The sequence below is a fragment of the Papio anubis genome, chromosome 11, assembly GCF_008728515.1.
Source record: "Papio anubis isolate 15944 chromosome 11, Panubis1.0, whole genome shotgun sequence".
Classification (NCBI taxonomy): domain Eukaryota; kingdom Metazoa; phylum Chordata; class Mammalia; order Primates; family Cercopithecidae; genus Papio; species Papio anubis.
The window spans coordinates 43,969,038-44,208,254 of NC_044986.1; the positions used below are offsets into that span (position 1 = coordinate 43,969,038).

Here is a 239,217-nt window from a genome sequence, read left to right on the forward strand (position 1 = left end):
ATGAATGCCTCAAGGGGCTCACACAACCTGTTCCAGGACTTGTTGACCACTGACTGTGTCCATGTTCAATTGAGTTCAAATTTAATATTTAACTTTTTCTCCACATGTGCTGAGTGCTATAATGGGGTAAATGAGAACCACCATGAGCATAGAAAAGGCATGTGAGACAGAAGTAAAGTGGGAGTTAAACCAAAATGAAAGAAGAAAGTGGATCTACAGGGACAGTACAGAATGATCAAAGGCTCAGAATCATGAAATGCCATAGTGTGCTCAAGAAACTGTGAATAGGTTGGTGTTGCTCAAATGTAAAGTTCAAGAGGAAGAAAACAACAACTAAGTTAAAAATCTAGAGTAACTTTATAACATAAAACACTAAATCACTAGAAAAGCTTTAGCCAGGTAAGTGAGATGCTTCTTTTCCTTATAAATTACCCAGTCTCAGATATTCCCTTATAGCAATGCAAATACACTAAGATAGTATGAATATAAAAATTTGAGACATGGCCAGGAGCGGTGGCTCCTCCGGCATTTTGGGAGGCCGAGGCAGGTGGATCACTTGAGGTCAGGAGTTCAAGGCCAGCCTGGACAACCATGTCTCTACTAAGAATACAAAAACTAGCTGGGCATGGTGGCACACGCTGATAATCCCAGCTACTGGGGAGGCCGAGGTGGGAGGATCGCTTGAACCCAGTAGGCAGATGCTGCAGTGAGGCGAGATTTTACCTCTGCACTCCAGCCTAGCTGACAAAGAGTGATAGTCCATCTCAAAAAAAAAAAAAAAAAAAAAGTGAGACATGGGTTTTGGATAAAGCTACCTGGAAGCAGAATGGAAAAGGATGGAAGTTGGAGTGAAGGAAAGGGAGGAAGGTATATGAAGCTTGGCATCAAAGAGTAATGCATGGTCCATATAGAAGACGGTGACAGTCTCAACTAAGATAATGAGGAAAGGAAAGGGAAGATAGGTTTGAAAAATATTTAGGAGGTCAAATAGGCAAGATGTGGTGGTTGGTTTTATGTGACCGCTAAGAGAGAGGGAAAGGAAAGGATGACACCTAGTTTTCTAGTATGGGTGACTAGGTAGATAAAAATTCTGCCAAATTAAACCATGAAGTTTCCCTGTTGACTCTTAGCTCAAGTCTGTTCCTTCATTATCACTAATCGAAATATGTTAATATTTGTGTGCTTACTTGTTTAGCAGCAGTCTACTCCTCTAGACCAAAAATATAGTGGGGTAGAAGTGTGTCTGGTCTTGTTCGCCCTTGTATCCCCAGCCCTAGCACACTGAGTGGCACAGAGTAGGCACTCAATAAACAGTTGTCAAAAATACAGAATGAGAAATGTAATGTACAGGAAGAAAATACAGTTTAATGAGTTTATTTGCAGATATGGTGAATTAGAAGTAACTGCAAAAATCCAGGTGGAGATAACCAGGAGAAAGCTGGAATATTTGGGAAGATTAGGTTTGTGCTATGGTTTGGATATTTGACTTCTCCAAACGTCATGTTGAAATTTGATCCCCAATGTTGGAGGAGAGGCCATGAATGGGAAGTGTCTGGGTCATGGGCAGATAGCTCATGAATGTCTTGCAGCCTGTCCTCACAGTAATGAGCGAGTTCTAGTGCTAGCTCTATTAGTTCCTCCCAGAGCTGGTTGTTAAAAAGAGTCTCTCTCTCTTTCTCTCTCTCTCTCTCTCTCTCTCTCTCTCGCTTCCTTTTTCACCACGTGATCTCTGCACACAGAAGCTCCCCTTCACCTTCTGCCTTGGTTGGAAGCAGCCTGAAGTCCTTACCAGAAGTAGATGCTAGTACTAGGCTTCTTGTACAGCCTGCAGAACCATAAGTCAAATAAAGCTCTTTCCTTTATAAATGACCCAGTCTCAGATATTCCTCTACAGCAACACAGACTAAGACAGTTTAGAAATAAAAATCTGAAAGTTATCCAGCACATAATTAAAGGCATAAAAGTAAGAAGCGTGTCAGAAACAGACCCCAGTGAAATTCAACATTTAATGAGATTCACTTCCTTCTACTTCTCAGTCAATCACTTTTGCCTTATACAAGTAGACCATCACTGTCCCCTATGCTGCTCACAGGACTGGAATATGACATGGCCCCAGTGGACATATTTCTATGTTTTGCTTCAGGGTAGGCCAACCTTTGTCTTTAAGACCTTCCAGAGAAGCATCCCGTGCCTATAATATATTGCAAGTAATGGCAAAAACTGCAATTACTTTTGCACCAACCTAATATTTTCCCTCATTTGCCAATTCAGTTCTCTCCGGTTCTTTAAACAGCCTGTGTATTCATGGAAATCCTCTTCCATGAAATTGTCCTGCTGTGAACCACAGAACAGCAACTATTCCTGAATATCCTCAGCATCAAATAACGAATTACCCATCTGCTTTTCAAAATGTGGAACTCTTACCCTTTCTCAGTTCTTTTTCCAATTAGATACCTTTGTTTGTTGTTTACCCTTAAGATCAAATTTGGCCTGTCATAATGCAAACTCCTGGTTGTCTGTTGCTATTTCATGTATTGTTTCTAGTGATGTGTTTGCTCTGACTTGGTGCCTACCCTGAAGAAATCACAGACTGTGTCAAGTAGAACAACAGACAGACTGGATTTTCTAGCACAGTTCTGCTGAAAATATTCACCCCATAATCAGGTGTTATGTCAAACTATGTCTTTGGCTCAGGAAATACTGTTAGAGCAGGAACACTTGGCAGATTGCCTGGTATTGACAATTAGGCACTTAATACATGCTTTTTAGAAATAACCACAAAGAAGCTTGAACTTGTGAAGTCTTAGCCTTGTCTAAAACCCACAGGGCTTCTTTAGAAAGGATAATGTCTAAAGTCAACATTATAAATATATTTATGGTCTATATGCCAATATAGTACCTTCTCAGTGATGGATCAGTTAGGAATAAAATTTATCTGAGACCAATAGGAAGCCTGATCAACAATTGCTTTTCCCCTCATAGCAAGTGCAAACATAGGCAGTCCCCCACCAGCATAGTAGCTGCTCAGAGTCGCCATAAAAAAGGGACCCGGGCTGCTCTCACCTGTCCATTCTGCCCTTCTTAGTTACACTGGCTTTTGTCCTCAGACTTGTCATCTCATGGACAGTGGTGGCTGCTCCTCTTCTAAGTTTCATGTCCCCGGGAAGATAGTAGCAAGAGGTCGGGGGTGGAGGGACAAGGGAAAAAGACATTTCTTGTACTGAGGTATTGTCATTTTATTCAGGAAGGGAAACCCTCCTTAGTGATTCCACTTACATCTCATTGACCATCTGTCCCTGCAAGGGAACAGAGAGATGGAGTTTGCAGGTTTTACAGCTTCTATGACAGAGCTAGACAAGCGAGATGGGAGAAATGAAAGTGGGAGTTGCCAATCAAGCACTTCAGACTTAAGAAAAAATCAAAACCATATTATCGCATCTGCATATTTCCTAAAATCCTATGAGCAACACATCTTACGCTAATTTACTTGTGTGGATGTTGACATCCATTTGCATAATTCTTGGGTGATCTTATTTCAAAAATTTCCACGCTATAATATATGAAAAATACTACACTTCTCATTTATATGGTCTATTTTATCAAAGTAAACTAGGAAAAGGTTTGAAAATATTTGTACATGCTAATTCAGGTAACTGAATGAATGAAATAAATTTTTGGCCACGTGTTATTTTTTAATTAGTTCCTGGAATTTTCCCCAGTGGTGGCAAGAATTTATTTGGTTGGAAAGCAACAGTACCAAAGATAATTTTACCTATCTTTCCACATTTTTGCCCTGTTTAGTATATTACATAAATTGGAGTTGCATACCTAAGGCCAGAGAGTGAGTCTTGTCCGGGGTCTTTTTCATTGAGAAGTGCTTTGTCTCCATCTGGTGGACAATTATAACTTTGCAATGTTAGCGGTTAGACGCTCTGAAGCCTGGAGGTACATTAGGATCAGAGCGGTGCTTGCAAACAATCTAATACCTATCCCCTCCCCGGATCAATTCAGTCAGAGGGTGTAGGATAGAATCGGGGTTAGTATTTTTTTTTAAGACTTGTAGGCAACTTTATTGCGTAAATAAGATTAAGAACCATTGAGTTAGAAGAAGTTCTAGATCAGTGATGAATGTTGGACAACGATTCCTGTATAAGACTGCTGTAAAGTAAAAAGAGCAATCTATATAAGTAAACTATATAATCTTCCAAAGGCCCTTTTACATCTTCCAGAGCAGAAATCACCAACGAGCAGCTAGCAATGTAAGAAATCTAAATCTAAATCCAAATTTCTTCTTGTGCAACTCTCCCTATAATGAGGCAGAAAGTGCTATCAGAGACATACAAATACACAATCAGACTTGTCCCTGGGCCAAACTGTCAAGTACAGTCCATCTTTCAGGTCCTTGGGTTCCACATCCATACATCCAACCAACCATAGATCAAAAATATTTTTTAAACAAACAATGTAGATTTTAAAACAACACAGCATAACAACTACATATCATATTTATATTGTATTTGGTATTGTAAATAATCTAGAGATGAATTAAAGTATATGAGGGGATGTGTGTAGGTTATGTCCAAATACTATACCCTTTTATATGAGACTTGAGCATCCACAGATTTTGGCATTTGCTGGAGTCCTGGAACCAATGTACCAAGGATACCAAGGGACAACTGCAGTTTCCATCTGATTTTGATATTTTATGTGTTAACAGGCAACTTTCTTATGTATATTCTCATTTAACCCTTCTTTCTTCCCGTGAATGCCAATACTTGCCAAAGAGCACAAGGCCCTCGAGTGCCTTGGGTGCCCGCTCAGGCCCTGCTTTTTCCTCCATCTTCTCTTCATTAAAACTGACTTTGCCAGGATCTGCTTCTTTCTGAGCTCAACTTAAAAAAAAATGGTCACAGATTTACTTAATATTCACTTGTCAAACACAGTTGATAATCTTGAGAGAAAATACATCCAAGGCACATATACAACTATAGAAGTTATTATGCATGTAGTGCGGAAGGTCCATTTTATTATTTATTACATATTCTGGAAGACACACAGATAAATACATTGAAAAAGGTCGTTATCCTTTTTAAAAGTTTCTCAAACCAATTTCGATGGATAATGGCTCAATCTTCATCAAGATATAGTAGTTCCTCTGCTTATCCATGGTTCCACTTTCTGTAGGTTCAGTTACCCGTGGTAAACCATGGTTTAATACAGTCTGAAAATATTAAATAGAAAATTCTAGAAATAATCAATTTGTAAGTTTTAAGTTGTGCCCCATTTGAATAGCATGTTGAAATCCTACGCCATCCAATCCAGGATATGAATCATTCATACTGTGAACACTTCCCATTAGTTCCTTAGTAGCCCTCTGGATTATCAGATTGACCATCAGTTATCACAGTACTTACTTAATAAAGGCCCCAAAGTGCCACAGTAATGATGCTGGCATATTGTTATAATTGTTCTATTTTAGTATTATTGCTAATTTCTTACTGTGCCTAATTTATAAATTAACCTTTATCATTGGTATGTTTGTATAGGAAAAATGTAATATACATAGGATTCAGTATCTGCAATTTCAGGCATCCAGTAGAGGTCTTGGGATTTATCCCCAAGGGTAAAAGGACTACTGAATAGCAGGAAAGCAACCATAGGTAATGTGTAAGTGGATGGACATGGCTGTGGCCTAATAAACAGACCCCTGGTCTACTGGATCATCAGTCATAGATATGTACCCTGTCTTAAAATTTCCACAAAACACTTGAGAAACACTTGAGATTTAAAATCTACTTTTCTTCTTTCCGTTAAACATTTCAAAAATGAGTTTTAACTTTAGCTGACTAATAATCGATATACATACTATATCTCAAGTATGACTTTTTGGTGTTATGATACTCATAGTTAATTTTTTATGAACATTTTAATAGCATATTGAAAAAAGTCTTCTAAAGTAATGATAAGAATTTATATTTTTCATGAAGAATCAATATGTCTATCAAGACTAAGAGTAATAAAATTACTTGATTTAGGACTGAAACACCTGTTTTATTTTACCAATCTAAACAAAATTTCCTTGACGTTAGAGTTGTCACTAGCAACAATTCTTTTTAAATTGTTTTTGTTATTTATAACATGTAGTTAAAAGTATTCATAGATACACAGTTTAAAAAACAAACAAAAAAATGCTCAGAAGATCTCTACTTTTAGAAAATGAAAAACATCGGGCACATTTGGAGGATCAGGTATTATCGTTATAAGTGAAGCAATGTAGGAAATAAAAACACTTTTGTTTATAGCAGCACGATTCACAATTGCACAATTCACAATTAGCCTTCTGCTAAGAGAAGACTAATTGATGGAAGGGAGTCAGGGGTAGGATTTAGAATAAATGCTTGTTGAAGCTCTCATGTGTTGGAGCAGAAGGGAGGATAAGAGGAACCATGCTATAGCTAAAATAAAGCCAATATCTCTGATGCGGTTGTGCAGAACTGCTTGGAGGGCTGCTGTATTAGCATCTGCTTGGCCGTACCATCAGCTAATTAGTAAAAAAGACATGATTCCTATACCCTCTCACCCAATAAATACTTGAAAGTGGTTGTTGGAGGTAACCAGAATTAATATTGTGATGAGGAAAATAAGTAAATATTTGAAAAATCGATTAATGTCATAGTCTGAGTTTATGTATCATATTGATAATTCCACAATATGTTAGGTGACAAATAGTGCTACTGGAATAAATACTGCGGAGAAGTAGTCTAGTTTGAAGCCTAGTGAGAGTTTAAGAGTTTGGATCATCATTCAATGTCAGTTTGAATTAATGGCTTCCTGATCTGTACATATAAACAATATTTTAGTGAATTCAATATTTGGGGAGACCAGGAACTTTCATGTGTATGCAAAACTCTGACAGAGGCCAAATATTTTTTCAAAGGTGTTAGTCACCTATAATAAATGAACAACTTTGAGGAATCAAATCAGCAAGTAAGAAAAATTCCCATGGAATGTCCCATCTGGTCACACTTTGGAATTTGGCCAAAGCAATCTATATGCTCCTGCATAAGCATATTGCAGCCTATCTGCTTTACAAAATGTATGGAGAGGAAAGAAAAATGCCCATTTTGATTAAACTGCAATCGCTGCAGTTACAGCTGTAGTGATGGCTGGAAGCAGAGGTGAAGTAATATCTAAAGCACTTCTATCTTGATCCAATGTAGTGAAGATCAAGATTAGGAAGGCCAGGCAGTCAGGAGGTGAAGTGCAATTTCACATAATAGATTAGGGTGACAAAGACATCTCATTTATTGTTCCTCCTTCGGGCTGTGAAAATAGGAGACTCAGGTCAGCGAGAATATTCAGCATATTGGACTGTGACTACAAAAACCAAGTGGACCAAGTGATGAACAAACGTTCTGAAAAGCCGTTGGGATAAAACATAATTTAACATGCCCACCAATAAATCATATTTTCCTGAATTTCTTTGAAGTTATTCCCTTGACTTTAATATTCTTAATCTCTCTTGAATGTTACTGAAGACTAAAAAATCATAATAAAGGAAGAATGAAGTAGCACATACCCTATTTCCATTTTTAGACATAAAATAAACGGCTCTCTTGTGCTTTTAGATAGCACTTATCATCAGTTGTTGGTAAACACTTGCTAAATGACTTGTAATCATATACAGTCGTAACCTTCTGTAAGAAAAAAATAAAATTTTAAACTTGTAAAACAGATTAGAAAGTGATTCTACTAATAATTAAAATTTATTTCCTTTACAAAAGGCTTCACACCAGGATTCCTCTAATGATCTTCCTCACGGCATTTATAATTAATTCAACTTATACACCATTTCCAGCATCATCTATTGAGGTAGAATACGGTCTGGAGGCAGGGAACTTAAGGTCGATTCATACAGACTTCCTAGAACTAAATCAAAAGTAAAACTCCAACTTTCCACACCCGAGTAACAAAAAGACCAGAGGCTACTCCCTTTGCAACCTCTGCCACTTTTTCTGTGTGGCAGATGAAAAATTGAAAGTACCTCTGATTGGCCCCCTTCTGCAACCAATCAGGCTTGTGGCAGGCCAAGTCTTCATTTGCATAGAGTATAACTTTGTAACCTCACTTCAGCCTCTGATTGGTCGTTCTCCACAACCAATCAGACATTTGCATATGGTATAACTTTGTCACTTCACTTCAGCCTCTGATTGGTCCCCTCCCTCAACCAATCAGACTGATTGTGGGCCACTACTTCATTTACATAGGGTGTACATCAAGTAATCAATGGGAAACCTCTAGAGAGTATTTAAACTCCAGAAAATACTGTAACTGGGCTCTTGGGCCACTTGCTTGGGCCTGCTCACATCCTGTGGAGTGTACTTTCATTTTCAATAAATCTCTGCTTTTGTTGCTTCATTCTTTCCTTTTTGTGTTTTGTCCAATTATTTGTTTGATATGCCAGGAACCTGGACACCCTCCACCCATAATACTACGGAATTTCAAATTGTCCCCAAATCTGCTTCTCATCAAGTGGAGTTATTAAAACTTGTATTCTAAAGTGAACTTTAATAAAATACTTCAATTATAAATTGTATTTCTAACTCACCACATCTTATATAATTCTTTGTCAAAAGATGTGTCTAAAAAAGCTTATCCACAGTATGAGCTCTTTTTATAATAAACAACTCTATAGCAAGGAGGAAAAAACATGTGCTACAAGCCAGAAAGTTTTACTTGGTAATGCCAGTTTTCTAATTTTACCTTCTAATCTCCAAGGAATAGTATCATGAGAGTGTGTGTGTGAGAGAAAGAAAAAAAATATTACCTTTTCCAGCTTTCTATTGCGGTAAAATGTCATACAATAAAATTCACACAGTTTGAAAGGACAGCTTAATTTTTAATAATTGTATACACAACAATCAAAGTATAGGATAACTCCATTTCCCTAACAGTTCTCATGTCCTTTGATCCCACATCCTGACCCGAGCCTCCAGGAAATTCCTAATCTTCCTTTTCTCCCTATAGATTTGCCTCTCCTTCTGGCTTTCATTTGCATTTCCCTGATAATCAATGACTTCCAGTATCTTTTCATATGCATTCTGACCATTGCCTGTATCTTCTTTAGTGAAGCACCTATTCAAGTCTTTTACAAGATTTTCTTTGAATTGTGTTCTCATTACAATTTTAGGAGTTCCTTATATATTCCTACACATAAATCCTTTGATTAATGTATTGCAAAAAATATTTCCTTCCAGTCAGCAGCTTGTATGCAATGTGTTGTGTTTTTTTCAGGTTGCTTTTGCTTTCAAGATACTATCTTTATGGGGTTTTTAGCAGTTTGACAATGATCTTCCTAAGTGCAGTTTTATTTGGATTTATCCTAGTTGGGATTTGCAGGGCTTCTAAGTCAATACATCCTCATAGAAGCTGGAAAAATTGTGGGCCATTATTTCTTCACATAGTTTATTCTGCCTTATTTTCATTATTTTATCCTTCTGAATCTCCAAGTACATGTGTTGTTAGCTCTTTTGATATTGTTCCACAGGACCCCAAGGCTCTGTTTTTTCCCTTCAATCTCCTTTATTCAGATTGTATAATTTAAATTGATCTGCCTTCAAGTTCACTGACACTTTCTTCTGACACCTCCTATGTGTGGTTAATTTTATCTAGTGGATTTTCCATTTCATTATTTTACCATTCTGTTGTACAATTCCATTTGCTTTTATCTTTGTACTTTCCATTTGTCTTCCCTTATCTCTTTACTCATTAAGATGGCATTTCCTTTATATCCTTGAACATGTGCATAATAGCTCCTTTAAAGATTTTGCAAAATTCAACATTTAAGCAATGTCAAGGTTTTTTCTTGACTGCCTTCTGTCTTTACTATGGGATTTCTCTGTTTCTTTCTATACCTAGTAATTTTTGACTATACATTTTAAAAGATAATGTCGGCCGAGCGCTGTGGCTTACATCTATAATCTCAGTGCTTTGGGAGGTCACGGCAGGCGGATCACCTGAGGTCAAGGGTTCGAGATCAGCCTGGCCAACATGGTAAAACTCCATCTCTACTGAAACTACAAAAATTAGCAGGGCATGATGGTGCACATCTGTAATTCCAGCTACTTGGAAGGCTGGGGCAGGAGAATCATTTGAATCCAGGAGGTGGACGTTGCAGTGAGCCAAAATCGCGTGCCACTGCACACCAGCCTGGGTGACAAGAGCGAAACTCCGTCTAAAAAAAAAAAGATATGTTGTCAAAAATCTGCATTGTATCTTCCTCTAAAATGCTGATTTTTGTCCCAGCAGGCATTTTGATTACTAGCTGGTTGCTTTCAACTTAAGTAGGCTTAGTTTTATGCCTTGTTAGGGTAGATCTGTGAAAAGCTCAAGGTGTTTCACAAGTCCTTTTAATTTGGCAGGACTCACTCTGTAAATTCTGACTCCCTTGTGGATCAAGCCTTGATTTTAATCCATATTCTAGAAAAGGACACTTATTTACAGTATAATAGCTGAAACAAGAAGGTAGAGTGTTTATCTTATTCAACCTCAGCTGGGAATGTGCATGTTGGGAAACTCAAATTTTTGCCACTGTGCTCATATCCATGACTACAAAAGCACTGCATTAATTTAGGGGTTACAAATAGATTTTAGCTGGTCAGCAAATTTACAAATATAGAATCCATGAATAATGAAGACTAACTACTTTTTTTCTAGATAGCATAATGAAAACATTTTAATGCTTTAAAAAGGCTGTATATATAATTACTTTAATGGAAAATTTCCCTAAATATAATGTGTAGAGCTCCTAAACAAGAATCAAAGATAACTTGCCTTATTGACTCAGGGTCATCTTTTTAATAATCAAGTCAACAATGCTAAAATTCAATAAAAGCTTTGTTTTAGATGTATAAATGTATGTTCTTAAATTTAAAAGCCCCAGTTGGCAACAATTCTTAAGGTTTCTGCTTTATTTACCTTGTGTTTTTTGTCTCTTATTGGTGTTTTTTAAAACCAATAGCTCAGTACATCTTATTTGTATGACCTTGCAGAATTTAGTAGTTTATGGCTCTGGGTTTTCTCATCTGTAAAATGAAGAAAATGTATTTCTAATGTCCCCCTAGGTCTAAATTTGATTCCTTTTCTAACTGTCACTGTTTTGGCTTCTAGATGCTCTCTCTTCTTCCTTTCTAATTTTCTAAGTCTAATCTTCTGTGTCCTGAAAAAAAATCAGAAAGCCAACTGTATTATTAAAAAATAAAAGACAAGAGGGGGTGGAGCACGATGGCGGAATAGAAAGCCCCACCAACCAACCCCAACATGGATACCAAGTTAACAATTGTCAACTATCTACACAGAAAAAACATCTTCATTAGAACCAAAAACCAGGTGAGAACTCATAATAACTGGTTTTAACTTCATATAGTTGAAAGAGGCAGTGAAGAGACAAAAAAAAAAAAGTCTCCCTGAATCACCTATGCCACCCTTCCCCTACCCCCAGCAGCAGCATGGTGTTGAGAGCTTCTCTGGGCACTGAGGAAGGGAGAACACAGAAAATTATGAGGCACTGAACTCAGTGCTGCCCTGTTAGAGCAGAAAGGAAAGCTGAGCCAAACTCAACTGACACCCACCCATGGAGAAAGCAATGAAACCAGCTGTAGCCAGAGGAGAACCACCAAAATCAGCAGTCAGAACTTGAGTTCCTGCAAACCTCACCAATGCCAGCTACAGGGCTCTGTGTCTCCAAGTAAACTTGAAAGGCAGTCTAGGCCGTAAGGACAGCAACTCCTGGGAGAGTCTTAGTGCCAAATTAGGCCCAGAGACAGTGGACAGGAGGGGCATGTGACATCTGAATGGCAGCCAAGGGGATGCTAGCATAACCCCTACCCCCTAACACCACGCTACACAGTTCATGGTTCCAAAACAGACCCCTTTCTGCCACTTGAGTAGAAGTGAGAAAAGAGTGAGGAGCACTTTGTCTTGAATCTTGGATACCAGCTCAGCCACAGTAAGGAAGGGCCCTAGTCAGAGTCGTGAGGCACCCATTCCGGGCCCTAGCTCCCAGAAGATATTTCTAGACACACCCCGGGACAGAAGAGAACCCAATGCCTTCAAGGAAAGGACCTATCCCAGCCAGCATTCATCACCTGCTAACTGAAGAGCCCTTGGGCCCTTAATAACCAGTGCAATACCCAGATACCACAAGAAGGCCCTGGGTGAATCTCTGAGGCTTGCTGGCTGCAGTTGAGACTCAGCACATAACCAGCTTTGGTGGCTATGGTGTAAAACTTCTGCTTGAGAAAGCACAGGCAAAAGTGAAGGGGACTTTATCCTGCACCTTAGGTACCAGCACGGCCACAATGGGGTAGAGCATCAAGCGGACCTTTGGGGTCCCCAATTCCAGGATTTGACTCTTGGATGGGAATTTCTGGAACTGCCCTGGGCCAGAGGGGAACCCACTGCTTTCAAGGATGGGTCCCAGGCCAGGCAGCATTCAAGACAAGCTGACTTAAGTGACCCTAAGCCTTAAGGGAACATCTGCGATACTCTGGCAGTACTCCTTGTGGCAGGGGGTGGTGGCGGCTACAGAGTGAGGCTCCACTCCCTTTGGAAAGGTGACAAAAGAGTTAGAAAGACTGCATTATGTAGTTTGAATGCTGGCTCAGCCACAATACAACAGAACACCAAGTAAATTTCTAAGGTTTTTGACTCTAGTCCCTGACTCCCAGACAATACTTCTGGGCCCATCCAGGGTTTAGGGGCACTCACCGCCTTCATGGGAAGGACGCAGGCCTGGCTGGCTTTGCCACTTGATGATTGTAGAGCCCTGGGGTCTTAAGCCAACATAGGCAGCAGCCAGGGAGAGGTTACAGCAGGCCTTGGGCAAGACCCAGTGCTGTGCTGGCTTCAGGTATGACCCAGTACAATCACAGTGGTGGTGGCCACAGGGGTTCTTCAGTCACTCCACTCCCAGCTCTACGTGGTTCAGAATAGAGAGGACTCTGTATGTTTGGGAAAAAATAAGAAAAGGGAACAAGAATCTCTGCCTAGTAATCCAAAGAATCCTCCCAGGGCTTGTCCAAGACCAGCAAGGCTATACTCCTGTAAGCCTGGAAGAACCACAGTGTTAGTGGGCTTCAGGTGCCCCCTAAAGTAGATACAGCTTAGATCACAACACCCAAGTCCTTTCAAATATCTGAAAAGCATGACCTCATTTTGTAGGACAGCTACAAAAATGAGCCCAGACAGTGAAGACTACAATAAATACCTAACTCTTCATGGCTCAAAGAACATCTACTAGCATCAACATCATCCAGGAAAGCATGATGTCACCAAATGACTAAATAAGGCACCTGGGACCAATCCTGGAGAAACAGAGATATGTGACTTTTTAGACAGAGAATTCAGAATAACTATGTTGAGGAAACTCAAAGAAATTCCAGATAACACAGAGAAGGAATTCAGATAAATTCTGTAAGATAAATTTAACAAAGGGATTAAAATAATTTTTTAAAAATCAAGCAGAAGTTCTGAAGCTGAAAAACGTAATTGGCATAGTGAAGAATGCATCCAAGTCCTTTAATAGCAGAATTGATCAAGGAGAAGAATTAGTGAGCTTGAGGACAAACATTCAAAATACGGTCAGAGGAGACAAAAAAGAATAAAAAACAACGAAGCATGGCAACAGGATCTATCTAGAAGACAGCCTCAAAAGACAAATCTAAGAGTTATTGGCCTTAAAGAAGAGGCAGAGGGATAGAAATTCAAAGGGATAGTAACAGAGAACTTCCTAAACCTAGAGAAAGATATCAATATCCAAGTACAAGGTTATGGAACATCAAGCAGATTTAACTCAAAGAAGACTACCTCAAGGCATTTAATAATTAAATTCCCAAAGGTGAAGGAAAAAGAAAGGATTCTAAAAGCAGCAAGAAAAAAGAAACAAATAATATACAACGGAGCTCCAATATATCTGGCAGTTGACTTTTCAGTGGAAATCACACAAGCCAGGAGAGTGGCAAGACATACTTATAGTGCTGAAGGGAAAAAACTTTTATCCTAGGATAGTATATCCAGCGAAAATATCCTTCACACATGAAGAATAAAGACTTTCCCAGACAAACAAGAGCTGAGGGATTTCATCAATACCAGACCTGTTCAACTAGAAATGCTAAAGGGAGTACTTCAATCAGAAAGAAAAGGGGATTAATGAGTAATAAACAATCCCCTGAAAAAACAAATCTCACTGGTAATAGTAAGTACACAGAAAAACATAGAACATTATAACTCTGTACCTATAGTGTGTAAACTACTCTCATCCTAAGTAGAAAGACTAAATGACAAACCAATCAAAAATAACTACAACAACTCAAGACATAGTCAATACAATAAGATATGAATAGAAACAACAAAAAGTTAATAAGCAGGGGTATGAAGTTAAAAAGTAGTTTTTATTAGTTTTATTTTCGCTCGTTTATGTAAATAAATAATGCTGTTATCAGGTCAAAATAATGGGTTATAAGATAGTATTTGCAAGCTTCATGGTAACCTCAAACCAAATATATATATATATATACACACACACATATATATATATATAATGAATATACAAAAAATAAAAACCAAGAAATTAAATATTATCACCAGAGAAAAATCACCTTCACTAGAGGAAGTCAGAAAGAAAGACCAGAAAACAAACAACAAAATGACAGCAGTGAGCCCTTACTTATCAATAACAATAAAATGTAAGTGAACTAAATAAAATGTAAGTGAACTAAACTCTCCAATCTAAAGATATGAACTGACTGAATGGATGATAAAACAAGACCCATTGATATGTTACCTACAAGAAACACACTTTGCCTATAAAGACACAGACTGTAATAAAGAGAGGGAAAAATATATTCCATGCCAATGGAAACCAAAAGAGCAGGAGTCACTACAGTTATATCAGACTAAATCAATTTCAACAAAATAACTATAAAAAGGGACAAAGAAAGTCCTTACATAATGAAAAAGGTATCAACTAAGCAAGAGTATTGATATAACAATGGTAAATATAAATGAATCCAAACTGGCACATCAGATATATAAAGCAAATATCATTAAAAGTAAAGAGCAAGATAGGCCTGAATACAATAATAGCTGGAGACTTTATCCCACTTGCAGCATTGGACAGATCTTCACAGAATATCAAAAAGAAACATCAGACTTAATCTGTACTACAGACCACATGGATATAATATTAAACAGATATTTATATAACATTTCATCCAAGAGCTGCAGAATACATACTTTTTTCCTTGGCACATGGAGCATTCTCAAAGACCACATTTTAGCTCACAAAATAAGCCTTAACACATTCAAAAAAACTGAAACATCATCAAGCATCCTCTCTGACTACAATGGAATAAAACTAGAAATTAATAATAAGAGAAATTTTGGAAACTATAAAAATACATAGAAATTAATATGCTCCTGAATGACCAATAGGTCAATAAAGAAATTATGAAACTGAACAATTTCTTGAAACAAATGATAACAGAAACTCACCATACCAAAACTTAGGACATATAGAAAAAGTAGTACTCATAGGGAATTTATAGCTCTAAGTGCCTACCTACATCAAAAAAAGAGGAAAAACTTCAAATAAACAACTTAACAATGCACCTTAAAGAACTAGAAAAGCAAGAGCAAACCACACCCAAAATTAGTAGAAAAGAAATAATAAAGATCAGAGCAGAAATAAACAAAATTGAAATTACAAATACAAAAGATCAATGAAACAAAAAGTTGGCTTTTGAAAAGTTAAACACAAACCTTTAGCCAGACTAAGAAAAAAAGAGAGAAGATTCAAATAAAATCAGAAATGAAAAAGGAGATAATACAACTGATACCACAGAAATTAGAGGCTACTATGAGCAACTACATGTCAACAAATTGGAAAATCTAGAAGAAATGGACAAAATTCCTAGATACACAAAACCTACCAAGATTGAATCAGGAGGAAATCCATAATCTGAACAGGCCAGTAAGTAACGAGATCAGAGTCGTAATTAAAAGCCTCCCAGTAAAGAAAACCGGGGATCCAATGGATTCACAGCTGAATTCTACCACACATTTAAAGAACTAATACCAATCCTACTCAAACTATTCCAAAATACAGAGGAGGGAATACTTCCAAATGCATTCTACAAGGCCAGTATTACCCTGATACCAAGAACACACAAAGACACACCAAAAAGAAAACTGCAGGCCAATGTCTCTGATGAATATTGATGCAAAAATCCTCAACAAAGTACTAGCAAGTTGAATTCAACAATACATTAGAAAGATCATTCATCATGACCAAGTGGGATTCATCGCTGGGATGCAAGGATGGTTCAACATACACAAATCAATGAATGTGCTATATCACATCAACAGAATGAGGAATAAAAACCATATGATCATTTCAATTCATGTTGAAAGGGCATTTGATAAAATTCAACATCCCTTCATGATAAAAGCCCTCAAAAAGCTGGATATAGATGGAACATACTTCAACATAATAAAAGCCATATATGACAGACCCACAGCTAGTATCATACTGAATGGGGAAAAACTGAAAGCCTTTCCTCTAAGATTTGGAACACAAGGATGCCCACTTTCACCACTGCTATTCAACATAGTACTGGAAGTCCTAGCTAGAACAATCCGAGAAGAAAAAGATACCAAAGGGCATCCTTGAAAAGGAAGAAGTCAAATTATTCTTGTTCACTGATGATATAATCTTATATTTGGAAAAACCGAGAGACCACAAGAAAATTATTAGAGCTGATAAATTTAGTAAAGTTGCAGGATACAAAATCAACATACAAAAATCAGTAGCATTTCTATATGCCAACAGCAAACAATTTGAAAAAGAAATTTAAAAAACAATCTCATTTAAAATAGCCACACATAAAATTAAATACCTAGAAATTAACCAAAGAAGTGAAAGATATCTATAAAGAAAACTATAAAACACTAATGAAGAAAATTGAAGAGGACCCCAAAACATGAACAAATATTCTGTGTTCATGGATTGGACAAATCAGTATTGTTAAAATGTCCATACTACCCAAAGCATTCTACAGTTACAATGCAATCCCTATCAAAATACCAATTACATTCTTCACAGAAATAGAAAAAACAATCCTACAATCTATATGGACCCACTAAAGACCCAGAATAGCCAAAACTATCCTAAGCTAAAAGGACATAACTGGAGGAATCACGTTACCGGACTTCAAATTATACCACAGACCTACAGTAACCAAAACAGCCTGGTACTGACATAAAAGCAGACACATACACCAATGGGACAGAATAAATAACCCAGAAACAAATCCACACAACTACAGTGAACGCATTTTTGACAAAGGTGCCAAAAACTTACAATGGGGAAAAGACAGTCTCTTTAATAAATGGTGCTGAGAAAATTGGATATCCTCACGTAAAAGAATGAAACTGGACCCCTATCTCTTCACTTATACAAAAAACAAATCAAAATGGATTAAAGAGGTAGATCTAAGACCTCAAGCTGTGAAACTACTATAAGAAATCATTGAGGAAAATCTCCAGAACATTGGCCTAGGCAAAGATTTCTACTAGATAAATACCCCACAAGCACAGGCAACCAAAGCAAAAATGGACAAATAGGATCCCCTCAAGTTTAAAGCTTCTGCACAGCAAAGAACACAAACAACAAAGTGAAGAAACAACTCACAGAATGAGAGAAAAAACATTTGCAAACTATCCCTCTAACAAGGGATTAATAACAAGAATATGTAAGGCGTTCAAACAACTCTATAGGAAAGCATCTAATAAACTGACCAAAAAAAAAAAAAAAAGGGCAAAAGATTTAAATACACATTTCTCAAAAGAAGACATAAAAATGGCAAACAGGCATATGAAAAGGTGATCATTACAGATCATCAGAGGAATGCAAATCAAAATTTCAATGAGATATCATCTCACCCCAGTTAAAATGACTTATATCCAAAAGATAGGCAATAACAAATGCTGATGAGGATATAGAGAAAAGGGAAAACTTGTATACTGTTGGTAGGAATGTAAATTAGTAAAACCACTATGAAAAACAGTTTGGAGCTTCCTCAAAAAACTAAAAAGTGAGCTACCATATGGTCCAGCAATCCCACTGCTGGGTATGTACCCAAAAGAAAGGAAACAGAAGAGATATCTGCACTCCTATGTTTGTTACAGCACTGTTTACCATAGTTAAGATTTGGAAGCAACCTAAGTGTCTATCAACAGATGACTAGATAAAAAAAATGTGGGACACAAACATTCAGCCATAAAAAAAGAATGAAATCCTGTCATTTGCAATAACATGGATGGAACTGGAGATTATTATGTTAATAAGCCAGGCACAGAAAGACAAAGACTGCATGTTCTCATTTATTTATGGGATCTAAAAATAAAATCAATTGACCTTATGGACATACAGAGTAGAAGAATGGTTACCAGTGTCTGGTAAGGGTACTGAGGGTTGCAGGGGAAGGTGGGGATGGTTAATGGGTACAAAAACAAATGAAATAAAAAGAATGAGTATGATCTACTATTTGATAGCACAATAGGGTGACTATAATCAATAATAACTTACTCGTATATTTTTAAATGATTTAAAGAATGTAACTGGATTATTTGTAATTCAAAGGAAAAATGCTTGAGGGGATGGATACCTCATTCTCCATGATGTACGTATTTCACATTGCATGCCTGTGTCAAAGCATCTCATGAACCCCGTAAATATATACATGTACTATGTACCCACAAAATTTTTATAAAAGAAGTGAGACATTCTAATTAAAGACTTGAGATCTTTTCTAAATAATGTATATACATGTTTTGTGATCTGTACACACTCTCCAAATCCTAGCTATAATCTAAACAGATATGTAAAACCAGTTGTGTAACAGATAAAGTAAAAAACAATTCATAAGACATTGTTAAATATAAGTAAACCAAATATCTGACCTATTACATCCTGTATAGCAAAATACATGAGAATAACAGCCTCTTTCCTAGGCTCTTCACTGATCCAATGCCTGAGATAACAGGGAAATACAGTTTGAAAGAAGCTATTACAAAAAAGGCTTATAAAAATACACAAATTTTGACTTATTTATTGAATTAAAATTATACTATGTATAAAACAGCAAATCTATATGCAGAGTGATTTAATGCATAATATATACAATTATCTTCACAAAGTCAGGATGCAAGTTCCAATGATTATGACTATAAAATTTATATTAAACATTTCCATAAGTGATTTATTTGGCTGTTTTTGTTCGAAGTCGTCGTTTGATAATCTGGTGATCACTCTCCTTCATTTTCTGGTCCATTAAAATCTGAAATTAAAAATTCCATAGTTTTTCAAAGCTTGTAAGTGAAAATAAAAATCAAAGCTCATTTATAATGAATAAGACATGTCCATGTGCTTAATAACAGAAATGAATGATACACTGGAGAACTTTTTTACTTAAACTTTTATAAGAAGATGGTACTTATACCATTTCTATAAAAATTTCTTTAAAAAATAGACTTTGTAAAAGATTCAACACTATCAAATTCTAGAAGTAAAATAACCTAGACTCTATTGAATTCAAGGCAGATATAGCTTAAAATAATTACAAAAATATTTGGAGACAAGTGCCTCAAATAATTTTTAAGAAATGATCTTTCATGGCAACAAATGTATAACTTAGAAAGTAGAAAGCACATTACATAGTAACTAAGAAAACAATTTTCAGCCAAGGGAAGAAATTATGTACTAATCAAACAGATGCTCAAAAATGACTGACAGAATGATACTTACAATACCATGCACTAATTTACCCTAACTCTTTACATCTTGCATTCAAAAAATCTCATATCTGAAAGCTGTTGTTGCAAAAAAGGTTTCTCCTGATTTTTCCTGGCCACTTCCTTTTAATTTTTTTTAATTTCTTTTAATTGCTTTTTTACCTTCACTTGCATCCACTAAGCAAATGCAAGCATGACAGAAAATTTGAGCTTTCCCTGTGGCAGGACATACTGTTCTGAATCAGAAGAATGAGTCATAGAGTCAGGGTGATAGCTACAGTCTCTTCCTAATAGATCCTCAAAGGCTTAGGGGAAAGGTGGGAGGAAATGGCTGAATGTCAATTTTATATTTTTACCAGGAACACTTGGGCCCAGATTTGCACAACTCTTGTGATTTAAAAAAGAAAAAGAAAAAAAAAAGATTTTGGAGGCAAATAAGTTAAATGGTGACAATTCTATTATTGGAAATAAATTCCTCTGATGCATTTTCAAATGCAAATACATGACACTTGTATACATTAATACAGTATTTATATTTAATTAGTATAAACTTAACACATGTGAGACTAAAAGCATGACTTTTAAAGCACGTTTTCAGAGATCTAAAGAACTGAAATTCAAACCACTGTAAAAAATTAAAAAGAACATGAACAGTTTTACATTGATGAAAATGGAAATACTAGCTTACCACTTGGCCTGATATATCAATAGGAGATGAAATTTCAGTTGTGTATAATTTCCGTTTGACTCGTTTTGCTTGAGACACATTTTCTTTACTTGCTTCTACATTTGAGAGCTTTGAAGAGCTCATTGTTTCAATTATCTTCTTTGCTATAAAATAAAAATGTTAATTAGTTCCTGAAATAATTTTCTAACTGCAAAGGTGGTTTGAAATCCTTAATAAAGAATGAACATACACAAATTAAAAACACTGCAATACATATATGGTGAAAGGGCATGAATAGACAAATCACAAAGAAAAAAAGTAAATGTCAAAAAAACATGAAATAATGATCAACAGCAAAAAAAAAGCAAATAAAGTATTTGATTAATGTTCGATGTAGTAAAAAATCTCAGGCATCTTTAATGACTTGGAAAATGTTTATGCTATGTTAAGCAAAAAAGCAGGATACACACATACTGGATCATGCAGTATTAAAAATAAGGTGGTAGATGATCTACTTCAATGCTCATGCATAAAGTTATGCACAATGAGTACTGCGTGAAAATACTTTGTAAACCCTTTACTTGGAGTCCACACGCAAGCGGACAGAAACCAAAGTGTTAACAGCTGATTGCTTTTAGGAAGTAGAATAGGAATTTTAAAATTCCTTACTATGTACATTGCTTTTTTTTATTTTAATAGAAAATATATTTCCATTTGGGAAAATTCCTGGATAGAAATTCACACACATGTGGTATCAAATATATATTTTTTTAAATGGAAAAAACATTTAAGGAAATAGACTAAACTGAGAGACTACTTGTTAAGGGCTGAGTTGGGCTTGAGAGAGCTGAGTCCAGGTATCGGAGGAGCCAATTAAGACAACAAACCAAAATGAAAGTAACAACCCAGCTTTTTAACCACTTATTTCAACAGTATATGCAAGAGGCTAAACCTGAGAAAGCACCAGCTCCTACCCACCCTCTTCTATAGTCCCCCACAGAATAATACAGATCAGCGTAGAAGTGGTGATCATTTTACCACCCAGGCAGCCCCAAACAAAAGGCTCCTGCAGTTTTATAGACTTCAGGGCTGGAGGTTGGAGGGAGCTATACGTGAAAAAGTACCGAGTTACAGTAGAGGAAAGTGTCTTCAAGGTTCCCCCTCCCGTTCCCCTCCATAAGAAGGCCTCTACCAAAGGCCTCAATAAAGAGGCTCTGAATGGAGGCACTCAGGGTAAATATGCAAATATGAGTAAGAGCATGACTAGCTTCGGCGGGGGCTGGATCCTTGACTATAACTCCCTTAAGAGATTATAACGCACTATCTATGCATCAAGTCTGGTGTGGAAAGGGAGGCTTGTCAGGTAAGTCTTTGTAATTGCCTATGGTACAGCCTAAAAAAAAAAGAAATGTTTAAAACTCATATATATGTTGGCCTAGAGCCAAACTCATCACCACTATGTGCTAGCCACTGTACTAAGAGCTGACAGTATGAACTAGACAAGACATTTTGTCCTTGTGCAGATTATATTCTAGTGTAAAAGATAATAAGAAAGCAAAGAATTATAGTTTAAAAAGTGCTAAGACAAAAAATAGGAATGAACAATAAAGATTAAGCGATGCTGGGGATAAGGTGTAGTGAAAGGCTGATGAAGGAAGGTGTCTCCCTAATAAAGTTGCATCAGCTATGAGGGCTCAAGTGTAAGAGGGCAGCTATGAGAAAAGCCAGGGTGTGTTCCAGATAAAAGAAAGCACAGGAAAAAGAGAAAGAAATCAATGATATGAAGGTAAGAAAGAAACTGGCAAATTCTAGGAACTGTCAGAAGCTAGCAGGATTGAAACTGGCTAGTTATCAAACCGTAGAATAATAAGAGATAGACTGGAGAGAGTCAGAAATCGGGTCATTCAGAAGAACGAGAAATCATTAAAGGCTCAGAGGAGTAACAAAATTCAATCTGCACTCTGAAGGGAACATTCTGTCATGTATGAATGGATGGGAGATGACAAGAGGGGCAAGCTGGGAGACCAGTGATACTAAGCGATGGATTAACAGTGGTTACAAGGAGCAGCAGAATTTTAAGAACTAATCTCCATTTTTTCTTTTCTCTCTATATTTCCAAGTGGCCCAAAACAACAAATATGTATTACAGTTACAGTCCAAAATATGGATATCTTATATTTCTAGAAATAAGTGAAAACAAAAAGAAAAACGGAAAAAAAAAAATGTATGTCAAGTGCATTGGTAGGGAAGCTGTTAAGGAACCAAGTCAATGAAGTAAGAGAATCGTTACCCTTACCTGATTACGTACTTATTATAGCTACCTACCTCTCCTTGAAAATACATTGCTTTTTAATATAAAAGTAGTAATCAATAAGCCTAAAGGACTCTAAAGAAAAGATGCCCCTCCTCTCCAAATTTAGACATTTAACAGTTTGCTGTTTGTCCCTCCAGATATTTTATCTGTTTACACAAACACATTTTTTAAATGTATGTATTTTTTTAATGTATATAAATATACAAATGGGTCTGATAGGTCAGAAGTTCCCAAACTGTGTACTAAGGCATGCTGCAGCAAACCTACAGAAGCACCTCAGGATATTTTCAATCTTCAGGGGAAACAATGATGCTCAATAGCCCAAGGTTGTTCAGTTTCAAAATGATACTGAATTACATTTCTTTTGATTATGACATCATCTTTGCAATCTGGATTTTCAGAAGCTGAATTTTCAGTGGTTGTTTGGTCTTAAGTTCTAATGCATGAGACTGCTAGTGGTTCTTTGGGTGCAGAGGCAAAATGGAAATTAATTACTGAGACATTAAGGGCACTGTGAACCAACAAAGTTTGGAAACGTCTATGGTAAGTTTTCACAAAAAGTATTCTCACACAACCTATTTGATTCAATTTAACTGCCCCCTGCTTCTAGTTCCTTTACCTCCCTATACTCCTCACTCTGGTCTCTAATTCATCCTATTGCTGTCACTCGGGTAACCTCACAAAAACCCACTCCTCCATCTCACCCCTAAGATAGTCCTTCCACATTCTACATGCCAGATGCATACTGCTGCCTGTAATTGCATGAACATTTCCTACATTTTTCTGATACTCCACCTGTGTTAAAACCATTCCTTCTACATATGTGCACACACACACGTGTATATATCTTAATATACACACAGGTATCAATATGTCCACATTATATTATCAAGAAAAAAAGCACTAATCATACTGTTTTGCAGCTAAACTCAATAGGTATTTATGAAAATACGTGTTTTGACATATTATACATAGATAGATAGTGTTTACATATGCATAGAAAAAAACACTAGAAGGATATATACTATAATACTAATACTGGCAAACTTGTCCAACCCCCCTTATTTTGTTGTTGTTTTTGTTCTGTTTTGTTTTGTTTTAGGCTTTTAGCAGCCTGAAGCCATGGTTTTTAGTTTCTGTCTCTAGTGATAAGCAGAAAACAGAGATGAGGAAGGGGATTTCCTGGCCCAATCAAAAACAGAAACTAAGAACCCATGACTGTATTCTCACCCTTGGACACCCTAGAGAGTGTAATCCTGCCCACATTTCAATACACAGGGTAAATCCTATCTGTCCCATAAAAATCTTCCCAAAGCCCCCCAATCAGAGTAGCTCTTTTCCCTCCAATACTATCATACCTTTGCTTGTACCCCTATTACTATATTAAGTAGCCAGCTCTGGATCAGTTACTTAAATATTGCCTTTCTCCTCTACTACATAGTGAACACCTAGATCTATCATCCTTTTACATGTTTCTTCCCACAGTACCTAGTACAGGACAATGCCTATTTGAAGTATAATATTCACTGAACAGTTGTTGAGTTTATATATCAATTAGGTATTAAAATGTACCCCACATCTAACAAAAAAAGGTCATTACATTAATTTTCTGCAAACCTTTTGATTGAAGAATTGAGGGAGAATGTTGTAAGAAGTCTCCAAATTTCTGTAGTGTTCCTTCTTTTTTCTTAGTGGCCAGATTTACACCAATTATGGATGCCTGACTCCGTAAAGAATACGTTTTCTTAGATGATGGATGTGTGGGAACCTAATAAACAAACATTTTTTGTTATTGTTGATGAGAAGTGTTAGAAGGAAATAGTTATGGCCATAGCTGAATTAAAGAGGCCAGAGACAGGTTATGAATTCTCAGGTAGGAAACTTGAGATTTAGTGTATAAGGACAGGGATAAAAGGGTCAGACAATGGCAAAAAGAGTTTTTCAGGCAGAGTGTTAAAGTCAGAAGTAAACACATAAAGTAGCTGCTACTGGCCAAATGCTAAAGGTTACATCTCAACTGAATTAGACGTATAGGAAAGAGAAGATAAATGAGTTATAATGGAACACAATTGGATTTCTGGATAATTGCTATAATTTTGGACAAATTAAAAGACACACCTTTTGTTCCTTTTTGACAGAAGAATTTCTATCATCTGGAACAGGAAATTTCAAATTAGTTCTGGGTGTAGCATTCTTCTTATTTTCACATTTCACCAAGTCCTAAAAATAATGAATTTTAGCACTGGTTAATTTGACAATATTTTCTTTCTCTAGACTCAAAAAAGAAAATATGTAAAAAGCTATATTATCACTTAAAACAGTGACTCTTAACCGAGGGCAATTTTGAACTCAGAGGACAATGGCAATCTCTGAGGTTATTTTTGGTTGTCTTGCCAGGGAGAAGGGGATATTATTGGCCACGAGTGGGTAGAGGCCAGGAATGCTGTTAAACATCCCTATAATGCATGGGATAGCCCTTAAAACAAAGAGGTATACAGCCCAAAATGTCAACTGTGCTGGAGTTGAGAAACCCTGATTGAAGGTGTAAATTTTTCACACATATCACAAGTAATGAAATTACATAAGCTAAATGAAAAACATGGAAGGAATAATATCTTTTATTTGAAACTGAGCTTTAAAATACAGCATAGCAATATACCTACCTATTGCCTAACTCCCAAATAATGTAAGCATCTATGTCTAAGTTCTCTCATTGACATTTGACAATATCAAAAATAAAATAAAAACAAAACTTCATATAACCACATGTAAAATGTGAAAACTTTTAAAATATTATCTTTCTTCTCTATAACATGGGTATGGCATCTTACTCTTCTTTTTCCCAAATAACCTCACATAGGACAAAGCCTTTACAGATATACTCACTGACTTGAACTGCTGCAAATCCTGGTTGAACCAAAGACAAAAGCGGAAAAAGGGGGCAAGAAGAGAAGCAGAGAAAAGATCATGACTGAACTTCAGAATTCGAGTTACAAAGCAGAAGTTATAAGGGTCATAAGAAGCAGATGCCATGACAGGGAAAAGACAGATGGAAGTCACGGGATGCAAGTGAAAAGGGGCCATGAGGCTACCTCCACACATAGAGTTCAGTAAGGAGCTCTTTAGAGTCTTCACCGGATTAGAATATAGCCTGTCGGGGGATGGGGGGCTAGGAGAGGGATAGCATTAGGAGAAACACCTAGTGTAGGTGACAGGTTGATGGGTGCAGCAAACCACCATAGCATGTGCATACCTATGTAACAAAACTGTACATTCTGCACACATACCCCAGAACTTAATAATAATAATAGTATGTGGAAGAAAAAAAGAAAATAGCATTGCATAAATGATTTTTATGGGAGCCCATATACTTAGTTTATTATAGCAGTGAAGATGTAGTAAAATCAGTTTAAAAATTTAAAGTTTCTACATGATGTATCTACAACAATCTGTAAATCTTTTCTGAAATAGACATGAAGGTTATATGCCAATAGTAAAATTAATAAAATATTTATATTTTAACATTCTTGAGAACTACACTCAGTGTTTCCTTCTTCGTTGAAAAAAAATGGATCAAGAAAAAGCCAACTAGATGATGAAACTCAGTGTTTTAATGGTATTTTTAAAAATTAAATAAATATGAAACAAAAGTTAACTAGTAAGACTCCACAAAACAATCTCTGAAGGTGTTACATGTGTAGCAGAAAAACTGCGCTAAACAATATTCACTCAGCAAAATTATTACCGGACAGACAGCCTCAGGAGTATGGTTAATACTATTTCTGCTCTTCCACCAGCTTGAAAATATACTACTCTTTAAAGAAGTAAAAGAAAGTTGAAGAAAAATTATTTTGCTAGAGAGCTTGTAATTAGTTTTAAGCTTAAAACAAGTTACTTTAAAAATAAATATTACTATTTATTATGTATCTGCCACTTGCAGAGCAAAAGCTAAGCATTTTAAACACATTAATCCAGTGTTTCGAAAAGGAGAAAACAGGATCAGAAACCTTATCTGACTTGCCAAATCTCCACAACTAGGACATGGTAGGTTTGGCAACCTTTCAATCAAGAAACTGCAGCTTAAGAGGTTAATAGTTTTTAGCCTACCACTACATAGAGGCCCAAATTTTAACATTGGCTGATGAAAAAAGAATTTCTCTTTTAAAACTTGCTATGACCATAGAGACTAAAGATTTTAGTTAAATGACAAAGATTATACTCAAGCAAGTTAGCCATTTCAGTTTCTCTGATTTCTACATAACCCCCTTTTCCATTACAGGGAAAGTGACTAAGTATGAACAGGACTGGTATACTGAAATGGCTCTCCAGTAAAATCCACCATCATTTGATGTATTATAGTTCAACTGAAGCAAGGGATAAGCTATATCTTTTAATATACATAGCTTTTTATCTGAAGACCATTAAACCACAGTAATATTCTTTATTTTTCTGAGACAGAGTCTTGCTCTATCACCCAGGCTGGAGTGCAGTGGTGCCATCTCATCTCATTGCAACCTCCACTTCCTGGGTTCAAGTTGTTCTCCTGCCTCAGCCTCCTGAGTAGCTGAGATTACAGGTGTGCACCACCACTCCTGGCTAATTTTTGTATTTTTAGTAGAGACGGGGTTTCACCATGTTGACCAGGCTGGTCTTGAATTCGTGAACTCAAGTGATCTGCCAGCCCCAGCCTCCCAAAGTGCTGGGATTACAGGCATGAGTCACCATGCCTGGCCCATAGTGATACCCTTGAAGGGTATAAAATATAGCATAAATTGTGATTTTGGTCTCTAACAGCAGTGCCTATGAACAGGAGGGCAATATAGCAGAGTTTAACTCTACACTGTAACAGCTTTATAATAAGATTTGTTTGTTAAATACACTCATCAGTTAAGTATTTACCTCCTCCATTTCATTACTCTTCCTCTTCCGAGCCTTAGGAATCTTAACTGTCACTGGTGTGGTACAACCAGGGTGTTTCACTGCCATTTTGTTTGGCTGTAAAGGTGTAAACTGAATCTCTAATTCAGGTTTTGGAAATCGAGTGCTTTGATCATTTTCTGTTGACACTTCACAAGAGTCAAGGACTACAGATCCATCCTACAACAGAATTTAAAAGGAAAAATATTATTTGTAGAGTATATATTTATAAACCACAAAGAATTAGTTCTCTCAAATGCCTATTCAAGACAATGCATCAGGAAAGACAAAAAGTGTGCTAGGTCACAGCAAGACAGAAAGATTGAGTTATCATCTACCTTCTTCAGGCTCACACATGGTATGTTAAAATTAGGGGCAACTTAAGAGATCGGTATTTCCCAAACTTATATGATCATAAGAATTACTTACAGAATTTGTTTATAAGACTCCTGGACCCTACCACAAACCCAGTAAATCAGAAACCTCCAAGGGAGGAGGCTGGGATTTTTGACAAACAGCCTGGTTATATTAAAGTAGGCTGCAAATACTTTCCTACTCTTCCTATTGAGAGATGGAGTCTCTCATTCCCCTCTACTTGAATTTGGGCCTTATAGCCAATAGGATGTGGTAGAAATAACATTATGGTCGTCTAAGGCTCAATCATAAGAAGCATTACAACTTCCGTCCTGTCCTCTTAGAACACTTTCAGGACACTCTCCCTCAAAATGCCCCATCTGAGACCAGCTACCATGCCATGAGAGGTCCAATCCACAGGGAGAGGCCACAAATTAAGTCCAGGGGAAGTCCCAGAATCAACTACCAGTTAAGTGAATTAATCATTTTGGACTTTCAGCCTGGTTAAGTATATCGATTACATGAAGGCAAGAATAATACAAAATAGCCTAACAGTATGATTCCCCAAACTGTGGAATATACAATAACTGCTGGAATTAGAAAATTGGAACCAGGAAATTAGGACAACATACATACATTTATGGAGAAAGAAATGTTCCTTTATATGTGTTTGTCCATGCAATCAAGAATTAAGCCTTGTTTATGGATCAACTTCAAACTTTTCTGTGAAATTTATGATTTGTATTAGTCCCCAAGGTCAGTGCTAATTATTTGAAACTGCTAATAACTGTCAAGGAAAAACCAAGAGAAAATGAATGGCTGATGTTATTTTCCCAGATTAAAATGTCCTTCTTAGTTGGCCATGGTGGCACATGCCTGCAGTCCCAGCTACTCAGGAGGCTGAGGCAGGAGGACTGCTTAAGCCCGGGAGTTCAAGTCCAGCTGCCAGAGAAACATAGCGAAACCCTTTTTTTTTTTTTTTTAAGACTTTTTCTTCCCATTATCTGCTTAATAAGCTTCTATTCATAAGAGTACAATATGGCATCACCTTCTTTAATCCACTTCCACAACCACTCAGGCAAAATTCATTTCATCTTCCTCAGTGTTACTTATGGTACTCATTTTATATTTCTACTATAACACTTAGCCCATAAGTAAAATCAAACAAGTCAGTCACTTATGTATCTACCTTACACTCCTTGAGGATGACAATCATGTCTTATTGATGTTTATATCCTCAGCGCTTAAAAAGGTTCCCAACTCTGAATGCTCCCAATAAATGTGTTTTAAAAAGTAATTTTATCTTCAAAAATTTTAAGTAACATAGAATTTTTATCTGTTTCATATCCAACCGCAGAATCTCTATATTATCCAAAGTTATTCACAGAACCCTAAGTCCAAAACAATTAAGGAAACTCATGAGTTGTTACTGAAGATTGGTGACAAAGCTATTAAATGGATACAATTTCAAAAAATACTATTTAACACAATGTTTATTAAAGCAACCTTTTATGAGAGCAAATTATCCCTATTTTCTCTTCTGTAGGATTTCCTATTTCTGACCATCATGTTTGCTTATATTAACAGATCTAGTGCTTTTAAGATAAGATTAACATCATTTGGGGATATGATCTCCCAAAAGAATTTCACCTCTCCTCAAAAGCCTCTAGTTTCTTTCACATAGCCCAGAGCACATAAAGCTAATTGTGCAGTAAGGTATCTTCAGCAACTGATTATATTACACTTGCAAGTGTTATTTAGCAATAGTGGATAAAGAGAATCAATAAGTGGACTGTGCTGCCAAATACCCACCTCTACTTTATTTCTGGAAATTTCAAAACTTGTCAATTGAGGTTCAGTTTGAAGTTTGTCAGGATCTGCTGAACTAATACGTCTGGGCTTGATATCCATGATTTGTGTTTCCTAAAGTAAGGCAATATTAAAGCAACAGGGCATTGTAACCTGAAAATATATTGAAAACACTTCACATAAAGAATATAAAATCAAGATTTGTGTGAAACTAAACAGTGGAAATAAGTAAAGACATCTTTAATGACCATCTAGCCCTCCTATTTCTCTTTCATCCTCAGAGACTCAGGAAAGGCTGGGTCACTTTCCAGTTTATTGACTCTGATCTAAGGAGAAATCTGAAAGATTGCTTGCAACTTCCAAGTGTTCTGCACACATTTTCTTGCTTTACTTTCATTGCAACTCTGCAGGTAGGTCTGGCAAGAAGCATTATTCCTACCTGCCAGATGAGGAAATAGAGAACTACACATGTTAAATGGCATGGTCAAGGTGTGTACTGAGTTAGAATTGCTCAGTATCCCAACAGTTGCTTTTGATAACACAATTTTGAAAAACTGGAGGCTTCTCAGGAATGCAACTATAGCATTAGAGTATAAAAGACCATAAGGAAAGCTAAACCTTTTCTTGCAGCACATTCTTCATCCCATTTTCTCAGTCATAAAGTTCTATTTCTAAACTCTACTTAGGCAATTTATAAAGAAATATCAGATTATATTTTAAAACTTAATAAACTGTACACAGACCTCCTCATCACAGCCATCAAAATCAAAAGTCAAGTAAACCTCTTATGTCACCTCCCCATTACTGCCAAATAAGAAAGACTCTACTGAATTCATAAAAGGGGAAGTAGCATGTATTGATTTCCACTGGAGTAAGAACTGTGCTACTTGTTTTACAATCTTCATTAATTTCACAACTCTGTTAGGAAAACACTATTATCTGTTTTAGATAAAGATCAGAAATGATAAGTAATTTTTCTCAAAGGTCCCAAAACCACAGCGACAGCAGTTGATACCTAGTTTTTCTGACTTTCTAGTCTATATTATTAAACAACACAATACTACCTCTTTTTAAAGCATGTAATCTCTCTTACAGTCATAGTCTTTTGATGTGACACACACATACATATTTTTCCTATTGTCTGAAGGCTTTAGAGCAGCATATTTTTAAGTAAGATTATTTACTCCAGAAAGACTAGCTTCAGATATACCCAGATTCTATTTACTATTTACTATCTCTAAAAGGCAATTCTCTCCTCTTTCAGGATTTCCAGTTCCAAGGTAATATAAAAGTAACAGCTGAATGACTCATGTCTCTCTACCATTAGGCTTACTTTCAAAATAATTTGTACCTTTATAAAATAAAGTTAAGGATGGGTCCAAGTATTCAAATCACCAAGAGTTCATGTTGAATCACACATCCATATTTTAAAGGTAGATTAGGGACTAAACCATAAATTGTTGATTTTCTAATTACTCTACTTGAGAGATACAACCAAAATACTGTAGAAAATGCTACATCTCAGTCATTGATTGACAAATCAATCTTAATGATAAATTTCAAAACTCAAAATCATGAAAAATCTCCACATTTTAAATACTCTGATTCCTTTTTGGTCTATTGAGACTTATACTTTTTTATCCTTTAAGAGTTAGTCAATTAACTATGTTCAATTAAAAAGGCATAGCAAAAAAGACTACTGACTTTTTTAGAAGTCTCTGATATGATCCTTTTTAGTTGTTCAATTTCATTATCTTTCTGTACATTACTGGATATCAGGGTTTTTAGCTGTATTTCTAAAGCTGCAACCAGTTGATCTCGTTCTTCTCGCCACTTTTGAAGGTCACTATCTTTCTCTGTCAGCTGGGCTGTCAGTATTTCCTAATCAAGAAATAAAGAAAATATTAAAATCAACCTTGATATAGTATGAATCTAAGAATGTTTAGAAATTATTACTTGTAACACCATAAATATAGCTGCAAACAAGATTACATAACAAATTAAGTAGTCTAGATAAAATATTTAATTATAAAACAAAATACATATCATTTTATAAATGTCCACGTTATTTTTATCAATATTCCATCTCATTCCAAAAATCAGTTTACTGGTAACTTCTTTCAATACACAATTATAGCTATAGCTTTCAAACTAGTATCAACATTTCTGCCAATATTTGGAAAATTAGTGGGTAAAATCACAGTAATAGCAACAAACAATAGAAAAATGAAAATAGAAAACAAGACCATTTATAATCGGTTCAAAAATCATGAAATACTGATATAGAAAATGTGTAAAACCTAAATATGAAAAACCATAAAATATTGGTGAAAGAGATTAAAGAACACCTAAATAAATTGAGAGATTGGTCTGTGTTCAAGGATCAAAATACTCAATATTGTTAAGATGTCTCCTCCAAATAGATCTATAGCATAAAAGCACTTTTAATCAAAATTCTGGTATGTGTGAATGTGTGTGGAAATGGAAAAGGTGACTCTTAAAAATTATATGGGAATGCAAATCATCTAGAATACTCAAAATTATTTTGAAAATGAAGAACAAAATGAGAGCAATTATCTATAATTTCAAGGTGGCACATTAATCAAGTCAGTGTGTAAAGACAGAGAAATCAATGGGACAGAAGAGACAATCTACAAATGTATGGTCAACTGACCTAAAAAAGTGGCAAAAAAATTCAATGAAAGGAAAGACAATCTTCCCAATAAACGGTGCTGGAACAACTGAATAGCCAAATGAAAAAAAAAAAAAAAGAACCCCAACCCTAATCTTACATCACATAAAAAATTAACCCGTGGGCAATTGATTTATGACAAAAGTGGCAGAGCAATGAGAAAGAAATAGTCTTTTCAATAAATATTTCCACGTCAATTGGTGGTAATTCACATTAAAACAAACATCAAGAGCTTTGACCACTATCTCACACCAACATAAAAATCAATTCTAGTATCTAAATATGAAAGATGAAACTTCAAAGCTTTCAGGAAATAAGATAACACACCATCTTCAAGTCCTTGGGCTTCATAAAGAAAAATGTTAGGACAATTATCTACAATACTATAAAATTATCTACAATAATTGTAATATCTACAATATCTACAATAATAATTTATGAGAACTCCTACTCACAAAAAGGCAGTAAGAAAGAAAAAGCAAACTAGAGATAGAAAGAAGGTACTTGCAAAACATTACAAAAAGGGCTTCTATCCAGAAAACTATAAAGAATTCCTACAAAGCAGCAGCAGCTAGACAATCCAACAGAGAAACAGGTAAGGGAACTTGTATAAACACAGCCAATAACCAAATGAAACAATCTTCAACTTCATTGGTAATGAGGGAAAAGCAAATTAAAACCATTTTAAAAACTGACTGACAATACCATACCTTGGTGGGACTATACAGCTACTGCAACAGCAGTTGAGGTATAAATGGGTACAACCGCTTTGAAAATCAGTGCAGCATTCTACTAGAATTTCACATACATATACCCCATCATCCAGCAATTGTCTTGTATGTATATATATACACAACAGAGATACATGCAAATGTGCACCAAAATAAATGCATAAAAATGTTTATAGGAAAATTTACTCATAACAGCCAAAACCAGAAAACAATCCAAATATCTTCAACATTAAAATGAATTAGCAGTGGTTTATTCATACACTTAAATATTCTGCAATGAAAGTGGACTAACTCCAGATACATGCATGGAAACATGGATGGATGATTCTCACAAATATAAAATAGTGAATGAAAAGAAGTCAGGTACAATCAAATGTATTCATATATTTCAATTTACATAAAACCCAAAAACAGACAAAACTGAAGTGTAACACTGAAGGACAGATTAGTTATTACCACTGGAAAAGAGGCAGAAGAAGGAGCTTCTGGGGTGCAGCAGTGTTCTACTTCTTGAAATAGGTATTAGTTAAGTGGGTACTGGCTTTACAATAACTCACTGACCTATGTTCTATTTGCTTTCCATGTTACTTTTACATCAAAAATTAACATTACATCAAAAACGTGTTTTCTAAATATGGCAGACACATACACAACCTAAGTATGATTATAAAAAAACATATGAGAGAAAAGAGTAAACTAGCTTTCCCTAGGATTAAAAATTCAAAGTGGGATTACTTGCTGGCATTGCTACCAGAGAAACCACTGGTTTGGAACTGGAACAACTATGACAGCCTTCTGTTTTGATTTCACTTATATTGCCTCTTACTACTGGGTCAGGAAGGTTCAGTGATAGGTATACAGGAATTCTATGTGCTAGTTCTGTAACTTTTCTGTAAAGAAAGTGATTTCAAAATAAAAAAGTAAACTTTTTTATGGGAGCAAATTTATGAGGACAGAGCATTCAATGGTAGACTCTCTAGCTTCAGAAAGGGCACATACTTCAACCAAGGGCTTGATTTCTGGTGTACAATACATGTATGGTCTGGAGTTTAGCAAGTGTGCTGGAAAGTTTAGCTCACAACAATCTCATTTTAATAAAAACTGGCCAACTCTGTTCAATATCCAATGTTAAAAGCAGCTTTAAAGCTAGGGAGGAAAAAAAGTGGAAAAACCGTCCTTACCTTATTGAAAACTAACATTCCAGGCCAGGTACAATGCATAGTCGCTCACACCCATAATCCCAATACTTTGGGAAGGTGAGGCAGGAGGACTGCTTGAGACCAGGAGTTTGAGACCAGCCTGAGGCAAGTCACAGCAAGATCGTCTGTCCCTATCAAGATAAATTGGAACAGAAAAGTTATCTTCTAGGTGTGGTGGCATGTGCCTGTAAAGTCCCAGTTACTAGAATCCCAGTGTACTTGGGACTGGCTGATGGCAGAAAGATTGCTTTAATGCACCATGCAAAGCATTTGAAAGGCAGCAATGATGCCATTGTTACTGCACCACTGCATTCCAGCCTGGGTGACGAGCAACGATCCTTGTCTTCAGCATATTTTTTCATCTCTTTATTTCGTATATTCTCTGCTTCTTTCGCTTGAGTGATAAGCATCATTTTTTCTTCTAACCATTTCTTTCTATCAGCATTATATTTCTGTTCGGACTCCTATATATACAAATGGTATAAGTTATTATCACATGCCTACAAAGTAGTCAATACATGCTTCTATGACATTTTCATACAATCCATTACTTTTCACCTCTACAAAAACTTTAAATGTTTTACTTTAAATAATGACAAGATCAAAGTTTCAGATTATTTAAAAATAATAATAATAACTGGTTTGCTTTCCTGAACACATCTCCTTTATAAATTTATTTTGCTATGAAGTCCATTTAAATACTTTTATCAGTGACCTTAAGAAAAAATAAACAATTCAAATTTCTGAAACAGTTAAACTGACTCAAATCTTCCTAAATGCCAAAACAATAAAAAAGGCTTTGTTTATGGTGGTCATTTCTAACTGGATAGTTTTAAAAATAAAATATTCCTGGGCCTACAAGATGCCAAATAAAAAATAACTTGTGCAACAGGGTATTTATTAAAAGAACATCCAGAAGAGCTGGACAGAGAATACTGCTGATCAGTAATTTTCAAACTGGTACCACAGATTCTTTGGGTTCAGAGGCATTTAATATTATATATAAAAAACCCAAGTAGAACTTAAGTTGAAATAAAAACAGTAATACCACTTAAAAAACTTCTAGGCTGGGTGTGGTGACTCACGCCCGTAATCCCAGCAGTTTGGGGGGCAGAGGTGGGCGGATCATGAGGTCAGGAGATCAAGACCATCACGGCCAACATGGTGAAACACCGTCTCTACTAAAATACAAAACAATTAGCCGGGCATGGTGGCAGGCGCCTGTAGTCCCAACAACTCAGGAGGCTGAGGCAGGAGAATCGTTTGAACCCAGGAGGCGGAGGTTGCAGTGAGCCGAGATCGCACCACTGCACTCCAGCCTGGCGACAGAGCAAGATTCCATCTCAAAAAAAAAAAAAAAAAAAAAAAAGAAAATGTCTAAAATCACTATATTACAAAGTGTGGCAGTCCACTCCAGGATTACAAAGTTTATAATCTACACCAATGTGATTATATCATCTTAGAACAATGCAAAATACACAAATACTTTTGAATGCAAACATTCTCAATATGGTTGATACACTTTTTTCATAATATTTATTGTGTTCGAACTGCTTTTGGAATTTCACAATGAAAAGGGTAAATTTTAGAATATATAATATGTAACAAAAAAAGTAGTTTTTTGTATTTGTTTTCAGCATATGATTAATATACAGCCAGAATTTTTAAAAAAATTAGATGCAGCCAATCTCCCAAAACCATTATTATTATGTTTCCTTCAATCCCACAGCTTCTGTTATGAATGCCACTTCTAATAAAATGTACAAAATATAACAGTATTTGGTACATCCTATGAAAAAAAGTTTCCCCTATATGTTTTATGTTAAAGCTGAACAAGAAAAAAACACACACACACAATAGAATATCTTCTACATAGTATAGTTTTATATGTATGTCAGTGTTCAGATACACAATTCTATTCCAATTTAATAATTAAACTTTGAAGATATTTACAGTAATCAAAATAATTCTCCTGGTCATTTTCTCCACAGCAGTATTTGATGAGTAAGAAGTTTAAGGAGTAGAAAAATGGGCACAAGGACATTAGAAGCAGTAGTTTAAGAATTATATATGTAAAATATAAAACTGAGGACCCAATCACTATATTTCAATGGCACTTAATAGGTTGTATCTTGGAATTTCTTCCCCACATCATTTCAATGTGCCCTGAAAAGTTATATTTACATATTAACATTTGCCAGATATTATTTCACCTATATCTAAGTTAATTACAAAATATAAAATACATAAAATACTGAATTCTCCTATTAGAAATATAATGAAGACAGACACATACAAACATAAAAACATATATAAAGTCATACCTGTAACTCATCTTGAAGATTACTGAGCTTTCCAAGCACATCTGTGTTGTCCTCATGCTCTTTATTTGACCTTTGATTGTTTTTGGTTTCCAAATCATTGCATTTTTCCTTCCATTTTTCCAATTCTGATTTGAAGACATAAAATTATGTTTTAAAGCATACTCAAAAGTTATACCATGTAGAGATACACTTGACATGGGCTGCAGACACAAATCAGTACAGCCCAGATAAAGAACACAGACCAAGATGGAACTGAGGCTATTCTATAGTTTAACTTTTAGGAGTTCTTACTAAATTCTTAGTGAAGAGGAACTACAGGGACTTCTCAGGAACCCAATGAATAGTATTCACAGTATAGTATAATAAATTCATTATCAACCTTATTATATAGAAAACTTCATGCAGTTCTCAAGAAAAAAGTTTCCCATGTCCATGAAACTGGCTAGAAAAGTATGAAGTCACATAGACTCACTGTCCTCATCCTCATCACAATTTCATTCACCAAAATACAGTTATAAAAGAGTTTTAGGGTTTACACAGTACTATTACATTTTTTCATCTCATCTGATCTTGACAAGAATAATGTACAATATGAATCTTCAAGTCAGATGATTTCAAAAAAAGAATAATGTGCAACAGTATATATGGCATTATCATCATCAACCACATTTTACAGATGAGGAAAATTAGACTGAGTAAGCACAAGTACCCTGTCAAGGTTATATATAAAATGGCATAGACAATTTCTTAATTCTAAATTTCTTGCCCTTTCTACAAAAATCACACATAACTTTTTTATTTGTAAATGTTCTATTTTTCCATATACTCTAGAAAAACTCTGATGGTATTCTGAAAGCAATGAAATCAAAGTATTTATTGAGATCAACATACAAGATAATGCCAAAAGCCTGACAAAGGTGAAACTCAGTTCAAAGCGTACTCTTAACATCTAGGGAACGTGGCAAGTTATCATCCATAACTTGCAATTTATAATTCGTAAGTTATCATGGACTGTCCTTACTCCTTCTTTACTGCATATAATTTTACTGAAACAATTTTCATCACAGTGGAAAATGACAAGTAATAGGACATTCAAAAAACATCAAATACTTTTCCATTATGAATCACTGTAAATACATACTACTTTAACAAGGGAAGCAATCTAGGAAAATTTTTTTTTAATGAAAAAGTATATTTAGAGAAATGTATGCAATCTTGTTTTACCTGTGGCCAGCCTTTCAACTTCCTCTAATTTAGCCTCAAGCACTTGATCTTGTTCTACCTGAGTTTGTTCCTGTTCTTCTAGTGTCATTCGCATGTCTTCGATTATTTTCTCTTTAACATTTAGATCTAAAAATTGGGGGAGAACACTTTAGAAATTAATAGCCTCTAGATATCCAATTTTTCTTAAGTTCTTCTAAAATTAAAATACATTTTTATTAACTGTAATAGAATACTAGTTCCATATAGGCAGAAACTTTGTCTTATTCATTGCTATATCCTCAATGTCTCAACAGTACTGGTATATATGACATACTAAATATATATTTGGTGTAAAGATGGATGCTTGGATGATTGCAAGACTGCATGAATGGAAAAAAGTTTTTTCAGGTAAAATTAACAATTTCTAATACAATTACTCTATTCCAATAAAACTATTACTATAAACATAAATCTTAGGATTTAGGGGGAAAAAACATTATTTGGCAAAATGTTTATTTTCAGTGTTAATATTCTCCAACCAAACTAAAACCTTTACCTGCTAAAACTAAAAAAGCTCAATCCCAATTTGAACTATTTTTTTAATCTCAAGTAGTTACTTTTTCTAGAAAAATATTCAGAGTCAAACATTTATTTCTATTTTAAATTTTTATTTAAAACCAGCTCCTCAGAAATGGCTTTTGAAAAGCTAGTATTAACAGTCTTCCTAAAATTGTTTCTAGCCCTTGAAGAATGACTACAGCAATTAATTGTAAGCAACTCTATATTAACCCTGTCTGAGGAAACGGATAAAGAGGGAAGATCAGTTTGTCGCCTCTGGTGATGGCACATAGTAGCAGGGCTCATTTCAGAGAACTCTTACCAACTATTACTGATGTCAGGGGTGATAAAGTTATAAATGCATATCAGGCTGCTTTTAGTAACACAAATACCCAAAGATGGCTCCCTCAAAGTGCACATAAAGCAAAGGTAAAACAAACTAAACAGTAAGAGAAAACTGTATGAGCAGTTTTTAGTATTTTTCCATTGATGCAGGCTTTCAGGTATGCTAGTAAAACAGAATTCCTCCTAGGATTAAAGTCACCTTCATATTATCATATAAATCTTTTCTTTCAAAAAGCATGATTTTCAAATATATTCATATTACACAATTAATTATAATTTTATTCAAAGAATTCCCTCCCTCTTACACTTTGCATCTTTGACTCTAAACTGAGGACTAGAAAAACAATTTACAAATCTAGTTATCAATTATAAAATTTCCAGAACACCAATGATAACCTCACTAATGGCTAGTCACCTATTATTTGAAAGCTAGCAAACTAGAGCAGTAAAGGCAAAAAGATAATTATTTAATCAGCCATTGACTCCAGTAATTTACATTTTATTTCAGGAAGGAACACCAAAATAAACAAAGATAAAATGGAAAATAAAGCAAAGTAAAGAAGTCTGAGATAGATATCTCATCATAGCTATCTAAAGATATTATCTAAGGAAAGCTATGGGCAATCATAGTGAAATAAATGACTACTAAATGAACAAGCAATCAAGTGTTGCACATTCAGCACTTGCTTATCATCCCCAAGAAAATTAAAAATATAAGTTACCCAAAAACTTGCATACAAATGTTCATAAAAGCCAAAAGCAGAAACAACTCAAATGTCTATCAACTGATACATAAAATGTGGAATATTATTCAGCCATAGCAAGGAATAAAGTACTGATACATACACAATATGGATGAAACTTGGAAACATTATTCTAAGTAAAAGAGTCAAACACAAAAGGCCATATATTGTATGAACTGACTTAACATGAAATGTCATAATAGGCAAATTCATACAGACAGAAAGTAGATTCGAGGCTGATAGGAGCTGGAGGGAAGAGGTAAATGGGGTATGATTGCTGATAGGTACAGGGTTTCTTTTTGAAGGGTTTCTTTCTTTATGTAACTATAAACATACAGTAATTAGATAGTGGTGATGGTTGTACAATTTTGTGAATAGAAAGTACTAAAGCCCACTAAACTGTATACCCTTAAAAGGTAAATTTTATGTTATATGTATTAGATCTCCATTGCTTAATAATTCAATATTAAAGATAGGTACATGAAAGGCACTCCGTAAATAAACAGAAATCTAGAAGGCAGGGAAAGCCTTAAAAGTTAAAGACATAGTTTTGTTTGTTGTCTGTTTGTAGGGAAATGTCTCATACGCAACTAAAATCATAGGAGCATCTTCTCTCTAATGGAAAAGAGAAATAAAAAAAAGATGATGACATCTTAATGAGGAAAGTTGCCAGAGTGGCTGAGACTCACTCTGAGAGAAAGGTGGTAAGTAGTACATAATAGATCATAAAAGCTGAGACAAGAGAATTTTAAAAGGTGGGAGGAGCTATAGATTACCTTGGTATTTAGAAAAAATACACATACAATAAATACTACTTTATAAACATAACTGAGGAAAAGAAGAGTGTACAATAACATCAAATAATAAAAATGAAAAGGAGGGATTGCAAAATGCTGACAGATTTTAACATATGTAGGTTACAAGTGACTTAGAAGCATAGAAAAGGTGGAAGTCAGATTAAAATAGTCACAGTAGGCCTACGCCATACTTCTCCGCATTTGGCAAAGAAAACAAAAATTAAAATACGATAAAAACTATAGGGCAACCTGGTCCAAGGGTAGACTTTTCCAGAATATCTAAGATGTGTCCACATTCACCAACAGGGACAAGGAGCCAGAGTAAAGGGGAATCCTAAAAGAGAGCTATAAACTATTTCCTATGAAATAGGAGCTGTTAGGGTGACAAGGCCTAAGAAAAGCAGAAGAAAACAGTACTGTGTGTAGAGATATATTTTCACATCCAAGTTATCCATCCAAGTTAACCCCACCAATGTACAAGTCAGCTAAATAAGTAATAATCTGGTTGTCTTACCCTTTCTTTTGTTGCCCAAGTACAAATAACATGGATTAGTAAAGAGAGTCTGAGACTTAAGAGTGAAGCATACCTGGGTTCAAATCCTAGTTCTCTCACTCACAGAACAAAGAAGTTAAGGGGTAATGAGGAGGAGAGGAGTCTGTCTCATTTTAATAACAGAAATAAGTATCATCTATAAAAGAAATTCCGTGGCCGGGCGCAGTGGCTCACGCCTGTAATCGCAGCACTTTGGGAGGCTGAGATGGGTGGATCACCTGAGGTCAAGAGTTCAAGACTAGCCTGGCCAACATGGCAAAACCCCATCTCTACTAAAAACACAAAAATTAGCCAGGCATGGTGGCGGGTGCTTGTAATCTCAGCTACTCGGAGCCTGAGGCAGGAGAATCACTTGAACCAGGAAGGCGGAGGTTGCAGTGAGCTGAGATTGTGCCACTACATCCAGCCTGGACGATAAGAGTGAATCTCCATCTCAAAAAAAAAAAAAAAAAAAAGTAATTTTGCAATATTTCAAGCAACAAATCAATACAATCTGAGTAAGAAAAGCATAACTCATAATTCAGCACCTACGATTTGAATATAAATTACTAAGCAGCTTTTTAAAACTTTTTTAAAATACACATTTTAATTTTAAAGATATTTTATTTGAAGTTTATTCTTTACACAATTTTGTCCAGAAATCTACACCATTCATTGTGACCTATATAAAACTTTGACTGGCTTTATTTTTCACAAAATACTGGCCATTACAAGAAATCAATGTTGCTTTGACTATTTTAATTTTCTAAGAATAAGCTTTAAGTTAATAAATTATTCATTAGTATCACTACTTTTCTCCTCTAATAAAGCTGTATCTTATGTTGCCCTCACTTCACTTCAAAATTGTCAAAGGAAATGTTAACCAATTGTCATTGCAACTACCTATTTTGTAATCATTTTAGTACTAGAAGTGATACGGGAGGCAGGTAGGGAAGTGCTGGGTACAGAAAGGCAGGGTCCCTGGCGAGGGCTCCACCTTTGGGCTTGTGCCCACAGACCTAAGTGAGGACAGGCACTCCTGTTTTCACACCCAAGTGTTGCATTTTCCAAGACCACCCTGGCCTGCCACGCCCCCATCCTGTGCCTATAAAACCCCTGAGACCCTAGCAGGCACACACACAAGCAGCTGAACGTCTAGAGGAACACACTGGCAAAAGAACACACCAGCAGATACCAGCAGATGCTGGTAGGCCATCTACTGTGAGATGACACGGAATTCGGTTGGGGGCAGTCAGATGAGAGTCCGGCCGCCCAGGGGAAGACCACCTTCCCGCTCCATCCCCTTCTGGCTCCCCATACATCTGAAGAGAGCTACCTCCACTCAATAAAAGCTTGCACTCATTCTCCACGCCCACGTGTGATCTGATTTTTCCAGTACACTAGAGCAAGAATCCCGGGATACAGAAAGCCCTCTGTCCTTGAGATAAGGCAGAGGGTCTAACTGAGCTGATTAACACAAGCCACCTGTGGATGGCTAGGCTGAAAGAACACCCTGTAACACACACCTACTGGGGCTTCAGGAGCTGTAAACACTCAACCCTAGATGCTGCCATGGGGTCGGAGCCCACACTCAAGACCTGCCCGTCTGCATGCTCCCCCTCTAGGGGTTTGAGCTGCAGGGCACCAATGAAGCAAGCCATACCCCCATCGCATGCCCTGCAAGGGGAATAAGGGAACTTTTCCCGTTCTAGAAGTACAAACTTGTTCCTGACCTTTGCATGCTCTCTCATACTGTTGTATAGCTTCTTCCACTTTCTGATTATTTAACTGCTCCTACAAATTGAGAGAATATGAATTAAATGCAAATTAACTTAAAAACACAATATTTAACAGTGGATCTTGAAAACAGGGCTCAATATTAAGTTTGAAATCAGACTCCTATATGGCTGGTATACCAGCTAGTACCAGTCTTCCAACTTTCTTTCATCTTGGAGAAAAGAGTAGGGTGAGAGCAGGGGAAAGAAGTAGAGATTGCAGTGAGCTGAGATTGCAGTGAGCCAAGATCACGTCACTGCACTCCAGCCTGGTGACAGAGCGATACTCGGTCTCAAAAATAAAAATAAAAGTAAATTTAGAACCACTTTATACTTATTATTATTGTTATTTTTTTTTGAGATGGAGTCTCCCTCTGTCGCCCAGGATGGAGCACAGTAGCGCAATCTCAGTTCACTGCAACCTTCACCTCCCGGGTTCAAGCGATTCTCCTGCCTCAGCCTCCTGAGTAGCTGGGATTACAGGCACGTGCTGCCACGCCCAGCTAATTTTTGTATTTCTAGTAGAGACAGGGTTTCACCATGTTGGTCAGGCTGGTCTCGATCTCTTGACCTCGTGATCCGTCTGCTTTGGCTTCACAAAGTGCTGGGATTACAGGCGTGAGCCACTGCACCTGGCATATACTTTTAATCTAAGTTATGACCCAGTTATTTTACTTATTCAACGTTTTAGGTAAATATTTTCTTACAAACCACAAAAACCAGAAACAGGGGAAAATGAAGTTCTACTGTGTATTTAACATAGAAGGAACAAGAAAAACCATTAAAAGATTCCTCATTGGTAAACTTAAACTTTGATGAAGGAAAAAAAGAGCTCTCCATCCCTTTTACCTAGAAAGTAGCTGCAGGATTGGAAAAAAATAAGCCTTAAGAGGCAAGATTAAATTATGGGGACCAGATATCCTGCACTTCTAGTTTTAACTTATCATGTAATCCAAACTTCACCCCCAATCTTATCTAATGTCACCACTATCTCCTCACTTTGTAAGTCTTAAGAGTGAATCATTACAGAACATGGAGATCTAGGATCCTATTGTTATAGAATGCTTTATTACGATTACATTCAGTTAAGAATTAAAATCATGTATTTATACCTGAATATTCATTAGTCTGCTTCATTTAAAAGCAAACATGAAAATAATATGACAAATTATATTTTTTATTGTTGCCTCATCCATTTGGTTGATAACAAACAAAAAATAACCATATACAATAAAGGGATTTTGCCTTTTAAGTATCATTTTTAAAAGGAATTTGCTGTAAGACCTGGACTACTACTGTTTTTTTGCATTTTATTTCAAAATAATTTTAGCTTTGCAAGAGTTCCAAAGAACTTAGCTTCCCCTAACGTTATCATATTACACTACAATGGTACATTTGTCAAAAATCAAGAAATTAACATTGGTATACTACTATTAATTACACTCCAGACTTCACCATCGTTCCCCAGTCTTTACTTGTCTTTAATGACCCTGACACTTTATACTTCATACTGGTCAAGCAGTAGAACATTCTCAATTTGGGTTTGTCTGATGTGTTCTCATGAAGAGATTGAGGTTATAAATTTAGGGAAAAAATACTAAAGAGGGGATGTGCTCTTCTGGTCACATCAAACCAGGAAGCACATAGCATCAATATGACTAACGGTAAAGTTATTCTTAAACACTTGGTTAAAGTGGTATTTGCTAGGTTTCTTCACTATGAAGTTATTACTTTTTCTTTTCCATACTCTATTTGTTAGAAGAGAGTCACTACTGGCCTACTTAATTTTATCTTTTTTTTTTTCTTTTTTGCCTGTTTATTTTTAAATAATTTATTTCTAGATTCTAGAAAAAGTCAAAACAGGATGTTATTAAAAACAAACTTGTACATTTTTGTACACTAAAATATACCAAGAGAATGCATTTAAACCATCTTTAAAAACAAAACTGTTTACCTTGAGTTGCTGAATGGTTCGCTGTTTCATATCTAGTTCCTGAGAACACTGGTTTTTCTTTTTCTCCAGTTCATTAATTTTAATCCTCAGTAATTTCTCCTCATCACGCATTACAGATACCTACAAAATAATGTTTATAAAACAAATGGAATATTTTGAAAATATCAATTGCTTTTTGTTATTTAAAATTCATGGCAACTATGTTCAAAGTTCACATCCTTTAAAGCCTAAAAGAAAAATGACAGATTCTAATATACTACAAATCAAACACACTATAGCTTCAAATTATTAGAAAATGTTTTAATACTCTAATAAAGAATGCATATGAAAAATTCAATTTCTCATTCCATTATTTTAAGAATCTCAAACTTTGTAAGTTCTCTCAAAAAAGAATCATAACATCGGTACATAATAGGAAAATAATTACCAAGGAAAAATCAATAAAGATATTCTGAGGGAAAAATATTGATTCAAATTTCCAAAGTTTACTGAGTAATATAATCCAGGAATACAAGAAATACTTTAAAAGCTAATAATGACATGAAGAGAAGAAAATGAAACAATCACAAAATCAAAAGGTAGCCACGCAAGTGAAGGTCAATTGATTTCTGTGGTTGCCAGTAATCTAATTCTATAAACATAGGGAAATCGAGGTACTACGGACTAATAAATAATTCCTCACCCAAAAAAGCTAATATAGGTACATCCTTATACCAGTTTCCATCATACCAACCCTCTCTGAAACCTTTCAGTACATCTTGCCAGGATTTCCGGAGGGAAGTTATCTAACTGGGAGCAGAGCCTTCTCTTCTATTCCCTTGTGGAGCTTTACTGCGAAAACTCCATTTTCACAACCGCTAGAGAGCTCAAAAATGGAAGGAAATTAAATGAAAAGATGCCCCATAAAAAGCATCAAGAAGGCCAGGCACGGTGGCTCATGCCTGTAATCCCAGCACTCTGGGAGGTGGAGGCGAGTGATCACGTGGTTAGGAGATCGAGACCATCCTGGCTAACACAGTGAAACTCCGCCTCTACTAAAAATACAAAAAACATTAGCTAGGCATGGTGGCATGTGCCTTTAGTCCCAGCTACTTGGGAGACTGAGGCAGGAGAATCGCTTGAACCCGGGAGGCGGAGGTTGCAGTGAGCTGAGATCATGCCACTGCACTCCAGCCTGGGCGACAGAGTGAGACTCTGCCCCCACAAAAAAAAAAAAAAAAAGGCATGAAGATGCCCTTATTACAGTCAGAGTGGTATGGTTTCAGGGGATTCTTACATTAAGCTTTATGTTCCAATAATACATACATGATAATCACATATTCACAATATTTGTTTATTTTGTTTAAAAATATGAGGCTTCAAGTAATAAACACCATCTTCATCAACTATATAACTAATAATAGAGGCTATGTGCTGCACAAAGATGCATGTAAGGACTGCCTCGGTTTCCATTCTGTCTCTAGCACTTATTACTGAGTGAACTCAGACAAGTCATATTAAGACTAAGACAAGTGAACTTAGACAAGTTCCCCCTTATCCACAGGGGATATGTTTCAAGATCTCCAGTGGATACCTGAAACATTGGATAGTATTTCAAGATCCCCAATGGATAGTATTGAACCCAGATGCCATCAATCGAAACACATTTCGGTTTGCATCCTCCACCCACAAATGTAATGCCTTTTCCATCTTAGTTAAGAAATTATCATGAATTGTGGCCATAACTTTTGCAGTGAAGTGCACCAGCAAAACTAACATAAATTTCTTTTTCCTTCTTCGCAATTTCACAGATGGAAGATTTGTTCTTACCATAGGTCTTAGCAATCACAGATTACAATATTTTTTTTCTTTATTTATTAAGAACTTTTACCTTTTCATTTAAAGGAAGCCCTTTACAAGAACATTTTGGCTTATCTGAATTGCAAGCATCACTACTTTTGCATGTTGGGACCGTTATAAAGTAAAATAAAAGTTACTTGAGCACAAACACTGTCCCTGATACCATGACAGGTGATCTGATAATTGAGATGACTAAGTGATTAACAGGTAGCACAAACAATGTGGATATGCTAGGCAAAGGGATAATTCCAACTCCAGGCAGGACAGGATAGCACAAGCTTTTGACCCACTACTCAGAATGACCTGCAACTGAACTGTTTATTACTGGAATTTCTATTTAGTATTTTCAGCCCACGGTTGGCCACAGGAAACTGAAACCACAGAAAGCAAAACTGCCAGTAAAGGGAGACTACTATATCTCTCAATGTCTGTTCTCTTATCAACAAAATGGAAGTTAAAAACAGTGTCTATACCCCAAATTGTGTGAGGATTAAGACAATTTGTCAACTCAGCATAGTAGCTGGCCTAGACTAAATTGCTACAATTATTATTATTTGCTTTAAAACTACACATTTGAGAAACAGAAAATACTGTTAATACCCATTACTAGAGTAATGTTAAATAGTCACCTATATGAGGGGGGATCCCCAACCTCCTGGTCACAGACAAGTACTTACCCATAGCTTGTTAGCAACTGGGTCACACAGCAGGAGGTGAGCAGCAGGCAAGGGAGTGAAGCTTCATCTGTACTTACAGCCACTCCCCATCGCTCACATTACTGCCTGAGCTCTGCCTCCTATCAGATCAACAGAGGCATTAGATTCTCATAGGAGCGCAAACCCTATTGTGAACTCTGCATGCGATGAACCTAGGTTGCTCACTCCTTATGAGAATCTAATGCCTGCTGATCTGCCACTGTCTCCCATCACCCCCAGATGGGACCGTCTATTTGCAGGAAAACAAGCTCAGGACTCCCACTGATTCTACATTATGGTGAATTGTATAATTGTCTCATTATATATTACAATGTAATAATAATATAAAGTGCGCAATAACTGTAATGTGTTTGAATCATCCTTAAAGTAACCCCCACCCTGGTCCATGGAAAAACTGTCTTCCACAAAACCGATCGTTGGTACCGAAAAGGCTGGGGACTCACTATCTATACAATAAAACATTACTTGAAAACAGATACCTCTATAAGTAGCAATACAAAAAGACTTTAATAATACAATAAATTTAAAAGTAGCTAGGGCATGGTGGCACACCCGTAGTCCCAGCTACTAGGGAGGCGGAGATGGATCACTTGAGCCCAGGAGTTCAAAGTTACAGTGAGCTATGATCACACCACTGCACTCCAGATTGGGTGACAGAGTAAGATCCTGTCTCAAAACAAAATAAATAAACTTAGAAAAAAGAGTCCCCTTTTTATCACACCTGAATTTATGCTAATGAAATAGCTTTGACTGGAGGCTCTTTTGAAATAGCTTAAGGGTAGGGCTACTCACCAAAAGACCAAAAATGATTAAAGAGTTGGAAATTTCAGTCCCACCCACCAACCTCTGTGGAAGAGAGCAGGGTTGGAGACTGAGTCATGAAAACTGTTGTACAGTGAGGTTCAGAGAGTGCCCCACTTGGTGAGCACATTGAGGTCCTGGGAGGGTGGTACAGCCAGAGAAGGCACAGAGGCTCTGCACCACCCTCCATCCCCCTTAATTTGTCCTGTGCATCCCTTCTATTTGTCTGTTCTTGAGTTATATTTTTTATAATAAACCAGTAAATTTTTTTTAAATAAATAAATACAAAATAAAAACTGTATACTCTTTTTTTTAAAAAAAAAAAAAAAGGACAGCACAATTAAAATGAACAAATGACTTCACACAGCAGAAACTGGGATAGACAAATAGCAAACAGAAATATGAATAGAAGCTGTACTTCATTAGCAATCAAAAAAATACAAATTAAAACTACCATGAGATAACCTTTCATATCCTCTGACGCAGTAACTCCCCACTTGGTATATAAACTTTTGCATATGTGTACCAAGAGCATATAGAAGATATTCGCACTATTGCTGTGGGCAAAAAAATCATAAACCATCTAAATGGTCATCAACAAGAGATGAAATAAATTGCGGTAAGTCACACAACAGAATACTATACAGAGGTGAAAATGATTAATTACGACTATAAAATAAATCAGTCTCAGAAATATGATGTGAAAAACAAAAGTCTGAGAAGAAAACGCTGCTTAGAAATTAAAAACCAAATATGATGAAATTATTTTTTTTAAAGTTTAGATAAACACAACTTTCAGTAGTCACTTTTATAGTGGCAGAAACAGCATTTGTTGTATTAATATTTGTCAGACCATACACATTTAAGTATTCTTTAGTAACTACCTCAAAGTAAAAAAAAAAAAAAAAAAAAAAGGGTTCCAATCTTTCGAGAAGGTCTGAGTACAATAGAAAATGAAGTGGTCATAAAAGAAAAAGGGAAGGAGGGAGAAGTGCAGAAAAAGAAAGAAACTGGTAACATTTGATGCCGTGAAGGTAAACCTGACAGCTCGAAGGAGTGGGAAGTATTTCTTTCTCATTGTATACATCTTATTATATTTCAAATTTGGAATAATGTGTTTGCATTCCCTATTTAAAAATTAAATTATAATAAAAACTAAAAAATCATACTGCACATTCTCCTAAGTACTATCTGTAAACAAAAGTTGCTTTCCACTTTTTTGTAAGGACTTACATTTAGCAATTCTTAAAGAAGAAAAAGACTAATCTTTCATAAGGCACATATTTCTCTTAATGTTGGACATTCTTCAGCTTTTTTAAATCAGCTAAATTTTCTCTTGTGAAGTAACTGTTCATAATTTTAAGAAAAATTATAAAGTGGATAAATGTTCTATTCAATCCTAAGATTAATGTCTAAGTTTGATATATAAGGAAAACAATCTTTATCATAAACTGGTCACATAACTTTTCAAATAATCTACCTCTTTTTGTACTTGCTCAATCTGCTTTTTGGCATCAGTCAGTTTCTCTTTCAGCTCAGCATAATCTTCTTCCTTCCTCTGAAGATCAGCTTTCAGATGCTGAGTACAAGCAGAGCTTGCAGAGAGTTCCTCTTTCAATCTAAAAAATACAAACCACTTTTCTATGGTAATGCATTATTAACTACTTAGGACCACACATGTGAAATGGTAACAATCTTTACATAATTACATCTTTTCACAAATTTGGAATATCCAAACTATGAATGAGTTCTTCAGAAAAGATTTCATATGATTTTTATAAGCTGATCTTTTCATATAACCTATGGTCCAAAGGTTTATATGGACAAAGTTCAAGTTCTTCACTCATCATACATAATACGCTTTACCAGATTAAGTATGACCATCTAATTTTTTTAAAGCTGCATAGCAAAATGAATGCTTTGTGTATTTTAAAATATTTTGAATAACATTTAGCTTACTTTTCTGTTTCTTGCCTGTTGGTTTCTTTTTCTTCTTCTTTTAATTGAAGTAAATGCTTCATATCTTGCAAATTATTTGTTAATTGTGTGATTTCTTCTTTCAGTTTGACTTCCTTTACACTTAAATCTTTGGTGTTTTTGACAGAATCCTGAAGATGTGCTTGCAATTCCTTCAGATTTCTTTCTAGCTTTAAGATGACGGATTCCTTTTCCAAAATGTCTTGTTCTAATAATTTGGCTGAATGACTACGTTCCACTTTCTGAGTCTCTAAAATTGTTTCAAGTTCCTTTATTTTTGCCTTATAGCAAGTAACACCTTGTGTGAGTTCTGAAAGTGCTCTCTTTCCTTCAACTACATGCTGTATTTGAATGTCAAGACTAGCATTTTTTTCTTGCAGTTCTTCTTTCAGCTGCTGTATAAGAGTTTCCTTTTCTTTTAGTAGGTCATCTTGGTTTTTATGCTCATTCTCCTCTACTTTTAGTCTATTGTTTTCATCCTTACAGCCTTTTACTTCTGCCTGCAATTTTCCAATTTGTTGTTCCAATTCCTGAATCTGATGACTTTTTTTGGAGGAGGACTTCACAATCTCCTTACATTCTTCCCAAATAGCTTCAATACTAGAGTGGAAAGAACTTTCCCTATTGGGTTCTTGAATTCGATATTCTTTAACTTGCTTACTTACCAAGTAATCATTACCTAAAAGGTGTAACTGTGTATTTGGCAAATTATCCTCCTCAGAACCATTTGACAGATCCCTGAGATTGAGCAAATCTATGTTTGAGAGCTGAGAAACTGAATCAAAAGTACGTAGTTCGTCTATTTTCGTGTGCATTAATTTTATTTGTGAAACATTATTTGTAATGCTTCTTGTAGCAGTTTCTATCTCATGTGACAATTTCATGATCTTTTCCTCCTGTTCTTGATTTTTACTTTTTTGCACATGTAATTCAGCAATCGCAATGTCATAATTTGACTGAATTTGTTGGACCTCTTTACTTAAAGTTAAACTCTTTTTTTCAGAAAGAGAAAGTTCCTGCTGAAAACGAACAATCTGTTTATTTAATTCTGCTTTTTCTTCCTTTTCATTTTTAAGTTCATTCTCAATAGTGAGTAAAAGTGCTTTCAGTCCTTCATTATTTTTTTGTAAAACTCTAATGTCTTCATTTTCTGCAATGTTCGGTTGCACTTCTTCACTTTTCTTTTGGTCTTCAGTGATAGCTGAACTAACATGGATAGATCCTTTAAAAATAAGAAAATTGTTATTAATCTGGCAAACCTTAATAAAACCAAAAAGTCACCATATAAGCCAATATTCAAACATACAAAACATGTAAAAGTAAACTTCTAATTAAAAAAAATGAAATAAGCTGTTGAGAAAAAAAGAAAAACCAGGTTACAAAACGTATGGTATGAGCCCATTTATGTAAAAATTATTATTTCACAAGGTAATACAAAATTAGCAAAGGAAGTACACCAAAATAATCGTAGCTACCTACCTCTGAGTAGCATTACCAGCTATTTCTAACTTTCAGTATTATTTAAATTTTGTACCACAAATGTTTATTATCATTTTAATATGGGACAGAGAGGAGGAGACGACGAGAAACCCTAGGCAGACATTCCATATCCTAAAGAACAGTTTCAAACTACAATTATATTGCAGCTTTTACTATATTAGTGATAGGCAAATGGAATATCTTAAATTTTCATAGCTAAAATTGGAAGGGAAATGTTAAAATTTTGGGAATTCATATAATATAGCCTTACTAGCTATAATCATCAATAAACTGCTTCATACTACAACTGTTTCCTCAAATGTGATATAGGAGTAATACCACCTATCTCAAAGCTGTGAAGATCAAGACGACAAATGAGTTTACAACACTGTGCGTTGGATAGATTTAACTATTAATAGAACCTGAAAATCTGTACATGAGGGTTCAACTAATTGAAAATGCATAAAAGTCTGCCTTTTTCAGTCTTAGTATCTATATTTCTAGAATAAGGATATCCCTACCTGCCCAACTTACTCTACAGAATAATGCTAAGAGACTAACATGAGTTAATATATAATTTAAGTTAAATGACTTTGTAAATGTTATGCACATGTAAGAACTTTAACCATTATAATCAATACAAATTAAATTATACCCAGAACAGATACATTAGCTACAATTTAATTCATAAGTTCACTCTGACAAATAAACTCACCCCACGTAAGTGCCCAGTATAAATTACACAATTTTAAACTTTCCTCATAGATTCTATGATTAAATCTTGAAATATAATTAACAATCTTCTAGATATATAAATTTATATCTACATATCTTTTTATATTTCATACAATTTCCATTAAGGGTCAGAGGAGTGTCTCAGATCCTTGAAACCTTACTTCAAAACAGGCCAGAATCTGACTCTTCATTTTTAGAAATTTTTTCCTGTTTTGTTATACTTCACGGTTTGATGTCTATATGATGTTTATAAGTGGACTTTACAACATTGTTCTGGTATAATTTGTATGTGAATTTTCTGCACGACATTGCTCTAATACAATCAATTCCATATGTTCTTCTGACCCCCATTCACTCCCTCATTGACCATTTTTGTTTAATTAACCTGTATTTTTATGCGGTATCCTCACTAAGTATGTAAGAATCAACTTCTCCATGTTTAATGATCCCAGATATAATATGAAGTACAAGGGTTACTAATCTATAAGAGCAGAAGACAATTATAAGATAGGGTTGGCTTGAAATCCATCTAGTTAAGAAACCTATTACTTTCCATTGGTATCTAATTGACTCTAAAAAGTATATTGTACAGTTTTCTTTTTAATGAGTCCCGAAAATTATCCTACGCATCTCAGCTCTTTATATTTTATTGAAATATGTTTGTCTCTCTCATCTACTAGATTTTAAACTCCCTGATGGCAGACTCCCTATATCTCTCTCATCACAAACAATAAACCTAAATAAAATAATAATCCTAAATGTAATATTTTTGAAATTTAACTACACCACATATGTTCTTCTTTTCTATCTCTAAGACATATCATGGTACAGAAAACAATCTTTATAAATATGGTTTTTGCAATAGTAATTTATTCTGCTTCTAGATGTATGTAAGTTCATGAATCTGACATATTCCAGTTATATTAATTTTGTTACTTTATGGTAACTTTATGTTTAAAATTTTAATGTTCTCTCTTTAAACACTAAAAAACATTTATTTACACATGAGTGATTTTCTAGTTTTTTTGGAAGGAATTATCCAGGGAGATTATTAAAATGCAGATTCCTACCAAACACCAAATATATTGATATGGTAAGTCTGGGATGTATTTTACATGCAACATTTTGAGAATTAGTGTTCTGGGGTACTATTTTTGAAAACTTCAAGAAGTTGACAGGGACCTCTGTAATACCTTTGGGATCTTAACATATCAGTTTGTCACATTACAAAGTCCTTAACTGACAGCACTGCTGCATGTAATTGTTCCTTAAGAGCCAGTTACGAGATTCAAACTCCGAAGTTTTAGCCTGCCTCTCACAGGCTCTTGTACATCCTAGTTGTAAGATGACAGTAGCCCACGGGAGGCACATGTAATGAATCTGTTTGATGAAGAAGGCAACACTTTTGAGATCATTAAAAAGCTCATTAAATTGAAATCTGTCATGCCATATACAAATGAGTTTCTATTTCCCTATATACTAATCACAGTTGAAGCTATGAGCAAAATAAAGGAAAAGTCAAAGCATTTATGAAAGGTCCTCAGGTACTACTACAATGTAGAGAATAAAAAACTTATGTGATTGTTTGTTCTCAAGGTTTTTTAATACTATGACCACTCCCCCACCACTTTTTTTTTTTTTAGACAGAGTTTCAATCTTGTTGCCCCGGCTGGACTGCAATGACGCAATCTCGGCTCACAGCACTCTTCGCCTCCCAGATTCAAGTAATTCTCCTGCCTCAGCTTCCCAAGCAGCTGGGATTACAGGCATGCGCCACCACGCCAGGCTCATTTTTTGTATTTTGAGTAGAGATGGGGTTTCACCACGTTGGTCAGGCTGGTCTTGAACTCCTGACCTCAGGTGATCCACCCACCTTGGCCTCCCAAAGTGCTAGGATTACAGGCATGAGCCACCACGCCCGGCCTATGACCCCTTTTGATAAATTAAAATCCCCTAGCTCTCTCAAGATACTGATTTCCCCCCAGTGAGAATATGCCCCCACCTAAGAATCACTATATAATATGGGAATCTTACCTCCCTGTCCCATCTAGAATTTATCTAGTTTTACCTTTGATACTGTATATATGAAAAACAACATTTATTTGTAAGTATTTTTCAAATGCAATCCATGTTCTTTTTTGTTTCACTCAATTGTCTAAATGTTCTTGGGAAGCTGTAATTGAGAAATCTCATTATAGGATTCCAAGGTCTCTTTTCTTTTAAACAGATTAATTTTAAAAGCTCACTGGACAAGGTTTTATTATCTATAATTTACACTCTCTCTCCAGCCTCAAAGAGGAAGGGGTAAAATATGGCATTATCCCTGCTGTATTTTCTTAAAAGCTGCTAAGTTTATTTTTGAAGTTTTTCTTAAGTTTACAATTTACATTTTCCTATTTATTTCCTCAAGACTTTCAGTTTATTCTAAAGAGCCTGCCTCCTCTAAAATTCAAAGGTTTGCCCTTCTTTATATTTAAAACAAACTTGCCCACTTACTCTTAAAGATTTTTTTAAAAATAATCTTCAACATGTATTATCTTTCATCAGACTGTGTCCTGGCATCACAAATACAGCTTGAATACATTTATTATTAATAATATTTAGCTCAAAGTCTTACTGTAAAATATCCTTTTCTCCACATGAATAAAGAATGCAAACTAAGAAAACAAAATAATGTGCTGGGATTTAGGCAGAAAATACTGTATTTATAAAAATCAAAGTAATGAGTTTTACCTATTATAAGCACAGAAATTATTACAGACATGCGAAAGAAATAATAAAAGCACAATTTCTAAAAGCATATTTATTAAGATAAAAGCTTTAACTATGCCCATCCCTAGACAGTTTATAACTTTCCAGAATAAAAATTCACGACATTTAGATTTTCTCAAGATTTTTCCTTAGACAAGTGAATGTCCCTTTGTTTGCCTTGTTCTATTTACTGGTTTAGAAATTAGCTTTCTTAAACGCCTGCTGCTGGCAGCTGAAGTAGTACCTTTCTTTGCTGGTGGTTCATCTTGTTGAAGTTCATTTTCATTTACTCTTTTTCTTTCTGAACAGATTTTAGTTTTGCTGTCCTGAGGCACTTCAACTGTTTCATTACAAATCAATTTACTGTTTATTATTAAAGAAGATGTATCAACCTTGTCCTAAAGCAAAATAAATTAAAAATAATTCACATAGAGAAAGCCACAAAAAATGTACAAACCACATAAATTACTTTCATTAGTGTACCACAAAAATTTTATTTTCAAATTTGTTGAGACATTTTCTAAGTTATATCTTAAGTTTCATCCTAAAATAACTGATGGCTCTAGCAAATAAGTAACATTTGGGGATAACTGGAGAATCTTAAGAAGATAAATCTCTGAAGTCACACCAGAAATGTGCTTTGAAAAGAAAAATATGAGACTCAACTATCTATTTTGTTTTGTAGCCAAAGCCTCTTAAAAATTAGCATTGTCTTAAACATTAACAACTCCTAGAAAAATAGTTTTGACCTTAGCTTTAAGTCGACATATATTCAAAGATATACAGTCTACAGACAGCTTTGAAACTGAGCTTCTAGATACGTCATTTAGACTTTTTTTTTTTTTTAAGGCAGACTGCCTCCCTTAAAAAGGCTAGCAGCAACCAAGCACAGGGGCTCATGCCTGTAATCCCAGCACTATGGGAGGCTGAGGCCAGAGGATTACTTGAGCCCAGAAGTTTGAAACCAGCCTGGGCAACACAGTGAGACCCCATCTCTACAAAAAATTAAAATTCCAGGTGTTGTGGCCCAGGCCTGCAGTCCCAGCTATTCAGAAGGCTAAGGCAACGGAATCTCTTGAGCCCAGGAGTTCAAGGCTGCAGTGAGCCATGGTCACGTCACTGCACTTCAGCCTGGGCAACAGAGTGATGAGACCCTACCTCTAAAAAGAAAGAAACGAGGAAAACTGGGGGCGGGGGGAGGGGGAACTTCCCAAAAAAAGGGTATAATACGAACTTAGAAGAAGGGTAAAACTCAGCATTTAAGTACAAGTCTATAGTGTAATCAAATGTATGGTAAAGGCAGAAACTTGTAGCAATCAATTTGAAAAAACAAAGTGTATGATAAAGAGTGCCGCTTAATCAGCAAACATTTTATTAGCAGGAGATACAGATAAAAATAACTTTTTAAAGTCATAAAGTAATGGGTTAAGAAAAAAGGCAAAGTTTTTCTAGCTATCCCTAAACAAAGGATGTCATAAAGAAGAATCTCCATGCTTTCTCACAATTAGTCCCTTAGTGTCACTGATAAATGAAAATCACAGGACAGGCAGATCACACCTCTGACACAGCTCCATAACAAGTCCAAGTTGTTCCTTTCCCGATCCTTAGTACCTATCAGAATGATCCGTCATTTTCCCCCGCTTCAAAATATACAATCCTCACCAAAAATCTATCCTTCAGAAGTCATAGTTATTGAAAAGAGGGTTTTCTGCTCCCAGGGTATGCTTGAGTAGATAAAACAAGAATTCAAACTAAATTTTTTCATTGGAAAGAGTTTGCTCTCAAGACAAGATGTGGAACAGTGACCCTACATCAACTGTTAAACAATTAGGTAAGTTTCAAACTACGTTGCATATTTTTATGTATTTAAGTGAACAATTTAAATTTAGCAAACTGTTATTAAGTTAGTTGATAAAACAAGGTCTAGAATCTATAAAGTTTATTTATAAGCAAGGACTAATTTACAAATAATGATTTTTTTTTACTATCACTTCCTTAAATATCTCTAATATAGTACGCAAACATACTACAGAAATAAATATAATCCCACGTGAAATTTCCAACTATTTTCTTTGAAGCTGTAGGCGCCAGAAATGATCCGTCTCTGGCTTTCCTTTTTGTTTTTATTTACCAAATCAAAGAACAGACTTAAAATCCAGATCAAGAGATGACAGCAAAAAGCATGTGATGACTAACCAAATAAAAGTTCCGAGAGCCAGGAGGCCCAGCAATTAATTTACTGCCCCAAGTCTCAAAAGTTTTACACCCCCTTACTTCACAAATCAATTTCCTCTTCCTTAATCTCTACCGCTACTACCCTAAATCGAAGTCCTCATCAACTATTAGCTGAACTCTACCAAGAGGTAGCTATTTGGTCTCTGCCTGTAGTCTAATTCCATCTCAATCCTATCTTCCAAGTTTCTAAAAATATCTACTCAAATGAAAAACTCCTCTTTGCTATTCCTCTGGTGAAAATGACTCCCCACTGACTTCTCGAACTCTTTAATGCAGTATTCAAGGTCTTTCATCTTATCCTATTCTACTACTCCTAGCCTCATTTCTCACCTCTCCTTGCTTCAAACTTTCTTCCTAAAAAACAAATTGTTTGTATTTTCCTGCACTCATTGAAAGATTTCTCATTTCCACGACTTTGTGCACTCCGATTCTGGTACACGGAAGGCCAATGTATCTTCTTGTCTCTCATGACTACCATTGTCCCCTTCCTCTACTTTCAAAAGGTTAAATTTTACTCACCCTTTAAGGCTCAACTTAATCATTTTCATCTCCACAAAGTATTCCTAACTCCCCACCCACTCTCAGCTTCACACATTGACTATGACTGCACACTGTATTATAACTATATTTATGCTGTTTTTTTCTTATTGGGGGATTGTTAGGGGAGTAGATTTTACTAATCTGTATAATTCCAATAATCTAGCATAGTACCTGGCACACACTGGACACTCCATAAGTGTTTCTTGCTCCTCCACCTTATTAAATACTAATTATTTACTAGTTAATTATTAACATATTAAATATTAGGATATTTCTCCCAGTTCAGGTACAGAAAACCCAGAGATTGAATAATGTATCTAACAAATACCAAAAGAAAGGCCTGCTACAGGAGATTATATAGAGTGCTCTTCTAGTATACTCCTCATTTATCCCTGTGGTTTCAAAAGCCCATCTAAAGTTCAGATGATTCAGGGAATGTTGGTGGGTATTAGAGTTTGACTATCAAGATACAAAGGAAACTCAACAGTCACTTTTTATAAGATACCACGCCTGCTTCTTTTGATCATAGAAAAGACAGAAAAAAACACCTTTCAACAAAGCAAAATGTTTGGCTCTAAGTTTACTCAGTTTACTATGTTATTACCATATATTTTACCATTTCTATATAAAAAAATGATTTGAAGGAGCTTACCCCCAAAAAAGAAAACCAAAGCCATTTTTTTAAAAAAGGATTAAAAGACAAGCTGATCATTCTAAGCTGAACTAAATATGAAATTATCTAAATTTGTATGAAAGACAAAGAACCCTTTAAGTCTTTACACATCACAGTGTATAACTTTTTAGAAAAAATCCCTATTATTAAGCATATAAACAATAGCAACAAGACATATAATAAAAACAAGCTTCTAAGGAAAAACCTAATTTTACTGAATTTCATGTTATAGTTCCCTGAAACATTATAATCTGGTTTTCTAAGTATGTCTAAATTCCTTTCTCCTCAAAGGTCCCCTTCCAACTAGCTGAGGCTTAAACGTCCAAAGGCTACATATTCTTCTCCTTTTTACGTGCAAAGCACTGCCAGCATATTTTGTGGAAAAGTATGTTCAAAGGAGTCAAACACCCTCGTTTAAGTTCTCAAATATTCAGATTTGGAGAACAGTAAATTGAGTTCAATGTTGCATACGCAATTCAGCATTCTCGGTAAATTAGTCTTAGTTGCATAAGTTATTTTAAATTATTTCCTTTCAATAAAAACATACACTTGTTTATCTAATTTATTAATATAACGCAAAGTTAAATTCTTACATTGCATTTAAATGTTTTCTCCATATGAGACTTCAGGTTCTGAAATTCATTGATAATACCTTCTTTTTGATCAATTGTATTTATCAATTCTTGAATTCTTTGATTCTGTGTAATTATTTTCTTTGGAAAGAAGAAAAAGCAATGTTTCATGAATATACTTTGGGATAACCAGAAAGCAAACATGATTAATAATGCAGTTTCATAACTCCTTCAGATTTTAAAGTTAAATAAAGATAATCGGTGGCAACACACTATGCACAACGTCTTATTTTTGCCTTTAAAAAAATTACATACACACACACACACACACACACGCACGCGTACACAAAGAAAAGGAAGCTATTTAGCATGTAAGAAGAATCTGGAGCCAGGCTGCCTGGGTTCAAATCCTAGCTGCTATACTTTTAATATGTCACCCTGGGCCAGGCACAGTGGCTCATGCCTGTAATCCCAGCACTTTGGGAGGCCAAGGTGGGCAGATTACCTGAGGTCAGGAGTTTGAGACCAGCCTGGCCAACATGGTGAAATCCCGTCTCTACTAAAAAATACAAAAATTAGCCTGGGGTGGTGGCGGCCTCCTGTAACCCCAGCTACTCGGGATGCTGAAGCAGGAGAATCACTTGAACCTGGGAAGTGTAGGCTGCAGTAAGCCACGCCACTGCACTCCAGCCTGGGCAACAGAGAGAGACTCTGTTCAAAAGAAATAAATAAATAAAAATAAAAAAACCATGTCAGCTGGGGCAAGTTACATCATAAAGTTGCTCTAACATTTAAATGAGTTAATAAAAAGCACTTAAAAGAGTATCTGGTAAATGGTAAGTGTTCTATAAATACATATATAAAGTAACAGTCTAAAGAGCTTCCAAACAAGTTGGTTTGGTTTCGTTTTAAATTTAGGAAGATTATGGGAAATTCTTTATTTTCTATTTTATATAGCTTAATATAATTGGTACAACTAGTGTCTACTATTAAGTAGAAAAAATACTAGATAGAAATTGTATAAACAGTAGGTGTAATGTCTTCTAAGTACATTTTAGTTCTTTAAATACTGGATATTAGATACCAAGATCTTGAATTATTTTTCTCTTATCATATTTTAAAATATTCAGCTTTTTGAAAGGATAAATGTAAGTTGAAATAAGAAGACTCAAGCCAGAACACAGAAAAAATAACAGAAGAAAACTATTCCCCATGTATACCAAGAGACTATATTACTGTTTATTTTTTAAAATAAACACATCTAGTCATCATTCATACTCCTTTGTTAATTAAATACCTTATCAAGACAAAATAAAACTTAAAGCATTACCTTATTAGATGTTTCAAGCTCTTGAATCAATGAATCTGTTTCTGAAAAAGTAAAGAATTTTGAAAATAAATATCTAAGCATCTGAAAATATGTATCACTGAATAACTATGAAACATATGCTGCTGTAGTGACACTTTACTGTCACATTCAATAAAAAGGATTTTGATAGCACTAAATGCACACCCTACTCATTAAAAAAAAATCTGCTAATTCAACCACAACAGGGTAATGTTTCAGAAAAAGCCACTTCTAAAACTCAGGATAAAAATAGGTAGCATATGCTAAATAGTAAAGAACTGGCATAACGTCAGAGAAGAAAAGGAGCTAGTGCCTTCTTAGTACATTTCATAATGCAGAGGCACCACTTACATGTTATTTTCTACCCATCTTGTTTCACACAAAAAAGGACAGAGCAGTTATTGCAACTAATTCTTAAAATGCAGATATTACAAACAATTTTATTTACGCATATAAAATGCCCTCAGCATGGTGGCACATGTCTGTAATGCAAGTTACTCAGGAGACTGAGGTGGAAGGATCACTTGAGCCCAGGAGGTGGAAACTGCAGTGAGCCATGATCATGATCATGTCTCTCCACTCCAGCCTGGGTGACAGAGTGAGACCCTGTCATTAAAAAAAAAAAAAAAAAAAAAAAGGAGGAAAGAAACAAAGAAAATGCCCTCCTAGTTAGAATCAGAATGAAGTATCAAACTAATAATCTACTTTAAACCACTCCACAGTAGTTACTCTCTCCCAAGAGTGAATCTTCTATACTGCAAAACTTCATCAAGCATATAGAACAATGCCAAGCACAGTATGGCTCATGCCTGTAATCCCAGCACTTTGGGAGGCTGAGGCAGGGAGGATTGCTTGAGCCTAGGAGTTCAAGACCAACCTGGGCAACATAGCAAGACCCCATCTCTACAAAAAAGAAAAAAAAAATATGCAGCCGCTGTGGTGGTACACACTTATGGTCCCAAGTATTCAGGAAGCTGAGGCAGGAGGAGGGATCGAGCCCAGGAGTAGAAGGCTGCAGTGAGCTGTGATGCCACTACTGCACTCCAGCCTTGGTGACAGAGTGAGACGCTGTCATTTAAAATTTACAGCTTTACTCATAAAGTTAACACTTTTTTGATTTTTTTGTTGTTGTTGAGAAGCTCATTTTCTAATAATACTGGTCTAAAATAAATGAAGGTCAAAAAATATTTTTAGTAGTAAATTACTACAAAGTCATACAAACGGTAAAATATTAAAATATGTTAACTAGATGAAAGAATTTTCTGGTCACTATGGTAAATGAGCTACATAAATCTCTTATACTTACCAAGAGTATTTTTTATGTGTTTACAATATCTGTATAGAGGTAAAATTTATCCACTTACCATTTTCTCTCTTTTTTAACTCTTCTTTCGTTTTGATTAATTCTTCTGTGGTTTTAGTTAATTCAGCTTTAATTTGATTAAACTTTAGTTCTAAACAAGCAATAGCTTCCTGGGGGTCAGGAAGAGATGCAATATATAAGTGAGCAATTTCAGCCTGTTTCTTAATATCAGCCACATTATCTTGAAGAGAATCAATAATATCTTCAAATCCTACATAATTATGTGTTTCCTAAAAATAGCAAAAACCACATGCCTAATATTAACAGTAGGGTTCACCGTTTACATGTGGCACCATCTAATTTAGACAGTTTTTTAAAAAAGCAAAAAATTCACCAACAGAAATTCTTTAAAATAAATTATATAGAAGCATTTCCAAATATGAAGAACCTGTGTTTCATTATTTATTTTCTGTTGTATGGATCATGAGGCATATTTTCTCATAAAAACAATGTTATAAACTGTGACAAGTCATTATAAAACAATTATGATTACCTAGTTCAGGTATAGTTTCAATTATATAATGAGACTTAAAAGGTTTTGTTGGGATGGTGCACAAAACAAACCTCCATTTTCACAACTCAGTCAATCCCAAACCATGTCAAGGATACATAAGGTTTTCTTGACAGCAGACGTCTGGACATCACTGTCACAGGCCCCTGAACTGAGTAATTAAAAAACAAAACAAAAAAAACAACTCCCCCAAAAAACTGATCAATTTCAGTTTCAGTGTCAAGTAGCAGAAAAGGATAATTTTTCTTATATTACAAGCAGAGAATAAGCTGAGCCCAGCGGCATGCACCTGTAATCTCAGCCACTTGGGAGGCTGGACAGGAAGACTGCTTGAAGCCAGGAATTCAAGATCAGCCTCGGCAACATGGCAAGACCCTATCTCTAAAACTATAATAAATAAATAAACTAATAAAATTTTAAAAGAGTAGGAAATGGTAGTTGCCCAGCAAGGGCAACCGTTTTTATATATAAACATTTTTGTTTTAAACAGAACAGCAAGTAAATCACGTCTTAGGTCTCTTATACCTTTAAAATATTTTTAATTTAAAAGTGAGACAAATCTGAGGGGGTTATTCTGTAATCAGGCAACAAAGAATCTATTTGCCTACAATACAATGATTCAAGCAATACCAAAATAAGATATAAATATAACAGAGGTACAAATTTTTCAATGACCAATCACTATATTTAAATTCTTGGTGCCTTATACTCCTAACAAAACATGCCTAATTATAATAAAGCTACACACTAAGCATTGTTTTAATTCTAAACTATCGCGATGTTTCTCATCATTGATGTGGTACACTAAACCCTGGTACCAAAACCTCCTTGGATATTTTTAAATACTTCAATTAACGTACTTCAGTTTCAACTTTTGTGGCACAAACGTCTTTCGTCGTTTCTTCTCGAGTGTCACATTTACCAACCAAATCCTTGAAGATAGCCAAACGACGTTCAGCATTTTCTTCTAATATCTCTCGTTCTTGAAGCAGAGTTTCCCTTCAGAATACAAATTAATTCCATCAAGAAACAGAAACGTAACTACTTTGTGTTTTCGTTTTAAACATTTAAGATTAAGTATATTCTGGATTAAAAGAAAATTTAGGCCAGGTACAGTGGTTCACGCCTGTAATCCCAGTAATTTGGGAGGTGGAGGTGGGTGGATCACTTCAGGCCAGGAGTTTGAAACCAGCCTGGCCAACATGGCAAAACCCTGTCTCTACTAAAAACACAAAAATTAGCCAGGCGTGGTGGTGTGCACCTGTAATCCAAGCTACTCAGGAGGCTAAGGCAGGAGAGGCTAAGGCAGAAGAACTGCTTGAACCCAGGAGGCGCAGGTTCCAGTGAGTCAAGATCGCACCACTGAATTCCAGCTTGGGTGATAGAGCAAGACTCCGTCTCAAAAAATAAACATTAAAGTTAAAATTAAAAAAAAAAAAAGAGAGAGAGAGAAAATTTAAATAGACATGCATGGGATTAGTAACAGCTATATTCTTTTCTTTTTTTTTTTTTTCCTCTGAGACAGAGTCTTGCTCTGTCACCCAGGCTGGAGTGCAGTGACACATTCTCAGCTCACTGTAACCTGCACCTCCCAGGTTTAAGAGATTCTTGTTTCTCAGCCTCCCAAGCAGCTGGGACTTCAAGCACACACCAGTGTGTCCCAGCTAATTTTCCTATTTTTAGCAGAGACAAGGTTTCACCATGTTGGTCAGGCTAGTCTTGACCTCCTGACCTTAAGTGATCCGCCAACCTAGGCCTCTCAAAATGCGGGGATTACAGGCATGAGCCACCACACCAGACCAATAACAGCTGTTTTCTAGCTTGCATAAAGAGATCAGAATTCAGAAGCCATCTAATATAAAAACAAGTAAATGAAGTAAAAAAAAAAAAAATCTAAAAAAGTAAATAAAATTCTCCATTTTTAACTGGACATGAAAGAAATAACTTACTTAAAGTCAGCTTCCCGTTGAGCCCAATATTGAGTAAACTCCTGTGTAACTTCTTCTCGAATTTTAAATTCCAAGGTTAACTTTTCCTTTTTTTCATTTATCAGTTTTTTTTTCAAGTCTTCTATTAAGTCCAACAGTTTCTATAACATGTAAATGATAAAATTCTTATAAAAGAATAAATATATCCCAAGAGAAATACCGTCCAACTGTCCAAAAAATAAAACTTTTCATTTAGTCAATTATAATTATGTGTCCTTTTTAATAGTGATAATGTTCTCACTGAAAATTATATGCTTGCAGAGATTCATTAATCTGAAAAATCAGGTTGGCCTCTCCATATTTAAGAAATAGACCTTTGGTAACTGAAATGTCTCACCGTCTACCCATACTAAGAAAAGAAGTAAAGTTAATTTGAGCATTTATTATCTATCAAGAACTACTCTGGCAAGTTCCATATTTGCTTCATTTAATCCACACAACTTTCTGTGAGCTTGGTATCATCCATATTTCATAGGTGGGAAGCCTAACCATCAGATATCTGGTAAGTGCTAAAGGTTGAGTTTAAAAGTGGCCTGTAAAAGTCTAAAGCCCAAGGATTGTACACAGCAGAGAAGTTGCTAAGAACACCCACTTACTAATCTGTCAAAGAAAGATGTTACATAAACTTATCTTATTAGGCTTTATAACTATGCAGATGTCAACAGCAATTCTATAGCCTTTGAAACACATACATAATCATGAGAAATGTATAATATGTAAATAAAGCAATAAATAAAACACTTAACATGGGACCATTATTCAACATAAATTGTAGCATTAACAGCTACATATTCTTTTTAATGCTTCTAATTTAAGTTACTCAACAACAAATTAAATAATAAACTCTAAGCTACAGATCTTCCAAGGTATCAACTTTATATTTGAAAACAGTTCTATAGATATCCTAACTTCGAAACTCTGCCTCCAAGAATTCATACTGAAGAAATAATTATAATATAACCCTACGTTCTGGCTGTATGAATGCTGATCAGTGTTGTTGTTTTGCGGTAGTAGTGTTTAAATAAAGAAAAAGTGAACCCAACTAAACCAACCTTAAGGGATTGGTTTAATTACGGTACTATCATACAGCAAACTATTATAATCAATGATGATAACCTACATTAATAATTCATGGGCCGAGCGCGGTGGCTCATGCCTGTAATCCCAGCACTTTGGGAGGCTGAGGCGGGCGGATCACGAGGACAGGAGATCGAAATCATCCTGGCTAACGTGGCGAAACCTCGCCTCTACTAAAAAATAAAAAAAATTAGCTGGGCAAGGTGGCGGACGCCTGCAGTACCAGCTACTCAGGAGGCTGAGGCAGGAGAATGGCGTGAACCTGGGAGGCGGAGCTTGCAGTGAGCTGAGATCGCCCCAGTGCACTCCAGCCTGGGCGACAGAGCGAGACTCGTCTCAAAAAAATAAAAATTAAATTAAAAAATTCATACTTTTCACAACTTATTTTTATATAAAGAATACCAGGTTACAAAACAGTAATATATAATAAAAATCTATTAACGTGAGTGGTAGATTTGAAAGATATCTATATTTAAATTTTCTTTTTCACTCTACTATAAATATATAACACTGTTTTAATAATTTTAAACTACACACTTTCTGTGTAAAACAATAAATAATAACTATTGAAGGAGAAATCAGAATGCACGTGGAAAAACTTTCAGAAGTTTATTTTTTTTGAGACGAAGTCTCTCTCTGTCGCCCAGGCTGGAGTGCAGTGGTGCGATCTCGACTCCCCGCAAGCTCCGCCTCCCGGGCTCACGCCATTCTTCTGCCTCAGTCTCCCCACTAGCTGGGACTACAGGCGCCTGCCACCATGCCTGGCTAATTTTTTGTATTTTTAGTAGAGACGGGGTTTTGCTGTGTTAGCCAGGATGGTCTCAATCTCCTGACCTCATGATCTGCCCGCCTAGGCCTCCCAAAGTGCTGGGATTACAGGCGTGAGCTGTGAGCCACCGCACTCAGCCAGAAGTTTAATAGTTTTCAATAATTAGATTTTATCATTGTTAGCATCTGATAAAGTTTTTGCTGAAAAAATTCAGGCTGGTTATTATAGCTAAATGAATTTAAGTATATATATATGCTAATATCAAGGTATTCTATAATGGTTTTTAGAAGTCCCAATCCTTTGATTAAAATGTGAATAAAGGGCTGGGCACATTGACCCACATCTGTAATCCCAGCGCTTTGCAAGGCAGGAGGATTGCCTGAGCTCAAAATTTCAAGATCAGCCTGGACAATAGAGCAAGGCCTTGTGTCTACAAAAAATTTTTAAAAATTAGTTAGGGGTGGTGGCATGCGTCTGCAGTCCTAGCTACTCAGGAGGCTGAGGCAAGAGGATCACTTGAGCCCAGGATTTCCAAGCAGCAGTGAGCCATAACTATACTATCGCACTCCAGCCTGGGCAACAGAGCAAGACTTTGTCTCTAGAAGAAAACAAATAAAGCATGCCAACACCTAATCATGTTGATTTTTAAATGTCAAATATTAAACAACATTTTGATGAATTTCCTTAAAATACCTAGCCAATCAGATAAGCATTTACACTATATAATCTATCATAAACTATAGCATTAAATATTTTTCTCTAGTAGTTTCAGAAATTTTACTAACCAACATTATAAAAAATTTCAACTTTGAGATGGAAAAAAAAATAAAACTGGGTTTTTTGGTTTGTTTCTTTAAGACAAGGTCTCACTCTGTCACCCAGGCCAGAGTGCAGTGGTGCAGTGATGGCTCACTGCTGCCTAGAAATCCTGGACTCAAGCACTCTTCCCACTGCAGCCTCCCAAGTAGCTGGGACTACATGAGTGCGTCATCATGCCTGGCTAATTCTTTTTAATTTTTTTGTAGAGATGGGGTCTCACTATGTTGCCCAGGCTGGTTTTGAAGTCCTGAGCTCAAGCAATCCTCCTACCTCAGCTTCCCAAAGTGCTGGAATTACAGGTGTGAGCCACTATACCAGCCAAACTAGACTATTAATGGCTCCTTTCGTCCCTGAGGAGGTACTATTTAATACATTACAAAAGCCCAAGTAACAAGGTCTAATCACATCGTTACCAGATAAAGTGGGACTTGTACTACATCTGAAGCTATCATTCTTGTTTCCAAACATATGTTCAATAATCGCTTTCAGGGACATGAAGGTAAATTATTAAAATGAGAGTATTTAGCCCAATACGTCATCAATCTACTAATACTTCTGCAATCCAAAAAAGTACTGATTTGTGATATGTCAACAACATTAAAGCACACCCATGAAGACAGGTCTACTAGTGTTTCTAGGACACTGGTAAGAGGACTCCATGTATACTCATGGAGTTATGGCCAATTAAAGAGGGGATTAGGTGGCCAGGTAAGGTGGCTCATGCCTGTAATCCCAGCACTTTGGGAGGCCGAGGCAGGCAATCACAAGGTCAGGAGTTCGAGACCAGCCTGGCCAACATGGTGAAACCCCGTCTCCACTAAAGATACAAAAAAACTTAACTGGGTATGGCTGCGCATGCCTATAATCCCAGCTACTCAGGAGGTTAAGGGAGGAGAATCACTTGAACCCAGGAGGTGGAGGTTGCAGTGAGCCGAGATTGTGTCATTGCATTCTAGCCTGGGCAACAGGGCAAGACGCTCTCTCAAAAATAAATAAAAAAATAAATATATACACACACATACACACACACACACTATAATTGGACAGAAGCTGAAAAAACAACTGTTGTATCTTATTTATCATAATAAGATGACAAACAATTACTGTTTTTGAAGATATGGGATCACAGGTACTTGGCAGATATTTTTAGCACTTGTACTTGAGACTGCAAAATAAAAGTCTGATGGAATACATAAAATCACTTAGTGAAAGGATACTCACATGGTCTATAAGTATCACCCCATAGATAACATGCTTTTGCAATAAAGATCTGAAATACTGTATCTAAACCAAGTGAGCAAAACTTAGCATCTCTAAGAATGGAAAAATCAGACATCATGTGGCTCTCAGTGTGATGCAACGGAAAATTTACAACTTAACCTACATAAAAAGCTTCCCTAATGTATTAAACCTAAGTGATGAAGAAATAATCAAACAAATCTAGATTGCAGGTATTCTATGAGAAAACTAGGACCCACTTTTCAAAAATGTCAGTGCTAGATTAGAAATAATTAAAGAAACACAATAATCAAAAGCAATTTGTTAACTCTGGCTGTTGACAAAAACAAAGTGGCAATAAAGAACATATCAGGAACACTGGAGAAATCTCAATACAAACAGTATATGAGGTTATATTAGTGTATCAATGTTGAATTTCTTGGGTATGAAAATTTCATGGTGATCATGACAAAAATGCCCATGTTATTAAAAAAATATGTTCAACTATTTAGATGTAAGGTGTCATTATGTCTGGATCTTATTTTCAAATTGTACAGAGCAAAAGATGTGTATTTGCATACTCATAAAATGGTAACTGGAGAATCCAGGTGAAGGATAAATGAGTATTCATTGTACTAGTCTTTCTACAGGTTTGAAATTTTTCAAAATATAAAATTGAACACAAAAACTTCAGTGTATTGCCGAAAAAAACTGAAGAGAGAGAGCCTTAAGATTTAACCTTAACTTCAGAATAAGAAGACAAGCATAGAAGTATGAGTTCTTAATACATACTCTTTTCTCCTCGTGGCTAATGAAAGCCTTATTTTCCTCTAATGTTTTATCTAGATCTTCATCAATAAGTTTAGTTTCCACATTTTGAGTTTCTTCAGAGTTTTCTAGCTCCTCAACTAAATCCTCGTCTTCCATCAAATCTTCCAGACTATTTTCCCATGAAATGGTGGCTCTTTTTACATTTAATATTTTATTATTTGAATTATTGTCTAGTGATACATCTTGAGAAGATCTGACAGGTCCAAATAATTTCTCTTGAGAGGAATTTAAAGTGTCTGGGACACAAACCTGTTAAAATATTCAATGTGACTTTTAAAACAGAAAAGACAAGAACTGTCCACTAGAAAATGATTATTTTATAAATTTAAGTCAAATGAAAACTCAAGTGTTAAAGGAAAAACTATTCAAACAAACATACAAACAGGAATCACCATCCCTAAATGAACATTCTGATAGGAAAAAAGCTACTTACACATGCAAACTAGAGGAAAAAATCTATCTTCCTGGGCTAAGTTCTCAGTATTAATCTTAGTAGAGTGTTTTCTAATTACCCAGAAGTACCAAATGAACAAGATAAATGGCAGAGCAGACAATTCATTCCAAAAATACTCATTAATTTGTAATTGATGTTTATTATTAACTCTTATTACTAAAGGTCATTTTAATCCTAGCATGGGCAACTTTCAATCCTTTCTCATGTCTTCCTACTTGGTCAAATATTTACCTTTTTAATTTTCAATTATTTCCTAGGCTTACAGTATTAAGTACAACATATTTATTTCAAGAAAAAGTATTAATATTCTAAGAAGAAGCTTAATAAAATAAATATTTACTTTTTGTGCAATGGCTGAGAACTTCAATACATTGAGTGTTTCATCATAGGCTAAATAACATTGGCTGATGTTGACAATCATACATATTTTCCCTTTACCATTAAAAAAACTTTGAAAATAGTGAGTCAGTTTACTTTCCCGGAAAGGCACATGCTGTTGAAACCTATGGAAAAAATTTTCAGAAAACAGTGTAAGTTAAAACACATCTCATGAAGTCGGGGTGCTGACAAATTTTACAAAGAAATAATTAAGCCACCTATCATGAAATTAAACTTTAGGGTAGCGATTAGTTCCAGATGTAATAGTCCTTCTCAGTTTTCATTTTATCTTTTCTTGCTTGTTTTTGTTTTTGTTTTGAGACAGGGTCCAGCTCGGTTGCCCAGACTGGAGTACAGTGGCACTCACAACTTACTGCAGCCTCAATCTCTTAGGCTCAAGCGATCCTCTCGCCTCTGCCTCCAGGTTAGCAGGGATTATGGGCGCCTGCCACCACATCTGGTTAATTTTTTATTTTTATTTTTAGTAGAGATGAGGCTGGTCTTAAACTGCCGGGCTCAAGCAATCCTCCTGCCTTGGCCTCCAGAAGTGCCGGGATTACAGGCATAAGCCACCATGCCTGGCTATTTGTTTTAACTGCTGCTACTTACTAACAATAATTCACTATGTAAAATATAAAGAAAACCACATTTAACTGGGTTATGTTCTCTAGTATAGAGCAAGTATATAAGAGATGTCATGAAACACCCTAAGTAGAAATGGTGAAGGCTGATTTATATTTACTCAGCCTAAAATGCTAATACATACAAAAATCTATTGCATCTAGAACCACACACAATGTACTAATAAGAAAAAGGTGGTTTTAGATCCTAAACCAGCATTAGAAGCTTCTCATTTACAGTGTCTATTGGTACAGATTTGCCATAGAAAATACTGACTTTACTTGATGGGTTACTGGCATCAACTGACACTTCTATCATTGTCTTTAATCCAAGATCTCTTAAGCACTTGAATCACAATCTATACACAGTCATTACATAAGAAGCAGGTTAAAAATCAAAAAAGAACTTTCTAAAAACAAAAAATTTGAAAGTTTAAATACTATAATATTTAATAAGCTAATAACACTTTCAGAAACTTACTTTGACTTTTCACTATTCTTCAAGACGTTAATACACTTTCCCAGAGTCAATAAAGAAGTGTTGATATTCCCAGTCTCTCTTAACCTTTCACCTTCATTCTGTGTCTTCATAGTTCGTTCTGAACCAGCAAGATCACATAAAGATAATCTGAATTAAGAAAAGAAAAATTACTTTAAAAGTTCTTCAAAACAATTACAAATAATTACAATTTAAAGAATATTCAACTTACTCACTGACTCGAATTACACGAGACATTTCAGAATCTTCAATCTGTAATATTTTAATAGTGAATACGCTGTGACTGAAATACAAAGATCAAATGTTATCATTTTAATTTCTGCATTCTAAATAGGAGAGACAAGTATTCAAATCAACCTTATTTATACCCTAGTATTAACTATAGTCCACCATCGCATTTTCCAATTAGCTGTTAGATATTTCAACCCAGTGTTCTACTGTCACTTATATACCCAAACGCCTAAAATCACCTTTTGCCTAGCTCTAAATTCCTCAAATTACCTCCTGACAGTTCAACTTCTACTAACAGTATCATTTATAACAAAGTCACAATTTGTTTGAAAAGATAGTATTAGTTAACACGGTATTATATATAGCTAATACTCTGAATACACACGAAAGCAAAGCATATATTTGACCTATAGATCCAGATCTTGTATTGTCCCATGCCCAACTGACTATGGGAACAGGGCTCCTTCTCTCTTAAGAAAAAGCCTGCTTTAATTATCTCACTGCTTAAACTTATTTCCTTTGCCTCTCATCCCCCAAACCCATCAAAACATATTTCCTTAACCCCTTGAGATTTTACCCTCACTGAGTATATTTATATAGTATTCAGGGGATAAGTGAGAAAGACCCAGAGAAAAGGCCCACCATTATTACCAACTCCAAAAATACTGAGCTTAGATACTGACATAAAGAAAAAGTAACAATACCTCAGAGACTTCCTATAAATTAATAAACCTGTCAGGACAGGAAACAGTATTGATAAACGTGTTTAGTGTTACTCTGTTTACCAAATGTTTTTTATGCCTTATAAATTTATTTAACAGATGAGAACCTACTGCCCACTTTAATGTAAAATTAGTTGTGTTTAAATTAGCATAGAATACCATACCATCGGTGATTCAAGTTTACTCTTACAGAGTTTATTCTTTACCTCCTACTGGAAGCATTATTCAGTTTTGTGAAGGCAACACTCTGGTGCTTTATTCCTAGTTTTAAAAGTCTATAGGCTTCTTTGGAATCAGATACTTGAATCCATTGTAGATCTTTAAAAAATAAAGAGGATATATATTAATTTATTGAGACAAAGAATGTGCTCTACAATGCAATCTCTTTGGAAGTCTTTTCCTAGTGACATATAATGAGATCTTCCTTCTGACAACACATCCTAGCTGGAGTCAACTCAGTTATTTCAGGTTACACCAGAGGGGAAGATTATAACAATGTTCAATGTAATTTAAATTACACAAACACACAAAGTAAATGTTTGTCAACAGAGTCTGCCAAACGGAAAATTAAATACAGTAACAATTCCTTAGAATTAGACACTCAGGGAAAAAAAGAGAGGCAAAATACAGTACAGACTAAACCTGTAAAATTACCTAGTTATTAAACACTGAAGATTGTAATTTATTAGTGAATCATAAAATCAGATTTATTGAATAATGACCAGTATTTTAATTGTTTTTTATTTTTTATTTTTTATTTTTGGAGACAGGGTCTCACTCTGTTGCCCAGCCTGGAGTGCAAAAGTGTGACCGTTGGCTCTCTACAGCCTTGACCTCCTAGGCTCAAGTGATCCTCCTGCCTCAGCCTCCTGAGTAGATGGGACTAAAGATGCATACCACCATGCCAGGCTAATTTTTGTATTTTTTGTAGAGATGGCGTTTTGCCATGTTGCCCAAGCTGGTCTCGAATTCCTGAGCTCAAGTGATCCACCCACCTCAGCCTCCCAAAGTGCTGGGATCACAAGTGTGAGCCACTGCATCTGGCCAGCATTTTACAGAAATGACAAAGAATATAGAAAATATCACAGTGCATTCCTTGTAGTAGAAGTATAATTAAGGAAATTTTTCGTTGTAAATATTACATATGTATATATATACATGCATGTAGGTACTGAGTCATGATGTTATTAATATGTATTTCCTACTGTTAATTGTTTTAAAAGATTAGAAAAAACACTCTGGAAGGATAGTAACATTTCATAGCTGCAAAATTTGGACACTGTTACAAAGTAGGAGAATAACGTGAATATAATCATACATAGCTTTTCCCATCACCACAAATTCAATTAATGATACTCAAGCAAATACAATACCAAAATAGACCCCTTTATATTCAAGTTTAATAAATACACCAAAACATACTTCCAAAACACAAAATTACCTTCTTCTCTTAATGTTAATAATTAGCATTACAATTTTCAATTTTCTATTTGCTTTAGTCTTACAGCTAGCACAAAGCCCAAGGAGAGAACTTCGGAACAATAAAATAAAAATATTCAGAGCATACCTTTTATAAAAGAATAGCCCTTTACATCTTGGGAAAGGCGCAGCATCTTTCTCTTTTGGAATTTAGATGATACAGGAACAAACAAGTCATAAATATATTCATTGTAAATTTCAAAGAAAGAAACCCACACAGAAAATTTTATATTATTAGCCATATTCAAGCTGGCTTGTTCACAATCTTTTATGGATTCTTCAAACTCTGAGATATTCAAAGAGTTAGTTAAACTTCCTACAAAAAAAAAAAGAAAAAACAATAATCACAAAAGTAAGCAACTGACTAAAAATGTGACAAAAGTACAGATCGATTCCCAGACTTGAAAAACCAAGTATGCTTAATCTTTTGACCATCTATGTTAAACACTTTTTGGAACAAAGGAAGATGTAAATAATATTTGGAGTAACCAGAGTTAGACTACTCCCTATCATTCCTTTCTTTTTCAAAATATGTTAATGAACCAACAGAAATTAAATGTAAAGGACAAAGAAAAACAAAACTGTCTTTCAAATTCAATATTAAAGTTGTAACCAGTAAAAGGGGTATCTGTAATATTTAATACAAACAAAACATTACAATGACTGACATTTCATATAAATATGTATCATTTTCCAGGTATTACCGACTATGTCATTACAGAAAGTAAATCCTTAGTAACCAAAGAAGAGGTCTATAGAAAAAAAATAAACACAATGTATAAACAATTTTTTTTTTTTTTTTGAGACAGAGTCTCACTCTGTCCTCAGGCTGGAGTGCAGTGGCGCAATCTCGGCTCACTGCAACCTCCACCCTCTGAGTTCAAGTATTCTCCTGCTTCAGCCTTCCGGGTAGCTAGGACTACAGGCCCACGCCACCATGCCCAGCCAATTTTTTTATTTTTACTAGAGACGAGGTTTCACCATGTTGGCCAGGACCTCATGATCCACCCGCCTCGGCCTCCCGAAGTGCTGGGATTACAGGCGTGAGCCACCACGCCTGGCCTAAAAATTTTTTAATAATAAAAATAAAACATTAGAAGTGATTTAAAAATTAAAAGCTTTTCAAATGTACTTTAATCAATATATCAAAGATAGGTGAGCAATGAAACCTTACCATAAAGAGTATCATCACCGTCATTATGCATAGTAACCTAAAATAGAAAGATTGTTTTAAAAGAATTTAAAAAAATTTTCATTAAGGTTAAATAATCAAGATATTAATTACCTATCCAAATAAGTCACTACCAAATCACAACCTTTCATCCATCCAATTCAATGAATTCTTTAATTTTTCCCAGTTAAATAATATAGTTTCACGGGAAAATACAGAGAACTAAGAAAAATATTATCATGTATAATCCCTGCCACTCTGGTTGGTTACTATTAATATTTTAATATATTCCCCTTCTACAGTTTTCCCCACACTTATGTTGTAAGCTTTTTCTCCTTATAATTAAAAATTGTTTACAACAGTTGATGGCTATATAACTCATGTGAAATGACTTAATTATTCCCTTATTATTAAACATTTAAATTATTCAAGTTTTGCCAAATATCTTTCTGTATTTTCTTCTGCATTCTAATTATTTCCTTAGAAACAGAAATAAACCCATTTCCTTGGAGTATATACCTAAAACTGAACTGGAGGATGAAAAGATATAAAATATTTTAATGTTCTCACTCTTAACATAGTATTGCCAATTTGCTTTCTAGAACCATTTACAATGTATGAAAGTACATGATCTGATTTTTTTTTAACGTTTTAATCATTTCATAGGCAAAACAGTATCATGTTTTAACTGGATAACTTGTTAGAATTTTTTCTTTTTTTCTTTTTTTTTGAGACAGAGTCTTGCTCTGTCACCCAGGCTGGAATGTAGTGGCACAATCTCAGCTCACTGCAACCTCCACCTCTGGGGTTCAAGAGATTCTCGTGCCTCAGCCTCCCAAGTAGCTGAGGCTACAGGTGTGAGTCACCACGCCCAGCTAATGTTTTGTATTTTTAATAGGGACAGGGTTTCGCCATGTTGGCCAGGCTGGTCTCGAACTCCTGGTCTCAAGTGATCTGCCTGCCTCAGCCTCCCAAAGTTCTCAGATTACAGGCATGAGCCACCATGCTCAGTGAAAAAATTTTTTTCATTATTAATGATTCTAATTTCCTTTATGAATTGGCTATGGAGTTATCCACCAATCTCCATAAATTTTGTTAAAATACAATGTTACTTTCAGAGACCATAGTCATAGACTCAACTTTGAACTCCACTGGTAACACACTTTTTACTGCCTTAAAACCCTGGTTTCTAAATGTTTTAAAAAAGAAAAATTCGCATTAATAGGTTAAAAATATTTACAAAAACAATTAGTAGTTTTTAACAGCCTTGAATAGAATAATGTTTGAAAATATACTACAAAATCCAGAAGGCACAAGAGGAATAAACAGACCAGTATAACTTCATTTTTTAAAGTTGATATGGTACCACCTTCTATAAAATAATTCCTCCTCACAGTATTTTACATATGTATTTATTGTCAGTCTCCATGAGGGCAGTACCATTTGTCCTCAAAACTGAAAATATTGCCTGGAAAAAAAATAGGTGACTGAATAAAATTTGTTGAGTAGATGAATACTGAAAAACACAATGGGCCAGGCTTGGCAGCTCAAACATGTAATCTCAACACTTTGGAAGGCCAAGGGAGGGGGATCTCTTGAGACCAAGAGTTCAAGTCCAGCCTAGGCAACATACCAAGACTCCATTTCTACAAAAAAAATCAAAACAGCCAGGAGCAGTGGCATGCCCCATAGTTCCAGCTACTCAGAGGAGGTTGAGGCAGGAGAACCACTTGTGTCCAGGAGTTCAAGACAGCAGTGAGCTATGATCATACACCACTATACTCCAGCCTGGAGGACAAAGGAAGATCTTGTCTCTAAAAACTAAAAAAAGGAAGAAAAAAAAAAGAAAAACACAATGGGGGCAGGGGAGAAACAAGCAATAAGCCAGAAAATTTGCAACCCATACAGTAATACAATAATAATGTATTCATTTTTTAAATACATTTTAATAAATCAGTAAACAAGTCATACAATACTAGAGAAATGGACAAAGAATGTACGTGACAAATCACAGGAAAAAATTCTAAGATGTACTAATCACCTAATTTACCATTAAAGAAATATAAAGTAAGCTCAAGTGAGCCATTTTTTACCTATCAAACCAGACATTATTAAATATCCAATCTTGGCCTGAGTTTGGGAAAATTAGCACCAAACATATTTGCAATGGAATGTTTCTTCACTGAAACAGTGTTCAAAATAGCAAAACATAGAAACAATACAAATGGCCATCAATGGAGACTTGGCTTTAAAAGCTGATTTAAAATTTAAAAAAAGAAGTTAAAGACATAACAGATAAAAGGTACATGATTTAAGGTTGGAAAAGTTTTAGGATATGCTAAATGAAATACCAAGTCACAGAATGGTAAGCATAGTAAGATCTCTTTTTTGTTTTAAAAAAAAAAAAAAACCTGTATCATACATATAAAGACAAAGGTATGAAGATATACACATCATATATACGTTTGTGTATATACAGATAGAAAGCTCTGCGTATGGATTTTATACAGAGAGAGAAAAGGCCCAAAAAAGATGCTTTCCAATCTATTAATAATTTTTTCTTTAGGAATGAAATTAAAGGAAACTTTTACTTTTTACTTCTCACATTCCCTATTTTAAATTTTGGGTACATATTACTTTCACAATTAAAAAACAGAATTTTAAAAAATCATTACATAAAAAGCACAATGCTGGCTCTACAACAATCAAAAAAGATTTCAGAACCATTTACATTTGTATTGTTTAAACATTCTTGCTGTTGGTACAAATAGAAAAGATGTCTTCAAACTTTAAGCTTTATTTTTCTCGAAAAAATAAATAATAAAAAACACTAACACCACAAAACAGATTCCAATATATGTTGAAACAATCTAAAGGGTTTATAAGAAGTCAGGAATTGTACATATTTTACATACTAAAATATTTTCATACCTCTTTAATTTGCCGAAGCAATGCACTTTTGCCAGCAATTTCTTCTTTCTCTTGTTCTGGTGATAACCGTAAGTACTCTCTGGATCTATGTGGTTTAAGGTTCATCTTTGTATACAGTCTTTCTTGAAGACTATCAAATAATACATTGAAAGTTCGAGGCAGAATGCCCATATTTTCTTCTGTGCCTGCAAAAGGAATTTTTGTGTTGCACTTTCTCAGTCTACTAGGAAAGAGGAAACTTTCCTTGTTTATTAAAGCTCCTTTTATACTACCAATAGGCAAGAGTCAACAATTAAAATGAAAATGTTAGAAGGTGAGGATTACTCAGTTTTCCATCACTTTGTTATTCACTGTAGGTAATTACCAACATTTTATTGACTATTATTCTGATGTAAACCTGAAATTTTACATTCAGATAATGCAACCATATTAAGATTTGTAATCACCCATAACCACAAACTATAAAAGTAAAATGAAATATAAAATTTCTTCTGGTCATTTATGCTTAATTCTCTGTATCACATCAATACTTTTTATGGATTTTAATCATCATCTAAATCTCTATCAATGGGTATTTTTACAAATGAATTAAATAAATTTGAATTAAAAGCCAATAGCAAGGCCAGGCATGGTGGCGCTTGCCTGCAATCCAAGCACCTTGGGAGACCAAGGTGGGCAGATCACCTGAGGTCAGGAGTTTGAGACTAGCCTACCCAAAATGGTGAACCCTCATTTCTACAAAAATATAAAAATTAGCTTGGCAAAATATAAAAAACTGGTGGCGCACGCCTGTAGTCCCAGCCACTTGGGAAGCTCAGTAGCTGAGGCAGGAGAGTCGTTTGAACCCAGGAAGCAGAGGTTGCAGTGAGCCGAGATCACACCACTGCACGCCAGCCTGGGCGACAGAGTGAGACTGTCTCCAGAAAAAAAACCAACAGCAATACATAATCAATATGCTAGTACTATTAAAAATAGAGCAAACACATACTAGGTAATACCGACATAACTACATGTATGTATTATAAAAATACTGAGTGATTATTACTGCTTCCTTATCCTTTCCAACCAAAATAAAACAATATTTACCTTGAAATGTGTATGTTTTTCCTGAATTGGTTAGCCCGTAAGTAAAAATCAGACGACTTTGTCCTTTCAAGAGGTCTTTTACTGGTTGCATAATGCAACCCTGAAAGAATTCCTTCTGTGTAGTTGCTGGGCCAAAAACCTAAGCAAGTATTTTTTTAAAAGTATTTTTAGAAAATTCAAGTTAATATTAATAGTACGTTCCAACCCAACACACTGTTTAAAAATTTTAAAGATTCATTCTTAAAACAGGTGCCATATCCCCACTCCCACAAATACATTTGATAGTTTTACTACCAGAAAGTTTTCAAGATAGAAATCTGTACCAAGGAATCAAGTATTCACCTAAGTTTTGAAAAGAATATTTCTTAAAAATATATTAATAATAATTTTAACACTACAGTGATCTGTTTACATCCAATTATATATTTCCAGACCTGAGATTTGAGTCTTATCCTTAAGGAAAAAATACTAGAACCTAAAATCTAAGTTGCATAAGCACAAAATGTATAGTTCACTATATATAATTATATAGCAATTTAGCCTAAGCCAAGTCTCTTTATCTTTAAAACAAAAAACAAAAACACTTCAGTTTTACCTTGGAAAAACTGAATTTCTGGGCCATCTGCCCCGAGCTTTTCTCACTTAACCGACCAAGGATGCATTGAGGCTCTTTCAGCACAACAGTCTGTGAATCCAGAATATGCACACAGCCCTAGAATACATACCCCCAATAAATAAAAACTAGTATTTTGCCAATTTAAAAGAAAGTAAAATATTAAAATTCTATTAAATTCAACACAAACCTCAGACTCATGTTCTTTTTCTGACTGTGTAAATGGTCTTATTCGAAGACAAACCTGGAGATAATCTTTAGATTCGAAACTGTTTGCCTTAAAAAAATAAAGGAGAACAATATTGTGTTTTTGAAAGATATGGCTTTTCAGAGACCATCTTTCCTTAACATAGCTAATTTTTACATAATAATCTGAGATCATAAAGAATTTCTAAGCAGTCACTATCCGGCTTTTAATCATGTTAGAAAAACTCAACCAATCTATTTAAATAAAAACAAAATACACCAAAAAAGATCCAATTTCCTCCATCTCCTGTATTTATACGTGAAGTTTACAAAAAGCCTTTATTCCACAAAAGCCTAATATAATTAATGAGGCCCTAAGTCTTTGGAAAATATAACTCCAGAATAAATCAAAAGTAACTAGAATATTCTATTATTCAAATGCTCAATTCCATGAGGCATTCAGAATTTTTTTTACTATGTATCATTCTCCTTGTTACTTTTTCTGAGGAAGAAACGTGCGTAGAAAATATAATTTTAAAGAAATGTTTTAACTTTTAAAAAATAAAAATAAAAAGGAAACAACTACTTGACAAATGCAACTTAACCAAAACAGACATAACTAGAAAATCTGAATAACCCAATTTCTATTAAGCAAATTGAATCCATTTTCAAACTAAATAATGACACACAAAAAAAATCCAGGCCCTAGTAGTTTAACGGTAAATTCTATCAAACATTTTAGAAAATAATCAGCCCAGGAGTGGTGACTCACGCCTGTAATCCCAACGCTTTGGTAGGCTGAGGCGGGTGGATCACCTGAGGTCAGGAGTTCAAGACCAACCTGACCAACATGGAGAAACCCCATTTCAACTAAAAATACAAAATTAGCCAGGCATGGATTAGCCAGCCATGGTGGCGCATGCCAGTAATCCCAGCTGCTCGGGAGGATGAGGCAGGAGAATCGCTTGAACCTGGGAGGCCGAGATTGCGGTGAGCCGAGATGGCTCCACTGCACTCCAGCCTGGGCAACAAGAGCGAAACTCCAACTCAAAAAAAACCCACACAAATTGTACATAAACTCTTTAAGAAAATACAGGAAGAGAAAATATCTTAACTAATTTTGAGTTTGACATAACCTGAATAACACAACTGACAAAGATAGCCTCAGAAAAAAATTAGAAAACAAAATAGCACATTAAGATATACGCAAAACTTCCCACGCAAAATTTCCCACACAAAATACTAGCCAATATATAAAACAGGATAATAATATCTGACCAAGAATGGTTTATCCTAGGACTATAAAGTCAGTTTAACATTCAAAAATCAATCCAGGCAATTAACCACATTAAAAGAATAAATGAAGAGAAACTTTTATCTCTACAGATGGAAAAACAGCATTTGACAAAATCCAACGTCCATTTGTAATAAAAAATCTCAGCAGAGTGTAATGAAAGCAAACTTCCTCAACCTGATAAAGGGCACTTACAAAAAATCTATAGCTAACAACACACTTAACAGGAAAGACTCAATCTAAGATAAGTAGCAAAATGAGTAATAAGAAGATTTCTGCTTCCCCACTTCCAGTAACACTGTATTAAAGGTTCTAGCTGGTGTAGTTGGGCGTGAGAGGGGAAAGGAAATGGGGGAAGAAAAAAGGAGGGGTAAGGGAAAGAAAAAGAAAGGGAAGAGAAAAGGAAAGGAAAAAGGTAAAAGGGAAGGGAAGAAGAGAAAGAAAGAAAGACGGGGAGGGGAAAGAAGGGGAAAGAAAAGGAAAAGAAAAATGGAAGAAAAAAAAGGAAATGAAAAGACAAAAGTCATCCAAATTGGAAAAGAAAAAACAAAATTTTCTTTATTTAGAAACAACATGAACATACGCATACAAAATCCAACAAATCTACAAAAAATTAACGCATACGAACAGAATGCTAATCAGAGGTTACTTGGAGGTGTGATGGGAGGGAGGACTTACAAGGAGCCTCAAGGAAACTTTTGAGGGTAATGGATATACTCATTAGCTTGACTTTGGTGACAGTTACACAAGTGTATGCATATGTCAAAACTTATCAAACTGCATATTTGAAATATATGCAGTTTTTCATTATGCCTAAATAAAGCAACTAAAAATATTATTTACAATAGCATCAAATAACATAAAATGTGTATAAATATATTTGACAAAAGACACGAAAGGCCTCTACACTGACAAGTAAAAAATACCGCTGAGACATTAAAGACCTAAATAAAATGAAGAATACCATGTTCATGGATTAAAACTCAGTATTGTCAAGATGTTAATTCTCTCCAAACTGATCCACAGATTTAACGCAAACTCAATCAAAAATCCCAAGATGCTGCCTTGTACAAACTGGTAAGCTGATTCTAAAATTTATGAATATGCAAAGGACCTAGAAAAGCCAAAATTTTCCTAGAAAAGCAAAATTGGAGAATTCACACTACCTAATTTCAAGAATCATTATAAACCTACAGAAATAGATGGTGTTGTGTTGGAATAAGGACAAATAGGTCAAAGGAAGAGAATAAAATCCAGAAATAGCTACACATATACAGTCATTTGTAAAGGCACCAGAACAATGGGGAAAGTCTTTTCAATAGATAATGCTGAAATAACTATTTATGTAGTTCAAAAAATGTATGGAAGCTAAAACGAAAAAGAAAAAAGTTAACCTGGGTCCCTGTATCAACTGCACACACAAACTGTTCAAAATGAACCATAGATATAACTGCTCAAATGAAAACTATAAAATTTCTAGAAAAAGTAAGACAAAAACTTCGGGGAAGGCAAAAGTTTCTTAAAGAGAACACACACACACAAATTCACCAAAAAAGAAAAACAAATGTTAAATTGAATGCCTTTAAATTTTAAAACATCTGATCAAGACACTATTAACCTGACAAAGGATTTGTATACACAAAGATTTCTCACACAACACTAATGAAACAACCTAATTTAAATGGGAAAAAGACCTGAAGAGACACTTTACAAAGAAAGTAGAAAAATGGCCAAGAATACTTGAAAGAGTGCTCATTAGAGCAAACTAAAACCAAAACAGGATACCATTACACATCCACTAGAAATAAAGATTTACATTATCAAGTGTTGGCAAAGAGGTAGAAGCACTGGAACCTACACACATTGCTGGTGCTGGAACAGCCACTTTGAAAAACAGTTTTGTAGTTACTCATAAAGTTAAACTTACACAGTTTGTATTCCTAGGTATTTACCAAAGAAAAATGAAAACGCAAGTCCACAAAAAGGCTTGCACAAGAATGTTCAGAGCGGCATTACTTATAATGGCCTCAAACTGTAAACTACCTAAACGTCCATCAAATGATAAATGGAAATGTGGCATATCTGAACAACAGACAACTACTTAGCAATAAAAAGGAAAAAACTACGATATATGATGCATGACAAATCTCAAAAACGTCATGCCAATCCAGGAGTCAATAAATTTTCTCTGTAAAAAGCTAGATAGCTAATATTTTAGGTTCTAGAGACCCTATAGTCTCTGTCACAACTACTCAACTCTGCCATGATAGTGCCACAACGGATGTAGTAAATAAATAAACCAAAAAGTACAATTGTGATGCAATAAAAATTTATTTATGGACAGTGATGTTTGAAATTCATATAATTTTTGTTATGCGATATTATTCCTATTTTGATTTTTCTTCCACTATTTAAAAATATAAAAACCATTCTTAGCTTGTATCTAAGTACAAAAACAGGTAATACAAAAATAGGCCATTGTTTGCCAACCCTTGCATTAGAAGGAGGCATGATAATCAACACAATACTTTTCTTGTACTTACCTCAGTGTTTGGAGCAACTAAGGAAAATTCATGAGACAGATCAAGCTTAATGCCATCAAAATTTATTTCTGAAGGCCTTGCAATTGGGTCAGCACTAAAAACATAAGATGGTCGAGGTACTCCCTCTTGATTAAAATTAGATTCCATTCTGCAAGAATAACAGTAACTTCTTTAACAACATTAGTAAGTCAGCATATAAACCACCCACACTTTCAAAAGTCTAGCCCACTACTTCCTCCCAAATAACTAGATTTTAGAAAAGAAAAGCATTACATTTCTTCATTTATAACACAATAGCCTACAGGAAAGACAAAATATCAAATTATATTTACAGACTCTGAATCTAATAATACTGAACACAGCCTACTATTTTCATATAATATCCATTCAAAGAGGTTTCATGAGTACAGGTAATCTGTAAAGATGGTATAAAACGTTTACTCTCTCCCTGAAATCCTCTCAAAACTCAAATAGTAAGGAGATCACAGAGTAAATTATAACCTTGTGTTCTCTACTTAGTGACTCCTGTAGAATGTTACTTATAGACTTTCTTTTAGCATTTAGAAGTTAAAACTCAGTTATCTGGGCCTGGCGTGGTGGCTCACGCCTGTAATCCCAGCACTTTGGGAGGCCAAGGGGGTGGGGGTGGATCACAAGGCCAGGAGTTCAAGACCAGCCTAGCCAAGATGGTGAAACCCCATCTCTACTAAAAATACAAAATAATTAGCCAGCCGTGGTGCCGGGCGCCTGTAATCCCAGCTACTCGAGAGGCTGAGGCAGAGAATTGCTTGAACCCCAGATGTGGAGGTTGCAGTGAGTCGAGATCGCGCCACTGCACTCAAGCCTGGGCGACAGAGAGAGACTCTGTCAAGGGGGGGAAAAAAAAAAACCCCGCTATCTGAAAGATTACTTTCAATTTCAAATTCAGGTAAAAAGTAAAATAATATATGTAAACACATTCAAAACAGTACCTGATACATCACAGGTTTTAAGTTAAATAGGAATAATGCATCAGTAAACTATTACAATTGAATTAAACATAAAATCACTAAACTAAAAGGTAAACTTAAGGATAACCTTAACTAAAAAATACTAACATTCTAATATTTACTGAGAATCTACTAGATGTACAATACCAGAGAGAGGGGGAGGACTCTGAGCTGTTTTTTGACAAGATTATAAAATATCCAGATCAGTGACTCCCAAACTAAGGTCCCTAGCTCAAGAAAGTAGTAACGAGCAAAACCCACAGGTATTATACAAAATGAACCAAAGATGGCCCTTGCATGATGGCCCTAAATTGTATACTTCTTCACAGCTGGTAGGGATCTGAGCTCAAACGCCCACTGGATCAAAGACCATAAATGTTTAAAATAAAAATTAAAAAGTCTATGGCCGGGAGCAGAGGCTCACACCTGTAATCCCAGCACTTTGGGAGGCCAAGGCGGGTGGATCACAAGGTCAGGAGATCGAGACCATCCTGGCCAACACGGTGAAACCCCATCTCTACTAAAAATACAAAAAAATTAGCCGGGTGTGGTGGCGTGCGCCTGAAGTCCCAGCTACTAAGGAGGGTGAGGCAGGAGAATCACTTGAAACCAGGAGGTAGAGGTTGCAGTGAGCCAAGATCGTGCCACTGCACTCCAGCCTGACAACAGAGCAAGACTCTGTCTCAAAACAAAACAAAACAAAACAAAACAAAAAAAAAGCCTGCTGGGGTCCCAAACTCAAATTCTGAAGCATCCATTTACTTTCAATATGGCCCAAAATAAGCATATTTTTAGCCATCTAGAGCCTGCCAGGTTTGAACGCCCCATGAAACTGCACCCAACATTTGCCAGATACATAAAACCTGGGATTATCAAGACCCCCAAGCTGCTGCTGCCCTTGAGAGTTCTATGATCCAGAGACTCTCCACTGTGCAACATCACTTAGACATGTAAGCCCCTCTATGATTCTTTCCTCCCCACTCCCCATCCCCCTTGCCCTCTTTCCCCTCTGGATGGTGGCCCCTCACCCTGGTCTAGAAAACGTCCCATACTGAGAGGGATTTCCTTTGCCTACAATTCTGTCAAAGTCCTTGTTTATTCCTGTGACCTTGTTGACAATCTTTTTCCTTGATCAGTCTGAAATTCCTAAACGTATCACAAGAACGTGGCTGGATTTTTCCTCCTAAATTGCAAAAGGACTAAGGAAAGCACCGATCTAGATCACGGGGAAGGGGGTGCAGAGCGGGGAGCATTTGCAAAATGTTAAAGTACCGGCTTGACATTTCAAAACACAGAGTTCATGGAAATGCCCAGAAAACTAAAAAACATCTGTGGTTTCAAATAATAACTTTTGGTTTAAAGAAAAGGGTTGATAAATCTTTTAAACTGTTGAATTAAAAAGAATATTCCTGTGTACGAAAAGCAGTTATAATAAAGTATTTGTTCATATGCTCATTTTTCAATGAACAAACTACTTCCTAGCATTTCTAAAAGTGTTGAGATGTAACTTCTTGCAATTTTATATGACTACTACTTATACATGGCCTACCCAACTAAACTGGAAACTTCTTGATGGCAAGAACCTTATCTTATACCACTCTGTAGCCCCTACAACAAATTCAGTGACTTATGTAGGGATAAAGACTCCCTGACTAATGACTTAAAATAATGGTTATAAAGAAAAAACTCTTTCCCCCCCCCCCCCCAAAAAATCGGTCCTAATCTGTAATACTATATTTCGTGACAGCAGGCTTCAAGACCTCATTTTTCATTTCAAAAGGCTGCTCTGACTGGAAAACTGCATCTTTATTTATCTTCTCTCCAATAAGAATTCGCAATTGGAGACTTTAGTGAAAAATAGTAGAATCTGTTACTGAATGAGGTTTCTGAATGTGGTCTACAACACACAGCCTCAAAAAGTCTTCACAACTAACTGATGAGTATTTTACGTTATTTTACAATTTAAAATCTGGAGTCTTGGACATGTAATAAAACACATACACTGTTACACTGCCTAACCCACAAGGCATGAACTTGTGTAAACTAGTACTTTAGCAAAAAATATTAAGAGAATTGTGCCAGACAGGCATCACTGAACCAGGAAGCGAATCGAGATGAAGAAAGCCTTCTAAACTGGGGAATAACAGCAGTCACTGTGCCACGAACTCTTCAGCCTGGCACTGCAAAACTCTAGAAGGGCAAGCCCCAAGCACCAGTAGGAGTAGTCTGGAAATAAGTGCACAGAGGCCACCACACGGCTCCCCCCGCAAAAAGGCCGTGTTACCTACCTGCCGAGCAAACTGCTCACCTCAGAGCTTCAGAAAACTAGCTGTGGCAAAAGAGGCCTGTTTCTCAACAACAGAAGCAACAACAATAATAATATTAATGACTGCAAACATTTAGTAACTACTGTGTGCCAGCACTAACAACTTTACACATTACCATTTAATCTTCACAAAAGCCGAAAGAAATCGATACTTTATTGCCGCCTTTTAACCGATAAGAAAACTAAGATACAGAGAGATTAAATGAATTGTCTTGCGTCACTCAACTAATAAGCAGTGGAGGCGAGATTTAAACCCTAACCGAAATAGTATGACTCAATGCTCGCTGCGTACCCGGTGTTCCCATCGCTCCGCAACCCAGTTCCTGACAGTAACCTCCACCGGGGTACGAGCACTGTCGGAACATGTCCACATTGCGAAAGCCGTTTCCCCACCTTAGGCCCCATATATATGCAGTCACCCACCTCCTTCCCTACACCTTCCCCCGGGCCACCTTCTCACCTGCAAACGTCGCCTGGTTAGCCGGACCCGCGAGAAGCACTGCGATGTTAGCGTTTTCAAATTCAAACAATGGCGGCCAGGGCACCGCACTGAACGCTGGGAGTGGGTGGGGCGACCGGAGCTCCGCCAGGGAGCGCCGCCGGCTCGCGCTGCGGACTTTCTAGTGGCTCCCGGAAGAAGCTCTCCAATGTGGGGGCGGGTCTTGAAATGCGGGCAGCCAAAGAGCGGAAGCAGGCGTGGGAAGCCCGGGTGCCGACGGTCTCGTTTACCTAGCAGCTCGGCTAGTCGGGCACTAATAGTGCGCTTCCTCGCGGCTGTCGTAAGTCCCACGCTGTTGACTGTGACACCGATCTCCGATTCTGTCCTCGAGGCACTAAAGATGTGGCGAAGGCCCGAAGTGAGGCCGCTGCCACTGCACTTAGTCCTGCGACTCCCCAAGGACTGGCCGAGGAATGGCGGGCTAGCCACTTCCCAGTCCTGTCCCTACGGGATCTGAAAAGACTCGGCATCCCGGGATCCGGAGGGTCACTTCCCTCGCTGCATCCCCATTGTGCAACTGCCAGTCTCAAAATTGATGTAGGTAAGCTTATGAATGTTAAAACTAATGAATGCAAGATGCTAAAACAAAACATTAACTGAAAGGTTGTCGGGGAAGAGGATGTTAGTATCTCAAAGAATTTCACCCTACAGATCATTTATTATAAAGGGAAAACAGAATTTTACACTGAAGAGATTTATTAGGCATACCTTAACCAAGTGAAGATACTTAGCATCGCTAATAGCACCTGATACTATTTGTACTAGAAATGTTTGACATGAATCTAATCATGAGGAAACAATCAGAAAAAAACAATGTAGAACATTCTACAAGACAACAGGCCTAGGCTCTTCTTCAGAAGTGTCAGTGTCATGACAGGAAAAAGAAAAAAACGAAGTGGAGAATTGCTTTAGTCGAGAGTCAAAAGAAACCAAATGAAATCTGTGAATCTTAGTTGGTTTATAGATTTAAAAAAAAAATGCGAAATACATTTGTGGACAATTGGGGAAATTTAAATATGAACTACATATTAGATGAATCAGTTTTAAATTGGTTGCATGTGAGAATGAATTTGTGGTTAAGTGGAAGAATGCCTTTGTTTTTGGAAGGTGCTGGCGCTTGCTAAAGTAGTTAGCAAATTGTCACAGTGTTTGCAGCTTACTTTCAAAAGATATGGCAAAAAAATAAAATAGAGAAAGCAAATGTGGCAAAATATTAGTAATTGGTGAATCTAGGTGAAGGGTATAATGGTGTACATCGTACTAGTCTTGCAACTTTCTAAAATAACTGAGATTTTCTAAAATAAAAAGAGGAGGGGGAAAAAGGAATAAAATTCTGATCTTTACCACGGCCTCCCAGGCCCTGCACAATCAGGTGTCGGCCAACCTCACTGCCCACTAACTGTACAGTAAGGTGATCTGCTCTGGATACCTCAAACAAACTTCTTTCCAGCATGTATGAACCTTTGCATGGGTTATTCCCTCTACCTGAATTCTCTCTTCGCCATTCAATACGTGGCACTTCCCTTTATCCTTTAGATTACATCTAAAATAGTACCTTCTTAAAGAAGACTTTCCTGACTACTGTATCTCAAGTGAGCACTCTTTTTTTATTTGCAGGTTCAATTTCATTTTTATACTTTTTACAACTAGCAATTGTTGTTTTTCCCCTGCCCCTTAAAATGTAAGTTCTGTGAGTGGAAGAACTGTGTTTTGTTTGGTCACTAATGTATCCTCAATGACTCTGTAACACAAGACAAGCAAATCAATATTTGTTGAACAATGAATGAAGGCTTATGTGGCTGGGTAGAGACCATGGGGAGGAGTCGAGGGAGTGAATCTGGAGGCATGGGCCGAGGCCAGACCCTGTAAGTCTTAGCCAAGTTACTGACTTGAGTATTATGAAATGCTTACTGGGTAACCGGTTTTAAGCATGGGCATGGTACAATCCAATGTGCGTCTATCTTTTGAAAAGGTTAATCTCCTGGAGAAACTAGAGGCAGCCAAGGAGGATGCTGTTGCAAGAGATTCCAGGAAAAGATAATGATAATGTGGACTTGGAAGATAGCAGAGGAGTTGCAGAAAAGTGACCAGATTTTAGAGGTATTTTTTCCTACGTTTTTCATTTCAGCACCAGCTGCTGGGTTTTTCCCTTAGGGAGATGCAGAGCCAGCTTGATTGGGAAGTGCTTAAGATTTAGTACCCTTTCCAAAGAATTCCATCTGTGCCCTTAAAGTGAATATTAACATAAAATGAAAAATTTGGTAAGTTAAGTTACATCAAAGTGATTTTCTGCCCTGGCCACAGTCTCTACTGTTAGTAATAGCTAACTTCCTTTATGCCTGGTAGTATTCTTAGCACTTTATACTCATTTAATCCTAAGAGTAACTCTGTAAGGCAATTTGTTGTTAACTCCTATTAATAGAAGAGGAAACTGAGGCGTGGAGCTGGTAAGGAAAGAGTAAAGCTATCTACTAAATAGAAGTGTTGAAGATTAAATCAGGTAATAGTGTAAAGTATTTATAAAAGTATCTGGCACATGTTAAATAATAACTTGTTTCAATTTATATAACAAACAGTGAGACTGGAATTTGAATCTGGGTGATCTGGTTTTAGAGTCCATGCATTCTTTCTCCTCCCAAAGTTTGGATCCAACACCCCTGGAATTCTCTTAAGAAAATACTAAGTGCTTAACTCCTACTGCAAAGCCATTTCTAGAAGCAAGACTGAAGCAACTCACTTTTCAATCCCAAAATAATACTTTTGAGGGTGTATTAATTACAAAGGTTTAAATAACAAGTTCAACAAAAATTTATCAGTCACCCACTAAGTGGCAGATTTCTCTACCCTTGAGAGGCCCTTAACAGGCCTTCTTCTAAAGCAGCCCTTCTCAACCTGGGATTTCAAGAGACAATTAATCCGTAAGCCTTTAGGCACCCATTATATATAATGTATTAACTTCTTTCGTATATATCTAGAATGGCACTGGTTCTACACCATCCTGAAAATAATTTTTTTATCTCCTGTGGTTCATATGGGGAAATCCATATGCAAAGTATTTCAAAACATGACAAATGCTGTAATAGAAATGAACAAGGAGTAATGGGAGCAGAGTGAGCATAGCTTAAAGGTAATGCTGTGAAGTCAGACTTGAGATTGAGTACAAGCCCAGCCACTCATAGGGCTCATAAAATTGTTGTGAGGATTAAAATAGCATATGTAAGTTATTTAGTATAATCCTGGCACATAGTAGGTTTCATAATGGTAGTAAGGTAGTAATATTTATTAAATCTGTTTATTAAGTCATTAGAATGCAAACTCATTATTATCTTGGTCCTCTATAGCCCCCACATCTAAAACCGTACCTTGCACAAAACAAGTACTCAATAAATACTTTTTGATGTAATAAGGGACATCTACTAGGGAAGATTTCTTAATGTAGCATGTAGGCTGAAGAAAGTGATTGGGATTTGCCAGTGAATTGTAGGAGGAGGCCATTCCAGGCCATGGAAAGCTATGAGACAATGATAAAAAGAAGAAGAGTTCACAAAAGATTCCAAAAACTAAATACCTACTTCAGCATGACTGTGAACATTAGCTGAAGTGGGTAATGGCAGGAGATAAGAAAAGTAGGCAGAGGCTAGATCATAAAGGGCCCTGTATGACATGCTAAAGAAGAGCTAGAATTATATTCTCTAAGGCCTAGGTTTTGCTCAGCAGAGGTATGGAAGGAAAAGTGTAGGAAGAGAAGAAACAAGAAGGATTGAGTCTTAGTCTGTAATACCAGAATCTTACAAAGTGCAAATCAAGAAATGAGACAACAGGATATAGAAGTTTAAGCATATCATTTCAGTGTACAAAGGTAACTGGTACAGGAAAAAATATATGTAACTATCTAGAGCTAAGTGCTTGTCTGTAGGAAGTACATAGGTATCCATAATTGATACATGAAGAAATAACATTAGGAGGAGCGTATCATTCAAAGATACAGTATTTGGTATAGTAATTGCCAGAAATACTAAAAACAAATTATAAGAATAGTTGCCCCTGGAAAGCAGGCCTGGAGATGTGAAAGGGTGAGATTTTTTTATTATAAGATCTTTTTGAATTTGTGATAAACATTTTTTAAAATTTAATGTGTCCTAGCTGGACTTGGTGGCTCATGCCTGTAATCCCAATGTTTTGGGAGGCTGAGGTAGTAAGATTCCTTGAGCCCAGGAGTTCAAGACCAGCCTGGAAAACATGGCGAAGCCGTGTCTCTACCAAAAGTACAAAAATTAGCCAGGTGTAGTGGTGTCCTCCTGTAGTCCCAGCTACTTCGGAGGCTGAGGTGGGAGGATGGTTTGAGCCTGGGAGGCGAAGGTTGCAGTAAGCCAACATCATACCATTGCACTCCACCCTGGCAACATAGCCAGAGCCTGTCCCCCACCAAAAAAAAAAGAGAAGAAAAGAAAATTTAATGTGTGAGAAAAAAAGAAGCATTTCTTTGTTAATCATTCACTATGTATTAGGCTATGAGATCCCATTACCTCCTTAGTGAAGGAATCTGTAAGCTGTGGTGGTGATTTTTCTTCAGAGTCAACTTGACTAGCTTTAGTCTCAGGAAAAACGCAGTTAAAAAGAAAAACAAAAGGTTAGCTGTAAAACAGCCTCAAACAGGTCCTGTAGGAGTTATTCCAGAAGAAGGCATTGTTATCATAGAAGATAGTTTGAAGTATGTTATTGCCCCTGAAAACCTTCCAGTAGAACAAAATGTGAATGTGGAAGACAGTGATATTGATGATCCTAACCCTCTGTAGGGATAGGCCAATGTATGTACATCTTAGTTTTTAACAAAAAAGTTTTAAAAGTAAAAAAAATTTTAAAAATTTAAAATTAAAAAAAGTTGATAAAATAAGAATATAAGGGAGGAAAATATTTTATCCAGCTGTACAGTGTGTTTGTGTTTTAAACTAAGTGTGATTACAGAGTCAGAAAGTTAAAAGAAATGTAAGCGTTTATAGGAGTAAAATTATATATTATATATAACATATTATATATTATATATAACATGTAAATTATATATAACATATAATATATAACATAATATGTTGTGTTATATATGTTATGTATTATATATAACAGTATGTGTTATATATAATATATATTATATAAATTATATAATACATAATGTGTATTATATAAAATATTTGTTATATATTATATATTTGTATATTATATAATCTATAATAAAATATATGTTATATAAATAATATGTAATATATAATATAGAAACATAATATATTATATAAAATTATGTAATATATATTACATATGATATATTTTTATATAACATAGTCTCAATATTATACATTTCTCATATTTACTAGAATTTTTTTCTTTCCAACTTGTAGGCTCAAGGGGTACATGTGCAGGTTTCTTACATGAGTAAATTGCATGTCACAGGTATTGTACAGATAATTTTTGTCACCCAGGTATTCCACGTAATACCCAATTATTTACTAGAATTGAAACATTTCTGAATTATACTAGCCGTTAATGAAAAACAGTCAAATTCTGGAAAATATTTGAGGAGATTTATTATGAGCTAAATATGAGTGACCAAAGCCTGGGGCACAGTCTCAGGAGGTCCTGAGAACATGTGCCCAAGGTGGTTGGGTTACAACTTGATTTTATACATTTTAGAGGGGCAGAAGTTAACAGGCAGACTATCAATACATGTAAGGTGTCCATTGGTTCAGTCTGAAAAGGCAGAACAACTCGAATTGGCGGTGGGCAGTGCAGGGAGACTTCCAGGTCATAGGTGGATTCAAACGGTTTCTAATTGGCAATAGGTTGAAAGAGCTAAATTATTATCTAAAGACCTGGAATCAGTGGAAAGGAATGTCTGTGTTAAAATAAGGGGTTGTGGAGACCAAGGTTCTTGTTAAGCAGATAAAGCCTCCAAGTAGCAGGCTTCAGAGAGAGTAGATGGCAAATATCTCTTATCAGACCTGAAAAGGTATTATGTAAGACCTTTAGTTAGTCTGTCCTGGATCAGGAAAAGATCTAGAAAAGAAAAAGGGTTATCTATAGGATCCTTATCCCCACAAGAGACAGCTTTGCAGAGCCATTTCAAAATATGTCAAAGAAATATATTTTGGGGTAAAATACTTTTCAGTTTCTTTCAGGGCCTGCTGTCATGTGATGCTATACTGGAGTCAGGTTAGAATTTGGTATGTTATTGCTACAAAGAGTCTGTTTTGCCAGTGTTAAGATCTCTGTTTTATTGTTAACGCTGATCACTTGTGCCTGAATTCCAAAGGGAGGAGGGTACAATGAGGTATGCCCAACCACCACCCTTCCCATCAAGGCCTGAACTAGTTTTTCAGGTTTAATTTGGAATGCCCTTGGCCAACAGAGGGGTTCATTCAGTCAGTTGGGGGGTTTAGAATTTTGTCTTACAGAACTGTGCTTTTACTCATTTTTATAACAGTCCAGCCAAAAGGACTGCTATTACACCCAGTAGAAAAAGAAAGACTTAGGAGTGAATCAGTAAACTTCAGGCATTTGTAACAGTTCATATTAGATATATGAAGAAGATCTAAATATGGGGAAGACGAGAATGAGGAAGAAAAGCTGGCCTTCCAGTAGGAACTTATAAAAGAGTCCATGAAATAAGGCTCAAACCACAGAAGCTTAAAAGTCATTAAAAATGCTAATGAATTCTTTCTGAATTCTAAATTGAAAGAACATTTTATTAGAATGTATAAAATGTGTTTTAATTCTGAACTTGATTAACAATTCTGAGTCACAGTTGGGATGTACAATTTTCAGAACAGTTTAGAAACAAGCAAACAAAAAAGCCTTTTAAATGAGTGGATATTTAGGGAATACTTGTGGGAGTGTTTGGGACATTTGCAGTGAGCTCTTTCATTTTTCCTGATTGCTCATTGTGAAGCAGTAAGTAACAGGCAGTAAGTACCAAACAGATCATTTGGTACAAAAAGAAAAATCTATATTCAATAACTATAAATTTAGGAACTCTAACCTCTTGCCACAGCATCTCCATGTTATTCAGCATTGGGGCTCAACTACTGACTGTGTCAGTCAAATAAGAGTATCAGGTTCCTGTGCTAAAACTATTCTAGCTCAAGTCATCTTGGCAGACAATACCAGAAAAACAAACATTTTTCTGTCTGTTAAAGTGACCAAATATTAGGAGACTAAATATAAGCAGAAAAGACAAGTAGTAGCTGCATAACCTTGAGCAAGATACTAACTGAGCCTCAGTCTTTTCATCATTAAAATGATATTTTTAATGCAGGTCTACAGTCTCTACTCTGCAATTCCAAAACAGGACAAAAAACAAAAACACTGTGAAACCCAAAAGTGTTTTTGTAAGTTTGGCACCAGGATTATATGCCCAAAAAAAACCTACTGTGAACAAATATGAAGCCTCTATTGTCTCAGCACTTGTATCCATAAGTCACACATGCCTCTATTTGCTGACATTTTCTGACTTGGGGATTAATTCCATGGAAAATGTCGAAAAGAGCTAAAGATATACCTACGGGTAACAGTGAGAAGAAGAAAAGGAAGCATCTGTCTTTATCAGTATCTCAGAAAGTGGAGTTATTGCAGAAACTTGATGTTCATATGTTTGTGAGGTGTCTTACTGAAGAATATGGTATGGGAACCACCACGATATATGACTTAAAGAAACAGACAAGGTGTTGAAATTTTATAGTGACAGCGATAACCGGGAACTAATGAAAATTAGAAAAATAACGCATAGAGCCAAAAATGAAGACCTTGACCCTGTGTTGAGTGAATGAATTCGACAACAAAGAAGTAAAGATATAACACTGACTGGTTTGTTGGTCATGAAACAAGCTAGAATATACCATGAAGACCTGAATGTTGAAGGAGAGTGTGAATATTCAGAAGGCTGGCTGCAGAAATTTAAAAAGTGTCATGGAATCAAGTATCTTAAAATCTTGGTGAAAAAGCTTCTCCTGATGATGAAGCTACTGAAAATTACATTGATGAATTTGCTAAGATAATATCTCATGAAAATCTTAGCCCTGAACAGATTTACAATGCTGATGAAACAGCTCTGTACTGGTGCTGTGTTCCTAGAAAAACCTCAACAATGGCTAACAAAAGAGCAACAACAGATGTCAAAGATAACAAGCAAAAGTTAACTGTTCTTGGGTGTGCTAATGCTGTAGGCACACACAAGATAAAATTGGCAGTGATCGGAAATAGCCTATATCCAAGGTGTTTAAAAGGTGTGCATAATTTACCTGTACATTATTATGCACACAAGAAAGCATCAGTAATGGAAAATCTTTTCCAACTGGTTTGATAGGCACTTTGTGCCTGCAGCATGAGCTCATTGCAAACTGGACCAGAAGACAATTGCAAAATTTTATTGTTTCTAGATAACAGTTCTGCATATCCCCCTCCTGCACATCTTGTGAAGAGCAATGCTTTTGGCATTGACTTTTCCCCCAGTGTGATGTCTGTAATACAGCCTTGTGACCAAGGAATTCTACACTCTGTGAAGAGCAAGTATAAACACTTTTTTTTTTTTTTTTTTAAAGTATGCTTGCTTCAGTTAACAGAGGCCTGAAAATCCAGGACTTCCTTAAAGAATTTAGTCTTAAGGATGCCATCTACACAGTTGCTAATGCTTGGAATGATGTTGATAAGTCAACATTAACAAATGGTTGGCACAGACTTTGGGCTACAATGATGTTTGAAAATGACCTAGCTGATGAAGATTTTGAAGGATTTCATGACTCTAATGAGAAGACAATGGTAGCATAACTCATTACCTTTGCCAAAAGTTTATCAGCCAAAAGTGTAAATAAGTTAGAAGAAGCTGACATTGAAGAAATGGTTAATATTGATAATGATGAACCCATAGTGCACCCTAAGAGTGATGGGGAAATTGCTGAGATGATGTTAAATGCAGATCAATATGAAGGTGGTAGTAGTCATGATGATGACATTATGCATTTGGGTGAAAAAAATTTCCATAGATCATATGGTGAAAATGTGTGACTGATTAATTGCTGGCCGTGAACGATGTACATTTATCAGTGAGCAAGAGCTGATGACAATTTAGTCAATTAAAGAGAAACTGCTTAGACAGAAACCAGTGTTAAGGAGGCAGGTGAAACTGGGAAAAGGATTTAATAAAGCTCTCTGTGGTAATGCCGCTTCATCTCTTGACAATCCTGTTTCTGGCTCATCAGATGTCCAGCTCCAACCTGGTTTCATAGATATGGTAATACTGGAACAACCTCTTCTCCAAGATTCTCAGGCAGTCAGAAGTAATGAACATTCATTGCATATATATGTGATATGGGTTAGTTTTCATCAGTATAAGTTTTAAATTTTACTTAAAATTTCTTTAGAAACAAGAAGCTTTTTCACAAGTGACAAAACACATTAAAAGCTTATAGTATGTGTGGTCTATATTTATCTTCCTATTTCATACACCAATAAACTTATTTATGTAAAAATGTTATTTACCAATAAATTTACTAATATATTTTTGTAAATAAATTATAATATTACTTATGGTTTTGTTTCATTTAGTGTGAATTTTCATACATTTATTTGCAGAAATAGTAAGATTAATGTGTTTCATTACATAGTACTATCCTGTACCCATTTGGAATGTTACAAAATATATGCAATTTATGTACTGTATTCGAAAGGATTCCAATTTCTTCCTGAATTCCAAAAACCTCTCATTTCCAAAACACATCCAGTCCCCAGAGTTTTAGATAAGAGATTATGGATCTGTGATTCTTTTTTGTTGTGAATGATCTAGTGAAGTGATCAATGTAAAATGTCTGGCACAAAGTAAATACTCATTAAGTGTAGTTGCTATTATTAATATTCCATTACTCTACTTTTAAAATGTAAGACAAGCTTTTTCTGGCATTGAAGTTAGGAAGTTGACACAGCATAGGTAATAATAAACATTCTTCAAGTTTTGTTACTCTAAGAGATGCTTTGGCAGTGTGATGCAGATAAAGTGTATTAGAGTATCTCCTAAATCTTCATCCAAGAATGGAAACATTTTGCAAGTCAGAGGATAGAAAATGTTACACTACATCAAGTTAAATTGCATGTTGATAAAATATAAACACATCTAGTTAGCCCTTATTTATCAAAGAAACATAATATTTTTATCTGATGCTAACTATCCTCTCACCTCCCTGTGCCACAAACACCACACAAACAATAATTTAATCTCCCTTGTGAGCAAAGATTGATTTTTTAACCCTGTTTGTATAATTTCAGCTACTATTGTAAGACCTTGACATAGCTGAATACATAAAATTGGTGTTCTGTTTTGTAAAGAAAGCTGTTATTATAAGCCTAATGAATGTGAATTGATACCTGTAGCCTGGTCTTCTTTGTTTTGTTTTATTTTTTGTAATGTTTGTTCATTTAAAATATAAGATGTGTTGCTTTTCTCTCACTATAAAAGGCATACATCATTCTTGTAGAAAACATGGAAAATACAATTTATAAAGAAGAAAATAAACTCATCCCTAATGTGATAGCCAATGATATAATCACTCTTAACATTTGTTTACTTTCAAAGCTATCTGTTGTATTAAACTGTAAGCCTTATGGGGGCAGAAACTATGTCCATTCATTCCTGTTCTCCACCCTGTCCTTGCCGTCTTACTGTAGTAGGCATGTAACACATTTAAAGAAAACACACACTCATACACTTAGGGACCAAACTATATTCACAGGGTTTTTTGGCCACATTACTTTTAGTGAACACTGTATTGTGAGCATTTTTCCGTATGAATTCTATTTGATTTGACAAAGCCAGATTTTCTACACTGCATTCAACTTACCCTGTTTTCTTCTGGGACTTTCTACTCACAGGCCCAAGGGTAAGCATTATTCTGCAGTCCCTCTGCCAGAGTACCTACCTTCTCTATTGTCCTCACCATTTTTCCATCATTGTTGTCCCTCTTATTTCCCATTAGCTCATGCCACAGCTTTCTGCTAGTTACTCTTACCAGGTATAAGAAACCGTCACCATCATGTAAACTCATATACAACCTGACTGGCGATTGGCTCCCATTCTCTACTCAACATATTTCTTCAATTGGGGTGAGCTAAATTTGCACAGGAGAGGCTTGACATGGAAGGTAGAGAGAATCCCAGAGGGGAGAGAAACAGCAGCAACTCCATCTTAGTAAGTAGGAATATGGAGGGTGGGTCCTGTGTCCACAATGTTATCCATTCCATTCTCTTAGGATCGGTCATAGAAACAAGTCCCATTCAATTGGAAGATGCCTGGAGTCACTATGCTGACCTGGAAATCTCAGCTACGCACATGGTTAACAGTCTGTCCCACTGATACCTAAACTAAAATGAAGAACCGGCCACCAGGTGATATGAAACCTTGTATCATGAGCCAAACCCTAGGAACTGGCCTCATGTCATTGAAGTTTTGAACATCATTGACCACGTTGTGTCAGGCTTTTTCTGTAATTTGTGCAAAAATCTAATGACGGATAATGTTCTCCCTCCTCTCCCAGCTAATATGGTTTACATGAGCTGTTCATTTGTTTAACCTAGGGATAGGAGTTATCTACAGTGTGAATTCCAGTTGCTTAGTAGTGGCTGTCTGAAATGCATGTCTGAAAATTTGGAGCCATGTTTTTGCTTAGTCAGTCAGTGTGTGGTGGTCATTTGTTGATATCTGCCATTGGTAAAGAAAGTAGAAATGGCAGAACATATGCTGTCTGTCCCTTATGGGGGCCTTACGTTTTCCTATTTACCTTTGGTTCAGACCTTTTGCTTTGCTCAGCTAGTGTAATTTATAAGTCATCTCACAATCTCATATTCTTATTCTGCATTATATTGCTCTAGCCATGGACAGGGACCCCTTTTCCTTGACATACACGCAAGCCATTTGTGTGTATATTGGTCACAATTAAAAGGCTGTAGTGATGGAAAGGGTACTTTCACATAAACCAGACATTTAACTTTGGACACACCTGTCTTTAAAAGTCCTTCAGATGAAATGAACACTCTGATATTGAATAGGAATCTAATGTATTCGTATGAAATCATGATTTTTATTATTTTAGAGACAGAGTCTCACTCTGTCACCCAGGCTGGAGTGCAGTGGCATGATGATAGCTCACTGCAGTCTCAAATTACTGGGCTTAAGCGAGCCTCCCACCTCAGCCTCCCAAGTAGCTGGGACTACAGGTGCATGCCACCATGCCAGGTGAATTTTTTGTATTTTTTTCTAGAGACAGGGCCTTGCTATGTACCCACGCTGTTCTCAAACTCTTGGCCTTGAGAGATCCTCCCACTTCAGCCTCCCAAAATTCTGGGATTATAGGCATGAGCTACTATACCTGTCAACTCATCATTTTTAGTACTTATACAGAAATATAGAAGTGTATACACACAGGGGTATGTACACAGGTCAGTGTATACTAATGGGTTAGTATACATGCAGATATGCCCAGTCATAGGACCTAAAAGCAATGATACTCCAGTAATAGTGAGCATGCCTAGTACCCAGATTTGATTTTTAAATACCATTCTTAAATAAAAGGAACCAGGGTTCCTTCAAGAAGTTGTTGGTCCCAGGCAGGTCAGGGAAATTACAAAATGAGCCTGTAATATCTCGTGGTGCCAGAAAGTAAGGAAATGCTTTAAAATAAAGTAAGATTTGTCAGAGGTACGTAGGCATCAACCTAAAGAATCTCCAAAAGGCCAAAGCTGGAACAATTTGAACAAGCAGCTAAATAATAACCATATTGACCATAGTGGATTATAACCCACATGGTAAAATAAATATTCCTATGACCATATATTGAAGTAATTGATTAAATAAAGAAGTGGAGGAGAAGGGACAACTCTTCCTTTAAGTAGAATTCTGTGGTGGCTAAAGCAACTCCATCTTGGATGATGCTCTGCCACGTTGGCTTCTGATTAACCCCTGCTCTGGGAAGGCCTCTAAGATTTCTAGTTTATCTGTTGTTTTTTCTGCAAGAGCAGGCACTTACCTTAAATCCTGACCTTAGGCTAAACAACCTTGATATTATCATACTTCAATTATCCTACACATTCTTTCTGAACTACCCCTTCTTTATGGTATGTAAGACCTGGGTCTTGGGGGTAATGGCGTGGGGACCCACCATCTCATCTTGTGCCCATCTGAGACAGAGACATGGCTTCTGGTCATTTAATGTTTCTAAGAAACTGGATGTTTTATTAAATGTTTCTAAGAAGAAAATGGATTTGTCAGCATCTTTCTTTGGCCTCTCAGCTTCCTCGGACTTGGGGGGCAGGTTTGCCCAGACCTGGCCACCACAGAAAAAAATCCAACTAATAATGGTAGAAGAATAGAGAGAAATAGAAAATGACCACTAGGCAGACATCACAATGATAATTGTAGCAGAAAGGATATATAGATGGATGCTAAAATCTGTGAGTGAAAGTTTGAGTTGAAACAGACTGCATAGTCTCAAAGCATTTTCTCCAGACATTTATTAACTATCCAGAGAAAAATAATAACATTACAGTGGAGAAACTCAGCAAAAACCCCCTTAATCAAGTGGTAGGTCAACATCACTAGTAGTACAACAATCATGAATCGCATTATGTGATACACACATCCTATTACGTGAGGACGTAGTATCATTTCTGTGGCATTCTTGTAAAAAATGTATCACCTCAGTCCACTCAGAAGAAAACTTGTCGGGCACGGTTATGCATGCCTGTAATCCCAGTACTTTGGGAGGCTGAGGCAGGAGGATCGCTTGAGGTCGGGAATTTGAGACCAACCTGGGTAATGTGGCAAGACCTCATCTGTACTAAAAATAAAAATAATTAGCAGGACATGATGGCGCATTCCTGTAGTCCCAGCTACTCAGGAGGCTGAAGTGGGAGGATCACTTGAACCCAGCAGTTCGAGATTACAGTGAGCTATAATCACACCACTGCACCCATCCTGGGTGACAGAGCAAGACCCTGTCTCTAAAAAATAAAGAAAAGAAAAGAAAATACAATCTGAGGGACATTCAACAAAATAATTGATCAGTACTCTTCAGAAGTATCAAGGTCATGAAAGAGCAGGAAAGACTAAGAAACTTACAGTCTACAGGAGACTGAGAATAAATAACAACTAAATACAATGTGGGATTCTGTGTAGGATTCTGGAACAGAAAAAGGACACTGAAGGAAAAACTGACAAAATTCAAATAAGGGCTTACAGTATAATAAGTAGTATTATACCAATGTGGATTTCCTGGTTCTAATAATAGTACTATGATTATGTAACATGTTAAACATTTAAGGAACCTATGTGCAGGGTGTATGGAAACCCACTATACTATTTTTGCATCTTCTTCATGAACTTAAAGTTTGTTCACAGTAAAAAGTTAAATGATGTTTTGAAAATAAAGAGCCCGTCAGCCACCCCATCTGAAGGGAATGCCTCCTTCCAAGCCACTGTTTTCTACAGGTTCAGGCTCCAGCCGTGATATGCAAGCCCATCTCACTCCACACCTCTCATCCTCCAGCCTTCCCTGAGGTCATCCATCTCAATTTATTATGCAGAATGACTTGTCTCTCCACTACTAACTGAAGGCTAACCTTCAAAAACTCATTAATATGTTGAAACGCGGGGTAATGTAGTCCAGGTCTTTCCTTCAGCAGCCCAGGGGAACCAGCAGAGGCTTCATAATTTTAGACTTTCCTTTCTCCATTTCCCAGGCCCTGAGAAGAGAGGATCAGAATAAAGATTGATTACCTCATTGATGTGAATTTTGTCACAACCACCATCTTTGGAATTCAGATGTTACTATGGTCAGTTTGGGTTTAAATAACACTTCTATTTTCTCTATGTTACACTCCTAAGGTTGTTAGGATCCTATGAGCCTATTTAGTTGTTTTCTTTAAATGATGGCATATCTAAAAATTGTCTCATTTTATACTTGGAGAATATTGTTAGATTATCTTAAAAGCCTCCATTCCTTTGTTAAGTAATCCAGTTTTGTTTTGCTTTGTTTTCTTTTCAGAAGTATTAAGATCTTCCTCTTTAGTTTTCTGAAACTTTACATGAACTGTCAAGGTATGATCTGGAGTCTTTCAGTTTGTGTTTGTATTTATTTTAAATAGCTCATGGGCCCTTTCACTGGCAGTTTTATTTCTTCGATTGATAATAAGATATTTTAAGGCTGGGTGTGGTGGCTTCCGCCTGTAACCCCAGCACTTTGGGAGGCCGAGGCGGGCGGATCATGAGGTCAGGAGCTTGAGACCAGCCTGGCCAACACGGTGAAACCCCTCTCTACTAAAAATACAAAAATTAGTTGGGCATGGTGGTGCGCGCCTGTAATCCCAGCTACTGGGGAGCGGGGCAGGAGAATGGCTTGAACCCAAAAGGTGGAGGTTGCAGTGACCCGAGATCGTGCCACTGCACTCCAGCCTGGGCGACAAGTAAGACTCCGTCTCAAAAAAAATGAAAAAAAGAGATTTTATTCTGTTATTCTTTGTATATTCCCTCTCTTATCCATTCCCACCATTCTCTCCTTCTGGAACGCCTCTGCAGTTTTCCTCAAATGTGTGGTGATTCTTGGTTGTGTCCTTAGGTTTACATTTTTAGTTACCTGCTAATCTGCCTGTCTGTCTGTCTGTGAGTGCTTATCTGTGTATTGTGTTCTGCTTCCTGTGGTTACAGAGGAGAGGTAGGACATACCACCAAGCTAAGGGGTTCATCAGCTCATCTTCTGGGCATGGGAACCCCCACTTTCTTTTGGTGGTATATATGCCTGCTGAGTACTCCCGGCTTGCAATACCCAAGTGTTCTCATTCACCGGATATTGCTTTTGCTGCTTGCTGCATAGCACAAGTGGAAGAATGAAGGGAATAACTGCCTAATTGTTCCTACTATTGTAACATTACAAAAATCACACTGAATATAGACTCGGGACTGCCTCTTGTTCCCCATATCTGCTTTTCCTAAGCTTGGAAAGGAAGAAACCTGGACAAACATGTATTTGTTTATATTATCAATTTGATCCAGTACTTCTGTAGACGTGTTCAAACATTTTTAACAGATATACTACTTTTCAAACAAAATGTTATGTAGAGGATCAATATATTAGGTAAAAGCAAAACTGATCTGCTTGAAGCAGAGGAGGCAGCCCTGAACGTGAACTGCTGGTCCCCCCTCTGTTCACTGCAGCTCCTGAGACCCTCCATGGAATCCTAGAACTCTGCAGGGCAGTTTAAAAACCACTGATAGATTCTTAAGAAGTGGAAGCTATCATGAAAATGATATTTATTACTATGAAAATGTTGCCCCTCATCCTTCCCTAGCCCAAGGCCAGCTATAAGCCCTGATACCAGCTTTTGCCGTTTATCCTCCCAGTCCCATCTTGCAGAGAGAATGATAGAAAAGGCTGGGCACGGTGGCTCACGCCTGTAATCCCAACACTTTGGGAGGCCGAGGCGAGCGGATCACTTGAGGTCAGGAGTTCAAGACCAACCTAGCCAACATAGTGAGACCCCGTCTCTACTAAAAATACAAAAATTGTCCGGGCTAGGTGGCAGGCACCTGTAATCCCAGCTACTCTGGAGGCTGGGGCACCAGAAACGCTTAAACCCAGGAGGCAGAGGTTGCAATGAGCCGAGATCATGCCACTGCACTGTAGCCTGGCCGACGGAGCGAGACTCTGACTCTCAAAAAAAAAAAAAAAGAAACGAAAAAAGAATAAACAGCTGAGCTTCTACTAAATATGCCTAAGCACCATCCCAGGAACTTACATGCTACCTCACTTAATCCTCACAATGAGGCAAGTGTTTTGATCTACAGGATAAGATGAAAAAACAGAGGCTCCAACAAGCATAGCAGGAATGTGTACAAATTCAAATGTGTAAGAAATGTACAGATATTTTCCTAAGTTTTAATTAAAACCAACTACTAGCATGATTACATTGGAATGGCAGGAAATGACATCTCAGCCATTTGAGGGCTTCCGTCACAAGACATGACTCGGGATTCTAGGATCTTGCCCAACATGCCAAAGCATGGAGAGTGCCTGTCCTGTCATCTGTCTTCCGTCTGCATGAGTATCTGCAGGGTGCCCAGAAAAGCTTACTCTAGACTGTGCTGCTCCATGGCTTCTGTGTGATCTACAATGCCAAAAATATTTGAGAGGTTAGGGTCCCAGTCTTTAGAACACAGTATCTCAAGCTGTACCTCAACACATAGCTCTCCTGTCTGAGCTTTCTCCTCTGGCCACTATACCAAGGGTATTCAAGATCACAGGAATCCTCTCATCCTCACAAACCCCCTTTTTAGTGATAGGGAGTATTTATCTCATCCTTCTTGTTGCTCTCAACGTGTCTGTTTCTTCTTTTCTGGAAACACGTAGCAGAATCTAGAAGAGTTTGAACGATTACATGATAAAAGCTGCTCCATGATAACTTCTGCTTTCCTTGTGCAAAAAACCTTGGGGAAAGAAAATGCCAAGGGTCTTCTGCTTAGAAAAAAGATAGTGAGCATAGGATATGGAGAATATGAAGATTTAATTATCTCAATACACTTTCCTGCCACAAAAATTAATCCAATGCCCCCACAGTAATAAGAGGCAGAACTAAAATTCAAAATCACTCTTTCAGTTATGCACACCACCTAAATAGAAAACTCATGTGAAGGTTGAGCTCCAGTTGTTGCTGGGCAGGTGCTCCTGGACAGGGAAAAGCAGCAGCTGCAGATTCTAGCTGAGAGCTGCCCTGTGACCACTCTGATTGAGACCACAGTTGGGCAAGATACACACATTTGAGTCTTAGGGTTTGCAATTCAAACCCAGAGCTGTCTCATCTACAGCAGGACATTCAATCATCTTACACTAGATAAATGCAGTGTTTCCCAAGGACAGCATGTAAATTATTCTGATCTTGGAATTTCCACATAGTTTATGGTTATGTAAAGATGTGCTTGCCAGAAACAGAATGACAGCGCTATTAAAGACCATTTAAAAGGAAGAAGTTTAGGCACCTTCTCAAACTGTAATATTAATACTTGCACAGAGGTTAGGGGCGCCAACCCCCTGCACAGTCGAAAATCCACACGTAACTTTTGACTCCTCCAAAATTTAACTACTAATAGCCTGCTGTTGACTGCCTTACTAATAACATAAACAGTCGATTAACACATATTTTGTAAGGTTGTATGTATACAAACGTACAAAATATATACTGTATTCTTACAATAAAGCTAGAGAAAATAAAAAAGAAAATCACAAGGAAGAGAAAATATATTTACTGTTTATTAAGTGGAACTGGATCATAAAGGTCTTCATCATCTTTACATTAAGTAGGCTGAAGAGGAAGAGGAGGAGGAGGAGAGGTTGGTCTTGCTGTCTCAGGGGCAGCAGAGATGGAATAAAATCCATGTATAAGTGGACCCAAACAATTCAAACTCATGTTGTTTAAGTGTCTATTGTATATCCCTTTGAACAATAATTTTCATATTTTCAGGTAGAAGACTTATTTTAATACTGTTTCAAACAACCAAGAAGCTCATTTTATTCTAAATTAACTTTTGCAGTATAATATGGATTTGTTATACTCAGAAACAAAATTTTAAATAGCAAAAGGCTCTGAGAAAACAGAGCCACTTAATTTTAAATCTGTCTTTATTTTTGTTTACAATAGTATTTTTATATTGACCTCAGCTAATAAAAACATGTTAAAAATAAAAAAATGCAGGATGGAAGAGGTGGTGTGGATCCTCTGAACAGCCAAAAGAGAAGTAATAAAGTTGAGGTTTTCGTAACTGAGACCTTTGGACCAACAGTATTTTGTTGACCCTAGTCCATTTTTTTCTCTCAGTAAACCTTTTAGATGTGTTATGGGGTATGACAAAAGCAAAAGCAAGGGTAGAAAGAATAACTCTCCAAAGATACACCACCCAAAGACTACCACTGTTAATATTTTGATCTATTAAATCTATTTCTTTTGGAGTCTTTTGCTATATATTTTTTCTTTTTTTTTTTTGAGACAGAGTCTCACTCTGTCGCCCAGACTGGAGTGCAGTGGTGCAATCTCAGCTCACTGCAACCTCCATCTCCTGGGTTCAAGTGATTCTCCTGCCTCAGCCTCCAAAGTAGCTAGTATTACTAATTTTTTGTATTTTTAGTAGAGACGGGGTTTCACCGTGTTAGCCAGGATGATCTCAATCTCCTGACCTCATGATCCACCCGCCTCAGCCTCCCAAAGTGCTGGGATTACAGGTGTCAGCCACCACGCTGGCCCTTCTTATATATATTTTCAAATATTGACCATTGTTAATATTGTCTGTTTCCTTTTTTTCTTTTTCTTTTTTTTTTTTTTTCTTTTTTAAGACGGAGTCTCCCTCTGTTGCCCAGGCTGGAATGCAGTGGCGTGATCTCGACTCACTGCAACCTCTGCCTCCCAGGTTCAAGTGATTCTCATGCCTCAGCCTCCCCAGTAGCTGAAATTACAGGCGCACACCACCATGCCTGGCTAATTTTTGTGTTTTCAGTAGAGACAGGGTTTCACCATGTTGGTCAGGCTGGTCTGGAACTCCTGACCTTAGGTGATCCACCCACCTTGCCCTCCCAAAGTACGGGATTACAGGCATGAGCCATGGCACCTGGCCTGTTTCTTTTATAGTCATGTTCAAACAGTATTTATGTAGTATTCTGTTTCTTCCTTTATTACTTATTATAAGTATTTCCCCCATTTAATAAATAGACTCTTCATAATCCTTTTTAATGGCTAATAATCATTCATGTGGCTGCATTATTTACTTAACTAATTCCCTATTATTGTACACAGAAAGAATTGTCTTCCAGAAAATTCATTCCTGTGCTTTGCCTCTCAAATTAGCCTTGGTGTATGTGGCTAAGTCTCAGGAGTTTCTGGATACCAAAGGATAAGTATCTTCTTAGACTCAAAAATTGTTCACAAAATTGGAAGCAGAGATTCATCTAAAATAGACCCAATTCTGATATATTATGACATATAATTAGAAATGTGTATGAATTTTTATGATAAACCAGGAAAATAATTTTAAAAATTAAATGTGGTTGAAAACTATTTTGTGTATATATTTGTGAATTATAGATGCAACCTGTATGAATAAAACTGTGTAGGGTCTTTTGTGATACTTAATTTTACATCTTTTGTAGGTGTACAAAAGAAAGCAGAGTCTGTATGATTACATAAGAAAACAAAACCTTGCCTTGCTTTCACTGAAGGATTTCTAGAACTGTGTATCTGTACTCCTGCTCTATTTTAAGTATGTCTATCCTTTGATTGTATTTTAGATAATAAAACAAGAAACTCTTTCTTGTTCAGTACTTTGGCATTGTTTTCCTTATTTTTTCTCTTTTTGCATTATTTGAAATGAATTTTATTCCTTTTCTGTATCATTTTCTTTTTTATCGGAAACATGTTTTATGTTTAAGAATTGATTTATAAAGCGGCTTTTATAACTTCTTTTTCCATATTATAAAATTTTATTCTGATTAAGAAGACACAACATAAAATTTACCACGTTAACCAATTTTAAGTGTACAGTTCAGTAGTGTTAAACATATACACATCGTTGTAGAACAGATCTCCAGAACTTTTTCATCTTGCAAACTGAACCATACCCATGAAACAGTAACTCTACACTTCCACTTCTCCACCTATCAGCCACTTCCCTGGCTGGCCGCCGGTAATAACCATTCTGCTTTCTGTTTCTATGAGTGTACTTCATATAAATGGACTCACAATGTTGGTCTTCTTAATTCACTTAGCTTAATTCTGGCTTAATTCACTTAGCTTAATGTCTTCATCCATGTTGTAACACATGACAAGATTTCCTTCCATTTTATAATACTCTATTGTGAGTGTCTTCCACATTTTGCTATCTATTCACCTGTTGATGTAGAGTTGGGCTGCTTTCACCTCTTCACTGTCATGAATAATGCTGTTATGAACATGAGTGTGGAAATTGAAATTCTGCTTTTAATTCTTTTGGATGTATATTCAGAGATGGAATTATTCAATCATATAGTGGTTCTATTTTTAATTTTTTGAGGAACTGACATACTGTTTTCCACAGTAGTATAACCCTTTTTTAAAAAGAGAGATATCACAGAAATATTCTGCTGGTAGAAGGTTCTGTTGGACCAACACTCTAGATTGACAAGGGCAGGAATTCACTTCCTCAGCTTCCATTGCTCCCATTCCTTCCCCTGACAAAGCCCTGGTTTTCTTTAGGTGTCCACTTTTCCTTCACAAGGCCCATGACTCAAAGGAATTTAACCTCATCGCCAGCTTTAGCAATGTATCTTGCTTACTCTTAACCACTCGTGGTAATCCCACCACCTTACCAGTGAATGGTTTTGAAACTCAGACTTCATTTATTTCATATATGACTTTCCCCTGGGGAGTGTTATTGGTAGAGGAGTGGGCATGTGACTTAAGTTGGCCCAGTCAGACTGAAGGGAAAGGTTTCTGTAGTATGGTTGGGTAAAAGGTTTTGTTTTTTTTCTGTAGTATATGAACAAAGAAACGTGTACCTATTTGCTGCTGAAAGCCCTTGCTTAACAGTTAGGGCCTTAATCTGGAGACAAACCTGATACACCCAAGAAAATATCAAAGAAATGGAATGGAGCCCTTCTGAGCTCGGATGGTCTGTTAGTAAACTTCATTGTTTAAGCTAGTTTGAGCTGAGTTTTCTGTTACTTGCAGCCGAAAGCATCCTACCTGATACAATTCTCCCCTGCTGTTCAGGACACTTGGGGGAAAGTTTTAGAATCATCTGTATTACACCTCTGAGGTCTAACAATAGCTCCTGCTACATTTCCTCTTTACATATTGGCTGGTCAATGTTGTCTTTCAACAACCAACCTGGGGATGTCACTCCTCAGGTATTTTTAAATCCTGAGAAAAGGTTTCCATTCCATTGCTGAAGGAGGGATAAGGAAAGGGATTATCTCTTCTTGCCAGGAGATAATATGTGACTAGATCTAATCTAGAAGAGTAGAGGTGTTGTACCTTGGTGGTAGCTTTGGAAGGGATAGAATGCAGGGCCGCTGCTAGCCCATACAGTTATTTTATGTAAATTTTTTTTAAAGCTTCTTCCCAAGACACTACTTTCACATGATGGCAAACTGTCATAATATATTAATCTTGTTAGAGCAAAACATTTTTCTTTCATTTGCCAGAAAATTTTCATAATGAGCATACAAAAGCTATCTAGGGTATAAATAGCTCTCTGTCAGATCTGCCACCACTGAAGATGGCACCCTATTAGAGAGAGACAGAACACAAAATGCAGAGCAGATGAGAAAGCTGCTGAAGATATACTTAGAGTCCATTTACTTTTAGTTCAGACATAATTTTAATAAGTAAACAAGTCAACTAGGAGATAAGTTTTTTTAACTTTTTATTTTGAAATAACTTCAGACTTACAAAAAAGATGCAAAAAAACCCATCAGCAAAGAAAGCATATAACAGTTCTCATATATTTTTCACCCTATATAATAATAGTACAATTATAAAAACCAGGAAATTAACTTTGATATCATACTATTAACTAATATACAGGCATTACTCAAATTTTACTAATTGTCACACTAGTGTTCTTTTTATGGTCCTAGATCCAATCCAGGATTATATATTGCACTTAGCGGTCACATTTTCTTAGTCTCTTTCAATCTAAGACATTCCTCATTTTTTCTTTGCCTTTCATGACACTGACCCTTGAAGAGAGAACTAATTAGTTGTTTTGTAGAATGCCGCTTAAGGTGGGTGTGTGGTGTCCTCAAGATTAAATTCAAGTTACACATTTTCAATAAGGATACCACGTTAAGTGATGCCATGCTCTTCTCAGTGCATCATTTCCATAATCACATGATGTTGGTATGTCTCATTACTAGTGATGTTAAGTTTGATTACTTGGTTATGGTGATGTGTGCCTGACTTCTCCGCTATAAAGTTACTCTTATTCTCTTTGTAGTATCTCTAGTATCATGTGTGGAAATACTTTGAAAATATGCATATATTCTGTTTCTCATCATACTTTCCCCACTAGTTTTAGAAATGATTGATGATTCTTATCTACAACAATTATTATTGTGGTGTTGGTCACATGGTGAGACCAAGATTTGAAATTTAGAATAAAGTGTGGAAAGAGTCCTCAGAAGTAGGTGTTAGACATCTTGCAAGCTGATGGTATAATATGGTGACCAGGAGCAGGAGTTTTGCTATCAGACAGATCCAAATTCAAATATTGGCTCCACTGTACAGTTGCTATGTAATCTTAAGTACATTATCTTCTCTGAGCATCAGTTCCCTATTAGTAGGGTAGGGATTATGAGTCTACATTATGGAGTTTTCATGATGAACATAGTGAATATAAAATATTTTGTACAATGTCTGGCAAATAGCAAATTATCAGTAAATTTTAGTTCTTATGACATGAAAATGATTGTTGTTATTGTAGCAACCTTCAGCATAAAGAAAACCCAAAGTTACTTTCTTAGCATACTTACATAAAAAATACCCTTTCTCTTTTTTTTTAATTTTTAACTTTTTATGAAGATTACCTAGGAAGAATATACTTCTGATGCACCAGCTAAATGGGCAAGAAACTAGATTGAATGTGCATGCATGTGCGCGCACACACACACATTATATGCCCAGCATTTTGAATAATATGACAAAGAGAGACTAGCTGAGATGAAAGTCACCATATAAATAATATTTTGGATTATTGAGCCCTGTGACAGATACTGCTGGTTGTTTTTCTTTGTTTTGTTTTCTACCCAGTAGCCAAACTCTCATTGATAAAACTCATTAAAACTGTGCCATCCAGGTGAATGGAAATGTACCCAGCTAAAAAAAAAATCCTAATTTCCCAAGTTCCCTTGCAACCAATGATGGCTAGTATGGCTGATAAGCAGAAGTCCACTAGGTGTGACTTTAAGAAAACTACTGAATTTTGATAAGGAAAGCATGCTCACCTGACCTATGTCATTTAACCTTCACTCTTCTCCCTTCTTCCTGCCTAGAACTCAGAAGCAATGCTTGTAGATGCAACAGCCACCTTCTTATCAAAGAGCTGAAAGTTCCACATTGAAGACAGCAGAGCAGGAAGATAAAAGCAGGCTGATTCCTTGAGCAGCTGTTAATTCTCTTTTTATAAGTGAGGAAACTGAGGATCAGGGACATTGATTATCCCTGGTCAGTTACTGCTTAAACCGCAGAGCTGGGGTTCAAATCCATGTTTATATTACCTCAAAGTTATTTATTTTTTTACTATATTTCAAAGTTTCCTAAAAGGATGAACATATTTAGAACCCTTTCTCCCCACATCTACAGATTGTGATGGCAAAGCAACCTGTGATGGACAAAACAAAGTATCCAATATCTTTGACTCAGAACTACAAATATTTCTTACATGTTCTCTTTATTAAATACTAACAACTCCAGCCTGATTAACAAAATGACCACGCAGTTCTCTGGCATTCATCTTCTATTCATGCCAGTAAAAAAAGGCTTCAGTGATAAGCAACTCGTGATGAGTGTCAGCAACAAGTAGTTGCCACCCAAAGAACACACACAAGAAAATGGCCTAACAGAGAGGTCACAAACAAAGGGATGATAAATGTGGATTGGTTACCATGTATGTTTACTAACTTGCTTGAGCTCATATAAATACCACTAATAATTAAGGTTTCTTGCTGCTCTTTTAAAACTCTGGAGCTGAATTCTTAGGTGGCAACAAATAACCGGAGCTGCTCCCTCCCAGTACACCATCCCATTCTACGCTCCTTCTCTGACTCTAAGCTAGAATATTTGTTTCCATCTATCATCATGTTTGTTCTATTGTTTTTCTTGTAATAGAAAAATATTGTATCTCTATCAAGTATTTGATGTTTACCTAAAATAAAAATAGATAGCTAGAGCTGCCTGTTTCTTATACCTGGCCCACTAAGGCATTTCAGCTACCTGCCAGAAGGCATAGAATTTGAACAGACACTCAGATGTTTGCTTCCTAAATCTGTTTCCAGCTCATTCGCAGACTCCCATTTCACATACCTTACTTCAGCAAGCCTCCACAGCAACTACTGAAGTGAACATTATTATTCTCATTGGGATCCAAGAGGTTAGCTGATTTTTCTGAGATCTTGTTCTTGTGTAATAGCTGTGTTGTTAGAATTGTGATTGCTGTTTTGTTGATTTACAAAACTGTTATCTCTGAATATCTGTTTTGGGAAAACAGAAATGAGTAGGATAGGTAGACTAATGGACCTTTGTCTTACCTAACTTGGGACTTAACATTATCACTTCTTCATTACCTTCTTCCTTTCTTATAAGTTAGCTAACATTATTGTACACTATGTACCAGGCACTGTATTAATTGCTTTACATGCATTGATTAATTTAATCATAATAACACTCTGAAATATGTTGAAGGATAAGTTTTGTAAGAGGAATCATGATTCACACACAAATATAAAATAAGCATGTGTCTATGATTTTATGTCAATGACTAAATCAGTAAGATATTAAAATGAGGATCCAAAGAGCAGACAAAGTAACCCATCAAGAATGCTAAAATGAATTTACTTTATAGGTACAAAACTGATAGACAGCCACAGGACAATCATCAATGGCATACCACTAGTTCTTTGTGGGTTTTTAAATTTTGTTTTGTTTTAGAGATAAGGTCTCTCCCTGTTGCCCAGGCTGGTCTCTAACACCTGGATTTAAGGAATCCACCTACCTAAGCCTCCTGAGTGGCTGGGATTACAGGGTCGGGCCCCCACAATTTGCATTCCTTTGAATAAGAATTATTTGTATTACTCTGTTTTTTTGCAATTTATGAAGTCATAAAGTACCTCAAAGACAATGAAATGCAGAGAAAATCCAGAAGTATAAGCTAGATAGGACATCCAGTAATCTTTTTTTGTTCTCTTTTCAAAGTATCTCACAAATTTTCCTGAGTACTTTTATTGTTATTCCCCTTTTACAAGTGAGGAAATTATTAAGTAAATTTTCCAAGATCCCATAACCAGTAAGTGGTAGAAACATATGTGAACACAAGTCTAACTGAATCTGGAAAAATAATTCAGTTTATTGAATCAGTTTTCCTCTTGGAGGCGGAGCTTGCAGTGAGCCGAGATCGTGCCACTGCACTCCAGCCTGGGTGACAGAGCAAGACTTCCGTCTCAAAAAAAAAAAATCAACTCAAAGCAAGTTTAGGTAAGAAAAAAACCTTTTTTTCCTCTACAATTTTAGGTTCATTGGCTGGGGCCCTGCAAATTAGACTGACAAAAGACAGATTAACAAGAGAAAAACAAATTTATTTACACATTTATTAACACTCATCAGTGATGCGTAACTCAAAGGGGTGGTTAGAACTTGGTGCTTATCTAGCATCTTCACAGAAGAACAAACCTACAGAGAAGTGACAAGACAAAGGAAAGGGGCTTACAGTTCGTAGGGGAACAAACTGTACGAAGGTGAATATATGGAAAAACTAATGGAAGAGAAATGTTGTTGTAGCAAGGTTTGTAATACAGATTTCTCTGGTGCCATTCTGGGCTGGTAAGAGTCTAGAGTTTGGTGATTAAGTATATCCTGCCCTACTTGGTAGAGAAGGTGAGGGCAGAGAGTTTTCCTTGTCTGCTTTTTCTTAACTGCCTGCAGCTCAGAATGAATCCCTGTACCACAATGGCATATTTTGGGTGGCATTCTCTCTATAGATACTATAAACTGGCAACCTGAATTCAGGCCAAGGAAATTTTTTTTACCAGCACCGTGTTTAAGTGGTATAAATTACTTGTGCACTTTATTAATACCTATTGCTATATAACAAATTACCTAGAAACTTAGTGGTTTCACCAGCCTGGCAACATAGCAAGACCCTGTCTCTACAAAAAAATAAAATATTAGCCAGGTGTGGTGGGACACACTTGTGGTCCCAGGTACTTGTGGGACTGCGGGGGGAGGATCACTTGAGCCCAGGAGATAGGGGGCTGCAATGAGCTATGAAGACACCACTGCATGCCAGCCTGTGTGAGAGAGTGAGACCCTGTCTCTAAAAAAATAATAATTTATAAATAAATAAAAATAAAAAACAGTGGTTTAAAATGACAATAAAAATCGATCGATTTTCTCACAGTGTTGTAACTGGGTGGTGCTGGCTCAGGGTGTCCCATGAGGTTGCAGATGTGAAATTGGCTGGGAACTGAATAATACAGCAAATCCATGCGTGAGACGGCCTTGAGTTTCAGTTTTGGCTCTGCCACTTACTAGCCATGTGACCTATACAAGTACCGTAACCATTTTAAGCTCTTAATTTTCTCATTTGTAAAATGAGGATAACAGTAGAACTTACCTCGTAAGACTACTGTGAGCATTAAACGAAATAACATCATTAAATACTTAATATAGTGTGTTGTAGACAGAAGGCACGCAGTATATATTTTCATTGTTCACAGAGATTCTATCCTGTACAATGATTTGTTTATTTCCGTATACACCTCACAGGAAGGGAAGGTACTTGTGTTTTTCTTCAACTTACAAATCAGGAAACTGGCTGGGTGCAATGCCCCATGCCTGTAGTCCCAGCACTTTGGGAGGCCGAGGTGGGTGGATCACTTGAGGCCAGGAGTTCCATACCAGCCTGACCAACATTGCCTGTAATCCTAGCACTTTGGGAGGCCAAGGTGGGTAGATTACTTGAGGCCAGGAGTTCCAGACCAGCCTGACCAACATGGCGAAACCCCTTTTCCACTAAAAGTACAAAAATTAGCCAGGTGTGGTGCATGCCTGTAATCCCAGCTACTTGGGAGGCTGAGGCAGAAGAATCTCTTGAACCTGGGAGGTGGAGGTTGCAGTAAGCCGAGATCACACCACTGCACTTTAGCCTGGTGACAGAGTGAGACTCTGTCTCAAAAAAAAAAAAAAAAAAAAAAGAAAAGATTAAAAAAAAAGAAATCAGGAAACTGAGACTCAGGGCAGTTAAGGTACTTGCCCAAAGCAGCCACTTTTTAAGTGACTAAGGTAAGGCATGTCATCTGCACCAAGCTTAAGAGTTCTTGCCATTTGTGTCAGTCAGGGATCAGGAAGTAGAGACCACTGCAAATATTAATACATTGAATTATTACATTGACTTAATACATTGAATTATTTGCATACAATTCCACTTACTAAGGTTGGGGGAGTTCTGCTTTCGATATTTTGAGTAACTAGGAGCAGTGTGTGGGCACTGCCACTCCACAACAACTAGATTCCGGACACAACACACTGTGTGAAGAATTTCTTATCTCAAGAAGGTTAGAAAGGTCTCTAGCAATGCTCCTAAGTTAGCAAATGAAAGCTGACCCCAGAGCAGGTAGGGGACAGCAACTGAGATACCTAGCAGTGGAGTTTTTGCAGTGAGATTGTAAAATTCATTTTAGAAAATTAGAAATCATTTCACATGATCTTTTTTTTTTTGGAGGCAGAGTCTCCCTCTGTCTCCCAGGCTGGAGTGCAGTGGCGCAATCTCGGCTCACTGCAAACCTATGCCCCCTGGGTTCAAGAGATTCTCCTGCCTCAGCCTCCTGAGTAGCTGGGATTACAGGCGTGCACCACCATGCCCAGCTAATTTTTGTATTTTTAGTAGAGACGGGGTTTCAGCACGTTAGTCAGGCTGGTCTTGAACTCCTGACCTCTTGATCCACCCTCCTTGGCCTCCCAAAGTGCTGGGATTACAGGCGTGAGCCACCGCACCTGGTGACATGAGTTTATAATATTGAACTTGCACATATCTTAGGATACTGCAGCTGCACTGCACTCCTGTATTCAGAAAGTCACTTTTACACATACATTGTAGAACCTATTTCCAATAATGTTCACAGAAGCATTGTTGATAACACAACACTCGGATAAATGCTGATTAACTGTATATTGGGGTAAGAATTGTGGTTTGTGTAATGGAATATTATACTGTAGTGAAAGTGAATGAATTTCAGCTATATGCAACACCATGGACACAAGAATGGATCTGAATAATAGTGAGTGAAAAAGACAAATCCCAGAAGATGGCATAGTATGATACCATCTTTGTAAAGTACAGAAACAAAATTTAAACAATATTTTGTTTAGGATTACATACATATGAGATAAAACTGTAGAATAAAAGGAAGGGAACTCAGTATAGTGCTTATCTTTGAGGTGGGGTAGGAAGATGGGCTGAAGGAAGAGCACATAGACAGGACATATAAGTTATTGGCCATGTTTTGGTTATTGAGTTCAAGGTGGGTGCATGGATGCTAATTATGGATGTTAATTGCATCATTATAAACACAGAAATAAAAATAAATAAATAGAAGTAGGAAATAAAAAATATATTTTTTATTAGAAGGACTGAAAGGCTAGGCTCTCAGTGGAGCTTCCAGAAGCCCTTACCTAATTGACCACATGGGGAATCCCTACATGGGAGGCCAAGACAACTGAATTCAAGAACACTCCATTGTATCTGTGAGCTAAATACTGGAAATCACAAAGCCACTGCAATTGCCACTAAATCTTGATACCCAGAAAGCTGAAAAATTGACACTGGGGGTTGTGCTGCAGAAAAAAATCTCTGCTTTTTATAATGCATTTACCAGTAGAAAGCAGCCAGAGGGTAAGATGGCCTTTGCCTCATTTCCTCCCTCCAGATTTCATTTGGGTAACTGGCAGAACCAAATTAGCAGACCCAACTTAGCCCCCAGAACTCTAGCAGCAAGGAGCCTAAGAAATAATAAGTTTTAGCTTCCCAGCCTTGGAAGTATAGAAATGAATACTAGAAAGGTGAAATGGAAATTGAGCAAGCCAATTAATAGTATCTGTGGCAGAGAAAATGCTATGTTTTCATCAAACCTATTTCATTTTCTTCTTGGACATACAATTAAATTTCCCATTCTCCCATGATGTTAGTAGTGCCATGTGATAGACTCTAGCAAGTATACAGAAGTGATATGCTACTCACAGGCCTGGCTCCTGAAACATGCTGTGTGATCATGTTCTCTGTCCTCTCCTAGCTGCTGGCTGCATGTTGGTGAACCTTGGGAGTCATACACTAAAGATGGTGGGGCCTCTGTTAGCTTAGGCTCTGCTTGACTGAAGGGGGCAGAGTTCCCTCTCTCCACCCCACCCTCGTACATTGGACAGTAGAGTGGGAACTGAACTTTATGTGTGTATTGTGTTAAGCCACTGAGATCTGGAGATTGTTTTTATACAACTAGCACTACTATTATGACTAAAACCACAAATGGGACCTTGAAGTAGGTTGCTCCTAAAACAAAAACCTAAAATAGATGCCACTGGCTTAGCATACCAGTTGTGGGAAGAAAGGAAACTAATGCCAGAGGCAGAAAAGGCGGCAATCCATGCTATGCAGCAGTAAAACATTTGGCAAAAATTCTCGCTTATAGTAACTTAATAGAAAGGCCATATGTTTACTAATCTGTCAGCTCCAAGAGAAGCAGTTGGAAAGAGCCAAACTGTTAGTGTGTATTGGCTACTACTGGCTGGCGAGTATAGGCATGTACAAAGAGAAATGAAAGAAAATAAGAAAGTTACATAAATTTGGAGTCTTAAAGTAGATTACTACTTCTAGATCCCAAATAGAAGGAAATGAGATTGGGCAAACTCTGAGAAACCTAAGGCCTGCGAGGTCACTGCCTATAGCAAAGATCACATTAAAGTTGTGGCCTTCCCACTCGGTCCTAACGGAATCAAGGTGGCTGCCAATAGGTAGGCTGTCTCTTGGGAGAGGCATGGGAAAAAAGACATAAAGAAGATGAAGAGCTATGTCAGGAAAGTATTTGGGATGTTGTTTGTGGCACAGGATCTGTCTAGAAAGAAGTCAATGAGAAGCCTGTTAAGTTTCTGAGGAAATTTTATTTCCAAAGAAAATGTAAGTCTGGGACAAAGAATAGTCAAGGCATAAAACAACAACCACCCTTGGGCTCTCAGCTTTCCATGAGAAGGAAGCTGACTCCAAAATCTACGTAGCCCAGAGATAGCTTACTCCCTATCACCCACTTCAGATATCACCACAGAGGATAATGGCAATAAAGAGAATTCCCAAAGAGTGGAGCCAGGGATCACAGAAAAAAATGGGCAAAATAATTTCTGCCATAGAACAGAAACAGTCCAAGTAAATTTCCTAATGCTTCTTGGTTAGTGAAACTTCACAGTGCCTACCAGCCTGCTCTAGACAAGTGACGGCTTTGTGTCTTTGATCTTTCCCCTTTCCAAATGAGACACTGCAGTTCTTTTGTCTCTGCTTACTATTGTATATTTGGCGATGGGAAAGGAGCAGGAGATAGAAAGCTCTTCTTTTTAGTTTATAAATTGCTCAACCAGAAAGAACCACATCTATACCAGATGGAAATGAGTCCCAGGGCTTTTAGCTGAACACAATGACTGGGAATAATCTCCAGGAGAGTTTGGTGGGGGAGTGTACTCTATTTATGAGATGAAGAATAAAATAAAAATTTATTGACCAAAAGGGCAAGCTGTGGTAGAGACTGGTCATATGTTCTCCAAAATCATTTCCTCCTAAGCACTAGAACTACATTTCTCAGCCTCTCCTACAATTAGGGACCATGTGATTGAGTTCTGGCCAATTAGATGTACGAAAGGTTGATGTATGATACTTCCAGACCTGCTCCCAAACACATCCCACACAATCCTCTATGCTCTCTTTTGCTCCTCATCTGCTAGCTAGATGTCAACACGTAAGGTCCCTAAATAACTGCATGGTGCAGAAACCCTCAGCTGACCACACTGAACAGTTTGTGAGCAACTAATAAATCTCTTACGATACTAATTTAATATGAAAAATTATACAAGAGAAAATGGCCAGCTAAATACTTATTTAAGATTCCAGACCTACAAATGTCTTATTTCAGCTATTAGATGATTGCAGGTCAGCCTATTTGAAAAATACATTTTCATTTTATAACAGTTGCATTTCTGACACAAATATACCCACTCATATTAGAATAATGGATGTCATATCTAAATGTGCCTAAGGGTTAGACCAGAAAGGGATGCCAAGTGAAGTGGTTAAAGCCTTAAAACTATTTTCAGGTATGGTCCTAGGTTTAATCCTGATATTTGGATCTGTGGCTCCACCCAAATCTCATATGGAATTGTAATCCCCAATGTTGGAGGTGGGGGCCTGGTGGGAGGTGATTGGATCATGGAGGTGGATCTGTCGTGAATGGTTTAGCACCATCACCTTGGTGTTGCTGTTGTGATAGTGAGTTCTCACAATATCTGGCTGTTTGAAAGCATGTAGCACCTTCCCCTTCTCTCTCTCTTCCTCCTTTTCTGGCCATGTGAAGTGCTGCCTCTCCCTTCACCTTCCGCCATGACTAAGTTCCCTGAGGCTTCCCCGGAAGCTGATGCCACTGTGCTTCCTGTAGAGCCTGTGAAACCATGAATCAGTTAAACCTCTTTTCTTTATAAATTACCCAGTCTCAAGTATTTCTTTATAGTAGTGTGAGAACAGACTAATAAACATCCTGAGTCAGCATTATAAATGGTCTATCATTCAAGGTTCAGCCAGGAGAACAGAAACCACCCTGGGTATTCAGGGGACAGGGAATGTGATGTAGGAAGAAGCAGACAAGCTAATTAGATGACAGCAACCCAGACATTAGCAACAGCAGGAAGCTGTTGGTCTGGCAAGGCAAGGGGTAAAGGTGGTATAATCAGAGCCCAGGAGTTAGGAAGGCAGAGTCAGAGCAAACATGTCCTGTAGGTGCTAGAGACTCCAGAACAGGGGCAGCAGCTGTTGGCGACGCTGTCCAAAGCAGTGAGGGAAGGAGAGAAAAACTTTGCTGTTCTCTCACCAGTGACTCTCACTGGCTAACGCCAACTGGAAGACAGCTGGCACTGGACCCTGAGAAACACAGCCTGCCGGAGTCAGCTCTCCTTCCTTACAGAGCAGGGTACACTGAGGGCAGGCAAAGGGTCTGTGCACACATTCAGCTTAAGACCAGCAGAAACTGGTGAAGACAGTAAGACATTCTATTAAGTAATATCAAAGCTCAAGTATTAGAGCAACTTAAAAGAGCATTACAATCAAAAGTGGGGTATTTTACATTTTTATTGCATTTTAGAGGTCCTGTTCTAGTTTGGAGATTTAAGTTACCACTTTTTTTTCATTTTTATTCTAGGTCATGGAAGACCCAGCATGTGGGGGAAACTTCTTTATTCTGCTATCCAAATATAAAATCTATACAGAAGTAGTTCCTTTGTCCCTTAACCTTAGTAAGCAAATTTGATTAAGCATTTGAAAGCTATAGAGGTGCAAGGTGGGAGAAATTCTGCCTCTGCTACTTGGCAGCTCTATGATATTGGGCAAACCACTCATACCACATTTATTTTCCTTATATCCAAAATGAACGTAATAATACCTTCTTACTTATCTCACTGGGTTATTGGAATGATCATAGTGTTTGGGTGGTTGGTTGTTTCTAGGAGGTAATAATGTATGTGAAAATAATTGGTATATGGAAAAGGATTAAATACTAGTGCTGAAACATTATACATATTAACATGCCTTTAAATCTGTCTCCCTACCATTCCATCATTTATTTTCGGAGTCAATTTTACTGAGACACAATTAATGTATTAATGTAAGTGTACAGCTCAATGAGTTTTGACAAATGTATACAGATATATAACTACTACCACAATCATAATATAGAATATATCAATGGCCCCCCAAATTTCCTCATGCCCCTTTGCATTTTTATACTTTAAAAGTCAATATATACCCAAGAGTGATTAAAATATACCTTCCCAAAAACTTGTGCGTAAATATTCTTAGTAGCATTATGTATGATAGCCCCCAAGTGGAAACAACCCAAATAGCCATCAACTGATAAATGGATAAATAAAATGTATATCCATGCAGTGGAATATAATTCGGCCATGAAAGGAATGAAGTACCAATGTCTGCTACAACATGGATGAAACCTTGAAAACATTATGTTAAGTAAAAGAAGCCAGTCACAAAAGACCACACATTGTATGACTCCGTTTTTAATGAAAGGTCTAGAAGAGGCAAATCTATAGAGACAGAAAGTAGTGTTTGCCTCATATTGGGGGCTAGGGAATAATGATGAATGACTGCTAATGGATGTGGAATTTCTTTTGGGGGTAATGAAAATGTTCTAAAATTGATTGTGGTGATGGTTGCAAAACTCTGAATATAATAAAACCATTGAATTAATGCCATTTAAATGCGTGAATTGTATGTTACATGTGTTATATCTCCATTAAGGTGTTAATTTAAAAAGTTAAAGAATTAAAATCTAAAACAAAGGCAAAATTTCAAATACAATATTTCATAATTTTGCTATACTAATTTTCTCTTCAAAGTTATGAGATAGTCATGAAGATTTTTATCTACAATCTTAATATCCTAAGAATCAAACTATTTTGATTATTTTTTGTCCCCTCCTCACCTCATTTTTGAATATATTTGCTTGGTTTATAGTCATAATGGTATAAACATGATTAGGGTGCTTTTGTCAGTTAACATTAGATCATGAACATTTTCCCACAGTGTTATGAAGCCTTTTTAATAATCATTTTAGAGATCATATGACATTCCCTCTAACTTACCACTTTCCTCCATCTGCTCAGGCACCCAAGCCAGAAACCTGAGTTATGCCTAAGTTTCTCCTGCCACTGATTTAGTTCAGAGCATACTCTCTCACCTAGATCACTGCAAATGTTTCTTTACTGGTGCCCTTGCTTTTTGGTGGGCTTCTATCAATCTGTCAAACAGCATGCAGCAGCTACACATCATGTAGCAGCCAGGCCTAAAACATGTTTCTTCAATGACTCCCAACCAACTACCCATTGGAGGCCAAACCGCTTCTAATAGTTCACACAGCCCTTGGAATATGGGCTCTTGACTATACTTTGAGCCTCATCACTGTCCTCCCCATTCCCTCTCCAGTACATATTTCCTGTGTTCCCTGAAAAGCACACAGTGTAGTGTATTATCTGCCCAGAATAACTCTGCCACTCCTCCTTCTGCTATTTACTTGGCAAGCTCCTACTCACCCTTTAACATTGGGTGTAAACATCACCTCCTATGGGAAGCATCTCCTCTTCTCCACAGAAAAAGGGAGGTGCTCCCACATCCACACTCCTAGATGTCTTTGTACCTGTCTCCATTTTGTTCTGTACTTCCCATGCATGCTTCATGCTTATCTTTCTCACCAGAGTAGAAATTATGGTCTGTTCAACTTGGTATTTCCAGCACTTCAGCATCTGGCACATAGTAGGTTCCAGTAAATGTTATTTCAATAATTTAATAACTACTAGTAATTCAGCACTGTTTTCCAGCCACTGTTCACATTGCTTTTCACATATTATCTCACTTAGTCTTCTAAACAATCCCATAATGTAGATACTATTATCATCACTATTTTAAAGATGAAAAAACTGAGGCACAGCTTAGGTAACTTGCCCCAAATCATCGCACAGCTAGGAAGTGAGTGGCACCACCAGCATGTGAACTCATGTAGTGTGATTGTAACTCTGGAGTTCATGTTCATAGTAACTACACTACATAAAAAAACTTGAACGTATAATCCATTATCTTATTGCCTAATACATAAGCTACTTGTACTCTGTCTGTCTCCTCCCAATCACCCCACCTTTCTTCTTTTGACTTTTTTGAATTTGGCTTAAGATAAATTCCCAGGAGTAGAGCTTAAAGATGTATTTACAAGATGAGGACATTTTTCTGGATCTTCATATGTCCAATGAGAACTTTACTTAACATAATATAGTACATGCCAAAGAAGTGAAAGTTTCAAGGCCATCACCCATCCCAGGCTGACATGGTATGATCGGGCAAGTTGGATCAAGAACTCTGAAGACAGCTGCAGAACCAGTGCAGGAAGGTGCAGACTGCTGTGAACTAGCCTTGGCCAGCAGTTGGCCTAGCTTCACAATACAGCTTTTAATCTAATTTTAGGATGAAAGAATGGAAAGCCCTTCTATGTTGCTGCTGCTTCAAAATGCTCAAATATTGATTTAGTGGTTAAACTGCAGCACCAGTTTTCACAATAACATTTTTTATGCCATAAAATAGATTAATCTATGCAGTATGACTGTACATTGTTGAAGCTGGCCACCGTGTAAGTCTGGCTATCCTGAAATTGCTATGCTACTAGGAAGCCCAAGCTACCTGAGCAGAGATACCATGTGGAGAGAATGATGACCAGCTAGCCTAAGCTGCCCAGTCATTTCAACCTAGATGCCAGGCATGGAAATGATGAAGCCACCTTGTACATTTCAGCTTCAGTAGCTATGATGTGGAGAAAACCGTGAAACCCAACTGATAGCCAGAATTAAGGCCTCAGTATTTGCCTTAGTTCGTTCGGAGCGCTATAACAAAATACCATAGACTGGGTGGCTTACAAACTCACAGTCCTGGAAGTTGAAAGTCGAAGATCAGGTTGCCAGCATAATCGGGTTTTGATGGGAGTCCTCTTCTTTCTAAGCTGCAGATTGGTGACTTCTCCCTGTGTCCTCACATGGTGGAAGGAGGAGAATCTCTCTGGGATTTCTTTTATAAGGACACTAATCCCATTCACAAGGGCTCCACCCTTACGACCTAATCACCTCCCAAATGCTCCATATCCTCATACCATTTTGGGGGTTAGGATTCTAATGTGAATTTTGGGGGGCACAATCAAACCATAGCAGATACGTGGTCCCAGTTAAATGGTTCCAACCATTTATATCCTTTTGAGTCATCTCAATCATCCCAGTCATCATGGAACAAACATAAGCTATTCCTTCTGAGCCCTGTTTGAATTCCAGACCCATAAAGTAGGGAGTATAATAAATGTTGTTTAATGCCACTAAAAAATAAAATAAGTTCTACTCCTATCCTAGCTACAGAATTTGTTACTATGTTACAAAGCAGTTGCTCACCAGTGGCACTGACTTTGATCCAGTCACTTGTATGACCTCTCCAGAGCCGCAGCAAGGATGGCAGCTGAAGGCTTATCCTGGCAGTCTTCTTCAGCTGCTTCAACCCAAAGGACCACAAGTGATCTATGAAAACTGGTGTTTCTCCAACTGCCAGAGGGTGCTCTAGCCATTCAGGATGTTTGCCGGATACCCCAAACTACCAGCCTGTCTGGGATGGTGATGAGAGCTCTGGCTCTAAGAGTAGCTTAATTTGGGTTCAAATCCCAGCTCTACCACCTAAATTAGTTGCATGATTCCAGGCAGCTTAGTGAACTCGGGGTACCTGAATTTCCTCATCTTTAAAATGAGGATAACAACATCTAACATTGTAAGTTTGTAATTAGGGTTAAATGAGCCTTACTTACTTAGCATTTTAAAATAATGAGAGTGCCTGTAGTCCCAGCTACTTGACATGCTGAGGCAGGAGGATCACTTGGGTCCAGGAGTTCGAGGCTGCAGTGGCACCACTGCACCCCAGTGTGAGCAACAGAGTGAGATCCTGTCTCTATAAAAAAAATAAAAATAATGATAGCTAATGTTTACTGAGTGTCTCACAAATGACTTTATATTCCTTATCACTATCCTCAATACAATATTATGCTGATGGCTTCCAAATGTATACTGATTGTTCAGGCCTCTCATTATCTCCAGTTTCACATAATTAATTGTCTAATTGACCTAGTCACTGGGATATCCAGTTGACACTTGATGGTTACCTTTTCTATTTTGCTGCTAAAACCTGAAAACAAGGAATCATCCTTGACTTCTCCGTTTTCTTAATTTTCCACATTCATTTAATAATTTGTTAATTTTACTTCCAAAATAGATTTCAAAACTGTTCACTTCTGTCCATCTCCCATCATTTCTCCTCTGAATAGCTGCCTCCTCTCTGGTCTCTCTATGCTTTCCTTTTAGCCCCTGCCCCAGTCCATATGGAGCAGCCTGAGTTATTTTTCTAAACATAAATCATCTGTCTGCTTTCATAACTGTCAGCAGTTTCTTGTAATGCTTTGGATGAAATCCAGACTGCCTACCATGGACCACAGTGTCCCAAGCCTTCAAGCCTCTGCCTACCCTTAACCTGATCTCACCCCACTCATCTTCCTCATGATGCTCCAGTCACATGGGCCTTCTGCACGTTTCCAGTTCCTTCCTATCCCTTTTGACTGTGGTGTCATCTAGCTTGCTCTTCACCTCGATAGCTTCTTTTCATATTTTGTATTTTAGCTGTGTCAGTTATGAACAGCCTTGCCTGCAAATAAAATAAATCCCATCTAAGAGTGGTTTAAACACAGGAAAGTTTGTCTGTTTCTTATACAATTTCCAGAAGTAAGCATCCTAGGGCCGGCACAGCAGCTCCATGAGACCATAGGGACTTAGCTTCTTCCTACCTTTCAGTTTTATCATCCTTCATGTATTGACCTCATGTCGTAGTCTGTTTTCTGCTGGTATAACAGACTACCACAGACTGGGTAATTTATGAAGTAAAGAAATTTATTTCTCACAGTTTTGGAGGCTGGGAAGTACAAGAGCATACACCAGCATCTGGTGAGGGCCTTTGTGCTGTGTCATAACATGGCGGAAAGGCAAATGAGCACATGAGACAGAGCACGAGGGGTAGACTCCCTTTTATGACAACCCCTCTCTCATAACTAAGCTACTCCTATGATAATATTAATCCATCCGTGAGAGCAGTAGGCCCCAACTCCCAACACTGTTGCATTGGGGATTAAGCTTTCAACACATAAACTTGTAGGGGATACAGTCAAATCATATAGCCTCATAGGTCTGACTTCATACTTGCTGCCTCATGATCTCAAGACAGCTGCTGCACTGTTAAAGCAGAAGGGGGAAAGCAAAGGGGTAAAACCCACTTTTGATTTAACTTTGTATTATGCAGGATTGCAAATATAAAAACCATAGAATAGTATAGAAAGCCCCCCATGGATATACCACACACTACAATAATTATCAACTTGTGGCCAATCTTGCTTTATCTATTATCCACCCCCACTTGACTCTCCCTCTCTCCTCATTATTATGAAGGAAAATCTAGACATTCTATCATTGTTTTCCAAAGTATTTCACTATGTATTCTAAAAGATAAAGCTTTCCCTTTTTCAGCATACTATGGTCACACAAAAAATAGCAATTCCTGGCCAGGCGCAGTGGCTCACGCCTGTAATCCCAGGTGGGAGGCCAAGGTGGGTGGATCACCTGAGGTCAGGAGTTCGAGACCAGCCTGGCCAACATGGTGAAACCCCATCTTTACTAAAAATACAAAAATTACCTGGACATGATGGTACATACCCGTAGTCCCAGCTACTCGGGAGGCTGAGGCAGGAGAATCACTTCAACCCAGGAGGTGGATAGTGAGCCAGGATAAGTGCCACTGCACTCCAGGCTAGGTGACAGAGCGAGACTCTGTCTAAAAAAAAAGAAAGTGAGAGAGAGAGAGAGAGAGAGAAGGAGAAAGAAAGAAAGAAAGAAAGAAAGAAAGAAAGAAAGAAAGAAAGAAAGAAAGAAAGAAAGAAAGAAAGGAAAAGAAAGAAAGAAAGAAAGAAAGAAAGAAAGAAAGAGAGAGAGAGAAAGGAAAGAAAGAGAAAACCAATTCCTTAATATCATCAGATTTCCAATTATTCCACAATAATTCAAATGTCTAATTATTCAATAAAAGCAACTTTTTTTTATTTTTTTTTACAGTTTAAAGTATCCAAATACTTGCAAATAAGTATTTGGACTTATTTGCAGTCCATGCAGTGGACATGTCTTTGAAGTCCCTTTTAATCCATAGGATCCCCCTCCATCTCTTTTCTTTTCCCCTTATTTTTTGAAGAAACTAGGTCATTTGTCCTATAGAGTTTCCCACAATCTGGATTTTTCTGATTGCATCCCTATGGTGTCCTCTGTATGTGTTGTAAGTTAATAGTTGAATATACATGTTTGATTAGATTCAGATGTTTTATTGTTCCTTTTTTCTTCTTGGCAAGACTACTTCGTAGGAGGTATTATGTTCTGCTATCCAGAGGTGCCTAATGAGTGGTTGTCTCTCTTTTCGTGACATTAACAGCTTTTGATGATTAATGTCTAAATCCATTAATTCCTTATGTTATAAAATGATAATGTTTTAAGTCTATCATTCCTTCTTCATTTGTTAGTTGGAATACTTTTATAAAGAGAAACTTTCCCATTCTATTTTTAAGTTACCCAACAGGTACAAACAATAAAGGAACGATTAATGCTTGATACTTTTCCTTAGTTTACCAGTTTTCTTTGAGACAGAGTTTCACTCTTGTTGCCCAGGCTAGAGTGCAATGGCATGATCTCGGCTCACTGCAACCTCCACCTCCTGGGTTCAAGCGATTCTCCTGCCTCAGCCTCTCGAGTAGCAGGGATTACAGGCATGTATCATCATGCCTGGCTAATTTTGTATTTTTAGTAGAGACAGTGTTTCTCCATGTTGGTCAGGCTGGTCTCGAACTCCCCACCTCAGGTGATCCACCCGACTCAGCCTCTCAAAGTGCTAGGATTACAGGCATGAGCCACGGTGCCCAGTCACCAGTTTTCAAAATAGTGAATTGATTCACTAGCATCCTCCAATGGTAACCAATCAGACTTTTAAAAAATTATCTTAGTGAACTCATTGATTTAAACATATTGGATGTGTTTTAATGCATTGCAGTTATTAGCCTTATTGATATTCAAATAGTCCAATTTTGGCCATTGGGAGTGTCCTCAAGTTGATTTATGCGTTCCTTCTTCATGAGAAAACCCAAAACTTTCCGGAAACATCACTTGGACAGTTTCTTCTCTTATCTCACTGGCCTGAGTTGTGTCAAATGGCCACCCTGAGCTGGAAGATGGCAGTGGATGGAGTTTAGATCATTCATAATCTCCTCAAAGAGGTTTCCCCTCATGCCCCACCTAAAGAATGCACCCCCTATTATTCTGCAGAATGCTATCCTGTTTATTTCCTTTATACTACTAATCATAAACTGTAGTTACTGTATTTGTTCATTTGTTAAGGGTCTGACTCCCTCACTGGGTTGTAAGCTTCACGATGTTTTCCCTAGCACAACATTTGCAGGTGCTCATAAAATTTACTTAATAAATATATGTCAAATTAATAAAACATGAGGTAGAGACCATTTTATTCCTATTGTATCCACCATCCAATACAGTATCCATTATTTACATTTAAATTTAATGTAAATTAATTACAATAGAAAATTAAAATCCATTTCATTAATCTCATTAGTTATATTTCAAATACTTGAAAGCTATGTGTGGCTAGTGACTATCACATTGCACAGTGTAGATACAATGCATTTCCCCCATCACTGAATACTATTGGATAATGCTGGAGAGAAGAAGAAACTGGCTATTAGATAAATCAACTTAATCAAGGTCATAGTTACTAAGATTACACAGCTACTAAGAGAAGGAGCTGGATTCAAAGCTATGTCTGAGTGACTTCAGAAATAGAACTCATAACACCATAACATAGTCATCACTGTTGTTATTACTTGATTAGTCTTGCTTTCAATTTCAGTCTCTCTAGGGGAATTTAGGGGGATTCAAGCCTCACTACCACATAGGTTAACTGACTATCTCAGTTTGCCTGGGCTGAAGAAGTTCCCAGGATGCAGAAAAGTCTCAGCAAACCATGCTACCTAATTATCAAAATCTTTATTGAGGTTTGTGGCAGGTAAATAGATGGGTTCACTCAACTCCATTTCAACCACTTTCAATATGCCCTATTGCATGCTAGAAGTGAGAAAGTTGAAGTCTTTTCCCAGATTTCCTTACAGCTTTGGTCCTGTACATGGGGTAGCTCTGCCAAGCAGATGCACTTGGGCAACATCCGGAAGGCCTGATTGAGGAGGAGGCTGCACTTCTGCTGCTTTGTCTGGAAGGCAGTGCAGTGGCAGCAGAGGTCTCAGTGTCCTGTCCTTAATATCATGGACTTGGAGAGGCAGAATATGGGGCATGTGTTTTGCGTGTATAGATTCGACCTGAGATGGTCAGTCCTGAAGCCAGCAACAGGAGCATTGACTCCCTGATTTCTTGTTTTATGATTGTAACAGAAGTAGCTACTCCCTTAGTAAAATGATTCTGTCATGGAAAGAATACCACCCAAGAGAGTCATTACTGGGAGCCAAGCCAGTAATGGCTGAACCTTTAGCTTTTCCAGTGATTTTTACTCACTCAGTTTCCCATATTAATTCATTTTATGCTAAAACGAGTTAAAGTGGTGAGATATAGTGATATAATAAGAAATGTATATTTGGTTTCTTCTCCCAGTTCCTGACACAAAGCTCCTAATCCTTTGGAATTTCCCGGGTGATAGGAGTGTCTTTTGTTCTAATGGAGTGAGTCTTGGTGGACTCCTGGATGGAGACTGGTCACCAGAAAGACTAAGCCATAATTAGAAGCTTTGAACTTTCCAACTCACCCCCCATCCTTTGGGGAAAGATGGAGATTGGGTTAATTGATCATGTCTATGTGATGAAGCCTCCATACAAATCCCTGAACTAGGGGGTTTGTTGAGCTTCCAGGCTGCTGAATATGTGGAGATGTCTAGACGGTAGTAAACCTGAAGAGATCATGGGATGTTTGTTTTCATTCCCACATACTTTGCCCAATGTATCTTTTCATCTGGCTGTTCATCTGTATTCTTTATAATACTCTGTAAAATGACTGGTAAGTATAAATAAAGTGCTTTCCTGAGTTCTGAAAGCCATCCTAGCAATCAGACCTGAGGAATTCGTAGCTGGTTGGCCAGAAGTACAAGTCACAACCTGGGACTTTTGATTGGCATTTGAAGTAGGGCACAATCTTGTGGGCCTTAGCCCCTAACCTGTTGGATCTGATGTTATCTCCAGGTAGCCGATATAAGAACTGAATTGTAGGAGACCCAGTTGTGTCCACTGGAGAACTGCTTAGTGTATGGGGAAAACTCTCCACATATATTAGCCACAGGGTTGTTCTATGTTGTGTTGTGTATGAGAGGAGAAGGAGGAAGTTTGTTTTTTCCCTTACAAGTGGATTTTTATTATTATATGCAGCTGATGACCCCTTACTATTCAAAGGGGATTTCATCTGGGAAGCAAGACAGCTATAAGAAATCTGAATAAAATCTGAATGTCTAGCATGCTAGGACCCTAATATAAGGTTCTCCTTATCACTGCTGTCATTCTTTAAGAACTGTGCATACATCCTATTCACCAGAATCCTGAAAATACTTGAAATTTGATTTCAGAAACATGACTATATGCGTATACACACACACACACACACAAATATTCCTTGACTTGCAGTGAGTGGGGTTATACCCCAACAGACCCATCATAAGTTGAAAATATCGTAAGTGAAAAAGGCATTTGCCACCTAACCTACCGAACATCATAGCTTAGCCTAGTCTACCTTACATGTGCTTAGAACACTTACGTGAGCCTATAGTTGGGCAAAATCATCTAACACAAAGCCTATTTTGTACTAAAGTGTTGAATATGCCATGTAATTTATAGAACATTGTACTAAAAGTAAAAAGCAGTGGTTGAATGAGTACTTGAAATATGGTTTCTACTGAATGCCTACCACTTTTTCAGCGTTGTAAAGTTGAAAATTGTAAGTTGAATTATTGGAAGTTGGGAACTATTTATACAAATAGAAATCATTATATTAATAGTTAGAAAAAAAATTTAAGGGCAAAAAGGCTCTTTCAGAAACAAAAATAATAGCTTGAAGAATATCAATGAGAAATAAAGGAACCTAGTAATTTTTATGAAAGGTAATGCTATGTAGGCAGTGCAATATTATACCAGGCATTTGCAACCGTGATGTAAAGTCTGCGGGTAAAGGGAGATACACTGCCTTTTGGGAGGCACTACAGCTGAGTTATGGAATGTATAGGTGTAAACAGGAAAAAAACCCTGATTTTCTCTCTACTCTTATACTCACCACACAGAACACTTTTGTGACCAGATGTGTGGGAGTTTTCCCCACATACCAAGCAATTCTCCAGTAGATACCAACTGAGTGTCCTACATTTCTACGTGGAGATAATGCCAGATTCCAAAGATTGAAGACTCAGTCCCACAGGACTGCTGCCACTTCAGATAGCCATTGCAAGTCAAGTCCTAAGTTGTGACTTGTGCTCCTGAATAAGCAGCTGTATTAGTCTGTTCTTACATTGCTATAAAGACATACTGAGACTGGGTAATTTATAAAGAAAAGAGGTTTAGTTGGCTCACAGTTCTGTGGGCTGTATAAGCTTTCTGGGAAAGCTTCAGGAAACTTACAATCAGGCAGAGGGTGAAGGGGAACCAGGTACATCTTTACGTGGCTGGAAAAAGGGTGAGTGCTACATATTTTTAAACAAGCAGCACCAGGGGGATGGTGCTAAACCCATAGATCCAATCACCTCCCACCAAGTCTCTCCTCCAGCATTGAGCATTACAATTCAACATGAGATTTGGGTGGGGACACAAAGCCAAACCATATCATTCCACCCCTGCCCCTCCCAAATCTCATGTCCTTCTCACATTTCAAAACACAATTATGCCTTCCCAATAGACCCTCGAAATTTTAACTCATTGCAGCATTATCTCAAACATCTAAGTCCAAAGTCTCATCTGAGATAAGGCAAGTCCCTTCTGCCTATGAGCCTGTAAAATCAAAAACAAGTTAGTTACTTCCAAGATACAATGGCAGTACAGGCATTGGGTAAATGCTCCCACTCCAAAAGGGAGAAATTGGCCAAAACAAGGGGACTACAGGCTCCATGCAAGTCCAAAATCCTGCAGGGTAGTCATTAAATCTCAAAGCTCCAAAATAATCTCCTTTGACTCCATATCTCACATCCAGGACACACTGATGCATGGGATGGGCTCCCAAGGCCTTAGGTAGCTCTGTCCCTTTGGCTTTGCAGGGTACAGCCCTTGTGGCTGCTTTCACGGACTGGCAATGAGTGCCTGTGCCTTTTCCAGGTGCACGGTGCAAGCTGTTGGTGGATCTACCATTCTGGGGCCTGGAGGATGGTGGCCTTCTTCTCACAGGTCCACTAGGGGCAGTGCCCCAGTGGGCACTCTATATGGGGACTCCAACCCCACATCTCCCCTCTGCACTGCCCTAGTAGAGGTTCTCCATGAGGGCTCCACCTCTGCACCAGACGTCTTCTGCTTGGACATCCAGCTATTTCCATACATCCTCTGAAATCTAGGCAGAGGTTTCCAGGCATCAATTCTTGCCTCTGTGCACCTGCAGGCTTAATAACACATAGAAGACACCAAGACTTGCAGCTTGCACCCTTTGGAGCAGCGGCCTGAGCTGTGCCTTGGCCTCTTTTAGCCATGGCTGGAGCTGGAGGAGCTGTGATGGAGGACAACATGTACTGAGGCTGCATAGAGCATTGGGACCCTGCGCCTGGCCCGTGAAACCACTCTTCCCTACTAGGCCTCCAGGCCTGTGATGGAAGGGGCTGCCTTGAAGGTCTCTGAAATGCCATGGAGGCATTATCCCCTTTGTCTTGGCTATTAACATTCAGCTCCTCTTTACTTATGCAAATTTCTGCAGCTGGCTTGAATTCCTCCCCAGAAAATGTTGTTTTTTTTCTACCACATCATGGGGCTGCAAATTTTCAAAAATTTGCATGAATATAAGCATATGCTGTTAGAAGCAGCCAGGCCACATGTTAAACACACTGCAGCTTAGAAATTTCTTCCACCAGATAACCTAAATCATCTCTCTCAAGTTCCAAGTTCCACAGATCTCTAGGGCAGGGCATGATGCCTCCAACCTCTTTGTTAATGCATAACAAAATGACCTTTGCTCCAAATAAGTTCCCAATAAATTCCTCATCTCCATCTGAGACCATCTCAGCCTGGACTTCACTGTCCATATCACTATCAACATTTTGGTCACAACTTAACAAGTCTCTAGGAAGTTCCAAACCTTCCCTCATCTTCCTGTCTTCTGAGCACTCCAAACTGTTCCAACCTCTGCCCACTACCCAGTTCCAAAGGTGGTTCCACATTTTCAGGTATTTTTATACCAATTCCCCTCTTCTCTCGTACCAATTTTCTGTATTAGTTCATTCTCACATTGCTATAAAGAAATACCTGAGACTGAGTAATTTACTTTAAAAAGAGGCTTAATCAGCTCATGGTTCGGAGGCTTCTGCTTCTAGGGAGGCCTCAGGAAATTTACAACTATGGCAAAAGGTGAAGGGGAAGCAGGCATATCTTCAGATGGCTGGCAGGTGGCAGGGGAGGTGCTACACACTTTTAAACAAGCAGCACTAGGGGGATAATCCTAAACCATTAGAAACTGACTCCATGATCCAACCACCTCTCACCAGACCCCTCTACCAACACTGGGGATTACAATTTGACATGAGATTTGGGTGAGGACACAAAGCCAAACCATATCACCAGCTATATATTAAGGTTCCCATGACTCCTCACCTCGGGTTCAACAATTTGCTAGGACAGCTCACAGAACTTAGAGAAACACTTTACTTACATTTACCAGTTGATTACAAAGGATATTATAAAGGATACAGATGAACAACCTGATGAAGAGATACCTTGTTACAGTCAGGATATTTGTCCCTGCCCAAATCTCATCTTGAATTGTAATCCCCAGTGCTGGAGATGGGGCCTGATGGGAGGTGTTTGTATCCTGGAGGCAGATCCCTCATGGTGTGGTGCTGTCTTCATGACAGTAAGTTCTTGTGAGATCTGGTCATTTAAAAGTTTGTAGCACCTCCCTCCAACTCACTCTTTCCTGCTTGCTCCTGCTGCTGCCATATGATGTGCCTGTGCCCCCTTCACCTTCTGCCATGATTGAAAGCTTCCTCAGGCCTTGTCAGACGCCGAGCAGACGCCAGCACCATTCTTACTGTAAAGCCTGCAGAACCATGAACCAATTAAAACTCTTTTCTTTATAAATTACCCAGTCTCAAGTGTTTCCTTATAGCAATGCAAGAATGAACTAATACATACATAAAGCAAGGCATGGATGGGCGACTGCCCTCCCAGCACCTTTCTGTGTTCAGCAACCTGGGAGTTCATCAAATTGCATTATTCAATAGTTTTAGAGAGCTTAATCTCTAGCCCCCACCCCTTTCCTGGAGGTTGGTGGGTGAGGTTGAAATTTCCAACCCTCTAATTATCTAATCACTTGATTTTTCTGATGTCTGGCCCTATCCTGAGTCTATCACAGGGGGCCCACCACAAGTCAACTTATTAGCATAAAGTCAGGTATGATAAAAAGAGACCATTATGAATAACAAAATACTCCTTTTTTTCCCCCACACTCCGGGAAATTTTGAGTGTTTTAGGATCTCTGACAGGAATTGGGACAAAGACCAAAATATTTTGTTTTATACCACGGTAAGTTCTGGAGCCATCCAGACCTGTGTTCCAATGTCAGTGACACTGTTATCCACTGTGTGAACTTGGATAAACTAATGAGCCTCTATAAGCTCCAGTTCCCTAATCTGGAATATGAGGATAATAATAGTACCCAATTCACATGGCTATTGTGATATTTATAGTGTGCTGAGTATAGTATATGGCACATGAGGACTTAATACATGTTAGATAATATGACTATTATAATTTTGCTAAACTCAGCTCCATTCCTGAAATTATGTCCAATACTTGGGGTCATTCTGATTACAGCCTATCAAATTTCTAGGCAGCCATGCACCATCCCCCTCCATATCATAATTAGTAGGTGCTCAAAAAATATTAGTGCCTTAGTTCATCCTGGGTCAATATTATTCTGGTAGTCAACATTCTAATAATTCTTTTAAAACTGTGTCTTGACATGTGCCCTTTTTCCATTAGAGGTTTATTCATGTAGGGTGTGTTTCACTCCTGCACCCACAGTTATTACTGGTAGTGGCAGCTGCTGATGCTATATTTTCCCCTCTTTGTTGACCAAAATAAAACGAAAAATAAAAAAATAGACCACAAGAGTATCTTGGGTATATGTTTGAAGAAAGTACCCCATTACGAAGAGAGAAAGAATAGTAAAGAGAAAGAGATTACTCTCATGTGGTCAATTTGAGAAAGCATAAGACCTGGGCTTGGCTTCAGCTTGCCCCAGTAGAGCACTCTTTCATACGTTCCCACTGACCACAAAATCCACACCACTACCTCACTGATGCTATACCTGCTAACTCCAAGGCTTTAGTCACACAAAGAATATAGCCATTCTTCTTTGCTCTCATAATGTTTAACCATGTCTTTTACCTACAGAATTTCAGAAACTGGCTTTAGGGGATCCAAAATCAAACCAAGGTTGCAGCGTGTCCTACCTTGGAAGGAATGCTGAAAAATTGATTTAAACCCTTTTTGCTGCTGCCAGATAACCAGTTGGCCCATTACTCAATAAAGCCATGGCAACCAGCTATGCTACATACCCTACCCCTCACATGCTTTGTCCAGCCCAGCCTGCATATCTTACCCCTATTGTCAATTCCAGCACATTGTCTCATAAAAAATCCCTACCAGCTCTTTTTCAGAGAGTCACCAGAGGGTCCTTGTGCCTCTGCTGTCTCCCTTGAACTCAAGCACAAACCCCCAGATGAAAGCTTTGTCTGAGAAATCCGCATGGCCCCATGTTAATTTTCATTACACAGGGAGCCTCTGGTCTATAACAAATTATTGGAAGATTAGACAAACTGGCCTAAACCTTCTCCAGTGGTTTGTTCCAGTAAATAATTTTCCTTACACTTGATTTGCCCTATTGGGGGAGACAGGTTCAATTCATTCTTTCAATCAACAAGTTTTTATGAATTACCTACCATATTTATGATATGAGATACACTGTAAATACTTCTTCTATATCTACTCCAACCTCAGTTAACTTCTATTCAATATTCAGAACTCAGTTTAAATACCACTTCTCTGATGAAGCTTGTATCTAGGCCAGGTCAGCCTGGTATGTACTCTCATGGCACTAGGGGGTCTTATATTTTATGCATTTTGAAGTATGCACTAATGTCTTTGCTTTTTTGGTGAGTGTGTGCTTAAGGCCTGTCTTTTCTGTAATACAGATGAGGGCAGGGACTTTGCTTTTGCTCAGGATTGTAACTCTGGTACTTATCTTGGTACCTAAGCGAGAGGCTCTGATGAATGAGTTACCAGAATCTCACTATAACACCACTCACCAAAGTATTTTTGTTTGTGGTAACCTCTGACTGCCTGGGGCATCTACAGAAAGTACGGTGATGAAAATCCACACCTGAAGGTAGTCTCTTGTATGAGGAAACCCCATGGTGAATCTCTGAGGAAGTTATGAACACCAATAACAAAAAAGCAAAAATGAAAAAATAAAAAAAGTTCATCCTGGGTCAATATTATTCTGACAGTCAACATTCTAATAATTACTTTAAAACTATGTCTTGACATGTGCCCTTTTTCCATGCTCACACCGTCGCTATGTGGTTAAGTGGATAAAGACTTGGGCATGTTTGACTTTATTTTCACTTTAGCAAATAATTAGAATTTCTATAGTGAAAACATGCAATGACATCGTGGTACAGAGGTTTTATCAGTGTGTCTTCAGAAAGTAACAATAAATTACAAGTCTGATGTAAAGTTACTAAAAACTAGGTTACAAACCCACATTGCAGACTTCCTTCTTTAATCAAGAGGAAACTATAAACCAAAACTAAAATTCTAAGTCCCTCAGCTGACTGAACAGACCCCCCTTGGCCAAGGGGATTCAAAAAAACACCTGAAAAACTAGTTCAGGTCATGATGGGAAAGAAGGGGTGAAACATGCCTCATTATACCCTCCCCTTCCTTTTGAGTTCAGACACAACTGACCAGCACTGACATTAAAACAGAGATCTTAAGACTGACAAGACAGAATCTTTGTAGCAATAAGATAACAGATTCCAATCTGATTCTGGTGTAACATCACATGACAGCCAGTGGGCCCTGAAGGAAATCAAGTTATTTCACCTCAAATTATATTTCTTTACATATTTTGAAATGGCCCTGCCAAGCTGTCACTTGTGGGGGAAAAATTTATATTCTGTAAAGATTCCCTTATTAGGTCTTCCAGAAAGTCTGACAATTTTTAAGGTTCAGTAAGAGACATTCACATCTATTCTCTCTGAAGCCTGGAGGCTTCATGTACATGATAAGACCCTTGGCTTCCACAAAGCACCCCCTTATCTTAACTTAAGTTGACATCAACTCTTGAGGCAGAGCTTAACGCTGTCAACAAACTGCCCATCGGGAGATCTTTGAATCCACTTATGACCTGGAAGCTCCTGCTTCTAGATGTTCCACTTCTCTGGGCTAAACCCATGTATACCTTGCATGTATTGATTTATGTCTTTGCCTGTAACTTCTGACTCCCTAAAATGTATAAAATGAAGCTGTACCTCAACCACCTTGGGTATATGTTCTCAGGACCTCCTGAGGCTGTGTCATGGGCAATGGTCCTTAACTTTGGCAAAATAATGCTCTAAAATTGATTGAGACTTGTCTCAAATACTTTTTGGTTTACAAAACCTTTCCCAGAATCCCCCAGGCTTTCCCTCATATTTCATTGGCCAGACAGCTCCTAAGTCAATCACAAACTTAGACCAATCAAAACTGCTCTCCTGAGTCTGGGCCCACTTTCCCAGGGAGTTTTACTGTCCATGGTCAACAAAAACTGGGACCTCTGAGCCAGGAACTAGGAACCTACTTTGAAGACAATCCCCACTGTCTGCTCCTCTTCTACTCTGCAGCCTCAGCTTCTTCACCTCTACAACGGGGGGAAATTGCATCCTTCATTGATTCCACACACACTTTTTCAGCTCCCATTTTGTGTCCAGTACTGTGTTGAGTCCTGGGGATTCAAAGATTCCTTTCTTCTTGTTTGGGTAGCTGAGACCTATCAGAAGTGCTTCGGAGGCCAGGTATTTAAATTTATACATATAAGTGTATAAATTTATCCTAGTTGCTTTCTAATTCAAACTTTTAATTTAAAACACACACACAGCTAGTCAAAATGAACACATTTTGTTTGGGGATTTTGAGTGGGGGGATTTGGTTTATTGTTTGCAGGTCCTTGAGGATCCCCCTGCCAAAAAAAATTGCAATGAAACGTGTTAAGTGTAGCATTAGACTGAGATACGCAGAGTGATATGGCTTACACCAGAGAGGCACCCAACCCAGCCTGGGAGTGATGCAGCTCAGGATGGAATGGGGATCTGCTTAGATTTGAATGTTGAAACCACATCCCCAGCTGCACAACCTGGAAACATAGAAATCAGCCAGCCACACCTCTCCCTCACCCTCCCATTGATCAAGTCCTATAGATTCTATCCTTAAATAATTCTTGAATCCACCCAGTGCTCTTATTCCAACTACTGTGTCCTTTACTCAGTCCCTTATCACTTCTTACCTGTTTTTTTTTCAGTAGTCTACTTGGTCTCCCTGACTAGGGATCTCCTTCCCCAGTCTCCTTTCCAGGCTTCTGCTGAGGATCCTCCCACAATGCAAATCTGATAGTTTTTATACTGCCTAAAACTCTTCAATAGTTTCCCATAGCCCTCAGTTAAAAGTCCAAACTCGTTTCTATGGGATAGAAAGCCATTTGAGATTTGGATCCCATTCAATACTACCTTTGCAAGAATTATAACAGTGAGAAAATTATGACAGTGAAAGAGATCTGATCTAACCAACCACCATCTTGCCTTTACCCTCCAAACTGCCTTTAATCATTCCTGGGCTTGGGCCAAGCTAACTTTAGGATACATTTAGTTTATGGTTTAAATGACAGTAGCCCTTCCCCAAAACTAAACCGTCTTTTTTTGTTGTTGTTGTTGTTTTTTGGTTTTTGGTTTTTGTTTTTTGAGACGGAGTCTCGCTCTGTCGCCTAGGCTGGAGTGCAGTGGCCAGATCTCAGCTCACTGCAAGCTCCGCCTCCTGGGTTTATGCCATTCTCCTGCCTCAGCCTCCCGAGTAGCTGGGACTACAGGCGCCCGCCACCTCGCCCGGCTAGTTTTTTGTATTTTTTAGTAGAGACCGGGTTTCACTGTGTTAGCCAGGATGGTCTCGATCTCCTGACCTCGTGATCTGCCCGTCTTGGCCTCCCAAAGTGCTGGGATTACAGGCTTGAGCCACAGCACCCAGCCCTAAACCGTCTTTATAGGTTAGGCAGATAAGAGGAGCCTGAATTCTGCTAAAAGTGTACACATAAATGTTTACCAGTCATTATTCCAGAAGTCACAAGATTTACAACTTTCACAAATACTCCTGCAGATAACATCATATTGTAAAACCTAAGATTGGCCTTTTGAGATGTCTTTTCAGGGTTTTGCATTTTTGACAAACAGTCGCTCCACCTGACCTGCCAACCTGTCCTGTGGCCCCTCCCAGAGGCAGACTCAGCACACATGCAGCAGGACCATTTTCCACACTCCTATGATTGCATCCCCAGCCAATCAGCAGCACTCCATTCCCTGGTCTGCCAAACTATCCTTGAAAAACCACAGCCTCTGAATTTTCAGGGAGACTGATTTGAGTAATAAAACCCCAGTCTCCTGTTCAGCTGGCTCTGCGTGAATTAACTCTTTTTCTTTTGCAATTCCCCTGTCTTGATAAATCGGCTGTATCTGGGCAGCAGATAAAATGAGCTTGTTGGTTGGTTACATAAACTTTTCAGCCGTTACTACTCACCTTCTCCCTTCTCAAGCTGCTCTTCAGCCTGTGGAACTCCTGGCAGTTTCCCAAAAATGCCAGGTTGTTTCAAATGCACCCACAGAGTCTTGGCTCCTTCAGTTCTGAGTGGATTCTTTTAAACCTTCTCTCCCTATTCACCTGAAGAGAGGCCAATATTATTCAAAATTCAGTTTAAGGGTCATTTCCTCCCTGAACCCTGTTTTAGCTTCCATCTCAGCACCACTCCCCCACAATCCCCCACCCCTGACTCTGTCATTGCTTACTCTCTGGGGACTTCTGGAGTTACCTCCCGCAGTATAGGCGGCATACTTTGCTTCCTTCATTGTTTCTCCAAACCGTGATGATCATCTGCCTCAAATCCCCTGGTTTTGAAAAAGTTATTTTTTTTAATTTAAAAAATATTTATTATCATCATCATTATCGTCGTCATCACCTATTGATGAATCAGTCTATGGAACTGGACCCAGAATCTGTGCTTACAAAATATCTTGGGTTGCAAGTTACACTGCATGTTCATTTTTTGCACAATACCTTGAGCTTTATAAGATATGCATACTTTTCTGTATGTATGTCAGTTTTAATACAAAGTTAAAAAGGAAAAATTCCCTAGGTTATTCTTACATAACACTGATGCTGGAGAATCACTGACTTTTCTCTCTCTACTGAATTGTAAGCCTTTTGAGGGCAGTGAAGCCATCTATCTTGTCTTTGTATTCCCAGCATGTTTTAGTGCCTACAACATAGTACACACAGTAAATGATTAATAAATAAATAAATAAATAAGACTCAAGGGAGTGCGCTGGTTTGTGGGTTCCCTTCTCCCTCACTCTCTTCCAAACATTTGTTGCATGCCCCTCTTAGAGCACATGACAGCTCACGCCCCAAAGTTACACCTCCTACACACACCCCTGAATAAACCTGTGAGATGCCACCTGGCTTCTTCCCTACCATACGCTGGGTGTAACTGATCCAAGCACCCAGCCTGACAAGGGTAGGAGAAAGGAAGCAGGTGGAGGACGTTCTGTCCCAGTACCAGTACTTTTGCCCTGCCTGGGTCTGAGCCACCTGGCTCAGGCCTTCCTCAGCAGGCCTGGGAATCAAGCTGGAAAAAATATGTCCTTGGAGATATTGCAATGCTAAAGCTTCTATTTGCATCTCTGATGTAAGTTGCCTCCTAAGCCACTCAGTTCAATTACGTGGGAATTTGAAAATGATATATTTGAATATTTAGGAGTGACTGGTGATTTTTAGCAAATTTACAGTAGAAAGTGAGGGGGACTCTGTGTGAAATATCATCTAAGTCAGGGTTGTCCAATCTTTTGGCTTCCATTGGTCACACTGGAAGAGGAAGAACTGTCTTGGGCCACACACAAAATACACTAACACTAATGATAGCTAATGAGCTAACTAAAAAAAAAGTTGCAAAAATAAATCTCATGTTTATGAATTTGTGTTGGGCCGTATTCAAAGCCGTCCTGAGCCGCATGCAGCCTGTGGGCCACGGGCTAGATGAGCTTGATATAAGTCATTTATCCAGTCACAAATTATTACCAAGCGCCTTCTAGGGACAGAGTGATGAACAAGTCATCTGCCTTAAAGACGCTTACAGTGAAGTGGGGTGAGATGGGCAATCAAATAATAATAATGTCTAACTTTTCCTAGCACTTACAATGTACTGGACACTTTACATATGTTAACCTTAAATAATGAGATTTAGAGAATATGATTAACTATGAAGTTTGAGTGCAAAAGCTTGAGGATAGCCACCTGGAAACACTAACTCCAAATGAGTGGGATCAGTGCTCCAAAGTGGAGAAGTTAAGATTTCACTTATACCGGCAGAGATGGAGAAGTTCCAGCAGAATTACATTCAACATACAAAACCAATGCATATGCCACAGCGATTTGATTGGTTACAGACTGCTGCATTCCAAGGAAGATTATTACTCTGTGAGGAGAGGCAATGATCCAAGGGATTCATATCTCTGGCCATGCTTGGTCTTCCTAATTATTTACAAGGAAAAAAGGCAAGGCCAGGCATGGTGGCTCATTCCTATAATTCAATACTTTGGGAGGCCAAGGTGGGAGGATAACTTGAGCTCAGGAGTTGGAGGTTACAGACTGTGCCACTATGCTCCAGCCTGGGTGAAGGAGTGAGACCCTGTCTCAAAAAAAAAAAAAAAAAAAAAAGCAGAAGTTGTAGCTGCATAGCCACATTTCTCTCAAGTCTCACAATAAAGTTCCAACAGCTTGAAGTTTGAATTATTTAATTTTACACATGTGTTACGCATTTCATCAGTCTAACAACTCAGTGGTGTCCTATTACTCTCAAGTTACAAATGAGGGAACAGATGCATTGTATAGTTACAAACTGATAAGGAGTCATAAAGGGAGTACAAGGAGTAGGAAGAGGATATGGCAGGGATACCTAACATAGCCCTAAGGGTGAGGGAACATTCTCTAAATATGAGAAGTTAAACAGGAGATCTAAAGTTGGAGTCTAGTAGACAAAAGAGGTCTTAGAGAAGAGACCTGCAGGCAATGGAAACAGTAGAATGTTGTTTAAGGAATTGAAGGCAGCACAGGGAGCCCCTGATGAGACAGGAGAGGTAGGGAGGGGCCAGATCACCTGGGTTTTTTTTGTCTGTCTTTAAATAGCATAAGGTTAGGGAAGCCAAGAGAGTTGAGATTGAGGGTTTAGTTCCACCTTTGCTCTTAATCTCAGCCATCTATCTGCAGCTCAGTTTCCTGATGTGAAAAAAGTGTGCAAGAGTGGATGGACCAGAGTGCTCCAGTGGCCCCCATGGTTCTGAAGCTCTGATTCTAGGTGAGGCTCTGCTGGAAGGAATTGCCAGATGCAAGCCCTAGATGCTGCTGAATGCACTGAAACCCAGGGGCCCAGCAACCCAGTAGCCAGCCAGCACTTGCCAGACTCTAACTCCTCTGTAGATTAATTGCAAATCATGGAGAATATCACAAAATAAATCACACAATAAATACGGCTGTAAGCATGGTTTGTTCCCCTCCGTCGAAACAAAGGGCGAACTGCTTAATCATAACAGCATAATAAGGGAAACTAGCTTTCTGAGCATTTACTATGTGCCAGGATTGTACCAGGTACTTTTAGTAGGTTTTCTCACAACAGCCTCCTGTTATGGATAGGAAAGTGAGGCCTCAAGAGATTGCATAACTTTGGGAAGGAGTGCATACTCACCACTCAAATTAGTCCTGCATACTGAGCATGGACAGTCCCGTTTCCTATTGCCAGAAGTGTTACCTTGAGCAATAACGTTATCTGGGTTTGCTCAGTGGCCGAGTTGTAATTTGAACCCACTGCTGACTCCAAAGCTCATGGTGTTGGTCACCACGTGATGCCTTCTTAGAAGTGGCAACTCCTTACTCTATAAATAACATGACATTGTCTTTTGAAGTCCTTCCTGGGTGAGGAAAGTGCTTTTTATAGCATGGAATTGCTCCTGTTTATTTGGTCTCTTTCAGCACCGATTAATCCTGCCTACAGTTTTGTCCTTCACTGTCCTTACACTGTATTCCTAGGTTTCCTCCCTGCAAAAGACAACTCCATGAAACCACATGGTGTTTGTGTGTGTGTGTGCCAGCAGAGAAATTTCACTCCCCTCCCTCCCCAAGTCTGCCTACTTTTCTATAAATAATTGTTCTCCTCCCGCCCCTCAGGCCTCTAAGTAGTTTGGTCACTTAACCAAACGCACAGGCACACACGCGCGCGCGCGTAAGCACACACTCACAAAGCGGGGAGGGTAACGTGAATGACCTTGCAAAGGTATCTTGCCCACTGGGGACAGGATTAGCAAACCTGAAACCTCTGCAAATATTTGTCTTCCTCCCGTATTCCTCCTGAAGCGGTTCGCTCCTCTCGCTGTCTCTCCCAGACCCCTCTCGTTTTCACTCCGCCATACAAAGCCCAACCCGCCCATCTCCTCTCTGCAAACCCAGAGAACTTGATTCCCCATGTTGAAACTCGTCGGTGGCGGTGGCGGGCAGGACTGGGCATGCTCAGTGGCGGGGACCAGTCTGGGAGGCGAGGAAGCCGCGTTTGAAGTCGCGCGGCCCGGGGATCGGGGGAAGGCGGGCGGCGGGAGCCCCGGCTGGGGGTGCGCGGGGATCCCCGATTCCGAGCCCTGGGCTGGCGTGCTCCAGGCCGGCGTAGTGGGGCCGGCGCGCGGGGGGCAGGGCGCGGAGGAGGTGGGGGAGTCGGCAGGAGGAGGGGAGGAGCGCCGGGTTCGCCATCCCCAGGCGCCGGCTCTGCGGCTGCTGAATCGGAAGCCGCAGGGAGGATCCGGGGAAATAAAGACGCCCGAGAATGACCTCCAGCGAGGCCGCCTGAGCCGGGGCCCGCGCGCAGCCCCGCCAGCACCCGGCATGGGCGACCGCGGCGGGCAGCCGGAGCGCTCGGCCCCGCACTCCCCTGGGGCCCCCGTGGGCACCAGCGCCGCCGCTGTGAACGGGCTGCTGCACAACGGCTTCCATCCGCCGCCAGTCCAGCCGCCGCTCGTCTGCAGCCGGGGTCCCGTGGGCGGCAACGACGCAGTGCCCCAGCGCCTCCCGCTCCTACCGGAGCTCCAGCCGCAGCCACTGCTCCCTCAGCATGATTCCCCGGCCAAGAAATGCCGGCTGCGGAGGAGGATGGACTCGGGGAGAAAGAACAGGCCGCGTAAGTCCCGCTGGGAGGGGAGCGCGGGCGCAAGGCAGACGCAGCGTGCGGGGCCCGGGACTGGGAGCGGCTGGAGCAGACGCCGCAGCACGTCCCGTGCGCCCCCGCGTCTGCGGTCGAGGGACTGCACAGAGTGGGTTCCTGGGACTCATTCTTTTCCCAGGGGGCATCAAGCACTACAGGTCGTTGCCTGAGCCTGCCTTTTGCTCGCTTCTATCCGTAGAATGGGGCGATTGGACATGGAGCTTGAGCGGGTCCCTAGGTCAAGGATCTATAATAGGCGAACGCTCTCTGTCCGCCCTTCTAACTGGTGGCTGGGAAAAGCATGTGTGTGAACGTTTGCTGGGGTCCAGGAGTGAGGATAAAGTGGGCGGCACACCGAGGGTGCCCTCTCCTTTCTCACCCCTCTCGCTTCTTTGAGCGCATCCTGCTGGGGTTGCCTGCCCTTTGAATCACAGAGTAGCCGGCAGCGTCTCGGGTCTATTGGAAAGCGCAAGTCTGGAGGCGTGGAGTTTAACAACCCCCAAAATCACAGCCTATTAGACGCTGTTTCTTCACAGCCAATGAGAGGGTTTTTTGGGAGGGACACACCTACTGATACCATGTGGGCCGGAACTATGTGGACCAATGAAGATTGGAGGTGGATTTTTTTTTTCCAAAGGGGGGAGGTTGAGTTGAGGGTTTGTAATTGTAATGTACACCGCAGAAAGCCGAAGTGCATTATTTCACAATCTAAAGCTTGTATATATAATGGTAGTTTGTAAAGTGTACCTTCCCCACAGGACGTTGTGGGATGTAAATTTGTAGGTCGAGTTTACAGCTGGTTTTTCTTAGCTGAACCTCATTCAACTGGTTACTTCTTTGTGGGTATCTTTAATGAAGCTTATAAATGGCAAAAATCAAAGTAAGTACAGTAAATGCTAATAAATGACTGCATTTGAGCACACACCTTTTGCATAGAGGTTATGCTGTTCGATATAGGGAAATTGTTAAGTAGGTTTTGGATTTCTGTAAAAGTTTAATGTTTGGCAAATAACACCTTCACTTTTCCCTGTTTCTATGTCTTTTTGACTCTTAACTTTTCTGCATTGGATTAAGATTTCTAAGACCTTGGAAAAGACTTTGACATGACTGTGGGTGACTCTGGTACTTGTATCTTGTGGGTTTGAAATGTTAAGTTTGTAGGTTAAGATTTTGTGTGGAACTTTGAAGCCAAACAGCAGATTTGGCTAAGGTTGTAAGGTGTAAGGTTGTAATCTAGCACCTGAATTTTTATTTGCCTTTGTTTTTGATACTTGTTAGAAAATGACTTTCATTCGTATTAATATTTTAAAAGTCAGGACTTAATATTGATTACCTGTGGTTTATAAACCTGTTTTACTTATTTTGAAGCTACATTTCAGTTATTTCTCTGATCTACATTGACAGATTGTACTAGAGTTTGCAACGAAAATAGCTAAAATATAATGAAAGGGAGCTTCTAACTTAATCTTCTATGTTTAATTGAGGATATAACAACTCTTGAAATAACTTCTGAGGAATTTAAAATACACCTTCTAAGAATACCTTGAAGACAGAGAAAAACTAACCTGAGCCTTAACTTGTGCTTGCAAACCCACAGAAATTATTTTAAAATACAAGAAAGTGTAACTATCTGCCTGTGTGCTTTGTGTCAGAAATTAAAGTGGTTTATATTTCTTACAAAATAAAAATCCTAGTTGTTTTAAGTTTCATGAACATGATTGTTACTTATAATTTTTTAAAAATGGTTTGTTAAAATTGGATTTACATTATTTACCATGTTTTCTTCTCTCAGATTTGAACAACCATTTCTAAAATAAATTTTACATGTTCCGAGGAGTCAAATCTGGCCTTTTCACTACCAAAATTTCTTAGTTAAAAATGGCTTAACTTAATATCTTTGTGCCTTGCCTATTGACATTCACATATCTTTATGAAAAGAATATTGTCCAATCAGTTGATATTTAGTTACTCTAAGAGGAAGTAGTTACTCTAAGAGGAACATTTACGCACTCTGTGAGTATTTACATACTCTAAGCTTATTCCTATTTGCTGATGACTGACAGATTTTACAGGAACAATTTTTGCAAAGAGTAGTTGGGTGCTTTAAATGCAAACTTTAGTGTGTGCCAGTGGCGAAGCATCAACTAGACAAATAATTATTTCCTCCTGGTCAGTTACAACAATTTGGCCTCTGTCCAAACAAGATGTGTGTTAAGACAGCCAGTGTTAACACTTGTAAAGGCATCTGGAATACATATGTGAATAGGTGTGTTTCTATTTTGTAATATTCTGGCAAAGGACAATACACATTAAAATACTTCATGTTTGAAAATGATGGATGGAATAAAACAGATCAGTATTTTTAGATTATTTAACAAATTTTAATCTGACTTCTCAGTGCCGAGACTATTCACCATCCTGCAATCTAAAAATCAAACCAGTGGCAGGTTAATTTTGCTAAACCAGGAAAGGAGAATGTTGTCCACTCTTTTCATCTAAAGTGCCATCACCTCACTCTACTTGTCCTTGAAAGACTTTTCTTAGACTACTTAATATCAGGCTTCCTTAGGTACTTTACCCATCTCTGCTACTTAGCAGCAGTGTGATCTTAACCAAGTTACTAGGTCAAATCTTGAACTGCTGGAGCTAGGCTAGGTGATCTCCAAGTGCTGTTTCCTGTACCTTCAGAATTCTATGACACTTCAGAGCTGACAGTTCTTCCTACTAGATGACACTAGTTATCTGCTCTGCCATTGACTTAACATTTAATTATAAATGGATTTTTTTGCCTTGTTCTAATTTTTTGTTTGTTTGTTTGTTTTGTTTTGTTTTTGAGACGAAGTCTCGCTCCATTGCCTAGGCTGGAATGCAGTGGCACCATCTCGGCTCACTGCAAGCTCCGCCTCCCGGCTTCACGCCATTCTCCTGCCTCAGCCTCCGGAGTAGCTGAGACAACAGGCGCCCACCACCACGCCCAGCTAATATTTTGTATTTTTAGTAGAGACGGGATTTCACCGTGTTAGCCAAGATGGTCTCTTCTCCTGACCTTGTGATCCGCCCACCTTGGCCTCCCAAAGTGCTGGAATTACAGGCTTGAGCCACCGCGCCCAGCCGCCTTGTGCTAATTTTATCATGTGTGTTCTATGTGTTACTTGTCTCCCCAATTAAATTGAATGTCTGATTATAGACAATACATTTTTCTCATATGCCTTGCACCTTGGGTACAAGAGTATATGACTGATGTCACAGAAAAAAAGGTACAAGTAACCCTATCACTACCTCATTGAGGAAGCCATCTCCACCTCCACAACAGACTTTGATAAAAGTCCTTCAGTGGAGTTTCTTTGAGGTATCAGTAGGGAGATCCCTTTGATCTGCTCCTTGGTGCGCTGATTCTCTGAAGCACAATTAAGTAGCACCTCATAGGGTCACCTCATTTAACAAATATTTTGAAACTAATGCTGAGGTGCTGTGAATGCTAATGTGTTGTAAATGGTATACTCATTCAAGGGCTTGAATCCCAGCTGGATGATCTTAGCCAGTTACTTTACCTGTATGTTTCAGTTTCATATCAACAAAATGGAGATAATCTTACTACCTTGTGGGGCTGCTATGAGGATTAAATGAGATTATATATATAAAGAATCCTGTTTGGCATATAGAACTTATTGATAAATGGCAGCTCTCATCATCACTGTCACACTACACATTGCCCACCATTAATCCATAGGACAAGGCATTTGAGCTGGCACATACAACCTCAGGCTGACTTTCTTCATTTTAGAAAACTACAGGCCAGGTTCAGTGGCTCATGCCTATAATCCCAGTACTTTGGGAGGCCAAGGGAGGAGGATCTCTTGAGCCCAGAGGTTCAAGACCAGACTGGACAACATAGGGAGACCCTATCTCTACAAAAACTAAAAGTAAAAAAGTTTAGCCGAGCATGATGACATGTGCCTGTGGTACCAGCCACTCAGGAGGCTGGGGCAGGAGGGTTGCTTGAGTTTCCAAGGTCCAGGCTGCAGTGAGCCATGATTGTGCCACTGCATTCCAGCCTGGAACACAAAGCAAGACCCTGTCTCTGAATAAATAAACAAACAAACAAATACAGGCTTAGAATAAGAAAGATCAAAGAGTTGTATTTGATCAGCTATAATACTATTCCTATCCCACAATTCTTTTTTTCTTTTCCTTTTTTTCCTTCCTTTCTCTCTCTCTTTTTTTTTTTTTTTTTTTCGGTCTTTTTCCCCCAATATAGCTAAAAATATTGGATAGCACAAAAAATGTAGGAACAAAGCAGGAAAAAGTACTTGTGATCCCACCACTTAGAGAAAGCAACTGTTTAAAATGTACCATATATTAATGATAATTTTGGATCATACTAACATAACTTTTTTATTAAAAATTTTAGTATAAGCATTTTCTTATGGCATCTAAGCATCATCCTTAATGGTTGACTATATTTCTGATATTCCATTATATAGATATTCCAAAATCTATTTAACCTATCTTTTGCAACTTTAGGCTACACACAGGGTCTTTATATCACAAAGCACACACACACAAACACAAACTTTGAATCACTAATTCAAGCATTGTAGTCTTGATTAGAACTTGGAGTATTTTTGCTGTATTAGAAAGCAGAAGTATGGCAGCGACAACTTTTTACATAACTCTTTTTCCCTAAGGTTATTTTCAATAATATCGGTGAATATATACTTTTTAGAGGAGGAACAGAAATGACACAAAGTGGTATATAGATGTTGTCTTGAAAACCTGGATATTTTAGACACCAAGGACACTGTTTTAGAAAAGCCATAACACTAATGGAGACAGGAGAAGAATGTAAAGGAAATAATTGAGTCACTGACCACTACACTGCAGAAAGGCAAACATGTGAGTATCATCTGAAGGGCTAAAGGACATGTGCTACCTTATTCCGTCTCATCCCAGTGTGTGGCAACAGGCAGGAATAATGAGTAGATGCATGCAGTCAGCCTTCTGGTCGGAGGTTCTGACTTCTCAAATCATCCAGATAGCAGAAAATGAGAGTTAATTATGCACGTAGCATACTGGTGGGTACAGACTGAAAAACCCCAAATCTGTTACCAGTTTTAGCCATCACTGTGAAAGTATAAGGCTTTAATTTCCTAAATATTGGGATGTTTAGCTTTGGCACTTGGACTTTACATTACCCTTGAATCAGGCTAATTAGAAAAACCAGTATAATAAAGATAAATAAGGAAAATTGGTTGTATCTGCATAGAGTATGGATGCATACAGTATTTTTAACAATTAATTTTAACATAATCAATACTTCTACATGAATGAGAGACATTGCAACTTAAAACACAAAAGACTAAAATGGAAAGCAGGAGCACATTCTAGTATTGCTACCTTCTAGGGCGTGGTCAAATTCCCAAGTTTGTCAATTAAGCTGTGAATTGTACAATACACACTTGAACTGATGCATAATAATTTAAGGCCCCAGTGTCCAGTGTCCAACTGGTTAAGGATCAGGATTCTATTAAACATAAGAACACTGCTTTTCCTCCGAAAGACCAATAAGTGAATTTCAACATTAATATAATACAAAGCATATTTTATTTGGCATAGTGACCAAAGACACAAACAGTGTTGTTGCTTCTTGACATGTGAGACATTTAACAAGTGACTAAAACAAAACCTATCACAGTTTTGGAGACAGAATAAGTAGGGGAAACAAAGGAGTATTGGTTTTAACTGACAAGCTGTTTTGTGTGTGTGTGATAGCCTGCGTTTTAATATTTTGTGTGTGTATATGTTAAGTATGAACCAATTATCATGAAAATTAATCAGGGTTTGACTTCTAATATATTTAATTACATATGCTTTAGGTTTAATAGGTAAGCCAGTATTCATCTTGGAACCTTGGGATGACAAGTATTTAGTGTAACCACTGTGGCGTACAGAATTTCTAAGTAGACCTTTTCTCTAGATAGTACAGCTGTCAAGCTTGGTACCTCATTACTTAATTTATGACACCTTTTAAATGCCTGGAGTTGTTGGGTAATTGTGTGTGTGTGTGTGTGTGTGTGTGTATGTGTATGTGTATTCTCTCCTTGAGAGTAGCAGATGATTCAAAGGGGCAAAGAAATATTATTTTTAAAGAGAATTACATCAAAATAATGACCTCGACCTCTAGCAGATTTCTCTATAGTTAGGAAAGAAAGTGGAAAAAGTCATGACAGTAGCTTCGATTTACACAGTAATGAGAGTAGCTATTATTGAGTGACATCTCTGTGTCCGTTCTGTATGTGCTTTTACAAAAGCATGCAATTCCCACTCCTGCTCTCTATTTTAAAGTTGGGCAAAGAGAGGCTCAAAAGAGCAAAGCAACCTGTCCAAAGACCTGTAATCAGTGAATGACAGGGCCAAAACTGTAACCCAAGTCTATCTTCCTTGCCAACTGGCTTTGTTTTCTACCACAATAAGCCTATTATTTATGTTGGGGAAAGGATATGTGTTCTGTCAAACTTTCGGAAAAGATAGGTGCATGTAATCTGTACACCTCTGGCAAAAAGCTCATCCATGTGTCTGTGGAGGTAACAGTAGCCAACATTGAGGAGCACTTACTATGTGCTAGGCACTAAGTTAGACATATAGATTCTCTCATCAAATACTTCCAGCAGCCTGTGAGATAGGTGCTGTCATTATCTTCCTTCTACAAATGAGGAAACTGAGGGCTCAGGACTCAGGGTAAAACTATTTGAGTTAAGATTTTGACTCTCCTGGGCAGGGCCCTGGTGGGTTCCATGAAGCAAGTATGGGTTGGGTTCTGTGGTGTAAAGAGCTTTGTTGCCACCAGACCTGGATTCAGATCCTCATTTCCTCCTTACTAGCAGTGAAGCCTTAGGTGAGATTCTTAACTTCATCAAGGCTCACTGTTGAATAGAGATAATGGTGGCCATCTTATCAGCTGTAGTAAGAACCAAATGTGGAAAATGTATATCAAGTGTAGTACCATGCCTGGACCCTAGTACATGCGTAGTAAAAGATATCTTACTATTTATCATGGTTTGAATGTGTCCCCTAGAACCCATGTGTTGGAAATGTAATCTCCAATGTAACAGTGTTAGACGGTGGGGCGTAATGGGGGATGTTTAGGTCATGAGGGCTCCACCCTCATGTATGGGTTAATGCCAATTGTAAAAGGACTTGAGGCTGCAAGTTCAATCTCTTGCTCTTTCTCAAGCATGCTCTTTTACCTTTCTGCCATGGGATGATGCAGCAAGAAGGCCCTCACCAGATGCAATCCCTCGATCTTAGACTTCTCAGCCTCCAGAACTGTAAGCCAAATAAATTTCTGTTCATTATTAATTACCCAGTCACAGGTATTCTGTTATAGCAACACAAACTGGACTAAGACAGAAAACTGGTACTGAGAATTAGGGCTGCTGCTATAACAAATACCTGAAAATGTGAAAGCGGTTTTGGAACTGGGTAACAGGTAGAGACTGGAAGAATGTGGGGAAGCAGGCTATGAAAAACCTGTGTTGCTATGAACAGAGCATTAAATGTGGTTCTGGTGAAGGCTGAGAAGAGGAGAGCTGTAGTAAAAGTCTAAATCTGCTTAGAGATTAATTATGTGATAGTGATGAGAATGTTGGTACAAATAAGAACAAAAAAGGCAATTCTGATGAGCTCTCAGATGGAAAAGTGGAATAAGGTATTGGAAACTGGAGTAAAAACCAGCCTTGTTATGAAGTGGCAAAGAATTTGACTGAATTGTGTCTGTACCCTAGGGCTTTACGGAAGGCAGAATGTAAGAGCAATAAACTACGATATTTGATGGAAGAAATTTCTAAGCAAAATATTAACTGCATACAGGAAAAGAGAAGAGAGAAATGATTTAAATATAAAATTTATAATTAAAAAGGAAACAGAATTTAGGGATTTGAAGGATTCTCATCCTGGCCATGTGGTAGAGAATGAAAGAACATTTTCAGGAAAGAAGACCAAGGGTGTGGTCAAGCAACCAATTGATAAGGACATCAGTAGGGATAGAAGGAAACCAGAGGCTGTTCATTAGTACAATGGAAGAATGACTCTGAAGGCATTTTGGAAATGACTGATGCTGTTCCTCTTATCACAGGCACACGGTGCCATGACCTCGAAGAAGGAAGTACAGTTATGTCCCACATATAGACCTTTTCACCAAGGAAGGAACACCTATATACAAAGGTAGTCCTATAAGATTATAACGGAGCTGAAAAATTCTTATTGCTCATTGGTATCATAACCATTGTAACATCATAACTCAATGTGTTGCTCATCTGTTTTTGGTGATGATGGTATAAACCTACTGGCTGCCAGTCATATAAAAATATAGCACATTCAATTATGTATAATACATAATACCTTCCAGTGAGACAAGATGTGGAGGTGGAATACAGTGAAATTGATGACCCTGACTCTGTGTAGACCTAGGTTAATGTGTGTGTTTGTGTCTTTGTTTTTAACAAATAAAGTTTAAACAGTAAAAAAATAAAAATAAAAAATTTTTAAAATAGAAAAAAGCTTATAGAATTAGAATATAAAGAAAATATTTTTGTACACCTATGCAATGTGTTTGTGTTTTAAGCAAGTGTTATTACAAAAGAGTCAAAAAATTTTAGAAATTAGAAAGTTTATAAAGTAAAAATGTTATAGTAAGCTAAATATAATTGATTACAGAAGAAATACATTTCTTTTTATAAATTTAGTGTAGCCTAAGTGAACAATGTTTGTAAAGTCTACAGTGTGTACAGTGATGTCCTAGGCCTTCACATTTACTCACCACTCACTCACCCAGAGCAACTTTCAGTCCTGGAAGTTCCTGTATGTGCCCTATACAGGTACACCACTTTTTGTCTTTTATACTGTATTTTTACTGTCCCTTTTCTATGTTTAGATCTGTTTAGATACACAAATATTAACCATTGTTACAATTGCCTACAATACTCAGCACAGTAACATGCTGTACAGGTTTACAGCTTGGGAGCAATAGGGTTTACCATATAGCCTAGGTCTGTAGGAGGCTATACCATCTAGGGTTGTGTAAGTACACTCTATGCTGTTTGCACAATGACAACATTGCCTAATGACACTTCTTTTCTCTGAAAATATCCCTGTCATTAAGTGACGTATGACTGTATATCAAAAGAGAGACCTAGTGTGCCCTCTGGATCTTGGAGTTCACTGCTCAGGGCTGCCTGAAGTCTCTGCTCTCCACATTTCAGTACAGTGCTTCTTGCTCACCCCACCCATGGCTCAAGGGTGCTCTGGTGTGGCTCAGGCCACAGCTTTGGAATGTGCAAGCAGCAAATCTTGGGCATCCATGTGGTGTTAAGTCTACAGACATGTGGAATACAAGAATTGTGGAGGCAGGCAGAGTGCAGTGGTTCACACCTATAATCCCAGCACTTTGGGAGGTCAAGGCAGGCGGATCACAAGGTCGGGAGATGGAGACCATCCTGGCCAACACGGTGAAACCCCATCTCTACTAAAAATACAAAAAATTAGCTGGGTGTGGTGGCATGCACCTGTAGTCCCAGCTACTCAGGAGGCTGAGGCACAAGAATCGCTTGAACCCGGGAGGTGGAGGTTGCAGTCAGCCAAGATTGCGCCACCGCACTCCAGCCTGGGCAACAGAGCAACACTCCATCTCAAAAAAAAAGAAAAAAAAAAAAAGAATTGTGGAGCCATGGCTTTCTCCAGCTAGACTTCAAAGGATATCATAGACAGCCTGATGGCCCAGGCAGACACGTGTTGCAGGGGTGGAGCCACCCAGAGAGCCCCTACTAGGGCAATGTGCAGCATAACCTGGGGTCAGAGCTACCGCAGATAGTCTCCTAGAGCAATGCCTACTAAAGCCTAAGGAGTGGGCTCACACCAACACTTCAGAACTCCAGAACTACCAGCGTGAAACACCAACCAGGAGAGCCACAGGCATCTGACACCAGCCTGTGAGAGTCGCTGCATGGGTTGCACCAAGCAAAGCTATAAGGGTAGGCCTGCCTACCTGAGGCCTTGGGAGCCCAACTGCCACTCCAGTGTTCCCAGATGGTAGGATGTGGAGTCAAGGAAGATTATTCTGGAGCCTTAAGATTTAGTGTTGTTTGCCCTGTTAGGTTTTGGATTGACTTAAGACTATCCCTTTCTTCTTGCTTATTTGTCTCTTTTGGAATGGGAATGTCTATCCTGTGCCTATTCCACCACTGTATTTTGGAAGCAAGTAACTTGTTTGATTTCACAGGCTTACAGCTAGAGGGAAATGTGCCTCAAGATGAATCCTGCCTTGAATCTCATCCATATCTGATTCAGATGAGACTCTGTACATTGAACTTCTGGGCTGATGCTGGAAAGTTATGACTTTTGGAGCTATTGCATGAAATGAATGTATTTTTTATGTGAGAAGAACATGAATTTGGGGAGCCAGGGTGGAATATTGTGGTTTAAATGTGTCCCCTAGAAAGCGTGTGTTGAAAATCCCCAGTGTAACAGTGTTGGGAGATGGAGCCTAATGGGAGACATTTAGGTCATGAGAGCTCCATCCCCATGAATAATTAGTGCCATTATAAAAGGGTTTGAGGCTGTGAGTTCACTCTCTTGCTTTCTTGTGCATGCATGCTCTTTTGCCCTTTCACACTTCCATCATGGGATGACGCAGCAAGAAGGTCCTTGCCATATGCAGCCCCATAGTCTTGGCCTTACTAGCCTCTAGAATTGTGAGCCAGATAAATTTCTGTGTCATTACAAATCACCCAGTCTCAAGTGTTCTGTTATAGCAGCACAAAATGGACTAAGTCACTATTAATACTAGTTTTATTTATATTAATAGAGGACATTTTATCTCTCTCTCTCTATATATATATATCTATATATATATTTGCTGAATGACCAACTGTGTAGACATTTAATATTAATGTCATTGCTGTTATTTAATTACAGAGGCTTCCAAGACTCTGAAATACCAGGATTTCCACAAACTCATCTTGCCCTGACTGGGAATCTTTTGGGGACTGGATTTCAGAGGATTCCCCAACCCGATCTGATATCATCTCTTCAATGGAAGCTTCCCTAATACCCTCTCATGTTTCTAGAAGCAGGACACATGACCTATGTCACAAGTCTTGACCTGATTGTCATAGATTGCCTCACCAAGTATAGCATACCCTCTCTGAGAGTGATGCTGGCAAATTAGTGAATAAGAGGACTGTGGAATTTATTTGATTGCTAATCTTGTGTCAGGACATGGTTATTTTTTTAAAAAGGAAGTATCCTCTTTTGATCTTAACTGTTTGATATCTCAGCCCTTGAGTGAGGCAGTTATATGCAAAGGAGATGAGAAAGATAAGAAAAGTGAGTATTTTTCCTTTATAAAAGCCATGTGATTGAACAAGACTTCAGAATTCAGAACAGCTACATCCAGTTCTTGGGTCATTTTTTTAACCCATTCTCCAATAATTGAAAAAATGTCCTTGCAAATATGTGCAAGACTCTGGAATCTTCCTCTGGCAGATGATGAATGAGATGACTATTTCCAGGTGCTTGCCTTCAACACCAGCACATGCACCTTCTAGTACTCTTGGCCTTAATCCTACATTGAATCTGAGGCTGCAAGGACTTTAGATAGAGGCTCAGGACAGACTGGACCTGTATGAACCTCTGTGAGTTGTAGTTAGCCTGGGCAGCCAGTTACTTGCATCCCTCCGGGGCTTCTGGACAAACAACTCTTTTATAGCCCAAGGTAGATCATCAGGGGCGACCAGAGGTAGGAATAGATTCGTTGACTTCAAGATTGACATGAGTTAGCAGTATGGTGAGGCTTCCAGCAAAATGGAAGCACTCAATAAATGTTAGCTATTATTACTGTGGTGGTGTTAGATGTTCTTCCTTATACTAACTCAAAATCTGTCTCCCTATAACTTCTACCCCATGGACAATTCAATACATCCAATTCGTCTTCTACATAACAGCTCAGGAGATATTTAAAGATAGTTATGTTATCTTGACTCTTTTTTGGGTTCTCCTCTTTGAAGAACCAAGACCAATACTCTTGCCTGCCAGATTCTACCTATGTGACTCAGTGCAGGTTATACTGGGTTGCTGACAAGTATTTAAGCAAGTTTGGAGGATGACTTCTTGGGGTAGTCATAAAGGAGATCAAGTAAGTATTGACCTGGGTGGCCTTGAACTCTGAGATTTAATGATTTCCATTAAACCTACAGGGACTAACCAGTTTTTAATTTCTTTGGGCTAGGCACTGTGCTAGACTCTGCATGTGATATTTGGTTTCATGTGACTCTAAGCTAGAGTGTAACCTGAAGCCAACTGTATGGCTTGATTTCTTCACTCAGATGCTGTAATAGCTCCAGAAATCACTAAACCCTGTGTGTGAGTCAGGACCTGAACATTAGTGGAACCTGTTTACTATTTATACTCCCCCAACTACCTATGTTTGATTTAAAAAAAAAAGTTAAAAGGATGTTGTGTTTTTAGGATGTTCCATACTAGGAAGTTAGTATACATTTGACTAAGGAGATAATCACATCTTCTTACCTTTTATGGAAGGTCTTATCTTTTTTTGTGGAAGGTTTTTACTTTGAGAAAGGGTCCAAAAGTGATTTATTCTTTGGGGTTACCACATAGTATTTCATTAACACTTTTGAAGAGTGGTAGGGGTACCATTAATTATGCCAGTACTACAGATATAAACTGGGACTATCCTAGGCAAACCAGAAGTCTCAGCGTTGTGCTAAAGCCAACTTATACAGGCTATGGGTGTTTATATGCATGACTTCCCAACTCTGCATTTCAATATTCTTATGCTGATACCTTGAAATTGGCCATGATGGATATATATATATACACCATGGAAACTGGTAAACACTGGAAATCAGGGCTTTATTTTCAAAGAACCAGTTGTTAAACATTTACCAGTACACAATGACTGGGACACAGTTCACAGAAGAAGCTCATAGAAAAGTCCCAGCGGGCATCAGTAATACCAATTGAATTATTGAAGCATTTGACGTAGAGAAGGGGAGTAAAGGTCAGCATGTCCTTTGCTAAGTAGGACAATCTCTGAAGATGAGAAGTTTGATGAGGAAGGCTTATTCTCAGGAAAGAAAGTATTCAACAAATACTTCAGGGCTCACTATGGTTAGTATGAGGGTAGAATTTCTTTAGAATCACATCGTTATTTTCCTCCCTTCCTCCCTCCTAAATTCCTACTGTAAATGTAGCTGGGCTTAGTGCTGGATTACCCAGCAGGTAGACCAAGCAGGTGTTAACTGTTCTATCAATGCTAGCAGAAGAAAATAATACATGTGCTTTTTTGTGTATGGATATGTAGACATGCATGCACTTAAGTATTAATCATGGAAAATTATAAATTTGGACTTATATACTTATTTCATAATTCACTATTGTTTTTGTTTTTTAATGACTTCAATTATTTTGAGTTATTTGTTCATTGTGGATTGGGGAACACCAAATTTTTTTTTTTCTTAAATAGATATAAACCTGGCCCCAGTTGAGGCTTGTACCTTTCTAGGGTGATTTATAATTTATTTACTGCTGCTGAAATGTCAGGGTGGAATTGCCAGAATATTTTCATTATATGTTTCTGGTTAGGATAAGTGGATTGAAGTTTGTCCCAGCTAAAGGGAAACCTGTTTGATATATTTGGTTCCATAAGCAGGATCTGTGTGGCAAAAAAGGGACTTCCCCAATTCAGACTCATGGTTTTTATTCCAAAGGTGACTGACTGTGCTCCACTTGTCCTCTTACTGTCCTAAGTGAGCATCTTGGAAAGTGTTGGGATTTTAACAACTATTTCTGCATTTTAAACATTATACAAAACTAGAGAATATAGCATAATGAACTGCCAAGTACTTATCACTCAGCTTCTATAATTACCAAATCATGTCCAATTTTATAATATTGAAGCCGACCTCAGAAATCATATGTTCAATATTAAATGTTTTTGTCTTTATTTCCAAAAGAAAAGAACTCTTGTTTTGGGGAAAAAAAAAAACCCACAATCTGTTATTTGCTGTAAAAGTTAGTAGTGTATTATATCCAGTTGAGACTATAGTGTTTTATGATGCACAATTAGATAAATTCAGTTATCTAACCACAATTAAAATTGTTACATCTCATTTGTAGGTGGATAAATGAAAACCTGATTTGTGTTGCCCCTGGAGAATTCTTTCATTTGCCCATACCTGTTGTTGTTTGTTTATGATCAATTTTTTTTTTTTTTTTTTTACCATTTCTTCATGGTCTGAGATTTGAAACCTCATTTTTGGAATGAAATAGTCCTGTGCCAAAAAGCTCTTTTGGAATCACCCAATTATCACTGGACTAGGAGTGATTGGTATCTCCTACATAATTTTTGTCTCGAAATATAGATTAAGAACTAAAGAACAGTATTAAAAGAATTCCACCCTTCTCCTTTGCTCTGAAGCCATTTGAATGGGGCCAGTGGGAGCAGGCAAGCTAGCTCTCTGAAGACAATTAGGATGTAGGACTGGCCTCAGGCCTAGGAATCTGGAGTTGCTGGATTCAGGATTGAACCAAGGGTTGACAGAAGGGGTATTGCTAAAATTTGCAATTTCAGGCAATCTTTAGACCTACGACTCTGTGTTTTAATTTACCACAAGAGGAAAGAAAAAGATCCTGAATCAGTATCACTAAAGTTATTGAACATTCCTGGGATCAAGCTAGTTAAATGTCAGTGAATTCCTGTCTGTATAAACTGCCAGAACTGGTTTACTCTTGTCAGTTTTATGAAAATGTGCTTCAGATGCATTTTATACATCACTGCCTTCTTTGACAAGGTAGTATCATTTAACATATTCTAATAATTTAGGGACATCATTAGTATCAACTTTTATACTGGGTTGTAATACAGGAAAGTCTTAGGTAATGGTGTATAAGCATTTGGGTTTGTTCATTCATGGATATTTGTTGTGCAACAGTTATATACAGCATGTAAAAAAAAAATGTTTGTTTAGAAATGTGGTTTTGCTGTGTTGCCCAGACTAATCTCCAACTCTTAGGCTCAAGCAAACCTCCTGCCTCAGCCTCCTGAGTAGCTGAGACTATAGGGAAGCACCAGCCTACCCAGCTTGGTTGCAACTTTTAAAGGGTCCAAATGTTTAATACAAAAACCTTAAATTTTTTTTTTAACTATTTAAAAGCTATAATTTAAAAAGCACATTAGAGACCAGGCGCAGTGGCTTATGCTTGTAATCCCAGCACTTTGGAAGGCCGAGGTGGGTGGATCACGAGGTCAGGAGATCAATACCATCCTGGCTGACACAGTGAAACCTCGTCTCTACTAAAAATACAAAGAATTAGCTGGGCGAGGTGGCGGATGCCTGTAGTCCCAGCTACTAGGGAGGCTGAGGCAGGAGAATGGTGTAAACCCGGGAGGTGGAGCTTACAGTGAGCCGAGATTGCACCACTGCACTCCAGCCTGGGTGACAGAGCAAGACAACGTCTCAAAAAAAAAAAAAAAAAAAGCACATTAGAGATCACCTAATGTTTGGGGGAGTTCTCTGAGCCTCAATTATGTAATCTGTAAAATGGGAATAATAATAGTGCCAACTTCACTGGGTTTTGAGAACTGAATTAAATAATGCATGAAACGCTGCTAGCACACGGCACATAGTGTGCCCTAAATGTTAATTGATATACTGTTGCTGCGGCTGCTGGGTTAACTCATTTTTCACAGTCATTGGAATAAAATTCTTCTGAATTCCTATAAATTATTTATTGGTAAGTTTGTAGCTCTAAAGTCTTAAAGTTTGGCCTGTATATATCTGTCCACTTAAGATTGCATAAGCTAATATACTACTTCAGCACATGTGTACCAGAATCAATTAAATTTTAGTCAAGGCTTAGACATATTTTCTTGGCAAACCCTCTCACCCTGGCTTAGGTCAGTTACATAACAAGTAAATGGGTAACCTGTCAAGTCCTGGTAATGCTATCTTAGAGTTTTAGCACTAATTAAAAGGTTTGGATGTTTTTCGTTTGATTTTTATATGTGTTGCAAGCAAAGTGAGGAGTTGTTAGATATTTTTAGTATTCAGCAAGAAGCTGAAACATTTTCAGTAAATCTTTTCAAGCTGCTGAATCAGTTTTGATTCAAGAAATCCCTGAGATTGCAAAGGAAGCTGTTCAAAAGAACAGTTATGATTTGCAGCTGCTCTCTCTGATTCAAACTTTCTTCAAAATTGTGTGATCCAAATAAAGTACAGAAATAAATGGGTGAAGTTCATGAAACTGCAGCTATCATCCGTAAGTGATAGTTTCTAGCCTTTATGTTGAACAAGCATCATTGTTCTCATTAATTAACTTTACATTAGATGTGACATGATTTCTAAAATGAGACAATGCACATAAGATGTCGCTTTTATCTCTTTCATATCTGGGATTAGAATTAAGATAGAACTTTTAAAAGTTCCAACGCTAAAGAATTTGAAAAAATCTCACTCTTAATGGTATGGAAGAACACTATACCCCCAAACTAAATGATCCCAGGCGAATAAAATATTTTGAATGTTCATATTTATATTTTATAAAGTTTTAATCCCTTTTCTCAGTCAGATATTACATGTAGCTGTGCCTTTGATAAAAATTATTATGGTAAAAAAGAATTCACTTGTAACTACAGTGCCTGTCACTTCTAACTACAATGCGTATAACCCCAGGGAATGCCAGTGATGACCCTGAAGGCAGCTGAGCACTGGACGGAAGCAAACACTTCCGAGTGATCAAAATCAGTGTTGGGGGCGTGATAGCTCACACCTGTAATCCCAGCACTTTGGGAGGCTGAGGTGGGTGGATCACAAGGTCAGGAGATCGAGACCATCCTGGGTAACACAGTGAAACCCCATCTCTACTGAAAATACAAAAAAAAAAAAAAATTAACTGGGTGTGGTGGTGGGCACCTGTAGTCCCAGCTACTCAGGAGGCTGAGGCAGGAGAATGGCATGAACCCGAGAGGCAGAACTTGCAGTGAGCCAAGATCGCACCACTGCACTCCAGCCTGGGCCACAGGGTGAGACTCCGTCTCAAAAAAAAAAAAAAAAAATCAGTGTTGGGAAGTAGATAAAGTCAGAGATGCTCATGCATCTTGAGAGTGGTTCCGGTGCTCTCCCTCAGAATCTATGTACTCTTCTTTTTTAATTTTATTTTTTACATTGACAAATAATAACTGTACATGCAGTTTCAAAAGACTTGCTTTCCTGGTTTCTCTGCATTCAGACACAGCAGGTTCTGGATAGATATATTACAGTAACACTGACAGCAGTGAGAAATTAACAGCTTTAGCCCAAAAGCAAGACATAGAAAACTATAATAGAGACAAAAGATTCAAACCGTAGCACCCAGGGAAGCACAAGTTTACATGGTTCCTGAGGACATCAGTGTACAGTGAGCACAATAATTGATTCTCGTTTGACCGTGAATCATCAAGAAGACCTCAAATGTCATTCAGTCTGTTTTGTTTAACAATATGGAGAAGTGGGTTGTGCATTTTAGAAAGATTATCTTCAAGAACTAATATAATTGGCATTTATATTTTAAAAATGTATCTTGAAATGAGAAAATTAATATATAATTCACATACACCATACAATTCATCCATTTAGAGGATGCAATTCTATGGTTTTTAGTGTATTCACAGAGTTGTACAACTATCACAATTAACTTTAATATTTTATCCCCTCCCAGAAAATTATTAGCAGTCACTCCTCTTTTTCCCCCACAATCCCCAACCCTAGGCAACTAATCTGTTTTCTGTCTCTAGAGTTTTGCTTATTCTGGACATTTCAAATGAGTAAAGTCATATCATACATGATTTTTTCTGATTGGCAGCTTTCACTTAGCATAGTGTTTTCAGGATTCATCCATGTTGTAGTATGTATCAGTATGTTGTCCCTTTTTGTTGCCAGATAATATTTTATGGGGTGGATTTATCACATTATTTATCCATGTTCATCAGTTGATGAACATTTGGGTTGTTTCTACCTTTCGGCTATTGTGAATAATGCAGCTATAAACATTCATGTAAGGTTTTTGTGTAGACATGAGTTTTCATTTCTCTTGGGTATATATACCTAGTACTAGAATTGCTAGATCATATAGTAACTCTTTGTTTAACCTCTTGCAGAACTGCCAGTTTTCTGAAGTGACTGTACTATTTAGCATTTCCACTAGTGGTGTGTGAGGATTCCCATTTCTCCACATCTTCATAATACTTGTTGTTTTCAATTTTTCAAAACTTATAATCTTAGTGGGTTTTAAGTCGTATCTCATTGTGGTTTAGATGTGCTTTTCCCTAATAGCCAATGATGTTGAGCATCTTTTCATTTGCCTGTTGTGGGCCAGAGCTCTTATACTCTCCAACATTAATATCTTATTATTTTAAACCTTGTATAAGTTTTAGTCTCGTATCTAGTGAAATTACAAGTTTCTTTGATGGCTAGGGAATGTCAGACTTGACTTTGTGATAGTTACGATGCTTAGGAGGGTGCCCTACATAGAGCTACCATTAGTGAATATTAAAGAATTGTTTTAATTAAGTCATGTCTGATTTTCTAACAATGTGGATTTCACTCACAGCAGAGTTTTCACTCCTTCCTAGACTGTTCTCAATTAATGACCAGTTTTTGTGGACTAGAATGTAACTGCCAAGGGGACTGGCTCATTGCCGCATCCTGACTCTGTTTAGCAGAGTGCCTCACACTGTCTAGGAACAAAATAAATATCTGTTCAATCGGTGAATGAATAAGCCCGAACGATTTTCCCTCAGTATCCATTGTGTTGGTTCCAAGACCCCCATGGGTACCAAAATCCTCAGATGCCCAACTCCCTTGTATAAAATGGGATAGTATTTGCATGTAATCTATGCATATCATCCCATATACTTTAAATCATCTCTAGATGATTTAATACCTACTACAATGCCTACATGTCACCTTATTCACATGGATTCTTTATAGCACCAGCACGTGGCAAATTTAAGTTTTGCCTTTTGGAACTTCGTGGAATTTTTTTTTTTTTCAAATATTTTCAGTCTGCAGTTGGTTGAATCTGTGATTGGAGCCACAGATATGAAGGAGCGACTGTAGTTGGTCTCAGATTATTTAAAGCAGGTGTTTTTGTCAGCTTGCGTTGCCATGTGAGCAGTTGGCATACCTTTCCTCAGTCCTCTGCCCCCGAGCTCAACTTCAAAGATTTGCCAGACTTTCACAGTTAAGAAATAAATGAACAAGGCCCATTTCTGGTAGACCTGTTGTTCCACCTGGTTGTGCCACACAGCAATGCTGTTCTCCCTGAAGCCTCTTTAATTAACCACACTCTGGTATTAAATTGTCAATAGTATCCCTAGAGTATGCAGTCACACTCTGGTGGCTTGTCAAGACAGAAAGCTAAACCTCTTGGTGGTTCAAATGGGGATTTGTTTAAGCAGGTAATGAGATTACCATCTTGAGCCTTAGTGCTGGGCATTAGGAGGTTGAAGGAGCCATTCCTGGGTGGATGCTGTGCTCAGCTCTGGTTGCTGAAATGATCACATTGGAGACAGCCACATAGACGCATGGTGGTCATGTCCCTTGGCACACCTGCATGGTCAAAACTGTGGAGTCTTCTTTTTTGTCCAGGGACTACTTCTGATGAAGAAAGTGGCATAATTAAAGCTGAGGACCACACAGAAAGTTGATACTTATCTTCTATTGCCTCTAGATTGGGCAGAACTGGCAGCTTCTTGGTGAGAAATAGGGGTGATGACTGTAGCTGTCTGTATAAGTGTATTTTCCTCCCACCTCCTCTGGACAGCGTGAGAATGTAACTTTGGAATGGGAAACAAATTTCATCTGCCTACCATTTCCTCTCCTTAACACTTGAAGCAGAAATACACAGCTTGACTGTAGGCATGAAGGGGAAAAGATGAGCTCACTGGTCCCTAGAGTGACAGTCATCTTTCTCTGATTTTCCTGTAAGGATGGCATGGAGAGGTTTCAGGACCTTGGGAAAGAAACCACTCTCACTGAGCTACTCAGGGACTTAAGGAAGAGACTGAAGGAAAACAAATTTTTTATTAACCTCATGGATTTGACATTTTTTGGGGTCTCCTCATCTCTAGCTTCATCTTATTCCTGCTTCCTCCTGGCCCAGATCCAAGCTAAGAATACACTTCATGGTGCTATCAGAATGACATGGCTTCCTTTGCCCCTGCAAGAGCTTTTTTTTTTTCTTCTCAACCTAAAAAATAAAATAAAAGCAACATAGCTTTCATGTTGGTGTTTCTGTTTGTTGTTCTAATTTCACATGGTTGTCTGTGTCAAGGTCAGCCACGTGGGTTGCAAATCAAAGAATGTCTGTCTGCGTGACCTAAATACGGGAGTACTGTTGTCAGAGCTAACCTCTTGATGGAGGAGTGCATGCTTACTTTTAAGATGGTAGTCAGGGGGAGAGAGAAGCCCATCTAGGGAATTTAATTATATGTGGAATGTTTCTAAACTACAGCCGTGGGGTTTAGTCATGGCTGGATAATACCTAGTACTTCAAAAACTGTATTTAAAATTTGAAAATCACCTATGGCACTCATGCTATAAATTGCCAATAAGTAATTTCATTAACAAGCAATTACGTGTGTCTGGGAATGGGAACACCTGCCAGTTGGTGGCTGTGCATTGCCCTCAGCTGTCTGCCTCAGAGTTCTGCCCTCAGTTTCAAGCAAGAGCTACTTCTTCAAACTACAGTTTCTCACTTTTAAAACGTAGTCCAAGCTGGGCATGGTGGCTCACGCCTGTAATTCCAGCACTTTGGGAGGCTGAGGAGGAGAAGCATTTGAGCCCAGGAGTTCAAGGCCTGCCTGGGCAACATGGCTAAACCCCGTCTCTACCAAAAAAATGTAAAAATTAGCCGCAAATGGTAGTGCACACCTGTAGTCCTAGCTACTCAGGATGCTGAGGTGGGAGGAACCCTTGAGCCTGGGAAGTTGAGGCTACAGTGAGCTGTGATAACACCACTACACTGCAGCCTGGGCAACAGAGTGAGGCCCCATCTCAGAAAAACAAACAAACAAATGTAGTCCAGCTACTTACAGTATTCATTTTGTTTCAACTAGAATAGTAGTTCTGAACTTGACGAGAATTACAGGGACCCCTTGTTGAAAGCATTTTCTGGGACGTGACTCCTATCCCACTGAATCAGAATCTCTAGGTGATGTCCTGGGAGTCTGTATTTTTAACAAGTGCCTTAGGTGATTTTTTATGATTAGGCAAATTTGAGAAACTTAAATGTGGCCAGTTATTTAAAATATATATATATAACTAAAACTTTGACTTTAAAATTTAGTTGCACTAAATAGTAAAATTAAAGTTGCTTTATGGAAATGTGATTGTAAACAAGTCACAGAGGCCAGGTTCAAATTGCAAGTGCAAAGTGGATGGTGGTATGGTATCATGCCAGTTTTAACCTGAAGATGGGTGTGGAGCAAAATGTAGAGGATGCCTTTTATGGGCCTAGGTACTTTTGCCTTCATGGGTCCCCTTCCTCCATACAAAATAAATAAAAATTATATTTTATTATTGTTGGCGTAAAGATGAATGTATTAATATTATATAGTAAATTATATTTTCCTTAACCTAAAAGTTCATATATTTTCTTCTGATTTTAAAATAAATTAAACTATTTCATGGGTGCCTAAAAGTATGGCAGGTCCTAGCCACTATGCCTCTTGAGCCTAACAGATGGGTTAACCCTGAGCAGCAGCGGTGATGAAAATCAGACCTGAGTCTCTGTGTGACTCCAATGATAATACTTCTACATGCCTCGGAAGTTCTGGAAGGAATTCTTGCTGTTCTCCTTTTCCTTCTCAAATACTAGAATATGATCAGCCTGGGTCTGGGTGAGAGGAGAAAGCTGATAGGAATCTGGGGCTGTGCCAGTTGAATAAAGATTATTGTCACACGAGGTTGTGACCGTACACTTTCCCACAGCGATTCCATCCCACAAACGTGTGTGTCCTCTTCAGTGTAAGTTTAACATACAGTTTTTGCTAAGTTTGACATACAGTTTTTGCCCTGGCAGTGGTGCAGTGGGTGAATCAGCCTCTTCCCACCCTGAGGGAACCCTCGTGGTATCGAGCGTCTAACAGGCTGAACAACTTTGCTCTTGGGAGTTGGGCTTACCGCTGCCATCCTCGATGGCTTGGGTTCAGTGGATTTTGATCATTGGTTTGATATGGGCAGGCTGTTGCATGAGAAGAGAAGGAACTATTGTTGAGTTAGGGAATGAAGACATACTATTTTCTATGGGCAGGACCACAGATCTGCTATCTGTTCACTGAAGCAAAGTTATCAAGAGGCTGAGGTGGGCGGATCATGAGGTCAGGAGATCGAGACCATCTTGGTTAACACAGTGAAACCTCGTCTCTACTAAAAATTAAAAAAATTAAAAAATTAGCCAGGCATGGTGGCGGGCACCTGTAGTCCCAGCTACTCAGGAGGCTGAGGCAGGAGAGTGGTGTGAACCCAGGAGGCGGAGCTTGCAGTGAGCCGAGATTGCACCACTGCACTCCAGCCTGGGCGACAGAGCGAGACTCTGTCTCAAAAAAAAAAAAAAAGAAAGAAAAGTGGCAGAAAAGCCAGAGGAAGAAAAAAAATCACTCCAATCCATGATCCAGCTATTAATATTTTGGTCTAAAGTTTCTAGTCTTTTTTTGTGCGTGTCCAAATCGCCATTTAATTTTTAGACAAAATTATAACTGCATGAAATGTACCATTTAGTCCCTGCCCTTTTCACCTAATGATAGATAATGAACATTTGTCTCACATCATTAAATGATGTCCTACAAAGTGATTTTAATGGTGGTGTGCTATCCTTTGTTTTAATGAATAATTATTTGTTTAATCAGCCCTCTGTTATTGGACAATAAATTAGTTTTCTTATTATAAATACAACTTCAATATTTTCAGTATTTTTTAAAGCTAAATTTTTGGATGCACACGTAATTTCTTTTAGGGTAAAATAGAACCAACATACCAAAGGGTATAGGAATCTGGAGCTTTTTAATATATATTTCCAAATAAACCCATAGAAAGATTACACCAGTTTACATTCCCAGTGGTAGTATATGAGCTTGTACCCTTGCCAACACTGGGTAATTACCTTGTAACTAAAATTCAAACTAAGGAAATCTGGTACGCATTAATTTGAAAGAACCCATGACTCAAATTTCTTTTCATAGAGTATTTAATGTTCAACAGATTGCTCTGTGTGCGATAATTATGGGTTTCTTTACAGTATTAGGGAAACACTTTTATTAAATTTTATATTCACAGTTTCCTCAAGGTCCTTAAATAGTTATTAGGTTTTCAACTGTGTTTCATGCTATTAAAAGTATGGTTTTGGAGGTCTTTGCATATGTATATTTAGGATGATAGAATGTGAGAACTAGACAGAACTTTAGTGATAGATTAATTGACCTCCATTTAAAGACTAGTAAATGGGCCAGATGCAGTGGCTCATTCCTGTAATCCCAGCACTTTGGGAGGCCAAGGCAGGTGGATCACTTGAGGTCAGGAGTTCAAGACCAGTCTGGCCAACATGGCAGAATCCCATCTCTCCTAAAACTACAAAAATTAGCAAGGCGTGGTGACACACCCCTCTAATCCCAGCTATTCAGGAGGCTGAGACAGGAGAATTGCTTGAACACAGGAGGTTGAGGTTGCAGTGAGCCAAGATCTTGCCATTGCATTCCAGCTTGGGCAGCAGAGTAAGACTCCATCCCCCCAAAAGTAAAAATAAAGACTAGTAAATGGCTCAAGTAAGAAACTTGCCCACACAAATTCTGACTGTTGGAATATTCTTGGTTGTAAGCAATAGACACCTCACCTCAGACCAACCTACCAAAATGGGGATTTATTGGTTCATGAAACTGAAAATGGGCTTAGATACCTATTGTGACTAACCTTGGACAATTCCTTGATCTTTCTAAGTCTCGGTTTTCTTATTTGTAAACAGGATGTTGGACTCAACCTAAGGTTCCTTCCACCGCTTAACATTAAATGTTTCTGTGAATATGTTATCAAATAATTTTGTTATACTGTCAACCAAATTTGTACGTAGTGAAAGGAAGGTTAGTCCTCAGAGATAGGAAATTTTTAAAGACATAATTTATTACACAATTAGATTTAACAAGGATTTTTATTTATTTATTTATTTAGAGACAGAGTTTGTACTCCTATTGCCCAGGCTGGAGTGCAGTAGCATGATCTCGGCTCACTGCAGCCTCTGCCTCCTGGGTTCAAGCAATTCTCCTGCCTCAGCCTCCTGAGTAGCTAGGATTACAGGCATGTGCCACCACACCAGGCTAATTTTGTATTTTTAGTAGAGACAGGGTTTCTCAACGTTGGTCAGGTTGGTCTCGAACTCCCAACCTCAGATAATCTGCCCATCTCAGCCTCCCAAAGTGCTGGGATTACAGGCGTGAGCCTCCACACCCGGCCTTAACAAGGAATTTTTTTAAACTTGTGGACATCCTTAGGCAACTTGAACATAATTAATATTCATTTGGTGTAAAATATCTTTGGAGTGTATTGGGGGAACCAACCCCAATATTTCAACATAGGTTCTTTTCTATTTTCCCTAAGTGTTGGCTGGTCTGAGAAATAAAGAGAAAGAGTACAAAGAAAGAAATTTTACAGCTGGGCCTCTGGCGGTGACATCACGTATTGGCAGGTTCTGTGATGCCCCCTGAGCAGCAAAACCAGCAAGTTTTTATTAGAGATTTCAAAAAGGGAGGGGGTACAAACAGGGAGCAAGTCACAAAGATCACATGCTTGAAAGGGCAATAAAAGATCAAAAGGGCAGAAAGGCAGAGCAAGATCACAAGGCCAGGGCAAAATTAGAATTACTGATGAGGTTCCATGTCCTGCTGGGCACGCATTGTCATTGATAAACATCTTAACAGGAAACAGGATTCGAGAGCAGATAACCGGTCTGACTAGAATTCGCCAGGCTGGAATTTCCTAATCCTAGCAAGCCTGAGGACGCTGCAGGAGACCAGGGCGTATTTCATCTCTTATCTTCAACCACATAAGGCAGACACTCCCAGAGTAGCCATTTTAGAGACCACCCCCTGGGAATGCATTCCTTTCCCAGGGTTATTCCTTGCTGGGAAAAGAATTCAGCAATATTTCTCCTATTCGCTTTCTGCAGGAAGAGAAATATGACTCTGTTCTGCCCAGCCCCTCAGGCAGTCACACCTTATGGTTATTTCCCTTGTCCCTGAAAATCGCTGTTATCCTGTTCCTTTTTAGGATGCCCAGATGTCATATTGTTCAAACACACATGTTTTACAAACAATTTGTGGCAGTTAATGCCATCATCACAGGGTCCTGAGGTGACATACATCCTCAGCTTACGAAGATGACAGGATTAAGAGATTAAAGTAAAGATACATAGGAAATTATAAGAGTATTGATTGGGGAAGTGATAAATGTCCATGAAATCTTCACAATTTACATTCAGAGATTGCAGTAAAGACAGGCATAAGAAATTATAAAAGTATTAATTTGGGGAACTAATAAATGTCCATGAAATCTTTACAATTTATGTTCTTCTGCCATGGCTTCAGCCGGTCCCTCCGTTTGGGGTCCCTGACTTCCTGCAACAGAAGTGCTTTAAAGCTTTTTTTCTGTTGATCACATGATCCTTAAACATCTTTCCCCTCTGTTGGTTTGCTTAACAAATCTTTACAAATATTGGAAAAAGAAATTTCAGTCCTGCTGCCCCCTATTCACAGTAATCACACATAACTCCAACTTGGTAGAACCTTGAGAGAATTGTTACTCTCCATGGCAGCAACTGGCTGCTGAGTCAGATCCATGCCCACAGAAGCTCATCTTGAGCCCTTGGGTGCCTGATTTACATTCAGGAAGACATTGGCATTAGGGAATCTCACCAGGAACACTTGTCCCTCACCAGGAACACTTCTTAAAGCTCTGCAGCTGGTTATAGAGAGACTGAGATTTTACATTTAGTTTATACTGTGAAACCAAGAGGAGGTTGATTTTCTCATGCCACGCTCCCTTAGCTTTTTAAAAATTTTTTCTCGATTGATAGGAAATCTTTTCGGGTTTTTTTTCACCTCATGTCTTTGCTCATTTAGGCTATTTGGAGTTCACTGTATACCCTTGATAGCTACTGCAGGAAGCATAAATGACCCCCAGAGACTATTCTAGAATTCTGAAAAAGCCTTCAAGAAATAGGCTTTGTTTAAAACATCAACTACCAATAAAGTTTTAAAATGTTTTTGCCACAATATTTGAAATGCAGATTTATTTCAGTTTTAACTACTACCAGATTGACAATCTTGGTTTGTATTTTAAGAAATTTTTAGACAGAAATAAATATAACAGGACCTATATACCTTTCTGTCACTCAGCTACCACATGTTTGTCTGTGATCATGACAGTTCTTATTATCTAGCTCTGCCAGAGAGGGAATTTTTCCAGCTTTAAAAACAGCAAAAGATTTTGATTTAGGGGTATATTAGTCAGTATAGGCAAGGTTATTCTGCAGTAACAAATAACCCTCAAATCTCTGTGGCTTAAAACAACAGAAGTTTATTTCTTGCAGCACAAGTTCATTGAGAGGTGGCTGACTCATCTTTATTTTGAGACCCAGATGATAGAACAATTGTCTTAAATTTTGCTGGTTAAGGTAACAGAAAGAATCTGGAAGGGTCTCACACTAGCCAGAAGTATTCTTGCCTGAAAGTGATGTACACCATTTCCATTCACAACTTACCAGCTAGGTTAGGAACATTGCCCAGCTCAAGTATAAAATGGCCAAGAGTTGCATTCTGACCCCATGGACCTGGAAGGAAGAGACCAGAAATATTTGGCCAGCTGTACTAGTGACACAGGTTGCTCTTCTGGTTACCAGATATTTGTCTCACTCTCCCTCTTACAGGCAAAATACATTCATTCGTTCCCCAAAGGAGACTGACCCAAAGTCTCACCCAGCACAGTATCTGGATGATGCCTAATTTAGGCTCTTACTCAGGGAATGATATAAAGTCATTTGTACATCAACTCTGGATGTGATTCCTCTTGATCTAGAGACTTCTGAATTAAAAGTGGCAAGTTATCTGCTCTTCACCACCCCCCCCCACATTGTTTATTAGTATATAATGGTGAAACAAAGATTGGAAAATTAATCTATACTCCCATTCAGAAAGGGGGTAAATGGGAGATACCCAGCAGTCACTGGTGCTCAGTCATTCTAAAATGCTGAAGCAATTCTGAAATCCCTCTGGGCCCCCTGCCTTGTAGGTGAAGGGTCCTTTAGGGTCCTGATTCTTCTCCCTGGAAGAGCCTTCCCAGTCCATTGTTGTCTTCAGCCCTTGGCTCCACCCTTTGAGAGGTATCTTTTATTCCCGGTAGACTCTTTGATTGCATCTAAAGTGAACACTGAAGAATATGCCTGTGTTAGAGACTGAGCAGCCTTCTCGGCTGCTTCCTGACTTTAGAGAGTTGAGGGCTCCAGAGGTTTTTTAGGTCTTGAACAGTTTTCCCAGCTGTTTTAGGTGTGAGATTGCAGTTTCTTTGGCAGTACAATTGTTTTTCAAAAGAAAATTGGTTTCTCATCTATTTTATTCCAATTTATTTCCATATGCCAAGAGTTAAGCCCTCAATTCCTTCTAAGCATATTTGTATTTGCTTATTCCTTTGTGTTTTTGCTTCCATGTCTTTATTTATTGATGATGGCTTTGTTGAGAGAGCTACAAGTTTAGCATGTTTTCCCTTAAGCTATTCTAATTGAAAGAATTAACCAAGAAGCCACAATGTCAACTATATCTTTATTGGAGACATCTTAACCCTTTCAGAGTGTTAACAGTGGGTGTGGTAGCCATTCTATCTGTTGGGAGAGAGAAGCGGCTGCTTTTTCCAGCCATACAAGTGCAACTTAATGGACTCTATTCCCTTTTCTTTCATCTATAAACCAGTCAATTACGAGCTCATCTCTCTCTTTTTTCATTATACCTTTTAAAATGCAGTCAATAGTAATCAATACATGCTACTAACATTAGACTTTCAACGTCTTTCACTAGATCTGCTCATTCTTTAGGTGTATTATCTGCCTTCCAAGTTATCATACATGATCGTTTTACTAAATGCTGTGCCAGTCTCCAGAATCAATTTCTTCACTCCCTGTTGCTAAGCCACTACCACATTTTATTGTGGTTAAAGCAGCATAAAGCAGCACTTCACTTTATCAGTTGGAACAGGCCAGGTTCTTTTGCAGTGACAAACAACATCTTTTGCAGTAACAAACAACATCCAAATCTCAATGGTTTAAAAGAACAAAGGTTTCTTTTGTGCCTATGCTCTATGTTCATTGTGGGTTAGCTGTGGCCTCACTTCAGGACCTAGGCTGACAGATCAGCCACTACCTGGAATGCTTCCCATCGCCATAGCAGAGGGAAAGCTCCGGAGGGTCTCATGCCTGTAATTAAATGCTCTGGCCTGGAAGTAACAATGTATCTATGACCTTTGTCCACCACTAAAGTTTTCCTTCAACATTGTTTTTGAGTTCCTATCCAGTAAGATACTTCTTTTTTGAGATGGAGTCTCGCTGTGTCACCCAGGTTGGAGTGCAGTAGAGTGACCTCGGCTCACGGCAACTTTCGCCTCCCGGGTTCAAGCAATTCTTCTGCCTCAGCCTCCCAAGTAGCTGGAACTACAGGCACCCACCAGCATGCCTAGCCAATTTTTGTATTTTAGTAGAAATAGGATTTCACTATGTTGGCCAGGATGGTCTCGAACTCCCGACTTCAAGATCCACCCGCCTCGGCCTCCCAAAGTGCTGGGATTACAAGCATGAACCACTGCGCCTGTCCTTTTTTTTCCTTTCTTTTTTTAAGAGATGGATTTTCGCTATGCTGCCTAGGCCAGAGTGCAGTGACTATTCACAGGTATAGTCAGTATGCTACAACCTTGAACTCCTGGGTTCAAGAGATTCTCCTCCCTCAGCTGCTTGAGAAGCTGGGACTACAGGCAAACAGCTCTAAAATGCCTTTTGAGGTATATAAATATAATTGATTTTCATAATGATGTAGTATTCCATCATATAAATATGTGATATTTTATTTACATATTGATGAACATCTAGACTGTTACCATTTTTTATTATTACAAATTGCTGCAGTGAACATTTTTGTGTATGTCTCCTCATGCACATGTACAGAATTTTCTCTAGGAATTAGTTCTTTTTATTTAAAATATGTTGATCAAAGATGGATGTACAGCCATTTTATCTGTAGCACTTGGTTTTATGAACATCAGTTTCTGGCTTATACGTACCTCACCACAGTGAAAACCATTTTGAATGAGTGGGTCAGTTTATTTGTTTGCAAAAGTCTTCCTGTGAAGTTTGAGCCTGGTTTCCTGCTGTACGTTGTTGATGAAGACTCTAGAAATATTTTTAAATGACATCTGGTTCAAGGAGGAGTAAAAGGTGAATACAAACTTCCTGTATCTAAAACCAACATCACTCCTCTTGGCAAACACAGAATAAGCTCTTATTAGTTGTTCAGCTGAATTGATCAAAGCATCTGAGTATCCTGGATTAAAGAAAACGTGAGTCATGGATCATAGCTGCACTAGGATGTTCTTCCTTCTCCTTCTTTCCTGTCTCCATCCACAGCTTGTGCATGGGAAGCTTAGGTTTAGGCAGATCTTGGTATCAGGAAGATGAATAAAATTGTACATTTAATGTAAAGACAGTGTCCTGAAAAAGCAATAAATGTGACTAGAAGAGCATTAGATTTTTCATGAAGGTAAGAAATAAACATAGGTAAAGAAAAGCCAATTTCTTTTGCCACTTAAACCAATACTACAGTTCCTTTAAGAAGCTGAGGTGGGCAGATCACTTGAGTTCAGGAGTTCAAGACCAGCTTGGGCAACATGATGAAACCCCAGAGATAAGATAATTCTTATCTCTCTTACCTTAATCCAAACTAATGATATAACATTTAGCTGAAATTTCAAAACTCTATACTTTTTCCAATTGTTTTGTTGAGTTGCTAAGAAAAACTTTGAAATAGTTTCAGAATGAGCTGGAGATGAAGCAGGAAGAAGGAACCAGGGTTCTGAACAACATGAAATGTCAGGCGTCACCTACAGTGTTTTAAAAGTGAGACCTCTTTTCAGTTACCTGTATTTACCAACATCCAACCACGTACAAGGTTATGGGCGGGCTCTTCCTTCCAGACGTCTGAAGCAGCTGTACCTGGGCCAGTTCTGCATTTCTGGTACAGAGCTAGTTTGTTTTCTGGGGTTTACACAGCTTGTTCGGTTCTTGTTATGCTGAAGTATCTCCTATTTTCCATTACTGCATAATTCTTTCTTTTTTTTTTCGTATCTGCATGTACTGAAAGCTCTAAGTGTAGAATCCCTTTTCCTGGATCTCTAGCCACCAGCTATACAGCCTACTCATTCTGCCACTCCTATACATATTAACAACTGGGGGCCTTCTATGCTTTTCCGCAGGCTCATATAATCATGAACATATTAGAGATTATGCTTCCTACCTTTCTTCTCTTCTCCCTTCCTTCCTTCTTACTTCCTTCCTCCCTTCTTCTCCCTAAACCAAATAGGCTTAAAAAGTTATTTACACTTATAGGCATCTCTTGCTTTTCTTATTAACAGAAGATTCGGGAAATATTTCTAGCCTACTGGAATAGATTTCATTCTTTTTTTGAGGACTGAGGGGGGTCTCACTCTCACCCACGCTGGAGTGCAGTGGTGCAATCTTGGCTGGCTGCAACCTCTGCCTCCCTGGATCATGTGATCCTCCACCTCAGCCTCCCAAGTAGCCGGAACTACAGGCGTGCACCACCACACCTGGCTAATTTTTGTATTTTGGTAGAGATGGGGTTTCGTCATGTTGCCCAGGCTGGTCTCAAACTCCTGAACTCAAGCAATCTGCCTGCCTCAGCCTCCCAAAGTGCTAGGATTACAGGTGTGAGCCACTGCACCTGGCCTCACTCTCTTTTTAATAACTGCCTAATATTCTACAGTTTGGAAGTCATATATTTTATTGAACAGTTTCCCTGTTAAAGGACACTCATCTTATTTCCAATTTGCCTTGGTTTTGTTTTTGTTTTTTGATTTGAGCATGGTAAAAGATGCTGCAGTGAACATTCTTATGCCTATCCTGGAATACTTGTGTTTTTTTTATGGCCCAGGAAAGGGCTTTGCTGAGTTAAAAACGCATGTGTACTTTCAATTGTAATAGATGTTGTCAAAATATTTCCAAAATATTTCCCAGCAATGTTCCAAAATACCCTTCCCCCATCCTATCCATTGTAGGCAGCTTCCCTGCTCTGATGAGAATGGATTGCAACTGCAGCACTGGTGGCATAGCCCAGGCATTTGTTAACATGCCATAGTATATTTCCGGGGAGTTTAAAACTCCACCCAAAAAAACTGTGGTCAGACTCTATGATTTGGGTTACTTGCAATATTTCTTTTGTATTTCTTAAAGAATTCATAGAAAGTTGACAGCAGGGAAGAAATTCGAGATCATTTTAATGCAATCCATTCCTTTTACAGATAAGGAAATTAAAATCCAAAGAGGTGGAAGGAGTTACAGTGAGCTACTTACTGTCTGCTGCTTCAGGGAAGCAGATGTTCTGAATCCCAATCTGGGGCTTTACCCATTACAACATGCTGCTCCTGCACTGTGGCCTATGCTGACAGTGAGTTTTAGCGAATAAACCAACAGACTTCATCTGTGAGCTGAATCAACAAATGGGGATGACCAGTTTCCAGTTTTTTCATCTCCTGCTAGGACAAGCGAGTTTCCCAGCCTACACTGGTTGTGGAATTTGCTTTGCAAACGTCTGCAAAGAAAACAAGACATTTGTTAACTTGGTCTTGTCAGTGAAATTTGTTGCTCTTAATCTTTTGAGGGCCTGGAATTTTACTTTTCTATAATGCTAGAGTTTCTGCTCAACAGGTGAGAAGCAGCTATCTTGGATCATAACCGAAATAACAATAGTGAGGCAGAGGAAGGAAGATTTTGTTTACAGAAATGGTTTCCTGCCTGGCAGTCCTCCCTCAGCCCTCCTGAATTGAAAACTAAGTATTAGTAGGGGTGCGTAGAAAAAAGACCTTCTGTAGGGCCCACTGATGTTTCTGGCAGTGTAGAGAATTTGACAAGGGTTTATATGGATGTTCTCTAGGGCTGAAATAAAAGAAACTTGGAAGGAAGCTATTTTTGCACCCTGAGTCTTTAAACTCAGCTTTAATATTACAGTTTCAGGTTTTGCCAATGGATTCTGTGAGGGAAATAAAAAGGAAGACTCCAGCCTTTGGGTTCCCATTTGGGTTTGCTCTGTGTTCGTTGCAGAGCATTTGACAGTATGGCATTAACTTTCCAGGCTGTCTCTAAATAAAGTCAGACTGTTTAGGTAGCTCACCTCTGCTCATGTCAGCTCTTAACAATAAAGAGCTTTTATAACAATAAAAATCATCATGATGGAGATTCATATTATCATAGATAAGCATCACAAGCACATTAAGTATACTTTCACCTAGAGGCATGCCTTTGTATTTCAGACCTGGCCATGGTTCCTCTGGTTTACTAGTTTCCAAGTCTGCAGATTGGAATCACTAGAGAGCTTTTAAAAGATATTCATGTCTGGATACCATGCCTGAATTAAACAGAATATGTGCGAGAAGAGGCCAGAAATTGAATATTAAAAGCTTCTCAGCTGATTCTAAAAGGCAGCCATGTTGAAAACTTCTGAGCAGGCTAGTTGGAATAGACAGTATGTCTCTGTTTAATGCAGAAAGAAATCAGATATAATGCGAGTTGTTCTTTTTAGAATTTCGCATCTGCGCATCATCTCTCGTAATCTACTTCCTCTCTCTTTCCCCATTCTATATATTGTATAGATTAAAACAGTGGAATCACATCTTCTAAAGTCAGTTCATAAAGCAAAAAAATGGAATCATTGAAATGCGCCCTAGGTTAGAGAGCAACATACCATCTCTTGGTACACCCAGCATGGTCAATTTTTCCTCTAGGATTGAAGCAGATCAGTTTCTTTGGTGAAGATTCTGACAAAAATAGTTAGGAATTGGGATCCAGGATGTATGCAAAAAATACATATATCTATATTTAAATATTAGAATAACACTCAGCTCAGTGAGATACTTGAGCCCTAGGAAGCACACAGGAATTGAGACTGCCTTAGGGAACTGCAGAATCCTATTTCTCATCTCACTCAATTCTGAGTGGAGTGCAGTGGCGTGTGAGCAGAGCCATGGGCACTCTTTCAATTGTAAAATTTTCTCTATCTGTGACTCCTTCCAGGCACATGTTGAATTCAAATAAATTGAATGTTAAATGCACATGTAGATATGACACCACTGCATTTGCTTATTTAATATTGAAAAACTGAACACTTCTTTGCACGCATAGCTTTCAGCAGCGCTCTTTCTTTCTGTCCTTTAGCATTCCCATGGTTTGGCATGGACATCGGTGGAACGCTGGTTAAATTGGTCTACTTCGAACCGAAGGATATTACAGCAGAAGAGGAGCAAGAGGAAGTAGAGAACCTGAAGAGCATCCGGAAGTATTTGACTTCTAATACTGCTTATGGGAAAACTGGGATCCGAGACGTCCACCTGGAACTGAAAAACCTGACCATGTGTGGACGCAAAGGGAACCTGCACTTCATCCGCTTTCCCAGCTGTGCTATGCACAGGTTCATTCAGATGGGCAGCGAGAAAAACTTCTCTAGCCTTCACACCACCCTGTGTGCTACAGGAGGTGGAGCTTTCAAGTTTGAAGAGGACTTCAGAATGGTAGGTCGGGTTTGTCTTTGTTAAAACAGCAAAACCTTTCACATGTCCATAATCATGGCCACTCACACCTAAGAACCAGACTACTAGCCTTGGGACTCTGGACAAGCTTATGTCACCTCTCTGTGCCTCAGTTTTCTCACCTATACAAGAATAAAAACAGCTCCTACCTCACAGGGTTGTTACATGTAGGATTAAATGAGATAATATGTACCTGGCACTTAGTAAGTGCTCAATATAGTTATCATCATCATCATTTCTATTACAATTATTGCTGGGTAATATGCTAAAGGCAAGATGCTAAAATCCCTTCTGAAGTATTTCAGTTAGAATTATCCACAGACTTTTACTATATAATCATGATGCCAATTTTACGCGTATATAAACAGAGACCCACGGGAAGGCTTCTATGACTCCTATCAAAAATGATTACTTCTATCTACGCATTTGCTCTCAAGTGCCTTTTTTCAGCATATGAATGCCATTCAGAAGTTTTGCTCACAAACAGAAGTGAAATCTGTAATATTATTTATCAGTGAATTCCTTCATTAATGAATACCATTTAGGGAGTATAATTTTATATAGTAAGGATAAGATAATGCTGTATCCTGACTGGTAGTACATACCAACTGTACGTTGCTTATTTAGATTTAACAAATGAAGCTAAATGGAAGATGTGGATAGGTAACATACAGTCCAATGTTTCTCTTTTTTTTAGCATTCCTTTAACATCTGCGCATTCCAATTTCTTCATTTTCTACCATCAATATAATAATCTCCATACTGTGTAGTCTTTATTTTATAAAGTGAGAATAAAGTGAAACAATAGATGTAGATATATCTTGGAAAGGAAGGGAAGGAAGCTAGATAAACAAAAGTGATTGAATATAGAAGAAGGAAGGGTTGGGAGATTTTAGGATTAGTCTTACTACAAAGTCGAACATATAGTGAGGTAAGTCATAAAACACATATTCTCAAAGCCTCTAGTACAAATTACTGCCATTTTGTGCCCAACTAATGTAATCCAGTCTTGCTATAAAGTCTGTCATTAATGAATCAGTGCACATTCATGATATTCAATAAAGCTATAAATGCAAATTTTACTTGTGCCATCAAAAGTAACCCCATTTACCTCATTGATTATAGTAAGTTTCTGTAAGAGCAGACAACAGAGTCCTAGAATAGTATCCTAAGTGAGACTAATTATCTTCAGGTTTTGTTTTTTTCTTCTATGTCCCCTCCTATTACCCATCATAGAGTTTGACTTGCCACTTACTTAAATGACCCCTGGAATCCGTTTCTCACCAAAGAGGCTCATGATCAAAGAGTTTTAAAACTGAGACGTTTGAGATCCATGGGCTTGAGAACTAAGTTTCAGTCCATAATGGAACCTGAATTCCAGTCCTGTTTCTAGATTTCATCAGCTAGGTGACTGGGCAAGACCTGTCCCTCCTCTGGGCCTCATTTTGTCATCTGCAAAGAGGTGGGAGTAAGACTTCAGAACTGAAGGTGACCTCTGGAGGTGAGAAAGTGTAGCATTCTTGTGCTACATAGATAAGAAACTAAAGCTGCCAGAGAGATCAAAAGCTTCTAGCAATGCCACTTAGGTAAGAGCTGGGACTTGGACTCAATTCTGATTCATAAAGAAATACTGATCCACTCTTACTGCTCTGAGCTCCTCAGGTCCCTCAAGGACACGCTATCTGTCCATTTGCACTGGAGAGCCTGAAGTGAACCAGAGTGACCCAGAGGATTTATGCAACCTCTGTCAATGCCTCCATCTCCCCCCTGGGGTAATGTATACCCTGGGAGAAAGTTACTCAATATGTGCTGGCCACGAGCAGGTGTATTTCTCAAGGTTCTAAGCTGAGAAAAGTCACATCTCATTACGACCAAGATAAAGAAGCCTCTCCTCCTTTGGACAGGCTTTTGAAGCCGAATGAGGAGACTGGAGTAGGGAGCAAGTATGTAGCATTTGTTAAATAGCCTGGCCAGGTTGGGCATCCATCTGTGAAAGAAGAGTCTATGGACTGCCTTCTGTATCCAGGCTGAGTCTCAGCCAAAGTGAAGACAGAATTGAAATAGATAGATCTTTTCCTATAGCCCGTTTGATATTATGTTAGTGATGTGCCTGAGTCTTTCCAAATTTTATGAGGATGAATAGGTGCTATCCTCCTTCCTAAGCATTCATTCACTCACTCAACAAATACTTTATCATGCACTTTCAATGCACCAAGTACTGTTACGAACAAAATAAAGCCCCTGCTCACCATGATCTTGTATTCTAGTGGGGGAAGACAGTCAATAATCAAATTAAAAAGAGAATATAAGCCGGGTGAAAGGGGCTCATGCCTGTAATCCCAGCACTTTGGAAGGTTGAGGCAGGTGGATTGCTTGAGGCTAGGAGTTTGAAACCAGCCTGGCCAACATGGCGTAACCCTGTCTTTACTAAAAATACAAAAATAAACCAGGCGAGGTGGCACACGCCTGTAATCCCAGCTACTCAGGAGGCTGAGGCACAAGAATGTCTTGAACCTGGGAGGCCAAGGTTGCAGTGAGCTGGGATCGCACCATTGCACTCCAGCCTGGGTGACAGAGTAAGACTGTCTCAAAAAACAAAGTGAATATAGAATATGTCAAATGGTGATAATTACTATGAATGGAGGGAAAAAACCAGGGCAAAGAAGATAGGGAGTGCTGGCAGGGTCTTTGTGTGACTAGGTTATGTTGGAGCAGAGACCTGAAGAAATAAGACAGCAAATCATGCAAAGAAAGAGTATGTTAAGCAGATGGAGCAGTGAGTGCCAAGGCCCTTAGTGTCCTAATAATCCAAGCTCCCCTCATTTCTAGAATAGAAAATCAAAGATGTTAACTTAATTGTAAAGGATCAATATGTACTACTGTACATATTCATACAATTTGACAAATCATACAGAAGTGCATCTACATACCTATAAAGTCCTGTTCTTGTTATTGCATAAAATCACTGTTTTTGGTATAACACAACTTTGCAGATAGGAGTTTGAAAAGTCCATCTGTGTGATTTATTTGAGTGATTAGGGCTAGGTAAAAGATGTTCAACAGACCCTGAATAGTAAGCAATTGTTATATTTGAATAATATTTTTAAAAAATACATACTCTATGTACTTGAATCCTTAGATAATGTAACTATTCTTCATTCCATTTAAAATGTACAAGAAAGAACTATAAACCATGACACAATCATTAAATTAGACCTGTGTAGAATACTCTCAGTTGAACAGATCTGCACTTTGTTCCTCCTTTTTCTTTCCTTCTTTTTTTTCTTCCCATCATCCCTCCCCTCCTTCTTTCCTTTCTTGTTTTCTTTTTTAACATTTTAGGATCATTATCACAACCAAATTTTTGACTGGCAAAAATTAGCCTTCAAAATCAATGATTTATCACAATGGAACACAGAAGAAAAACTTAGCCTAACTTCAAATAGGCTAAGATGTTGATAAGCCGATGAGGAATTCCCACCATTTAAAAAGTGGCTTTCAAGACGGAGAACTCTGCATGACTGTGCACCAAGGCCCTGTAGGTTTCAGTGAATTTTGTGTTTATTCCCATTGTCTATATTCTGTGGGTTTTGTTTTAAATAATCTAGCGGAATATTTTATGTACAGATTCTAGTATTTTTATTCACAACCACACTTCTAACTTCAACAACCGTATTCTCAAGAATGCAAGGTATTTTTAACATCAGAAAATTTATTTTTCAAAAGTCATTAGTTCTGCCCATGTAGCTTTTCATTACAATACAGACATACCTTGTTGTATTGCCTTTTGCTTTATTATGCTTCATTTTTTGCGCTTCACAGATACTGCGTTTTTTACAAATTGAAGGTTTGTGGCAACCCTGCATTGAGCAAGTCTATTGGCACTATTTTTTCAATGGCTTGTACTCACATTTGTCTATGTCACATGTAGGTAATTCTTGCTGTATTTCAAACTTTTTAATTATTGTATCTGTTATGGTGATCTGTGATCAGTGATCAGTGATGTCACTGTTGTAATTGTTTTGGGGCACCACATTATGCCCATGTAAGATGGCAAACTTAATTGATAAATGTTGTATGTTCTGAATGCTCCACTGACAGGCTGTCCCCCCATCTCTCTCCCTACCTCAGGCTTCCCTATTTCCTGAGACACAGCAATATTGAAATTAGGCCAGTTAATAGTCTTACTGTTGGCCTAATTGGCTTCTACATATTCAAGTGAAAGGAAGAGTCACATGTCCCACACTTTAAATCAAAAGCTAGAAATCATTATGCTTAGTGAGAAAGGCATGCTGAAAACCGAGACAGACCAAAGCCTAGGCCTCTTGTGCCATATGGTTAGCCAGATTGTGAATGCAAAGGAAAATTAAACGTGCTACTCCAGTGAATACACAAATAATAAGAAAGAAAAACAGATTTATGGCTGATACAGACTTTTAGTTGTCCGGATTAAAGATCAAACCACCCACAACATTCCCTTAAGCCAAAGTCTAATCCAGAGCAAGGCCCTAACTCTTCAATTCTCTAGAGTCTGAGAGAGGTGAGGAAGCTGCCAAAGAAAAGTTGAAAGGTAGGCGGGGTCCTGTGGCTCATGCCTATAATCCCATTACTTTGGGAGGCTAAGGTGGGTGGATCGCTTGAACCCAGTAGTTCAAGACCAGCCTGGGCAACATAGTGAAACCCTGTCTCTACACAAAATAAAAAAATTAGCTAGATGGGGTGGTGCACCCCTGTAGTCCCAGCAACTCAGGAGGCTGAGATAGGAGGATCACTTGAGCCCAGGAGACAGAGGTTGCAGTAAGCTATGATTGTGCCACTGCACTCCAGCCTGGGTGACAGAGTGATACCCTGTCTCAAAAAAAACATGAAAAGAAAAGTGGGAAGGTAGCAGAGGTTGTTGGTTTGTGAGGTTTAAGGAAAGAAGCCATGTCCATAACATTAAAGTGCAAGATAAAGTCCCAAGTGCAATGTAGAAGCTGCAGCAAGCTAATCAGGAAATAGAGTTAAAGTCACTAATGAAGGTGATGCATTCAACAACAGATTTCCAGTGTAGATGAAATAGCCTTATATTGTTTTGGAAGAAGAGACCACCTAAAACTTTCATAGTAGAGAACAGAAGTCAGTGCCTGGCTTCAAAGCTTCAAGGGACAGGGTAACTCTCTTGTTAAGGGCTAATGCAGCTGGTAACTTGAAGTTGAAACCAATGCTCATTGACCATTCTGAAAATCATGTGGCCCTTAAGAATTATGCTAAATCCATTCTCCCTGTGCTTTACGAATGTAACAATAAGGCATGGATGATAGTACATCTGTTTATAGCATGGTTTACTAAATACTTAAGCCCACTATTTAGACCTACTGCTCAGAAAAAAAAATCTTTTCAAAGTTTTACTGCTCATTGACAATGCAACTAGTCACCCAACAATTCTAACGGAGATGTAAGAGGAGATTAATGTTTTCACGCCTATTAATATACAGCATCCATTCTGCAGCTCATAAATCAAGGAATAATTACAAGATTCAAGTTTTATTATTTAAGAAATACTTTTTTTTTTTTTTAAAGAAATACTTTTCATAGGCTATAGCTGCCAGAGATTACAGTTCCTTTGATAGATCTGGGTAAAATCAATTAGAAACCTCTGGAAAAGATTCACTATTCTAGATGCCATTAAGAACATTTGAGATTCAAGTGGGCGGAGTAAAATAGAATTAGAAGGAGTTTGGAAGAAGTGAATTTCAGCCTCATGGACAGAGTTCAAGATGTCAGTGAAGAAAGTAACCACAGATATGGTAGAACTAGCCAGAGAACTAGAATCAGAAGTGGATCCTGAAGATATGACTGAATTTCTACAATCTCATGATAAAACTTGAATGAATGAGGTGTTGCCTCTTACGGATGAGCAAAGAAAATGGTTTCTTGAGATGGAATCTTCTTCTGGTGAAAATGCTGTGAACGTTGTTGAAATGACAACAAAGGATTTAGAATATTATATAAACTTAGTTGATAAAGCAGTGGCAGGGTTTGAGAGGATGGACTCCAATTTTGAAAGAAGTTCTATGGTGGATAAAATGCTATCAAACAACATTCCATGCTGTGGAGAAATCTTGTGAAAAGAAGAGTCAACCAATGCAGCAAACTTCATTCTTGTCTTATTTTTAGAACTTTCCACAGCCACCCCAACCCTCAGCGAACCCTACTTTGATTAGTCAGCAGCTCTCAACATTGAGGCAAGACTCCACCAGCAAAAATATTACTAAATTATTAGCATTTTTTAGCAATAAAATATTTTAAAATTCAGGTATTTCCTTTTTTTTTTTTAGACATAATGCTAGACCAGGCACGGTGGCTTATGCCTGTAATCCCAGCACTTTGGGAGGCCAAGGCAGGTGGATCATGACGTCAGGAAATCAAGACCATCCTGGCTAACACGGTGAAACTCCGTCTCTACTAAAAATACAAAAAAATTAACCAGACGTGGTGGCAGGTGCCTATAGTCCCAGCTACTCGGGAGGCTGAGGCAGGAGAATGGCATGAACCCGGGAGGCAGAGCTTGCAGTGACCCCAGATTGTGCCACTGCACTCCAGCCTGGGCAACAGAGTGAGACTCCATCTCAAAAAAAAAAAAAAAAAGACATAATGCTATTGCACACTCAATGTACTACAGTATAGTGTAAACAACTTTTTTATTTTATTTTATTTGAGATGAAGTTTTGCTTTGTGCCCAGGCTGGAGTACAGTGGCGTGATCTCGGCTCACTGCAACACCTGCCTCCTGGGTTCAGGCGATTCTCCTACCCCAGCCTCCCAAGTAGCTGGAATTACAGATACATCATGACCACGCCTGGCTAATTTTTGTATTTTTAGTAGAAACATCATGTTGGCCAGGCTGGTCTCAAACTCCTGACCTCAAGTGATCTGCCTGCCTAGGCCTCCCAAAGTGCTGAGATTACAGGCATGAGCCATCACCCCTGGCAGTGTCAACAACTTTTATATGCACTAAGAAACCAAAAAACTCATGTGACTTGCTTTATTGCAGTATTCACTTTACTGAGATGGTCCGGAACTCAACCTGCAACATCTTGGAAGTATGCATGTAGATACTTGTGAGTTTTGTCCAGTCCAAACCTAACATTGACTAGAAGTCAGAAGTAACTCTTTTAGTTACTTTAAATGTAAAAAAATTACCTACCTTTAGAACAAGTAGGATATAACAATAGTCTTATTCGGTTGACATGAAACTTAGGGCAGCAGAAAGGGTTTTCTGATTACTTTCATCACTTTTTTTTCAGTGTGTGAGGACTTAAGAATTGGCTTTTCTTATGCCAGAAATCTCCAAGGGACCAGTCTTAAAAAGTGTCTAGTGGTGGAAAAGTCATCATGAGCGGGTAGGACACCTATGGATCTGTGGAATGTCTAAACCTAAGAGCATCATTTACGAACACTTGTTACCTTGGTCCCTGTTATTAATCTGAGGACTGATTTGTGATATTGCAGGAGCATAAGATTTGGTAGACACTATCATTCTCACTTTCATTCTGACTTGAGACTTGACCACTCATAGATGGCCCCCGTCATCATTTGATAGAGGGAGGAAAAAGCTATCCTTGAGGTTTTTGTTATATTTCTCAGTCACTAAGCATGTTTGAAATTCGTCTCTCTCAGGTCTCTGTAGGTCTCCTTTGTGAAAAGAAAAGAACCATCTTATGGATTTCTGGCTCTTAAAAAATAGGGTCATCTGGTAACACTGGGCCCCTAACATCGCATGGCAACAGTGGGCGGCAGGTGAATTTTAAATAGGTGCAGGTTGACTTATTTGCTACAGTTCTTATTCTGTGACTCTACATCTAGTCAAAGCCTTTGCTCCTTTGTTTTCTTACAGTCTCCTTTAGGCATTTGAGTCTGTGGCCCTTGATGTAAAGAAAACTAAGCCCTGAGAGAGAGTGTTTCTCACTAGCTGAAATCTCAACATGCTGTTTTAAGCTTTGCACAAAGTTAATTCAGTTGTACTAATGGACTGCAAAGTCTGATAATTGATTCCCAACTTGTCCTGAATTTCAGATGGCCTATATGAAAATGCAAGTAGCAGTGTGACTCACTGCCTGCACCCTGTCATTTTTCCCAGATGGTGAAGGTTTTTGAGGGAGCTCTCTGTAGGGTTCAGTGAAAGTGACATGTATCTGTTTCCCTGTCTGAGGATGCACGACCTCAAGCTTGAGATATCCACCCCTCAGTGAAATGTGTAGAGGAGATGTTTGTTTGCTGCTAGTACTTTGTTAGAAAATGATTTTTAGGGAAAAGGTGAAATAATGATGTTTCTTTTCAGGTCAAAGTAGTACATGCGTAGATTATTTGCCTTGGCAGGTTTTTCTTTTTTTCCTAGTATAGTTTCAGGAGGTCCAGCAGGGCAGACTTTGTGTTTGTGTTTGTTATGTTGGCTCTGGAATTGGCTGTCAATATTGTTGATGAACCTCTGATTAATTTTTAAGCAGTTAAACTATACTTCCAAAACTGGCTGATGAAATTGCTACTTTTCAGTTTGGGGTGATCCAAGAGATAATAACTCCGTGTTCCACGTAATAAATGTTTATTAAGCAATTATTATGTGCAGGCCTTTGAGCATAGTGCTAAGGGGCAGCGAGAGACCCAGAAACCAAGCCAGAGTGTGACCTGTGCTGTAAGTGCAATGGAAGGCTGTGGAATCAGGGAGATCAGAGGAAATAGTGTTTACACTGCTATGCCTTGCTATAGTCTTTCAGGTCTCCAGATAGTTTTATGCCTGTAATTTTGCTTCTTAAAACATATATAATTATGTATATCTTATCCAGGAGTTTCACTTGGTAAAAAAAGAAATGTTTAGAACCATTTATGAGGTAGATTTACTTAGCACCATGGGTCATTTAGAATGTTTATTTCAAGAATACATCCACTATCTGGTTGGTAACCTATTCTAACTAATTCTGTTCTGCAGGTATATAATCAGAGGATTTTGTTAAATAGGAAATTCAAATGAGTAACAGGAAGTCAAAAATGTTGTTTTAGTTCTTTTTTTTGCTTGTTTAGACAGAATCTCAATCTGTTGTCCAGGCTGGAGTGCAGTGACATGATCATGGCTCCCTGCAGCCTTGACCTCCCAAGACTCGGTGATCCTCCCACCTCAGCCTCCCAAGCAGCTAGGACCAGCAGCATGTACCCCACGTCAGGCAAATTTTTTTTTTTTAAGAGATGGGGTCTCCCTATATTGCCCAGGTTGTTCTCAAAATCCGTAACTCAAGTGATCCTCTCACCTCGGTGCCCCAAAATGCTGGAATTACAGGTGTGAACTACCACACCCCAGCCCGTTTTAGCTCTTAACTTTTATAATGAAGATAATATCTTTTTGACAAAATATCTAAGTCTAGCACTTGTGTAGGCTGTTTCCAGACTCCAGAAGCAGTACCCATTATGACAATGAAGACATGAGAAGTACACAGCAAGTCATTGGGAGATATTTGCTAGTTGTGTCACCTAGGAAAGTTATTTAAGTTCTGTGAATCTTAACCATAGAATAAGGTTGATAGTACCTACTTTTAGGGTTTTAGGGAGAACTAAATAATCTGGTACAAGGGTTTGGCATGTAGTAAACAGTAAATACTTGCGATTATATTTTTAAAGAGTTTTTTTTTAAAATTATATTGGGTCTTTTAAATTATCTTCATTTGTTCAGTTTCATGTTTGTGGTTGTTAGATTTTTTTTTCTTTCTTTGGTCCATGGAAAATGATCATGAATCCAGATCTCTGGGCCAGTAGTAATATATTTGAGGATCATAAATTAAACTTTTGAGAATGCAAAATGGCTACCAGACCCTAAGCCTAGCCCTCAGCCAGGTCATTCCCCTTTACCTTTTTGCCCCTGTCCATTTTTGTCTCACAAGAACATAATAGGATAGTTGGGGACCACCCCAGACATTAATAAAAGAGCCAACTCTTTTTTTAACCCTTTGTATTTGCCAAGGCCTATGTAAGCACTTTACCTATATTTTTAGGTAATCTTCACAGCAGCACTCTGCAATGAGTGTTATGATTATCTTCCCCATTTTACACATGAGGGCACTGAGGTTTGAGAAATCTTTCAGTTAAGTAAATTTTAGAGCTAGAATTCAAAGCCAGATCTAACTCCAAAGCCGAAGCCTGGAAAAAGGGGAGTTGGGCTTTGTGGGCTCAAAGGTGATTCACCCCAGTTCCCAGTCCCTCGGGACCTCATGCTCTACCAAGGAAGTATAGCATTTTTGTTGCTTTCTGAGTATTCTCAGTCTGCTCACCCTGTGCAAGCACCTCTTTCTTGGCGGCATCCCCTATTAGATTCCTGTGGCTGCTGTAACAAATAAACTTAATGATTCAAACAACAGAAATTTATTTGCTCACAGTTCTTAATGCCAGAAGTTCAAATTCAAAGCATTGGCGGGACCGTACTTCCTTCAGTGGCTCTTGGAGATGCCATTCTTTGCCTCTTCCAGCTTCTGGTGACTGTCAGCATTCCTTGGCCCGTTGAGCAGCACTCCAGTCTCTGCCTTTGTCTTCATACAGCCTTCTCCTCTGCATCCTTTAAATCTCTCCTGTGTGTCTGTATGCTTGCCATTGGACTCAGGGCCTACCCCAATAATCCAGGATGGTCACTTCTTCTCAAGATACTCAATTAGATCTGCAAAGACCCTTTTTCCAAATAAAGTCACATTCACAGGTGCTGAGAATTAGGACATAGTGCCATCTTTCAGGGACCACCATTCAACCCATGACACATGCTGATGGGTGCATTTCAAGCAACCAGGCAAGCTCTTGTCCTTTAGCATGCACTGTGGGCAGGTATGACATCTAGCCAAGGCTACTTTTCCTGTGCAGTGGCTGATTATCTGCAAGATTTTACAACTTGTTTTAAGGGTGTCTCCAAGCTTTTAATATGAATGACCCCAACTTAGCTAGAACTAAAACCTCTGGGGCTTCCCCTTAAGTGGTCGCCTATCTCAAAAGGTTTTATTTTGTTGTTTGTTTTGTTTTAGATTGCTGACCTGCAGCTGCATAAACTGGATGAACTGGACTGTCTGATTCAGGGCCTGCTTTATGTCGACTCTGTTGGCTTCAACGGCAAGCCAGAATGTTACTATTTTGAAAATCCCACAAATCCTGAATTGTGTCAAAAAAAGCCGTACTGCCTTGATAACCCATACCCTATGTTGCTGGTTAACATGGGCTCAGGTGTCAGCATTCTAGCTGTGTACTCCAAGGACAACTATAAAAGAGTTACAGGGACCAGGTAAACATGTTTCCACTTGTGCTTGAACCCAGACCTCTTTCTTGATGATCAGTTTATAGTAAAAGTTTATGCATATTGAATACATCTTTAAAAGAAATATCTTGACCTCCTTGGTCAACCAAAAAGAATTTCTCAAATGGTGTGTTAAAGTGGTATGTGGATGATTTATATAAATGTTAATAAAACACAGTCCTTGCCTTGATAGAAATTTTGGTCAGATTGAGGGAAAAAGGATTGCACACACCAGAAATTTGCCAACAAGGGGGTATACATTAACTGTCAGATGATTGGCAGGGTCAGTAGAATTCAGATGGAAGAATACTTGGGATGGTCAGAGATGACTTCAGAAGAAACCTTCTTTTGGACCCTCATTGATGCCTAGCTCGGAATGACTTGCTTGATATAATATACCAATCCAAACAACAAACCAAATTAGGTCTACAAAGAATGTCTTTTTACCCTCAGCCAAATGCTCCACCTGAAAACGGGAATAGTCAGCACACCTCGTAGGGAATTTTGGAGTGGAGTAGACAGGGAAACAGCACCATGGCCACAGTGAGGCAGAGGGACTTGTTTTTTAGTGCACACACCCCAAGGCCCATGTAAGAGCCAAGGGGCTCAGCTTCCTGTTAATGGGGTTTCAACATGGGAAGAACATCTGGGGTCAGATCTCTCTAAAACATCACAGTGTAAACAAAACTAAATAGGTTTTCCTTAATTCTAGGAGGAGAATTTGGTATGAAGCATTTCTCCAGCATGTGGAACCGTAGAACCCATTTTTAGAGGAGCATCTTAGGAGATTAGTGCCATGCAGAATGTGCTTTGGGATTTGGTGTTGAAACCCGGGTTTTTGATAGCTGCAGATATGTCACTTCTCTGGGTCTCAGTATCATCATTTCTGCCATGAAGGGGGTTGTTTCTTAGATTACTTCTACAGACTTCTCCAGTACTGAAATTCTGCAGGACTACTCACCCATTAGGAGGAGAACATTGCTTTTGCAGTACATTTCCATGACTTGTGATAGATGAGTGGCTCCCCACTGAAGAGGCGAAGATTTAACAGTGTCCCCCCAGGATATGTTTGACATTTTTTTTTCTTTTGTTGTTACAACTGGCATCTACTGGGTAGAGGTCAGGGGTGCTGCTAAAATCCTGTAGTACATAAGGCAACAAAAAATTATCGAGCCCCAAATATCAGTAATGCTGCCGTTGAGAAACCCTGGCATGCATGTACACACACACACACACACACACACACACACACACACATACACATATACACATTCTAACTGAAGCCTACTTGTGTCCAGAGTATAGGCTTTGTTTTGTAAGTTAATTGCTACCAAGTATACATTTTCTTATTGAGAATATAGAAGCTTGATTGCTCACACAAGAAACAAAACTGACTCCGTGACCTCATGAGGACTGTCAGGAGTATCAGAGATATGAATATTTCAGCTGAGCTGGTTTTACATTAGGGAGTGATTTGATAAACATATAATTTTTTTTTTTTTTTTTTTTTTTTTGAGACGGAGTCTGGCTCTGTCACCCAGGCTGGAGTGCAGTGGCGCGATCTTGGCTCACTGCAAGCTCCGCCTCCCGGGCTTACGCCATTCTCCTGCCTCAGCCTCCCGAGTAGCTGGGACCACAGGCGCCCGCCACCTCGCCCGGCTAGTTTTTTGTATTTTTTAGTAGAGACGGGGTTTCACCGTGTTCGCCAGGATGGTCTCGATCTCCTGACCTCGTGATCCGCCCGTCTCGGCCTCCCAAAGTGCTGGGATTACAGGCTTGAGCCACCGCGCCCGGCCTGATAAACATATAATTTTTAAGAAACTACAGACCTCCTCCCAGAAGGAGTAATTGAATTGGTAAAGCTAGTCCCAAGGTAAGAGCAAGCTGTGCGTTGTTCACAATTAGAGATATTTACAGTTTTATCAACACTTAACAATTTAATGAATTACATCACAGGGACACTTTCTTAAACTTGGAAGCTCTACGGATCTAGGTCATCTTGAAGAGCTGCAAAGAAGCAAACTGTGGTGTTTGGCTTCTGTTATATGTGTAATAATGTCTATAAATATTGGTAAATGCCCTTTAATGTCCAGTATTCTCCAGTCATCAACAAATTCTGTCTGGATGTTCCAGCTTCCCTATAAACTCTCTCTTCAATCAGTAGCTTTGGAAAGGTGCTACCGAAGCCTGCAGGTTAATAGAGAACCCTTTCAGGGCTACCACGAGAGGGGAGGGGAATGAAACATCAAGTCTGTGGGGCTGTGATCCTGATCTAGAGTTGTTTTGCCAAAGGGTTCTTTTAATTCAAGTTAGGAAACCTCTGACATAAACGATTACAGTTGGCAGTGAAGTTAGTATCTATAGTTAGCGTGAGTGTGTAAAACACATTTTAGGAACCACTGTTTTAGCAAATGGCTTAGCTTTAAGTTTTGCTACTTCTATTGTGAACTGATAGCTGTCACTCCAGGTTTTTTCTTATTGTATTATACCTGATTTTCCCATTAAACTTTAAAGTTGTTTATTTTCAAGAAGCTACACAGGATGTTTCCTTTTAAACATGATTTCAAATGATTTATTTCAGTGTTACATATAATTTTGTTGCATCCCAGATTGGGTAGCAACATTTTTTTCCTAGTGAAACAACTCCAATTATAGAAGTCAATGGAAAAAATAGTACTTTATAGCTGACATTAGAATGTGTAGTTTGTTAAAAGAGGAATGCACATGATTTTGAAACTTTGGTGAAAGTAGCAGTACATCTCATCTCATTATTTTGGAATCTGTTTTAAGGGCATGAGCACTTAACTGAAGGTTTCTTCTGCTGTTTCCTAAAATCCCCCACTATGATGTTGTTTTGCTTTATTTTTAAATGGTGATAATATTCTACAGCTTTTTCTTGCATTTTTTTTTGTCTCTTATACACTGAGGGTTTTTACTGTATGCCTACTGAAACAAACAGATGTATCTGACTGTGAGCAGGGAAATCACTTGATTAAATAATGGTTAGCAGGTTGAGGACATTAATAAAGTGCTGGGAGACATTTGGCTCCTCTGCAGCTGTGCATTCTTTCCTCCTATCTGCAGTGCACTCGCTGTCAAATGCATGCTCGCTTTACCTCATTTGTTCCAATTCTTTATGTGGAATCGTCTGTCATCTTCCAGTCATACAAGGCACTTGCCCTTTTTCATTTATACCAACACATCAGCCAATGAGTTACCTTCTTTCTAAGTCAGCCAGTGTCTTCAGTTGCCTACCTTTGAGTGGGTTGTTGAATGCCTCAATTAATACAAATCCTTAATGTCCAAAGAAAGGTTATTCGTGGGGGTGAAAGATATTTAGAAGCTAGAAATGGGAGCAAAGACGTCTTTCTAAAAATACACAGGGAGAAAGAAAACCAAATCCAAATGGCACACAAACCAGAACATGTTCCCACACTAGCTTTGTAGGTAGGCTGAAACTAGCAATGTAGAATGACATACTGCATTAAATGTAAATAAAGATAAACTTTCTTAGAGGAAATCCAAAGTTTCTACTGTGACTAAGTTGTGAAGGTAATAATGTACATGGACCTCTTCTTTTACTCATGGAACTGCATCTACAGTTTGGCTGCCTGCTACTGGTGGTGCCTAGCTACATAATTTTCCATGAAAACCCATAATTTCAATCATATATATATGTGTGTATGTGTATGTGTGTGTGTATATATATATATGAGTAAATTAAGTAAAATAGTATATATATATATATATATATATTTTTTTTCTTCAGGCGAGAGTCCAGCTCTCTGTCTGGCTGGAGTGCAGTGGCGCAATCTTGGCTCACTACAATCTCCACCAGGGTACAAGTAATCCCCCCACCTCAGCCTCCTGAGTAGCTGGGATTACAGGCGCATGCCACCACACCTGGCTAATTTTTGTATTTTTTAATTTTTAGTAGAGACAGGGTTTCAGCATGTTGGCCAGGCTGATCTCAAACTCCTGACCTCAGGTGATTCACCTGCCTTGGCCTCCAAAAGTGCTGGGATTACAGGCATGAGCCACTGCCTTCCAATCCATTATATTTTTATACAAATGACAATTTAAGAATATTACACATAGTTTATTTATTTTATTTTATTTTATTATTTTTTGAGATGGAGTGTCGCTCTGTCTGTCGCCCAGGCTGGAGTGCAATGGTGCAATCCCGGTTCACTGCAACCTCCACCTCCTGGGTTCAAGCGATTCTCCTTCCTCAGTTTCCCAAGTAGCTTGGATTATAGGTGTGAACCACCACACCTGGCTAATGTTTGCATTTTTCATAGAAACGGAGTTTCACCGTGTTGGCCAGGCTGGTCTCAAACTCCTGACCTCAAGTAATTCACCTGTCTCAGCCTCCCAAAGTGCTGGGATTACAGGCATAAGCCACCACACCCAGTCAGTTTCGTTTTAGATGCATCTTCAAGAACTATGTACCTGTCTACAGTTTTGTACCTTCTTGTTAACAGTTATTGACCTTAAACATAACCTTAATCCCAAATTGATTTTATTCTTAGAAGTAAAAGCCAGTGCTCAAACACAAATTGAATTTCCAAAGCTAGTAGCTTCTTGGGGCTTTAGAACAGATGGATGTGAGCAGCTCTTCTTCATTTACTCTTCTACATGGTAAAGAAATAGGAAAACCTATGTCCATTAGCTTCAAGAATCAATGCTTCTTTTCCTGCTGGGAGTTCACTGGCAATACTTTACTCTGAATCTGCTTTTCTTTCCATTAGGTAACTTTGATATTAATACACAATTGAGTTCATTCTTGGCTACTGTAATTACTTTCTAATTTTGTCTAGGCTATTTTAGAGGAAATTTCCCCCTAAACAAGTCAAAGGTTTTTAAATGTAGTTCAACCATTGGAACCACTTTATGACCTTTGTTACTGTTTTTTACTATTGAGTGGTAAGTAATATATTAAAAAACCTGGAGAGTCTACTAGAAAAAAATTTAGTGTCAGATCAATGGTTCCCTTCTAGAAATATTCAAGGAGGCTAAATGAGATTATCTCTGCTAGAGAAGCAAGGTCAGGTCAAAGACAGCTTTTAAAACTGGCCACTCCTGGCACAATCCTGTGTCAGTTTTGTCATCAGAGGGTTTGGCTTCATAGCTGTGAACTATGCTTTATGTACACACAAATTCTTTTTCTAGGTATTTATATTCAGCTGCATATGGTTTTTTAATAGGAGTTATTTCTTGGTTGTTTGCTGCTTTCAGACCACCCAAATAGAAGAGATCATGATTTGGCCCCATTTCGTAGGTGGGAAGGCTGAACAAAGCACTCAGGTTAGTGGTTAGGTGAAGGTCTCACAACAGAAATCAGTGAGAGTCTTTCTTTGGTTTTGTTCTCAAATTTAGGGGCAAATTTTCCTTGATGTTTATTTTTTAGTCTCTGCCCTCTTTTCATATCCAGTCTACCCTAAAGCTCTGTTGCACCCTAGCACTTTAATTCAAGTGCCCCTTTGTTCATCTGCTTTTATTCACCCATATTAATAGTCTTGACGTAGTTGGGGACTTGGATGGGCATATCTTAAAGTAAAATTTAAAAATAAACCTTATTGTTCCTTCAGTCTTGGAGGTGGAACATTCCTAGGCCTATGTTGCTTGCTGACTGGTTGTGAGACCTTTGAAGAAGCTCTGGAAATGGCAGCTAAAGGCGACAGCACCAATGTTGATAAGCTGGTGAAGGACATTTACGGAGGAGACTATGAACGATTTGGCCTTCAAGGATCTGCTGTAGCATCAAGGTAGAGATTAAGTAGCTAGGAGCAGTAGTGATTAAACACAAGGCAGCCTCTCCACCCTGGCCATTCACTAAGTTATGTTTTAAAATGTCAATCCACCAGCCTGGTGCAGATACCTGTTGTATCAGAGCTCAGACTTGATCTCCTGCCCTTGATGAAGCACTGAGATATTTAGCTCTTGATGCTTGTTCTTAAAATAAGGCAACTTTGAAAGAAGGTTCTAGAAAACTGCAATAGTTTCACCTGTTTCATTCTTGTCCAGATATCTAGAGGCATTAAATTTTTTTCCCCCATCAATGGACATGCTACTTTGTCCCTATTAAGAAAAGGGCAGTCAGCCATGCATACTATAATCTTGTCTGCTTATAAACCATAGTAGCAAAATTGGATCACTTGAGTTTGAACAGTTACTCACAGAGCCTTCCACAGTACTTTGGTGGAAGGATGGGCCCTGCCTGAGGACGATTTTGAACACTCTCGCTAATATTTCCAACATAGCTTTGGCAACATGATGAGTAAAGAAAAGCGAGATTCCATCAGCAAGGAAGACCTCGCCCGGGCCACATTGGTCACCATCACCAACAACATTGGCTCCATTGCTCGGATGTGTGCGTTGAATGAGGTAAGGCCTTACTCAACCTGGTGAAAGCTGTTTGTCATTCATACACATCATCTGGGCAGTGCAATACCTGCTGACTCTTACACAGCTGCATATCCTTAGGAAAGCTTCCCTTTACTATAGTCACACTTTACAGAACAGGAGGGGTGTGTGTTGGGGCAGGGGGAAGAATATATGCTTTATTTTTAAGAAGGCACTGGATGATAATGAATGATAATGTGGAAACATGATACAATTACAACCCATGTCATAGTCTCTCTAACCGTCATTATTGCCATGTGTCCACTGAAATGTGAGGAAAAGGTCTGAGCATCCTTGAACATAACTGCAGGTAAAATGCTCGACTTGCAATATTCGATATTCTCTCTGCTTTCAGCTTCTTTACAGTGTTGCCTTGTGGCATGGAGTTCAAGCAGCATTGTACAGGGCTATCAAAGCACAGAGAGCTTGCTACAGCCAAGGCCAGCCAGAGCCCCAGGCACAAAAAGGGGTGGAGCTGGTGACAGACAAAGTTTTATTAACATGTTTTGAAGCACTGCAAGATTCGCTTGGAAAAAAATGAACCTTTTCTGAAATACAAGGTGTGTAAAGTAGAACTCTTCACACTGAGGTGTATTAGAAAGACAAGAAAGAAGAATTGGGGCATGGAACAGGTCATAGGAAAGTATTAAAGAACCACAGTAGCTCTGTAATGGAGTTTTGATAAATATAGCTTTTAATAGAGAGGTGATATACATACAGAAGAAGGCTCAAATTATAAGCTTACAGTTGAATTTACACCACACAAGCACCCCTATATAACCATCACTCAGATCAAGAAATAGAATATTATAGGTACTCAGAAAGCCCCTTGAGTTAGTGGGGGCTTTAGTTAGTGTATGTTAGTGTATGAGGCAGTCTTTATGATACATGGGTGTCAGCCCTGCGTTTGAGTTCTGGGTTGACAAAAAACACACTCTCCTTGCATAACACTGAACAGAGTATGTTACTGGCCTGCAGATCAGGGACATACCTTTTCGGAAGCCCTCAGTTCAGATGGAGTTTAAATGGGAGGCTGATACTGAGAGAAAAGAGCATTCCAGAGATGTTTTTTCAAAGTCCACTTGAGTCTTGGGACTCAATGTAACAGAGTTTATTTCTTGACATTAACCTTTAAAGGGAATTTTTCCAAGTAATGAAACAAGCCCCAAGACCAATATGTGTGTAGCTGGCTGTACTCATGGGCTCTCAAAGGTCAGCTGGTAACACCCCTTGCCCCACAGAGCAATAGATGCCCTTTCCCCTACTTTCCACAGAGCTGGCTTCTTGTGCTTTTGGCTGGAGTGAGCCAGCAGGTCAGCAGGTCTTTTCACAGGTATCAGAATCCCTTTGGGAGAGAGCGACTGACTTTACTATTCACTTTTGATTTCAATTTCAATATTATCGATTGGTGGAGTATAGCAAGAGTGCCAATTTGAAAATGTAGCCATGTTACATTTTCACGTCAAACACTGGTTTGAGCAACTATTTTATATGTTTCTGTGGGGCTCAATGAGTGAAGGGAATCACCAGTTGCCTTGGGGCCAAGGCTCCCCCAGAGGGTGTCCAGTCAGTGCAGACTCCCAGTGGCTGCGCCAGTGACTGGCATTGTTGCGTTTCCCCATGAGAGCAGCCACCAAGTCCCTCAGTCCTTGCTTTGCTCTCTGTAGTCACTGATTTGAGACCCTTTGATTTCAGCCATTTCATTGAGGGACACCACATTTACCAAATCTAAAACATTTTTGCTGTGATTCTTGAGATGCTGTGAAATGCTTCCCCATCAATTTTAAATTTTCTGATTCAAATTTTTGAATAGATAATACAAACACATAATACAGACTACTAAGACATTAGAAGGATACACAAGGAAGTGAGTCACCATTTCCACTTCTGTCTGTCAGTGTTAACCTCAGTAGAGGCTGCCATTGTTTTTAGGATTTTTTTGTTTGTTTTTATTGTATGTATTACAATATATCTTTTGTTTATATTGTATGTAATGTAGGATACATTTATCTTTCTAAAGGTAACAAATTCAGTAACATTCTTTTTACAAAATAATAGTTTTATTGAAATATAATTATATGCTATACAATTCACCCTGCATATACTATTCTACATTTTGCTTTATCAGCTTTTTATTAAGAAGATGCATAAACATATGTAAAGGAGAGAGAACAGTATAAAGAACCTCCATATATCCATCAGTGCAGATTCTGCAATCATTAAGGCTTCACAACACATGCTTTCTCTCTCTCTATTTTCATCTTCCTCCTCCCTCCGGTCCTCTCTCCTCCTCCTTCCCTCTTTTTTGCTAAAATACTAGAAAACAAATCCAAGATATTATGTCAATCTACCCTATATGTTTTAATAAGCACCTCTAAAAATACTGCCTGTTGCTTTTTGATGTAGTAATGCGTCTTGAAACTGATCATATCAGTATATTTTAAATTGCTTCATTTTTAACGGCCCTATGGCATTTTAACATATAGATATGCTGTTATTGATTTGTTCAATTTCCTAATGATATTTAGGTTTTTCCAGTCTTTTACTATTGTTTAAATATTCATGGTGTATTTATATACGGTTTACACACATATATGTATACACACATATCATTTTGCCTATATGTGAGTATATAAATAGGATAAATTCCTAGAAGGGAACTTGCTGAGTCATAGGATATGTTGATTGTAGTATTAACAGATATAAAGTTCCCTCCATAAAGGTAGTTCAAATTTATATTCCCACCAAGCAGGGTTATAAGGGTACAAGTTTCTCCACAGAGAGTTATCAAACTTTTTTATTTTTTTCAATGTAATAGGTTAAAAATTATACCTTATTTTGGGATTAACTATTAATATTATTTACTCATTACTCTATTGGGTTGTTGGCCTTTTTTTCTTATTGATTTATGGAACTCTTAATTAAGTAACAAATCCATTTGATGTGAAATGTATGATAATATTTTCCATTTATTGCTTCCCATTTGGATTTGTTTGTGGTGATGTTTTTCCCCAAATAAATTTAACTTTTTAAAGTAAATATAGCAATTATTCTGAAATGATTTCCTTTATTATGCATTTTCTACTTCAACATTTTTTTCCAATTCTTCCATATTTTTCCCTAATCTCTTTTTCTTTTCTTTCTTTCTTTTCCTTCCCCCCACCGCCTTTTTTAACATCTTTGACCCACCTGGAATTTATTTGAAACATGAAATGCTCTTCCAGTTTTAATACCACTTCTACTCCTTCTGACTTTCTATTAGGGTAATGCAAGAATGGGCTTTCAGCAAATCCTCCCTTGGACTCCCTTGTTTTGGGAGAAAGGGCAAAGCTCCTCAATTTAATTAAATTTCTTTTTAGCCTGAGTTTCTTAGAGTGTTCCTTGCCACCTCTTAGTTTGGGTGGCTAGTTTTTTTTTTCTTAATGAAAATTTATTAAAACTACCTCCACTCCTCCACCCATGGAAAATGTTCAGTGGCTAATGGGTTCATGAATATTCATTGTTAAAACTTGAGGCAGTTAAAAGGTAATGTTCCCAGACAGTGATTACTCTCGATAAACTAAGCAGAAAATAATACCAGCTTCAAAGACTCTCTTGCCTTTGATATGAGTGAGTGACCATAGCAACTGGCTCTGAGTGAGTGAGTGAGTGAGTGAGTGGTGAGCAGCCTCTGCATGGTAGACAGGCTGAGCTCTGGTTTGAACTTAAGAAATATCTGGGGGAGTGGGAAGTATAACCAGTGCACTGGAGCTGGAAGCTTATGGGATTTGAAGAATGTCTGCATGAACAGGATAGGAGAGGAATGTCTATAAGTGTATGTTCAGAATGCAGAGCCATGATGACAAAAATAGAGTATTTTTTGTGACCATATTTTAACTCATCTGTTGACCAAACAGGATATTCCACCATATATCCTGAGGGCAGAGATTGAGTATTCTTTCTTCTTTGTATTTCCAGTGTCCAGCACAGAGCAAATTGAGCATTATTCATTACACGAATAAACCATACCATAGCCATTTTATCTGTGAGTTGGTTATAAGAGTATTTTATACCTACAAGTTGGGGGATTGAGGTATTACACATGAAAATTTAGCTGAACTTGAACTCCAGTTAAAATTGTACATATGGGTGTGTTTTGGGAGCTTAATTTCATGTCAGACCTAAGGCAGTCTGACATAGCACCTGCAAATAAGTCCAATATCAGTTTCTGCCTTGCCCAGCAAAAATCTCAGCCTCTTGTTCTTGTGGAATGTACTATAAGGTTGGTTTAACTTCATTTTGGCAACGTAGAAATAATTCCACCAAAAAAAAACAAGGAAAATTTACTCTTCAAGGTTCTGTACAGAGACATACATAACATTGGGTCTTTGCCAAATGCTATTTTTATGTCATGATTCAATTGTTTTCTTTAACATTTTTTCCAGAATATAGACAGAGTTGTGTTTGTTGGAAATTTTCTCAGAATCAATATGGTCTCCATGAAGCTGCTAGCATATGCCATGGATTTTTGGTCCAAAGGACAACTAAAAGCTCTATTTTTGGAACATGAGGTAGGTTGAGCTTGCATAGACTTACTGTCATATGTGGAGTATATTTTGGTTTGGCTAACCTATCAGCAGGTCTCTTAGTTTTTTAAATTGGTCAAGTAGAAAAGTTGCCATTTACACTTTGCATTTACACAAAGGATAATAAAAAAGTATATATTAAATGGAAGTGTTCTTATCCAACAACCAGGACTGGTAGTTGGTTAATTTGTTTTTTTTTTAAAGTTACTGGAAATGTAAATTAGGACAGTCATTATAGAAAACTGCATGGAAGTTTCAAAAAAACTAAAAATAAAATTACCATATGATCGAGCAGTTCCACCTCTGAGTATTTACCCAAAAGATTTAAAATCAGTATGTCGAAGAGATGTCTGCACTCCCATGTTTATTGCAGCACTACTCACAGTAACCAGGTTACGGAATTATCCTAAGTGTCTATCAGCAGATGAATGGGTTTTTTTAATGTGGTACGTATACACAATGGAATACTATTCAGCACTTAAAAAGAAATTATGTAGTTTGCAACAACATGGATGGAATTGGAAAACATAATGCTAAGTGAAATAAGCCAGGCACAGGAAGACATATGCATGTTCTCACTTATTTGTGGAATCTAAAACAATCAAACTCATAGAAGCAGAGAGTAGAATGGTGGTTACAGAGGCTGGAGGGTAGGGGAAATGGGAACATACATTTCAAACTTGTAAATTTCAAATATTCTCACCAAAAAAATCTAAGTATTTGAAGTTATATACATGTTAATTAGCTTGCTTTAGTTATTTCACATTATATTCATAAATCATAACCTCACTTTGTACCCCATAAATATATGATTATAAGTTGTCAATTTATAATAACATTTTTAAAAAGTTTTAAAGTCAGATAAAATGAGTAATCATTCAAAAAATCTTTCTTCAAACATTTTGTTAAACCTTAAAATGTGTAAATGTGCACTTACCAATCTTTTGATGTGAGACCAACACCTATTTTTGAGCATGGTTTCTGCCGATTGGAGTCCTGTGGTTATCTTTCTTTCATAATCTACAATATTATGCACCTCCTTTGGTTTCCAGTTTGTTTCCTTAAAGTGGATTAAGAAGTTAAAGATACTTATGAAGCAAGTTGGTTGCAGAATTCGTATAGGTTTTTTTCTGTATCTTTCACATTGTGGCATCCACCTAAGTAGACAGCAGTTATTTCTGACTACCTTTCTCAATATTTCTCAAGAATTTAACTGAATTTTCATAGAACTGACCATCAATTTGTGCTCTTTTTATTGATTTAGGTGGTATATAGTTAAACTAGATTATTACATTACAATCAACCTGTCATAAACAAATTTAAGAATAAACACAGCTGACTCTTGGCAAGTAAGCAACTCAGCTGGTAAGAACAGAAGTGCCTGGGCGACTAAGAGTAGCCTGTTGGCCTTAAGAGGTCGGTGTACGTGACCATTAGTGAACCTGTTTACAAACGAAATGGAGAGTGTCAGTAAATTCAGAGTCCCTTACTTGGAATTTCTTTTTTTTTGAGACAGAGTCTCCCTCTGTCACCCAGGCTGGAGTGCAGTGGCGTAGTCTCAGCTCACTGCTACCTCCGCCTCCCAGGTTCAAGCAATTCTCGTGCCTCAGCCTCCCAAGTAGCTGGGATTACAGACGTGCACCACCATGCCAGACTAATTTTCATATTTTTAGTAGAGGGTTTCACCATGTTGGCCAGGATGGTCACGAACTCCCGACCTCAGGTAATCTGCCCGCCTCGGCCTCCCACAGTGCTGGGATTACAGTTGTGAGCCATCCTGGCCCCCTTACTTGGAGTTTCTACCATAATATAAGCAAACAAAAAAAAGCCCTTCTCTCTTCCACCTCCTCTGTCCCCTCCTTTAAAATCAGTGCTGCAGTGCTGTAATGAGCTATCACCGGAGCTATCTAATTTCTTGTGTATACTGCAGCAGAAAAACATTGAGAGAGCTAGTATTGTCGGTTTCAATTGTAATGAATAACTACTGTGCCATTTTTTTTCTCATCTTCAAACTGAGCTATTTATGTAAGAAGTTACCAGTGCATTTAGAGTTATTTAGAACTCTCTATGCCTGTATTTTGTTTTATTAAAGCATATGAAACAGGTACTTAAATACTAAATAGTTAAGGCCCAATGATAGAAATTCATACTAAAGAAAGCTCTTGTTTTTAAAGCAGGCTTTTGGCATTGAGTGAGGGGAAATGAGGTCCCAGAACCTCCACTCCCTAGCCCCCAGAGCCAGAATATCTGATTATTTATGGAGTTTCCATGAAAGTTTTGTTTGAAAAAGGAAAAACCACCTCAGCCTTTAAAAAAATAATTAAAAAGGAAAAAGAAAACTCCCGTTCTAACCCAGATAGTGTTGCCATTTTTGGCAATAAAAAATACAGGGTGCCCAGTTATTTTATCTGCCATTTATCTCTGTCTTATCTGGCAACCATAAGTCCAGATCTTCTTGGCCTAATGCAGACAACAAAGCCTGGAAACCGTCAGGGATAAAAAGTCTTCTATAACATCACGTGGGAAGTTAGGTGGTGGTAAGATAGGAAGTAAAATCCAACGTTTTGGGGAAAGCCACTTCTATAGGTAAAAATGTAGTCATCTATATCACCCTGTACAATCCTAAGCCTCTGTGGACTCTGGCTTTGGTTTGTTACCCTATATCATAACTCAGTCTTTATGGCCAGTGAAAATGGAATATTCTTGTAACCCTCATAATGTGGTCCTCAGAAAATTCTCTACATTCTTAAATTCACTGTGGCTTACGCTGGCCTTACTAGAGAATACTATGGAGAGACAACTTTTGAGAAGCACTGGTATGGTGGCTTTCTGGTCACCTGCCCTGGCCTTAGGAGTCCTCACTTAATTTCTTATTCATTCAACTAATGTTACAGAACATCTCTTAGGAGATGTCATCTAGCCAGATAGTTAAGAACACTGCCTTTTACTGACTTTGAGATCTTAGACAATGACTCTAGCTCTCCATTTCTGTTTTAGCATTTTTAAAATGGGGCAATTATCATATTTGTCTCATAGAGTTATTGTGATAGGTAAATGAGTAAATCCATGTAAAGTGCTTAGAACCACTTGTAGCATTAGTGGGGCCTCAATAAATGTGAGCTGACAGCAGCAGCAGCAAAGATCCATCCACGTCCTGCCACACTCACACCTACTGCTGCAGTTATAACTATTGAGTTCAGCAAGTGCCAGAAGAATGGAGCCTCCTGCCTTTTGGAAACAGATTGTTGTGGACTGATTATTTGTGCCCCGACCAACTTCGAATGTGTATGTTGAAATCGTAATCTACAAGGTGATGGTATTGGGAGATGGCCTTCGGGAGGTGTTAGGTCATGAGGGCTGAGCCTTCATGAATGGAATTAGCATCCTTATAAAAAAGGTCTAAGAGAGCTCCCTTGCCCCTTCCACCACATAATCCAGCCATGTGAGATTATAATGGGAAGACAGCTATCTATGAGGAATGGGTCCTCACCAGACACCTTGATTTTAGACTTCCCGGCCTCTAGAACTGTGAGAAACAAATTTCTATTGTTTATAAGCCACCCAGTCTAGGGTACTTTGTTATATATAGCAGCCTGAACAAACTAACACACAGTTCTCTACAAATTTATCTTTTTTAGTTCCTTTCATTTTCATAGACATATGGTCTTTTATTTTACAGATGGGCAAAGTGAGGCTTGGACTAATTTAAGTGCCTATGCAAGAGCTACTGAGGGAAGTTTAGGGTTTTCTCCCATGAAATATAACTTTGAAGTCAGACAGATTTGGTGTTGAGCCCTGGTACAAGACCTGTGACCCTGCAAGCGTAATTTACTTTATTACCTTCCATTTCTCATATGTGAAATAATAATCAGAGTTTTGCCATGATGAAGATAAAGATGAAATAGTTATAATACTAACAATCCCCGGCACACACTTAGCACACATGTGCCAGACATAGTTCTAAGCACTTACATATGTGAATTTATTTAATATATATAAGTAGGTGTCCAATAAATTATAGTTGTTATTATTCTGCCATGTTTTGTGACGCACAATTTAGGTTTTAAATTTCTCTTTTATCTACATTAATGGCATTCCTAGAATTATTAAAAACAATAGGTATTTGGCTAAGGTTCAGAGATCATCGTTTTGTATTGTTTTCATAGGGTTATTTTGGAGCTGTTGGGGCCCTGTTGGAACTGTTCAAAATGACCGATGACAAGTAGAGATGAGCAGTGGAGGGAACAGCCTCCCCAAAGGACAGAGAACTAAAAAATTGCTGCTGGAGAAGGTGAAAGTCGCTTTGGGACGGAAACCAAGCCATTATGGCAGATGAACCTGCTGGATTTGTAAATAATTTAAAATCCTTCCAGATGATCTTTTACTCTTAGGTTTTGAGCTAATGATTCAAAACGGGGGAATATAAAAGGTTTTTTTCTGTATACTGTATTTTTTTAAAAAAATGGTGCAGCGTGGCCAAACCTACCAATTGTATGCATTAACTTTGAAAAGTTGTTTGATGTTTAAGAAGGACCTGATATGTAAGCGCTGTTCATTTTTCTTCTGGGGTTTACTGATCAGTGTGGTGATTTTAACTTCATTTAGTAATTACTCTAGGAGATTTTACCTTGACTCATATTTTTCATGACGTTTCATGATTTGCTGTTGGTTTCAAATGAAACTACAAATCTGGCATGTTTTACTGTGAACACTTTTGTTATTTGTTTGTTTACCCTTTTTTGTCTTGTTTTTCTGTTTTAGTTGTCTTATGAAAAAAGAGAGTCCTTCCCTCTGTTTCTGTCCTCGGATGATCTCCCTCCCCTACCTGTAAACTTTCTTTGACATAATTGTTCATATCAATGAAGGTGCTGACCAGCTCAATACAAAGTTAAGCACAAGATCTAAAGCTCTTGAAAATGCCGGTGAAGAGAAGACTGAATGTTAATGAATTTAATGAGTCTGGCAAGTTTGTCTTATCCCTTATAAATGTAGCGTTTCATTGGATTTATTTTATGCTAGGTGATATTAAGTTGAAATAGTCTATGATGAAATGTCCTCATCCATGCACAGAATATGAATGGCAGCAAATCTTTGTGCAAGAAGTTTGGAACTTATTGGGAAAAGCCTCCCAGTTGATTAATTGTTCATATCAGGAGATTTAGGGTAAGTCATGGGTTGAGGTGTCAGATAGTAGTATCTGTTTGTTTTGTACATGTATATATCTAGGAAATTTGTAACAATACATCTTTAATAATGTTAAAGTTTTTTTCATTTTTAATATTTTAAACTAAAAACTGTACTTCAATCTCAGTTTCTAAAATTAAAAATAATTTATACTGATCTATATATTTTTTCTTTTTGAAAGATTTCATTAAGATTGATGGGTAACTTTCAAATGAGGGTCACGTACAAATATCGGAATGCGTGAGATCCCATGATCTTGTGTATTGAGCTTATTGTTGAAAGGGATTTTTGAAGGACAGAACAATTACTCCATGATGAATCTTCCTTTCTCTGCCTTCTGAGCACCGTCTTTAATTTCCATATCTTCAAGTCTTGAAGAAGTTGATGTTAATTGAAGAACTCATTTGTCTGGTTGAAATAAAGCCTGTTTCTGTTGTGATGTTTTTAGTGTATATGTTATTTTCATTTCTTAATTCTCATGTTTATAGTATTGGCTTTGTACCATGAAATGACTGTGTGTTGTGTTTTTGCTACTCTACATTTCAAAATCGGAGGCTTTCCCATGAGTGTGGTATGTTCCAAAACACTGTGTCTTCAGATGAAGCTGTAGCCCTATGCATAGATTTTTAAAATATAGCTTTATTGTTTCTATACAAGTGACTCCTTAATGCCAACTATCACTGCTATATTTGTTAATTCCAAAGGAGTTTCAAAATTTGGTCATCACAAATATATTTTATTAACTTCTGTCTGGCTTTTAAAAAATTCAGGCAGCTAAAGTGTTCTTGAAAAGGGTAAGTTAAAAATCTACATATTATTTATAACTAGTGCCTTTTGATGGCCTCTTCTACTATTCCTATTCTCATCTATCAGGTAACAGCAGACCTTGGTTCTACAGATCATGGTTCTACAAAGGAAATCAGGGCAAGTTAGTGTGACTGTATATTTTTTTAATTATCTGAAATCACTTGATCTCTGATGACAAACATTTAAAACATTGGTGTAGCTGAGAAAATATATTATTCCATTATACAAATATCAGTTAAATGTTGACTACATATAGCCAGCCTGTTTTTTACAAAAGAGAACGTGTAGCCTGAGGATTTTCACATTCACTTGAATTACAGAAACTTTTCTTAGACCCAACATCACAAAGAAACTGGAAAGACTAAAGAATTTTGACCTTGTGCAATATGAAGTAAGAGCATGGCTTTTTATCGTGAGGCAGCTTCAGTCTGGGTCCAGCTTAGTCAGTTACCAGTGCAAAGATATGCTAAGCCTCTTTCTAAACCATAGTTTCCTCCCCTATAAAATGGGACAAATAATAGTTTTACATACATATTTAAAGAGCTCAGCGCAGGGGTTGACATAAAGTAAATGCTTCATTAATGTTAGCTACAATGAAAAAATAAATTATTTAAACTAATGTATTAAATCAGTAATTCCTAACCTTCTGGATTGTGGGAAACCCATGTTACTATGGAGATGTTTCACCAGTCTCCATATGCTAATACATATCCACAGCTCCTTGTCCACACTTCCAAAATCCCATACTTAGGAAATCTATCTTGACAACTCACTTGACAGCAAACTCTGACTTGAGCATTATTTCTCACATGTAGTATGGCTCTTCACATGTTTTGTTGCAAGGCTCTTCATGGGTTAGATAACAGGATACTGACTCTGACAGGGGTGTTAAGTAATAAATGATTCTGAATTGGCTGGGTGTGGTGGCTAACGCCTATAATCCCAGCACTTTGGGAGGCCGAGGTGGGTGGATCACGAGGTCAGAAGATCGACCTGGCTAACATGGTGAAACCCCGTCTCTACCGAAAATACAAAAAATTAGCCGGGAGTGGTGGTGGGCACCTGTAGTCCCAGCTACTTGGGAGGCTGAGGCAGGAGAATGGCATGAACCTGGGAGGCAGAGCTTGCAGTGAGCCGAGATCGCACCAATACACTCCTGCCTGGGAGACAGACAGAGACTCTGTCTCAAAAAAGAAAATAATAAATAAATAAATGATTCTGAATTTGAAACACATCTGGTCCTGAGTTTTAGATAAAGGGATTGTGGAAATATAGTTGTGTTCTTCACATTATGCAGTATACATGGATTCAGAGTCTCTGTTGGGAACAATTGTTACAGGTAACTTATACTTGATGTCGTTCAGTCATAGAAGGAATATTAAGAAGTTACCCTGTGCCAGGAAGGAACTGGAGACTAAGAGGCATAGGATACAATCCCTGCAGAGAAAGACAGCAAAATCTCAAAGCCAACATGAGTCATCAAGTGCCATAAGTGCCATTCAATCATTCGTTCATTCACATTCACAGCAGTAAACAAAACAAAGATCCACCATCACAGAGCTTATATTCTAGAAGGGAAGACAGATACATTACTAAATATATAATGTTAGATCAGTACTACAAAGAAAAAGTAAGTTAGTGTAAAGGCTAAAGAAGGGGTAGTTCTATTCAGAAAAATGAGAAAGGGAGGAATTTCTCAGGGTGGACAAAGACAGCCTCTCCTAGGAAGTGACCTTTGAGCAGAGAGTTGAATGGAGGTGAGAACACATTGTGTAAATGTCTGAGAAGATGTTTTTCACTCCTGGCAAATGAAAATAGGGATTTGAGGAACCACAAAGAGGTCAGTGTCTGGAGTGAAAAATAGAAAGTGATGGGAGATGCAGTGTTGGGAGTAACCTTGAGCCAGGTCCTATGAGAAATCTGCAAGTGAGGGTAGTGGCCTCCACCCAGAAGAGAGGCTGGTCATTTGTCCTCCAGAAGGTGCTAGAGAAGGTTTCATGGAGTCTTAACCGAAGAATAGGAACCACTAAGTGGAGAGGAAGGGAGTGCTTCCAAGCAGACGGAGCTGGGTGAGCAGAAGTGCTGACGGAAGAAACCCCTTGGCTTATTCAGGGACTGGAAGCTCTTTGCTATAGCTGGTTTCCCCAATCTCCGTATGCTGATATATATCCACAGCTCCTTGTCCACACTTCCAAAATCCCATACATGAGAGAGAAACCAGGTAGTGAGAAAGTGAGAAAGAGGAAGCAGCCCAACTGTGGAAGGACTTGTTTTGCATGCTAACATTGTGGACTTTTCCATAGTCACTGTGGAGCCATCAAAGAGTTTCAAGGAAAGTGAAACTAGAAATGATCTGGCTTCAAAGCGGTAAAGCAAAATGCCCTGTTGAAGTAAATGAGTAAACAGGTTATGTGCTTTTGAATACCTAACATTATTCCATTTTTTCCCTATTGTGCCAGACCTCATGCAGTAGCTGCAGAGTGAACCATGCTTTCGCTGTAAGTAGGATGGTTATAAAAATTCTTGAGAACTTTCTCAGAGAACACAGGCTACTAATAGCTACAACCCCACTATGAGTCTATTCAGTGAGTAAGAAGGTTTCAATACCGGGAGCATCGTAGACTATCACTCACAAGAATTATTAGAAAGCAGTTTTCCTCGCAGTGATCAGAAGATGACCCCACATTTGTGAAAAAGATTTCATTAGTGTGCATTGTTTATTATGTCTACCAGCTGCCCATTCTTTTGCTCATCTGTTTAATTTTTAATAAATGTCAATGATCTGAGAGGCATTGGGTAGCACTGAGGATGCATTCCGATGTGAACAAGACTGCAGGAGCTCTGCTTTCATTAGGCTGACATTTAGTTGGTAGAGATAAACTTGAAGCATATAAACCAAGAAATAAACAAGAAAATATCAGGGAGTGATAAGTGCTATGAAGGAAAGAAACAAGGTGATAGGATAGAGACGGAGGAGAGAGACTTCCTCAGTCAGATGGTCATAAAATGCAAGTTTGATTAAGTCATGGCCTCAGCTTTTAAGGAATGATGCGCTCACCTTGCTTTCATTCTTGCCACCTCAATGAAAATGAAAGATGTTTTTGGGAAACTGATAGCTAATTTTCTTTTTCTTAGAATATTTAATTTAGGTAATATGTATTTAAAATAAAGTTATCACGTAAAATAATATATTGATTTAGTAATGCACGTTTTTCCCCTGCTCATTTAATGAAACAATATTATTTGAATTGTTTACTTGAATCTTTATTGTTAATGATTTTGTCATGACCAGAGTCATTTAATAGTTTCCACAGCACAAGTTTGAAATTTAATACCTTTTTAATCTGTCTGTGATATGTTGACCACTGGGTTTTTAAAAAACCCAGCCACAAACACCTATTCCCATGATGAGCTCAATTATTTCACATTCCAAAAGGTGTTTCCTTAGTGTAACCATTTATGTAGAGCCTTTTAAAGTCAATTTCAAATGGCTAGTTTACAAGTATTCGTCACTTGCAATACAAAAATAAAAAGGAAATTTGTATAAAAGTCTTTGCCTCTTTTTTTAATGCTCTATCAAGTAAATAAACATTCCAAACTAGAATTAATTGAGGTGATTTCAGTTAATGTTTTCACTAAATGGTTTTCAACCAGTCCATAAGAAGAGTTCATCTTCTTTTCAAATTGAAGTATTTTTTTTTTAAAAATCAACATTTTACATGCAAATAGTTTTAAAAGTCAAATACTTGCACAAGACTATGGAAAAAAGCAGCACACAAGTTTTCCTTTTTCATATTTTATTTTATCATTGTGGACGTAGTGGTTTCCCAAGGGTAAGGTGATGGAGATAAAAATTTTTGAGTATTTGCCTATCTAAAAATTTCTAGAAATATTTTTATTCTATTCTAATGCCTAGTTGATAGTTTGGCAGACTACAGAATTTTATGTTAGATACCACTTTTCTTCAGAATTCTGAAGGCATGGCTCTATTATTTTGGCAATAATAGAGAAATAGGAACCTTCATACATTAGTGTTGGGATTTCAAAACAATACAGTCATTTTGGAAAACAGTCTGTCAGTTCTTCAAAAAGTTAAATACAGAATTACCATATGATCCAGCAATTCCACTCTCAGATACGTATATACCCAAAGGAAATGGAGATATACATGTACATATGACTCGTTCATGCATATTCTTAGTAACGTTACTCATAATAACTAAAAAATTAAGATTTCCCTAATGTCTATCAGCAGATGAATGTATAAATAAAATGTATACTTCTATACAGTGAAATAATATTTGGCCATAAAAAAGAATTGCAACACAAATGAACCTTGAAAGTATCATGTTAAGTGAAAGAAACTAGTCACAAAAGACTATGTATTGTATGATTCCGTTTATATGGAATCTCCAAAATAGCCAAGTCTATAGAGGCAGAAAGTAGATTAGTGGTCTCCTAGGGCTGAGAATTTGGTAGAAATGAGGAGTACTGCTAATATGTATGAGGTTTCTTTTGTGGTGATGAAAATATACTAAAATTGATTGTAATGATGATTGCATAATTCAACTAAAAGTCATTGAATTGTACACTTTGAATGGATTAATTGAATGCTATGTGAATTACAGGCATATGTTGTTTTATTGTGCGTTGCTGATACTGTGTTTTCTACAAATTGAAGGTTGTGACAACTCTGCCTTGAGCAAATCTATTGGTGCTGTTTTCCCAGCTTGAGGTCATTTCATGCCTCTTGGTCACATTTTGATAATTCTTACAATTTTTCAAACTTTTTCTTTATGATTATAATTATTATGGTGATTTGTGATCAGTGATCGGTGATCAGTGATTGTTTTGTGGTGCCACAAATGTAAGACACTGAACTTAATCGGTATGTGTTTTGACTGTTCCACTGGCCTGCAGTCCTCCTATCTCTCTCCCTCTCCCCTGGCCTCCCTATTCCTTGAGACTCAAAAATGATGAAATTAACCCACTTACAAACCCTACAATGGCCTCTAAGTGTCCAAGTGAAAGGAAAAAAAATTACACATCTCTCACTTATTAGAAACTAGGAATGATCAAGCTTAGTGAGGAAGGCATGTTGAAAGCTGAGATAGGCTAAAATCTAGGCCTCTTGTGCCAGTTAGCTAAGTTGTGAATACAAGGAAAATTTCCTGAAGGAAATTAAAAGTACACTCCAGTGAACACACAAATCATAAGAAAGCAAAACAGCCTTACGGCTGATATAAAGTTTTATGTCTGGATAAAAGATCAAACAAGCCACAACTTTCCCTTAAGCCAAAGTCTAATCCAGAGCCAAGCTCTAATTCTCTTCAGTTCTCTGAAGTCTGAGAGAGGTGAGAAAGCTGCAGTAGAAAAGTTGGAAGCTACCAGAGGTTGGTTCATGAAGTTTAAGAGCAGAAGTTGTCTCCATAACATAAAAGTATGAGGTGAAGCAGTAAGTTATGCAGAAAATGCAGCAAAGATCATTGATAAAGGTGGTTACACTAAACAACAGATTCCCAATGTAGACAAAACAGCCTTCTATTAGAAGAAAAGACCACCTTGGACTTTCCTAACTAGAGATGAAAAGTCAATGTGTAGTTTCAAAACTTCAAAAGACAGGCCGACTCTCTTGTTAGAGGCTCATGCAGCTGGTGACTTGAAAGTGAAGCCAATGCTTATTAACCATTCTGAAAATTCTAGGGCCCTTAAGACTTATGCTAAGTCTACTCTGCCTGTGCTCTATAAACAGAACAACAAAGCTTGGATAACAGCACATCTATTTATAGCATGGTTTCCTGAGTATTTTAAGCTCATTGTTGAGACCTGCTTCTCAGACAAAAGATTCCTTTCAAAAGATTTCTTTCATTGACAATGCACCTAGTCACGCATGAATTCTGATGTAAATGTACAAGGAGATTAATGTTTTCCTACTTGCTAATCCAATATCCATTCTACAGCCCACAGATCAAGGAATAATTTCAATGTTCAAGTTATATTATTTAAGAAATACATTTTGTAAGGCTATAGCTGCCATAGATAGTGATTCCTCTTATGGATCTGGGTGAAATAAGTTGAAAACTGTCTGGAAATGTTTTTACCATTCTAGATGCCATTAAGAATATATATGATTCATGGGTGGAGGTCAAAATACTAAGATTAACTGGAGTTTGGAAGAAGTGGATTCCAACCCTCATGGATGACTTTGAGGGGTTCAAGTCTTCAGTGGAGAAAGTCACTGAAGATGAGGTAGAAAGAGCAAGAGAACTAGAATTATAAGTGGAGCCTGAAGAGATGACAGAATTTCTGCAATCTCATGATAGAACTTGAAAGGATGAGGAGTTGCTTCTCATAGATGAGCAAAGAAAGTGGTTTCTCGAGATGGAATCTACCCCTGGTGAAGATGCTGTAAACATTGTTGAAATGACAACAAAGGATTTAGAATATTGCATAAATTTAGATGATAAAGCATCAGCAGGGTTGAAGAGGATTGACATCAATTTTGAAACTCCTGTTGTGGATAAAATCCTGTCAAATGACATCACATGCTGCAGATAAATATTTTGTGAAAGAAAGAGTCAACCAATGTGGCAAACTTGATTTTTGTCTTGTTTTAAGAAATTGCCACAACTTTCAGCAACCACCACCTTGATCAGTCAGCAGCCAAACACATCCAGAGAAGACCCTCTGCCAGCAAATAATTAGTACTAGCTAAAGGCTCAGATCATTGTTAGAAGGTATCTACATTTTTTAAGACAATGCTATTGCACACTTAACAGACTATAGTATATTCTAAACATAACATGTACATCTGCTATGAAACAAATAAATTCATGTGACTTGATTGTCTGGGTCTGAAAACAAAGTTGCAATTTCTCCAAGGTATGCCTATATATTACTGAAATATATGAAAAGCAATGTAAATTAGAAGACTGAAAAGAACCATTGGAATATAGCACAAAACTGAAATTATATATGTTAATTGGATTTTTTTTTTGACCTGTTGTGGTATTATTTTCAATTTTGTCAGATATTTCACTTGTTGCTTTTGCTTTTCCACTAGTTTTTTTCCTTGTACATTTCTTGAATTATGACATTTCTAGAATCAACCACCAAGTACATTTAGTGAAATGTGTGTGGCCCACGGTTGGTGTGGTTAATACTAAGGGCACTGTGACATAAATTAAAGTAGCCTCAATACCATTTGCCTAATTTGTTTTAACTAATGGATTTTCTTTATAAATTTTTTGCAGTTACAGTTTAAGGAGAGTTTTAAATTTTCTTTTAAGCTGTAAGGCAATCAGAAAGAAATTTTTTTGTATTAGATTAGATTAGAACCGTTTTTGTATTAGATTTTTCTTCTCTTTGCCCTTCCACTTCACTTTGTTCATGAAATTTGGTGTTGCTATTTTAGCAAGGTTCAGCATCTGAAGAATTTATGCCATTTGGCTGCCATGACACAGCTATAAATTGTTTGTTTTACCACATTCCATAGTGAGATAGGTGGTGTATGTCTTCTCATATATCTTGAAAAGATACGTAAAATTTAATTTTAAAGACAACTTAAACTTTAAAATAATTATTTTTCATTAACTACTGAAGTTTATTTATCCTGACATGAAATTTTTTCATAATATATTCTTAAACTTTTCTAGCATTCATATTCTATGTGCATATTTGGATGTGTACATGTTTTCAGCATATTGGGGAAGAGATAGTTAATCCTACAAGTTGTGGATCTAGAGTTTGTATTAAAATTATTATTTAGGAAAAGTATATTTTTAAACTTAATATTTGAATAGTCTGTCAAATGTCACTTTATTTTAGATATCGGCCAAAAGTATTTTTGAATTAAGCTCCATAAGTGGGTTGAAATTTGGCAAATTAAACATCATTTTGAATTTTAAACATTTTTATGTATTCTCCTTTGATATTTGATTACTATTTATATTGGCTTTATAAATTTTAAAATGAGCAGTCACTTTTCTGTATGTCTGTTCATGTGCCAACATCAACATTGAATTTATCAAGTAGTTATTTATGCAATGTTTAGACAGGCAAAATGAAATGGAGAAGTGGGGCAATTATCTGTAGATCCCACCCACACAGCTTTCAGCAACTGTAGAGAAAATGTGTGGTTATCCAGAACAATTGAGTTTTGTTGGCTCTGCCCTGAACATTTAGTCAAGTACACAGTTCTTCGTGTCCTTTAGCCTGTGTTTCTACAGTCCACGTCGGACCTCTGCTGCTCATGGTAGTCTTCTGTGGTCCTTAATTAACTATGAAGATTAGCTCAGCAAAATCAAGCTGTAGGGGTCTCTCTCTGTGAAATGTTCAGGGCCATTTCATCTATGGCATAATCTGTTTTAATGGCCATAGAGAGAGATTTTATGAAGATATAGCCACGCTTAGAAATTAGAAATTAACACTTTAAAAAGGGTATATAGCGTTAGGATTTGAATTTTTGAAATAAAACACCATGCCATGCATAGTTTTTGGAAACCAAATTCTAAATACACTGGTATTCAAACTTTTAAGATGTAGAGGTTTAGTAATTCATTAGTATTAATTATTGAATAATCGTTACTTACGTTTTAGTGTCAGTTGTTATTCATTGATCCAGTCCTGCGGAAGAGACTTTGGAAATATTAACTGAGTCTTGCGTTTCAACTCAGGAGAAGTTCCTTTTAATCACTAAGGAGTAAGTTGCAAAATAGGTTAAAGGTCCCTCCCAAAATAAACCTACCAAGTATGAGAAGTGAAAATTACACTTTTTGCTATTATTCTAATTTTTAAACTTCTAAATAAATATTGAACAACTGTTTGGAGAATATGAGTAAGAAAAGATGCCAAATTATTAACCTGCATTGAACTATCACAAGTTCTGACCTGGCACGGGATGGAGAGGTAGGGCTTGGACCAGAAGTGACCTCTAATATCCTTCCCAACCCAGAGCTTCTGTAAGTCTGAGAGCTGGGCCTTGACCCTGTCCTTTACAAAGCTACCATGTGGGGTCCAGGTGCAGTGGCTCACACCTGCAATCCCAGCACTTTGGGAGGCCGAGGCGGGCAGATCACGAAGTCAGGAGATTGAGACCATCCTGGCTAACACGGTGGAACCCCATCTCTACTAAAAATACAAAAAATTAGCCGGGCGTGGTGGTGGGCGCCTGTAGTCCCAGCTACTAGGGAGGCTGAGGCAGGAGAATGGCATGAACCCGGGAGGCAGATCTTGCAGTGAGCCAAGATTGTGCCACTGCACTCCAGCCTGGGCGCCAGAGTGAGACTCTGTCTCAAAAACAAAAACAAAAACAGAACAAAACAAAACAAAAAAACACAAAGCTACCATGTGGGAATAAAAGATGTTTTCAGGAGAGAAAGTCCACAACAATAATGACAGCTCTGATGGATTAAGCCTTTCACGTGCTTGGTACCCATGTACCTAATCTCCATTAATCCACTCAGATGATGAATAATGTGGGGATTCTTATCTTCATTTTACAGGAGAAAAGACTGAAGCTTGAAGAGGCAAAGAACATGCTAGAAACATGCCATGAACAAATCTTCAAAAATCCTGAAGTGGCTTTCTGGGAAAAATCAAGGCTTTTTTGGGACTAAATGATCCAGAGATTTGCTTCCATTTTCTAAAAGGGATTGTATATAGAGGCAATGTCTGAATGTGTGTCTATCACCCTTATCAGTCATATTATTGAAATTTCTGCATATCCAGGCTTAAAATTTCACATTGGCTGGTCTGAAGTTCTAGCTCAAGTGCCTTCCTCCTACTGCTATTCAGTTAGTTAATATTCTTTGGCCAGGTGCGGTGGCTCACGCCTGTATTCCCAGCACTTTGGGAAGCCGATACGGGCAGATCACCTGAGGTCAAGAGTTCGAGACCAGCCTGGTCAATATGGGTGAAACCTCGTCTTTACTAAAAATACAAAAAATTAGCCAGGTGTGGTGACTCACACCTATATTCCCAGCTACACAGGAGGCTGAGGCAGGAGAATCACTTGAACCTGGAAGGCAGAGGTTGCAGTGAGCCGAGATTGTGGCATTGCACTCCAGCCTGGGTGACAGCATAAGACTCCACCTCAAAAAAACAAAACAAAATAAAATAAAATTCTTCCACTTGCCCATTTCTTTTCTTTCCTTCATCATACTTCCACTACACGTTACCTCTACACAAACATTGATGCTAGACTTGTACATATGGGAGTACTTATACAACAAACAAAACCTTATTGCTAAACTTCTGTGTAGATAAAATAATATATATTCCATCTTGTCTAGGAGGAAACGCTTGAGTCTATTATGAAGACTTATGCCAAAATTATTATTGTTATTATTTTTAGAGATGGGCTGGAGTGTAGTGGTGCAATCATAGCTCACTGCAGCCTAGAATGCCTGGGTTCAAGTGATCCTCCCACTTCAGCCTCCTGGGTAGCTGGGTCTACAGGTGCATACCACCATGCCTGGCTAATTGTTTTTATTTTTTTAGAAACAGGGACTCATTATATTGCCCAGGCTGGTCTTAGGGGATCCTCTTGTCTCAGCCTCCGAAATTATTTTTGAAAAATAGAATTATTATTGATTCCTATATCAATTTTCTCTATTATAATTTGAAATAAATATTTTCTGTTTTATTCAATAACTTTCATTTCTTAGCTTTAATGTTGCTTTTGAATATTTGTGTTTCTCATTTAACCAGTTCATTTCATGTGACTTTTTTCTTATTTTTCAATTATTACATGTTAAGAGAAGGATATATAGAAATTATGGTATTTGGCTTTTAGTAAGTATTTCTCAACAGATTTAAAATGTTTAAGGGTAGGCCAAGCACAGTGGCTCATGCCTGTAATCCCACCACTTTGGGAGGCTGAGGTGAGTGGATCACCTGAGGTCAGGAGTGGCCAACATGGTGAAACCCCATCTCTACTGAAAATACAAAAATTAGCCAGGCGTGGTGGTGTGCACCTATAATCCCAGCTGCTTGGGAGGCTGAGGCAGGAGAATCACTTGCACCCAGGAGGTGGAGGTTGAAGTGAGCCAAGATTGTGCCATTGCACTACAGCCTGGGTGACAGAGTGAGACTCCATCAAAAAAAAAAAAAAAAAAAAAATTAAGGCTAATATAATTTTTGGTTTCAGAAAGTAAACCTGCTTTCAAGAACTAATTACTATTTTAAATGACCTACCACTTTGGCCTCATTATAACTTATATTATGAGAAACTTGTCTCTTAAATCCATTGCCATCCTTAAAGGTTATTTTAAGAAGAGTTGAGTTACTTTTATTCCTGTTCAGTTTTTTTAATTCCTGGAAACGGTGTAAGTAAAGATAGCTTTCCTTTTTAAATAGAATCCTATGTTCTTAATAATTTAGCCCAACATGATTGCTTAACACTAGTGTCTCAGATTCAAGTGGCATTTATTCCGGGAGATGCTTCTAATACAGAATGTCTTAGAAGTGTAGCTTAGACCCACCTGCCTTAGAATAACCTGGAGAGTTTGTTTAAAATGCCTCTTTGGGAGCCTTTCTCCTGACGCACTGAATCCATCTCTTATAGTGGGGCCCCAAAAGCATTTTAAAATAAACCTCCCCACATAATCCTTAAACACTTAAAATTTGTCTAGGAAGAAATACTTGAGTCTATTGTGAAGACCCATGCCTGTCTTAAAGGATATATCACTACCAGCATTTAAAAGTATATCCACACTTAAAATAACCCTTCCTGATTCTTTGGCAGGCCATGCCCAATTGGCAGAAACCAGCACTATGTGCTGATCAACTACCGACTAAACCAGTCCAACTGCTGTCTCTAGGTTCAAAATGATTGCACCTCGCAAGTGTCATTCAACCATGTGTGCAGCATGATAACTAAAGCTCCTTAAAACAATAGAGGCAAGTGTGTCCCTCACAATATGTTGAAACTGATTTTGCCAGTACACTTTTGTAGTCTAGTTTTTGGTTTCTGTTCTGCTCCCACATTTTTCTAATATCCTGTACTTCCTTTGGCATGAGGAAGGCAAGATGCTGAGTTTAGTTTGCAGGAGAGAAAGAATCTCGTAATGGGGCAGTTTCTCTGAGATTGTTTGGGGTTCATTTCAGGTGAGCCACTCTTCTCCTTCCAAGTGTAGAAGTGACACAGGACATCTTCATAACATCAGCCTAAATTTACTGCTGCTATTATCTCCGGTTGCTGAAATAAACATTTTGCATTAAATTTTTTTTCTAGAGATAAGATCTTGCTATGTTGCCCGGACAGGCTTTGAACTCCTGGGGCTCAAGCAGTCCTCTTACTTCAGCCTCCCAAGTAGCTGGGACTACAAGCACATACTATGGGCTGAATTTTTGAAGTGCCCAACAACCACAGTAGAATTTTGTTTTCTTTTAAGAGACAAATCTCACTCTGTTGCCCAGGTTGGATGGAGTGCAGTAGTGTAATCACAGCTTACTGCAGCCTCAAACTCCTGGGCTCAAGCAATCCTCCTGCTTCAGCCTCCTAAGTAGCAGGAACTCAGACACATGCCACCACACCTGGCTGAATTTTTTTATTTTTATTTTTTGTAGAGATGAGGATATCACTATATTGCCGAGTCTCCAACTCCTGGCCTCAAGCCATCCTTCTGCCCTGGCCTCCCAAAATGATGGGATTACAGGCATGAGCCACTGCACCTGGCCCACAGTGGAAATTTTAAGGACAATTTGATAAGCAAATGTTTCCATTTCTTCCAAATAGACCATTATACTGAATGCTGAATGGCAGAGGCAGTGTTGTGGTGTAATTATTTTGGGCTATGAGGAACCAGCAATCGTATCTTGCAATCATGTTACTCTTGTTCATTGGAATCTCCAAATTATCTGCAACAACAGCAGCAACAAAAATCTGCGACCAAAAAACACGGTTTCAAAGTGGTCCAACCTTTTTGGCACCAGGGACCAGTTTCGTGGAAGACAATTATTCCATGGACAGGGTGGATGGTGGAGGAAGATGGCTTCAGGATGAAACTGTTCCACCTCAGTTCATCATGCATTAGAGAGTCTCATAAGGAGCATGCAGCCTAGATCCCTCACATGTGCAGTTCACAGTAGGGTTTGCACTCCTATAAGAATCTAACGCCACTGCTGATCTGACAGGAGGCAGAGCTCAGGCGGAAATGCTCACTTGCCTGCTGCTCACCTCCTGCTGTGGGGCCCAGTTCGGGGCCCAGTTCCCAACAGGCCACAGACGGTTACTAGTCCATAGCCCAGGGTTTGGGGACCTCTGTTCTAATAGGTAGAAAACATGTTTATGAAGGACTCCATGACAGAAATTAAGCTGAACTCTTGTTAATCTCCATTCCATGAAAGGCCTACTAAATTCAATATGTACATATTAAACAACTCTCATGAACCTAGCTTTGTGTTTATTCCCCAGTTATATCTCTGTGTCGCCAGAATCCAAGGCCCCTCATTATCTTAAGAAATGTTTTTACATTTCTCCAAAATTTCAAAATAAAAGTAATAGAAAATCATTATTTCTTTTTTAAAATTAGTAGTGCTCACCATGAATTGAAAACAGGAGCAGGGTTATTTTAAATTCTTCAGGTTCTGAAATGTCAAAATTCCCAGATAACTAAAAAGTCACTTATTCATCTAGATATTTAGACTTCTTTATAAAGTTCTATAAATGCACAAATATCTAGATGAACATCAGGATATATCTATATCCTGAAACCATATTACTTTGGAGAACCTGTACCATATTATATGAAAGATTATTAAATATATCTTCCTCAACTTATACCATGTAATTGCTAAAATTTTTCTCCCTGTGGTCATTTTATTTATCCAGAACTAGAGACATGTTTTTTCCCTGCTAAATGAGGTGATAATGAAGTGGAAATATAAATTTTTGAAGTCCACTTTTTGGTTTTGTTCTGTATACACTATATTATTCTGAAAGTATAAGGTTTTGAAAGCGTAAGCTTTATAAATCATTTCACCAGAAAGATACATACATGTGTCTATGTCTACATCGCTGTTTTGTGGACTCCACTGCAATGTGTGTTCATAGATTTCTATTTCTGTCATATCCATCCACATAATATGTGGATATCCATATAATATCCACATATTATAATTAGAACGCTATTCAAAGTAAGCTTTTGTTAATTGTAGTATTTCCTGCAATTATGAACTCTTAATACTTCTTCGTTACACTTAAATAAAGAGTCAACATGGGGCACGCAAAAATCCCTCAATGATTTTGACATTTGAGCCAATCACATCACTTGAGCCAGGATTCAGAGTTCTTTTAAGTCATAGCTGGCTCTTCTAATGGCTAGCTACTCATATGATCCACAGAACAGAGGTATTTGTTAAGAATTTGGGGTGCATATTCTGCTTTCAGAAAGTCAACACTGCTTGGTGATTATCTTTTTTTTGTTTCCTCCATGCCCCATTACTTTATTTTCAATAATTGTTGCTTTCCTGAAGATAAAGATATGGGAAGTAGGGTAGAAGACAGAGATTTCCTCTCTCAAAAGTGGAAGTTGATATTTTAATTAACAAAAGGGTGGGACTGCAAAGAACATTCTAATCATATGACCACACCACATTTTTCTGTTTAAATCAAGTCAAGGTTATGATGGTGATTCATAACACACATTGACTACAAAAGTCAACTGGCATAATTAAGAAGGGGAAAGTTTTCCGTTTTTAGTAAAGTAACAAAACAGTCCTATAATCGACCTTTACATTTCATTCTACTTTCAAAAGGCTTTCTAGCCTTTTGGAAAATCTTTATACTTTTGTTACATATCAAATTTAAAACTATATGCTTTTAAAAATGTGCTATTACTAAAACCTCATCTTGGCAGCTAGTTCAAATATTTATTTAAGCATATGTAGCCATTGTAGCACTTGTAATTTAAAACAGATGGCAGGAGTACACTGTGATTGTGTATTAATCACAAAAGTAGTCTATTTGAATTTTCTTAAAATGTTGCTGATTTGAAGTTTGAGGGGACTTAAATATAATTTATCCTATTTTGCTTGGTCCTTAGTGGAGCACACAGAAAGCTTGGAATGCTAATTCAGAATTAATGACTCCAAAGACATATACAGCTGTTTAGGAGAGGGAGCGTAAGCTGCCAAATATCTAACTCCAGGCTGGAGGTCAGATGTTAGGATTCTGCTTCCTGACATTCTCTTCCAGCTTCCCACCCTCTTTCAGCTATTCAGTCCTTTCATTGGGATGTTTATGTAATTTTCTCACTCTTTAGAGACAGTATTGGCGCATATTACCATATTAAGACAATTCATTTTCCTCATTAAAAAAAAGATTAGAAGAATAGGGAAATGTTTGCAGGTAATATGCTTATTGCCAGTATTTCTCTCCTTCAGCTATTAAAGACCAAAAAATACGTGTCTTAGTGGAAACTCAAGGACTCTAGGATTTAGCACAGGGCCTGGCACATGGTAGGTACTCAGTAAATCTTGAACAAATGTTTCCATCAGTTAGACTTTCCATAGCATACTTGGGCTCACTGGTAAATTTTTTGTTCACTTATTTATTCATTCATTCACCCAATAGATATTTCTTGAGAGCCTATTAAGCACTGGCTACAACACAAACGGCTTGACAAATATTTTACCTGGACACATGCTTTCTATCTACAAGATTATATTTACTAAAAAAATAAACATTGTTGAATGTTTCAAGCACTTATTTCCGTTTGGCAATCAGTAGTTTTCTCACAGCACAGGATACTTATTTTGCTAATGAGACCAAGAACCATCCAGATGGCTTCCATCAAGTGGTAAGTTAAACCTGCTTAAATTTTTGGTCCGTGATATGGCCATTAAAGAGCATAGAAGACACTTGAGAGACTTGTGAAAATACAGATCCCTTGACTCTACCTGCAGAGATTCCAATTAATTTGTTGAGAGAGAAGCCAGGTCGTTAGTATGTTTTGTTTTGTTTTGTTTTGTTTTTAATCTCCCCTAGTGATTGTAATATGCAATCAGGGTTAAGAACCACTGGATTAATGAGCAGGAAATAATGCTAAAGGTAAGTGCTCATAAAATATCAGCATGCATAAACATTAAGTGAGAGTTTCTGGCTGCAGAGCACTGTGTGAGGTGAAGAAAACTTGTAAAAGGTTTTCGGAGCAGAAGAATGATGTGACCAAACCATGTTTCTTTATGTTTTGCCAATTTAAACGTTGTAAAATAATGCAATATCCTTGAAACATATCAATAATAAGATGTCAAACGAGAGTCTCACTTTACTCATTCTACTCTCCATCTTCCCTGAAGTAAGCACTGATGTCAGTTTAATAAATATGTTTCCAAATTTTTTCTATTCACTTGTGCTTATAGGTATTCCTGGAAATATGTAATACTTTATAAAATGGTTATGGATACACACTTACATATTGGAAATATACAACATACAGAGGATTAATGCACATGAAGTTCAAGATAATGTTATGAGAGGACAAAGGGTTAGGAGGTGAATACAAAGTGGTTTCATATGCCAAGAAATTAAGATGGGCTTAGGTATATGTGTTCTTTATGTTAATTACATTTCTTTAAGTGCATGGAATTTAACATAAATCTATGCTTTTATTTTGTGTTTACATATTTTTGGAAATATTTTTTATTTAAAACAGTTTTAGATTTAGAAAAGAAATGTGAAGATAGTAGAGTTCCTAAAAAGCTGCACCAGTTCCCCCGACCATCTTACATTCACATGGTATATTTGCTGCAATTAATGAAACAATATTAGTACATTATTATTAACTAAATTCATCCTTTATTCAAATTTCAATAGGTTTTACCTAACGTCCTCTTTCTGTTTCAAAATCTCATCCAGGAAACCATAGTACATTTAATTATCGTGTCTTCTTAGACACCTCTTGACTGTGACAGTTTCTCAGACTTTTCTTGTTTTTGATGACCTTGACAGTTTTGAGAAGTACTGGGCAAGCATTTAGTAGAATGTCCCTCAGTTGGGGTCTGTCTAATGTTGTCTCATGATTAAGTTAGACTTATGAATTTTGTGGAGGAAGACCACAGAAGTGACTTTCTTGTCACTTGTCAAGGGTACAAACTATCAAGCTGACTTACTGCTAGTGATGTTGACCTTGGCACAACCTGGGCAGAGTTAGTATTTATCAAGTTTCTCCACTGTAAAGTTTCTATTTTTTCTCCTCTTTCCATACTGCGTTCTTTGGAGGGAAGTCACTACACACAGCTTACACTAAAGGAGTAGGGAGTTATGCGCCACCTTGCACAAATTTTTTGAATTCTTCTGCATGGAAAGACTCCACAGATTACCCTTAGCTCTCAGTTAAAGCAACATGGTGGGAATTCACTTGCAGAGATTTGCCTAGTGCCCTTGAGGTGGGTGCTGCCTCTCAGGATATTGGTGCCTGGATCTCACTGATAGAACAGACATCAGAAAGACGCACACTGTTGTGTTTGTTGGGCTTGATGCCTTGGCATTTAAATTTAAGCTGAGATTCTCCACACAGTGTGTTGTTTACCATTAAGCTCCAGATCAGAAACCACTTTTCCTGGAGTCTTTCCCGCGTGACCACCCTGCCTGAACCCCATCTGCGAAGTGTTGTCGTCCATCTCCAGTTGACCAGAATAGTGAACTTTTTTCTTCTCTGTGCCACTTACCACATTCTACCTTCTAGTCTTATTATTTAAATGTACAACTTCTCACCATTCAGTTATATATTTTGCAAACAGAAACTGACTTTCACAGCTTCATCTGTTTTTTTGTAGTGCCTAGATCATTGCCTTAGTTAATACATGGCTGGACAAATATGGTTTATTATATGTTTTGTGTAAATATGAATATTACAAAGTAATGTGCCTATAGATTTATTGTACTTAAAGCAAACAATTCAGTGGCATCTAGTACATTCACAATCTCGTACAACATCTAGAATATTTGAAGCATCTACTTTCAAAACTTTTTTGTCACCCAAAAGAAAACATGCTCTTTAGCATTGACTCCCCATTTCCCCCTTCACACAGCCCATGGCAAGCACCAGTCTGCTTTCTGTCACAGTGGGTTTATCTATTCTGGATATTTCATGTAAATGGAATCACATGGTATGTAACTTTTTGTGTCTGGCTTCTTTCCCTTATAACAACATTTTTAAGGTTCATCCACATTGAGCAGGTGTCAGTGTTGCCTTTCTTTTTATGTCTGAATAATGATTCTATAATTTTGTCATTTTTTGCAGGTATATTACATCTGCCCTGATTTTACCGCTAGATGGCATTACTTTCCTGGGAATTTCCTGGTCGTTGCCCATGCTGGTTAGTGAAATTAACCAAACTAAACCACGAAATGATATCAGTTCCAGGACTGTTTCACTGCAAAGCTGACTGATGCCTAAGAAATTTTGGGTTCTTTGACTCTGCAGCATACAATATGTCATGGACCTGGGCATTATATGTGGTTACAGGTAACGGTGATTTGTCTTTTTAAAGCAGAATGAAATGTAAAGGTCAATTATAGGACTATTTTGTAACTTTACTAAAAACGGAAAAGTTTCCCCTTCTTAATTATGCCAATTGACTTTTGTAGTCAATGTGTGTTATGAATCACCATCATAACCTTGACTTGATTTAAACAGAAAAATGTGGTGTGGTCATATGATCAGAATGATTAGAATGCTAATTAGACACCACCTCCTCTAGCCTCCCATTATAAACCACTGCTTTCCACTGCACACGGGTTTTCCGTTCGGAGCCCTCCTCCCTCTGTACGGGGAGCTATTCTTTTCTTTCTTGCCTATTAAACTTTCTGCCCCTTAATCCACTCCATGTGTGTCCATGTCGCTAATTTTCACCACAAGAGACCAAGGACCCAGGGTATTTTTCCAGACAACTGAGTGGTATAATAGGGAGTAACATTGCCTTGGACAGCTGTAGGAGAGGACCCTAAGAGATAGTTTCAGCAGACATCATTATCTGCGTTAGCTGTTGCCCTTGCTCTAATTCCACTTCATTTTTTGAGTAGAATTTGAATTTCTGACCTGGTTCATCTGTTCCAGTCGCATCAGCCTCCTTGTGTTTCCTCAAGTACACTCCAAACTACGGGTGCCTTCATTTTGCCCCTTTCTCCTTTTCCGTGCTTTCCCTCCGGATGGCCACAGCCACATTCCCCCGCCTCCTTCAGGTTGCTGCGTGAATGCCACATCCCGGACCACACATTTTTTTTTTCTTTTTTTTTTTGAGACAGAGTATCTCCCTGTCGCCCAGACTGGAGTGTAGTAGCACAATCTCAGCTCACTGCAACCTCTGCCACGAAAATCCAAGCGATTCTCCTGCTCAGCCTTCTGAGTAGCTGGGATTATAGGTGTCTGCCACCATGCCCAGCTAATTTTTGGATTTTTTGTAGAGATGAGGTTTCACCATGTTGGCCAGGCTGGTTTCGAACTCCTGACCTCAAGTGATCCGCTTGTCTCAGCCTCCCAAAGTGCTGGGATTATAGGCGTGAACCACTGCTCCCGGCCCTAGACCACACTCTTAATCACACTGCCTCATCCCTCTCCTTTTTTTTTTTTTTTTTTTTTTGAGGTGGAGTCTTGCTCTGTCACCTAGGTTGGAGTGCAGTGGTATGATCTCAGCTCACTGCAACCTCTGCCTCCCTACTTCAAGTGAGTCTCCTGCGTCAGCCTCACGAGTAGCTGGGACTACAGGCATGTGCCACCACACCCAGCTAATTTTTGTGTTTTTAGTGGAGACGGGGTTTCACCATGTTGGCCAGGCTTGTCTCGAACTCCTGGCCTCAGGTAATCTGCCCGCCTCAGCCTCCCGAAGTGCTGGGATTACAGGCGTAAGCCACTGTGCCCAGCCCTGGACCACACTCTTAATCACACTGCCTCATCCCTCTCCCAGTCCCTGCTGTGTTTCCCCATAGCACTTACCTCCAACTGACACATAGTGTATTTCACTCCTTATTTACTTGTTGTCTATCTCTGCCATTGCATCCTCTTGATGGGAACAGGGCCTAACATACAGTGGGCAACTCATATAGACTTATTTTTAAATGAGTATATCACATCATTGCTGTTAATTTGACGTTATTATGAAACATTTTGTTGAATGATAGTTCTATTGATATTTAACTTCTACCTGTTTTGTTGTTGTAAGAGCTAAAAACATTCAGAATTCATACCTAACCTTCTTATACATGTTGAAGCAGCAAGTATTATGATCAAAATAATTAAGTTGACCCTAGGAGGTGATGATAGTGAAATCTAAATAAAATTCTTTATTTTTTTTTCACACATTCCTCGTATTTAAGAAACACTGCTATAGTATTGTAGGTTGTTATTTTTGTAAAAACCCACTCAGGCTTTTTTTCTATTCTCTCACTCACAACATCAACACAGAAGACATCAGTGACCAAATGTGTGTGAGTTTCTTCCCACACACCAAGAAGCAATCGTTTCTGCAATGGACATCAGCTGGGTGTCTTCCAATTCAATTCTGACAGTATCCACCTGGAGATAACACCAGATTCCCACAGGTTGAGGGCTCAATCCCAAAGACCATCCCCTCCTCCCACCAAATGAAAGTCCCAGCCTTCAGAACTTCTGACCAACCACCTTCCACTTGGGGTTTCTATGAAACCCCTCGTTGAGTTAAGCTGATTTGCTAGAGTGGCTCACAAAACTCAGAGAAAGACTTACTTACCTTTGCAGGTTTCGTACAGATGAGGAGATGCATAAGGCAAGGTATGGGAGAAGAGATGCAGCCTTGATAAACCACCAGTCAGGAACTTCTATGTGTTCAGCTCCCTGGAAGCTCTCCAAACCCTGTGCTCTTGGGCTTTATGGAGACCTCATTGGATAGGCATGACTGAAAATGGTCAACCTGTGAAAATGCGGTTGGACAAAGGGTATGATCTAATACTAACAGACTGAGTGGGGTAACCCAGCAGGGACTGTCTGTTCAGATTCTTCTTGGTCTATCTGTGCACCATGTCTGCCTTCATGTTATGGGGCAGGAACCCTTCTGAAATGGAGGTCTTGTGACCTATGATCAGACAAGGTAGGTCAGAAAGCTGCTCCAGAAACCAGGAAAAAGTTCCTGCCTTGGGGAGAGAAAGGAATAGGTGAAAGGAGGGCAAAAAAGGTAAGAGAGAAAAAAAGAAATTCTGTTTTCTAAGGTCTGCTTCTGAAGCCTGAAGTACCCTAACATTGTAACAAGGGCTATGGGAGTAATGAGCTGGGAACCATGGGTGACATATATATATACAGACAGACAGATAGACAGACAGACAGATAGATTGATAGATAGAGATATAATATGTACAATAGTATTGCAGTCGTTTTCTTCCCCACTTTTTGTTTCAGTTAGTAAAGTGGTTAGGAGTGGTTGAGTAACACAGTTCCCTCACCCACTAGCTGTGTGATCTTCTGCAAATTATTTATCAATGGAGTACCCACCCATAGCTTTTGAGAGCATGAATTGAAAGCGAGGAAGCATAAAAAGTGCAAAGCACAGTGCCTGGGTAGAAAACTGTCAATACATTGATCTATGTGATGCTAACCATCTTGGGAGGCCAGAGATAAAGCTGAATAATTTTCAAAGCACTAAATTCTTTCCTCCAAGTTACTGCAGCTTGAAGTTCTGTGTTTGATTGGTAATTTAATTGATGGCTGTTTTATCTCCTGAGATCGCAGGAGCCCCGCATGTTTTTCTCGTTGTTACCTCACTAGCCCAGACTCACCACCTCACTCACTCACCAGTGCCAGAGTGCCTGGTGCACTGTAAGCGGTGACCACATCACAGGTCATCAGCATGTAGAGGTAATGTAAGTTCCAATAGTAAACACAAGGGGGTAGTGTTCTCCCACCTATTCTCACTCTGGTTCAATCAGAAACTTGATTTTCTGGAAGTGCATTATTTAAACGTAGTCTTAGGAAAGAAGGCTCAGTCTTACTCTTTCTTCTTCACTACTGCATGGAATATATATACGTGTGTGTGTGTGTATATATATAATACACAGACATATACACATATATACACACACACATATATACACACATATATATACACACACATATATATATTATCCTTTCTGTAGAAATAAACATGAAGCTCAAGAGCCTAACTGTATTTGTACCCAGAACGTGTTAATAGAAAGTTTAAACAATAAAATATTTAAACCAACGCAATTTAAGCTCATTATCCCCGTCTATTGGATAACATAAGACAAAATTATATTGTAGGGTAGTCCCTGCTACTCAACAGGTTGAGGGAGGAGGATTGCTTGAGCCCAAGAGTTTGAGTCCAGCCTCAGCAATATAGCAAGATCCACTATCTTGAAAAAAAAAAAAAGAAGATATTGCAATTCAGGTGATTATATGTGTCCTCTTAAATACTAATTTGCTTTGTTAATCACGATGGACCCTTTCCAAAGGTAATTGCTAATCCTGAAGACTTCATTCTACAAATATTTACTGAATGCCTTCTAGGTGCTAGGGGTTTATCTGGGTGCTAGAAATTTAAGTGAGGAAGACAAACAAGGGTGGGGTATGGACAACCAGTGTTTCTGCTGGTGGATATTCTGCCAGGACAGAGGTAGGAAAATATCTGCTTGCAGAGCCTCAACACCCTTGGAATATTATCTTAGAAATGTTTAGCTTTATGAAGATGAAAGAGGATTTAGACATTATCTAGTGGAAATTCAGATGGCTAGAGGGACAAGACAGATAACATAAATAAATAAAGTAGGCCAGCTGGGGCCTGCTGTTAAACAAAGAGCAGGTATCCAGTGTAAAGGCTGCTCCCATCTCATCAGCTCAGGCTACAGTTTTCTTCTTTCTCTCTAACAACCAAAAGGAAGACAGTTTCCCCACATCACACACACACACATACGTCATCTTAAAGTCAACAAACAGAAAGAGCAGCTCTGGGAAAGGTGGATTCAGAGGTGGCAAAGCAAACACTTTGTCCTCCATCTCCCCACACCCTCAAATATTTTTAAAAACAAACCTGTTCAACCCAAATTGTGATAAATATTAAACAACACAAGATAATAACATGATCAACAACTAAAGTGATGATGTAGATGAGGTCTCCTGTCCTGTTTCCTCAAAGGGTTTTCTCGGCCATTAAAAGAGCTTCCCTCTCGAGATCTGATTCCATTAAATCTCCTGCTAGATTTCACCAGGAGCAGGGTCTTCAGGTGCTATCAGAAGGGAATTGAGGTGGGTTCGTTATGCCTTCCTGGCTTGTCATTTGTGAACGTGAGAAGAACGTGCAACTGAGGCAGGCACTCTCTGAGGCCAGATTTTTCCAGGGAAGTCAGGTGTTGATTTTTCACAAGAAGCCAGAAATCTGGAGTTGTTTGAGAACTCTCCCATTTTCTTTCTTTCTTTTCTTTTTTTTTTTAGACGAAGTCTCGCTTTGCTGCCCAGACTGGAGTGCAGTGGCATGATATGGACTCACTGCAACCTCCGCCTCCTGGGTTCAAGCGATTCTCTGCCTCAGCCTCCCAAGTAGCTGGGATTACAGGTGCCTGCCACCACGCCTGGCTAATTTTTTTGTATTTTTAGTAGAGACAGGGTTTCACTGCGTTGGCCAGGCTGGTCTTGAACTCCTGACCACCTGATCCACCTGCCCTGGCCTCCCAAAGTGCTGAGATTACAGGCGTGAGCCACCGCACCTGGCCAATTTTTGAGAATTTTTAAAGTACTGTGAGGGCCAGTCCAAGCTCATCTGAGAATTAAATTTGTCCCATTGTCAAGCAGTTCACTCCCTAACCTAATGCAATCTCCTAATTTTACAGACGAGGTAATGACTCAGAGCAGTTAACAACTTGTTCAATATTGCCACAAAGTCTCTATTCTTTTCATTGAATCATTAAGTAGCTACAAAATGTGGAGAAAATGCCTTCGAACTATTAAGACAACTACTGTCAACTTTAAATAATTTAGTATTGAAATGAGTCATGCTACTTGGCAATATTTGTGCTGAGATGATTTAATAGCCTGTGATTTATATGAACAATGAGCACAGCACCTAATGTGCAAAATGTTGATTGTCACAGAGCAGCTAATGAAAATACAAAAAATGTACCACTCTGACTGTAATGGATTACAAGAGGGTGCTATCAAAGGTGAGTAAGTAACTATAGACACAACAGTCTACTGGAAAACATCACAAAAAATTCTGGGCAAGTCAGACATTCTGTTATTTCCCAAATCTAATAAAAGATATGCATATGGATTTTACTATTAAATTAAGAAAAAATGGTTCAATATCATAGAAAGTATAATAGGCAAGCGGGTGTGATGAAGGAGTAGAGACAGAGTTTCACCACATTGGCCAGGCTGGTCTCAAACTCCTGACCATGTGATTCACCCACCTCGGCCTCCCAAAGTGGATAGAGGGACAGAGGTACATTCAAGAGAATTCAGTTGGGGCTTCAGATTCTGGGTCCAATGCATTTCAATGGTCATTTTTTGGAACTTGGGAATAAAAACATTTTGGTAGCATTTAAGAAAGTATGATTTCTTTGATTGTTCATTACACGTGGCTAATTCCGGTGAAAAACTGACATTCCAAGAGGAAAGCCAAGTGTGGATGTCACCATCTGGTTTTGCTAAGTCTTGGTTCCCGTCTCACTTACTGCCTCCAGATTCTGTTAGGGCAGGGCCGATTATCCATTTTGTACGCTATCATACTTCCAGCTTACTTCCTGGCACTTAGAAGGCTCTCAATAACTGTTGAGTTGAGTTGAATTGGCTTAGCTGGAATTTAAGAGCCAGAAGCAATTGGAAGGGACCTTAGGGCTGATTCTTGTCATCCACACGCACTCACACCCCTCCTGGTACCATACGTTTCCCCCTCTCACACGTCCACCTCAATTCATGGAGAAATGCAATGTGCTGTTGTGCCACAGTCGGCAAGCAGCCAAATCTAATTCAGTGCTACCTCCCTAGATCCTCTCCAGATGATGCCTAACTCCAAAATAGATTGTCATAATGTTCTTGGCCAGAAGCCTATAATTTTTAAATGAGATTACATGGGATTCATTTAAGTTTTAATATAATCATAATAAGTATTAATAACACGTGCTTTATAATCTGTTTGTATTTCTTGTGATATCTTTGTACTTGAAAATGAACATTAATAAATCTTTCTTCAGCTGGGCGAGAGTGGCTTACGCCTGTAATCCCAGGACTTTGGGAGGCTGAGGTGGGCAGATCACAAGGTCAGGAGTTCAAGACCAGCCTGCCCAATATAGTGAAACCCCGTCTCTACTAAAAATACAAAAATTAGCCAGATGTGGCGGCACGCACCTGTAGTCCTAGCTACTCAGGAGGCTGAGGGAGGAGAATCGCTTGCACCTGGGAAGTGGAGGTTGCAGTGAGCTGAGATGATGCCACTGTACCTTGGTCCGGGTGACAGAGCAAGACTCTGTCTCAAAAAATTAAAAATAAATACATAAATAAATAAATAAATAAATTTCTCTTCAAAAGGGCAAGACAACCTTTTAGCTTTTGAATTAGTTTGTTTTCATGCTGCTAATAAAGACATACCTGAGACTGGGAAGAAAAAGAAGTTTAATTGGACTTATAGTTCCACAGGGCTGAGGACGCCTCAGAATCACGGTGGGAGGCAAAAGGCACTTCTTACATGGTGGCAGCCGTAGAAAATGAGGAAGATGCAAAAGCGGAAACCCCTGATAAAACCATCAGATCTCATGAGACTTATTCACTACCACGAGAACAGTATGGGGGAAAACACCCCCATGATTCAAATGATCTTCCACTGGGTCCTCGCACAACACATTGGTCCTCTCACAACACATGGGAATTATGGGAGTACAATTCAAGATGAGATTTGGGTGGGGACACAGAGCCAAACCATATCAGCTTTATAGAAGTTTCCCAACAACAATGTGCTCCATTGGCAGTGGGTTGGAAGAACAATGATCTCGGAACTATTTATTTATTTATTTTGAGACAGAGTCTCACTCTGTTGTCCAGGCTGGAGTGCAGTAGTGTGATGTGGGCTCACTGCAACCTCCCACTCCCAACTTCAAGCAATTCTCATGCCTCAGCCTCCCAAGTAGCTGGGACTACAAACACGCACCACCATACCTAGCTAATTTGTAGTCTTTAGTAAAGATGGCGTTTCACCATGTTGGCCAGGCTGGTCTCGAACTCCTGACCTCAAGTGATCTGCCTGCCTTGGCCTCCCATAGTGTTAGGATTACAGGTGTGAGCCACCATGCCCAGCTGAACTTGGGGATTTTTGATCACCGGTCACCAATATAACTCTGAAACAGAGTTTAATTCCAGAATACACACCCTCACTCCATCCAAAATGGGCCTTCCTAACTTGATTACATCATAGACTTCCACACCTTGAAAACTTTGGATCCTTTTATTCATTCCTCCAATAATTGAGTTCTAATATATGCCAGGTACCTTACAAGGTGCTGGAGATACAATGGTAAACATGATGGACACCTTCTTGGTTTCACTAAGCTTTTAGTTTAGCCTCTCACAAAATCAATGCAAACAGCAACAACAACAAAAAAATGCAAGTTGCAATTAACATTATAAAGGAAACAAAAAGGACTAAAATCAGAAATAATGGGGTGACGGAGACTTGGTTTAAATAGAATAGTTTAAATAGAATAGCCTTGGAGGACACCTGGGGGAGGTGACATTTAAGCTGAGAACTTTGCAAAAATAGTGAAGAGCTTCCTAGGCAGGAGGAAAGGCAAGCACAAAACCTTCTGCATCCCTGCCCAGTGAAAAGCCAACATAGCTAAGTATAGCAAGATATGAGGAGTGTGGCATGAGATGATGTAGAGAAAGGTGGGGGTGGGGCCATTACACATTATGGGCCATGGTCAAAGGAGTTTAGGTTTTGTTTTAGTGCTTTGGGAACCACTGAAAAGTTTTAAGCTGCAAAGCAATATGGTCTAATTTTGTTGTAGTTGTTGTTTGTTTGTTTGTTTGTTTTGAGATGGAGTCTTGCTATATAGCCCAGGCTGGAGTGCAGTGGTGCGATCTCAGCTCACTGCAACCTCCGCTTCCTGGATTCCAGTGATTCTCCTGTCTCAGCCTCCCAAGTAGCTGGGATTACAGGCACCTGCCACCACACCTGTCTAATTTTTGTATTTTTAGTAATGACGAGTTTCTCCATGTTGGCCAGGCTGGTCACAAACACCTGACCTCTTGATCTGCCCACCTTGGTCCCCCACAGTGCTGGGATTACAGGCATGAGCCACCGTGCTAATTTAAGTTTTAAGAAAAACATTCTTGATGTTTTATGGAGAATAGATGGGAAGAGGCTAAGAGTAGAGGGAAGGAGATCAGTTAGCAGACTTGCAGGAGTGGGAGAGAGGAGATGGCAAGATGGATTAGGGTGTTGTCGCAGTGCAGATGGAAAAAAGGGGCAGATTTTAATGAGATAATTGACAGGACTTGTTGATGGATTTATGTGGGAGGTAAGTGATGACTCTTAGATTTTTGGCTTGACTTATGGAATGAATGAAAGTCCAATATAATAAAACCATAAAGTAGAGTTCTCTGCTTAAAGAGGGAGAAAGGAAAGAGGGAAGGCTGGATCTGAGGCACCTTACTCCCTTCCAGCTACCCTGGGTCTTCCTAGAGTTCTTTAGTCATGGCTCTCAAATTGCAGGATGCTGAGCCACTTGCAAAGCTTGTTACAATGCTGGTTGCTGAATATAATGTTCCTGGAGCAGAGCATGTGGGGCAGATGTAGACCAGAATGGCTAATAAAGGTGTGTCTGTTGACTAAAGAACTACAGACACATTGCTTTCAGCTGACCTTCGAATTAGGTGGAAACACTCTAAAGCAATTGGCAAGCAGTTAGCTGACAGAGTATGGCTTCTTTTTATAAACTTAAAAAAAAAAAAAACCCAAAACACTAAGCTGGCTTTTTCTTTTCACTTTATGCTTCTCCATTCTTCACACGCTACTGAAACAAACAAACAAACAAACAAACAAACTGACGCCTATTATTTATATGGCTAGAAACTGAGTAGTTCTCCCTGTTAGGATGAATTGCAATTTCTTAATAATCTTACTATAGCATCATCTATAACCACAAGAGCTAATTAATCTGAATGTATAAATGTGTCTGTGCTGAAGGAAGCAGCACAATAGTGCACTGGGCATATAACTGGTATAGCACCTGAGATATACTCTTACTGCAAAGAAACTGAAACTGGATTTAGCCATTGTTCCTTTATCTGGATGCCTTATGTGTACTGGCTTTATCCTGATCAAATATTCCTTCAGTTTGCACTTTCTGAGTTTATGAAAATGAATAAAGGTGAAGCAGAAACTTGCTAATTAATTCATTAAGAAGATCAACACAGAGAGTCAGAAAGGGTAAATCAGCCCCAAACAAAGCTGGCTATGCCTTTTTTTTCAAATCAGTTTAATCAGTCTTCACTGGTGTTTCTGTTGTTAGCAGGTGACAGTGCAGCCGAACCATCCATCTCGTTCAATGATTTGCAAAAGCTGCCTGATCTTGCTGCGAGCATGTCCTGCTCATTATCACTTATTCTTCTCTTGAAAGACAGCGTTTCCCCTCTGCTGGTGTACATCCCTCTTCACTCTCTAAATTGCACATCACACTTAGGCAATTCCTGTGGCACTTGCTACATCCTGCTTAGTGCGTCTTTTCTTTTTTTTTTTTTTTTTTTGAGACAGAGTCTTGCTCTGTCGCCCATGTTGGAGTGCAGGGGTGCGATCTCGGCTCATTGCAACCTCTGCCTCCCGGATCCAAGTGATTCTCCTGCTTCAGCCTCCCTAGTAGCTGGGATTACAGACACCTGCCACTGCGCCCGGCTAATTTTTGTATTTTTAGTAGAGACAGGGTTTCACCATGTTGGCCAGGCTATTCTCGAACTCCTGACCTCCAGTGATCCACCCGCCTTAGCCTCCCAAAGTGCTGGAATTACGGGCATGAGCCACTGTGCCCAGCCACGACTGCATCTTTTTTTAAATCTCTCCTACTAGACATTGCAGGCATTCTCCAAGGTCTAGTCCTCAGCCTGCTGCTCTGGCTTCATCCAACCTCTTGTACAGAAAATTTTCAAAGCATACCTCTAACCTTGACTTTTCCCTTTGGCTCCTGACCTGAATTTTCAACAGCTTGCTGGGTACTTCGCTTCCAGCTCAAGATCCACGTGTTCAGTATTGAACAGTTCACATGCTGCTACCTTTTCTTTCTCTGTTAATGATCACCATTCTCCTGGCTGGAGTCACACAGACTTCTCATGTCTCTTTCACTCCATATCTAATCAGTCACTTTGTCCTATTGATTTTCTCCATTCTCATCAAAATGACTTATTTACCCACTGACAATTACACCTTGCACTTTTCCACTGCAAGTATTAGTACCTGCAGTTTCATTTAACAAGACTGCCTACCTTCCTGCTTTTTGAAATTCTCCAAGAAGGTGTTCCAGCCCTACCTATAACGTCAGGCTTTGCCTTGCCAGCTTCTGTCTCAAGCAGTCCACTTTTTTTTTTTTTTTTTTTTGCCCAGGCTAGAGTGCAGTGGCATGATCTAGGCTCACTGCAACCTCCACCTCCTGGGTTCAAGTGATTCGCCTGCCTCAGCCTTCCAAGCAGCTGGGATTACAGGCACATGCCACCATGCCCGGCTAACTTTTGTATTTTTTGTAGAGATGGGATTTTGCCAGGCTGGTCTTGGACTTCTGACCTCAGGTGATCTGCCCGCCTCAGCCTCCCAAAGTGCTAGGATTACAGGCATGAGCCACTGCGCCTGGTCTCCACCTCTTCTCTGAATTCTTCTAGCAAGAGTTAACTTCCTTTAACAAAATAATCATGTACCCTTTTCTTTTGAAACAAAATGATCACACACCTTTTCTTATTATAAAGTTGTAGTAAAGATGTTTTTGAAATCGTTATCATTTGCATGGCTACTTATATTTCCAATTAGATTGTAAATTCTGCGAAGACAGGAACCATGTCTTAAAACACCAATGTACTAGGCACAGGGCCTATACAGACTAGATACTCAGGTATTCTGGTTGATTTATTTGTACTGGATTTAGCTAGTATAGAGATGATAGAGAGTCATGCACTGTAGTTTAGTTTGCAATCTAGTCATTCATTACATTGGCTCATTAAACAAAAATAATTTCTTTTCTAATATATTGCTAATAAAATGGTTTTTTTCCTCCAGAGTAATTGAAAAGATTGTAATAGTATGATAAAAACTATAAAAAAGACTTCTGATAATGTGTTTGCAAAAAAAATGGGGATACATGTGCAGAACGTACAGGTTTGTTACATAGGTCTATGTGTGCTATGATGGTTTACTGTGCCTATTGACCGGTCCTCTAAGTTCCCTCCTCTTACCTCCCAACCACCCAACAGGCTCTGGTGTGTGTTGTTCCCCTCCCTGTGTCCATGTGTTCTCACTGTTCAACTTCCACTTATGAGGGAGAACATGCAGTGTTTGGTTTGCTGTTCTTATGTTAGTTTGCTGAGGATGATGGTTTCCAGCTTTATCCATGTCCCTGCAAAAAACATGATCTCATTCCTTCCTATGACTACATAGTATTCCATGGTGTATGTGTACCACATTTTCTTTATTCAATCTGTCATTGATGGCTTTCTGGGTTGATTTCATGTCTTTGCTAATTTGTAAATAGTGCTGCAATAAACATATGTGTGCATGTGTCTTTATAGTAGAATGATTAATATTCCTCTGGGTATATACCCAGTAATGGGATTGCTGGGTTAAATGATATTTCTGGTTCTAGCTCCTTGAGGAATCGCCATACTGTCTTCCGCAGTGATTGAACTAATTTACATTCCCACCAACAGTGTAAAAGTATTCCTATTTCTCCACAGCCTTGCCAGCTTCTATTGTTTCCTGACTTTTTAATAATCACCATTCTGACTGGCATGAAATGATATCTCATTGTGGTTTTGATTTGCATTTCTCTGATGGTCAGTGATGTTGAGCTTTTTTTCATATGTTTGTTGGCCACATAAATGTCTTCTTTTGAGAAGTGTCTGTTCATATCCTTTGCCCACTTTTTGATGTGGGTTTTTTTTTTTCTTGTAAATTTAATTTCCTTGTAGGTTCTGGATATTAGACCTTTGTCAGATGGGTAGATTGCAAAAATTTTCTCCCATTCTGTAGGTTGCCTGTTCACTCTGATGATATTTCTTTTGCTGTGCAGAAGCTCTTTAGTTTAATTAGATCCCATTTGTCTATTGTGACTATTTTGTTACTATTGCTTTTGGCATTTTTGTCATGAAGTCTTTGCCCATGCCTATGTCCTGAATGGTACTGCCTACGTTTTCTTCTAGGGTTTTTATGGTTTTGGGTTTTACAGTTAAGTCTTTAATCCATCTTGAGTTAATTTTTGTATAAGGTGTAAGGAAGGGGTCCAGTTTCAGTTTTCTGCATATGGCTAGCTGGTTTTCCCAGCACCATTTACTACCAAATAGGAGATCCTCTCCCCATTGCTTGTTTTTGGCAGGTTTGTTGAAGATCAGATGGTTGCAGATGTGTGGTGTTATTTCTGAGGTCTCCCTTCTGCTCCATTGGTCTATATCTCTGTTTGGGTACCAGTACCATGCTGTTTTGATTACTGTAAACTTGTAGTATAGTTTGAAGTCAGGTAGTGTGACTTTGCTCTTTCTGCTTAGGATTGTCTTGGTTACATGAGGTCTTCTTTGATTCCATATGAAATTCAAAATAGTTTTTCCTAATTCTGTGAAGAATGTCAATGGTAGTTTAATGGGAATAGCATTGAATCTATACATTACTTTGGGCAGTATGGCCATTTTCACAATATTGATTCTTCCTATCCATGAGGATGGAATGTTTTTCCATTTGTTTGGGTCCTCTCTTATTTTCTTGAGCAGTGGTTTGTAGTTCCCCTTGAAGAGGTCCTTCACATTAGCTATATTCCTAGGTATTTTATTCTCTTTGTAGCAGTTGTGAATGGGAGTTCATTCATGATTTGACTCTCCGCTTGTCCATTGTTGGTGTAAAGAAATGCTTGTGATTTTTGCACATTGATTTTGTATCCTGAGACTTTGCTGAAGTTGCTTATCAGTTTAAGGAGTTTGTAGTGTGAATTTATATTAGTTATTTCTTGATTAAATAATGCCACATGACAATCATCATACCACAGTGGCTTTGACAATAAACATTTTTGTTTGTGCATGAGTGTGTAGGTTACCTGGGTGGTTCTGCTGATCTGAGCTCGTCTCAGTGGGCTCACTTGTGCACCTACAGCCTGCTGTGGGGATAGCTTTGCTGATCTTGACTGGGCTCAACTGGGGTGACTCAGGTTGGCCCAAATGTTCTCTCATCCAGCAGGCCATTTGAGGCTTGTTCTTATAGCAGTGCAGGATTCGAGAGAGAGCCAGATGGAGGTATAACCCCTTAAGGTCTGGACTCAGAA

The 239,217-nt window shown here is 38.1% G+C and overlaps 2 protein-coding genes and 1 long non-coding RNA gene across 14 annotated transcripts; 1 reads left to right on the top strand and 2 right to left on the bottom strand.

Annotated features, from left to right (window-relative positions):
- Nucleotides 1-19,153: 19,153 nt before the first annotated feature.
- On the bottom strand, nt 19,154-87,158 carry KIF20B (kinesin family member 20B). Its single transcript, XM_031651922.1, has 34 exons — nt 86,990-87,158; nt 83,215-83,362; nt 79,382-79,468; nt 79,174-79,290; nt 78,579-78,717; nt 77,493-77,677; nt 74,565-74,601; nt 73,479-73,706; nt 72,118-72,229; nt 71,170-71,241; nt 70,941-71,087; nt 69,802-69,964; nt 68,969-69,256; nt 64,255-64,394; nt 63,166-63,304; nt 61,796-62,024; nt 60,414-60,454; nt 59,105-59,224; nt 55,308-55,461; nt 50,081-51,320; nt 49,602-49,740; nt 44,766-44,885; nt 42,770-42,830; nt 38,083-38,208; nt 36,859-36,983; nt 34,862-34,998; nt 34,335-34,377; nt 31,617-31,793; nt 29,916-30,026; nt 27,732-27,929; nt 24,951-25,052; nt 24,450-24,600; nt 20,540-20,682; nt 19,154-19,397 (listed from the first exon to the last, which is right to left on the bottom strand). Exons 2-34 carry the CDS (start codon nt 83,359-83,361, stop codon nt 19,320-19,322), a joined length of 5,496 nt encoding a protein of 1,831 aa, XP_031507782.1. The 5' UTR covers nt 83,362; nt 86,990-87,158; the 3' UTR covers nt 19,154-19,319.
- A 68-nt stretch (nt 87,159-87,226) lies between these two features.
- PANK1 (pantothenate kinase 1) lies at nt 87,227-206,370 on the top strand. 10 transcript variants are annotated; one of them, XM_017963097.3, is made up of 8 exons: nt 87,227-87,569; nt 89,001-89,128; nt 178,109-178,461; nt 189,512-189,765; nt 195,369-195,545; nt 196,041-196,164; nt 200,607-200,732; nt 204,914-206,370. In XM_017963097.3, exons 3-8 carry the CDS (start codon nt 178,126-178,128, stop codon nt 204,971-204,973), a joined length of 1,077 nt encoding a protein of 358 aa, XP_017818586.1. In that variant the 5' UTR covers nt 87,227-87,569; nt 89,001-89,128; nt 178,109-178,125; the 3' UTR covers nt 204,974-206,370. The 10 variants fall into 10 exon arrangements, with proteins under 10 accessions (XP_017818586.1, XP_017818590.1, XP_017818587.1 ...); XM_017963098.3 differs by having other exon boundaries at nt 87,453-87,565; XM_017963101.3 differs by lacking the exon at nt 89,001-89,128 and having other exon boundaries at nt 87,275-87,569.
- Nucleotides 137,051-143,480, bottom strand: LOC108587648. Of its 3 annotated transcripts, none has more exons than XR_004176945.1 (4): nt 143,027-143,480; nt 140,076-140,174; nt 139,810-139,950; nt 137,051-138,705 (listed from the first exon to the last, which is right to left on the bottom strand). It is a non-coding gene; the product is annotated as an uncharacterized LOC108587648 (long non-coding RNA). The 3 variants fall into 3 exon arrangements; XR_004176946.1 differs by having other exon boundaries at nt 137,051-138,208; nt 138,533-138,705; nt 139,810-140,174; XR_001906504.3 differs by having other exon boundaries at nt 139,810-140,174.
- Nucleotides 206,371-239,217: the final 32,847 nt, after the last annotated feature.

Coding starts and splice junctions, on each gene's coding strand:
- KIF20B (XM_031651922.1), bottom strand. CDS start 83,361: ATGGAATCTAATTTTAATCAAGAGGGAGTACCTCGACCATCTTATGTT. Junction 71,088..71,169: donor CGTGTAATTCGAGTCAGTGA/GTAAGTTGAATA, acceptor TTCTTAATTCAG/ATTATCTTTATGTGATCTTG. Junction 69,257..69,801: donor TCTCAGCCATTGCACAAAAA/GTAAATATTTAT, acceptor ATATTTTAACAG/GTTTGTGTCCCAGACACTTT.
- PANK1 (XM_003903981.4), top strand. CDS start 143,800: ATGTTGAAACTCGTCGGTGGCGGTGGCGGGCAGGACTGGGCATGCTCA. Junction 189,766..195,368: donor AAAAGAGTTACAGGGACCAG/GTAAACATGTTT, acceptor TTGTTCCTTCAG/TCTTGGAGGTGGAACATTCC. Junction 195,546..196,040: donor GGATCTGCTGTAGCATCAAG/GTAGAGATTAAG, acceptor TTTCCAACATAG/CTTTGGCAACATGATGAGTA.